General features: G+C 42.5%; 11 protein-coding genes and 4 long non-coding RNA genes across 23 annotated transcripts; 4 read left to right on the top strand and 11 right to left on the bottom strand.

Annotated features, from left to right (window-relative positions):
• The first annotated feature begins 32,744 nt into the window (after window positions 1-32,744).
• LOC114794913 (uncharacterized) lies at window positions 32,745-36,266 on the top strand. 3 transcript variants are annotated; one of them, XR_003750400.1, is made up of 8 exons: window positions 32,745-32,767; window positions 32,997-33,079; window positions 33,178-33,267; window positions 33,804-33,972; window positions 34,338-34,543; window positions 35,328-35,463; window positions 35,749-36,122; window positions 36,202-36,255. It is a non-coding gene; the product is annotated as an uncharacterized LOC114794913 (long non-coding RNA). The 3 variants fall into 3 exon arrangements; XR_003750399.1 differs by lacking the exons at window positions 32,745-32,767; window positions 32,997-33,079; window positions 33,178-33,267 and having other exon boundaries at window positions 33,399-33,972; window positions 36,208-36,266; XR_003750398.1 differs by lacking the exons at window positions 32,745-32,767; window positions 32,997-33,079; window positions 33,178-33,267 and having other exon boundaries at window positions 33,399-33,972.
• A 257-nt stretch (window positions 36,267-36,523) lies between these two features.
• On the top strand, window positions 36,524-37,574 carry LOC114794914 (uncharacterized). The gene is made up of 3 exons (XR_003750401.1): window positions 36,524-36,839; window positions 36,988-37,169; window positions 37,296-37,574. It is a non-coding gene; the product is annotated as an uncharacterized LOC114794914 (long non-coding RNA).
• A 152-nt stretch (window positions 37,575-37,726) lies between these two features.
• On the top strand, window positions 37,727-39,179 carry LOC114794915 (uncharacterized). The gene is made up of 2 exons (XR_003750402.1): window positions 37,727-38,128; window positions 38,644-39,179. It is a non-coding gene; the product is annotated as an uncharacterized LOC114794915 (long non-coding RNA).
• Window positions 39,180-39,643: 464 nt separating this feature from the next.
• LOC114794912 (probable low-specificity L-threonine aldolase 2) lies at window positions 39,644-44,320 on the bottom strand. Its single transcript, XM_028987755.1, has 7 exons — window positions 43,970-44,320; window positions 43,291-43,374; window positions 43,116-43,204; window positions 42,561-42,746; window positions 41,515-41,652; window positions 41,077-41,269; window positions 39,644-40,123 (listed from the first exon to the last, which is right to left on the bottom strand). The coding sequence occupies exons 1-7, from the start codon at window positions 44,223-44,225 to the stop codon at window positions 39,816-39,818; spliced, it is 1,254 nt and encodes a 417-aa protein (XP_028843588.1). The 5' UTR covers window positions 44,226-44,320; the 3' UTR covers window positions 39,644-39,815.
• Window positions 44,321-52,643: 8,323 nt separating this feature from the next.
• Window positions 52,644-53,522, bottom strand: LOC114793492 (uncharacterized). The gene is made up of 4 exons (XR_003750251.1): window positions 53,470-53,522; window positions 53,141-53,260; window positions 52,951-53,022; window positions 52,644-52,669 (listed from the first exon to the last, which is right to left on the bottom strand). It is a non-coding gene; the product is annotated as an uncharacterized LOC114793492 (long non-coding RNA).
• A 4,353-nt stretch (window positions 53,523-57,875) lies between these two features.
• Window positions 57,876-68,547, bottom strand: LOC114793891 (catalase-like). Its single transcript, XM_028986037.1, has 7 exons — window positions 68,419-68,547; window positions 66,865-67,017; window positions 66,561-66,699; window positions 65,975-66,075; window positions 59,965-60,079; window positions 58,437-58,548; window positions 57,876-57,981 (listed from the first exon to the last, which is right to left on the bottom strand). Exons 1-7 carry the CDS (start codon window positions 68,518-68,520, stop codon window positions 57,876-57,878), a joined length of 828 nt encoding a protein of 275 aa, XP_028841870.1. The 5' UTR covers window positions 68,521-68,547.
• An 841-nt stretch (window positions 68,548-69,388) lies between these two features.
• Window positions 69,389-74,993, bottom strand: LOC114793885 (uncharacterized oxidoreductase YjmC-like). The gene is made up of 11 exons (XM_028986032.1): window positions 74,986-74,993; window positions 72,328-72,494; window positions 72,021-72,209; window positions 71,714-71,775; window positions 71,552-71,605; window positions 71,370-71,468; window positions 70,943-71,078; window positions 70,405-70,523; window positions 69,777-69,872; window positions 69,595-69,705; window positions 69,389-69,518 (listed from the first exon to the last, which is right to left on the bottom strand). Exons 1-11 carry the CDS (start codon window positions 74,991-74,993, stop codon window positions 69,456-69,458), a joined length of 1,104 nt encoding a protein of 367 aa, XP_028841865.1. The 3' UTR covers window positions 69,389-69,455.
• Window positions 74,994-78,134: 3,141 nt separating this feature from the next.
• On the bottom strand, window positions 78,135-79,727 carry LOC114794925 (interferon-induced transmembrane protein 5-like). Its single transcript, XM_028987793.1, has 2 exons — window positions 79,454-79,727; window positions 78,135-78,555 (listed from the first exon to the last, which is right to left on the bottom strand). The coding sequence occupies exons 1-2, from the start codon at window positions 79,658-79,660 to the stop codon at window positions 78,334-78,336; spliced, it is 429 nt and encodes a 142-aa protein (XP_028843626.1). The 5' UTR covers window positions 79,661-79,727; the 3' UTR covers window positions 78,135-78,333.
• Window positions 79,728-85,179: 5,452 nt separating this feature from the next.
• On the bottom strand, window positions 85,180-86,435 carry LOC114794589 (dispanin subfamily A member 2b-like). The gene is made up of 2 exons (XM_028987240.1): window positions 86,171-86,435; window positions 85,180-86,043 (listed from the first exon to the last, which is right to left on the bottom strand). Exons 1-2 carry the CDS (start codon window positions 86,363-86,365, stop codon window positions 85,861-85,863), a joined length of 378 nt encoding a protein of 125 aa, XP_028843073.1. The 5' UTR covers window positions 86,366-86,435; the 3' UTR covers window positions 85,180-85,860.
• A 17,137-nt stretch (window positions 86,436-103,572) lies between these two features.
• Window positions 103,573-109,367, bottom strand: cat (catalase). The gene is made up of 13 exons (XM_028986198.1): window positions 109,198-109,367; window positions 108,481-108,652; window positions 108,065-108,175; window positions 107,130-107,260; window positions 106,899-107,003; window positions 106,696-106,821; window positions 106,366-106,557; window positions 106,093-106,245; window positions 105,627-105,765; window positions 105,059-105,189; window positions 104,630-104,737; window positions 104,474-104,557; window positions 103,573-104,379 (listed from the first exon to the last, which is right to left on the bottom strand). The coding sequence occupies exons 1-13, from the start codon at window positions 109,261-109,263 to the stop codon at window positions 104,317-104,319; spliced, it is 1,581 nt and encodes a 526-aa protein (XP_028842031.1). The 5' UTR covers window positions 109,264-109,367; the 3' UTR covers window positions 103,573-104,316.
• A 516-nt stretch (window positions 109,368-109,883) lies between these two features.
• syt12 (synaptotagmin XII) lies at window positions 109,884-121,231 on the bottom strand. Its single transcript, XM_028987747.1, has 8 exons — window positions 120,929-121,231; window positions 117,257-117,317; window positions 116,630-116,823; window positions 116,133-116,516; window positions 113,828-114,043; window positions 111,931-112,051; window positions 111,708-111,841; window positions 109,884-111,579 (listed from the first exon to the last, which is right to left on the bottom strand). Exons 2-8 carry the CDS (start codon window positions 117,300-117,302, stop codon window positions 111,406-111,408), a joined length of 1,269 nt encoding a protein of 422 aa, XP_028843580.1. The 5' UTR covers window positions 117,303-117,317; window positions 120,929-121,231; the 3' UTR covers window positions 109,884-111,405.
• A 695-nt stretch (window positions 121,232-121,926) lies between these two features.
• Window positions 121,927-228,680, bottom strand: peak1 (pseudopodium-enriched atypical kinase 1). Its single transcript, XM_028985847.1, is given in 8 exon segments — window positions 121,927-126,629; window positions 130,943-131,748; window positions 145,090-145,319; window positions 153,192-155,930; window positions 155,932-156,609; window positions 164,393-164,505; window positions 199,827-199,878; window positions 228,488-228,680. Coding segments are annotated over 5 exon segments (5,598 nt in total). The 5' UTR covers window positions 156,477-156,609; window positions 164,393-164,505; window positions 199,827-199,878; window positions 228,488-228,680; the 3' UTR covers window positions 121,927-125,351.
• A 5,200-nt stretch (window positions 228,681-233,880) lies between these two features.
• Window positions 233,881-245,286, bottom strand: hmg20a (high mobility group 20A). Of its 6 annotated transcripts, none has more exons than XR_003750407.1 (10): window positions 244,966-245,285; window positions 240,937-241,020; window positions 240,569-240,799; window positions 239,452-239,584; window positions 238,613-238,650; window positions 237,805-237,880; window positions 237,504-237,719; window positions 235,456-235,588; window positions 234,760-234,835; window positions 233,881-234,446 (listed from the first exon to the last, which is right to left on the bottom strand). XR_003750407.1 is itself a non-coding variant. In XM_028987818.1 (10 exons), the coding sequence occupies exons 2-10, from the start codon at window positions 241,000-241,002 to the stop codon at window positions 234,426-234,428; spliced, it is 960 nt and encodes a 319-aa protein (XP_028843651.1). In that variant the 5' UTR covers window positions 241,003-241,020; window positions 244,966-245,286; the 3' UTR covers window positions 233,881-234,425. The 6 variants fall into 6 exon arrangements, 5 of the variants coding, with proteins under 5 accessions (XP_028843651.1, XP_028843650.1, XP_028843652.1 ...); XM_028987818.1 differs by having other exon boundaries at window positions 234,760-234,808; window positions 237,805-237,877; window positions 244,966-245,286; XM_028987817.1 differs by having other exon boundaries at window positions 234,760-234,808.
• Window positions 245,287-245,688: 402 nt separating this feature from the next.
• caprin1b (cell cycle associated protein 1b) lies at window positions 245,689-255,678 on the bottom strand. Of its 2 annotated transcripts, XM_028986202.1 has the most exons (18): window positions 255,515-255,678; window positions 254,679-254,858; window positions 253,369-253,431; window positions 253,177-253,263; window positions 252,599-252,837; window positions 252,447-252,529; window positions 250,400-250,558; window positions 249,243-249,295; window positions 249,060-249,143; window positions 248,606-248,806; window positions 248,348-248,459; window positions 248,184-248,239; window positions 247,953-248,063; window positions 247,699-247,842; window positions 247,454-247,607; window positions 246,608-246,811; window positions 246,387-246,493; window positions 246,217-246,303 (listed from the first exon to the last, which is right to left on the bottom strand). In XM_028986202.1, the coding sequence occupies exons 2-18, from the start codon at window positions 254,856-254,858 to the stop codon at window positions 246,217-246,219; spliced, it is 2,124 nt and encodes a 707-aa protein (XP_028842035.1). In that variant the 5' UTR covers window positions 255,515-255,678. The 2 variants fall into 2 exon arrangements, with proteins under 2 accessions (XP_028842036.1, XP_028842035.1); XM_028986203.1 differs by lacking the exon at window positions 255,515-255,678 and having other exon boundaries at window positions 245,689-246,303.
• A 7,254-nt stretch (window positions 255,679-262,932) lies between these two features.
• Window positions 262,933-265,331, top strand: lmo2 (LIM domain only 2 (rhombotin-like 1)). Its single transcript, XM_028987626.1, has 3 exons — window positions 262,933-263,162; window positions 263,550-263,765; window positions 264,502-265,331. Exons 1-3 carry the CDS (start codon window positions 263,122-263,124, stop codon window positions 264,719-264,721), a joined length of 477 nt encoding a protein of 158 aa, XP_028843459.1. The 5' UTR covers window positions 262,933-263,121; the 3' UTR covers window positions 264,722-265,331.
• Window positions 265,332-284,290: the final 18,959 nt, after the last annotated feature.

Below are 284,290 nucleotides of genomic sequence, written 5' to 3'. Positions count from 1 at the left end.
AGAATCGTCAGAGAATCAAAGTTCACCTTAAAAAGGGGTTCAAACGTGCATCTAAATAGTTATAGACGTTACTTGCATTGGTCCTTGTTTCATGCAAAAGAGTCCTGATGCGGTAGGGTCACGATCCTCGATCCCTAGGTCTTGAGCTGGAGGTCTACCTTATAGAAATTGTATGACGCATTTTGTGATCACATAGTATGCGTCACTGTTTCAGTAATGAAGAGAAGTTCCTTCTGACACCAAGAAAGAGACCTTTAGGAGGTAGGAAAGTGGAAATACACTAGAGATACAAGTATAGGTCATTAGAGTTTACCTAATGCAAAATAGAAAGTTGTAACTAGTATAATTCATACAAGGGAACGTACACACAACGCATGCTGCATATACGGGATCCACTTATAATCACATATTCCTAGCACAAGATACAGAGAATGTGTTTAAGTGTGTGCGTGATTGTGTATTGCAAGGGTGGTGCCCGACAGGAGGTCTTTATGGAATGCTTTAAAGCTTGGAACTCCAATGAGCAGTTTGCAGACCCAGTCTGTTTAGCATCATGTTTGTGACAGTGGGGAAAGACGGGACAATCAGGCTGAGGGTCCAGGTTTGTAATTTATATGTAAATGTCAAAGGTTAAAAGGTTAAAATCCCACTTTTTACTTTCCTGCCATCAGGCAAGAGACTCAGGACAATTCACACACGCACATCACGATTCAGGAACAGTTTCTACCTTAGTGCCATCAGGCTATACAACACATAGTATGCACTGCACTGTCACTTAAATTATGCACAATCACTTTCTTATGCAACGTAGATATATTCACCCTTCTGTGACTTATTTATTTATTGCTGCTGAACTTTGTGTTCTATGTCTTCTATGTATCATGTTCTATGTTCTGTCTATGTGGGAGAGGTTTTCAAGTAAGAATTTCATTGTGCTCTGTACGCTGTACTTTGTACATATGACAATAAACTTCAACCTCAAATATAAATTAACTCTGTCAAGTGCCTTTTCTGCGTCTAAAAACAATATTATAATTTCAGTGTTTTTGTTGCATGAATAGTCTATCAGATTTAATAATCAATGTGTATTTGACCAGTTTGGTCGAAATGAATTATGAGAGGGGTTATCTTCTTTATTATTATTAGGAGGAAGAACTTTTAAGGTCAACGTTAATGAAGAATATTAGCAAATAGCTCATAGGAAATGTAAGGTCCTTAGTAGTGATTAAAATATACTTTATGTCAAAATGATTGATGACATATCGGCATAAGGAAAAAGCGCGTGATTTATGACCACCTACCCTTCTACCTTCTCCCCTTCTCCACCGGACACCCAGCACGTATTTTATGACCTCCTAGCCTTCTACCTTCTCCCCTTCTCCAGCGGACACCCTGCGCGTAATTTATGACCTCCTTCCCTTCTCCTTGACCTTTCTCTAACCCGACCCATACCTATGGCTAAGGTGTTGTGTGTATGTGTGTGTGTGTTTACCATGGCGGCATAGGGTAATAAAAGAGGCATAGGATGTCTCTGAACAGAGTACGACAGATTCTGTTACAATGGCCAGCCCGCTTGGTGCAGCTATGAAGAGACGTATTACGCCTACGCCTGTTACAAACAGGATAGTTTGTGATACACCATTTGCGCCAAAAAGGAGAAGGCCTCGATCCTTGGTGAATTTTCTTCAGAACCCTGGTGGCTGTGAAGAATATGAATGGATGTTATCCGATGGACGTGTCGGCGGTTATATTTTTGACAAGAAGGAGCGTCATGTGAGACTGTATTCGGTGGACACGGACCAGGAGTTTACACCGGACGACCAATTGTGTGTGTCGTTTTATGCTGAAGACTGGGGTTTGTTCAAGAATAACGGGTGGAAAAAGATTGAAGATGTAAATACGGGGCCTTTCTACATATCGTGGACCGGTGCTATCGATCAAAACCACTACTACATGTGTGGTGGATGTCAAGAGCGGAAATCAGAGTCTTACATTTACGTGTGTAGTGGTAAGAATGTCAGTCGTGTGGTGCCAGACTGTGAACGCCGTGTGTATGGATCGCCACAGGATGTGAAAGTGATGTACCCGTGGTGTGATGTGGCCATACTCCACAACGTCTTCAAGAAGATTGACAGATTGTTTAAATGGAGCGAGATTTTGGCCGGATACAACGAAATCAGGGTGTGCCTTTTTCATGGGGAGGTGGAGTGTGACAATGCCACGTCACACCCTGAACCACCCCCCACGCCGGCTAACCATTAAAAAACAGAACAGGACCTCAGACCCCAACACAATCTGAGTGATCACAGATTTCTGTTAAGTCATGGCTGTTAGACTGAATGGTGCAGCTGATGCTGCTGAAGACTGTTGTTGGATCGACAAACTGGGTGACAGTCTGGGGTTGCAGAATTTGACATACATGCCTGGACCATTGGTAGACATCCCGTCGCTGCAAACCTCTGATGAGAAGCCACCACCGGCGGCGGCACATGTGGGCGATGTCTTAAACCCGTGGGATGGCGACGAATTGGATTGTTCCACACTTAAAGCTTTTAAACTCATAAAGTTTTGCGTGTGCAGAATCCTCCAAAACATTGTCGGACGATTGCTACGGGAGACCTGTTACGGCTGCATGGTGGACCATCCGAGTCAGACCCAACACCCGTGTCTCTATGAGCCGGAGGGATATTTCTACACGACCAACATGGACTAGATAAAGCAGAGACTTTTCCAGCCGGAGACACACCACCTCATCACAAGCGTTCTAACAGCGTGCGGCGTCTATGTACATCCTCAGAAAATCAACGGTGCTGTGGGGGGCGCTGGCCTACGAATTAGAAGATGAACCTTTCTTTTTCCAGAGGCTGGATCAGATGACTGAGAGGCTTGCTGACTCACAAAGCGCTGGTGTGATTTATGAAGCGCTAAAGAGCTGGGGTGAGAAGGCTGTTCTGTAAACATGGGTTTCAGTCTGTCAAAAGATTTTGTTAAATCTGAACTAACATCATTGTTGTGTAATGTTATTGCGGATGAAGTGATTGGTTTTAACACTATTTATGTGACATCTAGCATGCGTTTGGACAATCTCAAAAAACACATGACGTTAGCCAGAAGAATTTCTATAGTATGGTGTAATCTTGTACACATGTGTGTAAATGGTGACGGGTGTTGTCATGCATCTATATGTAGGATCATAGAAAGCATGTTGTGTAATCATAGTTTTAAAATAGGCCACATCATAACGCTGTGTGCTTACGTAACCGATGTCTGTATTGTTAAACTGCGTGAAAATGTTATAATGAATGTTTATACCATCGTCGAGACGTTGGTTTCATACCTTATTGAGAGAGATTTAGATATATGTGTGAAATTTTTACAATACCTCGACAACGAATAATTTGAAAATAAATGATGTGTAACCAAAATAGATTGTGTCATTATTTCACGAAGCAACCCATCATGACGGACCTTTTAAAAACATACTACTATACGCCAGACAGCGAGGGCTCCTTCGGTGGTAAAACAAGGTTAAAAGAGGTCAGGTTGTCTAATAAGACGGTTTCTGACTGGTTATCAGGGGAGGATGCATACACGTTACACAAACCAGCGCATTTAAAATACAAGCGGAATAGAGTCGTGGTGTACGGTATAGACAAACAATTCCAAGCAGATCTTGTTGACATGTCTATGTATTCAAAGGAAAATGATGGTTATAAATTCATGTTAACGTGTATAGATGTTTTTAGTAAACATGCGTGGGCTCGTATTTTAAAAAACAAGACCGGAGCCGAGGTGACTAGAGCATTTGAAACTAATCTAAAGGAAGGACGAGTACCTCAAAAATTACAGACCGATCGAGGAAAGGAGTTTTTCAACAAAGGATTTCAAAATCTAATGAGAAAACACGGTATCACCCATTTTGCCACAGGTAGCGAATTAAAGGCAAGCGTCATCGAACGTTTTAACAGGACTATTAAGGGTAGAATGTGGCGATATCTGACATCGGTCAATTCTAAAAGGTATATAGACGTACTCCCTGATTTAATAAAATCATACAATGCCAGCTACCATCGTAGCATTAAAATGAAACCTGCACAGGTCTGCTCTACAAATGAAGCACGAGTGTTTCAGTCATTGTACGGCGTGAACGATGTGAAGCAGAAAAATGTTACGTTCAATTACAAAACAGGCAACATTGTAAGAATTTCTAAAGCAAGAGGTGCATTCACAAAAGGATATGAACAAAACTTCACAGATGAATTCTTTACTATATCAGCATGTATCCCGCGTAATCCACCGGTCTACAAATTGGTAGATTATGACGGTGATATAATAGACGGTACCTTTTATGAAGAAGAATTGCAAAAGATCAAACTAATCAGTAATAAACCGTTTAAAGTTGAGAAAATTTTGGAAAGGAAGAACATGGGGAAAAGACGTATGGTCTTTGTGAAGTGGTTGGGGTGGCCTGAAAAATGTAACTCTTGGGTTGATGAAAAAGACGTAGTAGATGTTTAAATTGTTTGTTCCAGAATCAGTCTTTCATTTACGATAAAACAACGCCATGGGGGACGAGGGCTTTTATGTAACCCTGCCGTGTAATGCCTCACAGAGCGTATACCCCGATAATACCATATCAAAGTATAGGACCAAACTCGCGAAACCTATTATTTTAAAGGGCGATTGGGAAGTAGCGCTGATTGAATTCCAGTACCCGAGATCATGGCCGACTTTTGGAGAGGATGACAAAATCATCTTTTTGATCAATAATATAACAGGGCAGAGAATGGGTGTTACAATACGCGTAGGTTATTACACAAGCGTTACAGACATAGTCAGAGAGATAAACGGCTATACCATGGTACACGGCGTTACATTTGGTTATGATGACATTATTAATAAGGTTTATGTCGATTCGGACAAACCTGTCACCATAGCGATATCAGGCAATCTTAGGATTATTTTAGGATTTAAGAACAACGAATATTTTGACACAAGCATTAATGTGGATCCGTTGGGTCGATCATATGCATCATACCCGGCCGACCTGTATGGTGGCGAATATAGCCTTTTTGTCTATACAAACTTTATAGAATATCAGGCGGTGGGTGACTATTTTGTACCCCTTCTACGATGTGTACATATAACCAGGAAAAACAAAGAGTTTGTCACAGTCAAGTATGACAGAGCGCACTACGTACGTTTTTCGAAATCACACATCAGCGATATATCTGTAGAAGTGAAATCAGATCAGAATTGTGTCATACCATTTAAGTACGGCAAGGTGGTTACAAAACTACACTTCAGACCCACGAAACAATCTCAAAGAATTTGAGAAACTATGAAGGCTTTTAATCCGTACACGATAGACCCTCATCGTTATGTGGCGTATTATCAAAACCAAGCGGGCGGTGGGATTCCAGGTTTTTATGGCGCCCCTTCCATGTACGGTGCAGGGCTTGGCGGTATTTTCCGAGGTCTTTTCCGAATGGCACTACCACTATTGAAAAAAGGTTTCGCTATAGCAAAGCCCCATCTAAAATCGGCGGCAAAGAACATTGTTACCGATGTAGTAACGAATGTCATGAGACCTAGACAAAATAATGTTGGACAAGATGGTTCAGGTATGATGGTAATGAACAGGCGATATGAACACAAACCACCGGGTGTAAAACGAATCACACATGGCAAGAAAAGCAAAGTAAAGAAGAAACAAAACTCAGTGTCTAAAAGAAACTCGAGGGGTAAACAACGCATGCATGAGTATCGGACTAAAAGAAATTTAAAAAACATTTTTTAGTCATGGCGTTAATACACGGGATGTCCGATGAATGCGTAAAGTCAGAGCTGGATTTGTTTACAGTCCCCATGACGCAGCTGTCTATAGAAAAAAGTACATACATCGAAGTACCGCCTATCTCGGCACTGACTGACTCTGCACCCCTGGAGTTTTTCATAGCTGGAAACGGTGAAGACTATGTTGATTTAAACAATACACTTTTATACACAAGGCTCAAGATCACTAAACCGGATGGCACCGATATAGAAGAGGGCGCACCAGTCGGCTTGGTTAATTATCCCGGAGCTACAATATTTTCACAGGTCGACGTATCCCTGGGGGATCGGCTGATCTCACAGAGTTCAAATACATACCCGTACAGAAGTATCATAGAGTGTTTGATAAATTATGATAGCCATACGCTCGAAACGCTTTTCTCAGTGGGCCTATTTTACAAGGATACTGCGGGTCATATGGATGCTGTGGATCCGGCTGGAGCAAACCGGGGGTTGAACAAGACGGCCGCATTCACTAATGCTAGTAGCGTTGTTGAATTATTATCTCCCATACACAGTGATATCTTTTTTCAAGAAAAACTCATGTTGAACGGCGTTGATATAAAAATTCGATTAACACGTGCTAAAGATGAATTTTGCTTAATGCTCAGTGACAATTTGGGGTATAAAATAAACATACTGGCAGCGTCCATGTTTGTTAAAAAGGTTTCAGTGTCACCAGCTGTCAGGTTGGGACACGCACAGGCATTACTCACAGCAACAGCTAAATATCCTATCGACAGGGTATACTTAAAAAATTTCTCCGTGCCCACCGGAACACGCGTCGCTAATCAGGAAAACCTGTTTTTGGGGACACTACCAAAAGCCATTGTGATTGGGATGGTTGATAATGACTCATTTTCAGGATCTTATGCTAAAAACCCTTTTGCATTCAAACATTATGATTTAGAATTCCTAGCAGTGTATGTGGACGGACAGCAATTCCCTGCCAAGCCGTTTCAACCACAGTACATAGAAGGTTCTGCTATAAGAGAGTTTTATCAGTTGGCGTTATCAACCGGCAGACATCTAAAAAACCGGGCGTTGTCTATCGACAGAGAGGATTTCTTGAACGGTTACACACTCTACGCTTTTAACCTCACACCGGACGAAGAATGCAGCCAACACATGTCGTTAATTAGATCAGGGAACATCAGATTGGAAATGCGTTTTAGACAACCGCTTCGAAACACTATCAATTTTAGTCTACGCTATATTTGATGGCATAATCGAAGTGTCCAATCACAGGCAGATTCTTGTGGACCACTACTGAATTAATGAACACCATACAACTATTAAATATTATGGACAAAATCTCCACAAAAACGTTTTTTAGGCGTACTGCCGTCCGACTAATTACCCAAAAAACCTGTGTCAACATTACCAGCATCTGTGATAATTAAAACACACAGTTCGGACCAACCGGGTGAACACTGGTTAGCTGTGTACATAACTGAAGACCGTGTCGGTTGTTTTTTTGACAGTTTTGGAAACAGGCCAGACAGCAAGATGTTTCCGTCAACCGTTTATAAATTTCTAAAAACTACATGTTACAATGTACAATTTTCAAATAAACAGGTTCAGGATTTATCATCGGTTACGTGCGGTGAACACTGTGTATTCTTTCTCTACCACATGTCAAAGGGTTTGAGCTATGAAGATGTTTTATCTAAATATTCCAACGACTTGACAAAAAATGATAAAAAGGTCTCGCTAATTGTGAAAAAACTACACCCGCATGCTTATAATTGTGATATGTTTAAAAACTCTCAATGTATACAATCTGGTGAGGTGTTTATGAAAAAGTCTTATTCTAAATAAATGAGTCGAAAAACAAATATATGTATCATCAAGTTTGTTTATTGTCATCACATGTTCAAACACGTTTAAAACAAGACTGTATACACTTTTTTAAAAAATGTAACCATGCGCTTGTATCTAAACGTGGCGATGAAAACACGGGTGGTTCTGAATCATCATCATCACGGGTGGTAAAAGTCTTGTTAATGTTTTTAAATGAATTGACCTCATCTTTAACACGTCTGTTTGGAACCGTAGAAAGAGGTATGTTCAACATTGCTATAGCACTCAGGAATTCACGCCACCCGTTGGGTCTCCTATGAGGATTCATAGTTTGAGGGGTGGTAACGTTCTTAACCAAATCGAAAATGTGAGATCCTGGAATGATCGTACCGTTGAAAACAAATTCGCCCTCTCTACCCTATGCAGCAACCCCCTGTGATTTCATGATTTTTTTCTAATATATACCGGACATTTCTTTTACTTCTCTGCGGTACATTTTGTAAAACCTCTTTAACCGTAGCGTCGTCATCAACGGTCGCTGCTTCTGTGGGTGATGTCTGTACATTTTCAGATGCCTGTGGTAGGTTAAGCGTTATTGATTTATTCTCATTATCACCCTGCTTAACCAACGATATATACCTCTGCAAGAGTGTCGAGTATAATTTGGCTTTTTCATAATTCCCCAAATCAGTTCTGTCCAAAACGCTTTTTATCGATGCATCCAAATCATTTTCCGTGCGCTGTCTCAGAGGTATAGGTGCACCATCGTTTGGTGCACCTATACCCAGCTGTCGCTGGGGTACCAAATACATCTTTTCAGCGTGTTCCATTATCCCCCCTGTCTTGATGCGATTAGACTACTTATAAAGGGGACGGCGACGCTTAACAGAGGTAAAAGGAACCCACCCTCTTGATTGATCACATATTTCTTTCTTAACACACCAATTTTTTTATCGGCTATGAATTTTATAGCTTTTTTCTTTTTTTCCAACTTTTTATATTGTGACTTTGTCAATGGTATTGTACCGCTGAGCACATTCAAAGCCACTTCGCATAAGGTTAGTATTAACTCATTCGAAGATTCTTGTAAAATGAGACGTCTCTGTATCGGCTTAGCCTTAAGTAAGAGTTTTAGAAGCGGCATGTTTCTATAATTAGATTAGACATGTCAGCGTCTAAACTCTTTTTTTCTGAACATAGACCACCGGATACTCTGAAAGCAGATCGGTTCTGAGACGAAACGTGTCAGGTGTTCTAGATTTACAATCAATCATGAGGTAGCCAAAGGGTTTTTCAGTAGCGTTTTTAAAACATTCAAGGAAAAATTTGGTATTACCAGGATACATCTGTCTCGCTAATACAGCAATCTGTGTATTGTCTCTTGGGTTTTTGAAAAGTATTAGGTAATTGGTGTTTAAACTGATTATTCTGCTGGATTTCCCCTGAAAAAACAAATTCTGAACCATTTAGATAGCGCTGAGATTTCTATGATGCACGTATTGTGTAAACACTTTTTCAACCTGCTTATTGCCACTCGCAACATCCATTAAGTCATCAATAATTAATAGCGATGGTTTGGTCGGCGGCAAGAGTTGGTCGTCCGATGGTGTGTCAGGAATACCTTGTATAAAATTAATATTCCTGATTTTTAACAACTCATCATAAAGAGGTTGCCAGCAGTCGTAAATGTAGACAATGTTTTCAATCGTTGTAGATATTAAGCGGTCGGCATCAGCTATTAATGTTTTCACAAAAAACGTTTTCCCAGAGTTTGACGGTCCGCTTACTATACACGAGAACGGATGTTGCAATCTGAGGTCGAATCCTGAGATGATACACATAATTTTTTATTGTAGAAAATAACACACAAGCATATAATAGCATAAAAAATACAAATGTAAATATACAAATGTCACAGACATTTTGAAAAATCACACATACACAAATAATAGAAACATCCATATATACAATATGTTACAAACATGTTGAAAAAATCACACAGATACAAATAATAGAAAACTGTACATATATACAGATTTTACAGGCATAATGATGAAAAGAAAGTAGAGACTGGTGAAATCAAAGTAATGAATTTTTTCACCGTCCGATGTTTTGTGATAGAGTTTGTACGCGTTCGACTGGGATGTGTATATGTTGACATGAACTCTATGACTGATGGGTCGACCTGTTTTAAACGACGCCACTGGCACTCCCACATAACTTCGACTTTTAAGCCGTACACCTTGGTGAGGGTTTCAATCTTATCATCAAAAACGCCTTCTTAAAACACTGTATTTCCCAACCACAACCTCACCCTCTGTCAGAGCGTGTTGGATGTTCACATGCCTGGTTGTTTTGACATATTCCAGCCATTCGATGCTAATGTCTGAAAATGCCTTGTTTTGGCTTGTGTACGCGTTGTTATGTGTAAGAGCGAGTGTATCACGTGGTAGGTAGTGTGTTTTGTATACAGCCATGCAGCACGATGCCAACGTGGTTTGACCAAAAGGGTCTAGACCCGTGCATTCTATGAACTCATCACGGTATTTCAGACACGCCTCTCTTAACAGCACGACGTTGTTTCGACCGTAGAAACGGAGTTCCTTCTGAAAATCAAAAACACCGCACGCTGAATCGTTGTACCAGTCATCAAATTCACGTCTGCCAGCATTGGACATGTTGTCATATCCATAAAAGGCCTTATCTGGATATGGGCCTATGTAATGGTTGTTTGAGCGTGTGTTAAACTTGTGTGGGAAATAACCCTTTTCTGTGGTGGTGAGATTTAACGCAGCTGTTGTTTTTGCCAGACTCATCGGTAGGAAAGAATAGCTGTCGATAAAACACTGTTTAAAACATGCATCAAACATGAATATCAGACGGCATCCAGTCATTGTCACATCTAGTTTGATCCCGTTTTTGGAATAATATTCCAAAAGTATGAAATTGTCAAACCCTTCAGCGTTGTGTGCTAAAAATGTGAAATCGTTGAACCTCGGTCGCACACACCCGTCACCCTCAGCCGTGAACTCCACACCTGAAAATGTAATTGCGCAAACAAAATTTGCATGATATTTGCTGTTCTCGAAACGTGTATCAAAATAAAAAAAAATGTAGCGGTTATTTGTCTCCTTCAATCTAATGGGTTGTATGAAGCATTCATGCTTAGCGTCTGGAATCAGTTCTTCGCGACAATGAACACAGTGTGGTGTCGGACACGTGTGTGGTTTGGGTTTTTTAACACTAACGTGGTAACGTCTGTTACAATTCTTACAAAATTTTGTAAGATCGCAATTTGACGCTACCACGCTAGGATCGCTCTTCATAGGACGGGGCTGTTTATGTTTGTCAAAACAAAAATCAGACTTGCAAAACCTCCCACAAGACAAGCAATATCTTGAACCTGTGACCCTTGAAGGGCAGCCGGGGTCGTTACAAACATCACACCTGTATTTGCAACCATGGTCTCGGAACGAAGTGTAACCGGCATAGCAGAATTCACAGACGTATGGCACCCCCATGAACGCCTTGAGGTTTAATATTCCATAGTAATGGCTGTCGTGTATGTATAAAAAGGCTGTTTTTGCATGCGGTACAGTGCTAGTTTGAAATTTCTGCAACACCCCGACGTTTGATCTGTAAAAGATCACAATCTTGATGTCCAATAAGCTCTCAAATTTTGGAACATCATTAAAGCCGACTTTATGGTGAATAGGTAGCCCGCACCGTGTCTGAAATGTGGCAGCCAATTTTTCTAAATAAGCTGTTGGTTTCTCAGGGTTTACAAAATTTGCCAGGCATATCGCGAAGCACAAATGATTAGTAACATTAACGGGGCAGAATAGATTCATCCTGTTCTTGCTTATTATCTGTTCATGAGCCAAATCACACAATTTACGTCGCGCGCCCCCATCACGACCTCTAGCGATTGAAACAGTCAGGTGTAGTGTCTCATTGCACATAATTTTTTTATTGCTTTGGATTATTTTTTCGATGGCGTCCATCAGAATTTCATACGAATGGTTATTCGCGGGTGAAAGGATCGCATTAACATCTGAAAGCAGGGAATCGCCACTCAGTGTGACATCGAAAGCCCCACTCTGTCCGGCCAGTGTGTGTGAGAATTTTACGATATCTTTGAATACATTGTGGATGTGTGAAATTTATGATGTTATGTTGCTGCTCGACACGGATCTGAAATTAACATCACGACGCAGTACCACCCCATTGAACCGTGGTCTAGGTGTAACATGGTAGCCGTCTATCACACCACCCCTTATAGACAATTCTTCTAAGGATACTGGATCAGATTCAGCACCACAGCCATTTTGAATTTGATGTAAAACATTATTAAACATCTCAATTTCCCCCCACGTCTCGATGTTTATATAACATATCATGTAGTGTTTTATTAAAATCTTCCACAGCATCACCACCAATACATTGACGTTTAGACGGCTCCATTATGGATGACAAGTTTAAAACACCCCCTTACACACGTGAAATACCACTTAAACGCAACAAAACCGCTGATAACGATGACCAATCGACACGCTTCAGATCTGATGTATGATCTACAGCTTTGGCTATAATCCCTACAGTCCTAATCAACTTTTCTTGCAAGTCATACACCTTAACAATGCTATCTAATACCTGTTTATGGCACACACAGCATTCAGATTGATTAGAAAACCGCCGGTACCTCTGTGGGTCGATGTGGTTTGTTTCTGTCTGTGTGGGGATGTCTGATCTGCCGAAATCTACTGCATCCCACGCTTTGTAATCCGTGTTGGTCCAATCGGCGACAAAGTCGAGATCAACGTTTACGGGGTTTCTACCTGTAACAAAATCACACGATGTTAAAATTAATATTTTATTAAAGTGACGATTGCGTTAAAAACCATGTAAATACATACCTTCTGGCTTTTCCGGGTGCTTGAAATCTGTTTTCGTCTTCTTTCCTGATAGTTTTATCAAACCTGATTGTCAATATTTTATTAAAAATAATAAATTGCATTAAAACATATGTAATACATACCTTGCGGCTTTTTCACCATACGCTTTTGTGACTTTTCCACGCACAGATCTACCACGGGAGCCAGGTGTTTTCGCTTGCGTGTCGCTTTCCGACCTGACGGCTTGTCGACCCCTGTATTATCAAGGCCTGGCTCAGGAATGGTGGCCACGAGCTGTCTGATGGTTACAGAACGAAAGATATTACAATCACAACCATATGATGAAAAATTCATAAAACCGTATTAGATAGTCATAAATATATTACCTAAACTGTCGGCAGAGCATCCAACATCAGCGGTTACAACATTGGAGTTTGGATAATGTTCTGCTATTAGAATGCATACACGGTCAAAAACACACACTCACAACTATGTAGTGATATTGTTATTATTAGTAGAATCTGTGGTTTTTACAATTACCTTGGTATGAAATTTGTGGTTCAGAATCACCCGCACCAAACCCCGCGGTCCAAAGACTTTCGAACCCCGGTGTTTCAAAACACGCCAGGTTTGATGGTCCTTCGAGTGATTCTACAGAAAAGTCACACCTATTAACAAATAAATAAATAAACACACACATACGTTGTAACAAGGCTTATAGTTTTATGTATTATGAAAAACTTACTGAGAGTTCATCGTCGGTGATGGTCCTTGTGATGGTCGATCAGTCGAATGAAGGTCTGAAGGGATCTCTCTTGTTATATAGGCCTGTGTGTGTGTGTGTGTGTGTGTGTGTGTGTGTGTGTGATGTGCATGTTTATGGCGGTCGTAAAAGAACAATACACCTATGTTTTTAGGATAGTCATACCATGTGTTTCTGTCTTGGGTTTGTAATAGAATTGTTGTTCATGTTTCATAAAATACACGTTATTTGTTAAACAGGTGTCCAATTGGTATGTAAAAGTTGACACCATCTTAAAATCTTTTTGTAGAAAAAAACAGAAGTTGTTAAAAAGAGGTAATTCACAGGCTTATCCATATATCTCTCTGTGCACTGTTCAACTAAATAGAAATTATAGTCTGTTAACATTTTGTGTGACATATCATCTGAAAACCATAGAATAGACAACTTTGAAGAATGGATTATTCATAAAACAGCATTACAATTCGTTTATTTAGCAGTAGTGATATGAAATCAACTTTGTTTGAAAGCAGAATAGTTTTTCTTTAACTAGAAACAGTTTTAAAACATATATCATTTAAACAAGGTTTCTGTTTTAAAAAGAAAGTCTAAGGGTGTGCACGAGTGCGTGTGTGTGACATTTGTAAGGTCACACATTGATTCAGTGTTTGCGAGAATGGTGGTTAGATGGATTATGACCACCCCACAACAACCATAGCTTGTAAACAATTGATAAGATTAGGGTGTTAAAGATTGTTAGAGGATGTGCTAGGATCTGCGGGTGTGTGGGTCAGGGAAATCATAAAAGGGTTTCATTTATTTTAGCAGTAGGGGTATGAAATTAACTTTGTTTGAAATGCAGTATAGTTAACATACCCTAGACATTTGTAAGGACACATATTGATTCAGTGTTTGCGAGAAAGGTGTAGAGGTATACCGGGTTATGACCTATCCCACAGCAACCATAGTTTGTAAACAATTGATAAGACATCTGTTTTTTTAAAGCTTGTCTAAGTGGTTATATGACATCTATGAATGTGAGAGGATGTGCGGGTGTCCATGGGGGAGAAATGAGGAGAGGGAAGGAAGGAGGTCATAAATTACGCGCAGGGTGTCCGGTGGAGAAGTGGAGAAGGTCGAAGGCTAGGAGGTCATAAAATATGCGCTGGGTGTCCGGTGGAAAAGGGTAGAAGGTAGAAGGGTAGGTGGTCATAAATCACGCGCTTTTTCCTTATGCCGATATGTCGTCAATCATTTTTGACATAAAGTATATTTTAATCACTACTGTCCTTGACTGGTTTTAGCAGAAGACTAATGTTGGCTGAATTCATATAAGGTGGAAGTCTCTACCATTTTCCTGCAACATATAAAAAGTATAAAAAGTTGGTACTAGAATTGTACAGAACGGAGAACGGAGGCACGGAGAAGGCTAGAATAAAAAGAAAGCAGATCCAACTTTTTCACTAAAACAATCTTGCGGTTTGAAACAGAACAGGACGAGATCTCTAGACCTCTTGAACAGTAGCAAAGGTCTCCACCCTAATGTCAACACAGCTCAATGAAAACAGGGGAGCTTTTATGGTTAATTTTTAAATCTATTTTATCTCATTTTAATTTTGTGGTATTGTCGTGGAAAATATTTCCAACACCGAGCGTCTGAGGAGTCACAATGAGAAACAGTTAAATGAATTTAGTCATGCTTTATTTACATGCACGCATGGGAAGACTAGCTATACGAATTTCCTAAGATCTGAACACAGTGACGTGTATATATATACATGGTAAGGCAATTTCGAAACCAAAACACTGGGGTGTTTTTCTGTACTTGTCCGTACCATGCACAGACATTATCTCACACACTCCTTCAGAAATAAAACTGTCAGACTCAAAGATTTACGAATCTGTTCTCCATGGCTATGGATTAGAAAAAATTTAACATTTTGCTTAAAAATTTTCTCTCACAGTATGTATGCAGATGTTTGAAGAAAAAGTAGTACAAGTATATACAGTATGTAAGAAAAACACTATGGTGTGATGGATGTGTGTGTTAGTCTATGTATGTGTGGTCAGCTGTTTAAGTGCCTGGCAACGGCTGGCAGGAAAGACCTTCTGAATCTCATCGATTTTATATCAGTGCCTGTCAGAGGGATATCTGTCTTTGAAACAGATGAGTTCTTCATTTCTTCTGTATTCGATTGGTGGTATATTAATTTGCATAATTAATCCCTTGTAGTGAGGGCACTGAAGGAGTTTCTGCATGGTGAGGAGCTTCGGTGGCCCAGGACTTTTCCCTGTGAGGTACAGGAACCTTCCCTATCCCAGTATCTTTACCCAGATGTCCGGATGCTCTTCCATCTTCTTAAGCCATGCTGAGTGAGACTGGTGAATGAACATTAGCGTGACATCCAAGTATTTATATGCCACAAGCACCATAAGTAGGAAAGGTTGAGAATTATAACCAGAGTGCCACAAATATCCCAGGGAATATTTTAAAGTCCACAAGGGGTCACAACCATCATACATCAGCTCAATCAGGGAGTCAATGTCCCACGAGTAAAATATAAATGACAAACTCTCAAGTCCATCTCTGTAGTGTTTTGCTTAATCATCATCAGGCATAAATAAATGAAACTTTTCTACTTTTTCTATGAATTTGTCAATTTTGGTCGTTGTTTTCAACGCTCTTCTCAAGACTAACACTTCATACCATTCCGACCTAGCAAATCGTTTCAGCAAATATTTGCAGTATTTAACATTTCTGTAAGTCATTGCTACAAGGAGGATTTGTTTAGTTGAGTAAAATGGATCATTGTAAAAATACTCAAGTCGCTGCAAAGATTCTTTGTTTTTCACAGCTTTAAAAAAATCGTTTTTTTGGTCAATTTTTAAATATATTTTATCTAATTTAATTTAGTTTTTTTTATTGTTTAAATAGATCAGCATGAGGCTTAAAATCCAAAAAGACCTGATTGCTCTACCCATATGACATTTAAATAGGTGAAGTCTGTCCGTGAGGGACGTTTAAACCTCGCCTGAGCAGAGAGGGAAAGTTTTTAATATAATTCTTTATTATTTGTGTTCCCTTATTCTTTATTTAATCTTTGTTATTAACATTTTGTAATGTGATTTTACTATGTCACCTGTTTACTTTCACACTGGTCTTGAAAACTCCAAAACTACTGACTTCCTAAAAGCATCTTCATGTAACCAGTTGTCACGTCCTCAGTTATGCGGAACTGAGTAGTAACATGAATATGGTTTGGAGAGGAAAAAGAACTCAGGGTTATTGAGGTATGAATGGTGTCTTTATTTACATTGAGGGATATTAACAAGCAACAACGCAAGACATCACAGAGAAACACAACCAAGCCAACCAAAGGCCAGAGGTCCTAACCTCAATCCTAACCAATGAAACAACTTTAACAACATAGAACAGGACGAGATCTCTAGACCTCTTGAACAGTAGCAAAGGTCTCCATCCTAAAGGTCAACAAAGCTCAATGAAAACAGGGAGCTTTTATGGTTAATTTTTAAATATATTTTATCTCATTTTAATTTAGTGGTATTGTCATGGAGAATATTTCCATCACCGAGCGTCTGAGGAGTCACAATGAGAAACAGTTAAGTGAATTTAGAGTCAGGCTTTATTTACATGCACACATGGGAAGACTAGCTATACGAATCTCCTAAGATCTGAACACAGTGATGTGTATATATATGGTCAAGCAATTTTGAAATCAATACACTGGTGTGTTTTTCTGTGCTTGTCCATACCATGCACAGACATTATCTCACACACTCATTCAGAAATAAAACTGTCAGACCCAAAGATTTACGAATCTGTTCTCCATGGCTCTGGATGAGAAACATTTAAGAAACACTTTTCTTTCACATTAAACATTTTGCTTTAAAATTTTGTCTCACAGTACATATGCAGATGATTGAAGAAAAAGTAGTATACGTATATATGTAGAAAAACACTATGATGTGTTGGATGTGTGTGTTAGTCTATGTATGTGTGGTCAGCTGTTTATGTGCCTGGCAACGGCTGGCAGGAAAGACCTTCTGAATCTCACCGATTTTATATCAGTGACTGTCAGAGGGATAACTGTCTTTGAAACAGATGAGTTCTTCATTTCTTCTGTATTCAAATGGTGGTATTTTCATTTTCATAATGAATTCCTTGTAGTGAGGGCACTGAAGGAGTTTCTGCATAGTGAGGAGCTTCGGTGGCCCAGGACTTTTCCCAGTGAAGTACAGGAACCTGTCCTATCCCAGTATCTTTACCCAGATGTCCGGATGCTCTTCCATCTTCTTAAGCCATGCTGAGTGAGACTGGTGAATGAACATTAGCGTAACATCCAAGTATTTATATGCCACAAGGACCATGCATCGGGATGGACAAGAATTATAACCACAGTGCCACAAATATCCCAGGGAATATTTTAAAGTCCACAAGGGGTCACAACCATCATACATCACCTCAATCAGGGAGTCAATGTCCCACCAGTAAAATGTATACGACAACGTCTCAAGTCCATCTCTGTAGTCTTTTGCTTAATCATCATCAGGCATAAATAAATGAAACTTTTCTACCTTTTCTATGAATTCATCAATTTTGGTCGTTGTTTTCAACTCTCTTCTCAAGACTTAATACCATTCCGACCTAGCCAATCGTTTCAGCAAATATTTGCAGTATTTAACATTTCTGTAAGTCATTGCTACAAGGAGGATTTGTTTAGTTGAGTAAAATGGATCATTGTAAAAATACTCAAGTCGCTGCAAAGATTCTTTGTTTTTTACAGCTTTAAAAAGTTCGTTTTTATGGTCAATTTTTAAATATATTTTATCTCATTTTAATTTACTTTTTTTTGTTTAAATAGATCAGCATGAGGCTTTAAATCCAAAAAGACCTGATTGCTCTACCCCTATGACATTTAAATAGGTGAAGTCTGTCCGTGAGGGACGTTTAAACTTCGCCTGAGCAGAGAGAGAAAGTTCTTTAATATAATTCTTTATTATTCGCGTTCCCTTATTCTTTATTTAATCTTTGTTATTAAAATTTTGTAATGTGATTTTACTACGTCACCTGTTTACTTTCACACTGGTCTTGAAAACTCCAAAACTACTGACTTCCTAAAAGTATCTTCATGTATCAGTTGTCACGTCCTCAGTTATGGGGAACTGAGTAGTAACATGAATATGGTTTGGAGAGGAAAAAGGGCTCAGGGTTATTGAGGTATGAATGGTGTCTTTATTTACATTGAGGGATTTTAACAAGCAACAACGCAAGACATCACAGAGACACACAACTGTAAAAAAGGCCGTGGTGGGGGGTGAGAGAGCAGAGTGTAGAAAAACTCTTTCTCCCTCCACACAAAAGCACTGTATTCAACCACTCCAATTTGATGTTACCTGGCAGAAAGAGGCATGGCACAATAGAGGTTAAAAATGAAGTTTTAATTTATTAACACCGGTAAATAATTATTGTAGTTACATGTGAATACTGAATGTAAAAAGGTACCAAGGTTACAGAGAAAACAAAAATGAGAAGAAAGAGGTAAAGGGAGAGTGAGAGAGAAAGAGGCAGATCCATGAGAAATGAGATGATAGAGCAGGCTTGAAAACCAGAAGATCCGGTTTCGATGGAAAGACAGCTGGGAAAGAAAAAGTAAAGAAAAAAGTCCCTTCCCCACATGTGAGCAGACCTTTATACCCCTGGCCTACAGGAAGTTGTCACTGGCCTACTGGAAGTTGTCACAGACCAATCAGAACCTGTTGTTTCTGATGTCACGCCCTCCGGTGCCTCCCATCTGGGCAAGACAAAGAGAGTGGGCGGTCCTGACGGCCGACACTTCACACGTTCGGCTCGGGGGCCTCTCTAGACCTCTTGAACAGTAGCAAAGGTCTCCACCCTAATGTTAACACAGCTCAATGAAATTAGGGAGCTTTTATGGTTAATTTTTAAATAGATTTTATCTAATTTTAATTTAGTGGTATTGTCGTGGAAAATATTTCCATCACCAAGCGTCTCAGGAGTCACAATGAGAAACAGTTAAATGAATTTAGTCATGCTTTATTTACATGCACACATGGGCAGACTCGCTATACGAATCTCCTAAGATCTGAACACAGTGACGTGTATATACATGGTAAGGCAATTTCGAAACCAAAACACTGGGGTGTTTTTTGTACTTGTCCGTACCATGCACAGACATTATCTCACACACTCCTTCAGAAATAAAACTGTCAGACTCAAAGATTTACGAATCTGTTCTCCATGGCTATGGATTAGAAAAAATTTAACATTTTGCTTTAAAATTTTCTCTCACAGTATGTATGCAGATGTTTGAAGAAAAAGTAGTACAAGTATATACAGTATGTAAGAAAAACACTATGGTGTGATGGATGTGTGTGTTAGTATATGTTCTATGTATGTGTGGTCAGCTGTTTAAGTGCCTGGCAACGGCTGGCAGGAAAGACCTTCTGAATCTCATTTTTTTTGTATCAGTGCCTGTCAGAGGGATAACTCTCTTTGAAACAGATGAGTTCTTCATTTCTTCTGTATTCGATTGGTGGTATATTCATTTGCATAATTAATCCCTTGTAGTGAGGGCACTGAAGGAGTTTCTGCATGGTGAGGAGCTTCGGTGGCCCAGGACTTTTCCCTGTGAGGTACAGGAACCTTCCCTATCCCAGTATCTTTACCCAGATGTCCGGATGCTCTTCCATCTTCTTAAGCCATGCTGAGTGAGACTGGTGAATGAACATTAGCGTGACATCCAAATATTTTTATGCCACAAGCACCATCCGTCGGAAGGGACTAGAATTATAATCACAGTGCCACAAATATCCCAGGGAATATTTTAAAGTCCACAAGGGGTCACAACCATCATACATCAGCTCAATCATGGAGTCAATGTCCCACCAGTAAAATATAAATGACAAACTGTCAAGTTCATCGCTGTAGTGTTTTGCTTAATCATCATCAGGCATAAATAAATGAAACTTTTCTACTTTTTCTATGAATTTGTCAATTTTGGTCGTTGTTTTCAACGCTCTTCTCAAGACTAACACTTCATACCATTCCGACCTAGCAAATCGTTTTAGCAAATGTTTGCAGTATTTAACATTTTTGTAAGTCATTGCTACGAGGAGGATTTGTTTAGTTGAGTAAAAAAATGGTTCATTGTAAAAACATTCAAGTCGCTGCAAAGATTCTTTGTTTTTTACAGCTTTAAAAAATTCGCTTTTATAGTCAATTTTTAAATATATTTTATCTCATTTTAATTATTTTTTTTTGTTTAAATAGATCAGCATGAGGCTTTAAATCCAAAAATACCTGATTGCTCTACCCCTATGACATTTAAATAGGTGAAGTCTGTCCGGGTGGGAAGTTTAAACTTCGCCTGAGCAGAGAGAGAAAGTACTTTAATGAAATTCTTTATTATTTGTGTTCCCTTATTCTTTATTTAATTAACATTTTGTAATGTGATTTTACTATGTCACCTGTTTACTTTCACACTGGTCTTGAAAAATCAAAAACTACTGACTTCCTAAAAGTATCTTCATGTATCCAGTTGTCATGTCCTCAGTTATGGGGAACTGAGTAGTAACATGAATATGGTTTGGAGAGGAAAAAAAACTCAGGGTTATTGAGGTATGAATGGTGTCTTTATTTACATTGAGGGATTTTAACAAGCAACAACGCAAGACATCACAGAGACACACAACCAAGCCAACCAAAGGACAGAGGTCAACTAAAGGGAGGAAAGAACAGAAGCAGAAACAAGCACATAACCAACTGTTACACACAATCCTAACCAATGAAACAAGTTTAACAACATAGAACAGGACGAGATCTCTAGACCTCTTGAACAGTAGCAAAGGTCTCCATCCTAAGGTAAACAAAGCTCAATGAAAACAGGGAGCTTTTATGGTTCATTTTTAAATATATTTTATCTCATTTTAATTTAGTGGTATTGTCATGGAAATATTTCCATCACCGAGCGTCTGAGGAGTCACAATGAGAAACAGTTAAATGAATTTAGTCAGGCTTTATTTACATGCACACATGGGAAGACTAGCTATACGAATCTCCTAAGATCTGAACACAGTGATGTGTATATATTTGTGGTGGGCCGTTATCGGCGTTAACGTGCTGCGTTAACGTGAGACTCTTTATCGGGCAATAAAAACGTGCTGCGTTAACGTGAGACTCTTATCGGGCGATAAAAAAAATATCGCCGTTAATCTATTCACAAAGTTGGGTTGGGAGCTGGGTCTATACTACACAAGTCATTGTGCCGGAGTTAAATGGTTACACTAGATTTATAAGTATATTTCTTCTTTCTTGTGTCTTTTAGTTTCTTATTTCCTAAAGACCTTTTTATTTTGTATACCTAGCACGGATGTATACCTAGCGCGGATGTATACCTAGTGGATGTATACCTGCACTGTAGGGGGCGAGAACGAGTCTTCGAACTGTGAAATTACTAGAGCTGTAATACTCGGATCCTTTTTAGGATTCGGCTCCCTCTGAGTCACTCACTAAACTGATCCGGGTGTGTGAGTCACTTGAGTCACTTGAGTGGAGCGCTAACCCACTCTCTGATCCGGGTGCGTGAGTCACTTGAGTCAGTACGCACCCGGATCAGAGAGCGGGTTAGCGCTCCTGGCGGTTAACCTCCTTTACAACCGGACTCATGTAAGCCAATATATTGGAGTTTACAATTTAGACATGGTGTAGTTAGGACTCAAAGGATTTGATTCAATGGAGACCTCAGATTCGTGACTCATGAGTCATTTAAAGAATCCGGGCAATTAACCCGGGTGAGTCATGAATCTCACAGCTCTAGAAATTACCACATCACGTGTTGTGGAAACATGGATGCAGCTATGAAGCCGCCGGGTTTGCTTCAGGGAAAATGTATTTTTAAGATTAATCTAGATTAATTTCGATTGCTATAGATGAATCTAGATTAATTTCGATTGCTATAGATTAATCTAGATTAATTCCAAGACATTTACATTTACATTTACGGCATTTATCAGACGCCCTTATCCAGAGCGACTTACAATCAGTAGTTACAGGGACAGTTACAGGTTAAGTGTCTTGCTCAGGGACACAATGGTAGTAAGCGGGATTTGAACCTGGGTCTTCAGGTTCATAGGCGAGTGTGTTATCCACTAGGCTACTACCACCCAAGACTACAGTGAGATTAATCCAGATTAAGAAAATTAATCTATGCCCACCTCTAGTATATATATATATGGTCAAGCAATTTCGAAATCAAAACACTAGTGTGTTTTTCTGTGCTTGTCTGTACCATGCACAGACATTATCTCACACACTCCTTCAGAAATAAAACTGTCAGACTCAATCTGTTCTCCATGGCTCTGGATGTAAATAGATCAGCATGAAGCTTTAAATCCAAAAAGACCTCATTGCTCTACCCCTATGGCATTTAAAAAGGTGAAGTCTGACCGGTAGGGACGTTTAAACTTCGCCTCCCGTCGCCCTCTTCCACCAGCTTTCCTCACACTGCTGGGAGGGACGTGGGTCTCCACGGACCTCGTGATGATCCTGGACGGGCGCGATGGGCGGAGCCATCCTGGCACCTACCGCCCAAACGGCGTCATCCTGGTCGTCGTCCGTGTCAACCTCGTACTCCTCATACCCCCGGAAGTCACGTGGGTAATCACGGATGTCGCGACGATCTCAGAGTTCCTGGCTCAACATGGCGAAGGTCGTGGGGGTCGCATCCTCTGCGCTCGCTGCCCACGTCCCTTCCTTGCTGCTGCCGACGCCACCGTCTTCGCTCCGCCCACTCACTCGCCGACGTTGTCGCTTCCGGGGTTTGCGGAGTTTCCCGGGGGTGACGTCATCACGTTCGTCGCACCGGGCTGCATCTTTCGCGGCGTTTCTTCTTCTCTGCTTCTTTCCTCTGTGCTTTTGTCGAGAGGGACGGCATTCTGTCACGTCTACGGACTTACGGGGAAAGGAAGCGCAGAGGTTTGACATGCTGGGAATGGGGTTTTATTATAAATAAATAATAAATAAATACAAATAAACAATGACGCGGTGGCCGAAAAGGATTTAAACAAAGGGGAGAAGGGGAGAACTTCTGTAATTTCTTCCCCAGAAGAGTAATCATCTCCTTTGCTATGTTGTCCTCTGTACTGCAGAATAAAGCTGCCTGTATAAATATTAAAATCCTGAATGTTGGCCTAATGGTTGATGCAACGGAGTCAAGTCCCACAAAGGAATGTGATAGTAAAGTGAGTGTCATTGTGATACACTGCAGTACTGCACACGGTGAACACAACAAAATGTGTCCTCTGCTTTTAACCCATCACCCTTATTGAGCAGTGGGGCATCCATGACAGGCGCCCGGGGAGCAGTGTGTGGTGACGGTGCTTTTCTCAGTGGCACCTCAGTAGCACCTTGGCGGATTCGAACCGGCAACCTTTTGATTACGGGACCGCTTACTCAACCGCCACCACTGCCCCAGATCAACATCTACCGGATTCATGGCTGCCCTGGTATCCACCAGTGCATGCACCTGTGGGAACCAGGGGTCGGTGAAGCCCAGCTTAAGACAAACGGAAAAGTGCATCGGGTGGCAGAGCATGGGAGTTCGGGGCTCAACAGGGGGCTCTGCGGCCTGCCACATTCCAATTTCCTTGTTTGACTCCTATGAGTCGTAGCAAAGCCACCCCCACCACTGATATCCCCATATTTGCAGCTCTTCCAAAAATGTGTCGATTAACTCACAGATCGGGCTGTTGTTTTCCAACAATGGAGTAGCCCAATCCAGGCAACTCGTCTTTTTCCTTAAAGTGAAAGTGAAGTAATTATGGGGACGCTTCCTTAACCGCTAGGCTACCACTGCCCCTTTTGGTTTTGGTTCCTTGACAAAGTTTGGCCCTTCCATTCCAGAGGGCCTCCCCAGAATCCATTTGTTTCCCCCAGTGATTCCCCCAGTGTGGGATGCAAAAGACCTTGGGCAAAGTCACACAGAAATAATCTTGAGCGAAGCTTCACCGACCCCTGGTTGTCATTATGATACACTGCAGCACAAAACACAGTGCACACAATAAAATGTGTCCTCTGCTTTTAACCCATCACCCTTGGTGAGAAGTGGGCAGCCATGACAAGTGCCCGGGAAGCAGTGTATGGGGATGGTACTTTGGTCAGTGGCACCTTGGCGGTTTGGATTCGAACCTTGCGATTATGACTCATTACCCACTATGCCACCACTGCCCGATCCTCTGCACACTGTCTCATCGTCATTGGAGATGAGCCCCACCATAAGTGGTGTCATTTGCGAACTTGATAGCATTATTTGGGTGACACAGTCATACATAAACTTTGTGTACGGTAGAGAACTTAGAACGTACCTCTGTAGAGATCCAGTGTTAATGCTGAGGGCTGTGGAAAGCAGTGAACCCACTATCTCTGTTCGCGGTCAGAGAGAAAATAAAGTTGACAAAGAGCAGCCTAGCATTGCGCCCCTGCTGTTCCAGGTGGGAGATGGAGCACTGTGATGATGGCATCTTCAGTCAATCTGTTAGCTCTGTATACATACTGGTGGGGGTCAAGTGTGGGAAGTGGGATGTGATGTGGCGACGGATCAGTCTTTCATAACACTTCATTATGACTGGTGTCAGTGCGACAGTTCGGTAGTCATTGTGGCTGCTGATGGTGGTCTTTTTGGGCAGCGGACAATTGTGCTAATTGTGACTTCAGGCAGGAATAGAGGAATGGGACGAAGCGTTAAAAATCCTGGTGACTAATCCAGGCAGCTGGTCAGTGCACTCTCTGAGGACCCTCCCAGTCCGGTCCAGCAGCCTTCCTTGGATTAACTGCATTGTTTTTCCATATGTTTTTACTGTGTAATATATTGCACAACTTCAATTTAGTCATCTTAAGTTCCATGGTCGAATCAGTGCCCAGAAACCAGCACTAAACAAAAGACATCTGAAAAAAAATTGCCAAGGCCCACAGTCTGCTAAAAGGATGAACGCTGGAAAAGTGGCCGGTGAAAGGTGGATTTTTCAAATGAATCTTCTGTTGAATTACACCACAGTCGCCGCAAATATTGCAGGAGACCTACTGAAGCCCATATGTATCCGAGATTCACCCAGAAAACGGTGAAGTTTCTGGTGACTAATCCTCTACCATTCACTGATGGACTCAAATCTCTACATCTAACTGAGCATCTGTGGGATGTGCTGTAAAAACAAGTTTGACCCATTAATGCTCCAATGCTCCATTAATGCTCCATATGCAATATGGACAATATGCTCTCAGGTCTAGTAGAAGTCATGCCTCAAGGAGTTTATACATTAATAAATAATCATGATAAATCATGTTTAAAATATTTAATGACTGTTGTGGTTATTGTCTGGATATGCTTAATAGTATATATTTAAAACAACATTTTTAAGCCCATGTGATTGGTGTGTATTTGTTAAAATAAATTTGATCCACTGTCAGTAAGACTGGAGAGGAAATTATGTGCCCCCATTATTCCAGACAGGGTTTGCGCTTGAGTTAGCCCTGCTGACTTACATTTACATTTTCGGCATTTGGCAGACGCCCTTATCCAGAGCGACTTACAACGTGCTTTCAAGTTACCATCGATGAAGAGATCAATTCCGGTTCACTAGGACCACAACTATGAATACAATCTTTTTATTCACTCTGTTGTAGATTCTGTACACCACAATAAGAAAGTTACAATTTAATCTAAATATTCTTTAAAGAGGAAGGTCTTGAGCTGTCGTTGAGCTGTCACTAAGTCACTGAGAAGGAGAGAGCTGCGAGTTGTCTAGGTAAATAGCAAGATCCTGATGTGGTGAAGAATCTGCTGGAATAAATATAAGTTCAGTTTTGCTGGGATTGAGTTGGAGGTGATGGGCTGCCATCCAAGACGAGATGTCGGTTAGACATGCAGAGATTTTGGAAGCAGTATGTAGGTCAGAGGGAGGAAAGGAGAAGAGGAGTTGTGTGTCGTCAGCATAGCAGTGGTAGGATAATCCATGTGAGGAAATGACCTCACCAAGTGATCTCGTGTAGAGGGAGAAAAGGAGAGGACCTAGCACCTAGGGAGAGAGAGAAAAGGAGAGGACCTAGACTTAATATCCTTTCCTCTCACAAGATGGTTTCATCAGGATGATCCATCGCACAAAGACCAGGGAAGGAAATGGGTTTGCCATTTGTCTGTGCAATGGAGAGAGAATAAATTCTGCATCCTTGTTTTCTTCTGTTTAGGCATGACTCAAGCGAAGGACGCGCCCTTTACTTAGACCTATATATTCGATTGATATTAGGAAAGTTTTGTTTCAAAATGTTGCCACAAATCTGATTCCATATGATTATAGCAAATTCCGCACACGTCAAGAAGGCTAATATAACACGTGTATACAGTGAAAGTGCTGTTTATTGGCCCGGATGGCTTTCCATATGGAAGGCATCCAGGCCAATAAACAGAACTTTCAGGACACAATTTTAAAGTTTTTAAAACCCCGTAATCAGAAGGTTGCCAGTTCAAATCTCGATCTTCCAAGGTGCCGCTGATGTGCCACTGATAAAGCACCGTCCCCCAACACTGCTCCATGGGTACCTGTCAGGCCTTCCCACTCCTTACTCAGGGTGATGGGTTAAATGCAGAGGACAAATTTCACTGTGTGCACAGTGTGCTGTGCTGCTGTGTATCACAAGTGACAATCACTTCACTTTCACTTTCAAGTATATGCTGCAAAAATGTGTTTATAATGCCGCTTAGTGGTAAAACACCGTTTTCTTGTATCTCCGGTCTGTGCGCTTCACAACCAATAAAGCTGCGCTGTCAGGACCAAATCAGTAACTCAGAACATCAGATCACACCAGTCCAGCACAGATCTCCTACGCTGCACCAGCAAAGGGATACACAACAATTCAGCAGTCAGATTATTTTTTAGCACTTAAAACCATAAGGTGGTTAATATTTAATGGAAAGAGGCTGTGTTTCATACACTCATTCCTTTGAACAATATTACATTTAAAGAAACAGAGATCAAATAATTAAACTCACACTTCAAATACATGAAATCAAATTCCTCAAACATTTTAGTTTTTGCTTCACACAGTACAGAAATTCTTTCAGAAAGTATGTATTGGCTTTATAGGATCTGTGCATATATGTGGTATGTATGCAGATGTTTGAAGAAAAAGTAGTACAAGTATATACAGTATGTAAGAAAAACACTATGGTGTGATGGATGTGTGTGTTAGTCTATGTATGAGGGTCTGTTTAAGTGCCTGGCAACAGCTGGCAGGAAAGACCTTCTGAATCTCACCGATTTTATACCAGTGCCTGTCAGGGGGATAAACTGTCTTTGAAACAGATGAGCTCTTCAATTCTTCTGTATTCAAATGGTGGTATATTCATTTTCAGAATGAATTCCTTGTAGTGAGGGCACTGAAGAAGTTTCTGCATGGTGAGGAGCTTTGGTGGCCCAGGACTTTTCCCTGTGAGGTACAGGAACCTGTCCTATCCCAGTATCTTTACCCAGATGTCCGGATGCTCTTCCATCTTCTTAAGCCATGCTGAGTGAGACTGGTGAATGAACATTAGCGTGACATCCAAGCATTCATATGCCACAAGCACCATGTGTAGGAATGGCCGAGAATTATAACCAGAGTGCCACAAATATCCCAGGGAATATTTTAAAGTCCACAAGGGGTCACAACCATCATAAATCAGCTCAATCAGGGAGTCAATGTCCCACCAATAAAATATAAATGACAAACTGTCAAGTTCATCTCTGTAGTGTTTTGCTTCATCATCATCAGCCATACATAAATGAAACTTTTCTACCTTTTCTATGAATTTGTCAATTTTGGTCGTTGTTTTCAACGCTTTTCTCAATCCTTACACTTCCAACAATCCCGGCCTAGCGAATTTGTTCAGCAAATAATTGCAGTATTTGACATTTCTGTAAGTCATTGCTATGAGGAGGATTTGTTTAGTTGAGTAAAAAAATGGATCATTGAAAAAATATTCAAGGCGCTCCAAAGATTCCTCGTTTTTCACGGTTTTAAAAAATTCGCTTTTATGGTTAATTTTTAAATATATTTAATCTAATTTTCATATTTTTATTGTTTAAATAAATCAACATGAGGCTTTAAATCCAAAAAGACCTGATTGCTCTACCCCTATGACATTTAAATAGGTGAAGTCTGTCCGGGAGGGACGTTTAAACTTCGCCTGAGCAGAGAGAGAAAGTTATTTAATTCTTTATTATTTGTTCCCTTATTCTTTATTTTTTAATCTTTGTTATTAACATTTTGTAATGTGATTTTACTATGTCACCTGTTTACTTTCACACTGGTCTTGAAAAATCAAAAACTACTGACTTCCTAAAAGTATCTTCACGTATCCAGTTGTCACGTCCTCAGGGGAACTGAGTAGTAACATGAATATGGTTTGGAGAGGAAAAAGGGCTCAGGGTTATTGAGGTATGAATGGTGTCTTTATTTACATTGAGGGATATTAACAAGCAACAACGCAAGACATCACAGAGAAACACAACCAAGCCAACCAAAGGCCAGAGGTTAACTAAAGGGAGGAAAGAACAGAAGCAGAAACAAGCACACAACCAACTGTTACACACAATCCTAACCAATGAAACAAGTTTAACCACATAGAACAGGACGAGATCTCTAGACCTCTTGAACAGCAGCAAAGGTCTCAATCCTAATGTCAACACAGCTCAATGAAAACAGGGAGCTTCCGGACTTCAATCAAACACTATTTATGGCCAAAGTTATTGACAAAACGTCTTTAACCCTTCAGATCAGATCTAATCCCATTCAGAACACATTCTTTAAGTTTGAGCTGTGGGGGGCTAAAGGAAGTGTGATTGCTTTCAGTCAATCCGATTCCTAAAGAAGATTCCTGTTCAGGCGCCTTCCTCAAAGTAAAATGTTTTTATTCTCTCTCACTATATTCTCAGTCTAGTTTTGCGCCATGAAATTCATCTCCATTGTTATTTCCTTGTATCCTTTAATACATTTTGTAGCAAATAAATGTGTAAAATCTTTATACTATTTGTTTTCATTTTGAATTAGGTTCAGCATCATTATTGACCAAGTGTCTAAAAAAACCATCTTCATTAGTGGTGTAAAGACAAAATAAAAAATATAAAAATTTGACAGCACATAGAGTTTCATGTGACATGGCAAAGTTCAAAGAATACATTTCTCCACTGTGCAATACGAAATACAATATGTGTATGTGTAATTTCTTCCCCAGAAGAGTCATCTTCTCCTGTGCTGTGTTGTCATCTGTACTGCAGAATAAAGCTGCCTGTATAAATCTTAAAATCCTGAATACCACAAGTTGATTGACTCTAGCATTAGGGAGTGTTGGCCTAACGGTTGATGCAACGGAGTCAAATCCAATAGCCTGCACCAAGTTGCCCTCCCCAACAAAGGAAAGTGAAAGTGAAGTGATTGACATCTACCGGATTCATGGCCGCCCCCTTGAATCCACCAGTGCATGCACCTGTGGGAACCAGGGGTCGTTGAAGCCCAGCTCAAGACAAACGGTAGAGTGCATCGGGTGGCAGAGCATGGGAGTTCGGGGCTCACCAGGGGGTTCTGCGGCCTCCCACATCCAAATTTCCTTGTTTGACTCCTATGAGTCGTAGCAAAGCTGCCCCCACCACCGATATCCCCATATTTGCAGCTCTTCCAAAAATGTGTCGATTAACTCAAAGATTGGGCCCTGGTGTTCCAACAATGGAGTAGCCCAATCCAGGCAACTCATTTTTTTCCTGTAAGTGAAAGTGAAGAGATGTTGCACACAGTGTGACACACTGCAGCATAGCACACGGTGCACACAACGAAATGTGTAATCTGCTTTTAACCCATCATCGTTGGTGAGCAGTGGGCAGCCATGACAGGCACCCGGGGAGCAGTGTGAGGGGACGGTGCTTTGCTCAGTGGCACCTCAGTGTCACCTTGGCAACCTTCTGATTACGGGGACGCTTCCTTAACTGCTAGGCTACCGCTGCCCCTTTTGGTTTTGGTTCCTTGACAACGTTTGGCCCTTCCATTCCAGAGGGCCTCACCAGAATCCATTTAACTGAGTTGTTTATTTGTTTATTTAGTGACTTGTGATTCTCCCAGTGTGAGAGGCAAGAGACCTTTGGGAAAGTCACACAGAAATAATGTTTAACATCCAAATAATTTTCACAGTGGAACAAAAAGAATTTGCAACCTGTTCATTCACTGTTGTAAGAGCCTTAGAGGAGTGGTTCCCAAACTTTTTTTTTTCTTTAATGCCCTCCTTTTTATTTAAACACATTTACTTTTTATATGAAGTATCAGCATTGGATCACTATCACCAATACCAACTTGAATTTTACTTGGGATTGGATCAAGAAGGAAATCAGTGCAATGGCACATCCCTAGCACAGGGGAGGATGTGGCGCAACCATTGAGGAGGACCAGCATAAAACAGTGCCTCTTGCAACTTCCAGTGGATCTCCATCATTTCTCCCTGCCGACACTTGCGTCTCTGCCACAGTGCAACACGAAACTGCCTCAACATTAACACTGTGTGCCGGTCTTCATCAAGTTGACTGACTTGATGAGTCCTCTAATGAGTTAAAAATGTGTCCTCCAGCAGTGTGCAGCCATGACAAGTGCCGGGAAGCAGTGTATGGGGACGGTACTTTGGCACCTTGGCGGTTTGGATTCGTGTGGCATTTGCCAAGGGTAGGATGAAGGAGGAAGAATGGAAGATGAAACCAAAGAATATTGATGAACTCTTGGAGGCATGCAAGACTGCTTTCTTTGCTATTCCTGATGACTTCATCAATAAATTGTATCAATCCTTGCCAAACCGCATGGATGCAGTCCTTCAAGCTCATGGAAGTCATACAATATTTTAAATTTGGATCTTACAGCACCACTACTTAATTTGCTGACATATTTTTGTTTTTGCAGTAAATTTGTTCAATTTCTGTTTTGGCAACAAAACGTTTGTCTTGCCAAAATTTGACCTTTCTGTCTTGATTAAATAATACATATTTTTTCAGTGAAACTCTTGTCCTGACTGGAGCGACTGCACCCAAATACACTGAGGAGTAATGGATGAAGGCAACCTGAGAATACATGAGAGTTTAAAACTTAACAGACTGTTTGAGAGCAACTGTATTATTGAAGAACATAGAAGTAAACACTGATGCAGACATGGATCTGTGTGACTGTTCCGTAAAATACTTTTACTAAATGCTGCACATATACTGACCTCAGCTGCAAATAATGTAACTGTACCTTTATTTTAAACATGGTTGCGTAACATCATATATCTGCATTTAGCCCATTAAATAAAATTAGCTGTTTATGTAATGCATTTAATGCATTTTGTTATAGTATACTGATTTGTAATATTTTAAAACACGTTATTTATAATAATAAACAGATCTTATAATGCATTTATTTCTGATTTTGTACCCTAGTGCATCGTTTGTGCAAACCTGTTCACCTGTTCTGTGAGCTGCTATTCAGCGCGGCGTCGGCACGCAATCCCTTATGGGAAATGAAGTCTCCACATCGTGGTGCACTTTCTAGCGGCGCAAAAACGAGAAACAACTCTGTTTAAACAGCATGAGCGCAAGCGGACCCACTCACAAATACGACAAGCACTCTGTACGATTAATTTCAAGAAGCACAATATTCTGAAGCATTTTAAAACACGTAAAACTCCGTCTGCTGCCACGTTACTCTGGGCACGTGCTGCAGTTACACGTCTGCAACAAATGTCCTTAATAAATATGCGCTACCGAAATGTTTTCCATTAATCCAGGAGTTTTACTCATGATATCCATGGGGAGGTTGTGCGTCGAGCCGTCTCCAATCCGTGACATCGTCGGGTGGGATGGAACAAATCCGGTGCAGCAATTGGCTCACCAGACAGTAGCCCCGCCTCAAGACAAATCGGAACAAACGCTGCACAGCGATTGGTCAGTAGTTGGAACATCGGAACAGAGAAGAATAAAATTGTGGAGCGCAACCCTGAGTGTCTCCAGGGGGGACTGTCCCTGTAATTACTGGTTGTAGTTACAGTCACTCAGGATAAATGATAAATTCAGTAAATGTAAATTAGGGCCATGTTTATATAAATTGGGAAATTGTCAAATAACAAATGCACCCATAAACACTAATACATATTAATAAATCAGTGAGATTGTAACTAGTCAACGAGCTCCACCGTGACAAATAACATAAGACAAGTTTAGCACACATGAGGAACAAAATATGGCATTGGAAGGCATCTTAATTTTTTTATTAAAGTATTTGCATTCTACATTTTGTGTACCTATGCTTTAACATTTATAAAGGGGTGTATACAGAGGGTAAATGTATAATTGCGTTGCCTGCACATGTATCCTGTCACAAAAAATGCTGACTATTGCGAGACTCCCAGAGGAGGTGAGGGTTTCATGTTGCATGACTTTTTTATTTCAGTGATAGAACAGACGTATGTAGTTTTGTTTCGGTAATTGGTGCAGAACTGTCACTTGCTAAACGGTGCTACAGTTCTTCCGTGTACTCACGTCGCTAACAGGGAGCCTGTATAAACCTGATTAACTTTTCATTTGTTTGCTTGTGCAGGTATGCAGCCATCCCAGTGTTGTCTTTACTATTTTATTACATACAGGTCGATCGGTTTGAATTTCTACTCGTTCTGCGCTTTGTGAACGGAGAGGAGGGAGACAGCCATAACAAATGCACGCGGGTCAGGTAATCCATGTCATTAGTTAAACCCGATTCAAGTACCACGATACTAATATTAATGCTCACGTTTTTTTTTTACATTTACTACAACTTAATTATTGCAGGAACACTCACGGTGTAAGAAAATGTCCGCACAACTTCTGATTGGCTAAACCTGAACACATGACCAAGAAGGAAGTGACTGTTGTCTTCTGGTTCGTATGAGGGGCCGTTTAGGAAATATGTTACACAAACACATGTGAAACACACACGCATTCACATATGAAACTGATAAGCATGCATTTATACTACTGAAAACTTGCACACACACATATGAAACGCTCACACAGATACAGGTGAAAAGAACACACACACATATGAAACACTCGCACAGATACAGGTGAAAAGAACACGCACACACACATATGAAACGCTCACACAGATACAGGTGAAATAGACTCTTATGTAACAGACGAAAATTAAACTTAACACCCATATAGCATTACTGAAGCTTTTCACATCTTGGTGTGAGTGAAAACTTTTCACTATATCCGGAACCCATTTCACTATATCCGGAAGTCATATAAAATATTCAGCGGTATTCCTGCGTGCTTCTTAGGTCTCATCATGCCGGAATTTAACAGGGAAAATGTAATGACTGGGGCTGTCGGTTTGTTAACCACAATTTTATCATCCTCCGACATCATAAATGACATCGCGACTGCCATAAATATTAACTCCGCTGCATCAGTGACACCATCGACTGCAAACCAGTCTGCTGAAAGTGAGCTTCGATCGCTATTTCGCGGTGACAGCCCTCATGCCACAGCTACAACTCGGCAAGAGACACCACTCGCCGTGTCGGCCCGCTACACAACCAGACTCAATTTTAGCAGGTGGGGATCAAAGCCACGGCAAAGGTAAGCCCCGCAAATTATTTTAATTCCAGTTGTAAAGTAACAGATACTATATAGGCTTTAATATAACGTTAGCTGGTATGCTAATAACTTTTAAAAATGAGTAATAGAAGTAATGGGCAACAGACATTAGCACACTCTTCCTGACAAGGGTAACACATAACAGAGGTATTCAGTGTTCTTAAATGTTCACTGTTCACGATCACTAAAAAGATAACACATAGCTAGCTAATAAATACATGTATTATTTTAATTGATTTCATTGATTTATTGTGCCTTTGCTAGCTAGCACCGTTGAAATGCATTTACATTTATGGTTCATTTTATTTGCTGAAAATGACAGACACTTCTTCTGATGTTTGTTTTAGGTTTAAAAGAACTCCCCATAAAACCTATCACAAAGATGTCATACTACTTCCCAGCCCAAATGACAATTTGGTTGTGAAACAAAACAGGTACTTCATGCGAAGGGTCACATTTTGAACGCTTTTGAATTTGACAAAGCATGGGATAGTGGAATGGTGAAGGAGAGAATTAGGCATGCGTTCAAAGGAAAGATTCCAACTGATGTAAGGTAATATATCCCCTTATTAGTTTGTGTTTTTGCACTCTCATTTATTACATATTAGTTAAGATCCAACAATTCAGCTTTTTCACTGCCTGTAGATTGTCAATTATTGAACATTAGAAATAAAAGAAATCAATTGTGATAGACAACAAGCACTGAACATGCAACAACAAAATGCGTCCTCTACCCCCTGACATGAAAATTTCACTTTGTGATACCATTTAACTTTAATACTAGTTCCCCTAGCCTGTCTATAGTCCTGTAGTGGCTAGAAATGGCAATATGTATAAAGCAAGCTTTGGCAATTCTGCACCACCGTTCAGACACGGCACCAAGGAAAAGAGACTTCACCCTTAGTGACAGTGGGAAGCCATGACAGGCGCCCGGGGAACAGTGTGTGAGGACAGTACCGTGAGCAAGGGGACCTCAGTGGCACCTTGGCAGTTTGGGATTTGAACCTGTAACCTTATGTTTTACGAGTCCACTTCCATACCTGCTAGGCCATCAATGATTAATTGATTTAAATATTTGTTTAAATTTATTTTAATTATCCAGAAAACATGCTTGTATTTTCACTAATAGTCACGTATAATTTATATAATTTACATATAATATGTTACTAAAGAGAAACAGCTGACTTGGTAAATCTCAACTAATAAGTTGTAATATATTGTTGTGTGTATTACTATTCAAATAAAGTCATATATAAGTGTTTTGTTAATACTCAATTTCATAAATCAGTAGTCTATGCTAACAACAGAAGTAAAAATCTCAACTGTTTTATGCGCAGCATAGAACTTCTAATGGGATGTGGCAATAAACTGATTGTCCCAACACTAACTGATGGGCAGGAACTGGACGGATGTATGATACAAAATGTCTTCAGACTGAAGGCTTTGTATATCAGGCCGTCAAGACCTATTGAAGTAAGTAACTGTATACATATATACAGTCATGGCTGCCCACTGCTCACTACGGGTCATGGGTTAAATGCAGAGGACACATTTCACTGTGGGCACCATGTGCTGTGCTGCTGTGAATCACAATGACAATCACTTCACTTTAAGATTATAACTAGATGTATTTAGTGTGGCATCTGAACTTAGTGTGTATTTAAATTTTAACCAACCAGAAACATGCTTAGTCCTTAAATGGTCAAATGATTGTTTGCACATCAAGTGTTATTGATTGATGATGCCAATTTTTTTTAGATGATGCAAATCATGGCTTGTGTAACTGAAATTCGTAAATGTCAAAACAAAACAAGTTTGAAGATTCTGACTCTGATTGCATGGTGGATGATGAAGATCAAGAAGAAACTGTAAATGAAAGACAAAAAGATTCTATAGATGAGGCATTACCAATCAATCAAGAGCCTTCTACCTCACAAGCGGATACTTTGGTCACTAGCCAAAGTGCAGCATCTCCTCCTTCTCCATCTTCTGGGCCATCAAGAAGTTACGAAGTGCCCTCGGGTCACAGACCATAACACATACCTCACAGTTATGACTGGAATGACAGAATTGTCAGAGGAATCCGATGAAGAATTAAATCAAGCCATACAAGCCAGTCTTGAAAATCAATTGTGAGTTGAAGTCAGTGTTGGAGGGTGGAGTATTTAATATTATGTGAGATATAAAATGCATACTGATTTGTTTGATAAGGGGCAGTGGTGGCCTAGCGGTTAAGGAAGCGGCCCCGTAATCAGAAGGTTGTCGGTTCGAACCCCAATCCGCCAAGGTGCCCACGCACACTGCTCACCGGGCGCCTTTCATGGCTGCCCACTGCTCACCAAGGTTGATGGGTAAATTTCACTTTCGATTGATATGGTATTTGTAAACAAATCTGTATTTTATAGATAGTAAACTTTTAGTGAAGTTTATCTAACAGTTTCCACTTTGTGATAAATGTGATAATGTGTTGCAGAATCAAAAATTGAGAATAATCTACTTAAATCCTTCTGATACATTTCATTTTACAGTGGAAATGAATGCACACAAGATGTCCCAGTGCAACAACTACTTAACACGTTGGCAGCACAAATTAATTCCAATGCAACCAGCAAGTTTAACATCAGTCGATGTGCTGTTCTTGATGGGGCCATTAGAGGCTTTAAAAGGTCATCTTACAACCCGTCACAGAATTAGTGTGAAGTTTTCGGATGATTCTGGGAATACTGAGGAGGCCATAGATTTAGGAGGTCCAAGGAGGGAATTTCTCAGACTGCTGATGCAAGCTCTTAAAGAATCGTCAGTGTTTGAAGGTGCGGAAGAGAGAAAGAATTTGGCACTTGATTAACAAGGTAAATGGTTTGACTAAAGTCATACTGAAAACATAATTTTTTTTATTTACATTTCGTCACTGTTATGTACAGTGATTGTAACAAATTTCATGTTCATTTTTACCTATTAACTATATGTATATGTTTTGGTTCTCATCATTTTTTTCAGCACTAAGAGAGGACAGATACTTTGTTGCAGGAAGAGCCATTGCAGTCAGTTTGGTTCATGGAGGACCAGCTCCCAGTTTTTTGTCACCAACCCTTTTTTCTTGTCTGTCTGGAAGCCCAGAGATTGCAAAACCTACTCTGGATGATGTTGCTGACATTGAGCTGCGTGAGAAAATCAAAAAGGTATGCACCATACATACCTGCCAAAATACAAGACCACCAACTTAACTTGCCTTTTTATTTTTAGGAGAAGTTTGTTTTGCATTTGTGATGTGTTAGTACATTTTTATTTTGGTTTTATCATTTCAGATTTTAGAAGCAGCAACTATGAATGAGTTGATAGATCCTCTGTTGGACTACCTTACTAACAGTGGATGTCTTCGACCAATGAAGACTGTAAATGACAAACAAATGTTAGTCGAGGACATATTAATGTTTCAAGTCATCCACAGAATTCGAGGACCATTTGAAAGTGTCATGATCCGGACCGGCAGGGGTGACTCCGGATCCGGAGTTCGGACCGGAGTTTCAAGTTCGTCTCGTGTAAAGTTCCCTGATCGTGTTCACCTGGTGTATATTTATATAATTGTATAAAACTATCCTGTTCGTGTCTGTTTGCGGTCGGGTCATTGTGCGTGTTCATGTTCCCTTGTCTCGTGTGTAGTTTGTATTAAACCCCTGTCGTGTGAAATCGTGCAAATGCGTCCTCCTTCATCGCCATGTCCAGCCCACCCGTGACAGAAAGGTTATTTTTAAATTAGTTTCTTGCTCCCCATCTTCTTTTAGTATTTTAGTACATTATACAAATATATGTCATTCTTCACATGGATGAAGATTAGTGCTGGAAAGTTTGTGAATCATTTCCATTTTATATATTTTTGAATAAATAAAAAGTAAAACATTAGAATTTAACACACCGTGTCCCAAATGTTGTATACAGAAATAGTTCATTCTAAATTGTTTACAGACTTTTAAATACTTTAAATTTTTCTCTGGCATCACTGTATATTGTTATTTCTATATAGGTTTCGGGAAGGCATGAAAACACTTTGTGTCCTGCAAAAAATCCAGCAGTATCCAGATGCCTTCAATCCCTTGCTGTGCCACAAGAAAGATAAACTCACAGCAGACATCATCATTTTGTATAGAGATATTTTATGATATTCTGATAAGATTTTATTGTTGCAGAATTAATTGTAAAGTACAAACCCGATTCCAAAAAAGTTGGGACACTGAAAAAATTGTGAATAAAAAAGGACTACAATAATTTACAAATCACATAACTCATATTTAATTCACAATAGAATATAGATAACATATCAAATGATGAAAGTGAGACATTTTGAAATGTCATGCCCATTTTGGATATCATGAGAGCTACACATTCCATAACAGTTGGGACAGGTAGCAATAAGAGTCTGCTACTGTTGCTTCTGTAATGGAAATCACAACATTGGCTTAGGAATACTTCGAGAGCCTCGTTCCAACTTTTCTGAGATGTGTTGAATGATACATTTTCTCAGTTTAAACATTTGATATGTATAGTGTCCCAACTTTTCTGGAATCAAGTTTGTAAGTTATTAGTGTGTTATTTTAGTACTGGGTTTTTCATTTAAAGCATTCATGGGTAATGAAGATAAAATGTGTGTTCTCTTAGGTGAAGAAGGACCTACAAGTTGGGGAAGATTCTAACTTTTGCAACAGGAGCAAATGAAATTTCTCCTACTGGCTTTAGCCCTCAGCCCTCAATTGATTTCCTCCATAATGATAGAGTTTTCAACTCTACACATGATGCCTCAGCTCCACGTTTCCCGGTGGCCAATACATGTGTAAATTGTTTGCGCCTTCCACTACATAGTACCTATGAAGCATTCAAGACCAACATGAATTTTGCTATAGCCAACACTCAAGGATTTGGTATGCTGTAATTATGGTTTTAAACTGTAATTCTTAATTCCTTTTATTGTTTGAAAGGACCAATGTGATCATTTATTGTTCACATAGTTGAAGTGTAGCATTGATGTCTTCCTAGTTTTTTTGTATTTGCATCTACTTTATAGGCACAAATGTTACAGTATCTAAAACCTTCTGAAAGGTACTGTTAGTGCATCTAGTGGTGTTGTTCCTTTGTTTGTATTTTTTGTATTTGTTCTTTAACTCACTTTACCTGAGTAAAACAAAAAAATAACTATTGATTTTGTGCTACTACCTAGTGGCCCATTTCATACTCAATTCTGTGTTTCATATGTGTGTGTGTGCGTGTTCTTTTCACCTGTATCTGTGTGAGTGTTTCATATGTGTGTGTGCGCGTTCTTTTCACCTGTATCTGTGTGAGTGTTTCATATGTGTGTGTGTGTGCGAGTTTTCAGTAGTATAAATGCATGCTTGTCAGTTTCATATGTGAATGTGTGTGTGTTTCACATGTGTTTTTGTAACAAAAGTCTGAAATATTTCCTAAACGTCCCCTTATACGTAGGTGAGTGTTAGCAACCCAGTTATTAAAGTCTGCTGGAATATCTTTGGGTAATTACACAACATAGCAGCCTGGGAATTTTTCATTGTGTTACTCAAATATACATTTTTGTGCATGGTGTTGCAAAAACATGAATCCCCCAAGCATGAATGTGCATGAATCCCCCAAGAAAGAACTGAAAGACTTCACTACAAAAAGCATTTACATGCTGTGACACTTGCCAAAGGTTGTATTATTTGCTATTCTTAATCTGTAAATTATGAAATTGTATTCTAGGTTATATGCATAAAAATATTATTAAATACATTCCTTTTAGTGTTAGATTCTGTTTACTTGCTGGTATAAATATAATCCATTCAGTGACCCCTGGCTTTCCATTTAGTGAGCTGCTGGGCCACAAACTGCATCTTGAGAGCAGCCAGACGTGTGTCCTCCTCAGAGATGTCCAGGTGCCACACTGCCCTCACTGACCCACCCACAACAGGCAACATGAGAACCCGCACCCCTTGGCCCAGTGTCCGCTCCTCTGCCTCACACACCTGAGCTGCACGTCTGCAAAGCTCTGCAGGGCTCACACCCGGCTCACAAATGCGAAAACAGACAATGTTGGTTTCCACCGAGTTCAGGTCCAGCTGGTAGATTGGGGGGTTACACTGCAGAAGGGCTGTTGGTGTTTTGGGGGATGAGAGAAAAACAGCTTTAATATCATATTACCCCAAAATTATCCTGACATGAATTAGATTATTTTAGTGTTTTCTACCACAAAGCTTCCAAAATGGCTTTATGCTGAATAATTGCTGATGAGAAACCAATAAAAGAGACTGATGTATATTTGACATGAATATTGTGAATAGGTGTTTTATTGTTCTAACCTGTCACAGCTATAAATCAAATATCACTTTATTACTATGTGTTTTACTATCTGCACTGCATGAAAAAAAATTGAATGTTTGTATATGAAATACTGTGTGTGAAATATTGTTTTATCTGTCACAGTGGTGACATAGTGGGTAAGGAAGCAGACCTGTAATCGGAAGGTTGCCGGTTCGAATCCCAAACTGCCAAGGTACCACTGAGGCGCCACTAAGCAAAGTACCACCCCTCCACACTGCTCCCTGGCTGCCCACTGCTCACTAGGGTGCTCAATAAGTGTTAAATGCAAAGGACACATTTCGTTGTGCCACTGTATGCTGTGCTTGCTGTGTAGCATCACTTCACTTTCCCTTTTTTCCCCATTCACTTCACATGAAACGAACAAGATGTGCTTTAACTGCAGACTCCAAAACAGGTGACGGGTTTAGGAATTACAACAATTTGTATATTGGACAATTGCCTCTTCAATGTTTGGGTGTATTTTATTCCCCCATTAACAAGAAGTGTATAAAAGATCAAGAGTTAAGTTCTGCTATTTGTATTTGGAATTTTTGCAAAATCAAAAAAGATTAAAATTGTGTCAGTGTCCCACTATTTATGGACCTGACTGTATAAAATTCTGAATACCTAAGAGAGAATTAAATAATGGTACTGAACTGTGGAAGACGAAATGTCATGCAGATTGTGTATGGTTTTTGCCATTTTTTTATACAATTTGTTTCACTCTCGATATGTGATCCCCACCTTGTGCAAAAGTCCTGGCATTTCTGTGATCCTCTGGTAGTCTGCCCACCATATCTGACAGAGCCATCTTTCCTGCAACTGCCAAGACGCTAACTTGGAGGAGTCCCCCACCCAAAGCCTTTCGAGCACGAAGAGCTCGCTGTATAAAGTCCGCTGGCCCACCGAGAACAGTACCTACCGGTGCTCCCAAACCCTGGTGAAAACAAGATTATGCACTCATAATGGTTCTATAAATGGCAATCTCTATATAATTGATTAGCCCTGGATTCTGAAGATATTAAACATTTTGGAGCCATGTCACAGCACAACAGCAGAAGATGTGCAACACGACATTTGAGTTGTAAAACAAGTGAAGAAGTACACTTTTAGTACCATGATTAGAAGTAATGAATGTCAGGTAGTGACTTGTGTTGAGGGAGTGTGTACTGTGTGAAGTACCTTTGACAGACACACACTGACAGTGTGGCAGTGCTGCAGTATGGTGGAGGGCTGGACCCCCAGAGCGGCAGCCGCGTTCATCACACGAGCTCCGTCCATATGTACCTGTAGATCATATCTGTCTACCAGAGCACGAAGCTACAACACACACGCACACACACACACTTTAGAGTGCAATACATGGCTTTGAAGTTAAACACAGCTTCTCGTTCTTTATATGTCATGAGTGTGTTAATTTAAGTAAAGCATTTTATTGGAACTAAACATAAGAGTATAAATGCTCAGCAAGTGGACCCCCCTATGCTTACAGTGCATCTGGCAAATGTTCACATTGCATCACATTTTGTTATGTTACAACCTTATTCACAAGGTTCCAGCCTTGCAAATGTCCCACTTGTGGGACTAATAAAGGACCATCTTATTCCAAAATTGATCTAATAAATGTTTTCCCTGATCCTTAAAATGTTTCTGCAGCTCCAAATAAGCACAGTGGCCTCAATCGTCTGTAAGTGGAAGAAGTTCAAAACCACCAGAACTCTTCCTAGAGCTGGACAGCCACCTAAACTGAGGGCCTTAGTCAGGGAGGTGACCAATAATGGTCTCTCTCTCAGAGCTCTAGAGGTTCTCTGTGGGCAGAGGAGAACCTTATAGAGAGATATTTCTGCAGCAGTCTGTCACAGGATCACATTAACGGGACCCAGAAAACGTAGACGTAAGTGACGCACCAGGTATTAAGGCTGATGAGTGCCAGCTGGCGTTGCTCTGTCATTGTTCGGCTTCACGCAGAAAGACTCAGCTCCATCCTGTCTCACCTGCTCAAAGTAAGACTGGTCCTCATGTTGTTTATCTCCTCCTCATTGGGTACCAGTCCTGTCTCTTGCCTTCCTTGTTTTTGATTTGTGAGTGTTACCACCCGTAGGACAGCTTCGGCTGTCTCGTGCTTGCAGAGCTTACTCGCCTCTTCGTCATGTGCGCAATTGGATTTTCATCTCCTTATGTATTAAGTAGTGTATAAACAAATCCACACTGTGCAGATCCACACTGACCTCCTGTAAGAATGGGAGTGGCAACACACGTCCTCCCTGGATGTTGTGGGAGTTCTCCACACAGACCAAACGTGAACGGGGGTAATAGACATTTGGGTATCCATGGCGTATCTTGGCCTCCACCTGGTCCAAGTCGAAAGTACCATCAGGGAGGGTGGTGACGATCATAGAGTGGACTCCAGCCAGCTGGGAAGGGGTTCAGCATCAGCACATATACAGAAACGGGTAGATAGGCGAAAATGAATCATTCTGAACATGTTTTATTATGAATAAAGAAAATTAAAAGGGTGGAGGGAGCCTAATGGGTAAGACACAGAAGACCACAAAGTCCAAGGTCCCCACCATTGTGTCCCTGAGCAAGGCACTTAACCCTGGATGTCTCAAGGGGAGCTGTCCCTGATTAAAACGCGCTGTGGATATGGGCATCTGCTAATTGCCAGAAATGTAAATAGCACCAAGCAAATGCTGATGTTGATCAAATGTTATTTTTTGAAGAGAAAGAAATGGATTTAAAATAATTGTTTACATGTGAGAACTTATTAAGGGTGGTCTCACCTGTGCGCTCCCACCCTGCTCATAGATGTGCATGTGAGAGAGGTCACCTACAATCATCTCATCTCCACGCTCCCTACAGTGCACCATGACTGCAGTAAGAACAGACAAATCATCACTTTGAGGATAGTTCTTCTTTGACAGAAAATTAAATATTAAGAGTGTAACCTAACATTACCAGCAATCAGGTTACTCATGGTGCAAGAAGGCACAAATAGAGCCGATTCCATCCCAAAAACATCGGCTGCAAGCTTTTGGAGTCCTGCAAATAGACAAATGCTAAATTATGTTCATGCACAAGGATAAGAACTTTAATAATCATCAACCATACCGTTGGAAATCATCAGAGAATGATACAATGATACAAAGAAATGATCGGCCTATAATCTCAATGGTAGGTTTATTTGAACAGTGAGACGCAGAACAGTAACAGAAAATCTAAAATAATAAAAATTATAAATTAATTATAAATGTATTCCTTTTTGCCTAACATGCTTTAGTACTTGGTGGCAGAGTATTGCACAGGCAAGAACCTACCTTGTGGTATCCATTTGTGTACATACAAAAACATACATTTCATACATACATTTCAGTCCCATCATGTTTGTAATGTAGCTCAAATAAAAGTAAAAGTAGTAGTGGTGTGGTTTGAGCAGATAACTCTCGGTTTACACTAAGGACACTGGTGTATCACATAGAATCTATGGCCACTTACCATTGGCAGAAAAGTATTAATTCGATTTTTCACTCACATGACTTAGACTATTTAAAATAGATATGATTACTATATCAGTGCAAGGATTATGATTATTAAAGATCTGTTTACTTTACACAATTTGGGTCAGATAATGTCCAACCTTTGACTGCAGGATCATCCCCAAACACGTCATCTGTGTATTCAGCCTCGGCCATGGCTCTGCGCATCAACAGCCCGGGTTTGGTGACAGAGTCGCTGCGCAGGTCCACAGTCCGGAAAGGCACAGAATGAGTCGGTCTCTTGCTGACAGGTTGTGAAGTTCCAAAGTAGAACCAGGCCGTGTGTAAAATCCTGGAAGGTTGGAGTTTGTATTTGGAGAAACAGCTACTTATTTTGAGCGCAGATAAAGAAGACATCCTTTCAGTTTTCTTAAAATCTTTTTTAGAACGAAAGAACGATCTTGTGTTCTTGCGTTGCTTTTCTCAGTTTCACTTCTGGGTAACAAATACAACACCTGTGCCAAACCATAAATGAAATGAAACCAGTTAAACCGGAAAGTAGTTGGCTTTAAAATAATATAGAGCCGGCAAATCCTGGCAGACTCAGGCAAACATAGACAAGAACAGCCGAGTGTCCCCTCCTTCTGGAATCCATGTATTAAGGCACCTGTAGAGTTCATTCATGTAATAATAGAGCATTCCCGAATAGTTCTGTTTTATGTATTTTTATTAACGCTTGCATCCAGTTTGTAAAGTGATAAGAGGTTTCTGCAGAAGTCAGTCAATGCATGTGAGCTCAGTCCTCCTCAGTTCTAAGTGATTATCGACTACAGGGAGATACATGGGTCTCGTCACAACAGTTTAGAGAGTCAGGAGATACTTTACATTTACGGCATTTATCAGACACCCTTATCCGGAGGCTGAAGAAAATAACATAATAATGCATAATAGGATTACACCTTTAAAATAAAAAATAGGGAAGGCTGAAGAGAACAAAAACACATTTATGGAAAGTCTGGGAAAGCTAAAGAGTACAGTTTTAAGCCTGTATTTAAAAGCAGGTAATGTGGAGGAGGGCATTGCCGCTCGATCTTAACACTAGAATGACTTGCATTGTGAACTGCTGATCAGAAAACTTTCTGGTGCCAGTAATCAAAGAGACAATGCCCCAAGATAGATTCATTTCAATTATGCAACACCTTCAATTTGATGACAAGGACACACGGGCAGAACGGGTGAAAACAGACAAATTTGCTGCAATCTCAGACATCCGGACACGCTGAGATTTTCACTCCAGGAGAACACAAGACCATAGATGAACAGCTGTTCCCTACCAAGGTTCATTGTCCATTCACAGTATATCGCAACCAAGCCAGACAAATTTGGGATCAAGTTCTGGATGGCCACGGATTTGGAGACCAAATCCTTGGAACAGGGCCCCAGTCGTCAGAAGGGAGAGAGAACGTGGCCATGACCAGTGAACGTGGTCATGAATCTGATGGAGACATTTTTGGATGATGGGAGAAATGTCACGACAGACAATTTCTTTACTTCACTGTCGCACAAACTGCTGCAGCGCAAAGCAACGCTATTGGGCACGGTGAAAAAAAGTCAGGCGTGAACTTCCTCAACTTGCAAAAGACACTGATCAGCGAGAGGTATTCTCCACTTCAGTGCTTAGAAGTGGCCTTTACTTTGGCCTGCCTTGGTTTTAAGCTAACAAATGCAAAGGTGCCAGGCCTCACAGGTAATGGGTGTGTTTTCAGAACAAAAGCAAGAGAACAATGGAGCTCAGCAGGATGCCAGGAGGTGTGAGGTCCAGGCAATTTACACAAATTTGCGCAGCCTTAGTAAATCTAGTGTTAAGGATCTAGGAGTTGGCTGAAAATGAACAAGATCTGTTACGTAGGGTGGGACCTCTATATTATAATTGAATTGAATTCGGAAATGAACCAGTGCAGTGACGCAAGAACTGGGGTAATATGTTAATATGTTGTCTCTTTTTAGTACCAGTCACCAAGCGCGCTTGCAAGCGACCAGCTGAATCCGTGATAACAGTGACTGTGAAAGACCGAGATAGAGCTTTCATTAAAATGTAAAAAATTCAAAGCCATCCATTCTTTGATGTCGTCCAGGCAGCGAAGTAATGGATTTAAAAAGCTTGTCTGTTTTAGGGGCAGGTAGATTTGCATATCATTGGCATAAAAATGTAATGAAATGTCATGTTTCCTTAAAATGGTTCTTAGTGGGAGTGTGTATAAAGAAAACAGCAAAGGGCCAACTACAGAGCCCTGAGGCAAGAACGTCTGCCTGAGAGGTAGGCTCTAAACCACTCTTGTGCAGTCCCTTTAATACCCACACAATGCTCCAGTCTGGAAATTAATATTCTATGGTTAACCGACTTCGCCCCAACCATCAACGCTGAATGGGACCCTTCCAGATCCTGTTGACAGCTCACACAGCAGTCAAGATCGCAGACAGAGCCACATGGATACACACGTCCCACTGTAAGAGGGTTCCAGCACCACCAGAAACCCCTCCAACCTGAGCAGACAGCGAACACGAGCAAGATAAGTAAGGAAAGCTGTGTCCTTACTGCAAAGCGTAGCGTGCCAAGCTTCCAACCCAACTCATCATGGATCAACCTCGCCCCTGGCACCCTTTTCGCATATATGGCTGGTCCCTGAGAGGCTCCTCATCAGCATCATCACTACACTCCCCATCCTTCTGTGGCATGAATACTTCAATAACCTCTTATGTTTCCCATCCTCTCACAAAGGAAGAGAACTACTGAAGTGCCATTTAGTGCTTCCCGATGCCATATTAATCATGCTTACATGTCTCTCATCCATGGGGCAGTGGCAGTGGTGGCCTAGTGGTTAAGGAAGCGGCCCCATAATCAGAAGGTTGCCGGTTCGAATCCCGATCTGCCAAGGTACCACTGAGGTGCCACTGAGCAAAGCACCGTCCCCACACACTGCTCCCCGGGCACTGCTCACTCAGGGTGATGGGTTAAATGCAGAGGACAAATTTCACTGTGTGCACTGTGTGCTGTGCATTTACATTTACAGCATTTACCAGACGCCTTTATCCAGAGCGACTTACAATCAGTAGTTACAGGGACAGTCCCCCTGGAGCAATTTAGGGTTAAGTGTCTTGCTCAATGGTAGTAAGCGGGATTTGAACCTGGGTCTTCTGGTTCATAGGCGAGTGTGTTATCCACTAGGCTACTACCACCCTGTGCATCATGTGTGACAATCACTTCACTTTCATTCATTCACTTTAATCCAAGTGTGTTTTCCCATTAACTCTTCTGCCACCATTTCAGTTCCACTAACTGGCTTGTCCTCCAAGGGACATAGAGCAATTGACTATGCAGGCTACCCTTGTTAAATAATCAACTGCACACTTCCTTTTCCCGTCTGACATGTCCCATTAACTGACGCCCTTCACAATGAGTGTTGGTTGTTTTACTTATGGACTTATTGTAGCTGTACCGATGCCCTGTTTTCTATTATTTTATTCCAGGAGCCTGTGAATGTCGCTAGCAAGCCCACTCGGAGCCCCGTATCTGTCTCCCTTGGTTTTATTGTTGTCTCTAACCTAACTACTGACGACTATTATGATTTGGTCATAGGAATATCTGGCCACACTAATAACTGGTTATTACTTACAGAAGCTACTGGTGACACTGTAAAGTCTGATTGCATTGTATGTTTGGAACCTCGCCATTGCTGAAGGTTGTTCCCACTCCACCTGAACTGAATTTGACCTGTCTTATGACTCAAGATCACCTTGATCTTTTTGCTCTTCTTGGTATCTCCCTGTAGGACCTAAACCTGTTTTTGATGCTAAAGTAGCTCATAACAATTTCACGTTTTGTTCCATGTTGGTATTATGCATTGTGTATTGTGCATCCATTCATAATCTGCCTGTATCTAGTTTTCCCGTAGCCACATCGGAGGTCTCTTTTTCCTATGTTTACTCTCGCTAGGCTGAAAAATATGTATATATATTTTTTTAATTCCCCGGATCCAACTTACATAGATGCCATAGGTATTCCCAGAGGAGTACCTGATGGATACAAAGTAGCTGCAGGCTTTAAATCAATTTTTATTTGGATAACTCCTAACAAAAATGTTGACAGAATCAATTACATTCATTACAAAGTGCAGCGCTGATCAAACTTTACAAGAGACGGAAGCCACCTCACTTATGGCCTTCCGGAACCGCTTCGCTGTTGATGTTATTACCAGAGAAAAGTGGAATTTGATCATTTTTGGTGACCGATGCTGCTCCTTTATCCCCAACAACACAGCTCCCCTTGGGAAGCTGACTCGTGCGGTAGATGACTTCAAAAACCCTCAGTGTTAAATTGAAAGAACACTAATATATGTTTGGAAAATATAAAAATCTAGCCGTCTCCATTTGCATGGCCCTTGCTGTATTCCCCTGCTCTTGCATCCCCAGTCTTAAAGCATTGTTAGTCAGGATTATTGATACCGCCTTAGATCAAAAAGTTCCCACCACAGTGATCCGATTGTAAGTGATAATGGAGCCACAGCGTGCCTGCTATGAATATTCAATTTTTTTTCTGGGAGTTTGGGCCAAAGAAGACATAATACAGTTCTCAATCACAATAGACTGCAATGTATTGAGATGAAACAGAGAGAAAGAGATGATGTTGCTCTTGGAAGACTGTACAGACAGCTGGATGACCTGACTCTAATTGTGCTTCGTATCGAAGAGCCTGGTAAAGAATTTCTGCATGTCTTGGCATTAACAGACGAACACTTTACAATCACAGAGAACACCTAGGAGTTCGAACAATTTCATACATGGTCTTATCTGAAGATGCCCTTAATTGAAACATCAGAGAAATTTTACAGAATACACCAAACGCAGGTGAAGCCTATATAATTGTGAGTCTGCGTTCTTTAGGCTTACATATTCAGAGCTGGCGTGTACGAATGAGCTTACACATCATTCACCCTACTGGACGCTCCTTCTGACGATGCTTTGCCATTCGCTGAAGAGTTTACACCATTCTTTTGCCAAATGAATTATGGTAAGAACATCACCTTAACATTTAGGCAACGTCCTCACATTCAGTGATTACAGGGACACACCCCCTGAAGTAACTTAAAGTTAAGTGTCTTCTTCTTGGACACAAGGATTACGTAGCAAACCCATGTCTGTGGTTACAGTCAGAGTTTTTTTATTCACAGGCATTTGGATGGAAACCATAAATTAGTGAGATGGCGAATGGTGTTTCATGGCTGTGTGGATGGTTAGAGTAGGACCATCATGTATCTCAGTTTTTTGGACAACAACAGGGCAGCAAATGTTCTTCACCTTTTCTAAGAAGGAGTACAGAATTTTGGTTTACCCTCTAGGGTAAGGCGCGACCATGGAATGTAAGACATAATGGTGGCCAGATTTATGCTTGACATAAGAGGAACAGGCAGAAGAAGTGTCATAACAGGAGGTAGTGTACACAATCAAAGGATTCAAAGGCTTTGGGCTGAACTGAAACATGTGGTATCTTTTCACTACAGCAATCTATTCACATTTATAGAAGACCAAGGGATTTTAGATTCCCTAAATGAACTTTATTTGGTCCGCACTATATATATTTACCACGTACTGAGAGAGCTGCTGTAGAATTTAGAAATCAGTGGAGCCACCATGGACTCTCAACACAAGGAGGGCAAACACCTTTCCAGTTATGGCAAACAGGTGTTATTCACCATACACGATGTAATAACACTGCAATTGCAGCTTGTTGCCTGGCCGGGAACCGGGCGGAGCTTGTTGCCTGGCCGGGAACTGGGCGGAGCTTGTTGCCTGGCCGGGAACTGGGCGGAGCTTGTTGCCGAGCATTCCGGAGGGCGACGTGGGCGTGTTCGCGGGATCCTGGACTGCGTGATCCGGCGTAGCTGCGGATTGAAGCGCTTGGAGACCGACGCGTGAACAATTCCGGTTTGACAATTCGTGTGACCATTTGTTCCGTGGATTTGGGTAGATTAGTTTTCATACTGGTCGGGGGGAGCCGACCAATATTGACTGTTTTTAAGATCTTTTGCTTATTAGATAGGTATTTTTACATAGGTATATGTTGTAGGTAATTAGTAATGCTGTGTGTATGGGGGTTAAGATAACCAGCCTCGTTTGTCACCATACTGATTTTATTACCCACCCAACCCTCTTAAAATGTGTGGTGCTTCACTTGCGGTTTGTAAACGTGTGTTTTGGTGTGATCTCCGATTTCTGATGAATTGTGGGTTTGTACGTGTGCTCTGAACTGTTTTCACGATTTGCTGTGTGTACCAGGGAGGGTGGCATCAACTCTGCACTACTAGTGAGGTGGAACCGTTCCTGGCAGTGTTATTCTCTTACGCCCCCAACATGCATTTGGTCTGATTTTGTTAAACAACTAATAAAGTGTACTGTTTGAATTGTACTTTGTGTGTTGCCTGTGTCTGGGGTGGACAAAGTGGGAGCATCAAGTAACCTTACGGTCACGACATACTGAACATAAAACCTTTTGTGAAATTGATTTAATTAAATGATTTAAAGCCAATTGTGATAAATTAAACACATTTTTTTCATTTTGGCAACAGTCCTTGCTGGTTTTAAAATGTTCTGTTGATGGAGAACTGAGTACAAAATGGGCCACTAGGTAGTAGCACAAAATCAATTCTTTTTCTTTTTTTTTTTTCTTTTACTCGTTTAAAGTGAGTTTAAGAACATGAAATGATTAACAACCTTTCCAGCACCAATCTTCATCTATGTGAAGAATGACATATTTGTATAATTATGTGTACTAAAATAAGAAAAGTAGATGGGGGAGCAAGAAACTAATTTAAAAATAACCTTTCAAATGATCCTCGAATTCTGTTGATGACTTGAAACATTAAGATGTAATGAACACAAAACCTTTTTTGTTATTGTGAAAAAATAAACACTCATTTTTCATTTGGCAACAGTGTCTTTGAAGTTACGTTCCATGTTCACCAGTGTCGCCCCTGTCCTTTGCTTCACCATTAAACCCCGGATTCGTGATGTCAAGCGATTGCGTCCTTCCTTCCTTGTCGTCTTGTCACCTCTTCGTCCTCTTCTCCTTGCACCTGCCTCGTCATGCCAACATGGTTGTGACAAAAAGTCCTTGTTGGTTTTAAAACGTTCTGTTGATGGAGAACTGCTGCATACCTTTTGGGAGCTGGTCCTCCGTGAACCAAACTGACTGCAATGGCCCTTCCTGTATCTGTCCTCTCTTAGTGTTGAAAAAATTAACATGAAATTTGTTACAATCACTGTACATAACAGTGACAATGTACATAAAAATGTATGTTGTTACTATGACTTTAGTCAAACATTTTACCTTGTGAATCAAGTGCAAAATTCTTTCTCTCTTCCACACCTTCAAACACTGACTATTCTTTAAGAGCTTGCATCAGCAGTCTGAGAAACTCCTAAATCTATGGCCTCCTCAGTGTTCCCAGAATTATCTGAAAACTTCACGCTAATTTCTGTGACAAGGGTTGTAAGATGACCTTTTAAACCCTCTAATGGCCCCATCAAGAACAGCACTTTGACTTGCATTGGAATTAATTTGTGCTGCCAAGTAGTTGTTGCACTGGGACATCTTGTGTGCATCCATTTCCACTGGAAAATGAAATGTATCAGAAGGATTTAATTAGATTATTCTCACTTTTTTATTCTGCAACACATTATCACATTTAACACAAAGTGGAAACTGTTAGATAATCTTCACTAAATCTATAGAAATTCAGATTTGTTTACAAATACCATATCAATTAAACAAATCAGTATGCATTTTCATATCTCACATAATATTAAATGCTCTACACTCCAACACTGATTTCAATTCACAATTGATTTTTAAAACTGACTTGTATGGCTTCATTTAATTCTTCATTTCTCTGACAATTCTGTCTTTCCAGTCATAACTTTCTCTTTAGTAACATATTATATGTAAATTATATAAATTATATATGACAATTCCTGAAAATACAAGCGTTTTCTGGATAATTTAAATACATTTTTTACATAAATATTTAAATCTATTAATCAGTGGTGGTCTAGCAGGTACGGAAGTGGATTTATAAACTTAAGGTTTAGGGGTTCAAATCCCAAACTGCCAATGTGCCACTGAGGTTCCCTTGCTCACGGTCCTCACACACTGCTCCCCGGGCGTCTGTTATGGCTGCCCACTGTCACTAAGGGTGAAGTCTCTTTCTGAAGTCTTTTTTTCCTTGGTGCTGTCACTGACTAGGCCACTCCATGACCTTGCCAATGCTAAAATTAGCATTCAGTGCATTCTAATGGGAAAATGACCATGTTTGAGCGTTAATCCGTTGGCGGCACCAACTCGTCCCATATGTCAAATTGTAGGACTCAGATCGTATACAAGATCATATAAAAAAATAATCATTACACTGTAGAATTAGATGTAAACATGGCACTAGCTTAGTGATTATATTCCAACCACCAAAGGAAATATTCCAACCACCACAGCTAAAATGACTCTTACTAATAAAAGCCCAACACTAAGATATTGATTGCCACAGTTAAAGTGCTTTCATGAAATGTCATGCAGCAGTGAATCCTTTCACACACTTGCACACAGTAAAGTTATCGCTGTAAAGCAACGTTATTGATTGACATTTGTGAGTAGCAACATTGTGGGTCGGGAGCTTACAGTGAAGCTGAAGTTACAGGGTCTGAAGCGCAAGCGTAGGAATTTCCTGATGTCACTTTTGGGGAGAAGCAGCCAGTCTGCGCGCACTCTGCGGGAAGCGTACACTTTGTGTTGGGTGTTGAAATGACAGGGGTTGCTGTGGGAGAGAAATACAGAAGAGAAAAGTTCTACATCAAACTGTGCAAACTGCTGAAGGCACACTACACAACAGACAGACAAAGAAGGAAAATGTTTCATACAGAAAAGATTCAAAAGCAAAAATGTAGATCGCTGGTCACAGGCAGAAAAAGCAAGCAAAGGGCACCGCAAAGACCATTCAGAGGGCTGATAGGAAACCAGAGAGAACTGACATCCAGATGCAAGTCAAAGCTGAAGATTTTCATATAGAGGCAGAAAAAGTCAAACCCTTAAAACTACCTGCAGTTTCAGACTGGGGTGTGTTTGTGGGGGTTCTATAAATGAACTTGATCAAAGCCCCATCAATCACATCTGGAATGCAAGACAAAAAACACATTAACACCTCAACAATTAGAGTCCAAAGAACAACCATGAATTTATTTGAAAAGATCACAATAAAGCAAAACCACCAACTCCGCTTGGGTCTCACCTCTTAAACTTCTGCGGTGACTCCTCCTAAGACCTGAGTGCGAGCAGGACTCATCCACAGCATTGGCTGGGGGGGAGAGGAGGCCACCAGCCTCACAGCCCAACATGGATGGGACCAAACCTGATATGGGGGGGGGGGTTGGTGACCATCACATGTTGTACTTCTTCTGCTTCCACATTTACAGGGGATGTGGGCCAAAAAACTGAACTTTTACAATAGATCAACAGGGAGTCAGTTATTTTAAATCACACTCTGCGAGTATAATTTACCTAATTTAACCCACTTTGAGAGACACACATCCTTTTTTTTAAATTTGGCTGGTTCCTTACCAAAGTCCTGAGCATTCTCGATAAAGCACTGCACAACAGCAGCCTGGAGCTTCAACTTCCTCTCAGTGCTGGCGTTCATCTTCTCTGTGCCCCCAGCAGAGTGCAGCAGGTTAGGAGCAAAGACCACAGAGGGGTTACTGCTGTCCATCCTGGATCAAATGCAGACATCATTTTATGAACATATGAAAAAGAATGAAGAGGGAGCAGTTCAGACTGACGTCCACAAACACTCTGATAAGAGAGCGTTACTGTTCCTTCAGCAAAGGTCAAGCCAGAACCAGACAGCTTTATATGGTTTACATATATTTATTTATTTACACAGAATACTTAAACACGACCGAACTTTACTGAAGTTCGCCAAGAAACTTAACTTCCATCGAATAAATCAAGAAACCATTTTTTTTTATTAACAAGTTCAATTATGGGCCGTTCATCCCATCCCAATCGTTGCCAATTAAACTGTTTCTATACAAGTCAACCTGCTCTTGTGCACACAAGTCCAAACTCACTGTTCAATATTCGCAAACATACCAAAAAAGAACTCACATGCAGACAGACAGACAGACAGACAGACAGACAGGTGAGGTTTGTGCAGATTGGGAAAAACACGCAGCACTAATGAACGGTTCTATTCAAAACCACTTTTCATGTGTTCACATCGGCGCCCCGGTCCCACTGAAGCGCTGCTGATCGTTCCTGCAGAACCCACGTTTACCAGAACCACGAACGAGCTGCTTTCATTACGGCGCTGCGCGCTGCGGACATCTTGCTGCTCCGCTTGCTTTTATACCGGTTCTGCATCTTTATTCCGTATTTGGACCGGAGGTGCTGCAGCACCGTACGCCGGATGTTTTCTCCTAAAACCTTCATTTTCAACCCCTACCGGAGTCGAGAATAATGGTCTCTTGCCGCCAAACTCACTGTACTCAACCGAAATAATAAACTAGTGGCCCGATCGGGCCTACGTTGCTCGACAGTTCGGTCACTTAGCAACAGAAATAAACAGTTCTCTATAAGCGTGCACATTGTGTGGTTTAAATACAAACCAATAAACTCCTACACTACTACCCACACGTACTGAAGGTCAGAGGCACGGTGTAGTAAGGGCTTTACACATTAAGGGGTCAACTGAAGGGAAAGAAATAGAAATCCTGGTCAGACTGTTGGCAGCATGGTAACATGTGGTCTGATTTAAATCAGCACAGACAGACATGCACTGTATTACACCAGGGCCCATGTTCAGTCCAGTTGAATAAAGAATGAGAATGATCTGGAGACAAAGTCATCTCTTAAAGGTCTACTTAAAAAACATCCAAAAAGTTTGGTCCGAGTGCAGCATACACAGTTGGAGTACAATATGATCTCTCTCATAAAGCATTTTAGCACAGAAATATAAACTGCATGACCAGACATTTAACAATCTGAATTATTATCATGCACTGTTAACCCGAAAGCTCTTTCTATGCAAACAGTTTATCACAATAAAAAATGTTGTTGCATTACTTAAACAGTATGAGCATATGAAGAGCGTTTGAGACAGTCATTGGGTGTACTCATATTTTATAAGTTTAACTAACTTAAACTATCAAGTTTTACCTCCGGCCACAGTGCTGCTCTGTTGTGTGAAAACTCCAGACAAGTTTTTGCTTGTCTGTTGGAGGCTACAGGGAAAGTTGTGCCATTTTCTTATCATTACAAAGCAATTTCAGGTCTGTGCACTTTGCATGCTCCTTGGACAATATATTAAAAGGATTTTTAAAGGACTTTTTTTTTTGCTGTAACGAGGAAACCATTTTGTGGGTGAACAAGGTGAGTTGTTTTCTCTATTCAAATACTACTAATTAGAAACTGCAGGAACATTTGTTGTTTGAAACGTGCATTTGAATGTGTCTAAATAATGACATCGTATTTTGATACATACAGATTTGCAAAAGTAATGTAGAATTCAAATTATTTCAGTGTAGGTTTGAAAAAGTAAATACCCACTTTCAACATATGAAAGTGGGTATTTACTTTTTTAAACCTACACTGAAATAATTTGAATTCTACATTACTTATCTCACAACTATGAGAGCTGGGCTCTGGATTCACTAAACGTGACCCTTTACTCATGACAATCTTTTAAATATTACTAGTGGAATTCATAAATGAATTATATAAATGGGTATGACAGACACACAGATAAGAATGTACAAAATATGTCTTTCTTCTCGTTATATATTTAACCAAGAAACCCAAAAGAAATTACACACACATAAATCACACCTTCAAACAGCAAACCAATTAAATAACATAAACTAAAGCCGGCAAGTCTAAAGAACTAGAACCCCCATGGTGCTTCGGTCCAGTCACTTATGGCTCCCAGCACAATATGGTGTTCTTTGGTACTTCAGTCACCGTGACTCCTGACCTCCTGGTAAATAGTCAGCTGCGGTGCTCCTCGGGATGACGGGATGACCCTGGAAACAATGCGGTGCTCCAACGTAGGCAGAGGAAACCTGCGCATTGCCGGTAGCGCAGACTGCTATCTGGGTGCTCGTCCTCTCCTCTCCGCTTGCCTGTTCACCCAGCCGGTGGATGGCGAATTCGTACGACAGGCCCGTGTCCGTGCGCGGTGGAGAGTTGCAGTAAATTCAGAGTTTGGATGGAGAGGCAAAAATGACTGTATCCCAATTTGTATAATCTTGCTCCTGCGTTTTTCTTCTGTGCCATGTGAAAGGGTGTTTTCAAAGGCCGGAGAGGTTGTCAGAACAAATGGAATCGCTTAAAACCAAAAACTGATGGTGTGAAACTGTTATTTCTGAATAAAAATGTATTAAAATTCCCCTGTTCTGTACATAATTGTCCAAGTTACATGACCTGGTGGCCTAGCGGTGAAGGAAGCGGCCCCGTAATCAGAAGGTTGCTGGTTTAAATCCCGTTTCGCCAAGGTGCCACTGAGCAAAGCACCATCCCCACACACTGATCCCTGGGCACCTGTCATGGTGCCCACTGCTCACTAAGGGTGGTGGGTTAAATACAGAGGACACATTTCACTGTGTGTACCGTGTGCTGTGCTGCTGTGTATCACAATGACAATCACTTCACTTTAATACTACCATTTTGTGAAAATATTCACACAGAATACACTCAAACAGTATTTTATTTTTAAGTTTTAAGTGAAGTGATTGTCACATGTGATACACAGCAGCACAGCACACGATGCACACAGTGAAATTTGTCCTCTGCATTTAACCTATCATGACAAGCGCCCGGGGAGCAGTGTGTGGAGACGGTGCTTTGCTCAGTGGCACCTTGGCGGATCGGGAATCGAACCTGCAACCTTCTGATTACAGGACCGCTTCCTTAGCCGCTAGGCCACCACTGCCCCCATGAAATTGGTTCGGAATGTTGCTTAACATGTGCGGGAACGGGCGCCACACATATGTGATTATTTATGTTAAAGAATTACAGAATTTCACTGCATATCACATTGTGTATGACTGTGCATGTGACAAATACAATTTGAATACATTTTTTCATACATGGTTTGTAATTGTTCACCTGGCCAGTAGGTGGTGTTGTTTGCACATGAAGCTTCAAGAAATGAACCCTTTCTCATGGTGAGATGAGGCTTAACCTCACCATCACTAACTCACACCCATCAGGCTCATGGAAACACCACCAGTCTCCTTCAAACATAAACTCAACACAGACACGTGGGGAAGCGTTCAGATTCCGTGTTGGAGAATCGCTCTGCAGGCTTCGGATCACACGGGTCTTTTATGGGGAAGTGGATTAGCCACGACGAGCCGAGCTGATGCTTGTTATCCCGCAACGATCACTATGCGCGCCGAGGGACCCTGGGGAGGGAACGTGTTGAGGAACCCACAACCCGGAAATGTGACAGCGGCAAGTGCACACTAGATTATTGGGGCTTACCAGGGCGCCCGCGGCTACACACAAAATGACACACCAACACAGACACACAGTCTAGTACTCCGAGGAAGGAGAGCGTGTCAGGGTGGGTGGAGCCGGCACGGATGTGACACAGGCACACACATGTAAGTTGTCAACTGGTGTCTCCTTTTTCTCTGTTAAAGACTGAATTACGTATAAGTGAAAACAACCCTGTACATCTTTTGTTCAGTAATAGGAGATTGTGTACGGTCCAGAACTGGGGTCAGCAACCTTGGTCCGGGAAGGCATTTGTCTTTTGCGTTTACCTTTATTTTTGGGAATTGATGCAGGTGGGCCAAGAAGAGAGCTTCTTACTCTCTTAATGAGATGGAGCTGGAGATGGTAGGCGAGGGGATTGATCTGGCTGAGGGGACAGTTTATGTGACTCGGTTCTGAGACAAAGATCCTGGGTGGACAGCCAGACTGTCTGTCCAACTCTGAAGCGATGTCAGCGTGGGTGCCGGCGGTCATGCTGGGCTGACGTCCTGTGGGTAGTGGTGATGAGGGCCGACCACGCTGTTCTCCAGGCGTTTCGGCAGCCACGGATCATCTGACGGGCCGTAGGGACCCCACCTGCGGTAAAGCCGTAACAGACTTCAAATGGGCTATGTTGGTTCTCTCCACCTGGCCGTTGGCCTGAGGGTGGTAGCCAGAGGAGAGACTGCAGGTGGAACCAATGAGGCGGCAGAAGGCCTTCCATACAGCTGAGACAAACTGGGGTCCCCTATCGGAGACAATGTCCTGGGGGAACCCATGGAGGTGGACGACATGTTGGAGCACAAGGTTAGCAGTTGTGGCAGAGGACGGTAGGTCGGGAAGGGCGACCAAGTGGACCGTCTTGGACAGGCGATCCACTCTGGTCAGGATGGTGGTCATTCCGTTGGCTTCTGGTAGTCCGGTGATAAAGTCCAAAATGAGGCGGGTCCAGGGACGACGAGGAATGGGAAGAGAATGCAGGGGACCAACAGCAGGAGTGTTTGGAGTCTTGGCCCGGGCAACGACTTCACTTCGTCCACTTAGGCCTGTACATCCCGCTGTCACGGAAGAAGAAGAACCCTGCTGCGGCCGGTGAGGTTGATGGGCGGATGGAGCCGTTTTGAAGTTTCTCGGCCACAAACTGCTCCATGGCCAAATGCTCTGCTTTAGAAAGAGAGTAGAGATGTCCTCAATGTGGCTTGGTTCCCGGTAGTAGGTCAATGGCCATGTTGTCTGGCCAATGGGGTGGCAGCTGGGCAGCTTTGGACAACAAGGGAGGAAGGTTATCTAAAACAGGACGGGTTGATTCTGGATTCAAGGTGGAGGATGGAGAGGGCTGTGGCAGAAGGCAGTGGCAGTGGTGATGGCAATGTGCTCTCCACTCCAACACCACGCCTGATGACCAGGAGAGATGAGGTTCATGGAGAGACAGTGAGGGGAACCCGAGGAGGAGTTGTGAGGTGATTATTGTGGTAATAAAAAAATGGATTTTTTTCGACGTGGGAGTTGATCCGGAGCTGGAGAGCAACCGTACGGTGAGTGATGGGTCCCGAGGAAATGGGTCGACCGTCTACAGAGAAGACCCTGCGCCACGTTCGCCGCTTCATGCTCACGGCAGCTACCTCATGTAAATGCTGCCGCAGTTGGCGAACCTCCTGCGACAGATGTTCGATGAGGTTCTCCTGGCGCGCTACCCGATCACATAAAGCAGTGGGCTCAGTCATTCTGTCACGGTCCACGGAACCAGAACATGAGGAGGAGACGAGGAACCTCGGTGAAGTGGGACGCAAGGAGGCAGGTAAGTTCCCTCCGACTTACTATGCGAGCGTGAACCGGCGTAAGCCGCAACCCCACCCGGATGTTGTCCTTCAATTTACAATAATTGAATACAATTAAATTGTATAGTACAATTTAGTACGGGACAGGACTATAGGAAGGAGTTTAGGAGAGAGGATAGGTGAAGGTTAGGAACAGTCTTACTTTTAGAAGGAGTGGAGCCGAGACGTGTGTCAATCAATGACTGAGAGGCTGTCAGTTGCCATCATTCCAATTTATAGGAGTCACGTTACCTCGTCTCCGTGTTGCTCCCAGTCACATGGATGGAATATAATTTAGGATTGTGTTTAAGTTATAAATTTATGTAAAATTTGAAATTATTTTCAATCACAGCTGTCAGGGAGGATGAGTATTATTTAGCAGGAAAAATTATTGCTGTGTCTGTTGTCCATGATAGTCTAGTCCCTCATTTCCTGTCAGAAGAGCTTGTACTGTCGGTGAGTCTTAGTTGGGTTGTGCGCCATATCTTGCATTCTTTTCTGTTTCTGCATCAACTTGTTCAGTGCAGCCACAGGCACTACTGCACTTTACTGATCTGATGGATGCTCCTAGATGTTTTTGCATGCAGCTGGGCTATTTTATTCACTTCACAAATCTTCATAGCTCCAGTAAGCTCAGTTTCTGCCGTGGATTCCAAACAAACTTTTACTTCTCCAAAATTACATCCTCACTTTTAGTATCAAATCCATCACAAAAGCATCAAAACTTTACGTTTGCAACTGCATCCATGACAGAATCACATACCGTTCAAACATCTTATTCTTCTTTGGTGAATAGTGTTTATCAAATTTTCCATGGTCTTGTACTTTTTCCCATCATCCACGCTGGCGAAAACTAATGTGTTGTGCTCTTCCACAGCCTGAGGTCCCACAACAGTGAGAAACATTAAGGTTTTTGACACAGATACAGCGTGAATCACTGCTTAAACGTTCACCATTCACAGTCCACATGACCAGTTCAAGTTAGAGGCTCAGACGGCCTCACACTGTCCATGATTCTTTATCACTCCTGGTACCATATAATGTTACTTTCAATAACTGACTGATGTTGTAACATTTAATAATTTTATTTTTTGAACTCAGAATGGAAGTCCATGTGGTGTCAATCAAACAGCTTCACCTGATGCTGTTCAGTCATCTTTTCTTTTAATACTTCAAGGCAAAAAGTACAATACATCATCATCAATTAGTACATTCAGTCAAGGAGTTACTCAGTAGAATATTCAATAACAATGAATAAAAAGTAAGCATAAGCAGGGCAGTATGAACTGTAGCAGACTTGTGACAGGTAAAACTGGCAGGCACATTTTAGCTTCGATAATTAATTTGTCATTGACACAACAGCACTAATGATGGTAATGACAACAGTTAATATGGCCAAACAAAGAATAACAATGTTCAGGCAGCGGGCAGTGGCTCCATAGTGCTGAGCTCCCTCCAGATCCATGGCAACTTTCCTGTCTCTGGACTGGGAAAGAGAACAGTAGACATGTTCTTTTCACAACTTATTTAGCATATTGTAGAATTTGAATCTATATTTATTATACAGCGATATTTACAAATAACAATAATGCATTTTAATCCTGTTCCATGAATAAACTTTATGGTGGCAAACTCACCTTAATGGAAAAGCAGAATGCCACTAACCCAAGGCAGAAGAAGTTGCAGTACATGAAGTTGAACAGTGACCATATGACATGGTCACTTGGCGGTGGAGGGCTGCTGACACGATTTTCCTGGATCACATAAGTAGTCGACTGCATTGGCAGACATTGGGTGTTTTGTTGCATGTTATCCACTGAATTCAAGTTTCAGATCCCTCATACAAATGTTCCTACAGAGTTGCTGAAAGAATCAGTTCCTCTGACAACGAGTGTAGCACTTTTTAAACTGTGGATTCCCCCCCCATAACCACATGTTGCAGAAAACCACATTAGCAAGGTTACATCCATGCCAGGTGGTAAAAAAAAAACCTAGCACTTACATTTAACACACTTTTTTCATTGCATTACAAGAAAAGCATTTTAATTTTTTTTACCTGTTTACTACAACTACTAATGAGAATTAAGCATTAAGCAAATGTTGGAAGGATAACTTTTGAAATGGAATTTTAGATCCATGGAGGTTCTTCTCTATGTGCATGATTAATCTTTCGAAGCACTTCACTGGTGTATGTGCAACAGGTCGGTAGTCATTATGGCACGTCAATGCAGACTTCTTCAGCACTGATATGATGGTGGTGGTCTTGAAACATTTCACTAGAGTGAACACACTGCCACCATTCACAAATTACCTGAACATCAGTCAGAAAGCATAGGTACTGAGAAGTGTTCTTTAGTCAACCCCTGCAGGACTACGTCTTTATTGCGGATGTTTTGCTAATTGCCTATAATTTCCACCTCTTGCCTATTCTATTTGCACAACAGCATGTGAAATTGATCGTCAATCAATGTTGCTTCCTAAGTGGACAGTTTGATTGCAGTTACATTGTGTTCCCTATATTTGTTTGAGCAGCGTAGTAGAAATGGGGTGGTTCAAAATATTAACTCTATGTGAATGTTTGCTTTCAAACCAAACCTACAGTAATTAACGAATAAGGTTTTAAACCACACTGTCCCGTCCATGGGCTGAGGGAGGAAGGAAGTGCAGGAGGGGGATTTATTTAACAAAAAGGGATTTATTAAGGGGGAGAAACTAAACTAAAACTGACTAGCAAGCGTGAAACCAAATACGTCAAGTAAGGTTAACGTTAATAAGAAAGTTAATGTAGCCACCTTTTCCAGTGGCTTCTCTTCTGTATATAACAAGGCCTAATCGTTCCCACTTAATGAGCTTCTGCTGAGAACGATTAGGTCCTGATAATCGGCTGTGTGCATGGCAGCTGCGGGCACCCATGCCTGTTGACCTTCTGTTGGCCTCTGATCAGGGACTCATCTCGCTGCTTGTCCTGCTTGACCTGAGTGCAGCGTTTGACACTATTGATCACGCTATTCTCCTTGCCAGGTTAGAGAATGTTGTTGGGATTAAGGGAATAGCCCTTGTATGGTTCAGATTATATCTGACCAACCGATATCAATTTGTGGACACGGTGGTTCGTCTTCATATAGTAAATTAGAGTTTGGTGTTCCACAAGGTTCTGTCCTATTAATAATACACGGTATTAGCATTCATTGCTACGCTGACGACACACATTTCTATCTATCAGCAATGTCAGATGAGAGGCAGCAGCTGAACAGAACAGAGAATTTCCTGAAGGACATTAGGCAGTGGATGCTCACCAACTTTCTTCTATTAAACCCTGATAAGACAGAAGCTCTCGTACTTGGGTCTCAAACAGCCAGACATAAGATGGCTGACTACACCATAACTCTGGATAGCCTTTCTATCTCGCCAAGTACTGAAGTAAAGGATCTAGGTGTCCTCATCGATGCAGTTCTCTCATTCGATTCACATGTAGATAATGTCACTAGGATAGCATTCTTTCACCTTAGAAATATTGCAAAAATAAAAAATATCATCGCAATGCACAATGCAGAAAAGATGGTCCATGCCTTTATCACATCAAGGTTGGATTACTGCAACGCATTACTGTCTGAATGCTCTAGTAAGTGCATGAGTAAACTCCAGCTAGTACAGAATGCTGCAGCCAGAGTTCTAACTAGAACTAGGAAATTTGACCACATCACCCCAGTCTTACAATCACTACACTGGTTACCCATCAAATTTAGGATTGACTACAAAATCCTACTTCTGACCCATAAAGCTCTAAATGGTCTCGCCCCGCAGTACCTGTGTGAACTTTTAGTTCTTTACGACCCACCACGCTACCTGCGATCAACGGGTGCGGGGTCACTACTGGTACCAAAAGTACAGAAGGTCACAGCTGGGAGCAGATCTTTCTCATATAGAGCTCCGCAGTTGTGGAACAGCTTGCCGGTCAGTGTCTGGGACTCAGATACAGTCTCAGTGTTTAAATCTAAACTGAAAACACATCTGTTTTCTCTTGCCTTCTGTTAAGGTCGCAGACACAGTGTCAATTATTAAGTCCCATGACCCACTCTATCACACAGTCACCCTGTTAAGCACAGACGGTGTTAAATTCACCTTAGTTAGGCTGTCCTAGTTAGGGTACCAGGCCACAGTTGCACAAATATACCACTATTACCACATATTCCAGTATCAGTAGTACAGTGCCACCGTCTGCCGCTGCTTCTGTTTGTTTTCTCCGAGATACTGAATCAAGCGCACAGACTACTGGCAGACTCCAGTGAAGAGACCAGCAGGTTCCTGGCAACTGAAATGAACCAGAGGGTCACCACAGCCACCACCACCGTAACAACTAAAGCTTCAGGGATTTTCAAATCAATCAGTAGCATCATAATGGACACGTATTGTACACCATGACACTGGAAAACATTTTGGACCTCTCCACCTCTTCAACTATAGACCATTTTTTGTGTGGAGATTTTCCTTATGTGTAGAAGGGTCAAGTGTGGGGGGTGTCAACTGTAGGGCCTGTCAAAGCCCCTTGAGACATACTGTATATGATTTTGGGCTATATAAGAAATAAATGATGTTGTTCTTCTTCTTTATTGAATGGTATTGTATTATAATGAATATTTAGGAATATGTAAGATTTCTGAAAAATGGCCCCCTTTTTTTTTGTTTGTTTTTTTGCTTTTACATTGGTCTTAGTGGTCACATAATACTGCATCTGAAGTCTTTTTCCGAAATTCAGCCGTGTTGCAAAAGAACAGCCACTTTGATCCAGTCCCACCATGAGATTTCATTGTGAGAAATGGAAAGTAAGCTTTCCCCTTATGACAACATATGGAGACAAATTTACACCTATGGCCATTTCTAGCCACTGCAGGTCCATATACAGGTTAGGGGAACTCATATTAATGTTAAATAATCTCACAAAGTGAAATTTTCATAATTTTTTAACAGTATTAATTCTGTCTATTATGCCATGGAGTGACAGAATAAAGTATGGAAGGCATGCAAATGAAAGAAAAAGCTAATTTGTACAAAAACAAATAATCTGCACTGTGCAAAGTAGCAAACTGACCACATTGTGGTTGCTCTGTCAAACTCTGACTCACACAATTTCCACAGACCACCGAAGAAGATGAACTTGTCTCTACCTTCACCTACAGTCTGAAAATCCTTTTGCCAGCAAATGGGCGGCTTCAACAATATTCCGACACACAGACATTTAGATCTGTGGATAAAAAGAAATGCTTCTCATACTGAATTCATTCTTGCTTTTTGTAATATTTGGCACAGTTATTAATAAAGTTATAATAAATCGATGGCTGTGCGGCAAAAGTATCACCAATTTGATATAAAATCTTTTGAATCAGCATTTGTGAAAAAATATTAGGAATTTCGATGCATCATCAGTGATGTTCCTCGGATCCTCTGGGTCTTCCAACATCAGACCCCCTCTCACACAGGTGACCCATCTGGGGTTGATCAAGTCCCAAATTGTATCCCAGAACTAATTTACCTGTTTATCCAAAGCTCCCCTCTTGGCAGCTCTGGTTACTCTGAGCCCCTTACTTCGCTTCCCCAGCATCATCTGCTTGGTGACATGATCCATTATCAGCTGCCAATCTGAGGCTGTAGACAGCCACACTACTCTTGTTTGTGGCCGTGAACAGGGCTTCTCTCCAGTCTTTAGAAAGGATATGGAATGTTTCTTGGGGCACCTCAGCCATATCATTTTGTGTCCAGTCTGAATACCAAAACAACATACTGTATGCAAGGTTCATCTACATACCTACATCACATCAACACTATTCAAAGGTGGTGAATGCAACTGAGTTGCATTCACTAAGCATCTATGAACATGTCTAAAAAGATCAAGAAATGCTGCACATTACGTTTTTTTGTAAGGGACTGGTAACGGTTTGACTAATGTGTGCGCATCTGCTGTAGACATTTTCACGTCTGTGTTTCTTGAGCAAAACCATAGCTTATTTCTAATATTACAGCACAAGAAAAAAATAGAGACAACATAGTACTGAGATTTTACTTAATGACCAAAATTACAAAATGCAAGAGAAAAAGGCAGTTCCGTCTGGACAGATTTCTCTCGTATTGTTAACAATCATCAGAAATCTTTCAGACAAATCTTTGTGCAGGTGTCATGAGTAACCAAGGGCAACCATGTACAGACCTGCAGGGGGGAGCTAGCATGTAAATAGAAACCCGCAGTCAGTCAGGAAGTATGGGCGGTGCCAGCAGTTAAAGGCAACATTCAACACATGCAAAGGGTTTCTTAGCTTAATATGAAGAAATGTTTTAATAAAACAAGAAGTATTTCTCATTTTCAACATGAAGCAATTCTGCCTGAAGAACTGACTGTAGTTATTAGGACTACAGACAGAAAGGAGCCTCACATAACGTTATTTAGAATATTAAAGTAAATTGATAAGAATTGAATGGAAGGCATGAAAGTTTTGCTTGCACAGAATGAACATTTGTGGCTTAGCCTGCATGATAATTAGTCATTTAATTCTGTGAAATGTTTAAAAAATTCATGTGATTCAGAAATGGACACTATTTTGCTGCAAGAAAAAATACGAACAGCATTGTGAGTGCTCTGCAATCATATCTCTTAAGAATCACTTTTGGTGATAAAGAAGATGATCTTAAATGTCTCATCATTACAGCGGCTATTGATTTATGTGCGTTAGGAATCTGAACTGAGGACGGCAACAGTGAATGCATTCAAGTGGAAAAGGTGCCCTCCGGTGGCCAAGCGGCTGCTTCACAAACTTGGACTCAATGAAACGTGGCTGGGTGTCAGGAGCACTGAAGCTGTTGGGGTAATAATTTGGTGCTCCTCCTGCACAGACGAAACAAGAGGACTGAACTACGGCTGTCCACAGTTTCCCAAAATCCAGAACTACACTCTGCATCTGAGGGTCTGCCTCTAATCTACGTATAAAATCCCGGGGTGACGAGAGTAAACATCCTACTTCAGAACAGAAGATGAGAGATATGGAACTGCTCAGCCCAGGCTGTCTGTGGAACGGCCAAAGTGACTCACTTAAACCATGTTCCTACATGAACAAAAGCTTGCCGTTGTAATCAGTACACACAATGATATCACCAAATCCTTATTCCTTTAAAGAATGAACTAATATCCTTATGGACTAGATTCAGCCTTTGCATTGAATTTCAGACATCCTTGTATTAATTAATCAGTGACACAGTGAAGCCAGAAAAATGCTTGCCAGTGGTCATCTTGATTTCTGTCTACTTTTGTACATTTCATATCCACTGTGGGTCATGGGATGTTTTTGTCTGCTTCAGAGCTTGAGCACTAACCCTGGTTGTCGAACATGCACATGGGTCCATCTCGCTGATAGTTGGCCACCCGGGCTCGGAAGGGACAGTTGACTGGCAGCTGGAGGTAATTTGCGCCCAGGCGGTGCCTGTGTGTATCTGGGTACGAAAACAGCCTACCCTGTGGAGGCATACAGATCCAAGCTATTGCTACAAATATTGCTTATACCAGCACGAATCTTTTGCAGTTTTCAACATCATAAATTTCTCGCACCATCTTAATTAGCAAGTGAACACGTTTAGAAGCAATCTAACAATTTTTTTTTAAGATGTAAAAATGTCTGACCTGCAGCATCTTATCAGGGCTGGGCTCAATGCCTGGTGGCATGTTGTTGGGTTCAAAGGCCAGCTGCTCCACCTCTGCAAAGTAGTTGACAGGGTTCCTGTTGAGAACCATCTTTCCCACAGGAATGAGAGGGTAATCCTTATGGGACCACACCTGCAGAAGAAAGAGAAGAACAGACTGGATTTCTATGGCACTGACTGGTCGCCAACAGTGCACTACACTACCATGTAGATTTTTCAGTCAACTTTTGTTTCAGTTAATTTAATTTGTTACATTTAGAGTGTTTTTTTTTGTTTTTTGAAAGTGGCTTATTTTTATTTTAAAGAGACACAGAGGGACATCACCATCCAAGTCCTTCCTATAATCCTTTCAACGCATGTGTCAGGATTGACTGCAGCTGGGCTCATCACCTGTGGCCAATCCTGAGGACACATAAAAGCCGGAGATTTCTGCCCCTTCGGGAGGGACGGCATTTATCGGGGACTCTGAGCACGAACTTCAGTTTCTGTTTTTGAGTTCTGGCAATCGCCACACGCCTGCAGGCAAGTTTAAGTTGATACCCTTTATTCCCGTTTTGGGCCACCGCGCCATCGTTTATTTGTATTTATTGTTCATTTGTAATAAAACCCCTTCCCAGCATGTCCTGCCTCTGCGCTTCCTTCCCCCGTCAGCAAGCGGTCGTGACAGAATGCCGTCCCTCCCGACAAAAGCGCAGAGTAAAAAGGCAGAGGAGAGGAAACTGCGTGAAGGACGCAGCCCGGCGCGACGAACACGGCCAGAGTACTGCCCATGGGAGTTGATCGCGCCATTCTTCCAGTATGTCCGCAGGATGGACGACAAGCGGTCGTGACAGCATGTGTTCAAAATTGGAAGAAAAATGTTCAAACCAACTTTCCTAGAAACCAGGAAAGCCTTCATAGACATACAGCCAGTAAGTTAACAGCTACTGCTAAAACTACATGATTTACAATATATTGTACGGGCCCTTTACACAATAATAACATAATAACAAAAATTAACACTTCTAGAAAAACAATTTACATACTAGAAACCAAAATTCCAATAAAGATTTTGATGGGCCTGTCCGGGTGTTGGTCACAGGTCGGGTGTCTTTTCCTCTACATCTTGAGTCAGCTGTAAGAGCAGGCGAGCTTTTTAAAATGGCTGATGGGCCAGGCAGTCCCTTAAACTGTGATGATGTTTGAAACATGTTGACAAATTAGCAGGTTAACATTTTAATGCAAGCATGCTAACGTCAAAAAGGGTGTGGCCAAGAAGGATGTGGTCGTCAGAGCGTGCATCCTTATAAAGTGGCAGCTTTGTGAATGTTTTAAAAGATATTTTTTGTAATGCTTCTCTAGCATTTCATGCTTTCCATTATGTTTGAGCATTAATAACTTGGCCACGCCTCTTCAGATCGCTTAGAAAAATAATAACACACATCACACTAGAGTACTAATTTTTGATATATAGCACGCCGGTGTGCGTGCTTCGTTATGACCTGCATTAAGTGCCAAAAAAAGTCTGAAATAATAAATAAATAAAAATGTTCACCTTTTGACAGTTTTTTGTTTTTCCAAAAGTGTGCGTGATCCGTAAGTTAGACAGAAATAAACCATATGTCAAACGTTGGTCCTGGCAAGATCTATGAGACATCAAAAAAACATAATTTTGTATGTCAAACCATCTGGAAACAAAGTAATAAAGATATAAAAAGTAATAAAGTAATAAAGATAATAAATGCCTTCCGAAAACGCTTTTTTAGACTTTGCACGCAGACCGTAAATCCGACCGAGCCAAGCCATATGTCAAACCGTGCGGAGCCGCACGCCCTGACATGAAAGTTGTGTGTGTGCTGAACAGTGTCATCGCAAATTCTAAGAAACCTGTTTTTTCACACTTTTAATAGTTTGGTCATGAATTGTGGCTGTTCTGTAGTCCCCAATGAAGCAAACAAAATGTCATTTTGTGCGGAGAGGTCAGGCCTTGTGGATTGTTTCTGTGCATTTCATGGTCTTATTGTGACAGCATTGAATGTAACACGTGTCCTTTTATGCCTTTTTCCCAGTTTTTCCGGGTTTTACAAACATGTCCCATATGTCAGATCGTAGGTCTCGTCGAGGCCTTTGGCCTTGCCTTGGCTCCCAGCTTCAACGGTTACCCTTAGGGAACCAAAAACGTATTCCCAGCACAATAGTAAATGGTCTGTCATACTGACAGGCCCAAATAAGAAATGAATGCTGGTGTAGCATATGTAGCATAACTGCTTAGACTGGAGACCCAAGTTTCAAAGATATTAGACATGACACATTTCCCCTTTAATCTTAACCAGAAACATTACAGCTGATACAAGTATCAAATATTCACATGCACCCGTGGCACTTTAAATCAAAATGCATGTATTTATTCACATTTTTATGTCCATCAAGTTTCTACAGTAGACTACCAAGGACTACAATATTTCTACTGCATAATAAAAGCCCTGATACAGTAATTAACAGCTTGTTAATTACTGTATTAGAGTAATTTCCCAAGAGAGCACTGCTGAGATATCATGTCTACATAGATCTGCTCTGAGATGAGATGCGCTGCTACTGAATATATCTGTTCACTGGCAAGGCAGGAGAAACTCCAATACTTCTGGCAAACTCATTCTGAAAGAAATGAAATGAATGAAGTTAACTCCAGAAAGACCTACATAGACCTAGACAGACAGGCAGATAGACCTACCATGTGCCTGACCACTTTCAGAGGATATGGTATTCCACCTAATAATTGACATTTCTCAATATGCATCCTCTCTGGGTCTCCTGGGACGAGAACTGGCTTTTCTGGCTCAGACTGAGAGAGATGAGTTAGTTTCCTCTGACCTATGAGAGCTCAAGTGGATTACAAGCAACCTGTTCACCTACCGGCTCTAGACTCCTATTTATGTGCAAAAGTTCAGACATTCTTTCATTGAAGCCTGGAGCAAAGTTTTCAGGGTTAACTGCAACAAAACACTGACCCTAAAAGAGAAAAAGCATGTTCATGATTGTTTTTCTTCTATTTTCCTCACACCTTTATCTGTGAACATATGTCCTGTGTGTTTGAGGATTGAGAGGATAGAGACACTGGTGCTAAGCTCAGCGTGCGGCTTGTTCACTCATGTATGTTCATAGGCGTCCTCAAGATTTACAGAAACAAATAGATAAATCAAAAAAGAAACAACATTGATGTTAATGAATTGTATGCAGGTATTGACAGACACAGTCACATGCGTGAAAGCGGTCAATCACGTGGCTCCTGCCATTTTAAACTCTGGGTGACACAAATATGTACACATTCGAAAAGGGATGCAGCTCCAGATAAGAAGTTCTGTTCTTTAACTAGTGAACAAGCCTCATGTTTAGCAATAACGCAGTAACCAAAGAGGCCAGAACATAGCGCAGTGCGCCCTGCTCACCACCAGAGGGCCCTGTCCTCACTACCAACTAGGCACTGGGTTGGCAGGGTGCCACAGCACTGCAGAAAATCCACTGCAACAGCGCCAATACAAACCAGATCAGCAACCCGGTCCGTATCTCTCCAAGTGCGTATGTGCCGGCTGTACCGCGAGCCAGCCAGCATCCCGCAGAACACTTCCACCATCAGGCCCAGGCCGTAGCCCTTGTGTCCTCCTAAACAAACCGCCAAAGTATACTTTTTAATACTTATGATTAATTCTTAAACAGGATAGAAACTGCAGCAGTTATTTTTTAAATCTTTTTTGAAAGTCACCATCTAGGCGCTCCAGTAAAAAAAACAAGGAATGAAAAAGAATCAAACATTTAGAATAAATGTTGGACCACATGCTTTGACCCCTGCTTCCCTTCATGAGGATTGAGTGGTTACTTAGGTTAATTTCTTGCTTCAGCAGTTTGGCGAAGACTATTCAGTATGAATGCATTGTCATGTGATATAATATGTGTACATATATTTTACTGTTGTAATTGCAGATTTGATTGATAGATAGATATAGATCGTCCTGGACAGGAATCAAACGACTGTAGCCCTAGAATTCAGTCCATATTAATATTACCAGATGGAAGATTCTGACCTGTAATCTCAGGGCCACCAAGCGGCACCAGTCCTCCTCCGTTCAGCACCTTGCTGGGGTCTGTGCTGACCCTGCCCTGTGAGTCACAGCCCCACCCCTCTGGAATGGAGCTACCATTCCTCTCATGGATCTCCACCTGTGGCCAAACAAGATGTCAGTCACAGGCCTTCATGGAACTGTCAGGCATCCTGCATGCACGGCATGTCTTCTGGGTTGCAGCCATAAAGAGGATTTTACTGATCAATAAAATTATGCATAATAGATTGCTGCATCAAATTGAATATATCCTCTCTCATTTAAATAAATACACATTTCACACATTTTTTGGGAGGGTTTCTTACCAATAGATGGCAGACTACAGCATTTATTAAAAATCTGGCAGCTCTTCTCGAGAACAATAACTTGTGGAGCTGCAAATAAACTTTACCTTCCCTAGAGCCACCGCTGATGTAGCCATGTCCAGCACAAAACTACCTCCATTTTTAGCCGGCGCCGCTATGCTAATTGGGTTGGTGCCTAGAGTACACTGGAGATGAAGCATACATTGACAAAATGATAATCATCTGTCATCTATCCAACATGAACATGTACAGAGAAACTGGTGAGCACCTCTTTAGCACGTGTGGGGACCACCAGTGGAGAGGTGTTTGTAAAAGACATACCCTGTCATTTTTGCCCATTAAAGTGGGGGAGAAGAGAAAAGAAGAGAAACGTTAAGCGGTTACAAGGCACCAGCCTTTAAAGAGACATGAATGAGGCAGAGTAACTCACAATCATATTTTCTTTTAGCGCTTGCATGGAGTAATAAGCTGCAATGCCATAATGATTGGAGTCTGTGATCATAAGATAAGAAACCTTCATTAGCAAAAAAAAAATAATGCAAAGACTACTATCTCCTACGTCAGGCTGTAAATACAGTTAAATCTATTCATGATTATAATTTTTTTCACACACTGTTACAAATGTCCTTAAAATTAACGAAAGCCTTTATACATTATAAAATATTTTAGTCAATGAGAAAATGTTAACCTATTATTTCACTGTTTTACGTGCATCATCCCTGATAGCATGTCCTTACCCCTGGCCACCACCCAACCGATACCCACATCTCTGGCTTTCTTGATGGCCAGTTTCATGCAGAAGTTGCCCACTACTGGTCCCAGAAGATTCCTCCCATTCACCAGTGCTGTGGCCACACTTTCCTTTTCAATGCCTGGCTCGCCCTCCTTGGCACAGATTCCTGCTTTGATTTCTCTGACATACACATCTTCAACAATGCACGAGTAAGTGACGCAACTAATTGCAAGAATGACATGAAAAAAGAAGTGCTCTGCGAACACAGGTCCAGGTGCTCATCCACCCTGTGACAACTCTGTCAGACGTACCTAGCCGGTTAAGGCCATGACTGTAGTGTCCTCGGAGGTCCCCTTCCACCAGCACCTCTGCTAAGCTCCGAGCATGGCTGGGACTGGTGCTCACACTCTGCATACACTTCTCAATGAAGGTCTGCACCTCAGCCTTTAAAATCAGACACCTGATGAGCGAGACATGGCTTTAGTACAATGTCAGCTACATTAATTTCACGATGGACATGACGAGGATCAAGGACGCATACGCGCAACATCACAAAACAGTTTAATACATGGTGAACAGGACAGGGGAGACATCAAGTAACAATGATCCGACAGCGAACAGAGACAGTATATGATTGCATAACAGCTTTATACAATCTTACACAAGTGAGGACACTTGGCAACACAGGACAAACCCTGGACCGGATCCTGACAATAAACAGTTTGTATCATTTATGCGTGCTACATTTGGAAATATATTTTCAAATGAACCTTCTATCCTGATAATCACACCTACAATAATACACCTAATCCCTAACGTCACACAAAAAGAAAGATTTTGACACAGCAACCTGAAGAAAACATGTTACACTGCGTTGATGTGCTTTTTTGAATAGTTTATTAATGATCTTGCTTATAGTCTTCATTGCCATTTCCCAGGATGAAATAATTCATTATTATTCATTATATATTTTTGCTAAATGTGAGCCAGCAAATGCTATAGTTTTCTCTCCTTTGTGTTTTAGCTGTAAAGAGTCGCTGTGTCTCAGGGACATCTGTCTTCTCCAGAAAAGTTGGTTTTGTACCTTATGCTCTTGTAAAAAAAAAGCATTTTACATCAAAGTAGCACTTTAAGATACCATATCGTATTTAGCCTTCCCAGCAATAGTTACAGGACCTTTGAGGCTTTTGGAGTACCCTTCAATTCATTTATGCCTTAGTAGCAGAGATCATTACTGAGGGGACGTCACTCTTGAAGGCTTTGTGGCATGATTATACCTTATGAGCCAGCATCACTGAGCGGTGTGTGTATATATAGAAATCTGCCTTTGAGGGTTATACTTATTTTTGATACACCCTGTGAGCCTTATGTATTGATCAGCCATAACATTAAAACCACTGTACCACTATAATATTGGTGAATATTATAGATGAAATTTCTTATAATGACTCCTGCCTATGAGTCATTATGTGTAGTAAGTGAATAACTAAAGTTTATATGTGGGAAGGAGGTGAAATGTGTGGGATCATCTTGGCCTCACACATCCAAGGCTCAGGGTTGTGTCCGGGGCACATTTATTGCTCTGGGTTTTCCAATTCCAAATTTGTTGAATTTTAATTTATTCAACTCTAAATTGGCCCTGTGTGTGTGTGTCCTGCCCAGAGTGGGTCCCTGACTTGTACATTTACATTTACATTTTAATGTGGGGTCAATCGTATGCCTTCCTGATGGTATTGCATGATGGATAAGTATTTGTCTGTATTGAGGACACCGTTAATCTTGACCAAATCTTCAAACCCATTTGCCAAAATGTAACCCCAAGTGGCTCCACCATGTTTCACAGTTCCCTGCAGAAACTCATTATTGTTCTGCTTTCCAGGATTCCCACTGCCTTCTGCTATTTTAAATAACTAAATATAGTTTAAGTAGTTCAAATATTTAATCATGGGGTAAGGACACCTGCCATTTCTCTTATTATATGGGGCTTGTTGGATACAATTCTTCCATGAAGACTACTTCTGTCCAGACTTCTCTGGACATCAGTTGGGTGAACATGGGTCCTCTGCCAGCTCTGAGCTGACACACAGCATGACATCTTCTGATTTCAAAGGGAAATAAGCTTGCCGGTTCCTTGTCTGATCACCGTGTAATGATCCTCAGCCCTTAAGTTTCTTTCAAAAGAGCTTGAACAACACATCTTGATAGCCCAGTCTGCTTGGAAGTCTTTATTCTGGGATAGACCTTGCCAATGCAGTATAACTACCTTCTTTGCTGGGTTTTGTCTTGCTGTGGTATATGATTAATGTCATGAAACTCGGCTTACACAAGTCTGGCTGTTCCAAACCGAGTTTTAAACCTCTAACGCAGCTGTTTTTCTTTTATTAAATCACTGTTTTCAAGATGAAGATCTTGATCTCTGCCTTTGTACAAGTTTACCTCTTAGAAATGCTGCTGGCTTGAAGGCAAATGGCAATAACACCAAATATGATTTGATTTTGATTTTTTTTCTCACTTTGCCATTTACAATAAAAAATTACTATTATTGTTTAGATTTTTAAAGCATTTTTAGAACGTCAGTCAAGTGTATTAAGTTTCCCAAAGATGCAACACAATTTACAAATCAGACCATTCCAACCAATCTTTTTAAACATGGAAGCAACAGCGTACTGTGTTTGTTTAGCTTGGGCTTACACACTGGACTGTTCAAAGGTTCAAGGTGAAAATGAACCACAAACACTAGAAAATATTTTTTAAAAAATAAACAAAACATCATAAAATTAACATAACATTTTAATAATATGAATGCATGGATTCAAGAAATATGTAATGTGGATAAAACCAAAGTTTTTACTCATCAACCAGTTTCAATCAGTTGTACTAAATACTAAGAATCACAATATGTAAAATTACTGTACAATCTGATTCTCTGTTGCTGCCAATAAATCAAATCCATCCCCAATGTACAGTACCTGCTCATGATGCTCTGTTCACGTCTAATTTGCTGGGAAGTGAAAGGCGTTCTACCAGCTCCCTGCTGATGGAAGCACCCAGCACTGTTAAGTCAGTCAGGTTTCGACTATTTAACACAAACATAGGACTCGGTATATTCCGGAAAGGTTAGGTCACGAGACCTCAGGCTTTAAGCAAACTTTTGTTGCACCAGTTGCCCTGTTTTAAAGGGCACCCGTCTACCTTTGGCTGTCGCCATGTGTGATCAAATGAAACAAAGTGGGTAAACCGTTACCCAGCTACATTACACATTTCGTGTGATTACAATATATTCCGTACAATTACAAATTTTGACACCAGAACCTAATTATGATTAGATTTTCCATAGGCTACATAAAATTAGGTCCACAATTTTGTGGATCAGCACAACTTTAGCCCTCAGAACTATTTTTGTTACATGGAGACATTGTGTATGGAATATCTCAAGATATGTTAGGTCATTCATTCATTTACAGTCACCCACGCACTGATCAGCGGCCACTGCCAGGACTAATTCGTTGTATATTCTACTCCTCATCATGTCACAGGAAAACGTCAATCAGCTTCTAAAACAGACAAACAGCATGCCAAGAGAGCAGGTTCTGAGGACTTCAGGCAGAACAAGGGCCATAACATGGCAAACTGCCCACAGCTGCTCTCTCACACTTGCTCTTTGTCTTATTGTCTTAACTGGTTGCTGCCAGGATGCTGTGCTTTCTAATGCTAAAGTGAAAATGTCTGTGACACTCTTATTTATTTATTTATTTAATAAGCGATTTATGGCAATCAGAACCACAGGGAATTTGAATTGAAGACCAACGCATCTGGTAAGGGACATGGGATTTATTTTATTTAGGTCCAGGCAAAGACTATTGGGCAAAAACAAAGTTAGAAATTTGCCTAGCTTCATGATTCAAAGCATGCTTGCACTTAGTGCCAGGGCGACCCAGCATGCATTTATTGTTTACTGCTTATCAGAACAGTGTGGAGTGTTTGTTGGGAAGATCTGATGAGACAAAGACCGCACCTAGATTATATAGGCCCACTGTACAGTATGAGCCCATAATATTATAACAATGGAAAATTGATCTTGTAAGCACAACCGTCAATGCATTTAGAAATGCTGTTGGAGGTACTTCACTGTTGTGATGCCATGGCATGTTAGAAATTCACTTCTTCATTTTACAGACATAATTCCAGAAATAGAACACCACACAGTCCGTAAAAAGGGACTGCCGAGGTTTCTGAATTTATTAGGAAGCTTGAGGGTGGAGGCAGCTCCGAATGGAACTGACACAGTCTGAATGAGCGCGTTCCACGTTATCATACAGACTCCCAGCAGTGGGTGCACTGGGGCTTTAAAGGTGATTTAGGTGGGCGTGGTGACTGAATGATCAGTATTCTGGTGACTGTTATCCAGCGGATGAGTGCATCAGGGGTGGGGCCACACCTGTATTGGCATCATATATATTGTACAATGAATACTGTTAGCATACAGTGTTGGTGAGAACCAGTATTACTTCATTTATTAATGAAAACATTTATTATTCATTATTAGACAAAAGGTGTAACTAAATTACAGTTACTTACTGAAAAATCAAGATTACAATTTTAGTCTCATCTTAATATGAAACCTTTATGCTGAATATACTCCTGTCAACATACAACATTCAGATCTCAACTGAATTTTAAGACTATTTTAAGAGTATAATTGTATGCATGGAAATGGAAGAGATGGACCTTCTGACATGGCTAGCAAGCATGCTATTGTTACAAGAGGAAAGAATGCGGCCCAATTATGAGCTAAGAATGTCTGTTATTGTAAATTTTTAAAAACTAAACTATTCATTCACAACATTTGACACTGTTTTATCATAGCATGAGTGACTATTAATAGAGTAAGAAATCTTTGTAGAGCATTGTGAGCATTGTAACATTATTGTGAAATTGTTGTTTATGTAGACTTATTGAAGACATTAGGAAAGGTTATGAAATACATTTATGTATGATTGGGTCCTACAAAGTGGTGTTAATCCTAGATCTTTGTAAGTGGCCTTTTTCTAGTGTAAAAGGGAACTGGGTTTCTGCGTACAGTTGTGGGTCACAGCTGTACAAACCACCATATATATTGCATCTCTCTCTCTCGCTCTCTCCCGCCGATCAAGAACTGGCAACTGGTGTGGTCGCTGCTAGCAAAGGGAGTGGTCGCTTGCTCCAAGTTTCAAAGCCCAGTTTCTGGGCTGCCCTTTAATCTTTTCCTGGAGCCACATCTGCTTCCACTCGTTTGTGTGGGAGAAAATAGAAAGTTGGCAGCTAAGCCCTTGATTTGGGCACATAAAAATATCCCAGTCTGCTGAGGAGTGGCCACTAATGCAGGTCCATGCAGGGTGGGAGACAGGGAGGAGAAGAAAAGACACTTTAAAGAGCAGAAGGCTCTGGGTGTTGGGGGGTATGGAGGTCTTCAAACACAGCAGGTTCTGTCTCAGGGAATTTGATGATGGGCCAATGGAGAGTCTGCTCTAGGTACACTGACGACTACATAAAACATGCTCTTGGAAAGAAAGTGTTTCAAGCCCTTTCAGGTTTGTTACACACCAAACTAAGGAAAATGACACTCTGGCACTTCCAGTCCAAGATACTAATTTGCAGAACTATGTTTTTCCAGCAAACAATTCCTTATGTACTTAAAAAAACAAACTTCTGACCAGTACTTGAAAACATGAAAAATAATTATTAGGTGAAGCTACTTAGAAGCCTGCTGTCTAAATGGCCTGAATATTTTATGTCTGTTTTCACACTGTTCATTCCAGCAAAAATGAGCTTTGATCTGAAAATTAGAACTGTTGGGAAACTTGGGAATGCAGTGACACCCAATAACACCCAATGAGTTGCTAACAGCATAGTTGTTAACCTGGTTAGCTCCTGTGGCAAGGCATTGTTTGGAAATCCTTTTTGAAAGAATCTGACAAAAGACCAAGACACAAACTGTCATTGTTGGCTCCAGCATTGGGTCATTGTCCATAATGTTCCACACATTTTTACATCTTTTTGCACGAGACATTTGTCTGCTTCCTTTCTCTGCTTCAGATTATTTTAATAATGAATGTTGTCACTTCCACTTTATGTTATTAAACATTTTATTTTAAATTGATCACATTTTCACAAATGGATTAGGATTAAGAAAGTCCTACCCATGAATAACAATAATAACACTTTTTATACATACATACAGAAAAGTTATACTGTCAGTAAATAAGTCAATGTTTGCAGAGAAGGCATAATGGATGGAGGGGAACTTATGCCAGCCATTCTTGTTCCTTTCTTGTTGTCTACCTGCTGAACAGATTCATGAAGCTCTGGAAGCCGTCCTCCCCAAAGAAATCAAAGGAGCCCTCAGCACTGCCCAGATGCACCAAGAGCAGAACCAGCAGACCCAGGATCAGCAGAGGCACCAGCAGGTTCCAACCCGAGGCCAGGATGTTGTACCACTTGGCCTTGTCTGAGCACTCCTGGGCAGCCTGCAAGTCTCCAAGGGTCTTCTGGTCACGGGCCTGAGTATGATGTGAAGCAATTTGTTAATCTACCATTATTTTGTCTCAGTTAGATGTAGCTGGGTTACCGGTGAAAGTGCTGAAGTTCAGCAAATTAACACACATTCACCAAAACCCAGAACTAGTACACGTATCCAGGAATCACGTCTTTATTTCAGATGCAAAAAAAATGGTAATGCTGGTTATTTCTAGACAGCCAAGAAATGCTGATCTGTCTGATCCATTGTGTTACAGAAAACCAGTTCAGATATTAACATTCAATTCTGGAGACAGTTACACATGAAACGCGTCTGGTTTATGACACAAAGTAGCTGGTATTCTCTCTCTGCACTCAACTTATACGTGGATTTCAGACGTCTGTACGTCTATGCACTTCATCTGTGTTTTCATGGCGTGGGCCAGGGCACACACCTCTAATCTCCCATTAGCAACGTACCAATTACTCCATTTTAAACTTGCACACCACATCTCCAATTTCAGCGCGATGCTGTTACAGAGGAAATGATCTTGCATGGCTGTATTTGCTGTATTGTCCACACTCACATTCCTGCGGCAGAGAAACCAGCAGTAGATGCAGTAAATGCCGTAAATGTAAAATGTAAATTCAAGCTCTAGTCCCTGAGCTATCCCAGCCTTGCTATGGCCTTGTTCATATCACCACCGTCTGCCTGAAGATTAACTTGGAACCTACAACATTGGCCAGCTGTGCATGCAGGAACTAAACAGCCTCTAGCCAGATATTTCTGGCATCTGATCCTATACTAAATCTTTTTTTGCTGTTTTATTTGTCAAGTCAATGTAAAGTCACATTAAACCAGTAAACAGGCTTTTAGCAAACTATGTTTATAAGGAATGTAAGGTAAGGTCGCTGTTTTGTGTGATTTGAGAATTCCCTCACCTTAATGGAGTAGATGAGAGCCATGAAGCCGAGGCAGCAGAAGTTGACGTACAGGGTGTTGCAGAGAGACCAGACGAGGTAGTCACGAGGGGGCACCTTGGCTGTATGGCCCATATTCACCACGGTGGAGCCGGCTGGCTTGCGAGCAGACTTACTGCTGGTGAGCGGGGTGCAGTCATTAGAGTAGCAGTAGGTAGCGTTGTCCATCCTGTCTCCTGTCTCAGTCAGTTGTGGTGGTGGTTCTACTGCTGAGAAACCTGTAAAAGGTCCTTCCACGCCGCGTACAGCTTTTATCTGAGCCAGAGATGGGAGGTGGCAGATGGCTGGGAGGACTGGGAAGGCCAGTCATTATGTGGTCAGGCCTCAAGGAAAGCAAGGAGCAGGATGTTGCTGGGACTCATGGACTGTCCATGGTGTGGACTGCCCCACCAAGCTCTTCAAACCCTTTCTGAACACTGTATTCAACCACTGTTTAATTACTAATTGGTGGAAATGTCTAGTCTGTATTATTCATTTCACCAGTATGTTTAAATGCCTCATTATTCGTCAAACTGCTGTTGAAAATTTGCAGGAATGATTAATGGTCGGCCTCAGTTTGGCAAATGACTGCCATCTTCAGGACACAAAGGTAATTTAATGTACATTTCAAGGAGATTTTTACCACACACAAAAAAAGTTCTGTTGTCAGGAGACTACCAGAGGTTCAATTTAAAATTAGAGGCCATAGAATACTGTAGTTGCTCATTTATTCTTTAAAACGTGAACCTTCAAATCTCAATTGTCATTGTCAGTGTAATGTTTTAATAACTACCGTCCCGTTGCACTTACACCCATCATGATGAAGTGCTTCAAGAGGCTGGTCATGAAACATATGAAGACCCTGCTGCCCTCCACCCTGGACCCACTGCAACCCGCCTATTATCCAAACTGCTCCACGGACTATGCCATCGCCACCACCCTGCATCTGACCCTCACCCACCTGGTCAATAGGACACATACACACAACTGTTGTTCATAGTCTTCAGTTCAGCATTCAATAGCATCATTCCTAAGCACCTGGACGTGAATTTGAGCCTGCTTGGCCTGAACACCTCCCTCTGCAACTGAATCTTGGACTTCCTGACTGAGAGACCTCAGTTGGTCCGGATCAGGAACAGCATCTCCAGCATCTCCAGCACCACCGCACTGAGCACTGGAGCTCCCTGCTGACCCATGACTGTGCAGCGATGCACAGCTCCAACCACATCACCCATGACACAGATCTTGTGTGGAGATTGAGTTCCTCGTTGCTCATCTAGAGGAGAATCTCTCCTGGAATCTCAACACCAGCTTAACAGCCAAGACTTCCTCTACTTCTGCGGAGAAGTAGATGACCATATTCTCCATATTCCTCACCATATTCTATAGAGGGACTATTGAGAGCATTCTAACCAGCTGCAACCCTGTCTGTTTGGGGAACTGCACCATATACACAATACCCTACAGCAGATAGTGAGGACAGCTGAGAAGATCATTGGAGTCTCTCTCTCGCTCCATAATGGACATTTACCACACACGCTGCCAAAAGCATTTGGGCCCTCACTGCCAAACTGTGCAGTAGCTTCTTTCCACAGGTCATCTGTCAGGATTAGCATCATTTGGAGACATCACCTATGACCAGTCAAGCCGGAAGTTAAAAGGCGCCATGCAGCCACCGATCAGCAGTGGCGCCATTTTCGTGAACTTGTTTGTGAACTTGACCTTCTGTGAACCTGTCAACTATCTGATGTGTTTTAAGTTCTGGCAATCGGCTCACGCCTGCGGGCTAAGTTCTCCCCTTATTTCCCTGTTTTTAGCACCGTTTTCCTTTGTTGTCTAATAAATCCTTGTTTTCAGTATGTCCCGCCTCTGCGCTTCCTTCCCCCATCAGCTCGCCGATGTGACATCATCAGACACTTGAACACTCAGGGACTTTTCACTCTGGACTGACACACACACATTACCTCTGTTATACCGAGTTGTATTATCTATTAATGCACTCTTCCATTTTGCACAGATGTGTTTGCACAATTTTTACTTTTATTTATTTTTACTTTACTTTTTACTTTTACATTTATTATTCTGTCTCATTGTTGTCTACACGTTTTTGTTAAATGTTACTCTTGCACGGCCTGTGTCCCCTGTTTGCACTTTTTGTCTGTGTTGCACACGTGCACTTTATGTCAGTATGTAACTTGTTGTTACTTGTCAGTATGTTTAATTGTTCATATGTTACATGCAGCACCAGGTTCCGGAGAAACAATGTTTCATTTCACTATGTACTGTCTAACATGTATATAGCTGAAATTATAATAAAGCCAACTTAAACGTTCAACTTCAACACCATTGAGATGTCCTGCATGAACCACTAGGTGGCACTCTTACATTTACCATTTAAAACGTGAAGTCTATGGGAAAATGGTATCATAAAGTAAGTGGTGTAGTACCTGGCCTCATTTTTTGCATTTTCTTAAATTTTCTGATGACCTGCTGGCTTCAAAGCTTGCTAAAGGGTTCAACAAGGATGTTTTCAGGGACAGTTTAGCAACACCATACATCTATTGTCTATCCTACTTCAACGTCTGAACAGACTTAGCTACTACAAAATAAGTCTATCAGAGTGTTCTTTAACGCGAAACCTTGGCTCAACAGCGAGGTGCACGCCCTGCTAAGAGCTTACCATGATGTCAAATAACCAGGAGGCTTACAAAGAAGCACGTCACTCTTTTAACAACATCAAACAGGCGAAATGCAAGTACAAGCAGCGCATCAATGACCACTACAAAAGCAACAACTCTCGACACATGGGACCCTAACTCTCTGGGACCCTAACACCCTAAACCACACACATCCTGCTCTTCAGGAGAGATCAGATACCATCATCCAGAAGCAGCAGCATCACATTAGAACCATCCTATGCTTTGCTCAGTGGCACCTCAGAGGTTCGGGATTCCTACCAACAACCTTCCGATTATTTGTCCACTTCCTTACCCACTAGGCAACCACTGCCTGAAAGATGGAACTTTCTCAGGAAACAACACCCACCTCCCCCAAACCCTGCTGACCTCCTGCTGTACAGTGTGATACAAGGAGAGGAAGAACCTGCATTGGGTGGTGAGTGCAGCAGAGCAGGTGACTGGGATCAAGGCTATGGGTCTGTTCCCTTACCCGCTAGGCCAATCTGAAGTACTCCTCCTTAACCACTAGACCACCATTGCCCCTACATAACAGACAGTTCCATTAACCATGCAATATATAACTATATTTATCAAATATATGTATAATTTTAGCTGCATCCTCCATACTAATACTTTGAACTGATACTAATTGTAATTCCAGATGTCATGTCATTGGTCAGTTTTGTGGGAGCAGGAGCAGTCTCATGAGATACTTTATAAGTGTTTCTGTCGTTTGCTTTGAAAGGTTCTTGTACATTTTTTTGGCCTCGTGAGGTGTTAAGAAGAGTAATCTGCAGGGGTTGCCCTGAAATCCACAGAAGGTGTTGATGTCCATAAACAGCTTTATGGCTGGATGAAATCCTTGTCAGATCTTGGTCCCATCATTTTTAATTTCCTGTTTCCTTGCTTCCCGGTTAACAGTTCTAGAAGCCCTTTTCATCATAAAACACACAAATGATACTGATAAAAAGTGGCAATAAAAAAATCATGTTGAAATCTAGAAATGTGCTACAGGAACTGGAGATCGGGCTCTCCAACACAAACTAAAGTGTACAATATTGTGTTGCTGCTCAAAGAACATAAGCTGAACAGGCACTTGCATGGTTTGAATGTTGTCAACATGTTTTAGGTTTTATTCAGCTGGATGTTCATATTCACTGTGCTCTTCTGCAGTGCTTTGTGTTTCCATTTCCACATAATCCATTGTGCTGCTTTTCTCTCTCCAGAGCAGCAGAGGGGGAGGTGGCAACTTAATACTTCCAGGAACATGAGTCACAGGCTTGGTATGGGCAGGCAGAGAGACAAACACACTGGAAAGGCTTTTTATGACAAAAACACACCTACATACATTTACCGGTTCATCAAAATAAACTAAAATAGTGAAAGTGATTGTCATTGTGAAACTGCAGCAGAGCACACAGTGACACAACAAAATGTGTCCTCTGCTTTTAACCCATCACCCTTAGTGAGCAGTGGGCATTCATGAAAGGCGCCCGGGGAGCAGTGTGTGGGGGATGCTACTTTGCTCAGTGGCAATCTTCCGATTACTGGTCTGTTTTCTTACCCGATAGGCCACCACTGCCCCATATAAAGGAATCCGGACACGGAAGTGAGGGAATGACTACCACCGAGTGCACACTACGGGCAGGGGACCAACAAGCAGACTCACATACATCCTGATACTCAGGCTGCAGAGCCAGCACAGATTTTTCATTTCAGGCAGTCAGGAAAATTGTGTTTGTTTGCTGTGCTGCATGTGGAACGTTTGCATGTGTATTCTTTTATATTTTCTGTAAAGAACTCTTTCTGTTTTTAGTTAGCACTAATTAAAGCAGTTGTCTGGTGTTATTTTTGTAGTGAGACATTGTCCTGGATAAAATGCTTCCAGCTTCCAGTGACTTCCAGTGTGCTCGCTCACAGTAGAAACATGGTATAAATTGACAATCTTGACAGTTTGAAATCAGATCAGGCACAATTTTTCATGCCAGGCCACAGGTTTAATAAATTGATTAATAAACTGAATTATGCTTCTCAATTATTTTTACAAAATTAGAACAGGTCAGGACTACTTTTACCACTGCTGACAGTGGGAAGACAGAGGAAATAGCTTTAAAAGAAGTTTGCGTTTTGACATTATGACCTAGGATGGCAGTGCAAATGCCAGGCGCAGAGAATACGAGGTGCAGTGTGAGGTGTAATAAGGGCTGTGAGGTAGGATGGTGTTACTCCATGTCTGGCTTTGTAGGCCAGCATCAGTATTTTGAATCTGATGCGTGCAGCTACTGGGAGCCAGTGGAGGGAACATAGCAGAGGGGTGGTGTGGGAGAATTTGGGAAGGTTGAAGATCAGTAGTGCTGCTGCATTTTGTAGAGGAAATTACTTTATGCCAGTCCCCAGCAGTCCTATCCCTGTACTCTTTGTAGAATATCAGTCTATCCTTTATGTTTCTTGACACCAGGCCATCCTCCAAATGTCTTCGCCTCATTGTGTGTGCAGATGGACTCACACCAGCCTGCTGCCATTCCTGAGCAAGCTCAGCACTGGTGATATCCCGATCCTGCAGCTGAATCACCTTTAGGAGACGGTCCGGGCGCCTGCTGGACTTTTTTGGGCACCCTGAAGCCTTCTTCACACCACTTGAACCTCTATCCTTGAAGTTTTTGACGATGCAATAAATGGTTGATTTAGGTGCAATCTTAGTAGGACACTCTGGACTGTAGGACACTCCTGCAGCACCCCTTCCTTTTTTCTGGAACAGAGGCATCCTGGACAGTCCTGCAGTGCCCATTAGAGTGTCAGGAGGGAAGGTTTACAAGACAGAAGTGAGACCAGTAGTGTTATATGGGTTGGGGACAGATTTACGTTGGGGGTGACAAGGATGAACAGTATTAGGAATGAGTGCATTATGGGGACAGTTAGGATTAGATGTTTTGGAGACAAAGTCTGAAAGAAAAGGAGAAGTCATCACGATGCCTCATCAAATTAATCACAAATTAACTTGGTTAATGAATAACTCAAAACCAAACTGTCTTGTGTTCAAGACTTTAATGAGAGAATTTCACCACAATGTAACTGAAATTTCAAAGGAAAAATGGGTTATAAACACACAAAATACATATAAATAAAATAAAAACAAACATATAGTAACTGAATTTTCCCACAAAATGACAGAACTGTGAAGTGACTGTCATTTTGAAAAACTGCAGCACAAAACTGCAGTTGGCAGCCATGACAAGTGCCCGGGGAGCAGTGTGTGGGGACGGTGCTTTGCCCAGTGGCACCTCAGTGGCACCTCAGTGGCACCTTGGTGGCCAGGGATTTGGACCGGCAACTTTATCCACTGGGCTAACCACTGCCCCAGAGAAGTCACCATGGAGATGCTGGAGATTGAACCTGGAACCTCATAAATGCAAAGCATGCGCTACACCACTGAGCTACATCCCCACAGAACTGATATCTCATAAAGTTATTTTAACAAAAAATATCTTATAAAAATATAAACAATTTTATTTCTATGATGCCCTATACATGTAAGACACTGTACCATAACAAAGTGGTAGATCTGACCGCATGTTCAAAACACACAGACTTAATATAGAGCTACTAATACTTTATAGTAACTGCTTCATATGACTAAATACAAATAATACACTTATTAAATGCAAATATGAAGTGAAATATGAAGTCAATTTCAACAGATTATTATAATTTTTAATTGCTCAACTTCAGTCTGTTTGTCATGTTTTCAATGTATGGAAACAGAATGGCAATCATGATGATAAATCCAATGGACAGCAGTAGGTACAGGACCAGGGTGATGATGTTTAGGCAGCGAGCCGTGGACCCATACTCTCGCGCGCCCTCCATGTCCCCGACATGCTTCCTATCCCTGGACTGGAGGAGGTGAACAATATTTACCAACGGACTCAACAAAACTGCATCAAAAAGATTTTTTTCCCGTAAGGTTACCATATATGTTTTCTAAATAGGACCCAAGTTATTATTTGTGAAAAATTCTCACCTTGATTGAGTAGTAGAACGCCAGGAGTCCCAAGCAACATGGATTGCAGTACATCAAGTTCAACGTGGACCACACAACATAGTCAGTTGGCTGAAGGGTCGTGGGTGCATTTACAATCACCACTGTATCATCATTTCGTTTGTATCTGCTTTCCATGGCCAGTGCCTCATGCTCAAACTTATCTGCGTGATCCATGTTCCTGCTCCTCCTGAAAAGCTACTGCAGAAGTGTGTGTGCAGCAGCTGGCAGCCGCTTCTCGTAAGGCGCCTTGTTTAAAGTTTCGGATTACAGTGAAGTCACGAGGGGACTTTTGGCAAAGTTTCCCAGTAGGAAAATAATTCTCCATCACATTTTTTTCTGAAACTCTCTCTGGATCAGAACTTTCAACAAATGACTTCACTTGATGTTTAGGCAATACACACTTCACAAATCCAAGAAACCTTAAATGTGTCACCGTGTTTGACCTTGAACATATTAATACATGATTGTTAGAATGTGTGAAAATGGCTGACAGCACTGGCAAAGGGAGCAGAGCATGCAGTCACCAGATTCCCAAAACCCACTGGTACTGGCGAGCAGGGCAATGTGATAAATTATGGAGAATTTTGTGGAAATGGACAACATTCAGACACGAGATTAACAAACCCTGTATAAGCCTATATGAGTAACACACTCACCTGTGAACCAGAAGACCCAGGTTCAAATCCCACTTTCTTCCATTGTGTCCCTGAGCAAGACACTTAATACCTTAGTTGCTCCAGGGTGACTGTCCCTGTCACTACTGATTGTAAGTTCTGACCTATTTGGACCAAAGCAAATGTACCTAAAAAAACGACCATAGTGTCTGATCACTGGGTGAACTAGTACATTTTTAAATGTTTAATTATTTATTTATTTATATGCCACATCGGCATCCAGCATGGCGCCTGAATGCTATCAGCCTGAGAACAGAACACATTTCCTGTCTGCTTGAAATATTGGCTCATGCAGGCCAAGGCACACATACCTTATACACACACAAAGACACAGATTTGCTCTTATGTGGCTGGAAATGTGTGGACTAACAATTATTTTAATTGTCGATTAATCTGTAATTTTTTTTCTTTATTTACTTTCTTACCTATTTATTTATTTTGATTAATCGTAGAATCAGATTTTTAAAGTATAAAAAACAAGAAAAGCATTCATTTCCAACCCTTTATTCAAAAACAGAACTAGAATCTTTAGAAAGTGCAAACACATCTTGCTCCTTCAGCTTATTTAATATTAATAAAATAAATACAAAAAACACACACATGTATGTTTTAGATCTAGCCAAATATATAGACTTTGTTTAAAAAAGTGCCACCTAAGCTGCCAGAACAATAAATACAGTAATTTATAAAAAATAAAGATTAAATCAAATTTAACAGGATTTGTTTGTTCTTGTCACGACTACGGACTTACGGGGGAAGGAAGCGCAGAGGTCTGACATGTTGGGAAGGGTTTTATTTATAAACAAACAATAAACTCAAAGAAACAATGGCGCGGTGGCCGAAAACGATTTAACTTAAATACAGATAAACTAAAACTAACCCGTAGGCGTGTGGCGATTGCCAGAACTCAAATTATAAACAGTGTTACCAACTGAAGTTCACGAAAATGCCAGCGACCCCGAACGGGCGGAAACTTCCGGCATTTATGGGGCATCAGGATTGGGTTCCGGTGTGGAGCCCAGCTGCAGGCAATCCTGACAGAGCCCCCCCCTCCAAGGGCTACGTCTCGGAGCCCCAACAGTAACAATCAGTGGAGGCGGCGGGGCGGACGGGCGGCAACCACAGGGCTCCTGCCCTGCTGTATCCTCCCCTTGGAGGACCGGGTCCCTAGGGCTGGCTCCCCGGCGTGGTAGGTCGTGGCTGGGCCCCGGTCCCTCGGGCCTGGCTCCCGGCGTGGTCAGGCGTGGCGGCCCCGCTCCCTCGGGCTTGGCTCCCCGGGCGTGGTCAAGGCGTGGCGGCCCCGGTCCCTCGGGCTGGACTCCCCGGGCGTGGTCAGGGCGTGGCGGGCCCCGTGCCCCTCCGGGCTGGCTCCCCGGCGTGGTCAGGCTGTGGCGGGCCCGGCCCTCGGGCTGGCTCCCCGGCGTGGTCAGGCAGTGGCGGCCCCGGTCCCTCGGGCGGGTCTCCCCGGGATCAGTGGTCAGGCGTGGCGGCCCGTAGGCTGCTCCCGGCGGGTCATGGCGCCCCGCTCGGTGGCTCCCCGGCGTGGTCGCGGGCCCGGCCTCGGCCTGGCTCCCCGGCGTGGTCCCGCTTGGCGGCCCCGGACCCTCGGCCTGGCTCCCCGGCGTGGCCCGCTGGGGCCCCGACCCTGGCCCCTCTGGCCTGGCCCCCGGATCCTGGTCCCGTGGTCCCGCTTGGCGGCCCCGGACCCTCGGCCTGGCTCCCCAGGTGGTCCGCTTGGCGCAGGACCCTCTGCCTGGTCTCCCGGAGTGGTCCCCGCTTGGAGGACCAGGACCCTCGAGGCCCGCGTGGTCCCTATTGGCGGCCCCGCCCGGTCCCTGGTCCCATGCATGTCCCCATGGCGCCCCGGACCCTGGCCTGGCTCCCCGCGTGGTCCCGCATGGCGGCCCCGGACCCTCGGCCGGCTCCCCGGCGTGGTCCCGCATGGCGGCCCCGTACTCCCGTACCTGCACACAATAATCAGGGCCGATCCATCTGGGTACGTGTGGGCCCTGTCTCCACATGTCCCCTCTGACACGTCTTGTGTCACCCCCTGCACCGCGCAGGGAGATTGTCCCAGAGCCTCCGGCGACTGTTCCAGGCACCCCAGGCTGGTGCCTTCTGGGACTATGCAGCCCCTCTCGCTGCACGGCCCTGGTGCCAAGGGGGGGACATTGTCAGACCATCCGGCTAGCCCCTTCTGCGTCCGTTGGGACAAGCAGGCCCTCTTCCTGTCTGTCCCAGCTGGGTCCTCATGCCTACCCGGGGGCTCTATGGCGCTCCACCCTCTGGAGGCAGACGCAGGCCCATGCCTGGCCCGCCCTCCTCACTGGCTACCGGAGGACCCAGCTCCATCGCTTCCCCACCTCCCCTCCCCTCAGGAGGAGTCCCCAACCCGAACTGCACCCCCCCAAAAAATTCTTTGGGGGAGCACCCCCCCCGGCTGGACTTAGGGGTACCTTGGGGCTCGTCCACCTCGCCTTGGACCGGTGCAGTCAGGTTGGGAACTCCCTCCCTGGGGTTCGGCTCTGCTGCTGGGTCACCATCTGGTGGATACAAAGAGGGGAAGTGGGGGCGACATACGGACACATATGCCACGCACACACACACAGACAGAGACAGACAGAAGAGAGGGTCGTCTAGTTCCCTCTCTGAGCACTCCGGGACCTCCTCAGGGGGCACAGCCAGGATCTCGGGAGGCGCGACCTTCTCGTCGCCCGCCAGTGCTTGGTCTTCTTGCCCCGGATCCTGACTGGCGCTGGATGTGGTGGAGGGGCAGAGTTCGATCCCTGGCTCAGGCTCTGGCCGATCAAACTCCGCCCTCAGTCTCTGCTGGAAGTCCCGAAAACTGCTGTCTGTCTCTCCCTGCTGCCAGAGGGCTGCGCTCCAGCCCCATGCTGACCCAAGCAGACACGCGAGGATGGTGGTGGTCTTATCAGTGTCTGCTGCCCCACTGAAGGGTCCCGGGACAATTGGGCTGTCCCACACGGGGCTGGGCACGTCGCTGGAGATGGTGGTAGGTGTGTGGTGTGGAGGGGGGTGGACGTCTTCTCCAGCAGGTGTGGGCGCTGGTGCTGCGCTGCCATTTCGCTGGGGAACGTCCGGGCAGAGGGAAGGCGGGTCGGCGACTGGAGCAGGAATGGAGGATTCCCTGCGAGGCAGTCCCGGCAGCGCAGTTGCTGGCTGGCGACCTCCCGTCGCCCTCTTCCACCAGCTTTCCTCACACTGCTGGGAGGGACTTGGGTTTCCACGGACCTCGTGACGATCCTGGATGGGCGCGATGGGCGGAGCCATCCCGGCACAGACTGCCCAAACGGCGTCATCCTGGTCGTCGTCCGTGTCCACCTCGTACCCCCGGAAGTCACATGGGTCATCACGGACGCCGCAATGATCTCGGACGCGCACGCTGGGCGGAGCCATCCCGGCAACGACCGCCCACCGAAAATCCACGTCATCATCGCTTTCGTCATCCGTGTCCTCCCACCGGTGACTCCGAGGGTCGTCCACCCTGCGGACATCCTGGACCCATGGCGCGATAAGCTCCCATGGGCAGTACTCTGGCCATTCGGGCTGGAGGCTGCCCACCTCCTCGCTGGAGGAACGCCGCCGTTGTTGTTGCCGCTTCTCACCCCCCTGGAAGTGACGTGGGTCCCCACGGACCTTGCGACGATCGCAGACTGGTGCGATGGGCGGAGCCCAACTCTCGTCTCCCGTGCTCTCGTCGTCGTCCGTGTCGTCCCAGTCCACAGGGAGCCTTGCCAGCAGAGCGCAGAGTTCTTGGCTCGACATGCCGAAGATCGTGGGGGTCGCATCTTCTGCGCTCGCTGCCCACGTTACTTCCTCGCTGCTGCCGACGCCAACGTCATCGCTCCGCCCACTCACCCGCCGACGTTGTCGCTTCCGGGTTTCGCGGAGTTTCCCGGGGGTGACGTCATCACGCGGCGCCGCGTACCACGGCTTCTCGGGGAGAAAACGCTCCACCAGAACGGGCGGCGCGTCTCTCCCCTGCCGTCCGCGTTCGCCGCGCCGGGCTGCGTCCTTCGCGGCGTTTCTTCTCCTCTGCTTTCCACCTCTGCGCTTTTGGGGAGGTCTCTGGCATTCTGTCACGTCTACGGACTTACGGGGGAAGGAAGCGCAGAGGTCTGACATGTTGGGAAGGGTTTTATTTATAAACAAACAATAAACTCAAAGAAACAATGGCGCGGTGGCCGAAAACGATTTAACTTAAATACAGATAAACTAAAACTAACCCGTAGGCGTGTGGCGATTGCCAGAACTCAAATTATAAACAGTGTTACCAACTGAAGTTCACGAAAATGCCAGCGACCCCGAACGGGCGGAAACTTCCGGCATTTATGGGGCGTCAGGATTGGGTTCCGGTGTGGAGCCCAGCTGCAGGCAATCCTGACAGTTCTCTACACTACATTGCAGATGCACACACTTGAGGACGCACACACTTTAGTAGACGAACACACTAACAAACTCTCACACTGACACACACACTTACTCTCTCTCACTTTGCATTGGAATGCAAAAATAATAAATGTGAGCATGTTCCCACGCTCCTGGCTCAGGCTCGCTCTTTGAAGTTATGTTGCTTGCTGCATGATGCAGATGCAGGGATGCAGAGGTAAGAAGTGAAGTGATTGTCATTGTAAAAACACTGCAGCAAAAGGTGACATAACGAAATGTGTCCTCTGTGAAAGGGCAGCATTGTGTGCAGATGGTGCTTTGCTCAGGTGCACCTTGGTGGTTCGGGATTCTGTTGTCATGTGGGCCGTCGAGCTCGCTGGAAATGGGCTCAGACCAGGCGTCTGCTAAAACAGACCATGCATCGTGACGCCTGATCACAACAGGCGCTGTCAGCCAGGCATATCACATGGACTGTTTTAGCGCGAACAGAAAAGCCCATGTAACGTGTGGTAGTGTTACTCACATGCACAGACCAATGCTTGCTGCCTGCTTCCATTGGCGGCGTCAGGGAATAGGTGTTATAAATGGCGTTCAAAGCGGCGCTTTTTTCATAGAAATGCACGTGTTTAGCGTAAAACGCGTTCAAATGCAGCCGAGTTATGGCCCTAGTGAGGATCGAGCTGTAGCCTTCATCTAGAACTCATCTAACTGTTCAAAGTTCTGCAATTAATTTTCACATTTTCTCAAAAAGAGCTAAAAACATTCAATTCCAAATTAAACTACTTAATGCCACCTTAATATTTCTCAAAGGTGGATGTTTATTCATTAGACATTCTGCAGAACATGTGGAAGGCAGATCTATTCTAGCATGTTGTTACGTCCTTGGACATATGCTCCCACGTGTTCTGTGTAGCTGGCTGTGTTTTTGTGTCTTGTCTCTTTTAGATAGACTTCATGGGAGGAGTTGAATCCTACTAGCTCCACCTACCATCTGCCTATTGGTCACCTCCACCTATATAAAGAGACTTCGGATGGTGTTTGGGAGGTCCCCAGGGTCTGCTAGGTCGTTACTCTTTTGGGACGTCCCCAGGTCATTATGTGTAAAAGTGGACGTCCTCATCTCCACACCCTTGTCGCGTTTCTTAGACCCCTAGACTTAGGAGCGTGACATATGTGCAGAAGTTGGCAGACAGCTGTTGTGTGGTGAGTTTTAACATTTAGACTACATTCTCATGTGATGGTGGTGGTTTGCCTAGCCTGTAAAGAAATCAGACCTGAAACCGAAAGGTTGTCAGTTCGAATTGCAAACTACAGAGGTGCCACTGAGCAAAATACCGTCCCCACACACTGCCATATAAACAACAAAGAATCACAGAATTGTTTGTCACATGAAAAACAAAACAAGCAAACAGTACCCAGTAACAATGCCTCAGACACATAACTCAAGGTTAAGTGTCTTGCTCAGGGACACCATGGTAGTAAGTGAGATTTGAACTTGGGACTTTGTGGTTTTTACTTTACTTTCAATTAATATCAATTAATATTGGGAAACATCGTCTCGGTGTCAGCCCAGAAAACACACCCACTAACTTTCACTCTTGCTCATTTTGGGCCCTGGACACCATCCCAGGACACCCACCAGCCCACAGCAGGGCATAGGCACTTTTATTTATTCAAGTGTGAGACCCATTCATTTTATCCCATTGTACATATGTTACCCAAGTGCCATAATGCCATGTCTGCAGTTATTCTGAAGAATAAGTGCAGAATAAAGAAAAATGCATTATCTTGATGAAACATGTTCTGTTTTGTATTTGACAGAACTGTTGTTCCTTACTGCATAGCAGAACATCTCAGGTGACCGACTAACCAACAAGGAAACCAAACATTTTTTTTAGAATCATCATATATAGTCACAAGCAATCAGAAACAGATCTGAAGCTTAAATTTGGTCATTTGAATCTCATTCAGGAATTACTGTAGAGGAATGTTCAAGTTCTGTATTTCCTTTTTTATGCTTGTACTGTTAAATGTAACTGAAACAGAAGTTCCAGTGGGGCAGTGGTGGCCTAGCGGTTAAGAAAGCGGCCCCGTAATCAGGATCAAGAACAAGCCGCTCAGAATGGAAACCTCGTGGCGGCGCGCCGTAGTCGCTGGGTGGAGGCTCCACGCCGTCCAGCCGCTTGTACCCGGAGCCGCCGCCTTCCTCCAGCTGCATCACGTCTGATATTTAAAGGGATGAATGACGTTGTTCTGAAGCTGAAAACTAAAGAGAGGATTGTTGACTTCAGAAGAGAATGGACGGACCACTCTCCACTAAACATCAACAGATCTTGTGTGGAGATAGTCAGGAACACAAAGATCCTCTGTGATCATGTAGAGGAGAACCTATCCTGGAATCTCAACACCAGCTGAACAGCCAAGAAAGCCCAGCAGCGTCTCACCACCCATCCTCACCACCTTCTATAGAGGGATTATTGAGAGCATTCTAACCAGCTGCATCACTGTCTGGTTTGGGAACTGCACCATATCACACCGCAACATCCTACAGCAGATAGTGAGGACAGCTGAGAAGATCTTTGGAGTCTCTCTTCCCTCCATAATGGACATTTGCCACACACGCTGCATCAGAAAGGCCACCAGCATTGTGAAGGGCCCCTCACATGCACTCTTCACCCTCCTGCCATCTGGAAAAAGGTACCACAGCATTCTGGCCCTCACTGCCAGACTGTGCAATAGTTTCATCCCACAAGTCACCAGATGCATGAACAATAAGGGAGTTTCCACTCTGGACTGACACACACACTGTACCTCATAAGATCAGAAAATATCTCTATTACTTCCCCACACACTGCTCCCCAGGCGCCTGTCACGGCTGCCCACTGCTCACTCAGGGTGATGGTTTAAATGCAGAGGACAAATTTCACTGTGTGCACTGTGTGCTGTGCTGCTGTGTATCACAAGTGACAATCACTTCACTTCACTTCTTGTTCGCTTCTTCCCTCCATGCTCTGTTCTCTTGTTTTTGCCCAGATCCCACCTCCCACTCCTCCCAGCTAAACAGCCAATCGCTGGTTGTATGCAATTGAGCTGGTGTCAGGTTTCTCAGACGATTCTGAACTCGTGCAATAATTCCTGGAGTCCAACCGTGCGACGTACATTGTACATGATGTCCGATCAAGGATTCACCCCTCCTGACCAGGCCATGACCCACAATCGACTGGTTGTAAGAATATCAAACTGTCATGAGGTTTGTCCTCACTGCACAAGAGCAAGAACGGAACTGAAGTACAAGTAGCAGCACATGGAATCTCAACTCATCTAGTTCCAATCTATTCATATTGCTTGTGTATTGTCGTTGCTCGTATACAGTCAGGTTGCATCCAAGCATCGAACCATACAGAAAAGAATGAAGCAATCATCACTTGTACTTACCAAATGTCCAAATATTAAAGGCATGTTACGCAGAAGGCACCAACTCTGAATAGCATTTAGCCCCCAATCATTTGAGCCTCTGACAAATTCACAGCAGGGGGTTTGTTGCTTCACCAGTGCAGGTTCCTTTGCACCATTGCAGGCTCACTCTACCCTGGAAGGAGGTCTCTCTCTCTGTATCACTCCTTCCCAAGGTTTCTTCCTTTCTTTTTTTCTCTCTTTTTTGTGTGGAGTTTTTCCTTGTGTGCAGAAGGGTCAAGTGTGGGGGGTGTCAACTGTAGGGCTTGTCAAAGCCCATTGAGATGTACTGTATGTGATCTTGGGCTATATAAGAAATAAATGTTGTTGTTGTTGCATTCCATAAAGCCATAATTAAGCCTTTGAATTCTTAAGGCACCACTGTGGTCCCCTTGATTAAGGTTCCATCACAGAGGACACATTTTGTTGTGTCACTATGTGCTGTGCTGCAGTGTTTCACAATCACTTTCAATTTTTTTGTATGTGCAGTTTCTCCAGGTTAAAATGCAACCAACACTAGTTAACAGGGGCGTGTCCCGATAGAACATAACCAGCAGGTAACCACACAGCAGGAACTCACCCACATGACACAGATTTGCTTGTCAACCAACTAGTGGAATAGTGGTATATTGCTTTAACTGTGTTAAACAAATAGCATTAATAAACAATTAACACAAAATTTTGTTTGTTTCGTTTTATCCAGGGGAGTGTCCAAAGGGGATGGCCACCCCCACCAGAGCTGTTAATCAGTTTGCTAAATTAGAATAGCGTTTCAAAATCTGACTCCTCTTGGGGAATCTGACTCCTCTTCTGGAAGCATTCCGTGACACCCCACCCCACCCATGTACGATATTTACAAAGCTCCAGCCCCCCCAAAACTCAAAATGGAAAGGGTAGGTACAAATTATCAGAAGTATGTTTCACAGGGTGAAGTAAAGCGAGCATGGGAATAATTTCAGTCAACAGGCCTGAATTTGTCTTTTTGAAAGACTGACCAGAGTTATTCATCACCTTGTCCTCCCTCAAACTGTTTTGGGGCAGTGGCCAGCGCTTTTATGACTGCCCACTGCTCACTAAGGTGATGGTTAAATGCAGAGGACAATTACAGAGTGTCACAGTGTGCTGCACTGTAGTGTTTCACAATGACAATCACTTCGCTTTCACTTCATTTTTGAGGAACCCAGTGTTGACGAACCCACAAACTGAAAATGTGACAGCAGACACGCCAAATGTATTGGGGCTTACCAGGGCACCTGCGGCTATGCACAAAACGACACACCGACACAGACACAGAGTCTAGTACTCCAAGGAAGGTGAGCGTGTCAGGGGGGGCAGAGCCCATTTGACAGAGCAGAGGATGTGACACAGGCACACACAGGTAAGTTGTCAACTGGTGTCTCTTTTTTCTCTGTTAAAGACTGAATAACTTACACGTGAAAACAAACCTCTACATCTTTTGTTCAGTTTGGGATGGAGCAGTCCAAGGTTTGGTATATTTGAAGATGGAATTGATGTAGGTAGGCCAAGAAGAGAGCTTCTTAATTTCTTAATGAATCATCTAAACGATCAACCAATTTTTGATGTACTGGCAGGACAAAATTTCCTGGTGTACAATGCAAATGGTATGCATGGTGTTATATGTGTGATATAATTCTCTTAAAGGGTTATAGAGTTTATATTTACAACAGTTGTGCAATAATAGAAATAGTAAGTTATACATTTATGTAAAATTTTAAATAATTTTCATTCACAGCTGTCAGGGAGGATGAGTATTATTTAGCAGGAAAAATGATTGCTGTATCCGTTGTCCATCATAGTCTAGTCCCTCATTTCCTGTCAGAAGAGCTTGTACTGTCGGTGAGTCTTGGTTGGGTTGTACGCCCCCTGGGGGCTTGAAATGTTCATTTATTTGATCGACCTCAGGAACAACTACAAACTTCAGATGATTATCTTTTTCTTTACAACTCACCTGTAGTCTTTTGTTTTGATGTTTTGTCTATTTTAGACCTTAAGCTTCACTGTGCCTGGAAGGATGTGTGGTTCCATTACTGTGTGGATATGGTCACCTCCATTCTGTTTTCCTTTTGAAAAGCATTGCTTTGCAAACTGATTTTTTCCCCTTACATCATATGCTGGACATTGTTTAGGCACGTGCAGTTTTCCACATCTTTTACATGCAATTATTGATGCATCTCGCAGCTTATCTTTTCTTTTCTGTTTCTGCATCAACCTGTTCAGTGCAGCCACAGGCACTGCTGCACTGTCCTGATCTATTGGATGCTCCTAGACGTTTTTGCATGCAGCTGGGCTATTTTATTCACTTCACAAATCTTCATAGCTCCAGATAAAGTAAGCTCAGTTTCCCGCAGCAATCTCTCCCTCAATTTTCTGTAGCGAATTCCAGATGTGAACAGTGAGGTTTTTCACACCAGGGGCTTGCAGATACAGTGTGAATCGCTGCTTAAACGTTCACCATTCACAGTCCACATTACCAGTTCAAGTTAGAGGCTCAGACGGCCTCATACTTTCCATGACTCTTTATCACTCCTGGTACTAGTGGTTGAGATATCACACAACATGTTCTCTTATCACTACAGGGGGGTGTCAACTGCAGGGCCTGTCAAAACCCATTAAGACATGCTGTATGTAATTATGGGCTAAATAAAAAATAAATGTTGTTTTAGATGTGTGAATCCTGCTGGTGTTCCACAGAGCCACATATTCATTAAAGTTCTTCTGTAGGAGATCACTGAAGAAGAATTTCTGCAAGCACTGATGCAAGCTTTGAAGTGTCCTGCATCTGAGAGGTCTGCAAATAACTCAATCCAGAACTAAGTCCTATGTAACTAAATTAAATTCATATGCATTAAATATACAGTTAAAATGTAATTATTGACTTTTCTGGCACGTAACTATTCATTCAGATTCTTTGCAACAAGGTTCAGATTGACATGTGATTGTAACTTTGTAACAAGCCAACTTGTAGTCTAATAGAAATGAAAATCAGAGTGCTTCATTAAGGCCACTAACTATCCCTCTCTTCTGAATATAGACCACGAGTCAATAAGTTGATTGCTCATTGTTAAGTCATACATATAGCTAGACGCTCCTGAATAGTAGTCAGCATGCTGATGATGAAGAGAAAACTGAATTTCAGTCATAATGTCATTCTCCGCCCCACACTCAGTTCTCAGTCTCAAGGGGACAACGGCAAGGTTTCTCACACAACAGAAGAAAATTGTGAGCGATTACTGAAGGATTGTTATTCGCACTTTCCGTGAAAACCTATGCATCCCGAAATGGCCACTCCCATTTACACCCATTATGATGTTACACCATAACATCATCTCTCTTCACTCACATGTTGTACTTTTGTTTGAGAACTTGCCACATTGTTCGACAACCAAAGAGCAGTTCAGGTTTATGGGGCACCAGTCTGATCATATTGCTGAAAGCGTTTACAGAGACATAATCCTATTTATTGTACAGTCCTGTGTCTTTAAGTTTAGTTTTAAGACACCACAAACTGATTTTAATGCCATGCAAAGCTTATATCCATGATTGCATCATAAGAGTGGCCTTCATTAAAATGACTTATTGCTCACCACATTTACAGTTAAGCAGTGTATTACATCTCTTTCTTCCATTTGCTCTTTTCGAAAATCCAAACACCTGGTACTGGAATCACAAAAGCAATGGAATAATTTCCACAATATGGAAAAAACATCACATACAATGTCAGGGTTCATTTATGTCAGGTGAAGTTGTTTGACTGACACCACATGCTCTTCCGTTCTGAGTCGCTCACTGTTTGTAAAAGTGTTTTTTGTAAATTTGTCTGGCATGTTGAAAACTTATTTTATGAAATGTTAATTGGTTTTGTGAACTGTTCTTTTTTATGAAATGTTCATTTGTTTTATGAAATGTTGGTTTTGTGAATTATTCATTTATTTATTAAATGTATTTCTAAAAGTTCATTTGTTTTGCACTTGTTGGCCACCACAAGTCTGCCTGTCACTGAAAACTTTGTATATTTAAAGTTTTATTGCTACTATAATTAGAATCATTCAGAATTTGAAAACTTTAATTTATACATGACTTTGTTGCCTTTATGCAGCTGCGTTTGGCATACATTTCCATGTTATACTGTGGATCACTGCAATGATTCACTGATTTAAAGATAAAAATTAAAACCCCTAGTAATGTTGCTGTATTGTACTGTTCTTAACAAGGTTTTATAAATCTCAGCACAACCATGTTTTTTTTTATTATTATTAAAGAGGGGAAGAGTGAACACGAATGCTGTTCAGTTCTGTGCCCTAGATGTTCAGCTCTGCATGTTCAGTCATCTTAGTCTAATACTTATGAAGGCAAAAAGCATAATACGGAATAAAAAAAAACATTTAATCAGCATGCATTAGTACATTGACTCAATGAGTTACTCAGTAGAATATTCAATAACAATGAATAAAAATTAAGTATAAGCAGGGCAGTATAAACTGTAGCAGACTTGAGACAGGTACAACTGGCAGGCACATTTTAGCTTCGATAATTATTTTTTCATTGACACAACAACACTAATGATGGTAATGACAACAGTTAATATGGCCAAACAAAGAATAACAATGTTCAGGCAGCAGGCAGTGGCTCCATAGTGCTGAGCTCCCTCCAGATCCATGGCAACTTTCCTGTCTCTGGACTGGGAAAGAGAACAGTAGACATGTTCTTTTCACAACTTATTTAGCATATTGTAGAATTAGAATCTATATTTATCATACAGCAATATTTACAAATAAAATTAATGCATTTTAACCCTGTTGCATGAATAAACTTTATGGTGGCAAACTCACCTTGATGGAAAAGCAGAATGCCACTAACCCAAGGCAGAAGAAGTTGCAGTACATGAAGTTGAACAGTGACCATATGACATGGTCACTTGGCGGTGGAGGGCTGCTGACACGATTTTCCTGGGTCACATAAGTAGTCGACTGCATTGGCAGACATTGGGTGTTTTGTTGCATGTTATCCACTGAATTCAAGTTTCAGATCCCTCATACAAATGTTCCTACAGAGTTGCTGAAAGAATCAGTTCCTCTAACAATGAGTGTAGCACTTTTTAAACTGTGGATACCCCCCCCCCCCCATAACCACATGCTGCAGAAAACCACATTAGCAAGGTTAAATGCATGCCAGGTGGTTTAAAAAAAAAAAAAAAAACACTTGCACTTACATTTAACATCCTGTTTCCATTACAATACAAGGAAAGCATTTTTTGAGGTTAAAGTTTATTGTCATATATACAAAGTACAGCATACAGAGCACAATGAAATTCTTACTTGAAAACCTCTCCCACGTAGACAGAACATAGAACATGATACATAGAAGACATAGTGCAGCAGCAATAAATAAATAATTCATAGAAGGGTGAATATATCTACGTTGCATTAGAAAGAAACTTGTAATGAGAATTAAGCATAGTGAATGTTGGAAGTATTACTTTAGAAAGGGAATTTGAGATCCAGGGAGTTGGGGAGGTTCTTTAAACCACTGTGGGGCAGTGATGGCGCAGCATGTAAGGAAGCGGTCCCGTTATTAGAAGGTTGCCGGTTCAAATCCTGATCCGCCAAGGTGCCACTGAGGTGCCACTGAGCAAAGCACTGTCCCCACACAGTGCTCCCTGCTCACTCAGGGTGATGGGTTAAATGCAGAGGACACATTTCACTTTGTGCACCGTGTGCTGTGTATCACAAGTGAAAATCACTTCACTTTTCTCTATGTGTGGCATGACTGACCTTTCAAAGCACTTCACTGGTGTATGGGCAACGGGTCGGTAGTCATTATGGCACATCAATGCAGACTTCTTCAGCACTGGTATGATGGTGGTGGTCTTGAAACATTTCACTAGAGTGAACACACTGCCACCATTCACAAATTACCTGAACGTCAGCCAGAAAGCATAGGTACTGAGAAGTGTTCTGTAGTCACCCCCTGCAGGACCACGCCTTTATTGCGGATGTCTTGCTATTTGCCTAAAATTTCCATCTGTTGTCTATTCCATTTGCACAACAGCATGTGAAATTGATCGTCAACCAATGTTGCTTCCTAAGTGGACAGTTTGATTTCACAGAAGTGTGATTGACTTGGGGCCCGTTTCAGAAAGGAGGTTCAACCAACTTGGAGTTTAAACTTGAACTCTGAGTTGACTTACTGAGAGATTAAAAACTCAGAGTTTTTGGTTTCAGAACAGATGATCTGAGTTAGGTCAATCAACTCTGAGTAGACTAATTCAGAAATAAGCGCGCACACCGCAACTACAAAAAGGCTTTATCAATAGAGCGCAGATATTACCAGTCACCATGGCAACATATGCAAACTAGAGATCAGCATTTTTTTTTCTCCAGCTGAAAGTTATAGCAAATATGGGCATTTATTTAAACATAACCTTAACTTAATGTTCAGTGGAAATGTTTCATTTAAGGTTCCCACTTTTACACACGTTGATTAGTTTAAGATACAATTTCTAAAATTGAGTTTGCACTCGTAGAGGTTGATACGACATTTAGAATTTAAGTAGAATTAAAAATTAATCTAGTACATTAATCTAGTACATGTCCCTGTTGAAGGTCAGTGAGTTTAAGCTAATTAATAATTTCAAAGGTAAAACGAAAAACTATGGTATTGAATTTAATTGTAATGTAGGTGCAATCCTGCAGGTATTAAAAGAACATGGCAGCAGCTGTAAAATGAAATATAAAAAGATAATTCAATTAGGTAAGGTTTGAGCATGTCATGGATGTCTTTTTTTTTTTTTTTTTTACAAATGACATTTATTATGTAAATAGAAATACATGCCTACTGCTGTTTTCATACAGTGCTCTTTTTTTTTTTTAGTTGACGTCTCTTCAGCCAACAGAAGACAGAGGGAGGACCCGCACCACCATCACTCACAAATGCTGAGGAGATCGACCTGAGTCTGAACACTGGAAGGCCAGTGGCTGAGGGAATTCCTGCAAGGTGTTCATCAGAGCCAGTCACTCCCCAGGACACAAGTGCCTACATAAAATGTAAGAGGGCTACACTCACAGACGCATATATAATGTACTTATTTACTTTAATTTTTGGATTGGTCTCAATAGATTCTGATGGTAATATCTGCCTTTTGGAGCCTCCGATCTTATTTGAAACCCAGGCAGTTGTAAGTGTCCTAATTACTGGTGTTGAGTAGGCTGAGTAATATTATAAAGTGTGCTCAACCAAATGCTCATCTTCTCAGGATGTAGGGGATGAGGACGCCATTTCTGCTGATACAGAGAGGCCTGTAGAGGTAATGTTATGTCTGTAGACATCAAACATTCTTTACAATCACATCTTCACAATTTAGTGTCCATTAACCTATAGAATGTAAGTATATCCAAGTATAAACGTATATTCTTGTCTTTCCCCATCAAGAACAGGGAGAGGAGGAGGAGGGTTCATCAGGTTCTTCTGCACAGATGAGCACAGTTCAGTGATGTACAGTAAATACCAGAGTTTAATTCAATGGAAGTCATGTACAACACAATGTAACCCTAAACTACTGTATTTTCAGTTACCAGTAAAAGAGTTATTTGGACTGCATCTGCTTAAACAAATAGAAAAAAACAATAAAGAAATGATATACTTGGATCGACAGATCCTAAAGTCAGATATGGAAATAAAGATCCTGAAACACAAGCTACAGGTAAGGTGTGTATTATGATTAGTGGATTATATAAAAGTTTGGTCTCGGACCGGGCCACTTGTCCGGGCCACATTGGTGATAATATGTGTCCAGCATCACATATGATTTTAACTGTGGAAAGAATAAGATATGAGATATATTTTTGCTATGTGGTATTTCACCATTGTAAACTGCATGTAACTCAGTGTACCTGCACAATAATACTGTGGATTGACTTTCTATTAACATAGTCTGCCTCATTTTCAGTTGGTGCAAAGACAGGTATATGTGTGCCATCAATGCATCCCACCACATTGGGAAATCCTGAAGGTAATTTTAAATATTAGGTTACTTTCAGAGGTCGCAGCAAAATGTTATTAACTGAACATATATACACTTTCCGTACAGCTCTGCATACAGTGGCCTTACTAATATGCTCCGCATCCCCAATATTGTATGGAAAGCTTCCATTAGCAAAGAAACGTAAAGCTGCAGATAGTATCTGCTCGGATGTAAGAGTACGGCCACGATGGGTGATGTTAGTGATCTAAGGACTGATTAGATTATGGACATATGTAATTGATTGCAATGAAAAACAGTAACGCTCAAACCAAAATGTATGGGAAAAAGACAAGAAATACACTCTGGGTCTCAAATTCCTTGCCCGGCGTAAATGTAATTCTCTTCGAATTAATACAGCCTCCTCATCTATGGGATCCTCCAAAAAGGACATGCCATTCTTGTAACATTGTTCTTTGTGTGACTGAAATGTCACAGAGTAACTAACTCTTAGTAAAAGTGACCTCTCTTTCAGAAACAGGCTTGACTTACCCTGCTTTCTTGAGTTTGACAAATGTGTGGCAAACCCTAGGAACACTTAAACCCTAGGAACATAAAGGTGGTGGAAGCATCATTCCCTGTACTACATTTCTCAGGATTTGTGAAAAATGAGTCGCATTCACTAAGCATCTATGAACATGTCTAAAAAGATCAAGAAATGCTGCACATTACGTTTTTTTGTAAGGGACTGGTAACGGTTTGACTAATGTGTGCGCCTCTGCTGTAGACATTTTCATGTCTGTGTTTCTTGAGCAAAACCATAGCTTATTTCTAATATTACAGCACAAGAAAAAATAGAGACAACATAGTACTGAGATTTTACTTAATGACCAAAATTACAAAATGCAAGAGAAAAAGGCAGTTCCGTCTGGACAGATTTCTCTCGTATTGTTAACAATCATCAGAAATATTTCAGACAAATCTTTGTGCAGGGGTCATGAGTAACCAAGGGCAACCATGTACAGACCTGCAGGGGGGAGCTAGCATGTAAATAGAAACCCGCAGTCAGTCAGGAAGTATGGGCGGTGCCAGAAGTTCAAGGCAACATTCAACGGGTTTCTTAGCTTAAAATTAAGAAATGTTAATGAAACAAGTAGTATTTCTCATTTTCAACATGAAGCAATTCTGCCTGAAGAACTGACTGTAGTTATTAGGACTACAGACAGAAAGGAGCCTCACATAACGTTATTTAGAATATTAAAGTAAATTGATAAGAATTGAATGGAAGGCATGAAAGTTTTGCTTGCACAGAATGAACATTTGTGGCTTAGCCTGCATGATAATTAGTCATTTAATTCTGTGAAATGTTTAAAAATTTCATGTGATTCAGATTTGGCCACTATTTTGCTGCAAGAAAAAATACGAACAGCATTGTGAGTGCTCTGCAATCATATCTCTTAAGAATCACTTTTGGTGATAAAGAAGATGATCTTAAATGTCTCATCATTACAGCGGCTATTGATTTATGTGTGTTAGGAATCTGAACTGAGGACGGCAACAGTGAATGCATTCAAGTGGAAAAGGTGCCCTCCGGTGGCCAAGCGGCTGCTTCACATCTTCGAGGAGGCCGCCAGGGCAGAAGGTCCACCTTGATTGTACACGTGCACTGTATTCTGGGAAAAGAGACAACAGAAAAAGTCATTTCAACGTAGGAACATGTCTGAAAAACAATGGAGATGACAACCAGTTCTGAACGAAAGCACGTGCCTTCTTTCCCTCGGCATTGTACTTATCAAGCAGTGCCTGAACCCGGTTGCCATAGTCAGGGTGGACGGCCAAAAGGTTCTGAACCTGAAACGTGAAGAAAAGGGAGTGAGCAAACAGTCATGCAGCTGTAAAGCAAGAGAGGGGGTGAAGGCCCACCGAGCGCTTTTGGATGAACAGCTGAGCCCCTTTCAGATGTCCTGCCATGTTCTCACAAAGCCGCTGGCGCTCCTCCTCATTCAGCACTTGTGTGTAGAAGGTACGGACCTACAGGGCGGCAACATAACAATTTTGAAGTGAAAGTGAAGTGACTGACATTGTGAAACACTGCAGCACATGGTGACAACAAAATGTGTCCTCTCCATTTAACCATCACCCTTGGTGAGCAGTGGGCAGCCATGCCAGGTGCACGGGGAGCAGATTGTGCTCAGTGGCACCTTGGCGGTTTGGGATACGAACAGGCAACCTTCCGATTGCAGGTCCGCGTCCTTACCTGCTAGGCAACCACTGCCCCAGTTACGCTTTTCCTTCCAAATTTGTCCTGTGTTGTGAAGGACCTCATTCACACACCCTGAAAGGACAAAGTACCTGAGTGACGTTGTCATCATCTGAGCTATTGTAGCGGGCCACATCCGGAGACACTTGAAACTTGGACTCAATGAAACGTGGCTGGGTGTCAGGAGCACTGAAGCTGTTGGGGTAATAATTCGGTGCTCCTCCTGCACAGACGAAACAAGAGGACTGAACTACGGCTGTCCACAGTTTCCCAAAATCCAGAACTACACTCTGCATCTGAGGGTCTGTGTCTAATCTACATATAAAATCCCGGGGTGAACTGCCCAGCCCAGACTGTCTGTGGAACGGCCAAAGTGACTCACTTAAACCATGATCCTACATGAACAAAAGCTTGCCGTTGTAATCAGTACACACAATGATATCACCAAATCCTTCCTTTAAAGAATGAACTAATATCCTTATGGACTAGATTCAGCCTTTGCATTGAATTTCAGACATCCTTGTATTAATTAATCAGTGACACAGTGAAGCCAGAAAAATGCTTGCCAGTGGTCATCTTGATTTCTGTCTACTTTTGTACATTTCATATCCACTGTGGGTCATGGGATGTTTTTGTCTGCTTCAGAGCTTGAGCACTAACCCTGGTTGTCGAACATGCACATGGGTCCATCTCGCTGATAGTTGGCCACCCGGGCTCGGAAGGGACAGTTGACTGGCAGCTGGAGGTAATTTGCGCCCAGGCGGTGCCTGTGTGTATCTGGGTATGAAAACAGCCTACCCTGTGGAGGCATACAGATCCAAGCTATTGCTACAAATATTGCTTATACCAGCACAAATCTTTTGCAGTTTTCAACATCATAATCATGTGTGATATTTAATAAAAATGTTTTTGAAATATGGTCATCAAACTACATGTACGTTTGCAAACCATACAGCTCGTGCATTACACCTAAAACTGGGTGGAGTCCTAAATTTCTCGCACCATCTTAACTAGCAAGTGAACATAATTTTATAAGGAACAGTTAATGACTGGTGCTGAAACTTGTTTGTGTGGCCACACGTTTAGAAGCAATCTAACAATTTTTTTAGATGTAAAAATGTCTGACCTGCAGCATCTTATCAGGGCTGGGCTCAATGCCTGGTGGCATGTTGCTGGGGTCAAAGGCCAGCTGCTCCACCTCTGCAAAGTAGTTGACAGGGTTCCTGTTGAGAACCAACTTTCCCACAGGAATGAGAGGGTAATCCTTATGGGACCACACCTGCAGAAGAAAGAGAAGAACAGACTGGATTTCTATGGCACTGACTGTTTGCCAACAGTGCACTACACTACCACCTAGTGGATGCAGAGCCACAAACATTCATATTTTGCTTCGGTTTACCTTAGTCAAGTCAAATGGATTCCATGGGAACTTCTCAGCCTGTTCAAAGGTCATGACCTGGATGTAGAAGGTCCAGGATGGGAAATTGTTGTAAGCAATAGCATTGTAGAGGTCTCTGATGGAATAGTCTGGATCAGTGGCAGCCATGCGGTCTGCATCTTCTGGTTTCAGGTTCTTGATGCCTTGGTCAGTCTGAAAAAAGAAAGTGGCAGCAATGAACCCTGAGGCAAACCCTGCTGGCACACTGCACCCACAATGCATCCTGACTTTCCACTTGGAGAAGTTTTGAAATTATTTCCAATGTGGGATTTTCTCTTTGTTCATCCCTACCTTGTAGTGGAACTTGCAGTAGACTGGGTTGCCCTCAGCATTGATGAGTTTGAATGTGTGGGATCCATATCCATTCATGTGGCGGTAGCCGTCAGGAAGCCCACGGTCACTGAACAGGAAGGAAACCTTTAGAACAGTAAAATATATGTAATTAACAACAAGCATTCATTTGTTCTTGGTCATTCACGTCACCAAACATCTACCTGGTGGAGTGACTCAGGACGAAGGCTCCAGAAGTCCCACACCATGTCTGGGTCTTTCAGGTGGGTTTTTGGGTTACGCTTCTGAGAGTGGATGAAGGAAGGGAACTGCAGACACACAAATTGGACATGAATGCAGAACTTTAGGCCAGTGGTTGTGTTCCTGAAGGACAATCGTGGATTACTACACTACCAAGGAAGCACATGAGAACCAGTTTATGGTTCTGTACTGACCAGAAGAGCATCCCTAATGAAGAAGATGGGGGTATTATTGCCAGTCAGGTCCCAGTTGCCCTCCTCTGTGTAAAACTTCACAGCAAAGCCCCGGGGGTCTCTCACAGTGTCGGCTGATCCAGACTCTCCAGCTGCGGCACACAGAGCACATTACATTCCCCTTCAGCAGCTCTGCCTGCTGAGGAGGTATCTACAGGATAATTATGGATAATCATTAAACAACCTGAATAAAAAAAAAAAAAACATTATCAACATGTGTTGGCACAATATCAGCGTATAGAAGGGTTTTGGGAAGGTGCCTGAGAGGGCAATAAACCACAGTGCAACTGCAGGGCACGCAGACATGGCGTGGGTTCGAAGGACTCTTACACAACGTCCGTCTGGACAGTTCACTGGTCGTGGCTCCCATTATGACTGCATTAACCTGCATTTCTTTTAATGCCGATGCCACCAGTGCAGGTGTCACCTGCCACTTTGAGTTAAGTCGAATTATTTATAGAGCAAAAAAGACAGGTTGACCTAAGTACTTTACAAGAAGTATTAAAAATATATATATAACCCTGAGAAGCAGTTGTTTGGCAGATCTAAGCGATCTAATGGGGGCGTGCCTTGTTAAAAGATCACTCGGGTATAGAGGAGTTAGGTTCTTCATGGATTGAAAAACATACAGTAAAATCTTATCATCTATTCTAAAACGTACTGGGAAGAAACCAGTGTGAAGAAGCCAGTATGGGTGATATGGGATCCTGCACCAGCATTTTGCACCATTCTGTTAACCAGCGGAGTTGGAAAACGCTTGTTTTTACCACTGTACCTGCTTTTCAAAATTCAACTTATTATCACCAGGTTCATTATAAAGGGCTGCATTTTTTTTACTTTATAGCAAGTCAGCAGCGTGTTTCACAGGATTGAAATGGAGAAGTGAAGAGGCTCACCCACAGTGGAGAAGCGGATAGCTATGGGCGTGGTCTTGCCCACATGCTCAAACACCTTGGCCTTGCAGTAGCGTGTGATGTCATGAGTCACCTCAAAATAGCCAAAAGCACCTGAGGAAGGAAGGAGCTGACTGAATATCATTGGACTCCTCACATGATCCGTAACTATTCATAAAAAACATACATGTTACTGTGTTTTACATGTTAATGTCGGCATATTGCGAGCTAAATCCGTAACATGAAAAAATTTGTAAGCAATAAATGTGTTGTTTGCCCAGTGTATTCAGTGTCCTCTACAACAAGCATCTTATTGTTACCTTTATTAAGCAGCGCATGACCAAATCAAAGACTAAGCCAATGAAATCCACCCTGGAAGAGCATGAGAAAGCTTTATTCCAGCAGCAGGTGACGTTTACCTGCCCCCTTGGCGTGCACCACCCGCTCTGGGATACGCTCACGGTCGAAATGTGCCATCTCGTCGGTAAAGACCACATCCTGGACCAACAGGGGTCCACGGGGACCCGCGGTCTGTTCATTCAGCTTGTCCCCAACCGGGATCCCAGCTCCGGTGGTCAGGGCATCTGGTTTCTGGCCATCAAACCAGCACAGAGGGTCACAATCTCGCAACAATTCTGCTGCTTTGTGATGTTATGTAAAATATCTCATTCATGATAACAGCTACGGGGCATGATAACGTAGGCAAACAATGAGAGCCAACTTATGCCAGTTGACCTTTTACCCCTCTCTTGCAGCTAAAGGATAAAGTTCACAAACAAGCTGATAAACAACCAATTGCAGAGATAATGCAGTTAGATATATTATATTTACTAAAAATTTATCAGTTTTAGTATGCTAACTAGCTAAGCTAACGGATGCAATATAAAGGGACTAAAAATAAAATAAAGGAAAATAAAGACAGGTCACCGACATGTGACGCAAAATGCACAGGGCTTCGGCGGTTTATTTAGTCGGTAAGTTTAGCCAGCGGTAGACCCCTGTCTCGGTTCGAATATCGACTTTATACGTTGTCACTGCGCCGCGAAAAGCACGCTTCTTTGCCCGTTTTCTGCCCTCTTGTTTACAACTACTAGCATCTGCGCCACCGCACATGGCGACAAAACCGCGCTGCGGACCTGAGATCCTCGACTCTCCTTCCACAGTTTCATCTGGTCAGTCGCCTTGTCCCTGTTTTCAGCCATCCTGCAGCACGGATTTGGTGAAATTCAGCGATAGATAATCGGCGCCTTGCTGGTTATATGTCAGAGTTCAGTACCTCCTCTTCTTCTTCCTCCTCCTCCTCCTCCCCTCTCTCCATTGGCTGCGTGGTCGTGATCTGACCACAGAATCTCTGGACAAGACAGACCGCCCACTTTTTACTTCCGCATTTACTCACGTGGTACAAATACAGCTTCTAATTGGTTCAAACATTTGAGCGAGAAAGTCCAGTCGTATTAACTTGAAGAGACGACGGTACAGCAGTTTAATGTGTGTGTCGAGGGTTCGTATGATGTCCTAATTCAACCAACCGATTAAAGACTAATCGGACTTTATCAGTCACGTTGTGTTCATTACATTTATTTTTACCAAATAAATTAATTTAATGGCAAAAAAGCTGAGGCGAGCTCTCAGGAAGGATAAATGACATCTTATTTTCTCATTCATTCAAAAAATCTGAGCATAAATGATTTTTAAAATGCATTATGTTTTCAAACAATGCCAGAAAGCAGCCATGTACTTCAGTTTATACAAGGTATATGTCACCAAAGATCAGAGTAAATGTTTTTCTTGCAAGACAGCAAATGGGGACAGAAGTAATTGATGGATTTTCAAAGATGGTTTATTTAATTAAACAGTCGTAACACAATACTTCATGTTCTGGCGGCATACAAGGCCTGAACATCTTCATGCAATTTAAAACAGCACAAAACAAGAGCACATGGTCAGTGGAAATATTGCTTCATTAGTGTTAATGAATTTGGCACTGTATAAAATATAGCAAATCCAGTGCTGTAAAGTGGTGGGTGGCCACTATGAAATAAAATAGTGTGAGAAAGTCACCAGTCGTCTGACCTCCCCGTAAGAAAGTGGTTATGGCAATTTGGTTAGTTTTGTGTTAGTTGTATTAGCCCTTTGCCAATTTGGCAAGAAGCTAGTTAATTCACTTTTTCATATATTTATTTATGTATCTATCTATTTTATTTATTTGTTCATTTATTTATTTGCTAAATTCCTTATGCAGCACATAACTTGAAAAAAGCAAGCAATTTGTAAATGCTATATTTTCACATGTTCACACTCTCTAGCATAATGAAATGATTATTGCCTAACTATTATGTACTGTTTCTTACATAAAAATTTATATTTACATATTTATCCAATAAAGAACTGCATTTTAGAGGTAATCAGTTAATGCCTCATATCAAGTTATCATGTTTGTCACATATAGAATTCTGGATGTCTGTCCCACTAAAGGAATGAATTAAAACCGGAAAGAAAAAGTAGAAAAGTGGTAGTCTATTGCTTTCCGCCTAAGTATACCAACAAAAGCAATAAATATTTGCTACATTTGACAGATATTATAGCTACATACATGAAAATGTTAATATATATATTAACACAAACATCCATATGCATACATTAGTATATATTTATAATAACATATTTGGTATTCATAGTCTTACACTCTCTCTATCCATTACTGCTTATTCCTAAGGAAGGAATCTTGGGACTCTGGGTACAGGGTGGGGACTCCACACTCATCAGGCCAGGTTACAACTCATAATGCTCATAATCACCACCGTGTCACTGTGCAGCCACTGTAGTCTTATACTTTCTAGTAAAAGTTAAGTGACTGCTTCGATTACTACAAAATAATGATAATAATACTACACGATATGTTGTGAAATATATAAACACTATAATGGCCATTACATAAACTGGATTTAGCAGTTACTACAGATAATTTTTTGTAAAGTATAAATAATAAATTGCAGTGTTAAATTACTGTCACTTTTATACCCGCTTCAAAAGCAAATTTGGCCACCCTGTAAGAATAAGTATAAATTACAATTGAATTAAACCTGGATTTACAGAACCTGGATTTGAAAAATGAGACCTACCCAACATCCCACACTGTCCTTTCATCAAGAATATGCAATTATGTCAGATGACCCTGAACCCTGAAGTCTAATGGTTGGCTTGTGCATTAAAAACTGTTTTAAAGAATGAATCTCCTGAAGAAAGAAAAGCCTTCATGTTAGTAGTGTTTAATCTCGACGCCACAAGCTCAGTAGGCACCATGCAGGCAGGTGGGGGACTTGGCGGTGTCAGTGTGGGTGGGGTTAGGTCCTCCTGATGGGGTGCCACATGGACACAGGTTTCCTCAAGGTGGCCAGCATCTGGTTCCAGTGGGTGATGCCCATGCCACTTGCTTCGGGACCAATGATCACATGACCCACATTCTCGCCCCGGCCGTCATCAGTGTATTCTGCCACGGTGACCCTCAACGAGAGGTCCTACATAGAGACATGGAATTGTTTACATACATACACACACTCTGTAACTGTACTACAGCAAAGCAAATCCTGAAAATGCTTCATTCGGCAAAAGAGAGAGCACAACTGAGCCCTTCACGTTCACATACCTGCAGCACAATGGCTGGAACAGAAAAAATCATGGCTTCATTGAATATTGGGTTTGTGTCGTCCCTCTTCACTGAGGTCTTCTTCTTGCTGATCTTCCTGCCATCTTGTAGGAGATACACTTTGACAAAAGGGTCTGTTTGTGGAACATGTATAAGAGATCAATCTTCTGCTCAAGTTGTAATGCATTTGTGATAAATGAACAATGTAAGAGTGCTTCTTTACCTGCTGTGGTTTTTCCATTGGTCCACACCAGATTCTTGGCTTTGGCCACGACCACAGTGAGGCGTTCAGCGGTGGGCAGGTAGCTGAGAGAGAGCAGGATCTCCCCTACTGCATCCACAGTCTGTAGACGGGAGAAAATTAACTTTTTAAGATCAAACTGACATATGCAGTACAATTTGGTGCAGTGGTACACAGTGAGAGGATTGTCCTCTCCAGTCCAGTGTGGACATTCCACCAAAGTGGCATGTCCACACTGGCTCCACCCTCATGACAAGCCCCTGAGTATGTCTGTGTCTGTTTGCCTGTTTTGTGCATGGCAGCCAACTCCCTGATAAGTCCCAAACATGTAGTGTGCACTTGGCAGTAATCTTCTCTGACTTCCACGATGTGGGTTCCTTCTCACATTCCCTCCCTAGGGTCCTTTGATTGGATATTGATCCTAGCAGTTCAACGAGTGACAGGAGCGGCCTGTTGTGTCTATCGGCCCCTTATTTAAGCCTGTGTGATACAGAGATCTACAGAGCTGTTCTCCAACAAGCATCCCAAGGTGTCCCCCCCGTGTCTCGTGTTTCCCCACTGACTGGAGTGTGGTATTCGTGAGAGTTGTGTCTACATTTGTGTCATTAGGAAACATATATAATTCACGGGAGCTCCATGGGCCATTCATCTACCAGAGATCTGGATCGTTCTCATCAACCAATGCGTAAGACTTGTGAAGCTTGACCAAGGGGTAGCAGTTTCCTGCATCCCTGCCAGACTAGAGCACCAGATTGGGACATTATTCATTTTCATATATTCACATATAAATATATATATCGCAACCTGGTTTGGGAACAGCACCATGCAGGAACTGTGCCAAGCTCCCTAACGTTCAATCAACCTACAGCAAGTGGTGCTGGACCAGGGCCAGAAAGATACCGAAGGACCTCAGCCACCCCAACAATGGACTGATCTCTCTGCTGCGATCAGGGAAGTGCTTCCGTTCCTTGAAGTCCAACACAGAGAGAATGAGGAGGAGCCTCTTCCCGCAGGATATACGAGCTCTCAACAACAACAACACCACTATATAGGACAGAACACTAATACACTCCAGTACACTCCAGAACAACTTCTGGACTCTATCCCCCCAGTCATTTGCACTTCACTTAACACATTTGCACACCTTCACCCTACTATTACATATAGTTGTGTTTAAAAACATACAATTGTAATATTTGTCCATATTTTCAAAATTTGCATATTTCTGACACTTGAATATTTGCAATATTGAGGTCAACAGCAGTCGCACAAGCATTTCACTGCATATCATATCATGTATGACTGTATATGACAAATAACATTTTAATTTGCTCTCTCCCTGCCACATGTTCCTGATTAATTACTGATTATTAATTCTGTGCCACTCACCATATTCTAATTTTGGTACATTTGTATTTGCATCTGTCATATTTGAATCTTATTTTTGTTTGTATGCTTTTCAGAGTACAGGCATATGATTCACATGTTCCATCACACTTGCAATTAAGAACACCTTATACTCTATATTTACAAATGAATTCTGGTATGAAATATGTGGAGTAAGGATATGCACTGCCAGGGATTTAAAAAACAAAACATCCCAACAACCAAGACAGTAAATCACAACTGTCAAGTATCTAAGGCATCAATGCACTGCAATGACTGGTCAGATTTCAACTCATTTTCTAGAGTGCTGTAGTGATTTGAACCTGAGGGGAGGGGGAAGAGGTTATCGTTTATTACCCATAAACTAACATTCAAGATATTCTTTTCAAACCAAATGATACCCAGCGTTGTGAGTGATTGCTGTAAATGAATAAAAATGACAAAACTCACGAAAATAATAAATAACGAAGGACAGTCAGAATAGTTTCTGTACCTTGTTAACGTCCTGCAGATAGAGCCAGGCGTTGAACGGCCGGACGGAAAGATCGAGGTCAGAAAGTTTCAGCTCAGCCACGCCTGCACTGATGTTTCTCTCATCAGCATCGATGCCAAACGCAGCAAAGCGCAGGCTGTAGTCCTCCAGCACGCCGCTGTCCAGCGCTACGGAGAAACGCTCATCAAACATGACGGTGAATGCGTTCCTCTGGACCTGAGGAGCAGGAAAAGAGAACAAGCGCTTATGCATTATAGAATATCCCACTCATCAGAATATTCTTATACATCTAATGGATATAGTGGTCATACAGTGTTTGTGTTCCCCCTGTGTGTAAATTAGAGATCAGTGGACACCACCATACAGGTGATCCTCCACACATTACTGTAAACCATGTGACACTAGGGCAATTTCACACACTACATTTGGAGGAGTAGTCTGGGAAAATAAGGATATATACATTCATATTGGCTTACACAGTATACATTTTTGTATATCCTTAAAATCATCAAAAGGCATACATTTTATAATAATAAAGACATAATGCCTACTTTCTGAGCTAGCTTTTCTTTGAGGTTCTCCATTGTGTATTATAATGCATGTTTGCAGATCATTATCATTAACATTTTTTACAGATGATGTTTGCTTCCAGAATTTGCTGATGTCTATTCAAATATCATGAGCAAACATACCTTGTGAACATGTTCTTAACATCATCAATCTGCTGAATTTTATAGTTTTCTTCTGTTGACTCTACCATAAAGCAATCGAACAACAAATTCTGACTATTAGAAAAGTTTGACTCTTTCTGCCATTTCTTAAAACATTATGACGGGAGGAATATTATTTTTTGTTTAGTTGGGTTGATGGGACAAGTTTGGGAAGTCACCTGGCCTTTCCTAATGATAACAAAGTTATTTTGGAAAAAAGGTTATTGAGAACTAAAATGCTCAGGGATGCCTAAACTTTTGCATGGTTCTCCTGTCGTTCTGGTTGTATACAGTTGTGGTTGTGTACTCCATGCACAGGTCGCCAGACCTTTGCTTGACTGTGTTTGGTGTGTAGATGATTCTCTGTTCTGCTTTTTGTTTGCAATGGACATTCAAAAAAAAGAGATCAGTTAGACTACCCCAGACATCAGTTTGGACTACAGATGGTGATTTAGTCTCAGATCAAGTTAAATCTGTAAATTTCTAGGAAATTTATGGACATCCTTCTTTGCGGACCATTAGCTATATTTAAGCCAAGAGGGTAAATTGCAATCGTCAAACATTCCAGTCTACAAAGACATGATGAAGCACTAAAATCAATGCACTGCAATTACTAATTAGATTTGGGGAGGTTCCATTGTGGAATTTTATTGGCTGAATATTGGAAGCTACTACTTCACTATGACAAAATTTGAATCCGTAAAGAACCTAAAAATTACAAGTCGCCCATAAATACATTTACATTTACAGCATTTATCAGATGGCCTTATCCAGAGTGACTTACAATCAGTAGTTACAGGGACAGTCCCCCCCCCTGGAGACACTTAGGGTTAAGTGTCTTGCTCAGGGACACAATGGTAGTAAGTGGGATTTGAACCTGGGTCTTCTGGTTCATAGGCAAGTGTGTTACCCACCAGGCTACTACCACCCATAAATAATAAGCTGAAGAGTAAAGCAGTGACAGCAACCAAATACATACTGCAAAAAAAGAAGTAGAAAAACCCCACCTGTCAATCAAAGTTGCTGTGACTACTGATGTGATCATGATGTACAGGTCACAATGCATTACATATCACTTTAAAATAATATACAGTTCTCAGTAGTGAAATCTAAATATAAAAGTGTAAAACCCACAAAAAAAGTGCAGATTAAAAAGTGAAAGTGTAAATAATGTTGATATGGTGATAGAAGAACTGGGTGTCGTCGCTGTTTTTAATGAAAACAAGGGAATTCTGCAATAAGCGCTTTAGGTAAATCAATTTTTTGATCAGTGTTTTGATTGCTTTGTTATTCAGAAAGATGAGGTACTGGAGGAGTGTGGAGAGGATGTTGATTTACCCTCAGCCACCCTCTCTATGTAACACATGTAGTTTTATTGTCCTCAGTGCCACTAGTGCACAGCGTGTAATGCAGTAAAGCATCCTGGTGTTGCTGTGTGGGATAATATGGAGCAGAGCAGCACCATGGGGTACAGGGAGAAAATACAAAGGGGAGGGGGAGACCAAAATAAATCAGAAGGAGCCTGAGAAATGGAGGAGACAAGCACGAATAGAAGATAAAAGTGAAACCAGGTTCTTCTTCTTCGCCTCTCTTACCTTAGTGACGCCCACGCTGAGCTCCTCAGGCAGCAGTGTGATGCGGATGAAACAGCCCGGGAAGTTTTCCTCCTCCTTCTCCAGCAGGTCTTTGCCCTGGTGCAGAGTGATATGAAGTGCACCGAGTCGGCCGTCATAGTCCAGTGTCACCTCCAGCTGGCCCACGGTGAAGTCATGGCCAAAGTTGTGGGCTATGGAGGAGATGGAGCTGAGCGAGTCGGTGGAGACAGAGCGATGGAGCTGGGCGGGATCCAGCTCACGGCTCATGAGTTCTAGAGTGCCCAGGTCCCGCAGGCCATCGGGAGTGTCCCCAAGCTGCAGGCTGGGCTTCCGGCTCACTGATACTGATGCTGACGCCCTCCGGTGGTTGGATGCAGCAACTCGCTTTGTCATAAATAAAAAAAGAGACAGACCACTCCTCCTCAACTGTCCAGTAATCACGTTCTTCATGCAGTAAGAAGATTTGAGATCTGGAGTGAAATCATGATTTCACTCACCTTTTGCCTGACTTCGGAATATGACATGCCATATTTCTCCTGCAGGTAGCGGTAGTCAAAGTTGGGGTATGGGGACGGAGCAGGGAAGGTGCCAGACTTCCATAGCTTCCACAGATTGACAGCCACCACCCCCAGCAACACCAGGAAGCCGGTTACGTAGATCCCCACTTCCCAGCTAGGGGGGTCTCGGACCACTGGAGCACAGTGCAGACAATAACAATCATTCTGGAATTACGAGCAGATCTATTTAACTGCACTGGTGGGGAACTTCACTGTACAGTTGTATGTTAATAACAAGTGTTTGTTTCATGCAAGATTTCAGTTTAGTCAAGGTATGAAAAATGACACCACAATACACATCAGGGCTTTAGCTGGGGGGCAGGGCCCAAATATCAAATTAGTGTAGGGACCCATAAAACCATGGGCCAACACTGCATAAATCACACAGATATTAAAACAATCCCCACCCCATTCCATTTACTCCAACGTCCCCAAAGTACAGCGTGTAGATGTCGCCCCAGAGTCTCCAATCGACCCGGACTGTAAATCAGCTGAGAGCGTCCAATTGGAAGGACATTTAGGGGCCACGGAGGGCCATGTGGGGCGGAGCCGGCAACTTCCACTCACCACTTAGATGGTAGTCAGATATGTCCCGGCCTTGGGCTGAGGCCATGGTGCAACCGCCGGCCTGCAAGAGTAGAAATAGTGGAAACTCATCTGCAAATACTGCATCTACACGGCCGCTGTCTCCCTTAGCAATGATTAATGGAGCTCTTATTACCCGTAGGCAACAGATTCTATGTCTATGTATTAATTCATTGCTTTAGTAACACGTTAATTGAATGGTAATGGGTGTGAAGGGGTTAACGTTGTTCGGCTTGTTGCATTGTGCCAGTATGCAGTGACTCAAGCGAGCAGAAAGCTTTCATAATGTTCTATTTCGGAACCCATAATGTTTCCATTGCACCAAAGCAGGAGCAGAAGAGAGGGAGTGGAGGAGGGGGGGTCGTCTGAAAATGAGTCATGAGTCACCCCCCACCCCCCCTCGCTCACTCCCTGGTCCCCCGTTTAGAAGCTCTCAGCATCTCTACCGCGGTGCTTGGCGGGTACACGGAACAGCAGTGATGGAGGTGGCGTGAAGCACATGGCAGTGCAGATGGCTCCGCCCTGCTAGCAGTGGCAGCTCTTCCACCACCCTCCCCACTCTCTTGTTTATGACCTATGGGACACGTTTAACCAACCAGCAGCAGCAGCATCTCCCCTCAGACCCTCATCACAGCGATGAGCATGACGCCTCTACTCCAGAGGGAGTTTCAGCCCAGGCCAGGAGGTGACTGGAGGTTCTTCTTCTGGGTGGGTGGGTGGATGATGTCAGGAAATTCAGCTTTTCATCAACGAGAGCTGATGAGCTGGATGAATGAATTCCAGTAATCAGATCCATATAGCAAAGGACTGCTCTCTGGTCTTACTCTAGAAACATGTGCCATTTGTAATAACATTTATTAAAGATATGATGATATGTAATTGATCATATCTTTCAGTTTGGGTTGCATTAAAATAAACAAATCGATTTCCCATGATGTGTAAACAGTGACAGCATGTGACAGCAGTGACAGCATAGCTTGAGTCCAGCTTTTTGAGACAGAGCATGGTGACATGGTGCCACATGGCATCTTGGCAGTGGGGAGTCAGGATTGGCTGCCGTGCTGCCAGGCAAAGGAAAAAGCAAAAAACAACAGCCGTTCCACAGGAACTTACAGATCCCTGGCACTGTGTGTGTGTGTGTGTGTGTGTGTGTGTGTGTGTGCGTGTGTGTGTGTGTGGGAGAGAAAGAGGAACATTTTGACACCATACTGCTTACTGCTCTATGTGAAGGTTCCAACTAGTGACCATGACAACAGTAAATGAGAGTAGCAGCCAATGTCAATCAGCCATAACGGTGGTGCTGAGGAGGTCCGGCACTAAGCCGACACCACAGAACAAGGAGATTGAGGGCACTGCCATTATGTAACATCAATCAGCTGTTCAGATCATTTATTAATAATTTGTTTTATTTTGTAATTTATTTAGACAAAACACCCTAGTTCACCCAAAATGTGTGGTGTTCCACGTCTCTGACTGATCACGTGGGAATAATATCAAGTGAAATATGAATATTTCTCCTTGGTTCTTGTGTAGAACTATTAGAAATATCAATAAAAATGTTATAATTCTGGTCTTTGTTTTTATCATTGAAATAGTACCAGCACAATCTGGATCCCCACCCCTGGTTATACAGGTTACATAATAAACAACAATAAACTCCAACAGAAGCCCACCCTTCCAAAGCCTGCCACACCCACAGTCCTGATCAGGAAACCTGACCTATGACCTTTTAGAGATGACCCTGGAGATAAAACTGATGACAAGCAGCACAGAGAAAGACGTTATATCTGAAAACTAACCATAAGACATATGTACACACATTAGTTCTAGTTTCCATCGCAGTGAAATGAGGACAGAGGAGGTGAGAATGCAGGTGGAAGAGAAGATGTCAGGATCTAACATGCGTCCACCACCGCCCCTGACCAAAGATGATGATAAGACACCAGACAGCGAGTGAGCGGCCATGCTGCCGGTGCTCTTTGTCGGTTGGCCATTCTAAAACACCAATGATCAATAATAATGAGACTGCACTGCCGCCAGAGTGTGTGTGTGTGTGTGTGTGTGTGTGTGTGTGTGTAAGGATGCACTGTCAGCTCCTCTCTGCATGGACAGCAAATCCTGGAATGAAAATAAATCAACTTTCCACTACCACACCGTCTCTTCGAGGAGGGGCGGGGCAACCCCCTGTAGACCCTTGGATACATAACAATGCAAATGGAAGTCATGGTCCCAAGAACAATGTCCTTCTTTCTGTGTGATCAGAGGAAGGAGAGGAAGCCCCACGTAGTTCTACATGTCCAGGTTTCCTGTAATGTGTCCTAATGTGTCCGGGACAGAGTGGTAACGTGGTTCTGATGCAGTCAGCTACGCTGGAATATTCTAGACAACTAGAGACATAGGTGAGTCATCCAGTCTTTAGTGCAGAAACAAACCAGGATGCAGAAAGCTTCTCTACTATGGACGTGTGAAATGGTCCCAGTGGGTCAGATCAATCCCGTTAACATTCCCAGTGCTTCCTGCACTTCCCTCTCCCTGTCGATCCCGTCTGCACGGTCAGTTCTGCAAGTGTGAACAGCATGAGTATACACCCAGCCACAATTTTAAAACCAGCGTTTTTAAACCTTTATCTTCATGACCATTTACGTTGGTAGATTCTCACTGAAGGCATCAAAACTATGAATGAACACATGTGGAGTTATGGACTTAACAAAAAAAGGTGAAATAACTGAAAACATGTTTTATATTCTAGTTTCTTTGCTCTGATTACTGCTTTGCACACTCTTGGCATTCTTTCGTCACCTGAAATGCTTGTCCAACAGTCTTGAAGGAGTTCCCAGAGGTGTTTAGCACTAGTTGGCTCCTTTGCCTTTACTCTGCGGTCCAGCTCACCCCAAACCATCTCGATTGGGTTCAGGTGGAGGCCAGGTCTCCACTTTTTGTTAAGTACATAACTCCACATGTGTTCATTCATAGTTTTGATGCCTTCAGTGCGAATCTACCAATGTGAACAGTCATGAAAATAAAGAATGAGAAGGTGTGTCCAAACTTTTGTACTGCAAATGACCAGGGTTGTTGTGCTCTCCTTGCCATTGTGACCCAGCATTGTGGCGAGTGTTAATTTGGGTGGTGTGTTTAGGTAAATTGTGCAATAATGCATTACACCAGGCATCTGACATCTTAGTAGTTCTAGCTCTACCATTGTGCAATAACGTACCTGGAACATTTAGAAAACATTCCTCCAGCACGCCTGTGATGTTCTCCATAGAGTGAAGTTTTACGGCCCTCCTTTGTCTTTTAGAAGATGTGAATGACATTAATTCAGGTGACATGGCACTGAGTCACAGCCGCCCACATGCATGAAATCTCAGGTGGCTGTCAGAGCAAGGACCAGGAGCCACATGTCCAATTTTTCCGTCCTTCTTCTCTTCTCAGAATTGGAGTGCATCATCCATTTGATTCTATGTCCATAGAATGTGAATCTCTTAATTAATCTTAATTTTAAGGAGTAAATGTAATCCCAAGCAAGCCGTATGCCGTTTAAATGAAACGGTAATACGAACCCTGCTCCTCAGAGTGGAGAACATCGCCGCGATGCAGCCCACTTCTCCACGGAGCAGAGACAGCAGAAGTTCAGGCCGGGTGGAGGACGCTTACCTGAACGCAGCAGCGGTGTGGTGGCGCAGCGGTAGCGGCGGCGGAAACTCCAGCGGTCTCAGGCTCCGCGCTCCATCCGACCGGCTGCTGCGGCGGCGGCGACCCGGGCGTCGCGCTCCCACCCCTGCAGTGCAACTTCCAGCGCTCCACTACAGGGGCAATCCCCGAGATTTCTTACGCAACGTGCGCGCGCACGCACGCAGGCGTTCCACGAGCACGTGATGCTCCATAAACAACAATGCGTTCCAGACTAGGATTTTTATTCACTTATAATATACTGGCTCAGATGTTTAACCCTCGCATCATGGTTGCGACATTTTAATAAAAAACAGCCACGCCCAGATATTGTAAACCGAGGTCCATGCGCGGCTTTTGATTGGCCAGTGGGATCCTGCGATGCTCGGTACATTTCTGGGGTTTTTTTTTTTAGCTGCTTTTATTGGCTACTGAGTTACTTTTGCTACGCAAACCCGGCAACAGCGGCCCTCCCCCCGTTTTCACCCTGGTAGAAGATGTTCTGCATCACATCATCATCACCAGCTCCTTCTCAGTCTTCTTCACCATGAGCAGTCAGATGATGTTAGCTGTCAAGTCTTCACCAGATTATAGCAATGCTGTTTATCGGATCGAATTTGTGAATATAGTTCACTTTGTACAGTGAAAATGCATTTAATAAATGAACAGATATTTCTGTACAAATACAAAAAGAAAACATGACCCAATAAAACACCAGGATAAATATTTTACTTGTGGAACAATAAGAGGTGACTGCAGGAAAGCCTCATTTAACACACTTGCAGCTCCGCGGCGCATTTAAAGCCGTTTTCACACAGAAGCGTCGATGGAGGCCTGAGAGCGGTGCGATCCTGAGCAGAAGCAGGGGAGCGATGCCCGTGTGTGGTCTGCAGCGGATACTGCAGCCACAAAGTCGCCATCATCGATCACCATCATGGCTGCCGGCAGCAACGTTTGGTGAAGAATAAAAAGGACACGTGGCGTATAAAAACATATATTCATTGTTTATTTACTATTGGTTAACTTGATCAGTACACATGTATATAAAGCCTAGAGAACTCATTTCTTTATGTTCTGGGGAACTTTTCTTCTCCGCATGCTTCAACATCATCTTGTTCTGACCTCAAGCTTTTTCAAGTTCAACATGTCCCAACGCTGCCAGTGTGTGACGATGGGGTAAGGGACCCTTTAATAGATTTTCATCACGCAGGTTCACTCAAATGGATGACCACCAGTGCAGTCCAGTATTGCACCTCTACCTCGAACACCTCATGTCCACAGTAGAACGGAGTGACAAGCTCAGTGGCCTTGTGGCCTGCAGATGTGAAGATAATGTATTAGCAGATGCTCCACCACCGCTGCTGTGGGTGCATACTCACGACTTTTCAACAAGTATGTTCACTGGATTTTTTCCTAATAAAACACTGCATCCCATTGCATTGTGTGTTTCCCAAACCTGGTCCTGCAGGAACATTCCCACCAACATGGCTTCACAACCTGTCACACCTGGGCCTAACCGAGGTGACATTGGATTGAAGACATTTTGGCAGATGTTCTTTCAGGACCAGGGTTAGGAAACACTGTCATAGACATTTCGTAAGGGAACATAGCAAAACAAGGAGGATTTTTGACTTTGCTAGTAACTGGTATTGTCTGTGGTGAGTACGCACCGGGTAAACCTGAGAAGGGCTTCTGCCATCCGGCTGGGTGCATGGGGTACAGAGAAGTGGTCATTTTCATTCTTTTTTGAGAGCAGTGGTTGTGGGAGAACTGTGTTGGGGGTCCATTGTTCCACTGGTGGGAAAACACTCATACATTCCATATGCTGATGGGCAGAAAGTCCAGCTCTTTAAATTGATTCATATATACACTGTGGTTCAAAAGTCTAGGGTCATTTAGAAATTTCCCTGTTTTCCATAAAAACATTATTATTTGAATAGAAACAATATATAAAAACAATAATAAGTAATTATTGACAAAGTTTGAAATAATGACGTAGTTCTGATGTGCTATATACTGTACTGCTGTTTTCAGATCCTTAGATCCTTAGTCTATATCACTGTGTTGTTCTACGAATCGGAAGAGGCCAGTGCCATCTTCATGCTGTGGTGTGCTGGCGTGCAGGAGGACAGGCTCTGTGTTGGGCAGGGAAGTAGACACTTTAGAGAGATGACTGTCCAGAGTACAGGCCATCATGAACGATACTGACCACCCACTCCACAGTGTGGTGACCGAGCTGGAAAGCACCTTCACAGACACATCAGTGTAAAATCCAACCACTGAACGTCACACAAAATCCTTCCTTCCCACTGCAATCAGATCCTAGAACCCTTCCTTCCATCACGTGTCCTCATAATAATGTGCACAATAATTTCAACTACTTTAAACAATAAAGTGCAAGATATATATGTTTCAAATAAATACTGCAAGTGCAATATTCTCATTTTAGTATATTTTTTGTGTACTTTAATATTTAGAATTTTAATACTTCATTTTTTTCTTATGCAACAAATTCAGTCTTGTGTTTTGTGTGTTTTAAAGCAATTTCCTTTCAGTGATAAATAATATTTTCATTGAAAAATCTTTTCCACTAATGAATGAAGGTTTTAAAATGATAGACTTGGATAAACAAACACAGCACCATTCCACTGGAACTCTAGACTAATTGTTGCTGATAAAGTTCATCCCTACATGTATGCAGATATTCCATCGTTAACAGACATTTCCATCCACCAGGGTCACTTACAACATGAATAATGTCTGGAGTTTTAAACCATCTCACATCTTTTTAATGTGCCAAACATGAGAACATTTTTAAATGACCCAAACTTTTCAATGTGTTTTATATATTTTTATATAGATATTTATCAGACCATCATTCTCAACACTCTTGTTCCGTTGCCTCCATCTAGGAGTGTGTTATGTGTCTAATGAATGTGCAAACTGTTAATCTCTTTTAACCACAAAAATGAAGTTGTCAAATAAAAACACAAAAGATGCAATGCAAAAGTTTAAAACAATAAAAGAACGTGCAGTCCCTGATACAAACATACAAAGTCCCCACACACACTTCAGGCTTCTGACACTCACATCACTCAAAGTACGGTTGCGTATGTGCCACACAAAAAAAATTAGTAATGGAGCAAAAAGAAAAGATGCATATTGTGTTACTGGATATTGTGTACAGTTTAAATCAGTTTAAATACTGTCAGTTATATAGGTAATAACATACAACACATGTACGCTGAGGTGAAGAGCTCGCGTCCACCCAACCCGCGTTGAAACACAGTGCTTAATCAGGCCTCCGGAAAAAATAGCGGTGCCAAAAACACCATTAAATTCATTAGAAAGCAAGGATGCACTGGACTGTGACGTGTCATCTGGGTAAGGGCACTTGTTCTACTGCATGTGACACACAAAATCTGTCACTGTGGTTTGATTATATATAAGGAGGGAGTTACCAGCTTTAGTTTATCTTTGGCTCTTTTTTTGCATAACAATCTTGTCGGTAGAAAAATAGATGATTTCCAATTAGTTTGGTTTGAAACAACCTGAATTTTGTTACCAAATATAGAATAAAAACAGGGTGTTAGTTAATATTATATTAGGTGTGATAAGAGGGCTCCCTTCATTGTTCTTCTCATCTTCTGGTGACCAGTGAGCATGAGCTAATAGGAAATGAAACATGATATATGGCTAGTGTGGCACTAGCTAGGAAACAAGTGACCCATTGTGGTGACATCATGTGCAATCTGCCATAATATAGACATATTCATCTCTACATTAGAAAAATAATCCCTTTTTCATAATCCCCTCCTCCCTGAAGTGTCCTGTTGGGTGGACATTAGACCATAGCCAAAGTGAGCAAGGTGAATTAACAGCTGATTCCAGATCAGTGTGTTCACAAGTACCTGCTACAGTGATCAGTCACCTTATGCAGTTATCTCTGAACATTCAAGCTTTCTCTTCTACTCTCTTATGTCTTTCTGGAGTCTTTTGACAGGTAGGGCACCACACACGTGATTTCGAAAACACTGGTAGACGTCCAGAATCAGTGACTCCACTCCACCCACAGAATACAGGTAATGGACTAAATGAACTGGTAGGAGAACAACAAAAGCATTTCTGTTAAAGAAGTCACCACTGTGAAGTCTTGTTGTGTTCTGCTTTCCTCCCAGTAACTAGAACCGAGTACAGAGGACAGGGCAGGGGTAGAGCAGGTCAGAGGACAGGGCAGGGGTAGAGCAGGTCAGAGGACAGGGCAGGGGTAGAGCAGGTCAGAGGACAGGGCAGGGGTAGAGCACACAAACTGGCCAGGATCACAGAAAAGCAGTTGGCTTGGATTCAATTGAGTCTTGAGGACTGTGCTTTGTCTGGGACAGTTGGGGATTGGGGTTGCCGTGGTGACTCAGATATGGTGCTCCTGCGGCTGCTGCAGGATCCGGATGACTTTGCTTAAGGTCTCCGGGGTGGAGAAGGCCAGGTACTGGCAGCAGAGCCAGTCCTCCAGGCTGACGCCACATCCCGTGTCCAGCGAGCGCTCGGCGAACTTGATCATCATCAGCGTCCGCTTCAGATCCAGCCAGTTCTGCAGAGTGGCCTGCCGGTGGCCCGGGCCGGTGCTGGAGCTCAGGGCCTGGAAGAGGTCCTCCCGAGGACCCCACAGCAGACACTGGAGACATGCCCACGCCTCGCCCATCTGGATGCGCTCAGACGGGTTGGCGTTGAGCAGCAGGCCGGCCAGCTGCTGCAGGCCCTGAGAGTAGAGCGAGCGGGCGGGTAGGAAGGGAAGGTCCGCCAGGCTGTACTCGCGCTCCTTCAGCTCGGGGAACTCCTCGAAGGGGTTGGGCCGGTGCAGCATTTCGTAGATGAGGATGCCGGTCTGGAACTCGTCACACTTGCGGTACTGTGTGGCAGTGATGATCTCGGGCGCCAGGCGGGACTGGTTGCGCGTGGACTCTGCAGTGTGCTGGGTCAGCACCGCACCCTTCTGCTTCGCCTGTGAAAAGTTGCTGATGATGAGGCGGGCAGGACAGGCGCTGGTGCCGGCAGAGCTGGAGGTCCCGGCGGCTCCGGCGGAGGTGTTGTTGTTGGGCTCCTGCAGGTCCAGGTTCCAGAGGTTGCTGGGGTTGCAGTGCACCAGCAGCAGGTTCTCCAGCCGCAGGTCGCAGTGTGTGACGTGGTAGGGCTTCATGTGCTCCAGCCCCGCACACAGCTGCAGGAGAAGCAGGCACACCTGCCGCTCGTACAGGTCCGGGTTGCGGACGTGCCTCGACTGGCCCTCACGCACGAAGTCCGCAACCGTCTGGAAGGGAACCTCGCGGGTGATAACCACGACCCGACTCTGCAGCGTGCCCGAGCTGCACGCAGGGCCGTCCCCGGCCTGTCCGTTGGGAGCGCCACATAACAACGTCTCCGTGTTCTTTTCGCTCGTCTTCTTCTCACCAGGCTCCCTCTCGCACTTCTCGTGCACATTCTCTACTTTATTCACATTCTTCTTCTTATCATCATCACCACTCTCTCCCTCCTTGCCATTGTCCTCCTCCCAAGGCAGCAGGCGGGACGGGACGTCGGCCAGGAAGTGGCCGCAGTCCTGTTGAATGTTGAAGTGCAGCGGCAGACTCTGCCTCACAGCCAGGCTGTGGAAGAACTGCTGCTGGGTCTCCTTCACTTTACTCCTGCAGATCTGAGGAGGACCAGAAAGAATGCAATTAACACAGAAGAAACTGGGTACTTCATAACTACCTCAATCAATCTAACCTGTTTATAGCTTCCAACTCTATTTAAGTTTAGGAGACAATATTGGCTGATCATCATCTGTAATGACTGACAACAAAGGCAATTTCAATGAAATGAAATTACAGACAAGTGAAGTGATTGTCTTTGTGATACAAAGTACAGCACACGGTGCAAACAACGAAATGTGTCCTCTGCTTTTAACCCATCATCCTTAATGGGGATCGGGATTCAAACCGGCAACCTTCTGATTACGGGGCCGCTTTCTTAACCGCTAGGCCAAGGTGCCACTGAGGTGCCACTGAGCATAGCACCACCCCCACACACTGCTCCACGGATGCCTGTCATGGCTGCCCACTGCTCATCAAGGGTGATGGTTAAAAACATTTCGTTGTGTCACCGTTTGCTGTGCTGCAGTGTATCACAATGACAATCACTTCACTTTAAAGTTTAAAGGTTCTCAAAGTTCTTAAAGAAAACTTCTCATATGCATTTACTATAGTATTAACCATTAATGCACACAAACAAGGGCTAATATTTTTTGACTCAAGCATTACATTCATTTGGTGATTTGTTTCTGAAAAACTAAAGAAAATAACAAAAATAAACTAGATTTACAGCTGTGATATCTAATGATCCCATGGCGGGGTATTGCAGGGTATTGCAGTTTTGACAGAAGTGGGGGTCCTGCATCTCTAGTGTGCTCCTAAGAACAATGATATACATTCAATAATTGTGGTCAAAATTCAATAATTGAGTCAATAATTGAACACCTGAACGGTTTTATATTCTTCATACTGTTTGTATATGGTTTCCTATGACTACGCCATAACCACCTTTACTGTTTTATAAAGTTATCACTTACATGCATTATATAACTCTGCTTAGTCTCAGATTACTTTTATTTTGTACTATTTACTGCTGTTAGTGGTATTTTGATCTGTCTTATTATCTGCATCATCTGGACCTTGCGTCTTGTCTTGCGCGAGAGCTTTGCTGTTAGTGGCTTCATCATTTCTGCTGCCCACCTGTGAGTTCTGTGATTCATGTCTCTGCAGACTTCAGATCATGTTTCACAGTAGAGAGCAGAATAAAAACCTCCCATCCCCCACGGCCCAGAACCACTCCCGCTGCATACAGACCATGGCAGGCGAGGAGGAAGAGCGAGTCAGCAGTGAGGGCTGAATAATGCTTTTCATCTCTGCCCCTCGTTCTGTCAGATGATGCAGTGCACATTAGCGCTTATGCTATTGATCTCACAAATAACTGAGAGTCGTGGTGAGAGAGACAGCAGGGCTAGCACAGCAGAAGCACATGGTGGCAGCTGGATGGAGTAGCTGTGGCTCACTTGGGCTCTAACTCAGACTGACAGGCCTCCCTCCAGCCCCGACCCGCTTTTATTCTCGCCTCCGCTGCACATAAAAGCGGGAAGGCAGCCATTTTCTCTCCAGGGGATCATCACACTACACGTCTGAGCTCATCACTTCTTCTCCAAAGCTGAAGACCAAAGGGATTTTTTTCCACCTGACAGAGGAGAGGGCCCAGCCAACAGAGTTCTAACACGTTCTAACTCAACCTTCTTATGGCAGCAGAAAAGTGGCACAGACACTGACAGGTCTAGGCGCAAGCATATTTCAAATCATGGGAGGAAAGAAAGTGAAAGTGAAGTGATTGTCATTGTGAAACACTGCAGCACAGCATATGGTGCACACAATGAAATATGTCCTCTGCTTTTAACCATCACCCTTAATGAGCAGTGAGTAGTCATGACAGGCACAGGGGAGCAGTCTGTGGGGACGGTAATTTGCTCAGTGGCACCTTGGCGAATCGGAATTCGAACCGGCAACTTTCTGATTACGGATCCGCTTCCTCAACCGCTAGGCCACCACTGCCCCTTGAGGAAGGTTAATGTAATGAGCTTGTGAGGGGGGAAATTCCATCATTTCGGTCTCACTCTGCTTAAGACATTAGAAAACCAGGTCTATTCTCTATGCACCACACACAGTCCCTCTGCAAATCTGCCGTTACAAATGTTCACCACAAGATGCTGCCACAACCTGTGCATAAAGAGGATTACTTATTAAGCAACAGTTGTTCCTTCCTAAAGCAGCCATTTATGGATATTCACAGATTTATGGATATTTATGGATTTCCTCAGCTTATGATTATTGGAGACTCCTTGCACATTTAGTTACAGTGATGAGTGGTTCTGCAAACAACATTGAGGTTCTTCCTTGCAGTAAAATGTGTTCAACTGTGGAAAAATACAGTGTTAAAAAATATGTGAACACACCTATCTTCAATGACCGTATAGATGACAAATAAATAACTGATGGATTGTCATGATGATTTTGTTTGGATTACCACCAGTTGAATATTTATGTTTAATAAATTAAGTAAAGGTGCATTCCCTCAGCTTGGCAACTTTGGAAGTGAAGCTGAGCTTTACCGTATGTAAAAATCTTGATTGTTCTCCCCTCTCATTTCTAAAAATGTGACCCTAATTATACCCTATTTTTCTCCACGTTTGTTGAGTCCAAATGTACTAAAGATGATGTATTTTGAAGTAAAGATGAAGACAACTCATTGCAAAGTTAGTAAGAAATAATCACTGAAGGTTGCAAAGCTTGGTTTCAAAACTTTATAATGCTAATCTAAACCAGAATGAAAAAACAGTAAACCTCAACGCTTTAATGAATAAAATGAAAGTGAAGTGATTGTCATTGTGAAACACTTCAGCACAGCATATGGTGTACATGAAATGTGTCCTCTGCTTTTAACCCATAACCCTTATGATCAGTGGGCAGCCATGACAGACGCCCAGGGAGAAGTGTGTGGGGGGGTGGCGTTTTGCTCAGTGGCACCTCAGTGGTCAGCACCTTGGAGGATCAGGATTCTAACCGTCAACCTTGTGATTACAGGGCCGCTTCCTTAACCACCAGGCCACCGCTGACCTAAAATCTAATAAATTTAGTACAACTTTTTATTAATGTAGGTTCAGGTGCAGCCAAAGGCAAATCCATGATGTAAAATAAATATAATAAATATGTGTATATACGTCTGCTACCCAACCTGGCCTTCACCACCAGATCTGTTAATCTGAGCTGTTCGTTCAATTAGAGCATCAATTCAAAACCAGACGTCTCTTGGGTTGAGTAAACAGTTTTTGTAATATTTAGTGTTTAATGATTTGTTTAATGATGTTGACTATAAGAGCATGATCCATTGGAGGATTGGAAGAATGTCATGTGGTCAGATGAGACCAAAATAGATCTTGTTTTGGAGGGGAAGAGTGCTGAGTTGCATCCTAATAATCCCATACAGACTGTGAAGCATGGGGGTGGAAACATTATTGTTTGGGGCAGCATTTCTACAAAGGGGACCGATTTGTATTGAGAAGGATGAATGGGGCCAAGTATCATGAGATTTTTGGATCTCCCAGCATGACAATGGTCCAAAACCCAACACCTGAAGAAGTGGCTACGTAAAAAGGCGTTCTGGAGTGGCCTAGCAACACCTCAATCAAATAGAGAATCTGTGCTCAGCAACAGTCCTGCATGGACGAATATGCAAAAATACAAGCTACAGTGTGTGCAAACCTGGTAAAGACTTACAGGAAAGTTCGACCTTCCATTCTAAAATATTGAGGTGACCTTTTGTAATTGACTAAATTATACAAAAAAACTTAAAAAAAACATCCAATGTGATGTCCTGGATTTTTTTTACATTCTCACAGTTGAAGTGTACCTATGATGAAAATTACAGACCTCTCTCTTTTTAAGGAGAATAACTTTTACAAATACTTTTTTGCCCCACTGTATTCAGTGTTATCTTCATTTTATTTGCAGCTCCTGGTGCTTTCTCTTTTGTGGAAAACAGGTCAAAATGGCTCTTTCAGTATTATAGGTTGCCAACCCCTGCTGTAGGATGATTCCCTGACCAACATTAGCTGTCTTTCATGGCCCAGGTAAGCTTCTTCTATTTACAGTTGAAATAAAGACTTACTGCGACACTACTAAGCTGTGTTAATGTGAGCTACCTATCACACAAGCTGCTGACTCTTGTAGGGCTTTGATTCTGCCAGCCGTCTTTTGAAATGAACTTTATTTTTCAGTTTTGGGTGACCTTTCCTTTTTTTTTAACCTCTGGCAATTCACCACTGACCATTTCACTTCAACTAGAAAATTGGGGTGCTCTAAAACAGTAAAAGACACACACACATGGCAGAAAAAACACACACATTCATTTAACTTTAAGACAAACCTTAATGGCGTAGTTGACTAGTGGGTCTTTAGCATAGGACGCGGTGTAGTAGACAGCATCTCCAGCCTCACAGCAAGGCCTGCCCGTGGTCAGCCTGAAATGGGACCAACTGTCCGTGCCAAAGCGCAGGTGGTCCTTTTGGCCGGCCATGAAGCGGTCCTCACACTTCCCGGCCAGTTTGCGCAAGGTGTCGGTGTGCAGGCCGCGGATCCGTCCCACCACCTCCTCCCAACTGTCCATGCCTTTGTACAGGGCCTGCCTCTGAGGCTTCGAAGTGGTGCCAGCAGCTTTAACCCCGGCCACTCCACTACTGCTCCCCCTGCCTGTGGTCCGGGCACGGTCTGCTAATGACTCCACGCTGCGGTAGCCCCGCCGCTCCCGGCCGGCCGCGCTGCTGTTGGCGGTGGTTAGAGACGAGAGGCTGTTGGTGGGCCGGTTCTTGCCAACCGCCACTGGCCTCTCCAGAGAGTCGCCTGACTCCTGGTCCAGAAGGCGCATGTCGGAGCTGAGGGAGGAGCTCTGGCTGGCTGTCTCCCAGGTGGAGTCCAAGTCGTACAGCGGGTTGGCCACACTCAGGTTGGTCCCTCCAGGCTTGGCCTCACCCTTGGGACGGAGGGACATGAGCTCTTTACACTGGCCTGGTGCGTCAGTGCTGCTACGGCCGACTGTGCCCTTCTTGGGCAAGGGGGGTGGAGTGGCTTTGGAGAAAAGATCAAATGTATCTAGATCACCTGATGCTAGAGTGTCATCAGATGCCTTGGGGTTTCTGGGGTGCTTCAGGGGAATCATGCTGACTCTGGATTGACCTGCAGTAACAAAGAGTGCAGAAAAAGGAAGAGAAAAAGTTGCACATCAGAAATAAACATCTGCAATTTAGTTACAGATCATCTCACAATGTGTGTGACAACATGACATTCAGTAATTAGATATATTAACCCTGTAATGATGAAAAAATTACCTTTTTTTATCTTCTGTAATGTATTCAGATGTTCTGAATGTATACTGTTTGTTTTTGCAGATTGTGAAACTATAAAGAAAATTGAAAGTCTTTTTGACTTTTAACGCAAGCTGTTGCTGCTTGTGCATGGAAAATGTGTCCATGACAGCATGAAGAATAGTCTGAAGAACAGCAACAGCCTCTTTATGCTGTTGTTCGAATTTATAAATATATAAAGGATAAATATATGTAACAAAACAATTTGCTTCAGTCTGCAGGATCGACAATAATGATGTTCAAATTGAAGGAGAAAACAATACTACAACTGCTCAAGAACAATGTCCTGCCAGCAGCAATATGCCTCACCATGTTTACCACTTGCAAAAGATGCTTCATTTGAATTGGCCCCTGTCTGATGGAAAATCCCAGGTCCATGACACTTTTGTCTAGCCTGGAGGTCCCCCGCCTGTGTTTTTATTAGGACTGCGACACCCCCCAGGTCAAGGGCAGGCAAAGGGCTTGAGGTGTCGCAATGAGAGAGACAGGACAATGGACAATTCCTGATTGGTCTTTGGAAATTTCTGTAACTTTGAAACCTTTTTTACATACAATATTTACATGTAACTGCAATAGTAATCTACTGGTGTTAATAAATTAGAAACTGTTAATTCTTGTAACTTTTATTGCGCCATGCCTCTTTCATGCCCGGTAACATCAGATGAGTGAGTTTTAATATACTGCTTGCCATTTGCACTGCGTTTATTTCTTTACACCCTGAAATGCCTTCACTGTCTGTATCCATCTTTCTGTAGGGATTATTCCTGACTAGGATGAGATTCACATCTATGTCATAAATCAGTATCCACTCAGGAAGTAAACAAAATGCAGCTATGTTATTATATTTTCATTCAGTCAATAAATAAATAAAGTCTTTATGTCAATGAAACCTAAGACCTGAGTCCCACAGTATCAGACATGGCTATATATTCAGTATCAAATAAAAATTGTGGGTAAATCCAGGAGGTAAAATCAACCTGCACTAAAACAAGGGCCCTCATCCCAGGACATACAAGTCCCCTACAGAGACTGTGTGCAGATTAAAAGGAGTATCAGTCTACATTGGCACCGGCTGTCCAGCAGAGAGCACGTGGGCTAAAGAGCAGCTCATTTTCAGCCATTGCCAGCAAGGCTTAATCAGAGAGCTTCAGTTAACGCTGTCCTCATTTTGACATGCACACAGGAAAAACTCAAACCCTGCCTACAGACAGGTAAAATACCTTTCATTAGATGTTAGTCAAAAAATGAAGCACAACAATGATGTCAATTCGAACCAGCACAAATCCAAACACTGCACATGGCAACCTCAAACCCTTTGGTGTGAGGCATGAAAAAAGACTGAATCCTTCTTACAATCATGAGCATTTAACATTGTCCCCTTAAACTTCCTTAAATCCTCTGAAGAAAACATAATCTTCACCCTAATCCAAATATGCTCCCGCCACTAAGGCTCTTAGGCCTACTTTTTCAGGAAAAGCACAGCAGAATGTGGAGCAGAAGAGGACATTTTAGCAGAAGGCACTGGAGAATTTAGGCAGCTACTAGCATACCCCATCTTTAAGCAGGTCAACATTCAATGAGATGGTGAGAGACTCCACCAAATACTTTCTTCCTTAAGGTTCTCTGATGAAGAACATCAATCACTTCAATAATTAGGAAGGATGGAGCAGAAGAGATCAGTGTGGGAGTGAATATAAATGAATCTCTGTCTGTCAAATGCTGTCTAATGGCTTAGCATGTCACTTAAAGGGAAATCTGGAGTTATCACACATCCCTTGTAAACTCTTCATCGCATCTTTGTTTTAATTACATCTGTAGATCTAAATATTCTGTAATACATCGTTTGCCGTTTGTACAAAACCCTTAAGTGATTTTCCATTGCAAACAGCAGCCCTGGCTGAAATGGGATAAACCCTCAAAACATTGACACCATGGTGCAACTGAAAAGAAAAAACACACTCCCTCACACACAAAACACACACACAGATGCTGGTGTAAGTGCAGCCACAATCAAAAATGTCCATGCAGTCAAGGGGATGATACATCTTTTACTTGTAAAAGTGAATAAGCAATCTGTCATATATCAACATTTATAACACTCCAATGGAGGGACGCCTGACTCCTTATTCACCTGTTGCTGACCCGCTATGTTATGAATACTGGTAACCTGGTGCATACACATGTTTATCTAAATTATCTACAATGTGGTCTGTGGTCAGAGTGTGGTGAACATATTTTTTACAACATAGTCATGGCCAAAAGTTTTGAGAACTACTGTTTTTATTATGCCAATTTGCATATACTCCAGAATGTTATGAAGAGTGATCAGATGAATTACAAAAGTCCCTCCTTGCCATGAAAATGAAATTAATTCCCCCCAAAAAAACATTTCCACTCCATTTCAGCACAGCCACAAAAGGACCTGCTGAGATCATTTCAATGATCCTCTTGTTAACACAAGTGAGAGTGTTGGTGAGCAGAGATCTAGAGGCTAGAGATCATTCTGTTAGAATAGCAGACTGAACGCTTTACAAGGAGGGTGATGCTTGAAATCATTGTTATTCCTCTGTTAACCATGGTTACCTGCAAGGAAACATGTGCAGTCATGTCATGCGTTGCATAAAAAAATGCTTAGTCATGCATTGCATAAAAAGGGCTTCACAGGCAAGGATATTGCTGCTACTAAGATTGCAAGACTGCCACCAGTGCAGAACATGCTAAGGAATGGCAGCAGGCAGGTGTGAGTGCATGTGCATATACAGGAGGCGAGACTTTTGGAGGATGGCCCTGTGTCAAGAAGGGCAGCAAAGAAGCCAATTCTCTCCAAGAAAAACATCAAGGACAGACTCATATCCTGCAAAAAGTAATTTTCCGATTGTTTGGGGCATCTGGATAAATGATTGTCACAAAAGGTGACGCTACCATCAGTCCTGTCTCATGCCAACAGTAAAGCATCCTGAGACCATTCGTTTGCTTCTCAACCATGGGAGTGGGATCACTCACAATTTTGCCTAAGAACACAGCAATGAATAAAGAATGGTACCAAAACATCCTCTGACAGCAACTTCTCCCAACCATCCAAGAACAATTTGGTGAAGAACAATACATTTTCCAGCATGATGGAGAATCGTGGCCAAAGTCAGAGTGGCTCGTGGAACAAAATATTGAACCTTTGTGACCATGGCCAGGTCTTGAAAAAACACTGCAAATATTTACTGCAAATATTGACTCTTTACATAAACTTTGCATAATTGCCAATAAAAACCTTCGAAATAATATGCTTGTTTTTATGCTTCAATACACCACAAAAAACAACTGAAAGTGAAGTGATTGTCATTATGATACACTGCAGCACAGCACATGGTGCACACAACGAAACGTGTCCATTGCTTTTAACCATCACCCTTGGTGAGCAGTGGGCAGCCATGAAAGGCACCCGGGGAGCAGGGTGTGGGGACGGTGCTTTGCTCAGTGGCACCTTGGTGGATCGGGATTCGAACCTGCAACCTTCTGATTACGGGGGGGTGCTGCCTTAACCGCTAGGCCACCACTGCCCCTGACAAAAAGATTTAAAAACACAAAAGCAGCAAACTTTGTGAAAACCAGTAATTGTGTCATTCTCAAAACTTTTGGCCACAAATGTAGATGGGATACATTCATGTACATTGAACTCCTCTGTAAATGTCTTTAACCTACCAATAATGCATCTCATGTAAGGTCAGCCATGTATGTCCATGCAGCCTTGCCCTAAATAGTCTAAAGTTCATAGAACAGATCATTAAAAACAAGCCCCATAAAACTAGTGACCACAAACCTTAGAGGTAAATCCCCAAGCATGCACATTATATGAAAAAATCATATTATCAAATAAATATCAAATATAATATTCAATCAAGTAGTGCAGAAGAAGCTGAATAATTGACATGACACATGGTGGATTGCACTGTATTTAAAGGCAATCATTCTCGACATATGACTGGCTAAAACAACTTTTTTCCTAATCCATCTTCACAGGACAGCAGCATTGTAGACAGGACCAGAGTGGCTCTGTGTACAGGCGAGCAGCGCTTCTGAAGTGTGCTCTGATGGTGAAATGTGCAGCTCAGCAGCCAGTGGCAGGCAGCAGAGGTAAGACCACTCGCTTTCCCACACAGCAGCTAACACAGCACAGGATCGCTGCAGATCCCGCACAACAGCACATGACACTGACCCTGGAACCGCTAGGCTGGATTCTGCGCATCAGACGGGAGGCAAACGCGGAGAACACAGAGAAGCCTACCTCTTCAGAGAGGCATTGTTGCTGCTCGGAGAGAGCTGATGGATTTCCTGCTGCGCCACCGACCAACATGCAGGGAGCTCTGGCTCAGTTTCAGCAGGCAGCCGAGCTCCCTCCTTCACTCACTCACTGGTGCCTCAGAGAGGAGGGGTGATGAGGAGAGTGCGTGTGTATGTGTGTGTGTGTGTGTGTGTGTGTGAGGGTGGGTGGGTGAGCGAGAAAAAGAAAAAATTGGGGTGTGAAGCAAATCAATACGGTGCTTTGAACTCTGGGGAGGTAGAATGCAGCACCATCAAGGGCAAAATTACAGCCAATTACCATGGCTGCTCATTCACACCCTCATTCACAGTATTTCAACATTCAGCTGCTGGCCAGTGAGCGTCAGGCCGTGGATTACCAGCACTGCAGAAGACCAGAGTATCATAATCACACTCACTTCACTTCACTTTCATCTGGTTTTTACAGATCTCCTGCTTTGTTATGAAGAAATGATATGTGTTGATTGCTTGTCTGTATTAATATATTGGAATATTGCCAGAAAGCAGGGTTCTATTGACAGAGGTTGTTCTATTTTATCTCCAGACTGAAGAAGGGTATAAAAGCTACACCTTTCTCAGCAGGTCTTCAACCATTTCTGCCAGTAAAATACATTTTGGTGAAGTGTCTCTTCTCAATCAGCACTTCTTGAATACAGCAACATTCCAGCATCCAGTTTGTGAAAGATGCAACAATGCTAATATGTATATACACATTGCAATGATTTGATGTGACTGATGTGAAACTTTGTTTGGCCTTCGAAAGGAGAGAGACTCAGAGAGGATGTGATGAGCTGGCTGTGGGCGAGTTCGGCCAGTAGGACGTAATGAGACCAGGAGGTAGGGTGGGCAAAACAATATCACCATATTTTCTAGTTCCTGCTTGATGCGTTCGGTCTGGCCATTACACTGGGGATTATAATGATGATAGCACCACCTCCGCAGTCTGGTGGATAGGCACTGGGAGAAAAATGCACAGGGGTGCAATTTCTGGTCATGACTGGTTCACTGGGAGAGTGATTTCACCATGCCCATATTGGAGGCATAGACTTCAACCTGCCGCTGTTTCTGTTTGTTCTCTTTGAGGCACTGAGTCCAGTCATTAAAAACAGGCTAAAGTCGAAAAGTCAAGAGTAAAAAAAACGTGGTCAAAAAAGTAGGCAAGCATCAATGAAGGAAAAAACCAACAAAAAGGGTCCAATATGGCCGCTCAGCTTTTATGCCTCCTGTTGACCCAGTCTCTTTCAGCTTCCGGATGGTCTTCTTCTCCGTTCCCCCTGGTGGCCCAGTGGTGTGTCAACAGCCATAACAAAATGTCATCCAGGTAGACAAGATGAATTCACAGATGATGTTGTCGACAAAGGTTTGGAAAACTGCAGTAGTCATAGTGTCCACTAGCGTTGATAAATATGGTCTTCGACTCGTCCCCCTTGCGGATACGCACCGGGTCCAACTTGTTGAACACTGACGCCCCCGTGAGATTTTGAGCTGTGGCAAAGGGTACTTGATTTGGTTGATGATTTGGTTTAGTTTCTGGTAGTGTATGTAGGGGTGAAGACCGCCAGCTTTCTTGCTGACAAAGAAAAATGGAGCAGCAGCCAACCAGGTGGTGCCTGGATTAGACCTGTCTGTATTCCTCTATGGCCCAAGTCTCAGCTTGTGAGAGGATGTATTGAAATTGGATGTATCAGTAATCAGTAGGTTCATGTCACATCTGACATTTCTGCAATGCAAGACAATGATCGGAGATGGAGATGGTGATTCTCCAGTGCCATGTTTGCACCCTTAGCCACATTTTGATAAAATGTTTAGATTTTCTAAAAGGATTAAAGATTCATTTTGTTCCTATGCCTCCAATCCAGCATAATTTCTTCTAGTTACACTTGCACAAAGGTCAGGGATTTTGTAGGATTATATTCAAGTGTGTGATTAACCGAGGTCAGGTTGACTGATCTGGTGTAGTGACCCCCTAATGGGAGCCACAGGAAGCAGGAGGTAGATATTCAGATGTATGATCAAATCAGTTACACCACAGCTACTAATGATCACCAATTTCACATACAGTTTAAACCAGTCACTTTCCGAAACAAAAACAGACTTAAGCTTTGCAACTAAGGTGAGATTGTGGAAGACAGGTTCATGACACATACCACAGCAGGACTGAACAAAACAAAGTAGGTATTCTTCATCAGCAAGGTCTTTCCCAAATGGGATTTAAAGATTAGCTGTTTCAAGATCTCTTAAAGAAGCACAGAGAAACAGGCAATGTTGATGATCGTATACTCAGGAACACACAGGAACACTGATTGACTGTCCAGAAAAGTCAGGCCAGATGTGGAATTCATGGCATCATAACAAGAAAGCCATACTGTTGACAGGCCAAGCGACTGAACTATTCACACAAAAAATTAAAGCAACTCTGGACTGATGAGTCAACATAGTTCACAAAAAGTATGGAGATAGTTTAGATTCAAAATTCACATATAAATATCACACCATTAACAAATATATTTCTTGATTCAGTGTCAGGTGAGCGAGTCAGGTGACTGCGAGGAAGAGCGAGGATTGGTTAGGACAGGAAATAAACAGGAAGTCCTGGCGCCTGCTCCTCGCTCAGACATCGTGTTTCATTCATGGTCCATGAGCTCTCACCTGCTTCCCGTATCCAGTCCTCTCCATCTCCGGTACCGTGAGTTCCTTCTCTTCAGTTCGCGAGCTACTGTTATCGGCCGGTTTATCGTAACGCCGTTTCCCCGGTGGGATTCCGCTTTTAAAGTTTAAAAGTTTAAAGTGAAGTGATTTGTCACATGTGATACACGTCAGCACAGCACACAGTGCACACAGTGAAATTTGTCCTCTGCATTTAACCCATCACCCTGAGTGAGCAGTGGGCAGCCATGACAGGCGCCCGGGGAGCAGTGTGTGGGGACGGTGCTTTTGCTCAGTGGCACCTCAGTGGCACCTTGGCGGATCGGGATTCGAACCGGCAACCTTCTGATTACGGGGCCGCTTCCTTTACCGCTAGGCCACCACTGCCCCTTTTAGCGCTCGGGCGTTACAACAACAATCGCGTGTGTCTTCCAACCTCCCGCGGTTCTCTCCGCGTTTGGGTCAATCCTGCACGCTACAAGGGCGTATCCAATCTCTCACGATTGTCTGTGTGGTTACACGCCTGACAGGATGTCTGAGCCCGTAGTCAACCCAGTGGAGTTTGAGCGCGTGAAGGCGGAAGTCACCTATATACGTGGTATTATTGATGCACAAGCCACCACCATTAATACTCTAAAGGATTCCGTTTTGCAACTCTCCACCTCAATGACAGTGTTACAGCGCCAGCTCTCCGGCCGGTCCTCGTATCGCTCTGCCAGATAAATGGAACGGGGTGGACGGCCGTCCCGGACGGGTTATTAGCCACCTTGGATATGATTTTCGAGTGCTACTCCTCCCATTATGAGACTCCCAGTGTTCTCGCGCCAAGGTGGCCCTCTTAACATCTCTCCTGTCTGGGCGTGCACAGGAGTGGGCGGCGGCCCTATACAACGCCAAATCACCCATCTGCAACGATTATTTTCTCTTCTCTGAGGAACTCCGGAAGACTTTCGTCCCAGCCAGCGGCGAGAGGGCTCCGGATTCCCAGCTTCTCCATCTGCGTCAGGGGTCTTTCTCCGTCTGCCACTACGCTTCAGAGTTCCGAACCCTCTCAGCCAAACTCGCTTGGGGAGACGACGCTCTTCGCGCTCTCTTCATAGAGGGCCTGGCTGATCACATACGAGACGAGATGACTGGCAAGGAAGCTCCTCAAACCCTCGATGCGGCGGTGGATCTGGCTCTCCGTATAGATCAGCGGATTCTGACACGGCCTCCACCTGCTCAACGTTGGTCCCGACCACCTTCCACTCATATGCCGTCTCCGCCTCGTTTTTCATTTCCCGGCGCGGCCGCTAGCCCAGTGGCCGAGGAACCCATGCAGCTTGGACGACTGCCGCAGGGGGAACGAGACCACCGCTGGAGAGAGGGCCTCTGCGCATACTGCGGCTCTTCGGAACATCGCCGTCCCCAGTGCCCTCTCCGTCCGGGAAACGGCGCAGCCAGGAAGGTGTTGGGGGAGCCCTGCCTGGCACGTCCACTCATGTCGTTAGTTCTCGTTTCTCGCTCAGGGTAACTTTCCAGCTGGGACACAAGCGGGTCGAGTTGGAGGCTCTCCTGGACTCAGGAGCAGCCGAAACCTTTATCGACCAAGGGTTAGCCTCCCAGCTGGGAATATCCCTGGAGGCAGTCACCCGTTTCATTCCCGTCACCTCTGTCGATGGACACCCTCTCCAACCTTATCCAGTCCAGTCTCAGACCCAGCCAGATCTGATGTCCATCGGCCTCCACTCTGAACACATCCACTTCCTGGTCATCTCGGCACCTTCATCACCTCTCATCCTGGGTTATCCATGGCTCCAGCTCCACGATCCACACGTTCTCTGGTCTGAAAACCGCATCCTGGACTGGGGTCCTGCCTGCCGCCAGCACTGTCTGCTTCCCAGGACAAGCACGTGCTCCAGAGTCCCCAACCCCCCCCGCCCGCCGACATCGAATCCATCCCTGCATCTTATCGTGACCTCGCTGAGGTCTTCAGCAAACAGCGAGCCTCCACCCTGCCTCCGCACCGTCCTTATGACGTCGCCATCGACCTCTTACCTGGGGCAGTGCTGCCTCGAGGTCGGCTGTTCTCTCTGTCCCCCGCAGAGAACAGGGCGATGGAGGATTACATCGCGGAGGCCCTCCAACAGGGCTTCATCTGGCCCTCCACCTCCCCTGCGGCCACATGTTTTTTTTTCGTTAAGAAGAAGGAGGGGGGCCTCCGCCCCTGCATTGACTACCGGGGGCTGAACAAGGCCACAGTCAAGAACCGGCACCCGCTTCCTCTCCTCTCCACGGCATTGGATTCCCTCTCCCGGGCCTCCATCTTCACCAAGCTGGATCTGCGCAGCGCCTACAACCTCGTGCGCGTCCCGGAGGGGGATGAGTGGAAGACCGCCTTCATTACTCCGACAGGACACTGGGAGTACCTAGTGATGCCGTTCGGGTTGTGCAATGCGCCCGCCGTGTTCCAGCATTTCATCAACGACGTCCTCCGGGACATGCTGGGGCGGTGGGTGTTTGCGTACCTGGACGACATTCTAGTGTACTCCCAGAATGAACAGGATCATGTCCTTCATGTGAGAGCCGTCTTGAAACGTCTGCTTGCCCACCAGGAAAACTGGAAAAGTGCGCCTTCCACCAGCGCTCCACCTCGTTTCTGGGTTATACCATCTCTACCCATGGCGTGGCCATGGATCCCCAGAAGGTTAAAGCTGTGACCAAGTGGCCCCAACCCACTAGTCTTAAGCAGCTGCAAAGCTTCCTGGGGTTCGCCAATTTCTATCGGCGTTTTATCCGGGGTTTCAGTTCAGTTGTAGCACCCCTGACGACTCTCACTAAACCAGCTCATCAACCCCGGCCGTTTCTTCTTCCTCCAGAGGCACTTTGGGCCTTCCATCACCTCATCAGTCTCTTGACCTCTGCTCCTATTCTTCGCCATCCGGACCCGGCCGAGCAGTTCGTTGTCGAGGTGGACGCGTCCGATGTGGGCGCGGGCGCTGTCCTCTCACAACGTGGTCCAGACAGGAAGCTCCATCCGTGTTGCTTCTTCTCCCGTAAGTTCTCTCCCACTCAGCAGCGTTACGGGGTTGGGGACCGTGAGCTGCTGGCCATCAAGTGGGCTCTGGAGGAGTGGCGGCACTGGCTCCAGGGCGCTGTTGAGCCATTCCTGATCTGGACCGACCACCAGAACCTGATCCACATCCGCTCAGCCAAACAGCTCAACCCCCGCCAGGCTCGTTGGGCTTTTTTTTTTTAATCTTTCAATTTCCAGCTGGCCTACCGTCCCGGATCCAAGAACACTAAGGCAGACGCCCTCTCCCGGCAATTTTCTTCGTCTGTCCCGGATCCGGATCCGGACCCCATCATACCTGCCGAGCGGATCGTTGCGTCTCTTCGTTGGCCTCTGGAGGACTCCATCCGGCGTGCGCTGTCTGGGGAGCCGGCTCCTCCGGAGACGCCACCTGGTCGTCTTTATGTTCCCTCCTGCTGCCGCCAAGAGGCTCTGCTTTGGGCCCACTCCTCTCCGCTCTCGGGGCATCCTGGTCCGGCCCGTACCCTTCGCCTCCTCCAGCGCGCTTTGTGGTGGCCCTCCATGCGGCGAGACGTCCGAGAATTCACCTCCGCTTGTGAGACCTGTGCTCGGTCGAAGTCTTCTCCCTCTCCTCCGGTTGGTGATCTGCGTCCTCTCCCAGTTCCCCGGCACCCCTGGTCACATGTGGGATTGGACTTTGTCACCGGTCTCCCTCCCGTGGACGGGAAGGACACCATCCTCACCATCGTGGACCGGTTCTCCAAGGCAGTGCACCTGGTGGCTTTGTCCGGACTCCCCTCCGCCAAAACCACTGCAGAGTTGCTTCTGGAGCACATGGTCCGGCTGCATGGGTTTCCGACAGATGTCGTCTCAGACAGGGGGCCCCAATTCATCGCCGGATTCTGGAAAGCCTTCTGCCGTCTGATCGGTGCCACCCGCAGTCTCTCTTCTGGATACCATCCCCAGTCCAATGGTCAGGCTGAGCGGGCCAATCAGCAACTCGGCCGCTTCCTGCGCTGCTTTGTGTCCTCGCAGCCCCGTCTCTGGCCTCGGTTCCTGCTCTGGGCCGAGCTCTCCCACAACCTGCACTCTTCCTCTGCTACGGGCTTGTCTCCCTTTGAGGTCTGTTTCGGCTACTCACCGCCCCTCTTTGCTCACCAGGAAGCAGAGGTCGATGTTCCGGCGGCGCAGGACCTGGTTCGGCGGTGCCGTTCAGCCTGGATCAAGGCCCGGACTGCCATCACTCGAGCCAACTCTGACTACATCCGTCAGCACCGACGTCGGCACCGTCCGGGACGTTCCTTCCAGCCCAGCGATCGAGTTTGGCTCTCCACTCGTCACCTTCGTCTGGACACCGATTCCAAGAAGCTGATGCCTCGCTTCGTCGGTCCCTACCCCGTGACCACTCAAATCAACCCGGTCACCTATGCGCCTCCCCTCATCTCTCAAGGTCCACCCCGTTTTCCACATCAAGCCGTATGTCTCCTCCCCACTCGTTCCCCCCTCAGCCCCTCCGCCTGCTCCTCGGATCATCGATGGTGGTCCCGCCTTCACCATCCGCCGGATCCTGGACTCTCGTCCTCATGGCCGGGGCTTCCAGTATCTTGTGGACTGGGAGGGCTACGGCCCCGAGGAACGTTCCTGGGTTCCCTCCCGGTTCATCTTGGACCCGGGCCTCATCTCGGCCTTCCATCGCCGCCAGCCTTCTCGTCCGGGACTGTCAGGAGCCGGTCGTCGAGGGGGGGGTCCTGTCAGGTGAGCGAGTCAGGTGACTGCGAGGAAGAGCGAGGATTGGTTAGGACAGGAGATAAACAGGAAGTCCTGGCGCCTGCTCCTCGCTCAGACATCGTGTTTCATTCATGGTCCATGAGCTCTCACCTGCTTCCTGTATCCAGTCCTCTCCATCTCCGGTACCGTGAGTTCCGTCTCTTCAGCTCGCGAGCTACTGTTATCGGCCGGTTTATCGTAACGCCGTTTCCCCGGTGGGATTCCGCTTTTAGCGCTCGGGCGTTACAACAACAATCACGTGTGTCTTCCAACCTCCCGCGGTTCTCTCCGCGTTTGGGTAAATCCCGCACACTAGGGCGTATCCAATCTCTCACGATTGTCTGTGTGGTTACACGCCTGACATTCAGCAACAAATGATTCACAAATATATAACTCAAATATAAAACTCAATGCACAAATGTCAGTGCAGTTACATTTATTCACAAACCGATAAACCTGCTTTCACAAACCACCATATATATTTGTGAACATTTATTTGTAGATTTTTGGAACTGCCTGATTGCACTTGATTCACAAATGTGTTTTTTCAAAAGGTAGCCAATCACATCAATTGATAATCGAGAGTTTGATTTAATGTTAAACAACATTGTGCTACTATCGCGCATTGTTGTGGTCTTGCAAGGAATTGCGAAAACACAAGTTTTGGGAAAAATGTCATAAATATAACGCAGCGTTTTGTTGTGGTAGTAATCAAAAATATATTTGTGAATGGTGTGATATTTATTTGTGAATTTTGAACCTAAACTCAATACTGGAGGGCGGTAACAATGAAGCAACGAATGACTGCAGGCAACACTGAAGCATGTTTGGGGCTGCATTTTTCCAAATGGAAATTTGGTCAGGATTAATGGGGTCCTCAATAGTGAAAAATACAGGCAGTTACTTAGCCATCATGCAATAATAAGAGGCAGATGTATAAATGGCCCTAATTTTATTCTGCAGCTGGACAAAGACCCTAAACATACAGTCAATGTCATTAAGAATCTTGGAAGTGATTCTATGGCCCCCACAGCCCTGATCTGGGAGACAGAAAAATTTGACAGAGTCCAGAGACACAGGGGTACAGAGGTATCTAATAAACCACCTCTCCGTGTTATTTTTCAATGTTTATCAGCTTTCAGGCTCTCAACTATTTTAAACCAACTGTAAGATTGGTATTATATTCCAAAATACAACAAAATAAGCTTCCCAGCTGGCCACATGGTCATGTGGCAGGTAGTGTTGTGGCTATTTGTGAGTTTGTGCATGCAGGGTTTAAATGCTCTACCCATGTTTGTGTGGGTTTGCTCCATGTTGTCCAGTTTGTGTGTAGGTATGCATGTGTGAGTGAATGGGGGTTGCATGTCCTGGGTGAGTGATTGAGATCATTTCAGTTATATTTCCTGCTCTTACCCAGGTTGCTGTAGGTGGCACTGCAGGAACTGGAGGTGGGTGAATGTGAGTGGGAATGGCTGCCCTCCTCTTCTGGCTCACCCAGACTGGCGCTGCCCTCACTGGCTGGAGCAGCATTGGCCCCTGGTCGCACAGCAGCTCCCACCTCCCCAATGGATGACAGTTCCAGTTTAGCAGGCAGGGAGGTGGCGCTGGGGATCTCATCTTCTCGTCCATCCACTGGCACCTGGCTGAGAGACAAATAGAGAGTGAGACACAGAAAGAACCAGGTAGGAAAGTTCCTAATGTGTAGGAAAACATCCTAATGTGACGTCTTCTCACATTAGGATGTCAATAATCTTTTAGAGAAGCTTGTTCGAGAAGCTACAACACACAAACCCAGTGGGGAAGTGGTGGTCTAGTGGTTATGGAAGCGGGTCTTGTAATCAGAAGGTTGCTGATTCAAATCCCGATCTGCCAAGGTGCCACAGATGTGCCACTGAACAAAGCACCAACCCCACACACTGCTCCCCTGGCGCCCATTGCTCACTAAGGCTGATTGATTAAAAGCAGAGGGCACATTTCGTTGTGTGCATGTGTGCTGTGCTGCAGTGATAATTACTTCACTTTCAGGAAAAGCAGATGGGGTGAGATTCATTTTATTGAACACTTGTGATTATGTATTTAAAGTGAAGTGATTGTCACATGTGATACACAGCAGCACAGCACACGGTGCACACAGTGAAATTTGTCTTCTGCATTTATCCCATCACCCTGAGTGAGCAGTGGGCAGCCATGACCGACGCCCAGGGAGCAGTGTGTGGGAATGGTGCTTTGCTCAATGGCACCTCAGTGGTACCTTGGCGGGTCCGGATTCGAACCGGCAACCTTCTGATTACGGGCCCGCTTCCTTAACCGCTAGGCCACCACTGCCCCTAGATATATTAATGTGTTGGCAGCATGAAATCTATTATAGAATTTACGTAGTAAATTCTATGCCTTGTAGACACTTGTCACTTTTTTAATCTAGTCTTTCATAAGTGGTCACAGGATGGTGAATCTCTACCCAGCAGTAATTATTTCTGTCAGTGCTGCTGTGTCTGACATTCCTTTCAAAACCTATTAGAACAAGTGTTCAAAATATGACTGCTTTCTGTATGAAATGTGACCAAGTGCATATGTTCATTCCACCCAGAACTCCTACCATGAAATTAGATTGTGATACAGAGTCATATCCCTTCACTCGCTCTTTACTGTCATCTACAGAATTGTGAGAGTTGAAGAGCCAAAAAAGTACCCCTAAATTTGTGGACCACTGGCATGGATCTGTCCATAATAGTTTCCATAATCCTGCATACAGATAGTAAAAAATAGTATTGGGTGAACTACATTTTTTCCAAGCCGATCAAATACATTACATTACATTAGTGCAGATATTGATTTCCATTCTGATACAAGTGAATCTTTTTGCTTTGATATTATTGTTGTCACACACTTCTTTTGTGAGAAAACTTGATTGGCTCGTTAGTTGTGGCTGCTCCCATGCACTTTATTAATGTCAGGATTGACTGCAGCTGGGCTCATCACCTGTGGCCAATCCTGACGACGCATAAAAGCCGGAGATTTCCGTCCCTTCAGGAGGGACGGCATTTTCGTGGACATTAGTGCACTGTTGTGTATTTTTTGTATTTTCAGTTCTGGCAATCGCCACACGCCTGCGGGCAAGTTTATGTTCTCCCATTGGTTTAAACTGTTTTCGGCCACCGAGCCGCGTTTATTTGTATTTATTGTTTATTTATAATAAAACCCTGTTCCCAGCATGTCCCACCTCTGCGCTTCCTTCCCCCGTCAGTCCGTAGTCGTGACAATTAAGAACACAATATGGCTTTCAGAAATGACTGAGCATATAAAGAATCCCAAAAAAAAGAGGTCTGTTCATATAATAAAACTTCCAATACATGGAGCTCTGCATTGCAGTCAGATCTTGTGCAAAACGTTGTCCAACTTGACTGAAAAATGAAAAATGGATAAGTAAGTAGATCAGCTCTGTCATATAGCTGATATGTAAATCGCATCATTATCCAGATAGGGCCAATCCCTAGTAAAAGCATATCCTACTTGGTGAACATAAAAAGGCCAGAAAGACAAAAATCACACAACAAAATGACATTGGTGATCGAAATTTAAAGAAGAAACAGATTTCTTAAGCACGGCTTGGTATTGAGAGTGCTTTATATATGCCTTTCAGGTCTACTGGTGCAGATATGAGCCTAGCAGCATCTGAGACGTCAAAGAAGGAGACTGGAGAAGGAGATTCAAAGCAGCACTGACTGAGAGAAACCTTCCTAGCACCAGTGATGAAAATTGAGCTGTGATGATCAGCCAGAGTTTCTCCAACGTGAATGTCCCTGTAACTACTGATTGATCATAAAGAAGCAACGATTATTTTTTTTTTTTATACAGGAACAAAAAAAAAAAAAACAAAGTAAACACATACATAGTTATATAATACATATAAATGATATCACTGGTTGTCCTAAACAGTCCTCAATTTTCTGATGGTTCTAATGCATAATGTATGACAGACATTTTGAAATCAGACAGACTGACTGTATGTGCCTCTATAATGCATGAGCTCAGTGAGACGGTGAGCTCATGCAGATTAAAGTGTTTTGCAAATTAAATGCATCCATCCTGTGAGACTATGCATCACTAAAGATTATTTATGGTATATACATGAACTAGGTGGTGGTAGTAGCCTAGCGGGTAACACACTCGCCTATGAACCAGAAGACCCAGGTTCAAATCCCACTTACTACCATTGTGTCCCTGAGCAAGACACTTAACCCTGAGTGTCTCCAGGGGGGAGTGTCCCTGTAACTAATGATTGTAAGTTGCTCTAGATAAGGGAGTCTGATAAATGCTGTAAATGTAAATGTAACTAGGGTTGCAGGGATTTACCAGTTTGATGATTAACCGTGGTGTGAAATGTTGCAGTTAATCCATTGTCCATTGTGATTTTCTCAATATTACAAAACAATTCTGCCAGAACTTTGTCTGCACGGACAAAGTAAAACATACACAAAACACCCCAAGTGGATCATGGCAATGAGACAATGAGAGATAACCAACAACAGGACTCCTCCACCTAGGAAGTGCTTGAAGTCTCCTGTGTGGGAATATTTTGAATACCCAAAAGATGCTAAAGGAGAAATCCAGGACCACAAATTCAGGACACATTTGCAGAGCCTGCAGAAAAACATTAATTACAAAGGATCCAAAATCTGAAACATATAGCAGCATCCCGAAATCATCATGAAAACATGATGCAGATTAAGGTAGACTAAAGGTAGTTCATGAACTGCTCTTTGCTCTGAATCCCGAGAACAGCACCACTCAGAGGCCTTGTGTGCTAAATGATGTCAAAAGGTGCCACAGGGGGGTCGAGTGCCATGGGGAGGGGACAGGGATATAGAGTACTAAAGCTGTCAAAATTCACCACTTGTTTTCTAAATCAATGGCATAAAATACGTATTTTTACAATAAAAAGGTGGCGTTCAAGCTGCCAGATCACATTTTTACAGCATTTTATTATTTTAAAAAAGTAAACACTAGTCCAATCCATTAAAAACTCAGACAGCACTAAAATCATTTAGCCGTGTAATTTTGTAGGGTACTGATTGAAGATTGCAGTTTGCTTCAGATTTGATTTAACAGGTTTAAAATTATTTGAAAGTGAAAGTGAAGTGATTGTCATTGTGATACACTGCAGCGCAGCACATGGTGCACACAACAAAATGTGTCCTCTGCTTTTAACCATCACCCTTGGTGAGCAGTGGGCAGCCATGACAGGCACCTGGGAAGCAGTGTGTGGGTACGGTGCTTTGCTCAGTGGCACCTCAGTGGCACCTTGGCGGCTCGGGATTTAAACCGGCAACCTTCTAATTATGGGGTCACTTCCTTAACCACTAGGCCACCACTGGCCACCACTGCCCCATTAACTTGTTTCTTTGTCACTGTGTTAAAATGAAGGATTTTGGCAGGAAAAATTGAGTTATGCTACCTATAGATGTGTACAGTGATTCATTTTATTTTATTTACACATTTATATTTTCTAATTGTCTGCAATGAATAGCTTCTGAAATTCAAAGTCTTTATATAATGTGTTTGTGTGATTCATATATTTTAAAATATTAATAGTCCTGTAAAATAATCCACATTATCGTGAATCCGGGACTATAATCGCACCACCAAAATATCTCATTGTTGCAACCTTAGATGCAACACATTCATTGGATATCTTGAAAACATAAATATGTAATAACAATCTCTGTTCCATCATATACATCAGAATATATAGTGCTTTATGACAAAATAAATTTTTTTAAGGATATTGAATACAGGAAAATATCAATAAATCTCCAGGTCCGACCAATATGGACTTCACAGTAATATGAACAATAAGATTCTATATGAAATAGTTTTAAATTAATCCAAGTGTGGTGAATATAAGGTGTAAAATTTGGTAAAAACCCTGATCTCTATGTTTTTACATTATGTTGTTTCTGGTTCATTTCACGCACTTTGTATGTGGTATAACCCAGTCACTGGGTTGTGCCCGTGTGATTCTTTGTGTCGGTCCTGGATCCTGGTAAATGTGATTGCGTTAGGAAGGCCATCCGTTGTAATACATTTGCCAAATCTTTTATGCGGACAACCAGACCGTTTGATCCACCGTGCCAAAGGAAGAAGATGACTCTGTATATGGTATAATTAGGAGCAGGAAAAATTTGACTTTGTAAAACTAGTAAAAGATTGCAGGCTAACCATATGAAGTTAATTTTGCATTGCATTTATGGCCCAATGTGTCACCTCACTGTGACAGGAGGTCCACCCACTGGACAACTTGATCTTTGGCACTCAGACGGTGTTTGATTACACCGACAGACTGCCCATAAACAGAGTGTATTGTATGCCTAAGTGTAACAACCTCAAATCAAACTACAGGCTGTGCCATATCCTAATGCTCCATATAAAAAATATCTTTAAGGAAATTAAAGCCCCAGTGTCACCAGCAGCCAACATTGGCAGCCAAACATAAAAGCATTGGTATACAACTCTCTACATGACTATTTTAACTCCTCTTTTATGCTACTCGAGTCTATATTACCCTAGACAAAGAGCAAGACAATGTGCACATAAGACCATATGTGCAACACATTCTCAAAGCTTTCCAGGAATATCTCATCATCTCAGAGAAAAAAAAATCATATTTTATACACTTATAGAACAATAGAAAATCTGTTGGGGTTGAATAAACCATAGGAAGAGCTCCACTTGCACTTACATCAACATTCAAACTCCAGATACCTTTAACAGAGCCCACAGTCATGGCTGAACACTGGCAGCTAATGCTTAATGTCAGGACTTGTTCTTACAGTCTAAACATGCCCTGTACTTTTTACACACAGGCATGTGCATACCTACTCACATACACGCACACAAAATAAATGTACTTAACCCCTCCTTGTGTAGGACAGTGGTGGTCCTCACCTTCTGTAGTGGCTCACACAGCTCCCCATCAGTGTAGGAATGCTGGTTTTAGAGGCTCAAGCTCTACCTGGATGCATTCCTGAAGGGTGAGGAATTCAAGCTTCAGCTCTGTCTGGCTGGACTCCTTACTGGTTCACTCTCTCACACGCACACCGTTTCCTTGCCTGTCTCTGGTTCTTTTTGTACTTCTCACTGCAGTGCTCACCTGTTTTGTGGTGTTGTCAGCAAGCCAGCATGGAACACACCCACAGCCAATCAAAAGGCCTGATTACATGGACGAGGGTATTAACCCTTCCTCTGCACCAGACAGAAGACTGACCCTTCCCTGTGCTATATGCAGTGAAAAAATTAAATCTTTTGGGTGACAAACATGTGGGGATTTCCAAGCAACACTCACTTTATGAGCATGACAACCACTGGTGAGGGGACCAAAGGTTGCGTGCTGAGCATACTGATGGTTCCATTACCAGAGCACACAGGAAGAGCTTACAACACCACAAAAAGTGGTTTATGTAGGTGGGGGGAACAGCAGATGCAGGAACCAGAAACCGAGAACCAACAGCAGAATTTGTTACATCATCTCCTTACTACACTACCAGCAAATCCGGATCTGAATGAAACGGTTTGTGTCTATACAGTAATACAACAAGGGATAATACTTTATATATATGAAAAAATAGGAAATATATTACAGCATCTATAAGCAGTGAAACTGGATGTAATTAGTGACAGAATTAAAAAATAAATATAATAAATATAAAAATGTAAACATCAATAAACAAAAAGGCAGAAGGTCTTCTGAGACCATCTAGTGCAACTATTAGTGAGGAATCTAAAGCCAGACCATTAATACAAATTCAGAGTGAGGTCGGGTGAAAGGCCAATCACTTTTCCAGGCGGAAAAAAAGGTCAGAGTTAACCTGTTCAAAGCTAAGGCCCCTGCCTATAACATGAACATAAACATAGATATCGCATATCATCTTAACCTAGTGAATCTCGACTAAAGGCACACAAAAACCAAAACTATGTAAATAAAACAAAATTCCAAGGCCAGGCAGTGTAATTGCCTCGAGACACCTAAAAAGGGCAAAAACATTACCACATTACAGCCATTATGTGCACACACACAGCGTTTCACGCTTTGTGCATAGTGAATGTCGTTGATTATTTTATTCCCACCAAAAAAACCCTCATTTCCCTAGACTCTGGTGATTCAAACAAGGCATGAAGCATTCAAATCGATTAATGTGATTGAGAGATATGCCTGCATGTAGTGTCCAGAATTACAGGCAAAATGCACAACAGTCCACAAGACATGACAGACACTACTGTTTCTGTAGATTCTGAAAGAAAATCAACTATGATGGCACAGCAAAAAAGCTGTACTAAATATATGAAAAATAGGAAATATACCTCAGCATCTATAAGCTCTTCTGATGAAGAGCATCTCCTGTGTGCAGAAGAAGTTGAGGCAGACAATAGTGTTGGCATCCACAGGGTGAAAACACCCATATACTGCAGAAAGTGCCAGCTGCCACTGTGCCTCACTTCTAAAAAGAACTCATTCAAACAATGGCATGATACACAATAATGTATATTTATTCCATTTGTTATATATTTTTATACAATTGTTATATTTTTTTATGTTTACATTTTTACATTACATTTTGTAATGTAATCAATACAGTTTGGATCTGAGAAATTTCAAATATGGTGTCCAAAACATGCCCAAATTGATAGGTTGGAAACTTCTCTTCTAATGCTCACTGTTCTCTTTTATAGCAATATGTTTGATGCAGGTTTATTAATAGGGTTTAGTTTAGGGTTTAAACTCTCTCTTAGATGGCCAAAACACTGTAAAAGTGCATTTTATTTTTTTCAGTGTTCCATCTTCATTTTCTCTGACTCAGTTGACATATTGTATATGTTTATTCCTACACTCTGGATCAATATCAGGAGCGTTATGATTTAGAATAAAATATTTTTTATATTTTACAGTTGAAGAGATGTCCTCAATTTAATTTGGGGTATTTCAATTAGAAAAGGGGCCCAGGGTTAAAAAAGTTAATGACAGTCACAGTGGTAGATATATCACTCAATCTGTCATATCGATCATATCAATTATATCTCAAGCCAAATAATGGTACAGACAAGCTGGCCAAACACACACACAGATTGGAGCTGACCAATCGAGACTGAGGAGATGCGAGCTGACACAGAGGACCTAGTCATGACTGGTGGCCTCTGCTTTTAGATTTATGAGGCTCAGTGGACAAATGCTGTTAGTATGGTGGCTGCTGAATGAGGCATAGTTCTCCCTACAGGGTCAGAGTTAACTATACAGTGGAGCAGTGGACTTGCAAGAAATATTACTGTTATTAATACTTTCAGCACCAGATTGTAGCTAATAATGACTAGAAAAAGCCTAGATCATTAACAAGTGGTACAGATTCTCATCAGACTCAGAGATATAGCTGCTACCATGTGAAGAGTTCCTGAGCAGTGGAAATACTGTAATTAGAACAATGACCTTGAGGGGCCGCTAAGGGAATTCAGTCTGAAAAAAATACCTCATAACTTTGCTGATCAGGAGGCTGGCTCTGCTGTGTGGAGCTGACTGTCCCGGAGACAGGGGTCTTGATCGCTCTCCAGTCTCTGCGCTCTCCTCCACACGCAGCTCGCCTTCTCCATCACTCATGGCACTGCTGTCTGGCTTATATGTAAAGATGATAGTGGGTTTCTGGCTGGGATCATCTGTCTTGGCCTCAGCAAACCAATGGCGGCGCTGAGAGGGTGGTGGTGGTAACATGGTAATGACTGTTCCATCCAGGCCCACCAGCTTGCCTTTTTCCTTTTCTCTCTCCAAGCGTTCCCTCTGCTCATCCTCATCCTTCCGCCGGCGGAAGAAACTTTTGAAGGATATCCAGCGTTTTGGTTTGGCATTCTCAGAAGCTGACCGTCTGCTGTCTCCCCCTACTGGGCTTGTCTCTCCATCACTGGGCTTGCAGGAGCCTGGAGAGGGCTTGGTCCAGTTGCTGAAATGTCTCTGAAGAAGATTGGAGGCATGATAGGGAGAGGAGGTGGACCTGGGAGGAGGGAATGGTGCACCAGAATCGGATTTAGGACTGGTAGGAGCTACAGCTGCAGATGCACTCTGTGACTTTGGGAGCTGTTTGGTGGGGGTCTCCTTTCTAGATCTGGACAAGCACCCATCAGTGGAAGAGAAAAGTGACTTGGGTCGGCTAAGAGTTTGTTTGGCAGCATCAGGTGGAACTGCATAGAGTTCCTCAGAGCTGCAGGCTTTCCCCTGTGTTGATGGGGACTCTGGTGGTGACTGGGGAGGCTGGATTGAAGCCACTATTTGGGACAACACTGTACTGGCTTTCTCACGGTGCCCAGTACCAGTGGCAGATTGCACAACCTCATTATTATTTTCATTACTGATCCCAGCTTCATTGCTTGGCTTGCGGATACGCCCAGACATGGCAAAAGCAGTGGTACACTTAGACAGGCTGCCAGAATGGGGACTGGGGGCAAAAGATGGTGAAACAGGTGACACCAGGGTGACACTTGGTGCAATATTTGGGTCCATAGTGGTTCTGTTGTTCAGTTCATAAGATTTCATTGCAAATGCTAAACAAGTTTTGGAATCTTCACTTGTAGCTGTGTCCCCTGTTAATTTACTGTTTTCAGCTTTCTCACTGGGGGGTGGCTGGACACTCTCAGAAGATCCAATCTCCTCATAGGTGTGACTTGTCACCCTACCCCCAACTCCAGGTTTGGGCTGGGGCAACTCTCCACCAACACCAAGGAAACTCTTGTATACAGCCAAATTGTCATAAGCACTGGGGTTGATGACAATGGGGACCTTAACCGCATTCTTACAACTGCGGGCATATGTAGGCTCATCACGGATGATGATTGGAAAAGGAGGCATGCCAGCATTATTATAGCTGTTGAACTTTATCTCTGACAAGTTAGGGGATTTTACTGGCACGGTACGGGAAGAGGACAAACCAGAAATTGGAGAAGTTGGTGCTGACTTGTGACTGCAAATTCTGGGAGGCACCGAGGGCCCAGAAGCTCCACCAGACACCAGCTCCACTTTTGGAATCTTCTGTCGGGGGCTGGTGCTAGACGTCCACACCTCTTGATAACGAATGTTCCCAGGCTTCTTGTGGCTGCTCGATGTTACAGAAGAATTTGAGGTGGACTGTGAGACTGTAGTTGGTGATGCTGGTGACATTGGAGAACCTGCAGAAAGAGACAAGCTGACAGGGGAACCAGGATATGGAGGAGGGCTCACTGGAGTGGACAGTCCCTTGGGTTTGGGAGTATTATCTGGGGTGTACTCATCTGTACTAGCCATTGAAGCAGAAACATCCACCACAGTATAAGGCTTGCAAATGAGGGGTTTATCCAGGTTTACAACCCTGTAAGGTTTGGCCTGTTCCTCTGTGGGGCTAAAGCTAATGGTGATTGGCTGGCCTGGAAGAGCCTGAGGAAGAGCACCACCTTCCTTGTGACATGCATCTTGATCCTCCAGTCGGATGGCGAGAACAGCTTTGTGGGTCTCTGTTGCCTTGGGGGAACTCAGAGCTCTGTGTGGAAACTCTTTGTCAGGCACATCTGATCTGAGAAGAGGTTCCCGAGTGGCAGACGGTGAGTAAAGGCCATTGTGGTTACCAAATGGAGTGCTGCTGCTGGAAGAGGAAGTGTGTGAGTCCTCTGGCATGGAAGATGATGATTCTGGAGAGGTGGCAGACTCAGATTTTGACAAGAACCCACTGCCCTGAAGCTCATTCTTTCTGTAAGGCAGGAGGCTATGGTCACCATTGGCGTCCACAGAGGGATATCCATTGAGAATCTCATCATAGCTATCATCATAATCCACAGCACAGATGCGCTGCAAGGAGCGATTACGCAGTGGTACCGTGTTCCACTTCTTTCCTGCAGCAAATGGCACTGGAGACAATGTGGCTGCACGGAAGTTGGCAAAGCGTGGCTGACCTCTCATGCGAATTTCCATGGCGAGCAGCTCCTCATCACTTTCATCCCAGCTCTCGTGCTCATCATCCCTTTCACTCTCATCATATTCATCGTCCTCATCATCCTCCCCATCACTGGAGAACTCAGGATAGCAGAAGCGCCCCCCTTCAGTGCTGATTATCTCAGTGCTATCACTAAGGGAGACCCGTTTGGCTGCATTACCACTACTCCCCATACCCAGGCAACCCGCAGCAGGCAGTCCTCTTTCCAGAGAGCGACGGTACGAGCTGCTTATCCTGTCCAGGAAATCATCCCTGGAGCTTTGTACTGGGGCCGGAGCCCAGTCCTGCAATCTCTTTCAGGACGTCTGTCAAGCCATTGTTGTTACTACTGCTACTGGCCACATGGTGGCCGATTTGTACATAGCCCTTCATTTGATCACAATCTTCCCCTTCATTGTTGTTTGGTCCAGAAGCTGTCTTCTGATTGAGCCCATTGTGGTTCCACACAGTGAACGCTGATGTCTTTCCTGTTTCTGTACCATCTGCAGGACGGTGGTTTCCCTCCAAGTCCAACCCAACAGAGGAGCAGGGCAGCATCATAGTGGGCTTGACAGCAATGGTGGGCTTCTTAGCAACAGGCGGGCGGAAATGGCCAGACCGTGCCGAGCTGCTGCTCCTCTGCGAGCTGTTTGCAAGGTTAGCGTTGGTTTTCGTTCCTGCTGGAGGGAAATCTTGTTGTTTTTGATCAGGAGGACCCTTTCTTGGTCCTCCCTCGTTCAGGCAGTGCAGGCTCTTGGGTTTGAAGCAATTCTTGCACTCTCCAGGTTTCCAAACATGTTCTGTGAAGGTGTTGCAGGCGGACATGGTTCCTGTCCTTGTGTGTTGGCACACAGTCAGTGGACTCGGAAGCCCTCCATGAATCCAGAGGTGAGAAACACTCGTCTATAATGTTTCTGTAACTGCAACCTCTAATGAATCTTCAAGTTGTACACAAAACCTAAAAAAAGAGACAAAAATTGAGATAATTTAATGGGATTGAATGATCATTTCATGCTTGAAGAACTGAAAGTGCAAGACTGTATTAAAACCTGTTCAAGCCTCACTCTGACTCAAAACATAATAGTAGTGACAGCCTGTGTCCAAGGGATGGTGCTGTGTCCTTGCACTGTGCACAGATTTAGGCAGAATTGCACTGTACAAGGAAGTGAAATGTTGTCAGCGGAAATGAAAACAAGACTATGGACCAGTTGTCAGAAATGTACTGCACCGGCCAGAAATTCTAAGCTCTGTTTTAAGTAGGCTGGGTAAGTTCAACAGGTTGCATGTGATGAGAACATTAAGAAATTATGATCTCACAAATTTATTTAGCTAATATTATTATCTGATCAATCATTCCAGCTGAGAAAATTAGATATTTCCTTTGAAACCTGAAACTTCAAAGACTTCCTGTAATGCTTTTTTGGATTTGGATAACATCACAAAGCTTAATTTGAGAACCACTTCTCTTTCAAACCTACTTGTGGCATGCTCTGAGTATCACTAGCCCCAATGACTTCTCTATCCTATATAACCCATCCAAACCCAGCCAGTCTCTTGGCACTTCTTAGCTGTAGAATCTCCATAGGGATGAAGAGGTCTCTCCTCTGTTTCTGTGGATGTGTGGATCCTTAAATCAGTCACATGTCAGCACATTTGGACCTAACTGGTTTATAAATACACTTGGCAGATGAAAGCTTCTATCTCTATGATGATATTAGCATTTCCCATCTGTCATACCTGCGGTCATCTGTCATTAAAGGGGTCCTTTTAACTTTCTATATGACAGAAATTATATATATGCACATCTGAATTATACACATCTGATCTGACTGCTATTCTGCTGGCCTATCATCATTGGGGTAGAAGGGTAGTCATCAAATGTCACATAGATATGTTTTTTGGCAGGGATGGCCATTCCTTATGCATAAACATTCAGATATACTAAGGTGAAGGGAAATATTTATGTTCTGCTGTCATCTCAAAACACATATAACTGCAACTCCAAATTATAAAAGTTGGGACAGGGTGGAAAATGTGAAAAAATAATAATAGTAATAAAACAAACTTGTATTTCATTGCAGACAGTATGAACACAGGATAATTCATGTTTTTTTTTTTGGTAAACATCATTTGATTTGTCAATAAACATCCATTCTTGCACATTCAGGCTTGCAACACATTCAAAAAATGTTGGGATGGGGGCAATTCAGGGGTAGTAATGAGGTATGGTTGAAGGGTGGTTGTAGCCTAGTGGGTAACACACTCGCCTATGAACCAGAAGACCCAGGTTCAAATCCCACTTACTACTATTGTGTCCCTGAGCAAGACACTTAACCCTAAGCTGCTCCAGTTGTCCCTGTAAATACTGATAGTAAGTCGCTCTGGATAAGGGTGTCTGATAAATGCTGTAAATGTAAATAATGATGTGATTTGAAACTGGTGGTGTTAACAGGTGATTGCAATAATGATTCGGTACAAAAGCAGCATCGAGGAAAGGCCTACTCTTTTAGGAGCAAAGATGGGCAGAGGATCGCCAGTTTGCCACCAAGTGTGGGCAAAAAATGAAGAAAAATGTTTCTCAAAGAAAGATGGGGAGAGGTTTGGGCATTCCTCCCTCTACAGTGCATAACATAGCGAAAAGAATCAGGGAATCTGGAAAAATTACTGTGCGTAAAGGCCAAGGGCGCAAGCCTAAACTGAATGGCCGTGATCTCTGAGCCCTCAGACGGCACTGCATTAAAAACTGTCGTGATATAATTGTGTGGGCTCAGGACTACTTCAGGAAGTCACTCTCAAGCACTACAGTACATAGTTACATTAGGAAATTCCAGCTAAAACTGTACTGTGCCAAAAGGAAGCCCTACATAAATAGTGTCCAGAAGGCCGTCGACTTCTCTGTGCTCAGAGGCATCTGGGATGGTCCATTGTGCAGAGGAAATGTGTATTGTAGTCAGAAGAATCGGTTTTTCACATCTTTTTTGGAAGAAATGGACGCCGTGAGCTGCGGACCAAAGAGAAAAGGCCATCCAGACTGTTACCAGATATAAGTCCAAAAGTCAGGGTCTGTCATGGTATGGGGTTGTGTCAGTGCCTTCGGCAAAGGTAACTTGCACTTCTATGATGGCACCATCAATGCTGAAAAGTATATCTCAGTTTTGGAGGAACAAATGCTGCCTTCAAGACGACGTCATTAGCAAGACAATGCCAAACCGCATACTGTGTGCATAACAAAGGCATGGCTGTGTAAGAAGCGGGTGCGGATGCTCGACTGGCCTGCCTGCAGCCTTGATTTGTCTCCTATACAGAATGTTTGGAGCATTTTGGTCAACGAAGACCCCATACTGTTGTGACCCTAAAACATTGTTTGCAGGAAGAATGGGACAAACTAACACCTGCAACACTTCAATGCCTAAATGTCTTGTAAGTGGTAAATACTGTACTGTCCCAGCATTCTTTGGAATGTGTTGCAAGCCTGAATGGCAAGATGTGTTCATACTGTCTGCAATGAAATAAAAGTTAAGGGAAATTTGTGAATTACTGCTTTATTTATTTACATTTTCCACCCTGTCCCAACTTTTTTCTGATTTGGGGTTGTATTTAATGGTTACATTTCATCCTCTCCATAACTTCATATGTTTGCCAGCAGCCTGCTGTTGCCTGCCGGGACCACTTTGAAATAAAAGGAGGGCTTTATCAAAAAAATGTCAGTGGTTTGGCTGGAAGAAAATGGTTGTGTAAAAGGGACCTTTTGTTCAAATAGCACTTAAATCATTCGGACATAATTCCTGTGCTTATCCAGCCACTGCTACTTGGAAATGGTACAGTGCTAACCAACCAAGTAGAGGAGGAAACCGTATTGGCCAACACAAGGTGAGTTAACATAGCCCAAGCCTGCCCTCTGTAAGCCAAGGGGTGGGTGTTCCCATCTGATAGAGGCACAAAAGGTCAGATCCTGGGGTAACACAATGGGTCAGGATACCAGTGGTGTAAGATATATGCTACTCAAAAAAGAAAAGAATTTCATGCCCGAAGGGCAGCTAATTTATCTGAGCAAAAATAGCTCTCCCCTTCAAAATAATACCCCTCATTCTGCCCAAAACTGTCTCTCATTTCTTATTCTTGAGTAATTGGCTGTTCCATAAACTTCACGCAAAAGCAGTGGTTGACCTCAAAAAGTCCTTATCAAAGTCCTTACAAAACAGGCCTCATATATATTTAAGAATTCACAATGTTTCTCCTGTCAATCTCACATTTTTCTTTCTTGAAACTGTGGGCAATAAAGACAATTGGTTATCTCTAAAATGGGCAGCAGCTGACAGAGGGGAGTCATCACTCAGTGTCCTAAACACAGTGGAAATCCGTCCATTCTCCAGCCACACAATAATTTTTTATGACCTGGCATGAAACAGTGACTACTCCCAAGTTTCATGTCCTACTTAGAACCTCTATTCATCCAGAAAATTATGTCTGTCTCACTTTTTTTTCTCTTTTTTACAGGAGGCCACAGATGTGGACAAGTGCCATGTTTGTGTTGATGAGTGTGCAGTTTTGTAAGCAGCCAAGACCAGAAACAGACATGACATGAGTCAAAAGAGGACAAAAATTTCATCCAGAGGTAAAGAGTTTTTTTTTTTTCATGTTTCATGTCATGTCACTGTTTGTAGCACTGCAGTAAAAAAAAACAATCTTTCACAATGGAGAGATGGGGAGAGAGAACAGATTCTGTTCAGGGAGGACATAAGCAAAGGCCATCAAATTCACAGATTTCATCCTGTCCATCTGCAGCATTACATCTCAACTCTGTCAGTTTTGATACCCTTGTTAGTTCTGGACATAATTAATCGACTCATGAGACTATTCTTATTTTAAACTGTACATTTACATAACTAAAAATCCCACTGTGTTTGTTTGATCTTTTATCTGTGATTATGTGATTATAAACACACGGCTTAAACCACTGATTAAAACTGATGTGAGAAAATCTGTTTAAGTTAAAGTACACTACTCTCAATAAGTTAGGGACATTGTTATTTACATGAGTATTTGTTCTGAATTTTAATGATATAAGTAAAAGTTTTTCACTAGCCTCATGTTGTTCTGAGGCAATGCATTCCACTCTTCCACATGTGCTACATGCAGTTCTGCCAGGTCATGTTGTGGTGGGGTACGATCATTTGGTCTCTGCTTCAACTGGTCCCAGACGTGCTCTACTGGGATCAGGTCAAGGCCATACCATATGAGGCACTCAAACTTTCAGAAGTCAAGCTTTGACATACATGCCACGATGTGGTGGAGCATTATCATCTATGAACAGAAAGTTGGGGGAATTGGAAGATGATGATGGGTTCTATGATGTCTCTGAGGTAAGAATGTGCAGCGACGGAGTAATGTACAATAACCAAATCTGTTTTGCGCTGACTGGTGATTCCTGCCCAGACTGTTGCACCTCCTCCACCAAAACAAACCCTGGGCACCATGTTGACCTCAGCGTAACGCTCACCTTCCCACCTCCGACCAATCAGTAGTTACAGGGACAGTCCCCAGAAAAGGATGGAGTGAAAAGTAAGAAATCAAATTGGACATCCAGCGAGGAAAGTACAGCACTGCTGGGACACCCTGAACAGTGTCACATTTCTCTTTTTAAAGAACCCTGTGTTTGAACTGATTGGCAGCCTCTCATCAAAACAATAGTTTCTATGTACTTTAAGACCCTGTGTCATGCAGATTTTTTGTGTAAACCCAGAAATTTATAATTTGCAACAGAGAGGGAAAGAGAGCACTGATCATCCATCAGGGATGAACGTGAGCGTGACAGGAGAGACCATAGTGGAATATTCACCAGCACTACTGAGATGAATATCCACATCCACATCACATAGTAAACTGCAGCTCAAGCAGGTCAGGGGAAGTTCTCTTCACTTATACTGACAAATAAAGGTATGGTATAATATGCCTAAAACAGACAGACAAATACAGCAGTAAAACCAGCATCAGTGTAACGTGTGGTCCCAGAAAGGAGGTTATCAGCTCCACATCAGACATCTTCATGGAAGAGGAAGGAGCCTTCTAAGACTCAGGCTCCCCTGAACTGACTGTTGGCAGATCTAAAAGTGCACGTCCAGGTGACAAACGCCACCTGAGTTTCCGTCCCCTCATCCTCACTCCTGCTCTGTATGGCAGCCTGAGGTAGGCTGGAGAAATACAAATGACTGCTGCTAAATTCTGGTCCTCAGTGGAGTAATGCTGCTCATTGGGCATTACTCCAGTGGAGTAATGCTTTTCATGGGGCAGTGGTGGCCTAGCGGTTAAGGAAGCGGCCCCGTAATCATAAGGTTGCTGGTTCGAATCCTGATCCGCCAAGGTGCCACTGAGGTGCCACTGAGCAAAGCACACTGCTCCCCGGGCGCCTGTCATGGCTGCCCACTGCTCACTCAGGGTGATGGGTTAAATGCAGAGGACAAATTTCACTGTGTGCACCGTGTGCTGTGCTGCTGTGTATCACATGTGACAATCACTTCACTTTATTTATAAGGGAGTGGGCTCACTCACAATTTTGCCCCAAAACACAGACATGAATAAAGAATGGTACCAAAACATCCTCCAGCAACTTCTCCCAACCATCCAATAACAGTTTGGTGAAGAACAATGCCTTTTCCATCACGATGGAGCATCATGCCATAAGGCCAAACTGAGAACTAGGTGGCTTGGGGAACAAAACATTAAAATGTTGGGTCCATGGCCAGGAAACTCCCAAGAACTTAATCCAATTGAGAACTTGTGGTCAAGCCTCAAGAGGTGGGTGGATGAACAAAAACCCAAAAGTTCTGACAAACTCCAAGCATGATTATGAAGAAACAAGTTGCCATCAGTCAAGATTTGGACCAGAAGTTAATAGACAGTATGCCAGGGCGAATTGCAGAGGTTTTAAGAAAAATGGCCAACACTGAAAATATTGACTCTTTACGTAAACTTGATGTAATTGTCAAAAAAAAAGCTTTTAAAACTATACTCCTTGTACAAAATCCTTGTAATTATACTTCAATACACCAAGAAACAACTGATAAAAAATCAAAACACACAGAAGCAGCAAACTTTGTGAAAAGATTACAGTTAAATAGATTTGTTTAAAGTTATAGCTATTAAATAGATTTAATAATTTTAAGGTCCAGTGGTTATGACCTTGTAGGAGAACTAGGTCTATGCGATTTTTGTTCATTTGAACGCACATTTTTTGTGTTGTAGTGTGGTGTTGCCATAAATTGCAAAAAAAAACCTCAGGGTAGAAAAAGACATGTTTACTACACATATGTACAGAAAGCCAACTTGTGCTAGTAACTCCCCATCCTAGCATAAAACAACAACATCTCTATGGTGAGCAGCAACATGTGAATATGAGGTTTGCTATAAAGGGAATGCTGTTCTTAAAAGACGTTTCCAATACTTATTGTTAAGAAAATACTGTTAATATAAATATTGTTAAGCTACCAGTAGGGGTGTTGAAATTAATCGTATAATCCATCACAATGACAATGTGGATGATTTTGCATCAATACTGTGCAGAAAAATTGTCCGCGCTCACCTGATCAAATCAAAGCGTCCACCTTGACTCGGTATGAACGGTATAAATGGTATGCAATATAAATTTGCCAATCGGGAGAGATTTTTATTATACCAGCCGCATCACATCATCCGCGTGAAACCATGCCTATTTGCAGCACAGGGCGCACAACAGGATCTGTTTCAGAAGGGTCCAATTATTGACATGAATCAATCAAAGAAAGCATCTTCATGGAAGAAATGTGGTCAGAATAAATGTTGAATGATTGTGATCAGCAATGAAAATCAAAGTTGTAAAATCATAAACTTGAGGAATAAACAGCTGTGCAGCCTTCAGAAAACCACTGATCGAGATGTTAATCAGAAAGAAAAGGCTTCAGTTTACTAGGGAGCATAAAGATTGGACTCTGGATCAGTGGAAGAAGGTGATGTGGTCTGATGTGGTCTAGATTTACCCTGATCCAGAGTGATGGTGCATCAGGTTAAGAAGGGAAGCTATCATGCCCAGTTCCTACCCAAATTCCCCTGCAGGATCAATTAAGTCTGTTTGTCTGGTCAAAACTATACAGAAGCAGCCCCCATCTGGCCATGATCTGATATTAATGAAGGCTCTGTGTTTGTGCGAGGCTGTGCTTCTACACACACCTGCTGCTCCACTACACCTAGCCAGCAACCCCAGAGGGGTGATGAACCGAGCCAATGCAGCCAACCGAACTCAGCAAGCTCAGCACAACCCTAATGACCACTGAACCTGTCGGAATAAAAGCTTCTCTGTCACATACACCAAGGATATAGAAATGCAGCTGCCAGAGAAATATGTTCAATTTGGCTGCAGGTTTATGCCTCTTTAATACACATAGGGCTATTTTACAGCACATATGGAGGATGATTGCTAATTCACTAGTTCATTAAACAAAACCCCTGAATAAACACTACTGTTGATAAAAAAAAAGCAAGGGTCTCCAATCATCTCCACAAAAGAAAGACATCTTTTGGTTACAATGGAATTTATATAAAGCTTTAGGTCTAAGGCCCAATCCACACAACGTTTTTCCCCAAAAACGAGAATTTTCTATCCAATCTGTCCTTGCGTCCAGATATTTTCTAAACCAGTTTCCAGAATTAATTTCTCTTTTCCATGTATCTGGAAAATCTATTGAAAATTAGACAAGGAGAGCACTTACAGGTTTGGGGATTGGGGAGGGGTTAAAACAGCATTCGGGACGTTGTCACCTCATTAAAGTTGGGAACCCGCCCTGCATCCCTTGTCCCGGTATGGCCTCCGGCAGTCTTGACCCTGATTAGGAAAAGAGTGTGATGTCTCTATTTGTAGTCACAACCAAGCAGATCCATCTAGTGGTGCATCCTTAGATAACAATAATGCATAAATTATTACCTAGAGGCTATAGTTGACAATTTGGTCTGTTTTCTTTAGGAAAGGTTAAAGGTCAGAAGTGAAACAAGACAACTCCGATCTGTTAGTATCCTATTCAGAATACAGCTGGGTGCCATTTCCAATTTGGGAATTTCAGGAAACTACAAAAGCCCAACTGCAGCAGAAAAATGAACAAATGTAAAAGGCCATTCTCACAGATGATATGAATTAAGAAGAACTTGGGACAATTAAACAGACTGGACTGGAAATTGCCATAGGATGTGCCACCCACACCTATTAATGTCCAGAGTGGTTAAAGCTGTAAGTGGACCTGAATATTCAAATCTCATCCATCCATGTCCACATCTACTGAAAACCCTTAGAGAAGTCAGTGGTCCTGTGGCTCTTTCAGGGTTTTTATGTCACAAAATATTGAGAAAGTGTTATGAAGACCTAATCTTTACACAGAGACTCACACACTGGCTAGGCTAATAGTCAGTGCATGAAGCCGACTGATCTGTGACACATCTTTCCACTGCTGAATGAGGCCCGCTTTACTCATGAGTGCTGATGGAGCATTCATTCTGCACAGTTGGTTAGAATTAAATCCCATCAGCTGTAATGAACATTGTGCCTTTCATGGAGACTTAAGTCAAGGAGGCTGCACCCACTCCAAGTTTATGGGTGTAAATGGTGGCTCTCTGCGCTACCATTCACTGCCTTGCGCCAACATCTCACTCAGCAGTGTAAACGAACCAGCTTATCTCCATCAGACTCTGCTCCACCAGACAGCAGGAAGGATGTGACATGTCATGCTGGATTAGCAAAGAAGCGTGACAAACTGGAATCTGAAGAAACACCACATGAACACATATACCCCAAAACCCCATGTAACAACAAAAAACCTGAAACAGTGATCATTTAGCTCAGAAATCGACAAAAGCAGCTCTAAACACCAGGATGGTGGCTATGCTGACCTTCACACTAAATCCAGCTGAACAGTCACTGACTGTGAACTGGCAAATCCGCTCTGAATGAAACCCGGCTAATGATAAGAGACTCTTTCTCTCCCCCACTCTCGTTTCCCCCTTTTCAGATCCACTGCAGTGGAACACCACAAAAGACACTCGCTAGAGAACATGTCTGCAGGCCAATGCAGCCAAAGCTTGATTATGGAGCTCCATGAATGCTTTTTAAGATGCCATTCTGATGCTGCCACTGTGAGGTGGCATGATTAGCCTGGGATGGCAGGCATTATTTGATAAGAACAGCGAGAACGAGGGAGAGGTGGAGGGAAAGCGCCCATGCTCTGATGTTTTCCCAGCAATCTAACTCATTAATGGGACTTGCCTGAGGTTACGTGCCAGGTTCTGAAGGAAGATGCTGAGCAGCAGATAACCTGCTGTCGTGAGTCACACTGGCCTCTGTGTGCCTACGTCACCACCCTAACAACCCATTAATAAAACAAGATTTCTAGGATCAGGCCATGTTTAGGAGAACAAGGCCATCCTCTTCAACTATGAGTGCACATACAATGGACAAATATGATGCTTTTTATACAGCAATAATCTTTTATAATAATATAATAATTAGGACTGCAATATTAAACTACCTAATCACAGATTTTTAAATTAATTAACCATGATACGTAATATTAAAGGCTCCAACTTAAAAATTCAAAACGTGAAAATAATGTTAATGCAAACGCAACAGGTGCATAATCGACCTTCATTCACTATCTGTGATTGTGCTAGGGATTGAGCTAGGGATTGTCCCTAGCTAGGATGAATTTAGATCCATGACATAGATTCCAGCACACATTCATTCTTAAATAATTATTGAATTATTAATGTTTTGCCTGGTTTGATACTTGTATAATTTCTCATTACTGTATGTAGTAATACAAACTACCAGTGGAAAGACTTGTGACTGCAACTGAAAAGGCGACCTAGGGCCAAACTGGACAAACAATTCCACACCAAACAGATTACACTTTCAAGGCGTTTGGTGAGTTGTGACTGGTCATAGTATCATGGTTGCTGTGGTGAGTAGCATATCATTTATACACGTGTGTGTATGTGTTTGTGTGCTCACTTAATGTCCTTACATAACAATACATGGAATTTTGAAGCGATCATATTATTTTTTTTTAGATTTCATGCAGGGTTGTTAACATAACTAGAACTCCCTGGTCTTCCTGACCCCCCTCAGCCATACCAGAGGTAGGCCAAATGGCCCTTTGATTTGAAACTAAGAAATCAATCACAGACAATTGGCTTCCATTCATTTGTAAATGAGTGGCCCATTGGAATCACCCCATTACCTGAAGAAGCCAATACCTGTGAGGCCTGGCACATTTGCATTTTTTTACTCAAATAGTTCAAATCCAAGGCAGGCCAAACCTCTGTATATGACATGGAAAGCCTCACAAAAGTCTGGCATATATATACAAAATATTCCATACACTGACTGACCTGCAAATTTGAAAGACACACATTCACAAAATATATGGAAACACAAGTTTATTTCTAAAAAAATTGACTGTTTCAAATGTTTGCAGATCCAGTGACCATCGTGAGTTTGCACAAGTAAACCTGTTGTGATTTCTGTTGCAGTTCTCTTGTACCTGGCACTGAGTTGTCCATACAAGTCCTGTACAAGTCCTGTGCCTTGTACAGAACGTAGGAATTTGTCACCACCAGGTCCAGCATGTTGTAAAATACAGCTACTGACAAATATCTCGGGACTCTCACTAGAAAATAAAAACTCTAAATCTAGTGCTAAAGTACTTCTCATACTGTGGGCGTGGCTGTGAACTGATGACAAGCTAGATTTATGAATAAAAGGGACAGTTTACTTCATGCATTCACAATCTTCAACGACTTACAGATACGAACAAGCCGCAAAGATGCCAAGAGATTACACTGCTGCCGAGGCTTTGGCTCTGCAGCAAAACATGGACTCCGGTGACTCGGATGGCGGAGAAGTATCCATTCACTTGCGAGTGAATTCAGACTCTGACATGTCTTCAGGTGATGAGATGTGTTTCGGGTTAGAGAGTAGAAGGTCGGCTCCAGACACAGCCCACACAGAAAGACTCCAAGTATGAGACGGCAAAAGATGGCACAGTCTGGGTTGAAGAAGTAGGGAGGCCGCTCCCTCAAAGCCAACTAGAAACATACATGTGATGGAGAGCAAACAGAAGAAGTCAGAAGAACTGTCAAAAATCGCTTGCAGAGCTTCTTGTTTTTGATGAATTGGGACTTCCTTCACACTATAAGAAAATGTACAGTTGAACATGGCCTCAAGATGGAAGCAGATTGGGACATATCTGTCTATGAACTGATGGCATTCATCTCCATCCTTCTCTGGAGGGGGGTGATCAGAATTCCGTCGCTGGCTGATCCATGGTTGGCAACATTGGGGATCTCGCACGTCAAGAGCACGATGGCTCGAAACCACTTTCAGGACATCATGAGACACCTACGATTTTATGACAAGGACAGGTAGCAACCGATAAGTTCGCAGCAGTCTCAAACGTTTGGCAAATGTTTGTTACTAGGGGCAGTGGTGGCCTAGCGGTTAAGGAAGCGCCCCCGTAATCAGAAGGTTGCCGGTTCGAATCCCGATCCGCCAAGGTGCCACTGAGGTGCCACTGAGCAAAGCACCGTCCCCCCACATTGCTCCCTGGGTGCCTGCCCACTGCTCACTCAGGGTGATGGGTTAAATGCAGAGGACAAATTTCACTGTGTGCACCGTGTGCTGTGTATCACATGTGACAATCACTTCACTTCACTAACTGCATCAAGTCTTACAACCCAGACCAGCACATCACTGTTGACGAGCAACTTTTTCCAACCAAGTTTCGCTGTCCTTTCCAGCAGCACATTGCCTCAAAATGCGATTAGTTTGGAATTAAGTTCTGGGTTGCATGTGATTTGAAGTCAAAATACATCTGCAATGCTATCCCATATCTTGGCAAGGACCTGAGTCGTCCCTCTGGAGAAAGACTGTCCAAAAATGTGGTGATGAAGCTCATGGAGCCTTTCATGGACAAGGGAAGAACTGTTACCACTGACAAGTACTTCACTTCATTGTCACTTGCTGGATGACTGCTCAGCCAGAAAACGACCCTTGTTGGCACCATAGACAAGATTCGTCGCGAGCTTCCACAATCAGCCAAACAATCTTCGGACCGCAATGAATTCATATAATCTATTCTTATATATGTTTTATCTATTTTTATCTATTTCTTATCTATTTCTTATCTTACTATTCAGGTGTTTTCAACAACTGGCACTACACTCACACTTTATGAGCCCAAGCGGAGGAAGACTGTCTGCACAACATAGTTGAGATTGGGGACAACCGAAAGAGGAAGGTAAACACAGTCAGTCACTACAACACCATGAAGTGTGGCGTGGACATTATAGACCAGAGGGTTCGACAGTACACCGTACGTGCAGGAACACGCCGATGGCCAGTCGCCGTGTTTTACAACATGATTTACATGGCAGCAATGAATGCGCTATTCAGGCATGGACCGGTGTGAAGGAGAGAAGGGTGGACTTCCTGGCGCAACTTGAAACCAAGCTTGCTAAGCGGTTTATGCAAGAAAGGATGGTGGACAAGGAGCAGCTCCTTCGGCAACAACCTGCCACACCACACCCAGGGAAAAGGGCCAAGTGTCAGGTGACCTTCCAGTGCAAGAAAAATCATGCAGCCTTACGCTGTGTAGACTGCAACAAGTAAACATGTGGAAAATGCAGAAAGGACACCGAGTCGCAGTGCCAGATATGTGCCAACAGATCACACCAATGAACTGCTAAAATATTGGTCACTACCACACACACATAAACCAGATGTTGCACATTTATGTAAATGTATATATTTCTGTTAGTGGTAGTAGTTTTTATATTACATGTTTTTGTTAACGTAAATGCTTGGAACTTTGGAATCTTTGAATCAATTGTTTCTACACCAATTGTACCCTTGGCATGGCCCCTTACATATTGCTCCTTGATGACTGTGATCCCTGATCGTAAAGTCAGTAGCACCTTGTACATTGCTCTGGATGAGAGTGTCTGCTAAATGCCTTACATGTAAATGTTAATTAACAGCAATTGCCACATTTGCAGAACAACCGTTTATACGTGATTAAGGGTATTAGGTAAAAACAACCGGGCCAAACGGCCCCTCTTTGGTAGAGCTAGGGGGGTGGGAGTTCTAGTGTTAACAATACTAGAGCAATATATATGTGAGCAACATGTATGACAAGATAGACTCCAGCACCCATGATCCAGATATTGATTGCATGGTAAGTGAAAGTGAGTTAGGGACCAGGCCAAAGATGTGCTAATGATGTCATGTACACATGTGTAAATTACATCCATATGGTAGATGGTGTAAACTCTTAAAAGACTGGTTTGTGTAGTCATTCTGTTTAATCCAGATTTGTCTGGATAGCTATCATTTTATCACCCAAGCCAACATAGTCTTCACAAAATATAAAAACAATTATGTGTGTGTGTGTGTGTGTGTGTGTGTGTGTGTGTGTGACCTGATCGCCTATGTTCTAACTCATATTAAAGACACCAAGGGTAAGGACCCAGCTGTGTAGCACTGAAAAGCCCATTATGATTCTACTGTGGCTTCACATCGATTTAGTGATTCGGTCCATTGAGATTGCTAATCCATACAACAACAACAACAACTGCCTTCAGCTGAAAGGGGGGTGGGGATACCGACAGAGTCGTTTTTTTCTCATTTACTTCCCCCAGATGACTGCTTTCCAATGGTCCGCTATGTACAAATACCCAGAACCATAAATCTTCTTGTATTCTTCATATGCTCTACACTCATAGTCAACACCATTTTCCCTAAGATACAGTTCTGCCAAAGAAACTCATGTAAACACAGTATATACACATATACTTTATATAGGCATTTTCTGGGGATGTAACAAAATTTTAGTGACAGCACAGATATAAAATTGCCACAAAATCTTTGCTAATGAAAAATAATTTATTTATGAAGATGTGGTTGTGCACCTCTTGCATTCAGTGCAAGATGAAGCTCCACATCCATGCCTAAAGCTGCAGAGAACTAATAGTCCTATAAAAAAACGGCTGACCCATTACATCGTACCCCACGTACTACCGTTAGTTGAGGGGGTGAGTTATCATCTATGAGCATCTGATATCCTCCAAGAGCTTATATCTCTGCAAATGTAATTGTGGGGTCTAAATTAAAATACCTCTGTCTGTGGTCTCGTGGGTGTCTGGGCTCCCTGAAGCTGCTCACTATAATTACATTGTGAGAGAAGCAAAATTTAAAGCAGGTTTTAAAAATGGTATGTGCAAGTTGTAACAGGAAATGTACATATGTGTGTGTGAATGGACACATCCCGCTTTGAGTTCTGTAATTCATTGCTTTTTGGGATCAGCAAGACATCTCTAGACCGCCTACAATTAGTACAAAATGCAACTGCACAATTTCTCACTGGTACAAACAGGCGAGACCACATAACCCCGATCTTAGACTCACTACACTGGCTCCCTGTCTGTTTTAGAGCTTTAATTCTTTTATTTGTTTTTAAACCACTGAATGGCTCAGCTCCAGTAGGTCTATTTGTCAGACCTACTCCATTCTTACACTCCACCCCATTCTCTCAGGTCTTCAGACCTGAGACTTCTGTCTGTTCCTTGGTCACATTACAAGTATAGAGGCAGCAGGGCCTTTGCAGTGGCCACTCCATGTCTAAGGAATGACCTACCAATCAGTGTCAGACAGACTCTGTCAATCACTGTGTGTAAATCTCGTTTAAAAACTCACTTTTAACACCCTGGCTTTTAACCCAGTGTGACATGGTTTTTGTATGGTGTTCTTATGCAGTGTTTTATGTGGCTTCTTATGCAGTCCTTTCTTAACTCTTTTAATATGTTGTCTTAAATATTCTCTGTTTTATTCAATCCCTTGTTTAATTCAAATTGCTGCTTGTTTTATTTTATTCAGTTTTTCTTTTGTTTGTTTTCTTTTATGTTGTCCCCTGTTTGCACTTTGTATAGCCCAGTTAATTTGTGTTGCACACGTGCACTTCGTGTCAGTATGTAACTTTGTTTAATTGTTCAAATGTTACATGTAGCACCAAGTTCAAACTAACTTATTTAGTTATTTGGTTTCACTATGTACACAAAGTTCAATTACAACAATACCATAGTCAGTACTAGGGGTGGGAATCGGCAAGGACCTCATGATACAATACGTCGATATATTGGGATATTCTTTAGTTGCATCAATGCGAATTCAAATTCAAATTTTATTTGTCACATACATAGTCATACACGGTATGATATGCAGTGAAATGCTTTTTGCGACTGCAACAGACCACGGTATTGCAAATGATGCAAGTGTACAATGAACCAATATGCAAATATTGCAAACATAACCAAATATTACACTTTTACGTCTTTAACATAAAATATGTGTAACTGGTAGGGTGAAGGTGTGCAAATGAGTGAAAGACAATGTTTAAAGAAAAGAGCCAAAAAAAAGAGCAGTAAAGTTCTGCAGTGCAAAACTCAAGAACTTTGAAGTAACTGAAAAAGTTACAATTCTAGTACTACAACTGGAACATGCAATGCAATCTAAAAAAATTAAACAATGCGATAAGAATCAATAGATTCTGCTGCACACTCTGCTTCTGTGGTATGTAGCAGGTGGGAAACTGGGTACGGCATTGGTCAGGTTGAGTAATTGACACCTCATCTGAGTTGTCAGGGCCAGCAGAATTGAGAGGTGGAACGAATGTCAACTACACCATTTATCAACCACAAGGAGACAAATACAGTGTTAATAAGACCAAAGCTGAAGGTGCTTGTCTGGGAGTTTTAATTTGAAACCAGCACAACGCTGCTTTGGTGAATCACACAGCAGAAATGTGAAAAACACCTTTTTGTGTCCGGTGGGAATGCAGGGTGAACACAATAACGACGTTCCCACAACTGTGCAACAGAGCAAACTTTTTTTTTAAATCACTTTTATCTATAGACCCACTATGCATACCACAGCGTCAAATCTGGGATAATGGACCCCTCTCAATAAAATAAAAATGAAAAGGAGCAGCCAGTGGCATGCTTAAGACCCGTGCCAGCAAGGTCACATGGCCGGCCCGGCATCCGGCTGCATGCAGTGGACTGTGTGGGGGTTTATAATACTTGGCTGGGTAACACAGACTACTTGAACAGGATTAGGCGGGGGAGGGGTGTGGGTATTATCCTCCCAAACATGCACAGACGCAGCAGGTCTGAACACGAGTCGGCACAGCAGGTACTAAGTTAGGAGGTCTTGTGCCATAACCTGCAGAACAGAGGAACCACAGAATGGAGCTAACTCAGGATCGACATTATTGAGCCTCAGTATCAGCAGCAGAAGGCTGATCTCAGAACAGAGGTTCAGCACAAGCCATCCAACTGCATGCTGGGCTCTCACCTTGTTTTCTCATTCATCCTCAAATAAATGTATCTTGGACAGGCAGCATATCTTCCAGACCAGATGGTGGAAAACACTGGAAGAGTGCATTTTGAATGGATGGCTTTCTGAAGGAGAATTTTCTACGAGGCAGTTAACACAAAAAATCTGTGTGGGAATCAAGGGACATAAACATTTATAGCAGTGTTTTTCTTCTCAAGTTATTGTTCTGTCTCACATTTACTCTTATTTGAGATGAAGAGTACATGCATTCCTTTAAAAAGAAAAAAGGGCTTTCCCTCCAGGGGTCTTTTAGGACTTGACACACAGACCAAGAGCAGAGCCGCATTCTTGGAGGTCTGAAGCATTTGGTCTCATGGGCACATATTTGAGTTGTGCCTGCTAAAGTCATCCTTCAGTTAAAAAAAAAAAAAACATTCCAGCATGGGAAAGACCCTGCATACCCTCCCATGGGGGAATGAGAGATGACCGGAGGGCAAACACCAAAGTGAATAAGCAAAACAACTAGCTATCATCATATCACATCATTAGGACTTTTGCTTGATGTGTGATTATTCCAGAGTGTGACGTGTATGTAGTTCTTGTCATGCCTTACTATTTGGTACTTCTCTATAAAGTTATACAAGTGGTTTGAAAACTTGCCATGAAATGCTCAGGACACAAAAAACAATTCTCACTTGTTAAAAAACTTCACAATAAAACTCTATAAGCATTCAGACAAAACAATTGCACCAAATATTTCAATGTATAATGGGTGTCAAAATTGTGCAACACTTCAATAAAATAAGATTTATGCAATAACAAAATATGCAACTAAAATGACGGTGTCATGTGATGCATGCACAGGACAACAATGTCACTGGTTTAATAGCTTCAAGAGTGCTGTTAACATATGATAGCAGTACTAAGAGTTAAACTTTGGTGCCTGACAGCAACGCAAACTCCAAATCACCCAATAAGGAAACACACAATCACTTAGCAATCACTTAGAACCCCAAACCATCTTGACTTGAGAGAGTGACGTGAGCACAGATGCAAGTGGGCTTGTTAGCAACATTGACCTGTTATAAACACCTTTCATTTCAGACCATTTCAGACCAGGAATTTGCCCATAACTCCTGACCTTTAAATGTCAACATGGGCCACGGAATTCCAGGGTGACTGTGTAATTGAACGCTGAGAAGTGTCCACGTATTCACCCCTTCTTACAAGAACTGCTGATAGCGCACATCTTAAACTGGACAATGATCGGCGCATTTCATCCCCCACTTCCTCCCACATGTCCTCTGTGCAGATTGCATTCATCATTTTGAATTTATTGTGGGAAGGTTGGTGTGCTGCTAGAACCTAAAACTGCTATATTATACAAAAATGAGGTGTACAGTTTTAAGTGAATTCGGCCACTGGTCTACATGCTGGTCTGTGGTGTTACACTGGTGACAATGACACCACAAGCCATTCCTCAATCTGGAGAAAGTACCCCAGTCTTGACACTGAGCTTGGCAGAGCAGCCCAGATTCCTGCACATGGGTGAGCTTAGCCTCATCATACCAGGCCACCCAGTACCAAAACAAAGCACTGAAAGTATAAACAGAACTGTCCCCAGAAAGTCACAACATGCCTTTGTGAAGACAAAACAAGGTCCAACAATGTGCACTAATACAGCATCATTGCTAGATGAGGTAAGGATGGAGGAAGGGGTTTGTTTATGGAATGTAACCACAACTCTATTAAATGATAAAAAGAGTGTCAAAAGTCTCATGGTGTCTGTATTGATGGTCAAGCTAGAGCATGTGTCAAACCTGCGTCTCGTAACATCCACATTCCACAATATCATTTTATAGAGATATATTATTACTGCACAGCAATATGACATGCTGATTACACAAAAACTACAGATCCCATAATGCACACATGACACTTTGGTGACTTTGAAGCATGAAAAATTCATTTCAACCCATTTTCCATCAAGCTCCTGTGCAGTTTCAGCTGCTGTGTAAATATGTTTGGCAAGGCAACTGAAGCACTGCATTATGGCATCTGTAGTTTGTGGGTAACACTTCATATCACTGGGCCATAATAATAGATCTATATAATGTGATCTCGCAGGATGTGACCCACGGAATGCAAGTTTGACACCCCTGATCTAGCACATAGAGGTGAGAATTCCTCAGAATTAAAGGAAGAGAGAGAGAGACAGGACTGTGGGAACTACAAGGGGACAACAGCACACTGGGGCCTGTGATTTTGAGGATGGTGAGCCTGTGGTGTAGCAGCCCTCTCTGTCTGTGGTCACTCTGTCTCTCTGTGTCCTCACGGCTGCTGCCACATACCTTGGTAAAGAGTGGATGAAAGAGAATGGTGTCTGTGGTCAATAACTCATGATTCGCAGCCACGGCCTTAGCCACAAACATGCATGCAAACACACGCTCGGTTCTGACAAACATCACACATCTGTGACATCTGTGAGTTAGTGAGAGCAGTACTTACAGCACTAAGAATCACCACGGTTATAATTTGCACTGCTGGCATATAGAAATGTTGCTCATAATTAGTGGCTGCAAGTGGACTAATGTACTCATTCCTTCACAAGAAGCTGGGACATGGAACAAGTACTATCCAGAAAAACTACTGAAAAGAGTTAACTCAGAATGAGCTACAGACACATTTTGCACCACAAATTATTTACAAAATGATGATTCTGCCAATTCAGAGATAAACAAACATTTGGCAATATAAACATAAAATTTGTGTAAGAAAATACCTTAAATCCCAAAATGAAAAACCATGATATATACTTTCCCAACCCTAATAAACAGCTTTCAAAGCAGAGAGGTTTGGTGCTAGACTTGTCGAGCTGCCAGTCTCCAGACAATGAAATGGTAAGAAGAAAAAAATTATAGTGTAGCTAAGGAGAAGCGATGAAAGAAATGCAGCAGCCTTTTAGTTTATGTAACAGTAATTCAATTACTGTATTTTTGCCAAACAGCCAGAAAAAGGGTTTAAAAAAATAATCAAATCAATTAAAAAAGATGCAAAAATGTGCTTCCCTCTCCAAAACAGGTAAGAGATTAAACAAACCGTAGCAAAGGGATCCCATTTCTGCTATTTGCAGGTTTGTCAGAAGAGCCTGAATTTGATGACCTCAGTTCTTGCAGAACTTTACTTTAATAAGCATAAATCTGAAATTCACAGCCTAGCAGCATTTATAATTACAGGACAGAGTCCGAACAGAAAACACCTGATGCTGCAAAGAAATCATCAAACAGTTCTATTTGCAGCCAACAGCTTGGCTCTTTATCTTTCATTTGACTCTTTATCTTTCAAATACACTACCAGACAATGGTGTCATGACCCCAACTTTACCTGGCTCTCCAGGCCAGGTTTTCCACACATTCCCATCTCGTGTTCACTGTAAGTTCAGATCAGTGCGTCCTGAATGTGCACAGTCCTTGTGGGAGTATGGATGTTGCCATGGTGTATCTGGTTTGTGTTGCTTGGTTTTGTAATGTCTTGTATTTTGTAATAAACTCTCCCACACCAACCCTCTGCTATGCTCCCTCCACTGGCTCCCAGTAGCTACCCACATCAGATTCCAAACATTGATGCTGGCTTACAAAGCCAAACATGGAGTAGCACCATCCTACCTCATAGCCCTTATTACACCTGGCACTGCACTTTGCACTCTGCGACCCTCCAGTATCCTCCAGATATTAAACAGCGACAAGCGTTAAACAGCAAGAAACGTTGAGCAGAAACGAAGCAATGAGCGTTAAACAGTATCAAACAAGCACAAGTGAAACGGCACTCAAACACAGCTACAAAGCACAATAAAAATGCGTATGGTGTTCAGAGGACGTTCATTTTGAACGTCCATGTGGATGAGGCCAAACTCCTACCCGGAGAGGCACTGTACTCAGATCAGGTAGCACCAGTCAAATAAACAAACACCTGCACCACTTTGCCACATTAAAACTAGAAAATCACCAAGCAATTATGAATTATTTGATTATGTTCATTACTGCGTGTATGCAGAATCATCCACATTTGGGATAAACTGGATGGAAGAGTAAAAGCTTAAAAGTAGGGTTATCCAAAAAAATTGATTCTCAGATATTAATCAAAACTAAAATTAAGTATTGACTTTGACACCAATTAGCACTGGTATCAATACTTAAATTCCAGTTTTGCCTCTGCCAGTTCACGGAAGTTGCTGGCAGACTACAGTAATTTTCAACAGCCGTTGCAGCAGACAGCCCCTCCCCCGGCAACCTGGAGGACCCAATGTTTAAATGAGAGACACTCCAAGCTTACTTGAAAATGTAAAAAGCAAGAGTATTTGGAAGTGTTTCAGGTCAGGTCAGGTTCGGGCTCAGTTTTAATAATTTTGGTCAGGTTGGGCTCACGCGGTAAATGATTGGTGATACAAAAATCCGGAACTTTCGGTCTATAAAACGTATCCTGCCTGAATGATTCGCTGCTTGCAAATTTGTTTTGTGTTTGGCCCGTTGTACATTTGTTTTGTTAAATGTTTTTTTTTAAATACAGCACTCATAGATGTACTTGTCTAACTGCTCAACGGTTTTTCACTTCTGCGGCATGAGAAGTGTGGAGTACTTTTTGTTTTAGTTTGGCTCAAAAACATGAAAATATATTTCTTTAATTTATTCATTTATTTATTCATTCATATATATTCACTACCTATATATGTTAATTTTTTTATATTCTAAAAATATTCTTTATGTATAAAAAAGTTAAGTTCCTGTGTTTGTTTTTCCTCCCCCTGTAGTATCAAAAATAGTATTGAGTACCATCCTTTGTGTTGGTATCGAGTTTGAAATTTCAGTATTGTGACAAGCCTATTTCCAAGTGCCACATATTTATGCAAACTTCAGCAACAGAAGACATTTTAGATGAATACCTCCATTGCAGAAACAATGCAAAGAGTATGTCTACTTTGATAAGTCAATAGTTTATAATATATATATTTTTACTTCAATTGTTTTATTTGTTCTATGCCAAAGAGATTTAAATTTAACTGCTTAAATTTCCATTAAGTTGGATGTTCTAAAACCTTTGAACTTTTCTCTCTTCCTGCTTTGTAAGTACATCTGTCAGATACTATCATTTAAGATAAATCAGAAATGGATAAGACTGCGGTGGGGATAAGAAAGTGATGGGCCTGTACATCCATCTGCAAAGTTGACATAACTCTATAGTCCTGAAGAAGCAAATTTGTTTTTATGTCATGTAAATTCCTAAATAAATTCCACATTTTTTTTATTTAGATTTGTATCTATAGCTAAACATTGCTATATGGTAGAATGTGGGCAGATCTACGACTACATTAAATATTCAGTGTTTTGAAAAATACTGTTGTGTTTTGAAAGTAGAATTCAAAATAAATATTTGAGGAATATAATGAATAACGTATAATGAATAAATGTGTAGTGTGACGCTTTCAACACAAGGTGCAATTTCAAAAAATGTGTCCAGCAGGTAAAATGATCATATACAGCAACTAAAGCAATGTTTACTTGGTTTATTCTTTTTAACTGGATAATATCTTCAGGTCCCATACAGTATAAACAGCTTGCTGTGAAGCTTTGGTAAATCCTAGCCATAGATTACGATAGGATGGCATGCGTCATTAAAAATAGTTTGTTTTACAATTTCACACTGGTCAATGATTTCACAATGTTCATGCTGCTGCTTCCAAAAAGACAATTGTGCTGCTTGTCCTGCATTCCTGCAGAGAGGATTACACTCCTTTGTTTAGGTTTAACAAGCATCATTGAAAAGCTCTACAAGGCAACAAAGGATAAAAATAGAATAAAATGGCCTCATGACAAAGTATTAAACTACTTTCTGTGAACAGCAACCGTATGAGTTGATTGTGAACGTTGAGAAACTACATCATAGCATTCAAATACATTTCCTCTTGCACTGATGTGGCCAAGGCTTTGAAATATTGCCATCAACTGAGATAATTAGCTTTTAATATTTTGGCCTGAACCACCAGGATTTAACTTCTGGATTTAATTTTAAGTTCCCATGAACTCTCATTTTAGAATCTATTTGAGAAATAGCAGTTTGGCCTTGGAAACAGAGTGATTAGCCTTTCAAAGAGAGAGGCTCCATATACTTTTACTCTTGCTCTGTTGATACTTGATGCGTCATTTACATATTTAATGCAAAAAGCTGCTCATGGGATAATGGGAGTGGAGGGGTTTGCCAATGTGAAAAAGGTCACTGGAGGATGCAATGGTTTCAAAATGAAGCACTTCATAGCATTTAAACCTGTTCATAAAAAAGTTGACTCTTCATGCACTGCCTTCAGTCAAGTAAGATCAATTATGGGCTGTATAACATAGACATACTGTGCAGTTGAGGTGGCAGTTAAAGGAATCAGTCTTCATGTAATCATTGTCTATCATACATTTTCATTCCCAAATTAGTTTAACAACATTCAACATGAGAAAATATATAAGTACAAACAAAAATAGCTTATTTTTCAGAAATATCTTATTTTTCATTTTGCAAAACTAAGATAATCTGAGTTATAGACTGAACATTGCACCTTTTGCTGTTACAGTGCTTTTTTTTGTGCTGGCTGTGAGAAATCCCATCATTATGCTACAGTAGTGAAATCAGGGATGTCAACATCGTCTGTTGCACAGACATTGGGCTATGATCTGCAAGGCCAGCACTTTTTTTCATTTTTTTCATTTATGGGCATGTTGAAAATCCGGATTTTGCTACTTGTGATTAAGATACGTGAAGCTAAAGCCATCATTTCTATTGCAGTGAAACATCTAGATGCAAGTGACACAGGCATTCAAAAAGACAACTGCAGCACCCAATTAAAATAGGTCCTGTCCCCACAACACAAACAGCTCCACACACTAAAAGTCCTCAGACAGCACAGGAATATTTTATTGACAACTTTGCCACATGCAAGCAAAACCTGGGTCTCCAGAGTCAAGGGACGGAATACGAATTCTGTATAACAAGCTAGTGCGAAACCTGCACTGCCTGTTTTCATGGCCACTCAGCAACAAAAAAGCCTTTCCCTTATCTAAAATTACCTTGAGAAATATACACTGCACAAAAAAAAATAAAGGGAACACTTAAACAACACAATGTGACTCCAAGTCAATCACAAATCTGTGAAATCAAACCATCCACTTAGGAAGCAACACTAATTGACAATCAATTTCACATACTGTGCAAATGGAATAGACTCAAGACCTTATATTGCCATTGTATAGTTGCCTGATTGTTAGCAAATCCACAAATGTTCAAGAGAAATGGCAGTGCAAGCTATAAAAACACAATACAAGGGTACAAGTACAGTATAAAACAGTTCACTAGACATACACAGGAGAGGTGTATATACAAGGGCATTATAAATATAATAAAACATATTGTATACAGTATATAAGGAGGGTAGGGCTATGATTAGTAAGAATGAGTGTAACTATTGCACATTTACAGCATTTATCAGACGCCCTTATCCAGAGCAATCAGTAGTTACAGGGACAGTGCCCCCCTGGAGCAACTTAAGGTTAAGTGTCTTGCTCAGGGACACAATGGTAATAAGTGGGGTTTGAACCTGGGTCTTCTGGTTCATAGGCGAGAATGTTATCCACTAATCTACTACCACCCTGGTCTTAGTATGAGAGAATGTCAGTGATCTGCTGCATTAAGAGTTCTGACTGCCCACGGGTAGAAGCTTTTCTTCTAGTAATAATTTGCAGTGAAAAGGTGGTAATTGGGATGGAGGTGGTCTGTTATTATCGGGAGGGGAGTGGACAGCCGATCACCTTCTCAGCTGTTCTGGTGACTCTCTGGAGATTCTTTTTATCGCCTACTGAACAGCCAGCGTACCACACATGGGTGGTGTGCACCAGTACACTTTAATTGAACTCAATAGAAGGAAATTCTATGACCACTTCCTTGGTTTTCTTGGTGTTGCAGTCACACCATTCTGTCCGACGAAGGGTGGTGTCATAATTAGTGATAAGCCCAACCAGAGTGGTGCTGATGATGGTGCTGTGGTAGCGTAGTGTCCAGAGCATGGAGACGCTACCAGGATACAGGCCAGTACATCAGAAGACATTGTAGGAGGGAAACAACCCAGCAGCAGGACCGCAACCTCCGCCTTTGGGCAAGGAGGAACAGAGGCCTGCAAAATGACCTCCAGAAGGCCACAAATGTGCATGTGTCTTCTCAAACAGTCAGAAACAGACTCCATGAGGGTGGTATGAGGGCCCGACATCCACAGGTGGGGTTTGTGCTTACAGCCAAACACCGTGCAGCACGTGTGGCATTTGCCAGAAAACACTAAGATTGGTAAAAAAGACTGGTGCCCTGTGCTCTTCACAGATGAAAGCAGGTTCACGCTGAACACATGTGACAGACATGACAGAGGCTGGAGATGCAGTGGAGAGCAGTGTTCTGCTGCCTGCAACAACCTCCGGCATGACCGGTGTGGCAGTGAGTCAGTAATGGTGTGAGGTGGCATTTCTTTGGGGGGTCGCACAGTCCTCCATGTGCTCGCCAGAGGTAGCCTGACAGCTAGTAGGTACCGAGATGACATTGTCATAAGGCAAGACTGGAGTGTCTCATCAGTTCCTGCAAGATGAAGGCATTGATGCTATGGACTGGCCTGCCTATTCCCCAGACCTGAATCCAATTGTGCACATCTGGGATATCATGTCTCGCAAAGCAACATTGCACCACAGACTAGCCAGGAGATCCCTCAGGAGACCATCCGCCACCTCATCAGGAGAATGCCCAGGCGTTGTAGGGAGGTCATACAGGGACGTAAAGCCACACACTCTACTGAGCCTTGTGACTTGTTTTAGTTGGATCAGTTGGATCAGCCTGTATTGTGTTTTTCCACTTTAATTTTTTTAGTGTGACTCCAAATCCAGACCTCCATGAGTTGATAAATTTCATTTACATCAATAATTTTTGTGTGATTTTGCTGTCGGCATATTCAACGATGTAAAGAACAAAGTATTTAATAACAATATTTCATTCATTCAGATCTAGGATGTCTTATTTTTTGAGCAGCGTAATATTGACAATTGCACTGCACCACACTCCATATCAAATTACACGAGCAGGAGATTGTTTGTGGTGAAGCTAAGGAGCTTTTACTAAAATATTCAAACAGAAAGACTCAGGCGCTCAATGATATACAAGCGCAAAGCAGCCAAGTAAAACACAAAAAGAACTAATGCTTTCACAATCATTTTGTGCCAAGGGTAGTTAGCCACAAAATGCTTGGATCAGTGTGATACTGATGTTCACGTTGGCCACATGGACACAAAAGACTCAGTATTGTACTCTTCTTTTTTTATTCTAGTCCTTGGGTTTCAGTGGCATCAGTGCAGAAGAAAAACATTATAATCCTGCTTTCCCAAGACAAACGCACCATCTCAGCACCTCCCACACTTCAGGGTCATACGCTGTGCAAATAGTTGATTCTCTTCCAAATGCTTTTCTCAGTTTCTCTCTCCCATGCGTGCCTTTATAAAAACAGACTAGAGTGCTCACCTTCTCTAGTTCATGAGTCAAAATACGTTTCAGTATTATGTAAAGAGAAGTCTTTTTAAAAATGTTCTGGAAACTTCTGAATTTGTTGGTTTATTTACTTCAGGAATGAACTGAATCCTTTTATAATATGGGTATATCGATTAAAGGTATTATGTACTCATGACAACAGGTGAAAAACTCCTTTATGTTTCAGACTAGAAGTCACAGCACACAGTGCACACAGTGAAATGTGTCCACTGCTTTTAACCCATCACCTTTAGTGAGCAGTGGGCAGCCATGAAAGACGCCTGGGGAGCAGTGTGTGCGGGTCTGCTTCCTTACACGTTAGGCCACCACTGCCCCACGTGGTTTGTGTGTTGTAACTTCTGTAAAAGATTACATTTACTTGAATTTACTGTATTATAATTACATTGATCTGTGTGTCTTTTGTATTTCAACACAAAGGAAATAAAGAAGCAAACAAATACAATGTGTATGTCCAAGAACTAGCATGGGGCTAGCATTCATGCTAATGTGACTAATTGGCTGGAGCACATATTGCAAGCATACAGACGCACACAAGTGAATCTGTTTACACTCAGACCTGTAGCTGATGCACCACGTGTGTCCTGGAAATAGTTTGGGGTGCAATTGTTCATTAGTAGAAACTGAGAGAGTTCGAAAAAGGGGAAGAGATTTCAGCCATTGTCCTCCCTGTACCTGGCTCCTTGGAATGTATGAATGATGTTATTTATGTTTGTTCTGGGACTGGCTCTCAATTCTACTTGCTCTGACAACATAAAAAGGCATCAATCTTGCAAACTAGTCTCATGAAGAGATGCACACGCAAGGTCTGCGCTCTTTCTATTGATTTTTATTCTACGTGAATCATCAATTATAATATGAGGTACCCATTCCCAAGCAGGAGGACCGAAGGAAGGACGACAGCATGGAAATGCCACCCAGTCAGCATGCATCCATTTCACAGGTGTCTAACAAACAGCATCTGATGTGTAACTTTGAGCACAAAATACTGGTGATAATGTAACAATTTTAATGTCCCATCCATGCACGTCGTATGTCATCAGTCATCAGGTGAGATAACTGAATTCCTGGAATTTATAGCTCTATGAAATTTATAGTGCTAAAAGTGTCTCCAGGTATGACAGGTCATTTGCCTCATGATATCTAGGCATTACAATGCATTTCCCTGAGGCTGTGTCACAGTATGGCAGCACAGTATTTCAGCCCCTCCACAGAGAGTATTGGAGTGTTCCATCACTGACTGGTCTCTTCCCTGCCGCTGTCGCCATAACAACGACTTTCTGGGGTGGAAACTACACCGAAGCCTGTGTGACAGGCTCCAGGCAGTTAACGCAGCTGTGTGCAGAAGAGTCTAGCATTTTCCGTCCCAGCGATGTCAGGACAACTGAAGTGTTTGACTCATTTGATGTGGCTATAGTATATCACACCACTTTCACATATGGATCCAGTAACACTCAGATCCCTTAGTTGCTTATGGTTTCACATTACATGATTCAGATTTTTTTGGGTTTAACCAAGTAAAACTGATACCATAACAGGAAAACAAGTACTGCTTTATTAGAGTTATTTTGGAATTATGAAGTAAAAGCAGACCAGATGTTCATGTAAACAGAAACCAACAGGAAAGTAACAAGTCATGGCCAAGTCATGTCTAGTACGTATCTAAATAAACAAGACAGAACTGCTTAAATAGTTATGTGTATCATGAAGAACAGAATTGTCATAGTTAACAATTTTACATCATGCACCCTACTTCCAGGTTGACTGAAAGCCCTGCTGTCAACACATCACATCTTCAAAGAGCCATAAGCAGTTTTGCCAGATTTTTTCAGTCCCAAACTGTCTGACACAAAAATAAGAATTGGGTTGTACAATACCTATTTTCATTCTGAACCCTCTATAAATCTCCTTCTGTCAGTGAAAATCACAAATCTGATCTCTGTTATAATCATCTCAGGACCATGTAAACTACTAAAGTACTAAGCGCTTTTACAGTTGAGTAATTATGCTGGACAAATGACAAATGAAAGGAACATCACGTTTTTTAAAGTTGTTGAGTTGTGCTGCTTAGTGAATGGGGTATAGAGAGACCCAGGGGAGAACATTGTAGCCCTAAAGCACAGCCAAATTGGTCCACAAATAAACCAGTCAGCCCAAAACAGGAGAAGAAAAAGCATTCAGAACAACGAGCACAGATAACACAAAGTGTAGTTTCATCACTCCACCAAGCCATCAGACAGAACTGAGCAAGTCTGCAGTAATCTGGAACCAGCAAAAGAAAAGAGAAAGGTTCACCATCCTCCATGATGATCACTAATCTGAGCAGAGATGTGTGTAGGATGTATGTTTGGACAAGAGAGAGGTTCACAATCCACCATGATTACTTATCTGAGCAGAGATGTGTGTAGGATGTATGTTTGGACCTGAGAGAGGTTCACCATCCTCCATGATGATCACTAATCTGAGCAGAGATGTGTGTAGGATGTATGTTTGGACAAGAGAGAGGTTCACAATCCACCATGATTACTAATCTGAGCAGAGATGTGTGTAGGATGTATGTTTAGACCAGAGAGAGGTTCACCATCCACCATGATTACTAATCTGAGCAGAGATGTGTGTAGGCTGTGTGTTTGTGCTTCTGGGTGCTTGGGTGCAGTCTCCTTTCCCCTTTTCACCCCTTTCCACTCTGTACTTGACTTTCATCCACCTTTCCACTGCTTCTTTGCACTCCACTAGTTCTCACCTATCTCCTTGCATCTTCTTTTGAATGGGCTTGTTTTGATAACACAGGCAAGAAGAGATTGCAAAAATGAGAACAGAAAAGATAGAGCTGTGGTGCACTATAGAACTTAATGAAATTCTTCGAGATCAGAGTCAAAACCATTTATGTTTACATTACAAATTTGAGAAGTGATGTCATCTGCTTTAGAGGTCTGCCGGGTGTTTATCATACACAGTTCATTAGTTCTCCTCAGTATGTTTAGAAAACTGTCAAGATTAGTACACTATAACTGAGGATAACAAACAGTCAAACATATTGAAAGGGCATTCTCATAATGTCTTATTATAATATCCTAAATATCCTAATATAAGCATATAAAAAAGTACAAAAGCACACAAATGTGCTGACACTAGGGTTAATACGAGGCTCTAACCCAACTTCAACCTCTACAGAAACACAGCAAGTGACTAGGTGGACAAGTAGGGACATGGAGAGTCACGGTAACAAGAATAAGAGTGACTGCCCTGGCAGGCCACTGAAAGAAGTTGTAAAAGGAAGTCTGCCATGCTTACAATGTCATCAGCATTATACATGAGGGTGTATTGGAATTCACATATTTAAAGCTTCTTCCTCCTCTAAAGAAGTCTGTATGCCTTTACACAACTTGCATTAAACTTGGTGAACAGATGTCTGATGGGAATAACCCATTACATTTAGGATTGGAGCTATGTTATGGAATGGAGATCCAGATTTTGTTTCACATTCATGGGATGGTATTTCCACCACTTCCACTTTGAATATCAAACACTGTTTCAATACCGAAAAAATTGCCTCTACAATCTTGTTTGCTTACTCTAGTTTTCAGGATATTTTATGCAATTTGTAGCTATCAATATGTGGGAGATTCTGGGAACTTCTGAGAGACTTGGGATATCTGGATATGTGTCTCCGTTTATGTCACGATTAGGTGCAGCTGGAGTCACACCTGGCACCATTCTGCATGACAGCAGGGTGGGTATAAAGCACGTCTGAGCAGCCATTTGGGGCTGCGACATTTTATGTGGACCGTGCAATGTATGAGTAGTGTTGTTTTCAGTTCTAGGAATCGCCACACGCCAGCGAGTTCTTCTTTCTCCCCCTTTTCCCCTGTTTTTTCGGCCCTTGTGTGTGTGGACGGTGCTTTGCTCAGTGGCACCTTGGCGGATCGGGATTCGAACCAGCAACCTTCTGATTACAGGGCCGCTTCCTTAACCGCTAGGCCACCACTATGGAAAGGATCAGCAGAAAATGAAATACATGGTTATGGTTCTTTTTTTGACATTAAACACAGGGACACAAAAAAATGTTCTACAGTGACTCACCATCCAGAGAAAGACAGGAACTAGAATAATGACCCCATAACCCCATAAACCCACCCAGAAATGTAAACAGGCACCAGTATAAACCAACACGTCCTGACCAAATACAGGACACCTCTCTCATGCACACACATACACACACACAGTCAGCCTGAACACTAACCAGTACTCACTTCAAGCAACAGTTGCCTTGTGCACCAACACTGAGAAAAAACGAGAGTAAAGAGAGCCATTGTAAAGAGAGCTATAGAGTGTAAAATAAATCACACCACCTTAAAACTGAATTTGGGGGCAAAAAAGTCTTTAGTCAGCCACCAATTGTGCAAGTTCTCCCACTTAAAAAGATGAGAGAGGCCTGTAATTTTCATCATAGGTATACCTCAACTATGAGAGCCAAAATGAAAAAAAAATCAAGAAAATCAAATCCTCTGATTTTTAAAGAATTTATTTGCAAATTATGGTGGAAAATTAGTATTTGGTCACAAACAAAAGTTCATTTCAATACTTTGTTATATACTCTTTGTTCTTATGAAGCCACTCCTTCGTTGACCGGGCGGTGTGTTTGGGATCATTGTCATGCTGAAAGACCCAACCACGTTTCATCTTCAATGAAACCTTGCTGATGGAAGGAGGTTTTCACTCAAAATCTCACTATACATGGCCCCATTTATTCTGTCCTTTACACGGATCAGTCCTCCGGGTCCCTTTGCAGAAAACACCCCAAAGCATGATGTTTCCATATTTCACAGTAGGTATGGTGTTCTTCGGATGCAACTCAGCATTCTTTCTCCTCCAAACACGACAAGTAGAGTTTTTACCAAAAAGTTCTATTATGCTTTCATCGGACCATATGACATTCTCCCAATCCTCTTCTGGATCATCCAGATGCTCTCTAGCAAACTTCAGACGGGCCGGACATGTACTGGATTAAGCAGGGGAACACGTCTGGCACTGCAGGATTTGAGTCCCTGGCGACGTAGTGTGTTACTGATGGTAGCCTTTGTTACTTTGGTTCCAGCTCTCTGCAGGTCATTCACTAGGTCGCCCCTTGTGGTTCTGGGATTTTTGATCACCGTTCTTGTAATCATTTTTGAGGTATCTCATAGTTGAGGTATACCTATGATGAAAATTACAGGCCTCATCTTTTTTTTTCTCATCTTTTTAAGTGGGAGAACTTGCACAATTGGTGGCTGATTAAATACTTTTTTGCCCCACGGTACCTCAAATATTTTTTGCAATTGAATCATTCAAGTTACTCAAATAATTTCAGGCCAAATCACATTATGGCATGTAAGGGCTGAGACGATTTAAAAAATTATTGAGGCATTTTTTCTAGAATCAAGACTCCTTTGGCTTCATATAACTCTATGTTAAACAGCATGTTCCAGATGTTAAAATTGACACGGATATAAAGAAGCATCTAGTCTACCAAACCAAGGAGAATTAGGAGGGTGCATGAAGTGTGGGGAAAATGTTACGTTGGTTTAGGAGGACGCTATACAGTACGCTGTAAAACTGACCTGTCGTACAATAACAGTACTCCATCAATGCTCCAACACCTGAATCAGAGGCACACTAACTGCAGTTCAACAAGGAGCCTCTGCATAGTAACATGAAAGATGATACCATCTGATTTAAGATTGATAACTCATTTAAACACTAGCACTAGTGTTTACGGTTGTTGTGAGTGTGTTATGTGATTGTACTGATTAGACGATTTTAGGCAATGACTAGGCTCTTGTCATCCACTCCTCATCTCTCTTCCCTCCTGCATGTACAGTCACAGAGACGAAGGGACAACAAGACACCCAACCCTGGTATACCCTTTTCTGGGTATACCTAAATGCCCTCAGAGAGCATTTGTTGTCTGCTGCTGAGAGCATTGTCTTAAAGCACAGAGTCATCCTTAGTTCTGCTCATATGGAAACACAAACTTTTTTCATACATATTTTACAGTAAGTTTATGTTACTCTCTGTAATTATTTTGTTGCTTTTTGTAAGTTGACACTTAAAATGAAGTTGAAATAAAAACAACAGCCAATTGTTAGGTCATTTAAACAGGCCTTTCATGTTACATAATGCAATATTATTTAAAATGCAAATATACATTTAATCTGATGACTCGATTTAATAAATGAAAAAATTGTCAGAATATTTGATTCTATAGTTGCAGCTCTAATGCATCCTTTACTCACGTAAACAGTCTGGTACTTTCTAATTTACAATCCATTAGAGATGTACAGCCATAAAAAGGAAACAGGAGTTATTTAGCTTATCAGTAATAGACAGGAGGATGGTATGAACAATGACAACAGTTATATTGCTGTGCCTTAAGCACCTCTTAATGTATTCACTCCACCTTTGACAGAGCCTTCAATCATGAAACCCTCAATCACTCAAGTGCTTAATGAGTGTCTGTCATTTGTCAAGTGTGTCAGTAATTTAATTAATTATATCAGCAAATACAGCACTATTCATTATGGTATGAAAAAAATAATTATACATGCCACAGTTTTGTTAAAAATGCAATAAATGAATGCAAATGTATGCTACGTTGGTTATGTCACATAATAACAATGTTGACCAGTTATTGACTATATACTAAAAATAAGGGGTCAAATATGGCAAATACTGTTGCAAGGCTATGTATGGGAAAGCTTCAGTTGGGTTAAGTGAAAGGACAGCAGTGATGACTGGATGTCTACTGTGGAACAGTATAATAAATCCCAGATGGCCAGATGAACCAAGCTCTCCATCAAGGTCAGCTCCAGAGCCAAGGCACAGTTAACAGTTTAAAGAGATACGTCGGCCGGTCTCACTTTTCTTTGAAAAGGCACAAATTGTGCACAGAAATACACAGAAAATTCATCACTTTCTACAGATAAGCATGACTCAAGAGAGGGAAGGTCCAGAACAATTTCCTGGGAAAATCCTGCAGCCAGAGATCCAAACAAAAGTGCCATCAGGAAAAAGGAGGCGATAAGTAACTTCTTAGTTCCAGAATTAAGACTTTCACTGGTTAGGATGTGAAAGCCAATATTTGAGGACTGAAAGAGATTTGTGGAGAGGATCAGCAGAAAAAGAAATACATGGATATGGTTCCGTTTTGACATTAAACACAGGAACACAAGAAAAATGTTCCATAGTGACTCACCATCCAGAGAGAGACAGACAGGGACTGGAATAAGGAACCCATAGCCCCATAAATCCACCCAGAAATGTAAACAGGCACCATGTTAACGTACCAAGTAAAAACCTACACGCCCTGACCAAATTCAGGACACCTCTCTCATACACACATATTTCTATGCACACAGCATCACAGTCAGCCTGAACACTAAAGCCGCATAACCAGCACTCACTTCAAGCAACAGTTGCCTTGTGCGCTGACACTGAAAAATAACGGGAGTGAAGAGAGAAGCGAACTTACGGAAAGGTCCAGTGAATCAGTGCTGAGAAAGGAGCAGGGAGGGAGGAGAGCCACGTGAAGAATGAACCGGAGTGAGCAGTAGAGAGGGGGAGTGAATGAGAGAGAGAGAGAGAGAGACAAAGGACTTGGCCTCTCCCCTCTAGTGGCGAGTTACCGGAGGCAGCGCTGTGTGTTCATCATCCGATTCCCCCGCCAATCCATTAATAATGCACACGCGACTAAAAGCGCCATTACTACAAACGAGGACACCCCCAACACTGAGCGATGGAGATAAACCTGCGTGTGTGTGTGTGTGGCACTGCATGGAATGTGTGGAAAATCTGCGTGTGTGTGTGTGTGTGTGTGTGTGAGAGACAGGCAGGGAAAGAGAGGAAGTGGCTGACAGAGAGTCAGATGGAGCATGAAGGCGAATTCCCAGAGAAATAGATCGGTTTACCAGCGCCTGGTAATGAAGCTCTTTAAGGGCGTGAGTGAAGCCCACTGTAGCTCAACTCCTTCTGTCACATCCAGGGCAGCAAAATTGTCATTCAGTGTGTAAAAGAAACCACAGTAAAAGAAAACAGTTATAATCTTCCCCAACAATTCACCACTATGAAACCGATCTATTCAGCTCCATTATAAAACCCGAATTCCAGAAAAGTTGTCATGTTCTTTGAATAAAATGAAAACTAAGACAATGTCAAATTAGACAATGTTTTATTCACAACAGAACACAGGTACCATAACAAATGTTTAAACCAAGAAATTTGACATTTATGCAAAAAAGGAGCTCATTTAAAATTTGATGCCTCCTACAAATATTTGCCCTTTTGCCAGGAATAGTGTTCCACTTTAAAACAGTCACTTTCAAAAAAGTCTTGACCCAGAGGACACCGGAGTGGTGGCATCCGGCCATGCTCTGCCCTTTCGGCTGCACGCACACGTGGTTCGGCGCTACCAGCACCACGGCAAGCCACGCCCCCAACGCACCATCAGTTGAGCTGCAAACCACAGCTAACCTGACCTTCACCGAGTCTGGGGTGAAAAAATGATCAGAGTCATTGCGATTTACAAAATAGACATATGAGTACTGCCAGCATGAGACTAAGATCAATTTATTTCATTCAGATGGTGTGAAAATGAAAGTTTTTGGCAAAGTGATACAAAGCAAGCATAGCATATGGTGCATGCAATGAAATGTGTCCTCTGCAAGTCTGTTTAACCCATCAAAGACAAGTTTAGCTTTCCTACACTTGTCAAACATGGTGGTGGGATGTCAGCATGAGTACTGAACATGAATGCCAACATGTAATAAAAATAATTAGCCAGGGAAAGCATGACACTGTTACTGAAAATCCACAGATACATGGTAGGAGTTTTGAGTTTTCGAGTTTTGACTTATATTTATTGATTATATTAAATTGATGTGGAAACTAAAATGACCTCTTATGTTTGACCCCAGATTCCTGGCAAATAAATTAGAACTTATATACTTGTACCTTATGCAATAATCTTTTTGCCAACCATTTTTTCAGTATTAATATAAGTGGTAGAAGTAGAATACAAACGCACCTTTTCACCTAGTAGTTGGTCAGGATTATCATAACCAATTAGTCTGTCTGACAATTAGTCTGACGTGCCTTCTCCACGTGCGATTTAAACATGCAGAACACCCTGACAAGGATATGGTGACAACAAAACTACAAGAATGAGAATGTCTCACTTGACACATATAAATAAAAAAAGACTCGCCTGTGCCTGCACACTCACTGACATTTTATCATTGGATAGTCTTTCTGTCTAATCCGGTCATCTACGCAATCTCCACACAAATCCTCTGTGATTTAAAATTCCTTTCAAAAGACAAATCAATAGGCAGTCGCAATTTTGACACAGACTTAGAGTTCTAGGTAGGCTGTGTTTCATACACAATGGCTACAGCATCCATGAATGGGTGCCAACAGTAGGCCCTCCTAGTGTACAAATTAATTCTGAATTCAGAAAAATGCCATTCTAAACTGCCCAAAATTGTAAGTTGAGTATAAAACCCAAAGAATACTGGCTGCTGTATTACCAAAAAAAGTACAAAATCTGCAGGGTTTCAAAAGATTTTTCCCCTGATGTGATGCCTAGTCACAGGTATGAATGGTCTCCTCAGCTGCCACTTGTTTGGTACGGGTGATAAGAACCCTTCATAAGCAAGACTGAGAGCAGCAGAAGGTGCTTTGTATGTTGAGGATGTCCCTGTTATGCTGCATGGTTTCGTTTTGGCCATCATTTCTGTAATATTACATTTCTGTAATATTCCTGAGAGCTGGCAGGGAAGTCTGTGTGAGAAAGGACGGAGGCAAAGTCTGGTCTGTGTGCATTTAAAAGCTTATGCTTTAACAAAATTTGTGGTGAATGCATGAAATCAGAATTTCTGAGCTACCTGATGGTTCCAGGCCACCATTATGCAATACATGTTATTCATCTAAACCCTCACAGAGGAAACTGGTGGAGTGTGTACATATATAGAACTGTCCTTCTTTCTTTCCCTTCCTTCCAGCACTTTTCTAACTAAATCCTGTCTGTCAGAATGAATGATCGCCACCTGAGAGGCAGATCAGCCTCCACTCGCACATACTCTTAAAAATGTATTAAAATGGAATCTAAACCTTTACATTTATCCACATGCTCTTGCCAATCTGGCAGAGTATACTGGACATCAGTATATAAATCACGAAACACCCTAAACTGAACATGCACACCGATCGAGCAGGTAGTACATGAATAACTTATATTAACAAAAATATATTTAATGAATTCAAAAGAAAAAAACAAATATATCAATATAGCAGTCCCCAGCCGCCCTAAACACACAGCCCCATGTGCGCCTTTCATGGCTGCCCAGTGCTCACTAAGGGTGATGGTCAGATACAGAGGAAACATGTTGTTGTGTGACCATGTGCTGTGCTGCAGTGTTTCACAATGACTTCACAAACATTTATATTTAAAGCATTTGGCAGACACTCTTATCCGGTCATTAGATACGATTTGATTCATATATATCCCAAAAATTGAAAACTATTAGTAAAACTATAATTTTTAAAAAATGTAACTAATATACTAAAAATAAACTAATCCTATTACGTTTTCTACATATATGTAGAAAATTGCTGGGAGGTTCTGTGACTGGGTATGGTTGATAACAGTGAATTTTTTTTAATAAGACACTTTTCTCTGAGCAGGAACCACTGCAGCAACTTTAATCTGCCTGATATTCGCAGGGCTCTTTCTCAAAAGCACGAAATCGAGCGTAAAGTGTTGCTAATCTTTCTGAAACCCAGTGGATGAAGCCAAAGTATTGAAATGGTCTGTTACTCTCTCCTTCTGCCTTGGTAGTGGTCTGAGAGGAAGCAAAGCTAGCTGCTACGCTGATAAGCACCCAGAGGCTGGAGAGACGGTTTCTGTCCAACAACACGTAGCAAGCGGTGGAGGAGATAAGATTCCAACACAAGAAGACAAAAAGCTTACCAGGACAGGGTGCCTCTGCATGAGTAACAACAATATGGAGACTAAGGCCGCATGAATTCGCCCCTCAAAACGAACAATGGACAAATATTTATTATCTGTGTCATGTAGAGCTGCTGAAAACTAAATAAGGTGTACTGCAGTGCAAAAACTGTTTTGAAAGCATGAACATAAAGAAAACAATTGATTAACAAAAATTAATTTAATCAGATAAACTAGCATTGTCTGTCAGCAGAACAATCCATGCTCTGATGGCAAGAGGTACAGACTATTTTGAAACAAAACTTTCCTAATATACAAAAACCATAACAAAAATAAGACGTGAAATGTAAAATAAGACGTTGGAATTTTGACAACGTGTTTTTGCTTACATCTCACTCTTTTTACATCTCACTCTTTTTGCTTGTGAGACCTTTAGTTATATTGCTCATTTTTACAGTTTCACTGCTGGCTTTTCAGTCTCCCCACACCATTTTACGATTACGCTGCCTGAGAATACGGTTGGACTTTTCAGAGAGCCGGCTCTTGTGGCGTCCGTAGCCTCAAATTTTAGCCTTACTTGTCAAATTGCCTTACTTTGTGTGTTGATAAATCATATTTGCCAATTAAAATATGAGGCACTCTGAAAAGAGCCGAACGTTCCATCCCAACTCTGAATCCTATCACTACGAGATGTGCACACACAGCAGTAACAGCCGTTACTGCAATCATATATGGAATGACATTTGTGCACACAATTAACCAACTGTAAGTATTGATTAAATACACTGATTATGATGTGATCCATATGTGATCACTAATTGCTGCTCTGAGTGTTATTGAAGCTCAAGTATCTCGCATTAATAGAGTTTCGGGGAACAGAGCTGTCACTCAAGAACCAATGAGGTGAAGCCCCGCCCACACAAGAACATTGTGCCAAAGTTCAACCGTATTCTCAGGCAGCGTAAATGTAAAACGGGCGGAGAGCGACTGAAAAGCCAGCAGTGAAACTTTACCTCTTATTATTAATTTCAACATCGTATTTTCATTTAATAGTAGGAAAGTTTTGTTTCAAAATCTTGCCACAAGTCTGATTCCATACAGACCATCCAGTCTGAAGAATTCTTTCTCACTGGTTCTGCATTCTCCAAACCCACCATCATATGTCACCCGAGAAATTCCACATATTCCTGCTGCAGCACCAAATATACGTCCTTCAAAACATGCTCCCTCTTTGAATGCATGGAAAACAAGCACCCAGCAGACGCTTGACGTAACTGGGTACATTTATCTGCACTGAGTCAAATTCTTCAGGGTGGAGATTTTGTACCCCAACACATGGCCACTTGCTAAACTGGTGCACCACTGACCTGTGCTGCGTACTTCCACACACTTAGAAGACTAGCACCCACTTAGAAGATGGAAAAATAATTCTTGTTTCAAAGATTTCTTTCCGCAGAAGGATGTGTGTGTGTCTGTGTACTGTTAGCAATGTTAGCAATGCTACACAGTGTAAGAAATCCGACTCATGGTTGTTGCTGGAGCTCCTGTCCTCAAACTTGATTCTACCCCAAGTCTGGGGCAGTGATTCCATCATTGGTGACCATTCAAAACTGCTGGAGAACAAGCGAGAAGTGAAACGTTCTGTGGCAGAAAGTCAGTGAATATCTCAGGAAATCAGCAAGAATATCAAGATACAATTCAATATTGATAGACTGCCAAAATGATAATAATGATATCACAATACTGTGATAGTTGATTACAGCACAGTTCTCACTCATTTACTTTCCAGGAGCCCATTCAGGGACACAGGGCGCTTTTATTTTTTAAAATGACTGTATCATAATCACTCAATGATTCTGGGTATCACAAATGGGTATCATTAGGTTTTTATCACAGCGTGGGGAAAAATTAAGATATGACAAGAAATTATTTGTAAAGTTTCTGCAGTTATTTTTTTGTTTTTCATATAACATTTTTTGGCGCACCATTTTCCATTAGCTTATCAATACGTCAGTACCAACCAGTCAAGTATTTCCAGTGAGTATTTACACAATGAATTTTCCTGGGGACAATTCCTGTTTCCTGGGGACAATTGCCACTAGTTTCTTACACACTGGTTTAAACATTGGTTTCAGAACAGATATCAGCCTTTCAATAATGTTAAATCAAAGCTAGCATTCAATATTTCTTTTAATGACCAATAAAGTTTCATTTTAAACAAAGTATCTAAATATCACCCTATATTGCTGTACCGATTTGTTGTCCCACTCCATCAACATCAGGACAGATTCTTCACACCATAACAGAATGTGACAGAACAAGAAGATGACTAGATGTCTTACTCTCCTTCACTGACAACAGACACCACAGGCTTATAAGGAGCATAACGAATCCCCACACAGCAGCCATTCCCTGACCATGAGCGTTTTAGACTGCGTCTGTGGTGATGACAACTGCTCAGATTTGGGTTGTTGTAATGAAAGGGCCCTTGTCTTCCTCAATTACACAGGGGCATGGCAAATTCACACTACCACAACATGGAATTTACAACATTGCCCTCCTAAACAACCCTTACAGCTTCATTTACTCAAAATCTTGTTTGTAGGCAGCTTCTCATTCCGTCCCTACGGCCCAACTCTTAACTCTTGCAAAGAAATACAAAAACACCCTATAGGCAGTAAATTGGCATTACTGTCTTTTTTACTCTAGACATCCATCTATTCCCAGACCAAACACTTCCCCCACCACTAACCAATCACTATGGGTGACACCAGAATTGGTATCTTTAAATGAAAAAGATCATATCTACAGGTCATACACTTTGTACAAACATAGACACCACTAAATGATCTTTATTTCACATAATTCTGCCTTTCTTTATGAGAAGTGTCATTTTCACCTGAGATAACCTTCAGACCCTTCAAATGTCACAATTCATAAAATGCTATTCTGCGTATCTAGTGATTACATCGCTGCAATGCGGATCCTTAGAGCCACTGGCATTATAAAGTAATGGCACCAGATCTGAATTATCACATTTACTATAGGCCATGAAATATTCAGATGATGCCCTATTAGTTGAGGCACTTCCAGGCCAGAGCTAGGTACTGAGAAACATGACATCATCATATGACTGAACTCCACTCCTAATCTATATCCCATTACTGTGAGAGACTGGGATTCAGGAACTGATCGGGTTTGGTGCTCTTTACATTTTTCTTCAGCGCTTTGGAAACTCTCATTAAGCCAGAGTTGGGTAATAGTAAACCAGGATTGTGCAATATAACCTCAAAATAACATCCCAATACAGACATTTTTTGTGGTATAAATTTTTATCACAATATTCTAATATTCAGATGCAGAAAACAGTAAAATATGGCTGTTATGGGGCATCTAACTGACTCATGAGAATTTACATGAAAATTTAATTGATTTTTATCTGAATGTTTATTATATTTTATCAGTATTTCACATCACCAGGGAAAACAAAGGGCAAAAAAATCGACTCCCTTGAGTATTGTGATACAGAGTATTATGGGGTACAGGTGAATCCAGATAGGCCCCAGAGACCCCTGATGCATCAACCTGAATATAAATAGGATGGACCACAGGCAAGGTCACATAACTGAGATCAATATCATACTTCCTGCACATCTGAGGTCCCAGAGAAGAAAAGTAGAAGAAAGCCACAGTGACAGACTGCTTGTCAACAGCTCCACATTAATATTGTAGCACTTTCCTCCCCATCCCAGAGCAGGCATCGTTTAATGGGAATGACTGCAGTGTCTTCAGGAAATTGGGATGCAGGGTTACAAAAATAAATGCATAAAATGCATAATTATGACTTGGTTGCAAACCTAGAGTAAGACCTTCTCCAGAAAAGAAGATAATGAGACTCTCTGAGCTTCCTCTCCCCCATCTCTCACCCCGACTGCATCAAAGACTGCCGGTGTGTCATCTGGAGTGAAAACAGGAGACATGCGTGCCTCTACCTACTTTTTTTAATCATTTGTGTCTCAGAGTTTGTGTATCAGGAGCACAGATAAAAGAGCTGAGGTTCTGTGAATCCCACTGATGTTGTGTCAGTGTATTTTTGTGGAAGAGAGAGTGAAAGCACATTGGCTTCATACATTTTGAAATGACTATGGCACACTGAAAGTGTACAAATAGTTTTTATTTTTTTAATTTTAGTATGGTGGAGTCAATGCCCACAGCATTGAAAAAAAACCCAGAACAAAACATTACCATAAGCACTAAGACACCATCAGATGAAAACAGAAGGCAGATCAGCACGCTCGCTCGCTCGCTCGCTCCATTTACAACTGATACTCCTCCATACATGATTAGCATTTGCTATTTATAACAGCGCTGAGCTGTTAACACCAACAAGCTCATACTCCTCAGAGAACAGAGGCCAATCAATACAAGCAGTTCCTGCACACATATGTCCACCACAACACATTGTAAGATCGTCACCTCACGTTGTGACACACGTTGCATGATGACAGCTTTGTTAAGGCCAGCAGGAGTGTCTGTTTAGAGCAGTGGATGTAGTGTGTTCTGAGTGTGCGTCTCTGCTGTTTTCAACATCGCCTAGCGGCTGCTACAGCTTCTGACAAACTCACTGTCACCTTTTTTCAATAAGGCACAATAAGTGGCCATAAACTCTACAAAGTTGCTGCTGGTTTGTTCTGACAACTCTACATGGAATCATGGAAGAACAGACAATCCTTTAACCTGTGATGCTTGATGACAGTTCCCCCAGAACCATCACTCATCACATCTGAAAGAGAGGGAGACCGAATGAAAACAAAGGTGAGGACAGGGTCCACGTGCCTCAGCTGCTCTGTTCTCTAATAAGCAGCACTGGGAGCGACTGTCATGGCCTCTGAGGAGACGCTTCAGACAGAGTTCATAAAGGCCTGTCCCCCATGGAGGAAGACTAAAGACATGCATAGCGATTCTTGCATTCATAAACATGAGTATCGACCCTTCACTGCTCTCACCATTCCATTATGATTATCAATGCACCACTATGCATCACAATGCATCCCATCAACATTACTTCACATTACGTTTTGAAATACGCCGGCGAGATGAGAGTTAAGGCTCCGTTCACACAGACGTCTGAATCAGTGTTTTTCTTGGTGGCAATTTCTGCCATAATCCAGGCGAGCGTTTAACAATCTAACGCAGTTAACAAAGCACAGCAAAAATGCTTATGGCCTTCAGAGAGCACTGCACTCCAATCAGGGTGCCACAGTCACTACTGGAAATTTTTAACACCAAGCAACATTGATTATGTTCTGCATTGCATCGATGCAGAATCGTTCATGTCCTAATCGCTTTGATTATTAGATTATTTTTCAAAACCAATCATCTATTCCCTTTTAGCAACAACTAATCAAAAGACCATCAAATGTGCATTGCTTCCATAGAGCCACTGAATAAAAGTGGACTAGAGATATAAGGTATTTTTCCATGTGACTCGTACAGTGGGCAGACAGCGGCGGCTCTGGGGTTTTGTGCGAGTTCTCTGTGAATTTGCATGATCCAAGCTTGTGAGCCATTTTCAAAACTGAGTCTAATGAATCAGAACAGCCTGATTAGCGAGGTGTGCGTTGCATATAAACCATCCTCAATGTGGAGAATTGCACTAAATGGACCGCCGAGTCACCACAGGGACACAAGTAGTATCATCATGAATCAATATTCCCCTGTGGCTTAGCATATGAATGAGGAGACGGCAGAGGGGAAATGCAATCCTGCCAAAGAATTGCCATGGTTTTTATGAGCTCACGGCAACTCCAGCTTTCAGGCAGGGCTGAATTAGGGGACAGGCACGGCTGATTCAGAGACGGCTCCAGCCGAGGGTTATGGCAGAATGAGAATTATTAAGGTACTGTATGAGAGGGTGATGCAGCCCAACCCACAGTGAAAGGGGACACTTCATTGACAGCCAATGAGTGTTCAAATGAGTGTTATACTGAGGGGGCTTATTTCATGGGTTTTCGATGTATAAAATCTATCCATTTTATGCCAGTTGAGCCAATTACTGGGACTATTAAACCCACGCGCAGTGATGTATATATGGATTCTTTTGGGTTAAACTCCTTCCATATGACATATGTTACAGGAACCTATTACAAGTCATAGGTCATAAAAAAGCAATACTCACCACACAAAGAATATGGCACAACTCCCTCTGAGTTGGATGGATCCAGAAATATCTGCAGTTTCAAAAAATGAGAAAAAAAAAAAATGTTTTTTAAATGTTTTAAGGAATGACACTTGTATTTCACACTGTAATAGGTTTAAAAACTTAATGGATTTCTATATTACGGTTGGTTCTCAGACTGTAGTCCACATATTCTGAGATTATAATTCATATTCACAGCTGCTGAGTATTTAAATACATTGTAGTTACTGAATATCCTCATTGTAGCACAGATAATATCCTCCTTTGCTGTGTGTTTGACAGCAGTATTAACAGTGGATGATGGTCAATGATAAATATTCGTTTTAGGAATGTATTTGCCTACTATGTGAACTAGTTACATTGGCATACACAATTTTTTTAAATACCATAACGGTGGGACCGGTATGCTCAGGAATAGTACTGGGGCAGTGGTGGTCTAGCGGCTAAGGAAATGGACCAGTAATGTTCTGAATATTGGTTGTGTGTAAACTTTCAAAAAAGAATGACTCATATGGTTATGTTCCGTCACATTTTTCTTCTTGAATTTATCCCAAATTGTGTTGCCCTAGTTGAATTCATTGTGAAACACTGGTGCACAACAAAATGTGTCCTCTGCTTTTAACCATCACCCTTGGTGAGCAGTGGACAGCCATGACAGGCACCCGGGGAGCAGTGTGTGGGGACAGTACTTCGGTCAGTGGCACCTTGGCGGATTGGGATTTGAACTGGCAACCTTCTGATTACAGGGCCGTCTCCTTAACCATTAGGCCACCACTGCCCCTGAACAAGATTAAACAGATGAGAAATCTCCCCCTTCATGAGATGAAATGGAGTATGCACTAGGGCTGAAACGATTATTCAAATAAGTCGAATGATTCGATTACAAAAAATATTCGAGGAAAATTCTTTGCCTCGAGGCTTTGTTTAATTCGTCACCAAAGTCCATCTATTATCGTATCGCTCCCGTGGAGCTACGCTGTGCGGAGCTGCACAGCACCGGTATCATTGTTCTACACAGACTGTTTTAACTGACGCGCATTTCAAAGATTTAAGGAGGCACGATTGATTGGCGGAAAATGAAGGTACCAGTGTGCGTAAAATGCATAAAATGTCTAAAGTGTGGGACCATTTTACACTGCGTGGACAATGTAGTGCAATGGACCTGGCTTACCATAAAAGTACTTCTTCAATACTACAGCACCTTAACCGAACAAATCCTCACGTAAACCACACTTCTCCAAGCGGACTCGGAGCTTCTACAAGGTATCGTATTTGTATGATTGCTAACTAACATTAGAGCTTCTTAGAACAGACATTATTTGTAATTATTTGTGTTATGAGTCGATAGTGACAAGGCATGATAAGGCCTGAGATCTCACTCAAGTAATTCATCCCTCCTCATTTCTCCCTCCAGCGTACCACACACACACACACGCACACACACACACACACACACACACACACACACACACACACACCACACACACACACACACACACACGCACACACACACACACACACAGGTTACATCTCAAAACATGCCTTCCCCATACATAAGGTAGTAATAATAAATGCAACAGATGGACAAATCTACATTCATTAGCATATAGATTTACTTTTGGGGAGTTTATAGAATTTTTTTCTTCCCCACAGCCCCACAGCAGCGCCGGCTTGCACATGCATTGCACACACATGCACTCATGGGTTTCTCTCTCTCTCTCTCTCTCTCTCACATAACATTGCACAAAGACAAACATTCCACCTACCTACCTCATCTGGATACAACTGGGAACTAAACTGTATTGTTTAAGTTGGATTATTCGTAATACTTGAATACTATAGCAGGGGGTACACCCCTTTTTCCTTTTTTAAATTAAAATAAAACTAAGGACAAATAGGCTAACCTATGTTTGTGAATCATGTACATCATGAATGTTTCACAGAAACATTGATTAAATGGGCTTAGTTCTGGAGCCAGTAACCCAAAGGTTTTAAGCTTTGATCTAATAAAAGTTTGAATAAAAAAACTTTTTTGAGGAATAACAGACAATTGCTTGCTCATTTTAAGAGGATTTTCATGTTGCATAACACACTATTGACAGAGTTGTTTAAAAACGCAAAATTATGAGTTGTACGATTAATTTGATTAATCGATGACAAATCGTCAGATTACTCGATTCCAAAAATATTCGATAGTTGCAGCCCTAGTATGCACCTCACATTTATAAAGACAGTGCTCAAGATGTGTGTGTGTGTGTATGTGCTTTTCCAACACTACATCAACAGCTTAGTCCACAAGAGTGTGTGGAAAGCAGCGTTCCCAAATCATCAATCATGGGTTTCTCAAGTTTGGGACTATACTCCTCCTGGGCTGCACAACAACAATGTCCAATTGCACCTACGCTTTCCTAATCATAATGCATTATCCACCCTACAACTTATAGCAGCTAAAACAGATTGCACTGCTCTGTTGTTCTCACACAGCACCATTTTTCATTATTTGCACAGTTGAGACGCAGCCATCTGGAGCAATTCGCCTTGTAAAACCCAACAAGTGTTCACTTTTCCACTCTCTCAAGATAAAAAGGTCACATATACATTTATATTTTTGGCATTTGGCAGACACCTTTATCCAGAGCACCTTACAATCAGTAGTGGCAGGTACAGTCCCTCTGGAGACACTGAGGGTTAAGTGTCTTGCTCAGGGACACCATGGTAGTAAGTGGGATTTTAACCTGGGACTTGTGAGTGTGTTACACACCAGGATACCTCTACCCATTACAATCACATCCTTCTCGTGCCCCAGGAACCAGACTGCACCCCAGGGCGATCGCCTGAGAATTTCCTGGTGCCAAGACACCACTGAGTCTGGGAAGGAACACCATTGTCTTTGGTGATGACATTTCACCAATCTCATTTTACATTCTTCCATTACTGGAGGATCTGCCATCTGTTTCCTCTCAGTCCCCGAGGTGAAGTGTGCGAGCCTTGACCCGATCCGTTCAGATGCCAGCAGGGGTGGGAACAGTTAACTCTTTCACTCAGAGCCTGAGCAGGAGGGAGGGGCTTTAAAGGAGTCTAATTTCCAGGCCTTTCAGAGTTACAAGCACTTCCATTGACTAAGGATTCCTGGTGACAGTATTAAAGTGCCCTCTGAATTCTAGAAAAAATTCATAGCGTTGCTATGCCAACCATTAAGCACACTGATACTGACTCAATTTGAACGGAATCAAAAGAAATGAAACTCTGTTCTTCTTGCCCCTGTTATATCAATGCTCACTTTGAAGAGCTCTTTAACAATTGAATCTCATCTTCTGGATCAGGAAACATCCACAATTCAGAGTAACAACAACAACATTTATTTCTTATAGAGCCCAAAATCACATACAGTATGTCTCAATGGGCTTTGACAGGCCCTACAGTTGATACCCCCCACCCTTCTGCACACAAGAAAAAACTCCACACAAAAAAAACTCTAGGAGAGAGAAAAAAAAGAAAGGAAGAAACCTTGGGAAGGAGTGATACAGAGAGGGACCCCCTTCCAGGGTAGAATGAGCCTGCAAATGGTGTCAGGGCAGGGTTGGGGATGATATAATAATAATAAGTCCTACAGTTGTAGGGTTGGAGAAGTCCAGGATGTAGTCAGTGTCATGGTCTAGATTACGTGTCCATAATGATGCTACTAGTCCACTTGAAGATCCCTGAAGCTGTAGTTGTAACGGTGGTGGTGGCTGTGGTGACCTTCTGGTTTGTTTCATGCTATGTCCTCATTTAGCAGTTGTCAGGAACCAGGATTTATCTGCTGGTCTCTTCACTGGGGTCTGCCAGTAGTCTGGGTGCTTGATTCCGTGTCTCGGAGAAAACAAACAGAAGCAGCGGCAGACGGTTGCACTGTACGACCGATACTGAAATCTGTGGTTTTGAGATTGGATTTAAACACTGAGACCGTGTCTGAGTCCCGGACACTGACAGGCAAGCTGTTCCACAACTGCGGAGCTCTATAGGAAAAGGATCTGCTCCCAGCTGTGACCTTCTGTACTTTTGGTACCAGTAGTGACCCCACACCCATCGATCGAAGGGGGCGGGACGGGTCGTAAAGAACTAAAAGTTAATGCGGGGCGAGACCATTTAGAGCTTTATAGGTCAAAAAGTAGGATTTTGTAGTTCCTAAATCTGATGGGTAACCAGTGCAGTGATTGTAAGACTGGGGTGATGTGGTCAAATTTCCTAGTTCTAGTTAGAACTCTGGCTGCAGCATTCAGTACTAGCTGGAGTTTACTCATGCACCTATTAGAGCATCCAGACAGTAATGCATTGCAGTAATCTAACCTTGATGTAATAAATGCATGGACCAACATTTCTACATCATGCGTTGAAATTATATTTCTTATTTTCGCAATATTTCTAAGGTGAACTGCCCCTGGGCGCCTGGCCACCATCTTCCTGACCTGTCTGCATCCCAATGTATTGTGCTGTGTTTATGTATGGTCAGGTTGATGGTCGGGTTGATGTATGGTCGTGTTTACTTGTACTTTTGACATGGTTTGTTACAACAGCAATAAAGGGTTTTATCAATCAATCAATCAATTAATGTAATGTTTGTGAACAGCCCCCACAAAACGCTAGCAATAGCAAAAATATTCACCAACATATTGATGCTTACTCTTTTTTTGTGGTTTTAATTTAGTACAGAGGAATTAGATACAGAGTGAAATTCAAGAAAGAAGTAGACTGAAAACAAAAACATATGAACCTGCTCATTCTGCTTCTCTGCTTCCATTCTCATATCCTACCATCCCTATTTCACACTCTAAATCAATTATTGTGTTAGTCCATCTAAAACCAAGCTTTTACATGTAAACTAGTCCAACTGAAATAGAACTATATTAAACTTCTCACACTCAGATTGGTAGTTGAGCTTCCCCTGCATGTAGATGTTCAAGTAGACACAAATAGACTACAAATTGTTCAGACACATTCAGTCCGTGACGTAGTACATGAACCAGAACAGGCGATGCACTAGCATAGCAGCATTGGAGACACAGTACTGTACAAATGTTTCCAAGGCAGTGGAACCCAGGTACACCCATCTACTGGTCAGAAGTGGGGTTCATGAAAGAGCTGCAGAAAATACCAAGTGACTCAACTACACATGACAACATAGGAAGCATTGCAGCAGGTGCTCTGGACTGATGGGTCAAATTTTGAAATATAAGGTTCCTTGCAAGTTTGGATTTGCATTTCTGCAAAATGGTGTTGGTCAAAATTGTCCTCAATGCTGAGAAATATAAACAGATACAAATCCAGCATGCAATACCATCAGGTCCCTAATTTATTATTTTAAAAGACAGAACAAGCAGTCCTGATCTCAACATCACGGAGTCCGCCTGGGATTACATGAAAAGACCACAGGATTTGTGGATCTGTGGTAAATTCTCCAAGATTATTATTACACCCTTATTACACCTCGCACTGCACCTCGTATACTCTGAGCCTCCAGTACTGCTCGCCTGGTCCCTCCATCGCTAAAGGTAAAAGGAAATCATTCATCTAGACTCTTCTCCGTCTTGGCCCCTCGGTGGTGGAATGAACTTCCTCTGGAGGTCAGAACAGCTCAGTCACTGAGCACCTTCACACGACAGCTCAAGACCTTCCTCTTTAAAGAATATTTAGATTAACTTGTAATTTTCTTATTGTTGAACTTGTGTACAGAATCTACAACAGAGTGAATAAAAAGATTGTATTCATATTTGGGGGTCCTAGTGAACCGGAATTGATCTCTTCATCAATGGTAACTTGAATGTACGTTGTAAGTCGCTCTGGAAAAGGGCGTCTGCCAAATGCCGTAAATGTAAATGTAAGATGTTTGGAACAGATGTTGATTACAAGACAAGGGGTGGTCACAGCGAATTTAATTTCGATTCTGATGAAAAAATGATACTGATTGTGCTCTGGATAAGGCCATCTAATAAATGTGAATGTAGTCAAGCTCAACTAAACTGCACAATTCAGATTTCTTCAACTGCTGTACGTCTGTGTATTTTTTTGTATTTTGTGTGTGACACAATCCCACCTACACTTTTCACATACTTACAGAACTCCAAATTGCTTAATTTATTATGAAGCAATCTAAAGGTGTGTTAATAATCTAGGCCATTGACCAAGAAACATTTATTAAAAGCCTCCTAAAAGCACAAGGCCAGCATCTTAAGCCTTAAAGTCATTCTACTTAAACATCCATAATTAAGTAGAGTGAAGAGGAGTAAATATCTCTGGGTAGTGACATTAATTCATTGGAACATTTTCCAAGGCTAAACCTTTTCCTTTTCCAGCCTTTTCCTGTACAACCCTCATTAGCAACAGGAACTAATCAAGGCATTGGGCGTCTTAGCAGAGCTCCCCGAGAAAAGCTGTTCCAGACACTAAATGACTTTATGAATCAGAATCACAGATTTATAATGGGCTGAATTGGAAGAAGAGGGAGATCAATGCAACCAGCCTGCCATCTACCGCTCTCAGAGCTTATGCAATATACGCTGCTAAAACAGATTATCCAATCTTCCAGCCACATCAGTAATGGATACATGCAGAGGATGATCTCCAGAATGCTGCTGGCATAACAGCGCTCAGTGCGGCCACTCACTGCCCCAATGAGAAATTCATGTCAGAGTATTTTTACTAAACTGTTTATCCAAGAAACGCTATTTCACAGCCAAATTCTCATCACTGGCCAATCAAACTGAGCTGTGGGTCTGTTGCTATGCACCACTTTCAGTAGAAAGTAAAAAAAATTACAGCAAATCAAAACCACTTATGTGCATGGGGTTCCATCAGTCAGAGACGCACTTGCGGTAGTTTATTAAGAACCTGAAAAAACAAAATTATATGCCAATATGGATTAAAAAATTGCAGGTAAGTGCATGCACAGTTGGGCTAGCTAAAAAGGGGGAAAAATGAGACAAGATTGATCTAAATCAAACTAATCACGGCTGATAGAATAAATACATTAATTTGGTATGTGTTCTGTATCTGTGAAAACTGTGCTTTTTATGCCATGTATGAAGCGCTACAAACAAAGCAGCGCACGGAAACTCTTTGTGGTGTAAAATGATGGAATGAGGCTGAAGTTTAAAATGCCAAGATCTTGTCTAGGTTGTACTCTGATCTGTGCAACCATATTAGCCTTCATGTCAGTCTGTAATTAATTTTTTGTCTATGGCAAAGCTCGTCCACCACATTGGCTCAGAGGTGAAGCCTGTATGCACTGCAGTGTTTAAGTTCTAAGTGCTGAGGCGTCCCAAAAAGTTTCTGTTCTTCTGCAGGCGCTGGAGGCAAAGCTTGAGTCTAGAAGCATTTCCCTTGAGTTTGTGAATAGTGAGCAGCTTTTCCTTGATGCTGGATTATAAACCCTGGGGGATAATGAACTGGAGACAAAATGAGCATCCCTCACCCATAATTCCACAGTCAGACCACAAGACTCTTGTGGGCTCCATTTCCAAAGCAAAGCTTTCATAGTTTACTGTGTGTGTGTGTGTGTGTGTGTGTGTGTCTGTGCATGTGTGTATGCGTGTAAAAAATCCGTACCCACTCCCTAAAGAACAGCAGAGCTAAGCTCCTCTCTCCCATTCTAATTCTAGCCAGAGGCGCACAATGGCATCAGAGGCAAGCATGAAATGTGAAAGGGGAACACAGTGAGATTATGAAGCAGGGACGTGGTGCCCACACGTGAGGGTTATGTAACCGCATGCTCTTCTTCGCAATAAAACCCTGCAACAATTCCCAGGATCTTTACTTTCCTCACAACCCAACCTTTTTATCAATGTCCCCACACCTACCTTATTAGTGCTGCACGCAGAGCATGGCCAGCATGACGGATTATTCTACTCAGTGCTGCAAAACAGGTACTTCACACACATTATTACAAGGGAACACTTCATGTTTTACTCTGGCTACCCACTTATTAGCCAATTATTCAACCCAGATGCAAAGTAAAGTCAGGAAAGCAATATGAAGTACTAACTGATCATACTGTGCCATTTGCATAGCTCTGTTTCTATAAATGGTGCGCCACAAAACTAGGACAAGAAAATCATTTGTATGCCAGATGAAGTCACTTCTGACAGAATCTCATTTCTTACCAAAGTACGGCAATAAATCCAGAGTCATTTTTTACATGAAGAGCCAGGGAATTCTAGTTTCATGTGACCTCCATAAATACGGAAAGCTGTTTTTTGAGAATATTATGAGAAAATTAGGCTTTCAAACATATACATTGGTTTAAGTAAAATATTCAAAAAGCAACTCTCAAGCATTAACTTTAAGGAAAGGTGTTATTATGGAAAATTGATTACGACCAATGAAAAACAACTGATTACTTACAATGTAAAATAAGTGGTGTGATTTCTCTTACAGCCAACCATGACTCATTTTCTGATTAGAGGGACAGTGGAACGGTCTCGTAACCAGAATCCCCACCCACTGCAGGTGCCTTTCATGGCTGCCCACTGCAGGGTTAAATGCAGAGGACACAAAAACAATTCCTTCACTTTAATTAGTGTTCGAGTAAACAGTGTTCAGTGAAAAAAGTTTGAATTAAACTGCTGATAATTTGGTTCCAAGGTGACAACAGCAGAGGTAACATTTGTGATGAAGCGTAGAGAAAAACAAGAAATGGAGGAGATCCAAGCTAAGGAAGCAGGGTGTGTGAGAGCTGTCAATCATGCATACAGGCTCCTCCCATTGTACACTTTGTTCTAACTTTTTGCACTGGTTGCACTGGTGTGCCTAAAAGTTAGGTGCACCACATTTCGGCAGCATTGCATTTAACAACACAGTTTCACAGGTTCACTTTTTTTTCTTTTTAAATCGCTGTGCATATAGGCAATATTGACTTGTAATCTGGGTAATATAAAGATCTTTATTTGAAGTACAGAGTATCGGCATATTTCTGTAAATCCTGAAGACAATCTTGATTTAAGATTAGTAAAAACAGGCCCTACATCAGCTAATGACATACAGCAGCACACTGGGTTTCTCAAAGCAAAAGTAACTTCCAGTGTATACCTCCCACGCCCTTCCTCAGAGTTGGCAGCCCTGATCCAGTCTGCTCACCCTGCTGCCTTCAACACTCTCCTGGCTCTGTGGGATCAGAAGCAAAATGGCCACAATGGCCTTCAGCACATTCTTACACCAGGGGATGTAACTGGACGAAAGAGATGGAACCTGAGACTAAGCCAACAGAATATCCACCCTGAAACAATCAAAACGTCCCTTTAAGTGGGACTACAGAGTGCCAAAAATGGAACTTGTTGCTAGGAAACCAGGAGCTAGGAGCTATCCTGATGAATACTTTCTCCAAAAAATGGTCTTGTTACACATGGGCTCTTGTGCAATGGAGACTATTTTGGTGGTGTACAGTGAAATATTAGCTGAGCAAGATCTTAAACCACACAGGCACTATAAATGAGGGGGACCGTGAAACTGAATGAGGTTCGTCAATTCTGTAAAGGAATTGCAGGCCAGATCCGAGCTAGGGAAGGGAACAGCTGTAAAAGCAGCGTTCCACGCAGGGTTACTGGGTACACAACAAGATGGGTCAGGAACTCCTGATGCCTGGTGACATGCTGTGATTCGAGTGTCCAACTGTCAGCTGTTATGATGGAGCTGCACAGCGAGGTAAAGCAAATATTATCACAGGTTAAGGGAGTAATAAGACTTTAAGCAGACCTTCACCTACCAGGGAGAGGGCGTGAGAGCCTTTTCGGGAAAATGCCGTATATTCTCATAAGTATCATATATGAAATGGGATATCCCCTTCTCATCTTTCCAGGATTCCAAGTCTCCCTCCCCCACACTTCCGGGAGATGAGACATTCCCTCTGATTGAAATGCTTGGTCTCATCAATACAGTCATATCTGAAGAGCCATATTTAGCCATGATAGCAGCTGAGAATCAAAGTGGTGGCAGTGGAAACAGACAGATTGATGAATGGCTCAGAAACAAGGATCCACCCGGCCCACTGCGGTCTCGCAGAACGTCTTCTGCTCCGAGGGACATCAATCATAAATTATATACACATGCACAAACGCAATACTTTCCCATTACGCTGCCGTGGAGGATGGCGAAGGACTCACTCTCTTTAAAAGTAGTCTCCCTTATTGATGTGCTCAGCTGGCTGACTGGAAGTCAGTGGTGCAGATACAGCACCCTCCTTCACGGTAACAGCCCATTCGAGCAGAATGAGGCTTGGTACCGCCTCAACGTTCTAGCACGCAAATATTCAAAGGGAAGGTAAATAATCTTACTATTCATAAAAAGTTTGCAAGTATTTACATGACTGGTGTAGCACTGGTCAAACAGTATCTTTGTTGTGGTCTAACAATGACCTTACTTAGACCATCTGCTGCCGTGAGTTGGCTTTTCTGACAATAAGCAAATAATTGAAAACAATTATTCCCAATTGTGGGTAAATATAAATTTCTGTTTATTTTTGGCACTTATTCCCCAGGATGCAATTTAAAGCAGCTATGGGCACCAAAGCAGGCAGGCATCTGCACAGACAGACAGACAAAGCAGCCGTCTGGAAGAGGAAGGACAGCAAGCAAAGCGCCTTCAGTCAATGGCAGACAAATTCTTCACTGCCAGGGGATTCACAGCAGGACCTGATGACCTTGCATCCTCAATCACCAAATCTTGGCTCTCGATCCGGCTTCAAAGCAGAACGCGTGCAGGAGAAATTGTACTCTGATGACTAAACGCTGAAACAAAAACCAGGCAGAAAAACGTGTGGGTATAAAGTTGACCGCCAACTATTCAAAAACACGGACTGACAACAGCCTGGAAGTCAACCTGCTGTGAAGGTTCACAGACTGTAAGAAATTCAAAACCCCAGTCATCTCTATGCTAAAAGAGCACAAATGTAAATAAACATACTTCGATTTCTTTTATGGTTTGGATTTAGGGGTGTTGAAATGAATCATATAATCGATGCATCACAATGCAGTCATGGATGATATTGCATAAATACAGTGCAGAACATAATCAATGACATCATAATGACGTGGCTTGGTGATTTTCTGGCAGCAGCATAAAAATACTCTTTAAAAAGCTGCCTGAATACAGCATTTTCTGCTCATTGTAGCAAATCAGAGCATCCACACAGGTGCATGAGACCTTAACTCTTGTATTTGAAAACATCACGTGACCATGAAGAAAAATTATAGGATGCATCGCGATTCATTAATATTGAGGCACTGATAACATGCAGCAATTTGAATTAAACAAGGGGTTGAATAAACAGAAAACGTTTAAGACAACATAGTAAAAGACTACCCACAAGCATGTATATGTCACATGAAACATGTCATCTACGCCTTAATTCATGTTTTTGTTTTTTTTTATTCATGTTCATGTTTTTTAGCTACAGTACTAAAAACATGAGTACAGTACAGTACTTGCCTGTACCTCAGTCAGAAAATTTTTTTTAACAACCATTTCTAAGTAAAGGGTCACAGGCAAGGGCACAAGAGCTCAGAAAATGCAGGCTCACATATATCTGAAGTGTCAAGAGTCAAGAATCAAACAGCTTTTTCCATTACTGGCTGATATATTAGCCAGCCAGAGCAGTGCGGAGCTAAGAGAGATTATGACTGTGTGCGTGTGTGGTTGTGTTCTCATTTGCCCTCTGCAGCGTGTGCACTACAATACCAGTGCTACTTATTCAGAATGGCAAAAATTAAACTGAATTCAGCCCACTTTATGTTCCCAAACACCATTAACCACTGAATATGTTTAGAATGCCTCATTTCGACATGTGAACAACTCTTTAATAAGTGGCATGCACCTTTGCCCCAGAGTAACACCGGGAGAGCAATTTTGTAGAACAATAGCACATACTGCTTTACCCTATGTGTGACTCTGTGAGTGATTATAAGAGTAAAATTATTTTTGAAATTTTTATGGACATGATTTACCATTGAATTACACTAGAAAATATAGTCCTTGCTGTTTTATAATCTTTGGAGTAATCGTTGTCTGTACTGTTTCACAGGTTGATTAGCACACATTGCTATTAGGGAATACATGTCCTTTTGGAATACACAGCATTAAATTATATATAATTTTAGGTACTTTTGGCAGTAGTAAAGCTAATTACATTTTTTTAAAGATTCCCTACGGTAAAAATGTTTTAAAATGTTTTTAAAAAATGAAAAACATGCAAATAAAATACTTCTAATAAATGATAACATATGATCAATGTTTGACACACAGGTTTTTTAATAACAAAAATGCTTGCAGTTGAGATTAACAATGGTTTTACTTTTTGTTGGAGCCTTTATAATTGTGCCCAACTCAGTGTGTGTGTGTGTGTGTGTGTGCAAGTGATGAAGGGAAGGCTGAACTGCTGAACCTGAGCAGCAGGTGCAGAAGCTCCCATCATTCAAGTGATAAACGGCTGGTGAATTCGCTGTAAGCAGCAGCACTTCTAGGTGGGAATTGATGTTTCAAGCCTTGTTTTGCGTGGCTTCACCATGCTGTGACACCACACAGCATTATTCATTCTGTACACAACCGTGTATATACTTATCCCGGAAGACTGTAACACAGCTCATTGTGAGCTGGGCACGCTTACCGGTCCTGGGGCACTGAGTGCACCAGCAGTTTTAATTGGTCATGGTCTGAGTTGATAGAACTCAGGGGTCTTGGTGTTGTCTTGGTGTTTAATGAACTTGGTAAGCAAGTGTGGAGTGTCCCCATGTGAGTGAGATCCTTCCCTTCCCCGTCTCCACTTTCCCTTTCCCAAAGAAGATAGATTATTTTGTTTGCCTTGTATTACAACCCCAAATCAGAAAAAGTTGGGACTGGGTGGGAAATGTGAATAAAAAATAAAGCAGTAATTCACAAACTTTTATTTCATTGCAGATAGTATGAACTCAAGATAATTCATGTTTTTTGGTCAACATAATTTGATTTGTAAATAAACATCCATTCTTGCCATTCAGGCTTGCAACACATTCCAAAAAATGTTGGGATGGGGGTGATTCAGGGGTAGTAATAAGGTATAATAATTAATAAAGATGCGATTTGAAACTGGTGGTGTTAACAGGTGATTGCAATAATGATTCAGTACAAAAGCAGCATCGAGGAAAGGCCTACTCCTTTAGTGTGGGCAAAAAATGAAGAAAAATGTTTCTCAAAAAAAGATAGGAAGTTATTTGGGCATTCCTCCCTCTACAGTGCATAAAATAGTGAAAAGAATCAGGGAAATGTGTCCAAGGCATAAAAGGTCTGATGCTAGAACACTGGGCAGATTGTGATTTTATCCTGGAAGCTCCACTTTACCATGAGAAGACAACAAATGCAGGATCTTGTAATAATGCTTTCATGGGCTTCTACTGAGGTAAAGTAAATGATGGGTGTGATGCACGAAATACACACAAAAACACAAATCCTACATATTTATACCAATTCCTCAAGACATTCAACACAAAGAAGAACCAAGTATTGCTATCTCCAGTGCTGTGCATGAACATGTTGAATGAATGATGTTAATCGAACTGAATTAATAATTTCACAAAGATCAATAAGACTGTGAGTGCTGGGCACTCTTGCAAGTACAAACATTTGCAGAGGGTCAGTCTTAAAAGCAATGAGAATGGATTCCACCATGTGTTAGTCATACTGACACATTGGTGTAGATTAGGACAACAGAATCAATCCGTTCATGAAAATGAAAATTTTCATGACAATGAAATACCCAAGATAAACTGAGTGCATCTCTACAAGTTCTATCATAATAAAGGTAACACTCAGCATGTATGTTATGGGGTCAGAGAAAATCAAGACTGAACTCTGAAACTGAAATATTCTAAATGAGCTATGGAAGATACAAACATCAAGCAATCTATAGTACAACACGTTGACTACAACGAGCACCAAAAACAGAGAGAAATTTACTTTACTTTACTTTACTTTATTTGGCAGACGCTTTTATCCAAAGCGACTTACAATGGGAAGACACCAGCAATTCTCGTTCGATTTCTATAGAATATCAAGTATACAAACTAAGAGCCCTGATAAGGCTTAGACTTGTCATTGAAGAACATGCTCGGAGAGTGTTGGGTGCTAGACTAAGAAAAATTATAATGTATTTATACATTTTGTATTTGTTTGTTAAATGTGTATGCATGTGTATGTGTTAAATACATGTGTATGTGTTAAATAATATGTGTTAAATTAAAGTTGCACATGGTGCATCAGGTGGCACATGTTGCATCGGCTACTGGTCTTAGTGTAAACAGAATCACCGAAGTAAGGTATTCTTCATTGTCATGGCTTCTAAAGGTATGCTGTTCTGCACGACGTAACCGACAATGTGTGTAATATTAAACTCATTTCCCTGTTTCAACAGCAGTAAATCTGCACTACCCCCAGTTCCAGGGGTACTCTGGCTTCCATACAGTATGTACACCTCATATCAAGTGATTGATCAGTCTACAAACAATGTTTCACTGATGGCATTTTCCCCAGGACTGAATTCACATGTTCTAAATAAATCAGTAATTTCCTGTTGTGGGAGACAAGAGACACTTCATTTCCTCAGGAACTAGATCCATGGATCCATATCATTTGTAAATGGTTTCCAGGGCACAAAAAGTTTCCACATGTCCTTGTCAAGCTTTGGAATGTACTGTGAAGAAAAAGAGAGACTTTCTGCATGCAGAAAACTAAATTTCCCAGCAGACCCTATCCCCTGAACTCAAATGGTATGCTGGAGACTTTTCAAACAGAGTTAGCCTCTGCACAGTTGACACCCTGACATGGTGACGTTCAGAGATGACCCGCTCTGCCCACAAAGCTTACACTCGTCCACGAATCAGCTTCCTGGATAGCGGCCGGATGGACCAACAGCACATAATCTCAGCATCTGATTCAAGGCCTGGACAGCTCAGGCATTTTCAGAAAACTATTGTTTAAAAGGCTCAGGTAGCTTGTGTTGTCTTGTGGCTTCTGGAGAGATTTGGCACTCAGTGACATTCCAGCTCCACCCAAGCCTTGCCCGCTTCATTTGACGGGAAGGGGGGGCACAACGGGAGGAAGTATATCCTCCAGAGACCCTGTTGTGCAAACTTAGTGAAAACACTGTAAAAATAACCTGAACACACGGTAGATTAGTAGCCCAAAGGAACCTTTTCTAATTCTTTCTTTATTTTCTATTCCTTTTTTCAGGGGTTATGAAGGCTGCTGTATGTAATTCATCAGTGATGTGGTGGAAAAATTAGGGTGGAATTTAAATTGTTGACTTGGTTCCTTCCTTTTTCACTCCATGACTTAGCAATTTGGGAACTGAGGGGGCAGTGGTTTAAAGTACAATTGGGAACCAGAAAGTGCATAAATCTGGATAAAAACAGATAAAACAAAGCTTATCGGGTCTTCTAAGCAATGTTTAAAATACATTAGCAACAATATACAATAGCAATATTATGAGACGAGAGAGAGAATGTGCATATATGTGGATCACAGCATGTGTATTCATGTATCCCATGCTGGAAAAAGAGCATCCTAATTGGCTTATTTTGCTGAGTAAACCAATCAGATTTCATTTACATTTACAGCATTTATCAGACGGCCTTATCCTGAGCGACTTACAATCAGTAGTTACAGGGACAGTCCCCCCCCCCTGGAGCAACTTAGGGTTAAGTGTCCTTCTCAGGGACACAATGGTAGTAAGTGGGGTTTGAACCTGGGTCTTCTGGTTCATAGGCGAGCTTTTATTTAACTATCTGGGCTGTTGAGGCGCTGGAATATGGAAGTAATGGTGGCAGAACCGCATCATGGATCACTGCATAGAAACCAGCAAAGAGAACCAAGGAGGGCAGTAATGGTAGTCATGGTTTTATACTGTATGTTAATAAACTGTTTATTATGATCTCTGGTGTCTTCGGTTTAATTATGGGGTTATGGGGCAGTATATTTCCCCATAAGGTAGCGGACCCGTAATCAGAAGGTTGCGGGTTTAAACCACCATGGTGCCATGGAGGTCCCGCTGATCAAGGTTCTGTCATCACACACTGCTCCCAAGGCACCAGTCGTGCTCCCTCAGGGGATAGGTTAAATCCAGAGGACACATATCACTGTGTGCACTGGGTGCTGTGCTGTTTTGTCTCATATGTGACTCACTTTCACTTCACCCCCCCTCCCAGTTTAGGACTTGAATTAATCAATTAACTTATTAATAAATGAATATTTTAGCTGTTTACTTCAACTCATAAAAAACAAAAGCAAATGGAAAAGATGTCACTTTTTTTCTGATGACAGTGGGATGAACGGACTGCTCAGTGATGGACACACACACACACACTGCCATAAAGGAACCCACAAAATCTCAGCCACTCATCTTTAACCTCATTTCTTTTAAGAGCTGACCTGTTGGAAAAAGAATAATACATCCCCAATGGAAAGCTGTGGCAGAGAAACTCAATTTCCATCAGTGGCACGTCAATTGGGTCTTTCTCGATCAGAAGATCTGGTGAATCATATTTCTCATTAAAAACCAATGACTCATCCGCAATGAGGTTAACCGTTGCTGTGGCCTCAATTTGTCTGCATCTGCAGGCATACCATCCTCACTACAGCTCTCAGCAGCACACACAATGCTATATAAGGCTTTGTATGGAGGTCTTGCGTGGTGAGGTACTGGAAATGACTCCAGGCTCTGGCTTTGTTTACAAAGCATGTTTCCTATGAAGGGGTCAGCAACCCTCTAGCATTATGTCCAGTACTAATGTTTATGCAGGCTCCTGCGCTGTGGGACAGGAAGTGCGGTGAGGTCTGTGCAGAGGACAAAATGGCCGCAGGCTCCTATGGGGTCATATCCAGGGTGGAAAGGCTTCACCTCACTGGCCAGGATATCCTGCTCACCAGGTGGTGCTGGCACTAGAAAAGGGAGACTAGGTCCTCCTGGGTATGGATGTAGGTCTAGATGTAGAGAAAACCTCACAATGGACCAATTAATAACTCTAATTAATTTTACTTACTTATTTAAATACTGTATTGTCACATTACAGGGATTACATGATTTCAGTAGGAGCTCTCTTTCTTTCATGGGTAGGAAAGGGGGCAGAAAGAGGAAATCAGACCCTCTCAGAGAGGGAGGAATGAGGCTCGATAGCATTAAGAGGGAAAGACAAATAAAGGCTAGCATGCACTCCTCTGGGCATCCTTTATTTCTCTTTTTAAAGAACTGCTGATCCTTCTGCTCTAATAGATTTCCCATTTCATGACAATTTACTAAGCCTTGAATTGTTCCATATAATGTTTATTACAATTTGGGTTAAATAAATGAATGACAGAAACCTGTGACCAGCCAAAGCAACAGTGTTCAGAACATCAGCTGTGATTATGCAGGAATGCTTTTGATCTTGTTCCATAAGGAAGGTGTCAGTTCAACAGGGCTAGAACATAAACCTTCTCTGCAGCAGATCCCATACAGATCCTGCACATCAATGCTTCACAGAAAAGTTCATTGATCAAAGAGCTATCAGAAAACTGTAGACATATTCCTTAATATGTCTTAATCTAGATTAGAAATGAGTTTTTCAAAGTAGGTGAGGAAAGAACAAAAGAATTCAGAGAGGGTTGATAGGTCTGGTTGTCCATAGAAATGAGATACCATATTGATACTGGGTATTTCCATGGTTCTAAGGTCATAACGTAAGGACACAAAGCAGCTAAACCAGAATCCAACACAGTCTCATTCTTGATAATCATTGATACTTGTACCATGCTGTGAAAGAACGGCACCTCTGGAGAACACTGTCTTCATGCGGTCTTCTATCCATTTACACCTCTGTGTTTGCATGCAGCTGGCCTTATAGAGAACTTCTTGCGAGATGATTAAAGCTGCCTTGAATGGTTTTGTGTTGACGTGCCGTGAGCCAGTTCATGCAGTTCATGATGACCTTTTCCAGTCTGGAAACTTTGGTGAAATCCCCTGGTGTTTGTTATTTCCTGTCTGCACAATTCATACCTGGTGCCCTTTCCACAGTCATAACATATGAAGCAGGCTTTATCAGAAATAATCGATTAAATCCCAAAACTCAACAGGAAAACCTTCTGCAGAGCAGGAGTCTGACACACTGGTCTGGAGAGAAGCCGACAGCTGGGGAAATGAGCCAATCCAAACAGTCCCCCTAATTCCATTTCCATAAGAGAGGCACAGGAAGGGGAGGGCCGGACTGGTCTCCATGGCAATCAGACACTGATAGGTGACTGGGAATAAAAGGGCCAAATGGGGGTGCTGAGGATGTGACACGCAGCCAGCAACACATTCGTCATGATGTCATTCATTTCCTGGTTGGAGCCTGACCCAGGGCCAAACATTGGAGCTTACATCACATGCAGATACCATCATCAACTATATTTGAACATGATTCTGTCAAATGGGTCCAGACAACACACCAAGGGTCTCTCTCCGACAGTGTTTATAGCTGGTTACCAGGAAAAGATAGCATGAATTGTCATGACGAGTGCAGCCGCCCGTGGAGATGTGTTTATGGCTGGCAGTAATTACAGTTTGGTGGCGCCCCTGCCTTCAAATTGAGAGCTACAAAGCACACGGCTGGTTCACCACGGCTCAAACGGTGGCCAGTCGAGGCGGACACAGGGCACTGAAAGGAACTAAAATCTGCACTAGTTCCTATTATTTTAAATCTGACTTGGCCAGTTCTGTTCATGCACACACAAATGAAGCATTTTCAAGAAAACACTTCACGATACATTTAAAGGCAAAGACTTCAGCAGAGTGGAAGTTTAAACTTTTACTGTAGTAAAATTTTACCTTGCGCATCTGTGTATTTGTGTCTACCACTGGTCAGCTACAATCTAGTTATAATGAAGCAGGAACCAGCCATCTTCACCACCAACAAAATCCATGTAGACGACCAACTAGGGTGGTAGTAGCCTAGTGGGTAACACATTCGCCTATGAACCAGAAGACCCAGGTTCAAATCCCACTTACTACCATTGTGTCCCTGAGCAAGACACTTAACCCTAAAATTGCTCCAGGGGGACTGTCCCTCTAACTACTGATTGTAAGTCGCTCTGGATAAGGGAGTCTGATAAATGCTGTAATGTAAATGTAAACTTCAAAATGACTGAACTTTTTATCCGACAGCTGTAGTTCTCCCATCAGCATGCTTTTTCACAGACTCCTTGTAAATCAAGGCTTCATTAAAACATCTCAATTAACTGCCACTGCCCCATCCTGGCAGTGGTGGCACTGATAGAAAAAAACATGGGAGCACGTAAACAGGTTCACTCACCTCACAGCCACCAAACACAAATTCAGCCTAGATAAATGCATGATTAAATAACCAAAGACCAACCGAATCACCATGACCTCACATGCTGTTATACTCAAAGGGAGAAAAGTGGCCAATAGCGGTCTATGTAGGCTCCTCCCACAAAATGACATCAGCTGTTTATTTTTGAAGAGAACACATTCCAGAGCCATGCTGAAGAAGCGCGGCCTGGTCATGTTTCAGGTATGTCTCGGGTAACAGCGCTGGGCTGCCGCCAAACCCCTGCCGCGGGCAACATGTCCCACATGCGCCACTCAGCCCAGAGGCTCCGCCCACCTCATTTCTCAAACCTGTGTTTTGTGCTGTTTATTTCATCCTTGTAGAGTGAGAGTGAGAATTAAAGAATTAAACTAAAACTGTTGCAGTGTAAGCATTAAACTGGGTTTATTCTGGGAATGGAACCAAGGAGCATGTTCTATCCCTTATGCTGTCAGATGGCAGCTAAGATCAGACCAGGCTCTGGGACTACTGCTGAGGTGGGCTTCATCAATTTCAAAGATGGGATAAGGTCTGCAGTGAGAATATTATCATGGAGAACATGTCTTCACAGAGACAGGGTTTAACTAGTAACATCAGCCCAACATGCAGGACAACATACAGCAACTGGCAAATACAGTGACATACAATGACCCGGCGAGGACTTTGCTCTCTGGTGCTCTCTGGTGCTTTGCTCAGTGGCACCTCAGTGGCACCTTGGCAGATTGGAATTCGAACCAGCAACCTTCTGAGTACAGTAGCTGATCCAGCATGCATGTAAGAACATTTGACAGCATGTGGGTATGTTAAATACAGGGATTGGCCACGATGAAGCCTTCCTGTTGATCTGATCACAGGACAGCTGTGTTAACAACTGAAAAAATATCTTCTGAAGAATTGGACGCAACAGATCACAGATCGCTGAGACAAAATGGTAAAGTGTACACTTGTTTTTGGAAGAAAACCACTGTTGTAAATACATGCAAGCCCATAAAATACACATATATCAGTTTCTGAATCTTTGTATATATGATAAAAGTACAAGAATGGCACATAAAATGGCATGATAGAGCGTTGTCACTATGGTTAAATGTGCACTCTCTTTGGCGTTGCGGTCACGTTGCAAGTTTGCTACCCTAGATATAATAAGTACCCTACCCCTTTAATATAATAAGTATTCATTGTTAATTTTTCAGACGTTCCTTCATCTAACCAGAAAAAACATCCTTATTTCCCATCATTGCAGGAACATTCGATGCAGATACACACACTGGAATGAACAGGTCTCCTCTTGTAAGGGCTTCCACTGCTGACGCAGGACAACTGACAGCTACAGCTCAGACGCCCACATATCTGCGCTATGACAGAACCCTCCCTTTTTCTGTGTGGAAGCCGGTTCCAGTGAGCGCCCCTGATAATGAGCTTGACACTGTGGTATGTGCTAATAATCACTAATGACTGTCCCCACACAGACAATGTGAAAGCTAAACTGATGTCCTCCATATAGGCAGGGATGTAGTCAGGTCAGGGTGGGAGACGTGCTCTGCAGGCTGTTCCAGCAACTGACTGATGGCATTTCCAGAAAGATCCATCATATAACTGATAAACAGACATCAATGACACCAAAAACTAATAGGACCTTGTTAGACCAGGAAAAGATAATAAGAAAAGAAAGAAAAACAGAAAATGAAATAAATAAATCAAGGATGTGACATTGCTAAACACCAAAGGCTTGCATGTAGTCCAACTCAGCTATTTTTACTAAGCATCAAAGAATCCAATTATGTTCACAGTAGAGCTGCTCTAAGCAATGAGAAATTACAAATTTAACCATACAATCACAGAGAGAGAAAGAAGACAACTGCAACTAGTGACTATTTGGCAGTCAAATTTTTATATATTTACTTAGTGAAAACAGCAGCCAAAATGAGGTTTCAAATATAAGTTTACATTCAAAGAATTCCTAAAAGTAAAACAGAAAGCCTTCAAATGAATATCAAAAATATATAATATATAATTGTAAACAGTCTAACTGCAGTGCAGGATCGTGAGAATGTATGGACATGCTCTGGAGTGAAGCTGGTTCTGTTCTTTGAAGCGATGTTTCCAGATGCTAAAAAGAGATGCACATGCCCTTGCTAATTACTACTAAATCAGAACAAAAATTTGAGTTCAGTTATTGCTAACTAATATGAAGGCAAAGTGTCATAATGTACCACATATAAAGGTACTTCCTAATGACAATAAAACGTTCTTTATTGCATTTAGTTACTATACTTTCCAAAACAATACTCCACCTGGTACCTGCACAATAACAAAGCAGAATCTGATCTAAATATAATTTACCTGATTTATTAATATTATCACAACCTACTTACTAACTACTAAAGTTACATGGAGGTGGTTCTCTTTTCAGAATGACTGCTAGCATTAAGAAGACAACAAATTCATCCGAATAAAATTATAGTATATTATAGTTATATTAAAAATAATGCATTACTGTAATCCAATTACTTTTTTGAAGTGACAGTACCATTGCAAAAAACCTGTTACTTTCCTGTAAGCAGGCTGCATTCCTAAATCATGATTTTGTTTGTGAGCACGTCTCATGACAAAGTCGTATAAGCGTGCGACGTCCGTGGTAGCAACAGACAAGTGTCTAGATCAACAATAGATGGACGTCATGGCTCGGTGCAGCTGGGGACACAGCTGGCACCAATCAGTTTGACAACAGGGCTCCAGCCATGGACAGGTGCGGCTGATTAGGCATACATGGCATGAGCTGTTGGACATTTATGTGGACCCGGTTACTTACCTTATGTTTGTTTTCAGTTCCTGGCAATCGCCACATGCCTGCGGGTTTGTTTATGTTTTTCTTCCTTTGTTGTTACCCCAGTTTTGGCCCTTGTGCCGTTTTATTTGTGTTAATAAATTATTGTTCTCAGTATGTCCCGCTTCTGCGCTTCCTTCCCTCGTCAGCCCTTGGACGTGACAACGGCCATGCAGCATATAATTATTGGACGTACCTACAGTACCTTGAATTTGACTCTGTAAAAAGTGACAAAACAGTAGCGTCCACTGTATACTCTGCATGGGAAGGAAATTTCTTTGTACAACCAAAAATTCCACCTAAAATTTGAGCAAGCACCTAACAATCTTCCACAGGAATGTGAAACTCACCGAGAAACCCCAGGATCCCCCCACTAACATGACCACTCAGGGCTATAGACTAACTTTTTGCACTGGTTTTACTGGTGCACCTAACTTTTTCTTTTCTTTCCAAATTCGGAAGGTTGCCGGTTCAAATCCCAATCCGCCAAGATGCCACTGAGGTGCCACTGAGCAAAGCACCGTCCCCACACACTGCTACCCGGGTGCCTGTCATGGCTGTGGGTGATGGGTTACAAGCAGAGGACACATTTCGTTGTGTGCACAATGTGCTGTGCTACACAATGACACAATGTTTCTTTCAGAAACGTTGATGGATGCAAATGGATTCTATTTGTATTATATTATTTTGCAATATGATGCAAAACATAAATATTCCACATCAACATATTTTTATGCTTGGTTGGTTTCCTGCAATGCAGCGCTTGTTTATGATAAATGGCAGGGGTCTGAGAACGAGCGGGAGGAATGTGATACCAGTTGCGCAGGCATGCCCCAGTCCATGCACAGGTTGGTAAACACGGTTTAGATGACTGGCATGTTATCGGCTAGCCTGCGAGAATGAATCTAATTTTAGCAATGGGGGTGGCAACTTTGACTTTATAGCGCAACAAAATACATGGAATATGTTCCCCTGGAGATCAGTGGCAGAGGGGGGGTAAATAGCAGTGGTGTCTGTAATAGTTGGGAGCAGGTAAAATTCCCCCCTAAAATAAGCAGCTAGCTGCATCACCATACAGTCAGTATCACAGCAGAAAAACACCAGTTACAGCATGCATGATCCTGTGCAATATTTTTGGTTATGTTATAAACATAAACACATAAACATGTACTGATATTGATTGATTGTTCTGACTGCTCATGGTTTGGTTTGTTCAGAACTGAAAGGTATTTGTTCTAAAACACTTCTCATGTAGTTCAACGCTGTTTAGAACCATATAAAATGTTACTGGTGATCTCTACAGAGCACGCTGTGCCGCACTGGAGGTGAAGTGGGCATTGGACGTGGTTAACTGTGGCAGTTTAACTAGTTGCCTGTTTTTCATGTACACAGTGAAAGCAGACTGCTAGAATATGTTTCTGTATACATTGTTATTTACATAATACATATCAAAAAATTGCGCCTCGCTTCCAGGCAGGGAAATGTGGAATACCAGGAGAATCATACTGTATGAATCCCACATCCACTGTAAGTAATCCAAAGTATTTAGTATTCATTACCCCTTTTGACAGAATATTATATTTATAGGCAAAATAACACTGCCATCACCTGCCGGGAAGGAAACAAGGTGCCGTCCCAGGACACCTGTGCCCGGGCGCTTTTTCATTTACCTTCTAGTTGGTGTGTTGAGCAATAGAGGTGAGTCAGAGGCAACGGGCCCGTTTATGAAGGCGCCAATCTGCTTCTCCCAATGCATTTTGTACATTCCATCCACTCTGTCACTTTTTAGTGATTTCTCTAGAAACGGCCAATATCACTTTAATTACAGGTGAGGAGATCTTTGCAGGAATACAGTGAGTGAACCCCTGAGCAGATGCAGAGAACTTCTCACCTGGCAAAGGAAAGAGAGCGGCAGGCAGAAAGCAGGACTACACCGACCATCTTCACTCGACGCTGATGAAGCACTTTTCCACATGCTCACACTTCACCATGAAATAACTATCCAAGTGAGATGAGATGACCCGACGTGACCCAGCTGCAGTGGTGGACAGTAACAAAGTAAATCGACATCACTACTGTTCATGTATCTGTCCTAAATCTGGATTTCCATCTGGAGACACTTTTTACTTCAACACCACTACATTTCAGAGTCGAATAGCTTACTTTTTACTCCACAAATCTGCCGTTACCTTTTACTTGTGAGTTGCTATATAGTGTCATAACTGTTGCATAACTGTTTCTTATCTTATAACCCCCGAGCCACTTAATAACGCATTATTTCATACATGCACAGCTCCGTCCCAGATCTCTCTCTGGTTTTGTTTGCTGAATGTCATCTGCAACATTTTAAATTAAACCAGAATTTATTTTCACATGTTTAGTGCAGCAGCATGTAAAATGTCAGAAAATCATAATAACACTGACAATATTATCCATAACAGTTTCATCACCAGCCCTGTTCCCTGATGACACATATGCGTCTTTCTTTTGAATGTATACAAACATCAGTCCCTATTATAGTAAATCTGACTTGGCCAGGTTCGAAGTCACCGTATTTCATCTAATGGAAATAGTTTGCCTTGCCAGGGTTAGGGTTTTGTGCTTAAGATCGTTTTAATGGCATTCTGTTAAAAGATTGTTCTGCCAGTCTTTTCACCTAATATTAGTTGATTCAGCAAGAGTTCTCTTACAAAATGAATAATAGAACATTAGAAACTTAATAAATCCATGAAGCTTTACTTTTGGCACTTACGTACATTTGAAGGAAAACACTTTTTTACTTTTACTCAAGTGGCTCTTTAACGGGAGGAAACTTAACCTTGTGTGTGCCCAATTCGTCCACCACTGAACAGAGGACACCAGTGGTCCCTCTGGACATTGCACCTCATCTCGCAGACATTAAACTACATCTCATTAGCACAACATTTACAAGCGGAATGCTGCATTTGAAAAGAGAAAGACCCGTGGCTGCACTGGATGTGCCATGATCTCAAAAGCAAAGCAAACTCTTGCACCTCAAGGAGGAAGAAATATTTGAAAGTTTTCATATTAAAGTCATCATTGATAAGAAGCATCCAAGGATGATTAACAGGATATTGCAACATTTGCAAACAGTATTGTATCGCAACTAGAGCTGGGCTTCATAATAAGCACATTTGAGATGTTAGCACACAGTGGAGTCTGTCCCGAGCCCGGGTAAATGGGGAGAGTTGCATCATGAAGGACATCCGGTGTAAAACTTTTACCAGGTCAGTTATGCCATCAAACAGACCAGCGGATTAACTGTGGCAACCCCTAACGGGAGAAGCCGAAGGGAGAACACGTAGGACCGCTCCCTGCCATACTGCTCCCCCCTTCTGAGCCCACAATTCCTTTCAGTTTTGATGCCTTCAAAAAGAGACACTATCGGGCAGCAAGAAGACAATAAATAACTGTTGCGGTGACAAACATACGATACCATTTACACAGTGGTAAAGAGAAGTTCATATCCATACTCCATCTATATCACAGTAATTATGAAAAATCTGCAAAGCTACTGGAGGAGGTGCTGCATCTGAAATTGGGGTGCCAAGAGAAAAACTGTAACAGGTCCTAACTCTCAATCTCACAGGATTATCTCACTATAATACCACCATAAAGTAAAGGTTTCTATTAAGGCTGCAGATAAGTACAATGATCATGCCCATTTGAAGATGCCTTCTTGCACCCTGTGACGCTCAGTGACAATTTTCTAAGGCTAAGCATGGGGCATGTTCACTAGTGTAAGGTTAAAGGCTTCCTCAGGAATTTCTATAAATAAATTGATAGAGCCTCTTTAATGATGTTTGCTCATCTGATGTATTGTTGCGTGCAAGTTTAAATCATCAAGAATGAAGTAGCATACTTGAGAGATGTCAGTCATCATACTTCTACAAATTTTAAAACCATCCTTAATGAGCTTCAAAATAGGAAGTCGTTGCACCACACCTTATCCCCATCAACATCAAGCAAGCAGTCGGCTAATTCGGCCTTTTCACCAACGCTGTAAACTTTATCAACACGTAGCTTAAACCAGAGACACTCATTCAAAAATGCATTTTTATTCAGGGCTGGAGACAGTAATGCATATCTTATCTGGCCATTTCTGCTGTACATATTCCCAGAGACTTCAGCCTCTCCTCAGAGGCACGTTTGACAATGGCCCTGTCTCCAAACCCTGCGGCCAGGCGGCCACCCCTCCAGGCCCCTGGGTCACACCTGTTCTCTGCTCGAGAGCAAGGCGAAGGGAAAAGTTCAAATAGCAGGTGTCACATGACATTTCCTTTTAGAAGAAGGTTTTTCCCAGTGTGATATGAAGATGTAGATATTGGAGGGAAAAAAAGAATAAAGATTAAAGAATTCATTTGATATTGATAATTTCACACCAATATAGCTAACATCAAGCAGCTACCAGCTACATGTACAAATTCTCAGTATGTAGAGTAACAGAGTAAGTACACGTTTACCTACTCAACAGCAAAACAGCCAACGGCCAGACACACTGCCTCAAAGTCCAGACTAAACCAGATTTCTGCCTTAAAGTCCAGACTAAACCCGCCTTCTCCCTCACGGTCCAGACTAAACCCGTTTTCTGCCTCACGGTCCAGACTAAACCCGCCTTCTGCCTCACGGTCCAGACTAAACCCGTTTTCTGCCTCACGGTCCAGACTAAACCCGCCTTCTGCCTCACGGTCCAGACTAAACCCGCCTTCTCCCTCACGGTCCAGACTAAACCCATTTTCTGCCTCACGGTCCAGACTAAACCCGCCTTCTGCCTCACGGTCCAGACTAAACCCGCTTTCTCCCTCAGGGTCCAGACTAAACCCGCCTTCTGCCTCACGGCCCAGACTAAACCCGCCTTCTCCCTCACGGTCCAGACTAAACCAGCTTTCTCCCTCACGGTCCAGACTAAACCCGCCTTCTGCCTCACGGTCCAGACTAAACCCGCCTTCTCCCTCACGGTCCAGACTAAACCCATTTTCTGCCTCACGGTCCAGACTAAACCCGCCTTCTGCCTCACGGTCCAGACTAAACCCGCTTTCTCCCTCAGGGTCCAGACTAAACCCGCTTTCTGCCTCACGGTCCAGACTAAACCCGCCTTCTGCCTCACGGTCCAGACTAAACCCGCTTTCTCCCTCACTGTCCAGACTAAACCCGCTTTCTGCCTCACGGTCCAGACTAAACCCGCTTTCTGCCTCACGGTCCAGACTAAACCCGCTTTCTCCCTCACTGTCCAGACTAAACCCGCTTTCTGCCTCACGGCCCAGACTAAACCCGCCTTCTCCCTCACGGTCCAGACTAAACCCGCTTTCTCCCTCAGGGTCCAGACTAAACCCGCCTTCTGCCTCACGGCCCAGACTAAACCCGCCTTCTCCCTCACGGTCCAGACTAAACCCGCCTTCTGCCTCACGGTCCAGACTAAACCCGCTTTCTCCCTCACGGTCCAGACTAAACCCGCCTTCTCCCTCACGGTCCAGACTAAACCCGCTTTCTCCCTCACGGTCCAGACTAAACCCGCTTTCTCCCTCAGGGTCCAGACTAAACCCGCCTTCTGCCTCACGGCCCAGACTAAACCCGCCTTCTCCCTCACGGTCCAGACTAAACCAGCTTTCTCCCTCACGGTCCAGACTAAACCCGCCTTCTGCCTCACGGTCCAGACTAAACCCGCCTTCTCCCTCACGGTCCAGACTAAACCCATTTTCTGCCTCACGGTCCAGACTAAACCCGCCTTCTGCCTCACGGTCCAGACTAAACCCGCTTTCTCCCTCAGGGTCCAGACTAAACCCGCTTTCTGCCTCACGGTCCAGACTAAACCCGCCTTCTGCCTCACGGTCCAGACTAAACCCGCTTTCTCCCTCACTGTCCAGACTAAACCCGCTTTCTGCCTCACGGTCCAGACTAAACCCGCTTTCTGCCTCACGGTCCAGACTAAACCCGCTTTCTCCCTCACTGTCCAGACTAAACCCGCTTTCTGCCTCACGGCCCAGACTAAACCCGCCTTCTCCCTCACGGTCCAGACTAAACCCGCTTTCTCCCTCAGGGTCCAGACTAAACCCGCCTTCTGCCTCACGGCCCAGACTAAACCCGCCTTCTCCCTCACGGTCCAGACTAAACCCGCCTTCTGCCTCACGGTCCAGACTAAACCCGCTTTCTCCCTCACGGTCCAGACTAAACCCGCCTTCTGCCTCACGGTCCAGACTAGACGCGCGTTCTGGTCTGTACGTGGTTTGTTTTTATTCTGTTCCCGGCTGTTCTGGCGACAGAAATAGCCCCGACACCCCGGTCTGCTTCACCGGGCCAAACTTTTCCTCGCGGTGCAGAGGAGAAGAGTAGAGTAGAGTAGAGTAGAGTAGAGTAGAGTAGAGTAGAGGAAAGCAAAGTAGAGGAGAGTAGCGGAGTGAGGAGAGGAGCAGGAGAAGAGGAGTAAAAGTCGCCGCGTTTCCCCCCTTCCTTACCGCCAGCTGCTTCTTTTCGCGTCTTTTCTCGGCGCTGCTAATCCCGCGGCCGTCGTGTGTCTCGGTCTGTGTTCTTGTCTCTGTCTCTGTCTCTGTGTCTCTGTGTGTGTGCGCGGATGGTTCTAGTCGGTGCTCGGCGAGAACGCGGCGCGCGCTCCCTCAGCCGCAGCCGCGACGCTGACCGCGAGCCGTGCGCGTGACCGCGCTGGGGAGCGCGCACGTAAGTAGGTGGGCGCGCGCAAGGAGGGAGGTTTAAATTTCTTCGTTTTTTAGTTTTTTTTTTTGGTTTTGGTCTGTTTTATATTTTGCTTCCCAGACCAATAAGTCAAATGTGTCTCTTTACTCGGGTTTAAAATGGCAATTTTTACATTTTGATAGTTATTGCGGCATAATAGTGTATTAGTAACATAAAGTGCTAGCCATGCCTAATGTCCTCATTCCTCATCAAATGGGAATGGATTTGAGTGATCATCTGGAGGGGTCGTAATTTCGTAATTCGTACATCACATGACTAGTGTGAAAATCTGTTCTGTAGCATAAGAGGAAGAGCAGGTTAATTATATAAATGAGATGGAAATTACAGCACCTTTCAGATTTTAATACTTTTTGAATGGAAATTATGTGTTTTATTATGCGCGTATCAAAAATGTGATACATAAGGAGAAAACGTGACACCATGAATATTATTTGATAATTAAGATTAACACAATGTTGTTTCTATTCATGTGGATGCGGCTAAATGAAAGTGAAAGTGAAGTGATTGTGAAACACTGCAGCACACGGTGACACAATGAAATGTGAAATTTTACAAGAAATGTCTCATTTTATTCCCAACAGCTTTTGTAATAATGTTTCAGTGCAAAACAAAACACTCAAAAAGTATTCTAATATTCAAAGCTTGGTAAAGCCCATTGAGTCCATTTTTGAGTCCAAGTGTTGTCATATGAGCTTCACCTTTGACTAATATTGGATCAGTTAGGTCTCAGGTGTGTATAAAAAGAACCCCAGTACACTAGACCTTCACACCAAATGCAACTAGACCTCTGCAAACATGACTAAGATTCACCCTGAGACTAAAGTGTGGATTATCAAGAAGCTGAAGACCAGATCCACTGCTCAAATGGACCATTTGTTGGCTCGAAAATCCAAGGCCAGCCCATTTTCCACTGCAGCAGAGCTCCACGAGACCTGGTCACCTGAAGTCCCTGTGTCAACCAGAACACTTTGTCGGATTCTGTCTCGAAATGTCCTCCATGGTCGAATCAGTGCCCAGCACTAAACAAAAGACAATTGAAAAACTGTGTGGCATTTGCCAAGGCCCACAGACAGCAAAAAGGATGTATGCTGGAAAAGTGGCAGAAGGTGGATTTTACAGATTAATCTTCTGTTGAATTACACCACAGTCGCGGCAAATATTGCAGGAGACCTACTGGAGCCTGCATGGATCCAAGATTCACCCAGAAAACAGTGAAGTTTGGTGGCGGAAAAATCATGGTCTGGGGTTACATCCAGTATGAGGGTGTGCAAGAGATCTGCAGGGTGGAAGGCAACATCAATAGTCTGAAATACAAATATATCTTAGCTACCTTTTATATTCCCAACCATAAAAGAGGCCAAATTCTGCAGCAGGATGGTGCTCCATCACATACTTCCATCTCCACATTTCCAAATTTCCTCATGGCGAAGAAGATCAAGATGCTCCAGGATTGGCCAGCCCAGTCACAGACATGAACATCATTGAGCTTGTGTGGGGTAGGATGAAAGCATGGAAGATGAAACCAAAGAATACTGATGAACTCTGGGAGGCATGCAAGACTGCGTTCATTTACATTTACAGCATTTATCAGACGTCCTATCCAGAGCAACTTACAATCAGTAGTTACAGGGACAGTCCCCCCTGGGGCAACTTAGGGTTAAGTGTCTTGCTCAGGGACATGATGGTAGTAAGCGTGATTTGGTTCACAGGCTACTACCACTACTACTATTCCTGATGACTTCATCAATAAATTGTATGAATCCTTGCCAAACCACATGGATGCAGTCCTTCAAGCTCATGGAAGTCATACAAGATATCAAATTTGGATCTCACAGCACCACTACTAAATTTGCTGATATATTTTTGTATTTGCAGTAAATTTGTTCCAAGTTCTGTCTCGACAAAATTGGACCTTTCTGTCTTGATTAAAATGATAAATCTTTTTTCAGTGAAACTAATTCATTTCAATGCATAAACCATCGTTCAGGTTTTAGCTTTTCATAGGAGCTATTTCTAACACCAATTGATTAATTTAAAGTCAGGTTAATGTCAAGTATTGTCAAGTATGACTTCAAGTATGTGACAGTAAGAAATGATTGGTGGTGAAGAGCATATAGGCAGGCAATTCCAGGGAATTCTGCCTTTAGCAGTGAGCTGGTTTTGGGCCGCGTCTGTCTGTCCACGTTCCATGAATTGTGTCCTGGCCTAGGTGCACAGAGGATGGCAGATCAAGGACATGGCAGCTGGAACATCCCGGCCCAGCTGAATAAATAACGCTGCCCTCCCTCTCTTGACATCTTCCTTCCATCACCTGTGATGAATAGGTTGTTTCTGGACATTTTCTTTCATCATCATGTCATTCTGACTACATAGTCACCCAATCATAGTTCATTGTGAGGGTGGGTGCCACTAAACAACATGATAAGTTATTAAAAACAAGTTAGTTTTCATGATGCTTATATAATCACATCATTAGACAAATAAATGTTCATTTCCAATAAAAGACTACTAAATGGTTCAGTCATGGCAGGATTGTATGTCTTGAAAGGATTAGTATTGAGCTTCTAATCATCAGCCAATTATCCAAAGTTGCAACATTCATTCTTTCATTCATAATTTGATTTGGTTTGTTATTTAATGATTTTAATGGAAATATCACCCATCTTCTGTTTTTCCATTTAGAACAACTAGAGGTAGTCCGAATCTAACAAACGACTTGTAGAATGTGACATCCGTGTGAAATAAACTGCCTTGGCAAGCTGCTGATGCTGAACACACTATCACTGCATACAAATGTAATCAGATTCTGTTAAGCACAGTAAATCAGTACATGACTTGAATTTTGAAGAGGAACTGCTGTTGCAGATATTTGCAATGGTCATGCATTGTAGTTCGATCCTGCAGAAGGAAACGATTGCATACTTCATCTTAAATGAAAACTCTCATACTGTCATGCAAAAATGAATTTATGTTCCAGCAGAGGAGTGCAGGATATGAGTCATGTATCCTCCTTCCAGCCCTGGATCCCTGCTTATCTCTGCAGTTCCCTGGTCGGTGTCTCTCCCTCCTCTGGGCCCATCATACCGAACAGGAAGCCGACAAGGCCGTTGGACTACAGGTGAGATCACGTGGACAACCAGCTGCGATATATTTCCCTATCGAAGCAGGGAAATTAGACAAACACTCCGAATGTTAGTGAGGATGGGCTAGGAGGTTGCATATGAATTCAGAGAGAAATGCAGGCACCACAACGGCTCCCCATATCTGGCAGAAAACACGAAGACCTGACTGATGCTCCTGCTCTGGGTTCACTGAGAGGTTCAGAGAGCTGCGTTTTCAGCAGAAAGACCTGGATGAGTTCCAAAGGCCTAAATGGAAAAAGTTAGAAGCTGCAGGTGGGGGAAAGAAAATGAGACCTACATTAAAAACTAAAATGAAAAATAAATGCAGCAGATCAGAATGAAGGCTGTGGACAGGTGAAGAAATGTACAGCTGATTCATGCAATAGTCTTGGTGTGGATTACATTCTGTATGTCAATCACTGTGAATACTGTCAAGACTTTATTCCAAATGGACTCCAAGGACATGGGGCTAAAATGAAGAATCTCCTTTGACTCCACAATCGAGAGTTCTCCTCTGGTGGCTCAGCACTGTCACACCAGCAGCCCCTAACAATAAATGCCCACAAGTTTCTCTGCAACAATGAAGCTGAGTCAGGCTGCACCGTTTGCCTCCGAGCTTGAGAAAATCCGGTAACATCCTCCTTATTTTCTGTACATACATTCAGACAGTCACCTGCAGTAGTACTAGTGTAATAGTATTTACAGTAACCCTGGAGCACATATACACTGGGTTAAAAATGTATTTGGCAGCCACCAATTGTGTCATTTTCATCATAAGATGTGAATAACAAAATGTAAAAGAAAAAACAATTGTATGATTTTTAAAGATTTTTTTATAATGGAGCAGAAAATAAGTACTTGTTCAGTAGTTCACCGCAATACTTTGTAATGTATCATTGGACGGCAATCACAGAGGTCATACATTTCCTATACGTTTTCCTATACGTTTTCACCAGGTTTGTAAACACTGTAGCTGAAGCTGCCCCTTCTTCCATGCAGATCTTCCCTCATCTTCCCCCAGATGTTCTGGGCTGTTTCCTCACCATTCTCAAGATCATTAGTACCACACAAGGTGAGATCTTGCATGGAGCCCCAGGGTCGAGGGAGATTGTCAGTGATTCCATTTTCTAGTAATTGCTCCAACAGTTGATCTCTTCTCACCAAGCAGCTTGCCTGCTTGTGCCAGCCTTGAGCAGGTGTACATTCTTGTCCTGGTATCCTGAGAAAGCTCTCTGGTCTCGTCCATGGTGGAGGTTGGAGTCTGAGAGTTTGAAGGTGTGGACAGAAGAGCTTCTTACAGGACTGAGGGTGGCAGAATTCTTGCTTGTTTGATGCTAAATCCTCATTTTCTGCACCCTTATACAAATAAATACTTTAAAAATCCTGGATTTTTTGATGATGAAAATTACAGACCTCTCTCATCTGTTTAAGCGGGATAACATTCTGTGGAATGTAATGGGTGTTAATTGCAATACATAAACACAATCCAAAAAATATTTTGTATTAAGGTATATTAAACAAAGCACTGTTACTATCAGACTTGCCACATTACAGATAGAAAAGCCATTTGTACAGAAATGTATATCCATTAAATATGGAAGGATGCAGCTGGTACCATCCTAACAAAACAAATATGTATATATGCACCTTTTGTTACAGATTTTTGGAACAAGTGTATCTAAATGCACCCAGAATAGACACAGTTTTTTCACAAAATCATGTTGCATTTTTCTTGTTTCAAAATATGCATCAACTTAAAAAATAAGTGTTGATAATAAGTTGAAAATAAGTTTTGCTACCTAATATATCCACCCCTAGACATGTTCCATTGTCACCATGTCAGTGTTACTGACAACAGTATCCGACGACACTGGCACATCAGTCCTAAAAACTTTCAGGAATCTTCCTTTTCGGTACAACATTTTAACCAACCAATTGTTGCAACAATGACATCATTTACTGTTAGGTGGCAAGATATTACCCAATCAAGATTAAGAGTAAAAATTAAGGCAGACTATTGAATGAAAATGGGGTTTATTCAACACTAAACTGGAACATTTATGCAGTTCTCTGTGTGTGAATTTATTAGATTGGCACATTAAAGCTTAGAAAAACATAGAGCATTTGCTTTAACAAAAAAATAAAAAAATACTTCATTTAAAGAAAAGTATAAAAAAAAGTTTTGCATTCATAACAAAAAAGGAAAGAATTGCAGACCTGGTTGAAAGCAAACATCTGAAATGGGAGCTGTCCTTGGTGTGGTCCAATTCATTTTCAAAAAATGTAAAAAAAAAAAAAAAAACATCCGTGACAAGGCAGCAGCAGGAAACGGCCCTAAGCGTCTGTTGTTGTTTTTTTTATATAAACTCCTGCTGTTCCCAGAACTGCAAAGTAATGTGACTGAACTCCGGCTAAAAATTAGATAAAACTCGCATAGTAGAGAAATAAATAATCCAAAATGGTGATGTGACACTAAAAGGTGTGTTAAAATGGTCGGTGTGTCCAGAGGACTCCTCCAGCGACGTGGTTTGATGAGAGTCTATTCTTCTTTCCAGGCCTTTTAACAATTCACCCCAATTACCTGCAAACAGAAGACGGTGCAGTTTACATGGCGTGTCTGGAAGGGCGGCATGCAACGCATCTGACAGAACGAGCATCACCCCTCACACTTTTTAGAAATGCAGATTTACATTTACTAAACTGGGACCTTTCACTTATATTTTACTTTTGTTTTTCTTGTTAATAAGTGTAACCCTGATTCTTCAAGTTTTTATGGAAGTGGCTGCTAGTGTTCACTACTCCATACTTCAGTAAAAAAATTGCACAAACAAAAATAATAGATGAAAGAACTCTCTATAGAGCTGTCTTGTTATTTTAAGTATGAAGTTTCTCACCATTTTTGATAATCTGGCTCCCTTTTCATAAAGTCCAGGGGGAACTGGACTTCAGAAAATCAGGGGGAAAAAAGGCCTGTGGTTACAACGGCGTAAAGAAAAACTTTGTAATTCAGTATAATCAAAATTGTGAAGCAAAGCAAAAAATAAGCTACTTAAACAAAACCTGTCTGATGCATTTCATAATGGTCCATAATTAAAACATATTAGACTTGTTTTAGTTATGGACTAACTGAAAGGTTAGTTAGGTTAGAAGGTTGCTGATTCAAATCCCAAAGTGCCACGGTGTCCCCACACACTGCTCCCCGGCGTCTGCCATTGCTGCCCATGGTTCACTAAGGAGATGCAGAGGCCACATTTCATTGTGTCACGGTGTGCTGTGCTGCAGCGTTTCACAATGACAATCACTTCACTAACGATTTTTACTAATGCACGCTCAGTCTGTCACATATGTGTTCCACAGGCAATACAAATGGTGTCCATGGACAATTTAAGCCCTATTAGTCACTGTGCTCCAGATGTAGATGAATGTAAATGGACCTAATGCTGTAGGTGTAATGCTGCAAAGCTCTGCATTTTTAACATACTGCACCATTGTTTTAACTGAAACATGAACAAAGTGAAGATGCATTCATCAAGTCTGACTAAACAGCATAGAAAATGACATCCGACTTGAGAAAGAATGAAACCTCTCACCTGTCCAGGCGGTTCACCACCTCCCTGACGGTGCTGATCAGGTTCTCGTGCTCTTGAGGGCAGCTCAGGATGATGCTGTGTAGCTTCTTCATGTAGGAGTCAATGGTGTCCAGTGTGGGTGTCTCTCCACTCCCTGCAGGACAAACATACTGGGATTATGCAGTGTAATATACATTTTTATGGCAGTAATATGTCTCTCTAACTGGACTCTAGGTACCATGAGATCCATGTCCAAGTACAGGGAAAGTGAGAGAAGTGGCAGGAATTCCAGGCTGCCTCATATTCTGCCTCGGGACATGGCGGTCAGTGCTGCAAACACTGCTATTATGAATAAACCATGGCTGGTGCCTCCTCGACAAACCTCAGCTTTCCTCAAGCTCAGAGACACTCAGAAGTCACAGGCGGCAGCAGAATACCAGCTGCATCTAGCTGTATGAAAGTATGTAGGTATGTATGAATTACTTTCAATTACTTTAAATATGTATTATATGTATGTATTCTGTAAATATGTATTAATAAGTATAATTTCTTATTAAGGAGAAGGACTACACTAGAGCTGAGCAATATGGCAGTAAAATTCATATTGCAATATAAAATGAACCATAGATGTAGATGGTATTTATAAAACAGGGTAACATGTGTCCATAGCAAAGGCAGTGCAGCAGGAAGTTGTATAATACAACATTAAACAAAAATCTAGAAATCTGCACTTTCACAAAGTCATGTATGTCTGTGAAATTATACACACGTTGGTTTTAGAATTGCTACAGACAATAAATTGTGAAAATGCTAAATAATACAGCCACTCTTCCCTTGCCAAGCTTTTGACGGTATGCAACATTTTAAAATAAAAGCCTATCCCTAAACCTAACTCTTACCCTATTATCTACACATTTCACAACTGGCAAAGTAAATGCATTTATCTATTTTGATCACAAGCTGAAAGGCACTATATTAATGTATATTAAATCATTCCCTGTCTTTCCATTTGGAATTTTTATTTTGAAATGTTGCATTGAGACATACTGTATGTGATTTTGTGCTATATAAGAAATAAATGTTGTTGTTAAAAGCACAGTGAGCACATTAAAACTGAAGAGTGCTGTATTAAAATGAAGTGGAGATTTCTGTTTGGAAGTTTTTGGAGGATTTTGTTTGATGAATAAAAGAAAATACTGCAAAAATCAAAATATAGAACTCATTGCTAACTTCACTCAGATTATCCATGTTGCACCACTTTTTTTAACCAGCTGCTCCTCCCTGTGCTGTGCTCTCATCTATTTTCCAAAAAGAAGGCAAGTAGAGCCCCAGTGACCTCATGGATAAAGCATTGGCCTCCTAAGACAGGGATTGTGGGTTTGAGTCCCATCTGGGGTGATGAGTAGCAGAGTGGCCCATAAACCAGAGGTCGATGGATCGAAACCGTCCTCAGAAGGTTGCCGATCCGCCAAGGTGCCTCTGAGCAAAGTACCGTCCCCACACACTGCTCCCCGGCGCCTGTCATGGCTGCCCACTGCTCACCAAGGGTGATGGTTAAAAGCAGAGGACACTTTTCGTTGTGTGCACCGTTTGCTGTGCTGCAGTGACAATGACAATAACTTCACTTTCGCTTCAAGTAGGCGTTTTTGCCATGCGATAAAGGACATTTCTGCGGTAGGCTGGCCAAATTTATACCGCACAGTACTAGGCTAGGCTTAACTTTCAGACATGAAGTATATGATATGCAGATTAGTTCGTGTCATGTTTGCACAGTTGCATCAGGTGATGCTCGCCTGAATTGTGAGTCCATGGCTGTGATGAAGTTAATCGACCGTACATGCAAGTATCCAGGGCAAGTGCGGATTGGTTTAATGCGTCTAGGAACACAGAGAATTTCAAATGATGGCATGCTCACAAAAACAGGCGACACTACTGAACGCCATCGTATATACTGGCAGGACAGTACATTTCACCATATTATCAATTTTCCTGGCGACCGCTCATAGTTGGTTTGGTGTTGAATTGAGATTTTTGCAGCTGCTACGAATGCTAAAAGAATCCCGTGGTACCTGGCAGAGGGACCTGGCAGAAGCTGGCGGCCAGCGCCTGGCGCAGGGTGTCGAGGTGCTGCTGCAGCAGGCTGTTGCGGCCGCGCTCCTGCATCACGTCGCCCTCCAGCCTCTCCACTGCCCCCCGCATGCTCTCCACGTGCTTCTGCAGTGCCGCGTTGCGCTCCTCGTAGTCCATGTTGGTCTTGCGCAGCTGCCGCATTTCTGCCTCGCGGGCTGAGGGACGAGGAAGCAAGATGGGAAATCGGAGCAGAGATCAACCAGCATCTTCAGTAAACCGTTCAGCTGTGGAGTGACATACCTTTGCTGTGGTTGAGAAACTCCTCGGTGAAGATGGGGATATCAAACACCGACCGGTCCTTCCCCTCAGCATCCTTCTGACGAGAGAAGCAGAAAGAGAGAGAAATCCAATTCATGCCATCAGCAGACGGTTCACTTTCACTCCAGTTACTCACATCATACTTATTTTTGCTGGAGGTTTTTACATTTTTCTCAATATCACATTGCATTGGCTTCTTGAAATTTTTGAATCAAAACCAATCGACACCAAGCAGCGGGGAGTTGCTTTGAAAATATGGGCCTTTATAAATGTACGACTCCTACAAATGGGAAAATATTACAGAAGTCCAGTATTAACCCAGCCACTGGTTTCTTGGTGCCGATCCCAAGCCCTGAGAGGGTTCGGCATAAAATCTTTGCCAAATCTTAAAGTGGACAACCAGAATGGAGCCACCAAAGGGGGAAAGAGAAGCATTATGGCACGAAAATGCTAGCGAGTGCATTTAAGTTTTAGAGAAATTTTTTATTTTTTTTTTAAATTATTTAAAATTATTTAATATGCCTATAAAACGATGATTTCCACCCTCTGTCCACGCTCAGCCCTAGTAAACATGCAGAATATGAGAATGGGCGTGTGCACGAGGGTAGACCATAACTGTGGAGAAGTGGCTTTTGTTTTTAAGTTTTGAAGAAGCCTCTGATGCTGTGCTGTGAAAAGAATTAATGAGCATAAAAATATTATGAATGCAGAAAGATGAATTGTATAAAACCATGGGTTGAGTGCATCCCCAGCAAATTATGAAAAGGATGATAAAGACTCATTCACTTACATCATGAAGAGACTCGCTTGATGCCTGGCGGCCAGATTCTGCAAGAAAAAAGTTTTTTTAAATCCATGCCTAAGTGTGTTACAGAATTGTTCTGGAACCATGCTCAGGTAACCTGGACCTCAAGCGTAAGAAGAATCAGTGAGACTTCAATGATGACCACCATTTAAAACCATGAGCACATACTCCATCAATATGTGATCATGGTTCTTTTCGTGAAAAAATACACTATGACAGTATATAAGTCAGGGCCTCTCATCTCACCCAAACATGGCATAATTTCCTTTACCTTCAGAAGAACAGGACCTTGACAAATCCTTGACAAATGAAATTCCACTCTATTTTCAGACATTATGAAGTTTCTGTTATGTTATTGTCATTTATCCAGTCCTTGTTCCAAAAGCCATTAAACCAATGAGGACTAAGTCATAGTGGCATCTGCGCATTGTTACTGGAGTTGCTTTAATGTTTTATAAAGGACTGGACACTTTTACATGCCATTTAGGCTAAGATGAATGATGGTTGCTTTGGTATTGATAGCTATGGGTTTAAATCAACCTAAAAAGTAGTGTGTGTGACAAATGTCAAATTTTGAGCTCCTCCCATTTTAAACTCTGTTTATCAGTTTGGGTAGGGTAGTTAGTTTCAACTCCCAAGAGGTTCTTTATTGTTTGTTTCTATTACGGGAAAACCTTGGGATGCCGAGCAAACAAGCTTTACGCTTGGTGCCCTTATTGTCACATGGGTACAGTAGATGATCAGTGCTTAAGTGACAAAACCATGGTTACATAATTGGGTTACAATGGGCATATAACATACACAATGATTGGGGGTCTCCATACCTCCCCTGTGCTTTTTGCCTTTCTGTTTCTCCTGCACCTTCCTGGTGAAGTGCTTGTAGGCCTCCGTCTTCTGGTACTTCTCCAGCTCACGCATGTAGCGCTCTTTGTCCTTCTCTGCTTCATCCAGGTAGCGCTGTGAGAGATGCAATGAGAAAGGAACTGACAAAAAGCTTCTTCAAACCTTCAGATTCACTGATTTGTGTTTTCTGCAAACTTGAAAGTGAAGTGATTGTCATTATAATGCACAGCAATCACAGCACACGAATCACAACAAAATGTGTTCTCTGCATTTAACCATCACCCAGCCATGAAAGGGAACGGTGCCTTGATCAAGGGGACCACAGTGGCATCTTGACGATTTGTGGATTTGAACCAGCAACCTTTCGATTACGAGTCCACTTCCTTAGCCGCCAGGGGCCACTGTCCCTCAAATTACCAATTAAAATTTCAATGCTTCCAGTATCAATCCCACTGAATTTGACTAACAAAATCTTAAAATTCAATGTTCCCATGGAGATTAAAAAAAAAAAAACTCACAAATTCAATGCAGTGCACAAAACAAACGTGTATCTCCACATGTATCTAAACATGTGTCAGGATTAGGCAGGTGGACAAAAGAGACTCCAGACTGCAGGCAGAATTCGCTCCGACCAGGCCAGCCAGTGACATGCTGTGTTTTGTCCTGGTTAATTACATTTATGTTCAGTTATTCGGTGCATGTTTACACAATGCCAAAACCCCCAAATTGCTGAATATGTTCAATCAATTGACAAGTTTGAACATTTGGGCCACTGTTCACTGTGGTTTCTGGTTAGGTTTTAGTGTTTCTTAATCAGATGTAAGAAAACTAATAAAAAGTGCAATTCATGCAGAAAAAAATGAGCAATATTTGGATTCCAAGCGTCTGGAAACTGACCATCCTAGAATCAATGAACACCAACCTTAAACACATCTGTGTTCTAAAACTGGAAATGTTGATGTAAATACATGCAGGATAAGATTATATTACTTATATTATATTACTATGTGATTTAAGCATCAAGCCTTAAGTAAAAGTCCAACGCTGAACCAAAATGCTGAGCAAAACAAAGCACACACAGCTGAAACGCTGCCTCACCTGTTTTTCGTCCGGCGGCAGCTTGCTCCACTCGTTGCCAAGCATCCTGGTGATTTCTGGGAAGGGCACGTCTGGCCTCTCGGCCCTGAGCTGCTCACGCCGGTCGTTCATGAAACGTACGTAGCCGGTCAGCGGTGCTTTAGGGGCGTTGCTGTCCTTCACTGGCTTCTTCCTCTTCCGTCCCTTGGGCCAAGTGCCGCGTCTGGGTTTCTGCGAGGGGTCCGGTGAAGTCTGAGTGTGTATAGAACGGTTGTAAGGACCCTAATTTTTGTTTGATGGGGTGGGAACTACATCTTTGGGTTACTAGTCTTACTAGCAATGTGCCCGTGTATGCTGATTGATCATTGGCCTCCTGGCTTTAATCTCACCTCGTCTCCATTCCGCTGGGTGCTGTTGTCGGTGTTGCCTCCAGGTGAGCCAGTCTGCTCCTCCATGGCCAGACTGGAAGAGCCCTGCGAGGAGGAAAGAAGAGCTGATTAGTGAAGGGAGAGTGTGAATAATGGAAAATTAGACACAAAATCAAGTCTCAGCAAAAACAAGGAAACATCATCTGAATGGAGGCTAATAAAATCTGCAGCACTGCACATCTTTTTAACATACAGTAAAAAAGCATGTGGCAGACACCCTTCTCCAGCGCCTCGATCAGTGACTGCATGCTGATATTGGATCTGCCAGGCCTGACTGAGGGCATTTTCAAAGCGTTCAGCCTTCATATGAGATCTGATGGTGCTGAGCAAAGCGCTGCGTGGTTCATGCTGTTTCAACTTCACTATAGAGGGCAGCAAGTGGCTCAAAATTAATCATCAGTAATCAGAGCCTAGAGGGCAATGCAATTTTGCAATCATGTATTTAATCCCCCGATTAAAAAAATCCTGTTCGTTGATGTAGGCTATGCTTTGAAGGTACATGAAGGTACATCCCTAGAGACCTCTGAGGACACAGAATGAAGTAAAGCAGAACCTCACAGGGCTCTAGAGTGCAGCCTAATTTTTCAACGGGGGAAAATAACATCGTAAACTCCCTGCGGTTCACGCATTAGCAACGTCTGCATCGTATTCTCAAGACGGTGAAGGGCGGGGTTTGGTACGACCTCTGATTGGCTGTGGTCCAGATACTCCTGTACATCTGGAAGTGAGCATGCTGCAGTCAGACAGAGAGGTGAGAATGCTGGATGTAGCCCCGGGCCTTAAAAGTTAAACCCGAGCCTGAGTACAGCTTTTTAAAAGCCCAAACTGACGTTATTGTGGTGTCAACATGTCTGTACCAACATGTTTCACGTGCACTACTTTTATACATTTTTAAAAAATAATTTTTCATGGTCCAAGTTTTTTTTTTTTTTTCCACACCTTGGACTCCGCTTTCGCTGCCAATGCACCCAGAACATAACAAGCATTGACCGGCCTCCATTTCACTGCCTCAGCATCCATTTTAGCGCTATTCAAAATGCTCACCTAACTTCGCATTTACCACCTGAGTCCAAGCAAAATGATAGACATCACACACTGAAAAAGCACAATGGATCAATAAAACACATTACATGCAGTGTATCATCAAGTTCAAGCTCTTAAAACACTTGTATTTTTTTATTTAAGGTTTTCTTTTTATTTCATTTATCTTGTTTGCATTTCAGCTCAGTGAAGTACTTTAAGCACCAACACATTTTCAGTATATTACCTTTCTTGATGAATTGTGCTTCAAATAAAGAACTTTACGTTCTTTTGCTTATAGAGCCCCAAATCTTGTGAACAATCTTCCGAGTAATGCTGCAGTACCTAGTGCCACTGGAAACGTCTAGTTCTCTGTTCAGTTACTGTCATCAGTGTTGCTAACTCATCACTAACTCACTCTTCTCTTTTCTCTATCCTTCACCATCCACTCCACTGTGAATGGTATTCCCTGCCTGGGGAGTTTCCTGGTTCGGAGTGATCATGTGACATGGCCGACCTCCATGGCCTGTCCTCCTTGGTCCTCTGCTGCCCCCATCTGATAGTCACCTTCTGTGACTAATACAATACCTGGAAGCTAATTCATTATACAATAACCTTCATATTTCATAAAGAGTTGGATGTATTTCATTTGTCATCCAGTGCTGACCAGAGGAGAATGGGTTCCCCTTTATGAGTCTAGGTTCCTCTCAAGTTGTTTTTCTTGCCACTGTTGACTCTGATTGATGTTAACAAGACTGTTAATTAATAATTTGCAAGTCAATATTGCCTATATGCACAAAAGAAGAAAGTAAAGCGTCTGGAATTTAAAATGATAAAAATGGAATTAGATCTCAGTACGCTCAGTTTGCATTGTGGCCATTTTTGATCTTCAAAACCTGGGCGTGGCTGCTGATTTTGTTCTGTTGACCGATAAATTAAAAATGATTAAATGTTCAAGGACGGCTTGAAAAACAAGTGGTGCTCGTAAGCCAGACGCTCTAGAAAACTTTAGAAACTGCATTTAAATGTTATACATTTGTATTTTTATTGTCCCTCGCAGGTTCGCTTGCAAACTGCAAAGTATTTGTGGACGAAAAAGAATTCTTCATCCTCTGAGCGCAGATGAAAGGAAGCTCATTTTACATGCCATTTGCGTTCATGAAGATTGGGCGCGGCCAGGTGCACCCCACTGTAGTAGCTACGGTTTCCTCTGATATTTCTGCATATATGTGTGTGTGTGTGTGTGTGTGTGTGTGTAAAATTGAACAGGGTTTTCTTTTGGCCATTTAAGACGGTCAGTGGACAGAGGTCCAAAAACAGCATTCTTATTCCCACCAGTATTTATGTGCAACAGACAGCTCTGTGAATTAAAGGTTGACATGAAAACTTTTTTGCTTTTATATCGGTCTGGTGCAGATTTACAGCCATTTTGATCCAGTCCCACAGTGAGATTTCCCCAGGATGTGCCATTTCGGTGTCTGTAGCTTTAAATGCTAATTAGGAGGAGAGAGCCGGGACGAGGTGGAGATCGACCTATAGAAATCTAGAGGGCATTCGCAGAAATGATGTCATCAACACCATTCACCAACCCCCATGTTTGGTGCAAACAGGAAGAAAAATTAACCCACTGGTTCTACAAATTTTCCTGTGATGGAATTAAAAAAATACATTTGTGCTCATTTTTACATCCCATCACTGATCAACTGCAAAGTTTCATGCGTTTTCAAGCCATGGCGGTCGGTAGAGATAATGTGTTAGGAGACGGGTGGGAAATTCTCTGGGTGAACAAAGCATGAGAAACGGGAGAAATGTTGTCATAAGGGGACAAATTCCAGATCTGCCGCTCTCGGAATGATAAAGCAGAACGGCCAAAGCACTCTTTAACGCTTATCGGCATTTCTAGCCACCGCAGGACCGTAGACAGGCCAACTCGTATTAATGTTAAATAATCTCACAAAGTGACATTTTCATGACATGAGACCTTTTAAGCCAATGTCATCACACTGCAGCACAGCACATGGTGACAACATCACCATCACCCTTGGTGAGCAGTGGGCAGCCATGACAGGCACCCGGGGAGCAGTGTGTGGGGACGGTTCTCTGCTCAGTGGCACCTTGGCAGATCGGGATTCTGATATCCGCTAGAACACCACTGCCCCATAAACAAGGTGCTTAATGTACCAGTGTTCCCGGCATTCCTTGGTCCAACAGTCCCCTTGCACCCTGTACACAGGAAAGGGACTCTGAAGCATGAAGCAATTACTTGATGGCTGCAGGGAATGGGTGGCGTTCAGAAGTTGTGAGGGACAAGTTTAACATGATGGAGCTCTAGCGACCCCCTCTGCCTAGAACAGGCAGAACAGTGCATGCAGTGCGGCTTCATGTTCATTTTTACTGTTGCATTTACCTGCAATCACATACAAAATGAGAAATATTATCGCTCCTTAACGCTTCTAAATCTAACTACATCTCATCTTCTGACAATCATGGCAACATACGTTTTCCGAGCTCAACTGGGCTCTACAAATAAATAAATGCGGCGGGGGGGGGGCATATTAGAAGCGTTTTGTTGAAGCTGGGTCAGTGGGATCCTAAATGAAAGTGGTAAACGCTTAAACGAGCATGGACTAAGCCTTAATTTACAATAGGGGGTGTCAAATCGATTTTTGACGATCGTCGTGCTATTAAAAAAAGGTTTATTACTAAGAACCGATCGAGATCGTTCACACAAGATCTTGCAATAGGTCGCATATAAAAACGAGTCGACAGCCAAGGTTCAAAAGCCACCGACTACTCCGCATGGGAGGCGTTGAAGGGGACTGGCTAGTAAGTTAGCGAACTAGCTCCGATAAAACACAGCTGCCTTTCAGACGACGCTGCGGCGCCACGCGTTCTTCGACGTCTCTAGAACATTCGGCGCGTCCACGGACACACGTGTACATGTAGAATATTACTCGGACCCGTCCTTACCTGTGAACGCGGGAGCTTTTCCACACACCAGCAGCCTCTGGGATCAAAACAATGGCGACGTGCACGGCGCTAACGTCGGGGCGTGTTCACTCACGTCGGCGCTGCGCTGCAGCTGCGTTCGTCCAAGCGGCGATTACTTCGGAAATTGTCTTCTTGGTGAGGGAGCTTCTTTGGTACGACAATTTTAAAAGCTGGCTCGATAAGCAGAGTGGTGCGTGTAAAGAAATGTATGAATATACATAAATGTTTCGGTACAAAATATGTTGAACGTGTCCATGAACAAATCATCTTCTTCCTGAGTTTACAAGAAAACCAATATATCCGACGTTCGGAGCGCGAACGCCACCATCAGGCGTGAAAGATGCACGACAAAAAAAAAAAAAAAAAAAAAAAAAATGGAAACACAAAACGGCATTCATAAAGATCAAGAAATTGCTGGAGAGTTTAGTACAGAACACGGAGACTGAAAATCGAACCTTTCACGATATTACATTAGATTTCATAATCTATCATGTTCCGGTTCCGAAAATCTGCATTACAGACAAGACAGCACTATAATTGTAGCGTTTTTTTTGCCAAGATATCAATCTACAATATCACTTTGCCCAAAAACTAGTTCAAATTGATTTTTCGGTGCTAAAATCCAACGTTAGTAGATCAAACTAACCCAGTTTAGACAAGAATTGCTCATCTTTCATTGCAGAGATAGAGAAGGAAACATGCTTAATGCAACATCTTTATTTAAACTGTTGAAGCAACATCCATTTACAAACCCAGATTGGGAGCGCCTTTAAAATGTACCAAAAAGGGGACAAATTAATTCAAGAAGTCAGCTGAAGAGGGGAGATGGGAAAACTTTAAAAACAGTGGATGGGACGAGAGAAGGAAAAAAAAAAAAAAAAAAAAAAAAAAAGAACTCCCAGGGATTGGACCAGCAGTGGCAGGTATTTTTGCATTTTATTTTATACAAAAAATAAATTAATGAAATCTTTCAAGTTTACAGGAGTATTTGATACAAACACAGGCTTGCCTGAAACCTTGATGCCATGGGTCCTCAGCTTGGCTTGCATTTTGACTTGTTAAAAGGTTTTCGTAAATACCATCCAAGCAGGCTTACTTTGATCAAAGCCATGAAAAGGGAGAGGGAGGAGAGAGAAAAAAAAAAAAAATTAAAATATTTGAGCTGGGCAGATGCATTCTGGTTTGATTCCTGAATGCACAATTGTGGCTTAAGTGGTCAGTTTGAGCCTCTCAGGAGCGCATGGCTTGGGAGTTTCCTCGGGCACCACCTCGAGGGCCCTGGCCTGCACCACGCTTGTAATTCTGTTGGTAACCATCCTATGGAGCCATTAAAAATGTTAATTAACCCCAAACATCTCATCTAATATCCAAATCATATCTGTGCATCATGTAATGCTTACCCTCTGATAGTTACTGCTGGAGTAGTCCCGTGGCGTGCTGAACTGGGTTTGCCCATAACCGGAGTTTGGAGTGTTGGTGAATGGAGGGCGATAGCCATCATATCCACCTGAAATCAAAGAAGTCAGCCCAATGTATTAGAAGTTAAAGGTTGGTATGCTGTGTTTTTGCTAATTGATTATTACATTGCCCGCTGCAATTTTGAAAAGCATTACAAGTGTACCTCTGAAGCCATTGGATGGTCCCCGGTATCCATTGATCATGCCTCGTGAGTTCCTGGGTCCTCCTCGTGGCATGGCCCTGCTATTGTAGAAAGACTGAGCTGGGCGCCCAAAACCTGTGCCCTGCCCTGTGGGCTGCTGCGCCATTGTCTGGTGTGCTCCTGCACTGGGGAGTGACGGGTCTTGGGAGTGGAAGGCACCAACCACTGGAAAGGGGGTAAAGCAAAGAGAAAGAATATCTAAGCTTTCAGAAAAAAAAAAAGAAAAAAAACCGTAGCTACTACAGTGGGGTGCACCTGGCCGCGCCCAATCTACATGAACACAAAAAAAAAAAGTTTACTTCTCTCAAAAAAATTAAAAATATATTGCCAAAACGTCTACTTTTTAAACAATAAAAGCATGCCACATGAAGTCTAGAAGCTGTAGCCTCTATAAGAGATATGAAGTCTCACACCACATTCGACTCACATCAGCAATCTTTCTCACTCATGTAGATTCCTTCTCTACAACATGAGACAAACTCGTCCTTAGTCAACACAGGCCACCCAGCTACTGGTTCAGTCCTTAGTAATCTCACGACTGGACTACTGCAACTCCCTTCTAGCTGGTCTACCACTATGCACCATCCGACCTCTACAACTCATACAAAATGCAGCAGCATTCTTATTGTCTGACTTATTCAGAAACTAGAACAGAGTGAATAAAAAGATTGTATTCATAGTTGAGGGTCCTAGTGAACCGGAACTGATCACTTCATTGATTAACATGGAAGAACGTTGTAAGTCGCTCTGCATAAGGGCGTCTGCCAAATGCCTTAAATGAAAAAGTAGAAGTCCAGCACTGCTCACCCGACTGCAGCTGCTCAGCCTGCATCTCCGGCTGCTCCACAGGGTGCTGCGTCTGGCTACTGAAGCTCGGGCTGAAGCCGCCCTGATACGGGCTTGACTGCTTCAGGGACTCAGTCTCACTGGCTGGTGGAACCGGAGCATTGAGGTTGAACACCTAATTCGAAATGTAATAGAGAAAGACCAGTTCAGACAAAAACAGCAGATGACTGCGTTTCCGAGAAAGAAAATACATAGCAGAGCCCTACCGTCTGCATGGACTGGAATGGTGCCGCGTTGACATTAATGCCGCTGCTGTGCAGGGGTTTGGAGCTGGGCTGGAACACCGCTGTCTGAGATGCAGGGGGAAGTGCCGATGAAGGGGGTTGGTCTTGTGACAGGGACATAGAGGCCTAAACAGTAAAAGGGAAGATTAAAAAATAAATGCATTTAAAAAAAAAAAAGAAAGAAAGAAAAGTCCCACAGAAAGAGAACATGAGTGCACCTCCAAATGCTCTCTCACCTGGATAGGGTCAATAGCTTCAGTCTGTGGCCGTGGATCAACAGGGTGGGGGGTCTGGTACATTGGGGGTGTTGTGGAGAAGGCTTCTTGTGAGGGGGCAACCATGGGGACCTGAGGAAAAAGAAGATTAAACTGAGCTGATTCCAACACCATAGCGTACCAGAACGCGAAGAAAGGATGAAGGAGAGGGAAAAAAAAAAAAAAAAAAAAAAAAAAAAACACTTGTCTTACTTGTGTTGGTTCAGGCTGTACAACACTTGGCTGTGGGAGGCAGGACTCAGGATGAACTGTGGAAAAAAATCTAAATGTCACTCAATGACACCACTGCTTTTGAAACTAAATATACATCCATTAGATGAGAGAGAAAAGAAAAAGGTAGACTGTGCAACACAAACCTGGGGCACAAACCATCTGAGGGGACATGTCCATGTTTTGATTTGGCTTCATGGGCTGTGCCGACACAATGGCAGGATCTATGGGCTGCCCATCAAACTCCAGCATGGAATCCTAAACACAGTGAGAAAAAGGCTTTAAACCCCCTAGGTCAGAATAGTCCCAACTATTTCTTGAACCCTTTGCATCTGTAAAAAAAAAAAAAAAAACACGGAAGACCTCTGTCTGGGGGTGGACGTGCGGCAAACAGACAGACAAACCTGCATGAAGTTGTAGGGTCCCTGCATCTGTGCCATTAGGTCTTGAACCACTTGTTTCCGCAGCACTGGGTCTGCAGATGGTGTGGCGGTCACCGAGGTCAGCGGGTGAGGTTCTGTAACTACGGGTGAGGGGACAGTCTGCACGGGTACCTGCTGTTGAGGTGGCAGCTGCTGCTGCTGAAGCTGTAAAGTGTTAACCACCTATAGAAGGAAGACTGCCTGTAATCAGATGGTGGCATGGCAACGCATGGCACAGCAGTTTATCTGCTCATGTAAGTTACTCCAGAACAGATTTAATAATTTAAGCAGATTGTTCATTGACAGACATCAATGAACAATCAATGCAAGGACAAAACTTATAGACCATTATCACAATCAAAAACAAGAAACGTTTAAAAAAAAAAAAAAAAAAAAAAAAAAAAACTCAATACAATGTTTGGCTGTGAATACATACCTCTGGTTCTGAATGCCACTCTTCCCCCTGCTCCTTTTCACTGCTGCTGTATGTGTTCTCTGGAATAAACTGTCTGTTTACAAACTAAAAGAAGGAAATTTGATCAAGGAAAAATAGAATCAAATGAAACCATCCCCAAAAACAACTAAATTATGAATCACAGGATAGGATAAACAAGCTTACCTCTGTTGCCTCCACTGTAATAGGATCTGTATATTCTTCTGTTATTTCCCCCTCTGGAAGAAAATAAAAAGAAAACACTAGACATTACAAATTAAGAAGTCCACCATGAAAATGTGTCAGATTATTTAACATTAATACAAGTTCCTATAGCCTGTCTATGGTCCTGCGGTGGCTAAAATTGCCAATAGTTGTAAAGAGTGTGTTGGCCATTCTGCTTCACCATTCAGAGCGTTGAAGCTCAGACGGACTGATCCGGAATTTGTCCCCTTGTGTCATCCCATTCCTCATGCTTTTTCCGCCCAGAGAATTTCCCACTTCGCTCCTAAAACATTCTATCATGGCTTGAAAACATGTGAAGCAGTGCAGTTACTTAGAGTAGATGTAAAAGAGCACAAATGTATACATTTTTTTTTTTAAAGTTCATCTATGGCATTTATCAGTACAGTCAAACTCTGAACTAGTGGGTTCATTTTTATTTATTTTGTTCCAGGGAAAAACGCGCCAGACATGACTGTCTGCGCCAAACATGTGGTTGGTGAATGGTGTTGAGTCATTTCTGTGAATGCCCGTTCACTTTCCCTCTCCAGTCCGCACTCCTCCCCATTAGCATTTAAAGAGTCCTGGGGAAAGTGCCTAAATGTGGCTGTAATTCTGCACATGAAGGCTGAACTTCGGAAAGAGAGACTTAAGATACAGTATTAGGGGACCACTAAGACTGTTATAAAAGCAAATAAAATAAATAAAAAAAATAAAGGGCACATTTAAGACAGATTTCATGTCTGGATTTGCAGAATAAAAAGAAACTGAGAACTATAATTACCCACTAATAAATTAATATGTTCATATATTTCCCTGCGCTTACATGACACGGTTAACTTTACTTGGCCTGGAGTCTTCTAGCTGCAAACTTCAGCCTTTTCTTGCACAATGTGCAACAGGCTTCAAATTCATCTTTCACTGGTTCTAACTAGCTGGCAAAATCTGATTAAGGCCTTTAATGCGGATTTACTTAAGACGTCGCACAAACTCTAAACAGAACTTGTCTAATTTTTAAACGAGGCCATGATCATAATGCTATAAACTGAATTTGAATTGAAGTCCTTCCACCCATAACCAAAGCAATACATGAAAGGGACCCTGTGAGTGGAGATGGTGACCTGTGTCCCCCGCCTGCTCCTCAGCTTCTGATGACTCCACCACAGCTGCTGGCTGCTGCTGCTGCTCATCCTCTACACAAACACCATTCTGGTGACCCTCTGCTTTGTCAAGGTAGCCACTCTGCACAACTCGCTCCAGGGTTTCTTTCAGGGCCTTGTCTGGGGGAAAATAAATAAATAAATAAATAAAATAATAATACAACTTGAGCGTCTACATGGAACACTGTGCTTATCAGTTGAACTTGAATACATGCAACAGCGTGTGCAAACAATGTCTTAGACATGCTTGTGAATGTACATTTATCCTGCGCCACTTCACCAAAAATAGAAGCATTTTGTCACTACCTGCAGATAAAAAAGCAGATATGTGCAACGACTGAAACAACTCACATCCGGTATTTAAATATGTTCACAATATCAAAATATCTTTTTTTGCCATTAAAATGATAAATTCATGAAGGCGCCATGCAATTTAAATTCAGACTAAAAATACAGAACTTTAAAAGCCTGTTAACTTATTAGTGCAGTTTGTAGTATGATTGGTCATACACAACACATTGTTACAAGTCATGTACCCATGACTGAAGGAGGTGGAGTGAGTGACCTACAGCAGAGTCAGCTATGGGCAACAAGGATACAGTCTATCTGGTCAGCTGCAGAGTCAGGGCAGCCATTAGAATTTATCCTTACAGCATAATGCAGAATTACACTTTTTGCCTAGGACAGCCCCTAATAAAAGGATCTGAACATACTGCATACAGGTGAAGTGACTGCACATGGAGCACACAATGAAATGTTTTTAACCAATTACCCTTAGTGAGCAGGGAACTGCTGGACAAAAATGGGATATGTTAGCTTTTTTGTGCTGATTCAAATTTGTAGTGTTGCTGCATTGTTTTAAACTATAAATTCACAGTCGCCTGACTCCATATCCATTCCCACCTGAGCTGTTGTGATGTCACATGACTTGTAAAATGTGCAGGATGCTTTAAGAGAGAAGCAATGTTGTACAGGGTGTGACTTAAAGAGTTGTAGAGGAAAATGTCACGCAAGCAAACAAAAAAATGTAACTGAAGAACAAAAATGTATTCTGTGCATTTTATTCATTTCTGCAACAGAATGCGGCTTTTGCCACAAAACCAAATCAGAAGTTAAATATGTTTGGTTGTTTGCTGTTCGTGATTGGATTGTTTTGTGGCAACACCGTGCCAAGAGCTGAGCGAGCGCAAAGGTAAACTTCAACACCGCACCTGACATGGCTGCCCACTCCTCACCAAGGGTGATTGTTAAATACAGAGGACATATTTTGTTGTGTGCACCGTGTGTTGTGTTGCGGTGTTTCACAATGGATGGTAGTAACCTAGTGGGTAACACACTCGCCTATGAACCAGAAGACCCAGGTACTGAGACCAAATCCCACGTACTACCATTGTGTCCCTGAGCAAGACACTTAACCATAAGTTGCTCCAGGGGGGACGGTCCCTCTAACTACTGATTGTAAGTTGCTCTGGAAAAGGGCGTCTGGTAAATGCCTTAAATGTAAATGTGGAAAAACGTAGATTAAATTACATAACGCAATATATACAATCTATGGTTCAATTTATATTGAACAGCCCTAATTTGACTGAATCTGAATGTTGGTGCTGAAGACCAGTGTGGCTTTGTTTTGTTCACAATGAGCAGAAAAACTGCATTCATTCCATGAACGCTTGACTGCACGAACGGCAGAAAACGCCTGGTTCAGATGTCCAGACTCATCTTACATATTTAAAAACATGGAAAATTGATGGGATGCTACAATAACCAAGGCGTTGACAATCGTAAGCAAATTGTGAGATCAGTGAAGGTTTGCACCTCTAATGAAAACACACTTAACAGAGGTGAGTCTGAAAAGGTTAATTGAACAGTTGATCAGAGTAATAAATGAAAGTAAATTGCATGTCTATTAAACTGAGAAGTGTACAGGACTGCAAACATTAAAATGGGAACAGGTAACACAGCCTGATGACATGCTAACCCTAACCAAAAATCATAAAAATTAACCTACATGTTGTTCCTGCCACAGGCTTGTCCTTCCCCTCCAAGAGCTCCCATAAATGCTGTGATGCCTCCTGATACTGGTCAGTCAGTCTGGAAGAATAATCAAAATGTAAAAAATAAGCCCCATGAGTGGGCCCCATGAAAGAGGACTCAACAGACCTGATGTTTTGGTCACGCTCTGGCCCCACAAGTTTGTAAAACTCATCAAGGGAAGTAAGGTCCTCCTCGGTCAGAAGTGAGGAACCACAAAGACCCTGCAGCAGCTCCTGCCTCACAGACTCCTCCCCCAGCCGATCGAGGAGGAACTGCAGCTCCAGAACTTTCTTTAGTCGTTTCTGCTCCACCTCATCCCTCAGCAGCTGCTCCCGGCGAGCTGCCTTCTTCACTGCTTTCTGAATCTGGGAGTGGATGAAGAAAAACCGAACACACGATCACCATGCTGGCAGTGGTTGCCAAACTGGTAAGAAAGCCACTGAGCAAGGTACCGTCCCCACACACCACTCCCCGGGTGCCTGTCACGGCTGCCCACTGCTCATCAAGCGTTAAATACAGAGGACATTTCGTTGTGGGCACCATGTGACGTGCTTCACTTTGAGTTTCACCAATTCTACAGTATTTTGAATGTAATGCAGAGTTTCACTGAACAACTTAAAGCAAACAAAAACTTTACCCTGAAAAAATATATTTATTTTGTCCAATACTAATAAAATATAAATAATAATTAAAAATGGCCTTACTTCTTGTCCCAACACCATAAAACTCTTTTGCAGCTCCCGGGCAAACTCCAGATTGTTGACCACTTCTTGGTACTTTGAAAGGGCTTCCTTCAAGAACAGATAAAACCACAACCGCCGGTTAAAACGAGAGGCCAGCACGGAGCTACTGGAACATCAGAAGTAACCAGACGGCTGGGCTGCTTTTTCACCCACCAGCTGGTCCTGGTTCAGGCGCTCTCCTTTGTTGTTCCTGGCCTGGTAGTCATCAAGTTTGCTCTGAGGACGGAAAGGAGAAAAGTTCAAGGGACTTTAAAAACTGGAGAAAACAGAGCTCATTAAAACATGTGCCCATGGCAAATAGGTTTCATTGTTGTGGTTTAGATGCTCACTACACTTCGTAAAAGTCTGCGTTTAGACATCACAGAACAGATTTCACTGCACAATAACAAGCGTGCAACAGGCAAGGTGAGGTTTGCCCTCCTAAGAAATAAAACCCTGAACCTCAACCTGTGACAGAGGACACCTGCCTCTATGCTCAACAAGACCATTAGACCCACACAAGAGAAAGGTTCGGATTCAGGAGGTCACGAAGGAAGTGTGGGAAAGGTTCAGGCCATAAGCAGCAACACTATCTTTCTTCACATGATACTTGCTGCAAATTGAAATATTTAATATCCAAACTGTTACTCTGCATTTTCCCAAGAATCGGCCTGCAGTTTAGCACAACGCTGCTTAGCTTAGCAATGGACAGGGGCGCCTGCTACCGCAAGCTCGCTGAAACCGACATTTCGTACGACTATGAAGCGAAGGGAATTCCCATCGCGCGCAGAAACGACACCGAACCGAAATAAAAGTGTCTTGTTGAAGCTGAAACGAGCCTCGTAGCCCGGCATCCGCTCCGGAAAGTAGGAGGTTCCTGTCGGCGGCCATGTTAGCTGTGTGTCCATGTGCTGTCTGGCTAACTAGCGTCTGTACGCGCACCGTGTAAATACAGAGGCGGCTGCGGCACGGAGTAAAACAGGCGTAAAAGGAGCTTTATTTCACCCCCTGTCTGCGCCCATTGCCGCCGTGACGCGAAGCCCCGCGGCGTGGGCCGGCCCGGGACCGGACGTGTTAGCCTGTTAGCCACGACTGTCGAACAAAGACACAGCAACCAGTAGCGAGGATTTGGCAAAGTTCTTCATGCAATTAATTTTACAAACGCCATACCATATACGTACATGTAGTATATAAATATATATTCATTATAACCACTTTGTGTCAAATCAATTTAAAAAGGAAACTGCAGCAAATTAATCTTACATTTTGTATAAAGTATTAAAAGTGAATGCACCACCCACAGCATGGAAAGAAAAAACAGGTTATAGTTCACTAAAATGCATTTAATTATTAATGCATCGTTTAAAGACAAATCATTATGGCTGGTGTGAAGTAATATGTTACAACTACAGCTCTCTACGAATTATGAGGAAGTGGCAGCCTTCAAAACCAGGCAGAGCGGACATGAAGTCTATTCAACTCACCTTTTTCTTCTCCATATTGCGCACTTTCTTGTCTATGACGCCTAGAACTTGCTTCATGGTCTCGGTGTGGCTTCCCGAGAACTGGATGTTGCAGGTGATCTGGCCCGCTGATCCGGGAGCGGATCCCACGTCCGGGCTTGTGGACTTCACAGTCCTGGTGCCAATCGTAGCTGAGGGCATCTGTGAACAGCAACATGGGAGGGAAGTTTAAAAAGAGGAGGATTTATATAACTAACTAGGAACAAACGTCACTAGTACCCTGATAACTTGTCGATATAATATAAACAGTGGAGACAGCCTCATCTCCACCTCTCACCCAGACAGAGCTGCTCATCTTCAGATCAACTTTCAACCTCGCGTCATCGCCTTGCATGACGCCACAGTTTTTGGGATTATTTTATTCCCATGTGCACCAGGATAAAACCAGCGTAGGCCTTCTCATCGTCTATCCTCACCGTTGTACTTTACCTCAAGACAAGATCTTACAAGCGAAAAACGGCCCTGTCTTCGTATACAAAACATTCTCCCCATTCTGTCACCGAAACTGTCGCTTCGATCAGTAAAAAAAAAAAAAAAAAAAAAAAAAACAAAAGTTCACCGTCGGCCCGACGTAAAGGCCGAAAGCAGCGCGACTCGCGGACACCAGCAGCTACAGTGCCGAGCTTCTAGTTCATTCTCCGGCACCCGGATATTCCACCAGACGCCATTTCCACGCGAATCGGACGCGCGGCTGGTAAAAATGAGCCACGGGAACTTGTTTAAAGCCGGCCGCCAACTACCCACCACGCACGTCACGCCAGTTTACAGTAATCGCGAATCGTCGAACATACTTGCACCTTTTATCGCTCAACGCGTCCGCGAGGGAGAAGATCGATCGAATGGCGCTGAAACAGCCTTGGACTTTAGTCGTTTTGCTTTTTATTTTTTCTCTTTCAATTTTGCTTCTGTGGGATCCGCCCCGCCGGCCTCACCGACAACTGAGATCGACCAAGGCGCTCGCATAATTCTTTATACGGAGGAAGGACCCCTGTCGGCGGCTGCCCGGGATTCTGCCTGATCTGCCAGCAGCAGCTCCGCGTCCGTCAGCGTTTGTTCGCCGACGATTCATCTCAGACACGCAATTTCTGAGCGCTGCGCGAAAACACAATCCCACTTTTTACGATCAGGCGACGTTCTTCAGATAAACTGACCATTTTCGCTACTGGCAAAAACAAGAGGCGCACGGCTTACCAAATCTGATCACGAGTGCAAACTTGGGGAAATCTTTGTTGGATTGAGCTTTGAGAACTTTCAGAATGGTTTTCTTTCTTGTTTCAAGCATGTTCTCAATGTGTTAATGCTGAACTAATATTTATTGCAATATAAAACTATGCCGGTGAACATGACAGACGCTTGGTGGCTCCCAACAAAACTGTGGATAAGATATTTTATTTCAAAGCAGTTGAAAGTAATTCAAATATATGAAACTGAATGGAACCATTGTGTGATTAATATAAAATCCGTACCTATTGTTGCCCAGATTCTCCATTCTGTGCAGCCTGGTGGGAAAAGTGGCTGCGATTGTAATTTAATAGACCATAACCTGCCAGCATATTTAGGATGATCAGTGGAAATAAAACATACCTTTCATACAACTGGGGACGTCTAAAAGTGAAGTATCAAGCCACTGCATCAGCCTTCATAACTGGATCACAGCTTCCACAGGGATCTGCATAGTTAATCTCAGGTCAGGAGACAAACGTAGTGTTGCTAGTAGCATTGTCTTTCACAGAGCGGCCTTCTTCTCGGACCAACAAATATGAGCAGAGTGAGTTGGCTACATTTGGCTGAATTTCCCCTGTGCTATAGCATATAAGACATGTGTATAATGTCGTATCATTAATAAGATGAAGCGACTGCTTGCATGTTGGAGAGGAGGAACTACCCACCCAGCTCTTTTTTTATGGTGTGAAATTATTTCATTTTAATTGGCACACTCATTCTACTAATATCTCTTGTATATGATCAGTGCTTTGATTTAAGCATTTTAATGAGTGAACTATTGATAATGACAAACACGAGTAGCTGCATGAGTAGATGGACACTTTCACATGTTTATTTCACAATTCTTTTTTTCTCTTAATACACACTGGTAGATAATTAAATTATTTTATGTGTACCTTTTTAGAATCTGTATACCAACAGGAATTTGGTACTCTGGAGTTGACAGTGGACATAGGTGCTGTCCTTCAACACTGCTCTCCTCACCATATCAGACAGACCAGTGTCTTCTGTGGAGATCTTTAAGTTCATTTACATTTACAGCATTTATCAGACGCCCTTATCCAGAGTGACTTACAATCAGTACTGGGACAGTCCCCCCTGGAGCAACTTAGGGATAAGTGTCTTGCTCAGGGACACAATGGTACTAAGTGGGATTTGAACGGGAAAAATCATGGTCTGGGGTTACATTCAGTATGGGGGTGTGCAAGAGATCTGCAGGGTGGAAGGCAACATCAATAGTCTGAAATACCAGGAAATCTTAGGTACCTTTTATATTCCCAACCATAAAAGAGACCAAATTCTGCAGCAGGATGGTTCTCCATCACATACTTCCAACTCCACATCAAAGTTCCTCAAGGCGAAGAAGATCAAGATTGTCCAGGATTGGCCAGCCCACTCACCAGACATGAACATCATTGAGCATGTGTGGGGTAGGATGAAAGAGGAAGCATGGAAGACAAAACCAAAGAATATTGATGAACTCTGGGTGGCATGCAAGACTGATTTATTTGCTATTCCTGATGACTTCATCAATAAATTGTATGAATCCTTGCCGAACTGCATGGGTGCTGTCCTTCAAGCTGGAAGTCATACAAGATATTAAATTTGGATATCACAGCACCACTACTAAATTTGCTGACATATCTTTGTATTTGCAGTAAATTTGTTCAATTTCTGTATAGGTGACAACTTTTGTCTTGTCAAAATTTGACCTTTCTGTCTTGATTAAATGATAAATATTTTTTCAGTGAAACTAATTCATTTCAATGCATTAAACATTGTTTGGTAGGGCTTTAGCTTTTCATATGAGCTATTTCTAACCCCGATTGATTAATTAAAAGTCAGGATAATAGCAGGTATTTCTACCAAATAGATAAGAAACAAGACCGTACACGCCAGTCGTTGAGTCCATCCTGTGCTCCTCCATCACCATCTGGTATGGGGCAGCCACTCAACAGCATATGAACAGACTGTAACTGACTGTATGGAGGCAGAAAAAAACATCGGTGTCCCCCTGCCATCCATCAAGGACCTGTTCTTCTCAAGAACCAAGAAACGGGCAGGGAAGATCATCACAGATCCCTCACACCATTGACACAGACTTTTTGGCCTGCTGCCCTCTGGTAGATGATACAGAAGTCTGCAGACCAGGACCATCTGACACAGGAACAGTTTCATCCCCTTGCCATCACCCTCCTAAATTGAAAAGTTGAATGGGGATGTAGAAGTCCATCAATCCTTAAATAAACCAACTTTTTGTGAATGTTGGCCATCACAGCTGCAACATTCTGCACTTGTTAGATTTGCTGCTAATGTCTTTGGGCCAGTGGTCTTATCTGGTCAGTACTGCTAAAAATTATCAGAACAAAAAAAGCTGAATTTTTGGCCCAGGGCAGGCCAATAAGTGGTCCATTAGGGTCCCCAGAGATGGTGAAAATCCCCAGGGGTGCTACACCAATCCCTACACAGCTTGTTTCTCTCCCTGTTCCACCATACATGATTCAGTTGGAAAGTTAAAGCAATGCTTCTATAGCTACACCATCTATCCAACTCAACAGGTTCACCAGGAGATTATGGATGAATTCATTCTAAATTTCCCTCACTTTACAAAACACACATGAAGGGTAGGAAATGAATACACAAATAACCAAGTGGATTACAGTTTACCCTTGTCTTACTAGGGTCGATAGCTGTGGCATGGTCTCTGCCCCTCGTATTCTGCTACCACTCCCAAAATCCTGGTCTCATGGTTCCAGGTTTCCAAATTATTTCTCAGTCCAGGGGTGTGTTCAATGAGACAATAATTACAGTTTCTCTGGGGTAACAACTGTAAACTGAACACCCCTAAAACAAGTCTTTTGGAGTTTACTCAAATTCACCTATTTTCACTGAAAAATGGGATGGCAGCAATAGGTAACATTTTAATTCGACAATAGTCTGGCACTCTCTTCACTCTACTGTGATCTAGGATACATCATGTCACTGTGTAAAGAGTAGTCACTGTTCACACTGTGGTGGCACAAATAACAGTCTGCAGGGGGTGTCAGAGTTCTGCTGTGGTCTGCCACATTGGAGGGTTACTCTTGCTTTCATTTGCAAACTTGATATTTAGTGCAGCATGTCACAGTATTTAAACAGTAAAAAAGTCATTAAAAAATAGTTTCACAACATAACGTTGTTCATTTGGGCTTCTGAAACTCTGGACCTCAAATCCAGTTCTGATTGGACACGAAGCTTCACACCTGATGGCATGGCTAGGGCCATGAGATGAAACGTTTTGTTTTTTTTAGCAAATAGACTCGCTTCAATGACAACCTTTTCATCATATGTCTTCCCGATATTTACAATAGCCAGGTCTGCACTGATGCAAATGAACCAGGGGCTCCCTCAGGGTTGTGTTTGGTGAATAGAGGAAGCGCTTAACATGGCCACACTGCGCTCAGATTGCACTGTCCTCCTTAAAGGCTGTTTTCTTTATGGGACAATACTGATATGCAAAGGGTCCCGTGGGGACGTGAAGCTCCCTTTCAACGAGTGACTCATTTCCGCAGCCTGCTATGTTTCAATCAGGCGACAGGGCGTCCCTGGTTTTCTTTTCTTTTTGGCAGACATGTCTGTGGTGTTTCTGAAGCAGAAAAAATGTATCTGCTCTTCTCTGCAGTAATCCAGCACTTCTGTAATTTTCCATTACTCAGAGGTGCACCTCAAAAAGAAGAGCCAATAATAATTTGGTTTGAGATTAAACAGAAAGCAGTTGTCCTTGCATTTGCCGTTCCAGTGAACGTGCTATCAGTAAGTCACCATAACAGCATATCAATGTTCTCTCCTGACAGGAAATGAGCCTGTTGTGTTTAATCAGCCGGTGATGGATGACCCCTCCACCTCTTCTGGGCCAAACAGCAGATTCAGGCATAATTAGGACTGAAAAGTTTAGGCTCTCTGAAACGGGATTTCAGCTCACATTTTTCCACAGCCACATGGCCGGACATTCCATGCACGGCAAACAATGAGCTATCCAAAGTTCATGAAACAATGAAATGTTAAGTGACCTTTCCCATTGGTCCGAAAGTCAACTCAACACTGCCCTATGAGTTTATTATTACCCATGTTTGTATGTCCAAGAATCACACAGAACCAATGAAATGACATTTTTTACATCAGAATTGCTTAGGGTGCAGATTATTCACTGCATTTTGTTGACACACGTGTGTATCTCATGCCTGCTAGCGGTTACTGAGCGGCAACATCAATAATTCTGTCACCTTCCCTCCACTTTAGGAAAGAAAGGGAAAGTGGCCCTTATACCGTGGTGTATAGATTGACACACGGGAGTTTCTGTGGCACTCACACAGCCCCATGGGGCCTATCATTAAGAGCCATCTGGAGTCAGTCCAGCCTATCAGGGTGCAGCAGGATGGCTGAGTGGAGATGGTAGGAAGTCGGCCTGACTCAGGGCTCCCCTGCCACGGTTCATGTATGCTCATGTCCTCTGCATCCTCTTGGCCCCGACCAATCGTCAGGAAATGGTAAACGCCTCTTGTGTGGTGTTTTAACTATGAATTCATCCGACCAGGAGCCTGCAGTCACAAAATCATGATTATTTTTTTCTAGGTGTTATTAATTGTCATGTGCAATTTTGAAAAGATTTTATTATGTTCTATATTTTGATTTACACTGTGCTTCTCTTAAAACAAGACGCACAATGTTATCACTCCAATGAGATTTTTAAAACTCATCATAAATGTAAGTGTATGTGCAATAACACAATATTAACAAAACGTACACTGTCCTTTACTGTCTCAGATATAAAATAACCATATGCAAAATATAGAATATTCTATATATACAATATTTAAAAGGAATTATTTGCAGTAGAAGCAGTAGTGATGTGCGCTATATATTTCCTGATGGAGCACTGGCTGGTGTCACCAGTACCAATATCTTCTACAATGATACAAGAATGTAAAGGCTTGCTACCCTACCACGTGACTGTGAAGGGACGTCTGTGTTAGGCTTCTTTTGTTTTTTAAATGATTGGGATTGGTCAACTTCAACTCTCCAACTCTCCAGGTCAAAAGGAAGTGCATAGCCATAAGGTGAAGAAAAGGGACACAGAATAGCAATTATAACATGTTGTCATGGGACCGTGTCAATGTTCATATGTGAATAAATTGTCTGGACGTGGCTCCCAAATAGGCATGGCCTACATTGGAAGTTGACCCATACAGTCCAGTGCAAATCTTTTTAACTTTTCCTATATAACTGGCAGGTTTGGCCTCAGAGGAACCTGGTTCTTTATCTCCAAACTCAGTCCAACAGTAAGCTCAGCCCATCCCACCGCCAGGCAGTTCTTTGGCTCTGGTCAGAGATAAGAGGAGTTTTCCATTAACAGCTCTGAGATGGGTGTTAGGAGATAGATAAAAAGGGACAGAAAAAAGAAAGACATGGCCTTGCTGCTTTTTTAGTTGACTATAAATGATGTGACCTAACATCATATATAAGGTATAAATATCACATGTAACAATTCAGCAAGCAATAAGCATTCAGAATTCATTCTTCTGCAAAACTGCCAGTATTTTTGTTGTTAAGCAAATTCCTGTATTTTAGGCAGCAATGTATTTCGTACAATCAGTAGCACTGAATTCAGTTCATATTGATGCTTTAATAAAATCATTAACAAAAAAATTGCTAAAAAATCCATGTTCATCTGTGTTACTCTGGGGTCCTGAAGGAAAAAGTGGAAACCAGTTGGTTGGTGCTGAGGAAGGGCCCTTTTGCACAGTTCTCCTGTTAATATTCCCTGGAGGTCTGTTGACTAAAAATCACTATTCTGTTTCCATTTCTCCTTCTCTTCTTTTCAATGTGAAAATTCAGTGTGATACTGAAGTAGCACACAAAGCATGATTCTACTGTACAGTACAGGGCAGTAGTGGCCTCACGGTTAAGGAAGCGGACCTGTAATCAGGAGGTTGCTGGTTCAAATCCCAAACAGCCAAGGTGCAAAATCCCAAACCAGTGAGCAAAGTACTGTCCCCACGGACCGCTCCCCGTGCCCCTTTCATTTTGAGAACCACTGAAAGAAATAAAAATACAATGCAAATGTAATTAAAGGTTAAGTAACTCTACATACAATCCTAATTAAGCATCATTAAAAAGTGAAAGTGGTAATAATGTTGATGTGTAGAAATGGTGGTAAAACAAGTGAAAGTGAAGTGATTGTGATACACAGCAGCACAGCACACGGTGTACACAACGAAATGTGTCCTCTGCTTTTAACCCATTACCCTTGGTGAGCAGTGTGGTAGGGTGGTAGTAGCCTAGTGGGTAACACACTCGCCTATGAACCAGAAGACCCAGGTTCAAACCCCACTTACTACCATTGTGTCCCTGAGCAAGACACTTAACCCTAAATTGCTCTGGGGGGACTGTCCCTGTAAATACTGATTGTAAGTCGCTCTGGATAAGGGCGTCTGATAAATACTGTAAATGTAAATGTAAACGCTCAGTTGCACCTTGGCGGATCGGCATTCGAACCGTCAACCTTCTGATTACGGGGCCGCTTCCTTAAGCGCTAGGTCACCCCAACTCTGTAAACTAATGAACGATCCTACAAGCAAAGACTACAAGTCTACAGATGGAGAACAATAATGTGTTGCAGCACAGAGTCTCTTTCTCTACACACATCATGTCACAGATTTAATGAAAATAAGGGGATTCTGGAATAAATGGTGCATAAGGCAGGACAGACAGACAGACAGACAGACAGACAGAGAGATAGATAGATAGATAGATAGATATAGATCATGTGAAATTAATTATGAACTCGTGACCCGCGGCTCAGTCACGACCGTATAGTCGTGCCATTCGGCCGCTTTAAGAGCCATTTCCGCCCATTGTAGGCAGTCGTGAGCAGGAAGCAGGAAATGACAGCGGAACCCGAGGGGGCGGGGCCGTTTAAAAATACCTGCTCCGCACTGACGGGGGCGGGCAGAGCGCGCGCGGCCGACTGCGCGCACACGTGAGGCGGCGCGAGGCGGCGCGAGGCAGGCTGGCAGAAATCAACGCACAGACCGCGCTTTATCGCGTCGGGCACCTGCTCGCCCGTGCATGTGTAGAATTCGTATTTTACTGAACGAAATTCATTTCTCGAAAATGTGAGCGGACGCGACGCGCTGAAGGAATGTCGTCTGCCATCGAGAGGAAGACGCTGGAGGCGAGCGAGTGAGTATTTCTCCACAGGCCACGAGATTACATCTCTCCGACATGTCCGTGTCCTCAGATGAAATGAGGGTTTTTGGGACGCTTTGAATGGAAAACGGCAATTCCAACAATATTTGTTCCCAGGGATTATGATCTACACATTTCCACATTTTACATTAATAGCGTTAACTTTTCCCCAGGAAATATAAATGCACGTCTCTAGCAGCAAAACCGACATACAACAGACCTTTTAAACTGTACAGATTACACAGTCAAGCAGCGATATTAAAATATAAACTGCACTGCATTGAGAAGGATATTATAAAACAATAACGCTGTATTAAGCCAAATGTTGGGGATTTTTTTACTCATCTTTAAGTTAATCATCTCCTTCTCGTCCCCGTACAGGGAGCCGGTGGACGAGGTTCTGCAGATGCCACCGTCGCTGCTGACGTGCGGCGGCTGCCAGCAGAGCATCGGGGACCGCTTCTTCCTGAAGGCCATCGAGCAGTACTGGCACGAGGACTGCCTGAGCTGCGACCTGTGCGGCTGCCGCCTGGGGGAGGTCGGGCGCCGGCTTTACTACAAACTCGGCCGCAAGCTGTGCCGGAGAGACTACCTCAGGTGCCTGCCCGCTTCCGCGTTCTTCCAGCCTCTCCACAAGCACAAATACTCTCCGACTTTTCTCTATAACAGGCACATTTCATTCCGTCCACACGGAGATGGTGTATTAACCCAACCTCCAGCCTGACCTATAACCCCGAATGCGCCATACCTACAACTATAAGCCGGTTAACTACTAACTAAGATATTCTCTCTACGGGGCAGGTCAGTGCCCAATCCGTACCACTTGCCAGGCTGGTTCGGGTTAGACCACAACATGGTGGCTTTCAGAGGTACAGATTGGGCACTGACGCGCTCTACAGTGCGCAGGTCTGATAAAAATACGCAGCTGGAGAACAACATCGGGCGTAACTCACCATGGAGGACAACTAGATGCTAAACAAGGAGAGAGGGCGGTTACTGCGCCACCTAGAGGTGTGGAGGGGGTTAAAACTGGGTTCGGGGTGGATGACAACATTTCAGATAATGCTCTCGTGTGGATGCAGGTTTTTTAAAAACCGACAAAACATTTTAGAAAAAAAAGCCTTTTCGTGTGGACAGGGCCAAAGGTTGAAGGCACCCTAAGGATTTCCATAAATTAATAGATAATAACAAGACAAGAAACATTATGGAATCATGCGTGTAAGCATCTTTAATAATCATTATTAAAAGGTAAACTGTGGTATAATCTCCTGATTGTGTGACTTCCATTGTCCATATTTCTCAATGTGTCCTCAACGCTGTCCTGTCCCTGCAGGCTGTTTGGTCAGGATGGACTCTGTGCTTCCTGTGAGAAGCGGATCCGCGCCTTCGAGATGACCATGCGCGTGCGGGACAAGGTCTACCACCTGGAGTGCTTCAAGTGTGCCGCCTGCCAGAAGCACTTCTGCGTGGGAGACCGCTACCTGCTCATCAACTCGGACATTGTGTGCGAGCAGGACATCTTTGAATGGACCAAACTCAATGGGAACATGTAGGAGGCGCACTCTGTGACATCGTGGTGCGGTCACCAGCATGTGGAGACAATTTCAAAAAGTTCAGTGAACACCATGCAATATCTACAACAAGCATAAAGGGACAGTGCTTTAATGTACTTGGCACTAAAATCCTTTCTGCAGTCAACTGTTGTAGAAATCAGGAATAGTTTGAAATAGTTTGTCTATTGTATTCAAATGCACTGATGAAATGACAGAGTGATTTTTTTTTTCCCCTTTGGGGAAACTACTGATGGGCAGTTAAAGTAATAAAGTCATTTAACTTGTAGTATTTACATTTTTTTTATTCATGTGATAAATCACGTGAATAACATTGAATTATCCACATTCAATGTGTTTTTTTTTTTTTTCAAAAACCACCAGAAGAGGGCAGTGAAGGACTCAATGCACTACCAATGATTTTCCACTTTGGAGACCTCCGTCCCTTCAGTTTGGTTTGTTACGACGAGCATTCTTGAAAGATTCATACTTTCCACTGATGTACAAATGTACACAACATTTTTGACAAAAGCTTGAATGAAGAGACCTGGTTAAATATGCAGAAATGTGTATATTTCCATCCCTATGAAATAAACACAAAGACTAGAACTGAGACAGAGTGAAGTTCATTTGTGGTTGCTTTGAAAAATGAAATGTAAAGTAGGAATGAATAAGCAAATGTTCTCCTGCTGAGCGTTTATCATGTCTTCAGTATCTGGGTTTCTCTTAGTTTGGCGTATTAATAGATGCACCCTCTTTCTGAAACAGAGAAGCGAAACTCCAGCACACGTAGCAGCAGGCAAACGCTTCAAGCCTTCATCACACCCCATTTCCCCAGCTCTGCCTTGCATGGCGTGAGTTCGTTTCAAATCAGAAGCAGCTCGTCCACATCTCCGCTCCAGTCACGTCCCTGCTGTTCCCACTGGAAGGCGAATGCCAGGCCAGACAACTGCGCCTGTGTCCTGGGTGTGCGTGTGAGGTCCTGATGATGTGAAGACTCGGCCTGTCACGTCAGCCAATAGCAGAAGTGGGCCTGACAGGCACAAACACGAGCAGCTGGGGATCTGGGTACCTTCTGGAACCATGTGGGAGAAAGCTGGAGGCACATGAGACATGGTGGACATGCAAATGACAATGAGGGCAGGCCTTTTCTCTTTTCTCAGCTAAATCGGTGTGGTGGCTTCTTCAAGAGGGGACTCTCCAGAGGCTTTCCGCAGGGTGGCATGACGTGGGGTTGACATGGCGACAATGGGGATGGAACAAAGCACAAAAGCCCCCTGTCACCTTCACTGTGAGCTGGTGGCTCAGCAGCACAGACCGAACTCTCACAAACCGTCTCTCAGCAAAATGGTGACTATAATAAAACACAGACGATTAGACTTAGTCACCCCAGGATAAACATGACCAACATGGTGTAGTCTGAGGCTCACATTTATTAACATTAACACACACACACACACACCGTTACATTGTGTGAAACAGTCAGGTTTATTCCTGTGCTTAATTTGTGCTTTTACGACAAACATGTTTAACACAAATGTTTGTTGTCTAGAGTGTCAATTAAGACATTTTAGTCTGTTATATGAAGCGAGTATTTAGTGGGATAATATTAGGTCTAGAAATATATATTTTTACACTTTACAGAATGTTTGTTTCTATTCCTTTACAATTTTATTCATACGATATGAGGTCCAGTAAGCAATGTCCTTCACATGGCATCTTTTTAGTTTATACTGTTTTTTTACTTTATACTGTTTAAACTTGAGTAAAAAAGTCGAGTCGTTACTTCAATACTTCTGCTTCAGTGAAGAATGAAGAATTCAGTGAAGTTACTTTTGCCACCTATGGAGACATACATGCATAAACACACACATGTCTACATAAAGGATCTGTATTTAAGTGACCCTGGCATGTTTTTCAATCCTGCATCTCACAACCTCATTATAATGTAGATAGCATATTATATATGTATGGAATTCCCCATAGTGAGTGCTGTTTCTAAAGATTAATGAACATATATTACTGCAGTTTTACTCTATTGCTGATGCACCAGAATCAGGCTTCATAGGTTCATTTCAATAAGATCTTATGTCAGTTTTGTGGTGTTACATATTGCTTTTGATGTGAAATGATGTGCTTTAATCGTTGCACACTTGCATTATGAATTGTATGTTGTGTTTGTCTTTGAGAATTTGTGGTGTGTACCACATGTCCAGAATACACCCATCCATCTGCGAGGTGGGACAGGTGAAAGGGCTGGCTGTAAACCCCACCCGAGTCCAGACTTATGAAAATAGCGCTGGTCACGACATGAGAAGAGAGTGGAAAAAGGCACAAAGGCATAAGGCCTGCTTTCAATCCCATGATGCTGCTCTGCAGCCGCCCTGACTGGACATGAGCTTTACCAGAAACAGGCACTGAGTCAGAGACTAGGCTCCTATACTGTGTGTCTTGTGTCATCTCTCGTTCTTTCACGCACACACACTTCGTGTGTAACTGTGTGTTTGTGTGTACAAGCCGGGCCTGCAACAGATCTGCGTGTGACGCCAGCGCATTCACAGAAGAACCCAGAAAACAGACTGGCTGTGCCCATGGAAATGGAAAGACGTTTGCAAAGGAAACTTCTGGAGCATAGTGTGCCAGTGTCCTCCTCTCACAGTGTCTCTAGCAGGGGTCTGTGCTCCTCGCTCACGCTGATCACTTCCACCAGCAGAGGGCGCAACATACACAAGGTACAGATCATCACTCTTGATCTCTGTGAAATTTTGTTTTCTTTTAACTTTTCTTTATATGTGCATTTCTTGTTTAATATTTCACATTTCAGCTCATTCTACATGTATGTGATGTGTTATGTGTAGAAGTCATTGTGAACGTGCCCTTCCTGTCCCTCAGCAGACACAAACACAAAAGAAAGCTGGAGAAATGTGAGCATACCTACGAGCCAGCCAACCCTGCACTTCACTGGCACCTCATAAGGCCATTTTAATTGGTAACATTTGGTCCTTGGTCTTTGTGAATTACACTGACATCCCCTCCACTGTCTCTTACAGCCGCAGAGGCCCGGTCTGCAGGGAATGTCAGACTGGCTGCTCTGGAGGGTGTCGTGTGACGATGCCAAGCCACTAGTGCAGTGGTGACGAATGATTCAACATGCCTGACATGTGCACAGGATCTATTGGTCCCAAAGCGTCATGACCCCATGTCTGAGTAACTGGTTAAAAACAACTGCCAATAGGTAGAAATATATCCCTATTTTTTTTAATAATTACTAAAGCCTACAAATACAAACGATGCAGTTCATCTAGAGTTAATGGGCTCTATTTAAGTACTATGCTTCAACTGCACATTTTTTATTTGATCTACTTTGTTTATCTTAGTTATTGCCTTACTGTTAAACCAAAATAGGTCTGGAATGCACTGTGTCTAATTCAAATACAATTTATTTGGATCATGTGCTTATCTATTTTCGGTGTTGTCAGCTACATTTTATTGTGTACATGTGTATTGTTTTTTTAAATGCAGAACACATAGAGCTAAAGTGAAATGGTCTAATCTGACATGCATACAGACCCTCCACTTCCAATATATGCACCTCAGATGGTTTGCTGGTGCTCGTGGGGCTCAGATGCTCACTGATGCTCATTCTAATAACAGCCAATCAAGGAGTGTTGCCATTAAAGGTAGATAATTATTCTGACCTCATTTCTTCCATGAAGACTATCCTTCTAGTTTTTAATCATCTGTTGGGTAGTTCTTAACCCAGTTTAAGTAAATTCAGATAACTCCTTAGATATTTTCTTTGATTGACTCATATCAAAAATGGGACCCTTCTAAAACAGATCAACGGTAACAGTATGGTTCTGCAATGGGGGGCTCTTATCTATTTGCTTTTTTAAATCCAGGTTTTTTTTTGCTTAATTGCTTAATAATTTGCTTACAATGTTGAATATCTTGGTTCAGGACATCATCTTGCTGTATGCTTTTGATCATCATTAATGTTTTTTTTTTGTAGGTTTTACAGAAATGTAACAACTTATTAACAGAAGTATTAACAAAAGATTTTGTGGAAATCTTGTTGTTAATAATTGTGTTTGTCTCGTGTACATATCTCAGGGTTAAATTACTCATGTTATTGATGTTAAATCAGGATGTGATTTAACATATGTGAATACTTAATACTTCATACTTCATGCTTAAAATTGTCCTCCACATTATATTGACTTGTCTAAGATTTACCTTAAATTAAATCTTATCCTAGATTACAGGGCCACTTCAAACTTCTGGAGGATTTTTTTTTTTTAGACAGGTTGCCATTCTAAGCTGTAGAAGGTGTTTATTGTGACCTTTAACCCTGGTGTTCTGAGAAAAGGTGGGTGACAAGTTCAGCAGCAGTGTCAAGTCACTTTGTGGCACCAGTAGAGCTCAGTTTTGGTGTGAAAAATACTATAGACTGGACTAATGGATTAAGATTAAACAAAATCAGTGTCCAAACTCTCCCAAATGTGCAGGATGGATGGATTTGGTTTAACTACCATAATGAATCTCTGGACCTGCGTGTTGACTGTTTCTCATATGCACAAGTTATGAAGACCATCACTCAGAGGAGTCGCTGACTGCCCGCCTCATGTGAGTCCAGGCTTCCTGGCTTTGACATGGTGCCCAGCTGAGAACTGGGCAGGATAATCATTATTACCACAGACATCCATCAAAACACACAGCCATACGCGTGCAATCTGAGAGGGCAGAGGCAGGGCCAACAATTAGCATGCGGTTAGCCTGTGATTTTCACTCTCCCTCTCTGAGCCTGGTCCGTGATGGAGCACAGATCTGAGATGAAGGAAGCGTGTTCTTCTGCCGAGAGAAGATAAAAGTACAACAAGGCACTGGGATGGACATAGTGAGCAGGGTAGTTGTTAGGATGGACAGGCCAACACAATCATAGAAATGGGACATGTTCCCATGGAGTAGGATGCTGACACAGCTCCGCTATCGGAAATAAATCTCTTTTGGATCCCGTCAATGGCTCTTACACATGTTTCTTGCATCATAAGTCATTTTCCCCTCTGAAATGATCACCACATGTGAGGCTACACTGCTGGATCCGTCTGACCCAAGAGCACCACGCTTGGAGAGGCTCTCTGCAGGTCTGTTCCACCGTGGACCAGCCATGATGCTGCAGTCCAGGTCTCCCAGACCTTTAAAACGGCAACACCGGAGAAACAACAGCAGTTAAAGCCTGCTCAGTAGCATTTTGGTCTATACTTTTAATACTTTGGGCTTTTCACCTCCACTGAAATACCATAACTCTGTCATACCCTGCCAAACTGTCAGCAGCAGACTTGTTGGGTGTGAAGCTGAGGACGAGGACTATGATGAATTAATGGGGAAACTGACATAAATCATGTCAGTACCATAGGAATCACAGGAAGTACCATCTTTTTCTAATTGAAATTAAATAATTGAAACAAAAAAAGTTCCAAATATTAAAGCCACAAGTAGTGCTGCAGCACTTCTAGAACACGAATTGCTGGATAAGGTGTTTAATAGCTTTTTTACGGAAGTGATGGCCCGAGGCTCTTCTAGCTGAAGCTTTGTTCTTCATGCTTGTATGTTTTTCTCCTCTTCTGCTGGCACCAGTGGGCTGATCAGGGGCTGGGTCAATCTGTCTAAACTCGCTTCCAGATCTGGCCTGGCGATTACAAGGTCGACTGCCATCTCGGAGCCCCGAGTACACACTGAGGTCGGATGTCATTTTATCTGAAGAGGATTACAGAGGTAGCCCTAAGTTTAGTGTGTATGTGTGTGTGTGTGTGTTCACCTAAATACCTTATGAAATTGATATTTTATCTAACAGATTGAAGGCAGTCTCATGGCTTACAGTCAATATATTGAGTACAAATTATGGAAGAATGTTGCTAGACCCCATTTATTAACATTAACAGTTTATTTCAATACATTGGTTTGAACCTTTTGAGTCCATTAAATATGCACACATATAAAGTAACCAAAGGGGTTTGTATCACAGTGTTTTTATCCTGGATAAAGGAAGCAATGTGGGTTTCTACACAAAGTACTGAAAGTAGCAAACTGAAGGAAGGTCAAAGTTGAGGAATGGGACTGAAATGCAGAGACCAGGAATTACACAGCACTAAATCCAACTTGTCCAACTGCCAGGAGAAATGGTTTTCATTAAGCTAGGAATTTTTTTAAATCCATCATTTGGCTCGAGTGTCTAGTGCTTGGAGTTCCTCACGTGTTTTTTGTGTGGAACATTCAGGCTTGCCTTTTCTTGCTCATTTTCAGTGCACTTCTGTCACATCTTCATTTTTCACCATCAGTCATAATCATCATAACTTAAAAAACAACCCTCGTTTTTTAAGAAAAGATTCTCTTGGTTTCTGAAATATGTTATCTTAGTCAAAGACAATGATTAGATAACATTTATCAATTCCTTGACATGCTGCCCATTGATGAACAGGGATCTTTGTTGAAGGTATACTGTGGTATCTGCGGCAACAATGTTGGAGGCACATCCTTTAACTCCTGTAACTTGCAAGGTGGGGATTCCATGGATCAGACTTGTTTTTCCAGCACATTTCCCAGATTTATGATTGAATTTACAGCTTGAATTTTTTTGTGGAGCAAGTCAATATCTTGAAATTTTTGTCGTGTTCCTCAAGTGATTTTTTTTGCTGAAAGAGGGCACTGGCATCAGGAAATAAAAAAAGGTTTGGTAGGTGAAACATGTCATCATGAATGCAGGAGCTTCCATGCGGGTTCCACTGGTTGTCCTTCCTTGTACCCCTGTTGGTAGGTATTAACTACTGCACACCCTGATCAGTCGTGCTGTGTTGGAGATGCCCTGGCCCAGTCACCTAGTGTCACTTTTTGACCCTTGTCAGGCTTTCTGATCCTCACTGCATATTTTTCTTGATGCTTTTGTTCTTCTATACCAAATTGCGCTGCAGCCTGCAATTCAGCAAGTGTGATTGCTGCACAGTCTACAAACCTCCATGCACAACTGTACTAGATCCATGTCCTACAGTGTTATATGTAATGACCTTAATAAGATTGTTGAAATATTTCCCAACCCGTGACTGCAGGCACTGTAGCTAGATAATCAGTGTTAATGTTTTGGCTGACCTATCTTAAACCAGAAGATATGAGAGTATAAACATTAGCTAGCTTAAGTTAGCTTGAAGGAAGGGACTTTCATAGCCTGACTCAACCATCAAAGCGGTTTTATAGAGGACATTTTTGTTTTGAAGTTCAATATGAGCCCTCGGTAACATTCATGTAAAAACACTAACCATCACTTGTTCATTTCACTTTATTGTTTTCTTTTAAAAAATTGACTCAGTGAAGTGAGAGGAAGGCCCAATTAGGGCTGTGGAAAGAGGGCGATTCCTGCTTTTGGCTTCAAAACGAGCACAGATGTTGCAGTGTCTGGGACCATTTTGGAGTGCAGGTAAGTGATGGGAAATGGCAGGCGCTCAACATCACTGCATTTGGGCGCAATTTCCCTCTCTAATTGGACTTCCCACGCTAGACCTGCTTCCAATCAGCTTAGCGTTGAGAACTGCACCCAGCATGTCCTAAAACACAGACACCTTGAAAAACAGTGTCCTTGAAGCCTTATACCCCATTTTTAACCGATCTAAGTACCACCCAGCTGCAATCCATGCTCTCTTTCTCTCTCTCTTGGTCATTCCCTCTCACACACTTATCTGCGATTAACAGACCCCCGCTAGTAAAATTAAGGAAAACTTTCCTGTTTCGAATCTTAGACAACTTTCCCCTTTAAATAGCTTCTTCACCTGGAACCAATCTGTAACTCAAATCAAAGTGTCTTCACATGAAAAGCTCGGTTCTCCGTTCTTCCATTACTTTCCCTCTTTCTTGTTCTCTGTGTCTGGAAAAAAAGCCTCTGTGTGATCTTCAGGCACAAGAGCAGAGTGGAAAAATTGCACCCATCAATGCCCATTATGCAAAGTTGCTTCAAACAATATTCAGACGTCTCTGTGAAAACATGGCCTTGGCTCAGATAATGAACGTTTGCCTACAACAGGCCCGGTTCCCAGCATTCATACTGATGAGAGCGACAAGTGGGACCTTGCAGAAATGTAAAATATACCACTTTGTCCTTGCCGTGAAGAGCCACCCGTCCTCTCCTCCCAGCTTGGGGATGAGTGGAGTGATTAAACTTTAATAGCAGGCCATTGAGAGGTCCAGGGGGACTTTCTCTTGAGTCAACATGCCAGAGCCCATTTCCTCATGGTTCTCTGAGCTTTCCCCCTTCAGCAATGGGCTGCAGCCTCATTAGACTGCTGTGTCTATTGTGTGGAGTGTGCGAGGGCCGACAAAGTCCAGAGAAGAAACATACAGGGTGACAGTTGTGAACCCAGGCCTGAAGGGCAGCAGAACCACTGGAAAATAGTTGAAAGGTGGAGCTTAAAGAAATAGACTGACCCTATACTCAACATGATTCAGATGATTTTAAATCATTGAAGACATTACAGACCTAGATTTTTTCAATACCTGGTTTTAATCTGGATAAATGTAAGGAAGGAGCCAGCATTAAAAATTAGCACTAGTGGACAGAGAAAATTGTGGCCAAAGCAAATTTTACATAACACTTCTCTGACTGATGTCTCTGGAGTAAAACAGATAAAACACAGACACATGCACCATAGATAAGGGGCAAGGATCGGGAGTTATAAGAATATTATACGGGTAGAGTAATGAGATACATATGGGATTCTTAATTAGGACTGAAACAGGGAGACAAATTAGGATGTGGTGCCACCTTGGGTGTAAGATGAGAATCTGAGAAAAGAATGCAGAAGACTCTGCTTGGCGAGCAGAAGCCTCCTGTAGGATCAGCTGTGGCATCCTCCGCTGCTGGCTGTGGGAAAACAGGCAAGCAAGGAGAAGAAATCTGCAATGAACCTGGTCACCCACCGGAACAATGAATGGTGGAAGAGGGAACCAGGCAGAATAAATGCAAAACCTGCCAATTCTGCAAGAACTGGAAAAAACAGTAAGAAGCAAGCCATGAGGCAAAGAAACTGGTAACCTGGTAACCCCGCTGGAACCAAACTGGACCAGGTGATGTGGTGCTGGAACTGGTGCAGATTTGTGAATGCTGTATTAGGATGAAACGGGGAAAGAAACAAAGATGTGGCGACACCTGCTGGCCCAGAGGACATTACAGTTTGTTTTTTGATTTATCTTAGTGTCCCCTAATACTATATCTGAAGTCTCTTTCTAAAATTCAGCCATGGTGCAAACTTACAGACCCTTTTAGCCAGTCCCACAATGAGATTTCCCCAGAAAGGGTGAACATGCATTCACGGAAATTACTCTCAACACTATTCACCAACCACAGTGTTTGGCGCAGACAGGAAGTCATGTCAGAATTTTTTCCAGAATCAACACACTGGTTCGTCAGAGTCTCACGTGACAGAACTAAAAAAAATACATTTATGCTCAATTTTACATCCAATCACCAAGCAACTGTTATGCTTCACACATTTTCAGGTTTGGTGGAGTGTCACTCCCGACCTCGCAGAACCGGAAAGACACCACGCCCAGGACGACAGCAGGTGCAAACTCATTTGTTGACTAACCAGCAGTTCTCAATCTGTTCTTGCCTCAAGCTGACTGCATTCTGACCCCGACTTTGGATTACCCTTCTGCCTTTGTTTGACCCGATGTTGCTGACCACCTCTTCTGCCCCAACTACAATCCTTGCACCATCTCTGATACTGTGTCCCCCCCGAGACAAACTGAGCCTGTTAATCATCTTTGCAGCCAGCCACCTTCGAGTATCACTACATGGAGGTAGGTACAGCGTCTTCCCTCCTGCTTGCTCCCTCCGTGCCCTGGAGAGAAGTCGGAGCTCCTACCACGGTCTAGAGAACAACTGTGCCCGTTCCCCCTCACTGGCACCAGTGCATCCACAATCCAATGCCCGGCATGCTACTTTTTTAGGGGAGGGGCGGTAAATTCTCTGGGAAGAAACAGCATGAGAAATGGGAGGTAACCTTTCCCCTGATCAGGACATAAGGAGACAAATTCCAGATCCGATCGTCTAAGCTGCTGTTCTCAATGGCGAAGCAGAATGGCCAAAGCACTCTTTACACCTATTACCATTTCTAGCCACGCAGAACCATAGACAGGCTGGGAGAACTCGTATTAATGTTAAATGCATGTGCTGTCCACTAAACCAAAACTTGCAGATAGATAATCAATGGTTCAGTTTAACCATTATGATTGTGAACTAGTGAATGTGATATTAGGGAACAATCACCATATTCTATGTCTTATCTAGTGCTTGGTAAATATCGTTCACACATGCCAAAATGCTCCATTGTTACTGTATGTTTTTCATTGAAGATAACAAGAATTTCCTACATGTACAATATAAGCCGTAGTTCAGAGCACATTTTATCATTTATTTTCAGCCCAAAAAAAACATCTGTAAACAATTGTAGCTACTAAACAATAAGTAATACATTCTATGTACAGTACAGGCTAAAAGTTTGGACAGATCTTCTCATTCAACGTGTTTTCTTTATTTTCGTGACCATTTACGTTGGTAGATTCTCACTGAAGGCATCAAAACTATGAATGAACACATGTGGAGTTCTGTACTTAACAAAAAAGGTGAAATAACTGAAAACATGTTTTATATTCTAGTTTCTTTGCTCTGATTACTTCTTTGCACACTCTTGGCATTCTCTCGATGAGCTTCAATAGGTCGTCACCTGAAATGGTTCTCCAACAGTCTTGAAGGAGTTCCTAGAGATGTTTACTTTACTTAGTAGACACTTTTATCCAAAGCACTTGTTGGCCCCTTTGCCTTCACTCTGCGGTCCTGCTCACCCGAAACCATCTCAATTGGGTTCAGGTCCGGGGACTGTGGAGGCCAGGTCTCCACTTTTTGTTAAGTACATAACACCATGTGTGTTCATTCACAGTTTTGATGCCTTCAGTGAGAATCTACCAAAGTAAATGGTCATGAAAATAAAGAAAACACATTGAATGAGAAGGTGTGTCCAAACTTTTGGCTTGTACTGTACATCAAGGTGAGATTACAAATTTAGTACAATTTTAGTACAATAACCATCTGTGCCCCAGCAAGAAAACATTTAAACACCAAAGGTTTCCCTCCAGAATTTTCTTTGACTGCATTGCCATGTGACATTAATTGAAGAATTAACAGTAATTCAATAAGCCATCGAAGGGCAATGCACGCGAGTTGGAGGCGTAAAATCTGGAAGTAAGGTTGAGTGTCCCCTTTGTCCGCCCCCCCCCCCCAGCTACCGCCTAAAGGCTTGAATCATGAGGCCTGCCGGACCTTAAAGCTTCCTTGGACTCCATCCATCTTGACCTGTCTCAGGCACCATGCATGTGCTGTTCGTAATCTCACCCTCCTGAAGGTTCACTTGTCCAGACAAATTTCTATGGCCAAGTGTCCGAGAGGAACACAATAACATTCCGCTGGAAATGTTAGCGGCTAAACATTTTCACAAACATCTGCCCTTGTGGCTTTTTCCTTCAGTGTGATGTGCAGTGATGACTCCAAATTGCTGACATGTTTGCGGCCAGCGGCAGACTCCACTCATGAAGGGGTGTGGGAAAATGGAAAATTTTACAGTGAGTACAGCACAGGCTGAAGTTTCAAAAGCGTTCTGACTTCATCAAATAGTGTAGGTGGTGGGGAGCAGTGAAGTGCAGTGAAACACAATTCGTTTTTATTAATGTGTCTTAATATGAATAGAACAAGACCACATTTACCTGCATAGCATAACCTATTAAGTAGTAGTGATAATACGTCACTTTCCTATGAGGCCACCATGGCAAGCCAACAGGGTCAATAATCACTACGTGTTTTTCCAAGGTAACGCAATTAAAAAACGCATTTGGTTACAGTGTTCTGGCTGTGTTTACTTCTTCCTAGAGGGTGGTGTAACAGTGAATCAACAAGACCAATGATATGTACATATCATCTTTTTTGAATAGTGCTTATTTTGAATATTGACATTTGTATTGGAAACCACAATTTAATTGAATCAATTTTCAAGCCTTCCTCAGGACTTACCTTAACTTTGTCAGTGTGCCTTTACTGGTACACTACCACAGTTTGGAACCACAATTTAGGTGGCTAGGTGACCATTGATAAAGTGGAACAACAGGCAGTAGGAGATTTTACTTGGAATTTTATAGTGTTTTTAAAATGAAATTTTACGTTTAAACTTTACTGTTCAAAAGATTAAGGTTATTTAGAAAACATTTATTTTGTATAAAAAAAACTATTATTTTGTACATGAAAAATTGATCAAAGCAACTGTCCGGACATTGTTCATTTTGAATATGAGATTTGAAATGTAAATATCCTTATTTTCTAACTTGCCATTGACAAATCATTATTCTGGAATATTTTCTATTCAAGCTCATTCTAAAATATACTAGTTTGAAATTCTATCTCTCTTTCACAATTTTCTCCCTACAAATGGCAGCTCATTTTGCTCTTAGCTATTTTTTGTCATTTTGTTGTGCATCATGAATAAACAACTGCAAATCTAAAAGTTGGACTCCCTCCATCACTGTAATAAAATGCAGCAGAGTTTGGTTGTAATTCCTGTTTTTTGTAATTGAGTTTGCTCTTTCCCTTTTTAGGGTGCTGTAGTGAGGGGTTGTGGAATCTTAGAAAAATAATGCGACTCGGGCAATGGTTACAACATATAGGGATAAAAGCACCGGTGAAGCACCATGCCAAGTTGGACACCATGCCTGAGGCCTGCGGGGCTGTCTGTTGCAGCAAGACAAGGCACTTGTTCAACAATTGTCCTCCTAAAATGAACCCAAGCAGCATGATTCTCATTATGGCCCATCTGAAAGAGACTCTTTATTGTCTATCCTAAGACATTCCAGACAATTATGTGGGTGAGAGAGGTCCTCTGTCCTCTCCATCTCATACCCTGCAGTGCTAGAGTCAGTGCCACCTGTAAAATATGAGAAAAGAGATTTTTAGCCATCTGTTACCAACCCATCACCATCATCATTTCAAACTGAATTTTGGACTCTCTGTCAAAGTAGGAATGATTGTTGAAAGTGATAAAAATGAGAATAAATCAGTGTCAAGCATAACAACCCAGAACATTTTGTGGTCACGTGGCTATTTAGTCCTTATTTTCCATCTTCACCATATTTTAATGACATACACTTAAAAGTTTCATTATAGAGCAAAAACTAAAGCACAGTGTTTCAGATTTTAGGTTCTTTGTTCCTCTCAACCTGCAGGCAATGGGGATGTTTTTTTTTTTTTTTTTTTACAGATTTTCCTGTTCTGTATTGGATTGTGTGACAATCTCCAGACTTTCTATCTTCCATAGAGCAGAGGTTGTCTGTGTCAGGTCTGTGGTTGGCTCCTTGTATGAAATTCAAACACCAGCTAGAAGCTGCCTCTCCACAAATCCCATTTCTGCACTGAACGCCACTGAACACGGCTGCTGGGTTTGTACACAGTCTTTCGTGTTTGTTTGTGATCATGTGTTATTATGTCTAATTACTGTCTGAGTTGCCACTAGCGGGGACGATTACAGACGTAGACACACAAGCGAGCCCCTTAATGACAGCCAATTAAAACCTTTAAAAAAAACAAACTACCATTTGGACGTCTGCGAGTTCACGCAAATACCAAATTTCGTCAGTAAAGGAAAACACTGGTTTAGATTTACTGCTTAATGAAACCTAAAACCTACTATGACTACATCTGTTCAATGAAGGTTTAGCTGAAGGGTATTATTATTATTTCATTGCTATTTTGAGTATGACTAAATTGTTGTCTATAGGATAGATCGCCTGACCTTGGAACCATTTTTCAGCCAAAATGATTATTATCTTGAGATCCCCTCGTATTTTATCCGATCTACCCTTTTTCACTTCTGAAACTGTGTATGTCTAATTGATATAGCCATTATTATTCCCTGAATCTAAGTGTTTTCCTGAAAGCGGAAAAATGATCAATGTTTTTTCTAAGCGTCTGTCAGATTGACTGACCCTGGTAAACTCTCCCTTCCTGTTTTACCCGGACAAGCAACCGCCTCTAATTTAATTACCCCAAGTCCTGGAGGTGGACTGTGAAAAATAGAGGTTACCTTTGTGGAGGGTGGCCGTGAGGAGGGTTACATGAATGTTTTTAATAAACCCATTAACCCAGTATTTCTAAAGGCAATAATTTAGCATTTTAGAATCCACAAATATGAAAAGAATATGTAACATATGTTTATTTTCCCAAGTTAAAATGTTATGCAGCTAGCCGGGGCTAGTAGGAATTGGTACATCATGAACTCAAGATACACACAAGATACACACAGATTCACACCACTCATATTTTAATATCAGATCAGTGTTTGATCACATTAAGCATAAGCGGCCACCAGAATAAACATTAATGTGTGTTGCATGCAGAAGAGAACTGAGATTTGTTGGGCTAACCCTAGCTAAACTGACTTAGTCTTGGATTATTTCGCAGCCAAGATGTGCGTAACATCTATATGCAGGACAGTTACTTCTAGTGTAGGCGCTGATGAGATCTTGAGACAGGGAATTCGTTGTGGTGGATGGTGATGTGTGGATAAACCAGAAGACGCCCACTGTCATCAGCAGGCACCTACACAGACGGACCTCAGGTGGTGAAGTAGCACCTGCCCTTTAATCCTACAATTTAATAAGTATCATTTTTCCCAATTTTCTATTGTGTAACATTATATTGAAATTTGCATTAGTTGTAAATATATTTTTTTTTTCGTATGATGACATGCATCCTTGCCCGTCCTTTCCCTGTCATCACAGCTCCAACTACAGTTAACAAAGCAGTGAACCTGTGGATCAGACTCATGTCTCTGTCCTGATATTCACCCTAAACCTTGTCCATATTTGTCACTGTTGTTAAAGTAAAACACTTTTGATTAAAATACAATTAAAACATCTCAGTACAGTCAGGCATTAGCTCAAATGAAGCTAGCTGTCATTTAAAATATAAAAGTGAACTCTGTTGATGGATCGGATCATCGTTTTCATTTACATTGTCAGTCATTTTCTTCCAAAAACAGACCAACGGATGTGACTGTCAGTGGTTTTAACATCTTGGAAACTATAGTGTGGTCACAGCCATTGAACCTTGACCTTTGATGACTCTCTCTTGTCCTTTTTTGCAGTAAAAGGTCAAACACTGTTACCACCCCCAGGGCCATCCACTCTGAGAACCTGCAGTGAAGAGGAACCAGGGTTCCAGGGCTTCACAGGTCACCATGCGGAGGTCACATAGTGCTTTCATCTCACTGAGCAGTGCTCCACTCTCATCTGTTGGCTGAGGCCTGTAGACTGAGGTCGTGTCTGGTCACAACTCTGATTCCCACCCCAAAATGTCCCCTTTCCAGCTGATCAGAACCAACATGATCCAAGGAGGAACTGCACCAAAATAAAAAGAGGCTGATTTCAGCCATCCTGAGTCATCACTGGGTGGGTGAGGTGACTGTGACCTCACCAGCAGTTACCGTTAACATGGTTCAATGTTTATTCACAGTTTCCAAACGAAACAGATTGATTTAGACATGCCAAATGAACTGGCTTTTCCATAATCACTTTGTTATGTTGCATCTGAATGGTTCTTTTTAAATTAAAGTCCAAATAAGTGTCAGAAGCTGCAATTTATCTGAATTGCAGGATGGATGTAGGTTGGTGTGCTTCCTAGATGTGGTAGTTTTTCTATAGCATCACTGCATTAAACACAAGGTTTGCTGAAACAATTAGAATTTAATTTTATTACTTTAAGACAAAAACGACTGTGATATAAAAACATATAATGACATTGTATGATAAAGTGTGTATGATAAAACATGGGACAATTAAAAACAACTTTTTAAATAAATTACTTTCCCTCAGAAATTGAAAGCAAACAGCAAAAATTATAGATTACTTTACCACTGCTTTACATGTTCATTCTAATGTGTAGAAACAAAAATGGTAAATATGAAATGCACATTAGCAGTCTGGAATATGTATTTAATATCCATATACTTGTTACCTTTAAACAACTATTTCCCTGAAATAGTGGCAAATAACATACTTAGGCATCCAAGTCATGAATAAAGTAACATGAAAGGAGGCATTTAACTCTGACCTTCATGCTTGTGGATTGAATTGGGAGGTAAAGTGTATACTGAGAGAAAAATAACAGCAGAATCTGACATAGTTGTTGAAATTGGAAGCATCTGACATCCAATTAGCTGTTCCTGAAAGTGAACCTTTGTTGGTAAAGGGGGACAATGTCGACGTTTGTAGCCAGACAGTTTCTGGCTTCCTGCATGCCCATGAAAACACAGAATTATAAAACAATTCTGTGCTTGTCTGGAGATGCCAGTTGTCCCTGCAGGAGAAGACACATATCATTTGGAAAAATCAAAATCTGAAACAGTTACACTGATGACTTCAGTCTAAAGTTATTGTTGAGTTCAACAATCAGCCAAAAAAGCCATCTGTTTTATTTTGGTTTAAATTGGGCCACTTTTTTACACAAAGTACCCCACATCCTAAAGAACTGAAATGGTGCTGACTTCTGGCCCTCTAAACACTGGCAAACTTTGTCAAAACTGAAATGAATTGATTTCCTTTAATGAAGAAAATGAAGAGAAAATATTTAAGTGTACACAACCATTATTGTACATTTGTCACTTACATTCATTTTGAGTTTTATAGAAACATTGCATTGCACACAACCTGTTCTATTTGCTCTGGCTGCAGGTTTTCAAACACGGACAATTTAAAACACTTTTTACACTTCATAGTTTCAAGTATAAGTTTGGCTAAGCAAAACTGCTAAATTATTTTTTCAGTGCAAATGAATTTTTTTTTAAAAAGTGCAATTTTTTAAAAAAGAATATGAATCCGAAAATGGAAAGTTATTACCAGTATGGAAAACTGATTTGGTCACATGGTGTCTGTACTTTTCTACATATATGCCATGGTTCTGACGCTGGTGGGTACTCTGGGGAGCAGTGTGCCAGTCCGGAGTTTCATACGGTCTAATTCCTGATTGTGTTCAGGGGCAGTGGTGGCCTAGCGGTTGCCGGTTCAAATCACGATCCATTGAGGTGCCACACACCGTCCCCACCCACTGCTCCCCGGGCGCCTTTCATGGCTACCCTCTGCTCACTAAGGGTGATGGGTTAAAAGCAGAGGAAACATTTGGTTGTGTCACCATGTGCTGTGCTGTGTATCACAATGGCAATCACTTCACTTTCACTTCACTTCAACTGATGTTACGTGTATAAAAGCAGTCCCATTGTGTCCAGTCCCATGTCGGGTCATTATATTTATATGTGTCTTTCTGTACCTTGTCCTGTCCTTTGTGCTCTTTCCGGGAAGTCATGCATATGCGAAGCCGTGCCAATCCATGATAATATCTCTACAAATATGCCCTCCAATCTGTTCATAAACACTTTAGATTGCTCATGCATGGAGTCTAGAATTGTGGTGCTGTTTTTATCATTTATTTCCATTTCTCAAACAATTTTCAAATTTTATATAAACTAGATGGTCACGCACACAGCACACAAAATGAGGCACATGCCCACGGACCTCCACCTTCCCTTCATGTAGCTGGAATGGGCCTTGAATTCAAGAAAGCTGTATGATCTCCTTCAAAAGATCATATCACTAAAGGGATTGCTGCAAATGGGTTGGGGGGAACCCTCCTCACATATGGAGCGCATCTTTAAGCATATGAGACTGGGAAATGCTCCTGGCACCAGGACCTAAAAAAATGAAGCCATCAGTTCTGTGTGACGGAGGTGGGCTGGTGATGGTTCCTGTGCTGCTCTGGCCCACTTGACAGCTTGAGAGGTCAGATGTGGATGGCAGGGCGATCTTTTCTGTCTCCTGACTTGGTACTGTTTATTGAATTAAAGATCAGTACAACCACCGCCTCCCCCTGCGTCTTCTTGGGCCTGCATAATTCAATCAGAGGATCTGCTGACGCAGGCTGTGCCCAACTCATGTGAAACCAATTTCAACTCCGCAGACACTGGTGGAGGCAGAAAAAAAACACAACTTACATTTGGAAATATTGAACAAAAGACCGTGACTTTTTAGACAAGTGAAAGGTGAATCCAGCTCAGAGTTTCTCAGGACGACGTCAACTAACCTTAATTCTCTAGACAATGTTTCTTTGCTTGACACCATTCTCCCGTATTTTTTAATCTGGTGCTGGTGATGTGTCCAGATTGTCCATAGTCTGATCACTGAAGATCAAATTATTCTGATAATTTTCATTTGTGTTATCCATAATGCCATGTGAGTTAAAACCTGTTTTTTTTTTTTATTGACAGAGGAATCCTGGTCATGATAAATATATTATGTGGTTTCAGATTTGACCTCTTGCTGCTGAAAAAAATATGAATTGATAAAATGAGATATAATCACATAAATTATTTGTTATGTCATGAAATAGACATATTTCCAAAGTGGCCTAGGCTCAGCGCAATGTCCTGCTTAATGATGGCTTTTTTTAAATGGTAGAATGACTTTCCTATACAGTACTTCTTCATGCACAAACACGATTCTTCTAATGTCTATTTATATAAATTCTGACCTTACAGTGGCAAGACTACAATGACTATAAGATCATTAATAAATATTCGTGCATAACTAAGGACCAAAGTGATCAATCACCCCCCCCCCCCCCACACACACACACACAGTACTGCCTTTTTCCCCAGTGTACTGAAAGAACGTTGGAGAACATTCATGATGAATATTAAAAGGGTTTGGGAATCCAGTAGAATGATTCATGATTCACTCTGACCTAAGACACGTCAACAAAGCCACATGGGTGGGCATGCCTGACGATGACAACGCGCATTCAGACATGACACAGTAATGACGGCCGCTGAGCAGCAATCACTGTGGGTTCCACACAAACAAGCCTGTAATGTTCTGCCTCAGTTTCTAGTTTCCATGGCAAAGGAACAGTGTTCTGGCAATGAAGGATTTAAGATAAAGACAATCCAACTCATGTTTTAAATCAAAAGCTGATGTTGTAAAAGCATCATGTTGAAATGTGTTGCTTTACGTGTCACAAAAAGGTCAGATGTCAAGTGTCCAACTCAGGCTCCAGGCCCCATGCACTGAGATCTCCGTGCCCTGTTCTGATGTCTAGGCTCGTTTCTCCACCTCCCCTTTCCCTGTACAGGTGGTTCTGTGCATGTTTCGGGGTGGTAGAGGCGTGGCTGGAAACAATGTAGGTGCTGTTCTAAAGCATTGTGCTTTCGGCCAACAAAAAACGTGTCTAAAGACGGTGGTGCATTTGAAATGATATTAGAGGCATGTGGGTAACTTATGCTTTTGTTTTTCATTGTTTTTCATGCCTTTGTCCATTTTTATTCTGTTGTGGAAATATCAAAATGGACATGGACATTAATGTTATTTGTACTTCTTTCTATTATGTGTCAAGTCATCAAAAATGTCACTAAAGATCTTCAGATGGAAGCTAGAAACCTTTCT

Source organism: Denticeps clupeoides, chromosome 7 (genome assembly GCF_900700375.1).
Source record: "Denticeps clupeoides chromosome 7, fDenClu1.1, whole genome shotgun sequence".
NCBI classification, from domain to species: Eukaryota; Metazoa; Chordata; class Actinopteri; order Clupeiformes; family Denticipitidae; genus Denticeps; species Denticeps clupeoides.
The sequence above is the reverse complement of the archived record's forward strand: the minus strand, read 5'-3'. Positions and strand labels throughout refer to the sequence as shown.

Bases quoted from the DNA above. Each gene is read 5' to 3' on its own strand.
- LOC114794912 (XM_028987755.1), bottom strand. From the start codon at position 44,225: ATGTCTTCTTTATCTGCGCTCAAAATAAGTAGCTGTTTCTCCAAATAC. The intron at 41,653-42,560 runs GTCAGTGTGGAT...TGTGTGTTGTAG, and splicing joins CACTCCCATTCTTACAGGAG to CTTCGTGCTCTGGTAGACAG. The intron at 41,270-41,514 runs GTACTTCACACA...TGTTTTCACCAG, and splicing joins TCAGTGTGTGTCTGTCAAAG to GGTTTGGGAGCACCGGTAGG.
- LOC114793891 (XM_028986037.1), bottom strand. From the start codon at position 68,520: ATGTCTCATAGATCTTGCCAGGACCAACGTTTGACATATGGTTTATTT. The intron at 66,076-66,560 runs GTTAGTGCTCAA...TCGTCTGTGCAG, and splicing joins GTGCATGTTCGACAACCAGG to GAGGAGCACCAAATTATTAC. The intron at 57,982-58,436 runs GTACAGGCCTAA...GCTTTACCGCAG, and splicing joins TTCTTCCGTGACAGCGGGAT to GTGGGGTCCCTACGGCCCGT.
- LOC114793885 (XM_028986032.1), bottom strand. The intron at 72,210-72,327 runs GTACGTCTGACA...GCATTGTTGAAG, and splicing joins TCATGGCCTTAACCGGCTAG to ATGTGTATGTCAGAGAAATC. The intron at 69,706-69,776 runs GTAGGTGAACAG...CATCTCTCTCAG, and splicing joins TAAATAGGAGTCTAGAGCCG to TCTGAGCCAGAAAAGCCAGT.
- LOC114794925 (XM_028987793.1), bottom strand. From the start codon at position 79,660: ATGGACAACGCTACCTACTGCTACTCTAATGACTGCACCCCGCTCACC. The intron at 78,556-79,453 runs GTGAGGGAATTC...CATCATACTCAG, and splicing joins CTCTCATCTACTCCATTAAG to GCCCGTGACCAGAAGACCCT.
- LOC114794589 (XM_028987240.1), bottom strand. From the start codon at position 86,365: ATGGATCACGCAGATAAGTTTGAGCATGAGGCACTGGCCATGGAAAGC. The intron at 86,044-86,170 runs GTGAGAATTTTT...CACCTCCTCCAG, and splicing joins CGTTCTACTACTCAATCAAG to TCCAGGGATAGGAAGCATGT.
- cat (XM_028986198.1), bottom strand. From the start codon at position 109,263: ATGGCTGAAAACAGGGACAAGGCGACTGACCAGATGAAACTGTGGAAG. The intron at 105,766-106,092 runs GTCAGACATTTT...ATGCCTCCACAG, and splicing joins GCCCTGATAAGATGCTGCAG to GGTAGGCTGTTTTCATACCC. The intron at 105,190-105,626 runs GTTAGTGCTCAA...TCGTCTGTGCAG, and splicing joins GTGCATGTTCGACAACCAGG to GAGGAGCACCGAATTATTAC.
- syt12 (XM_028987747.1), bottom strand. From the start codon at position 117,302: ATGGCCTCAGCCCAAGGCCGGGACATATCTGACTACCATCTAAGTG. The intron at 114,044-116,132 runs GTAAGAGAGGCG...CCTGCTCCTCAG, and splicing joins TCAGCGTGGGCGTCACTAAG to GTCCAGAGGAACGCATTCAC. The intron at 111,580-111,707 runs GTATGTGAACGT...GTCTCTATGTAG, and splicing joins TTCCAGCCATTGTGCTGCAG to GACCTCTCGTTGAGGGTCAC.
- hmg20a (XM_028987817.1), bottom strand. From the start codon at position 241,002: ATGGAGGAGCAGACTGGCTCACCTGGAGGCAACACCGACAACAGCACC. The intron at 235,589-237,503 runs GTACCACGGGAT...TTTGTCCTGCAG, and splicing joins CTGCCAGGTCCCTCTGCCAG to GGAGTGGAGAGACACCCACA. The intron at 234,447-234,759 runs GTGAGAAACTTC...TTCTGTTTGCAG, and splicing joins GAGCCAGATTATCAAAAATG to GTAATTGGGGTGAATTGTTA.
- caprin1b (XM_028986202.1), bottom strand. From the start codon at position 254,858: ATGCCCTCAGCTACGATTGGCACCAGGACTGTGAAGTCCACAAGCCCG. The intron at 252,838-253,176 runs GTAAGGCCATTT...ATCCACTCCCAG, and splicing joins TTATGGTGTTGGGACAAGAA to ATTCAGAAAGCAGTGAAGAA. The intron at 247,843-247,952 runs GTGAGAGAGCAT...TTTACTGTTTAG, and splicing joins AAGCTATTGACCCTATCCAG to GCCTCTATGTCCCTGTCACA.
- lmo2 (XM_028987626.1), top strand. From the start codon at position 263,122: ATGTCGTCTGCCATCGAGAGGAAGACGCTGGAGGCGAGCGA. The intron at 263,163-263,549 runs GTGAGTATTTCT...GTCCCCGTACAG, and splicing joins AAGACGCTGGAGGCGAGCGA to GGAGCCGGTGGACGAGGTTC. The intron at 263,766-264,501 runs GTGCCTGCCCGC...CTGTCCCTGCAG, and splicing joins TGCCGGAGAGACTACCTCAG to GCTGTTTGGTCAGGATGGAC.